Source organism: Nymphalis io, chromosome 16, assembly GCF_905147045.1.
Source record: "Nymphalis io chromosome 16, ilAglIoxx1.1, whole genome shotgun sequence".
NCBI classification, from domain to species: Eukaryota; Metazoa; Arthropoda; class Insecta; order Lepidoptera; family Nymphalidae; genus Nymphalis; species Nymphalis io.
The window spans coordinates 3,761,720-3,980,956 of record NC_065903.1 but is presented as its reverse complement, the minus strand read 5'-3'; the positions used below and the strand labels follow the sequence as shown (position 1 = coordinate 3,980,956).

General features: G+C 31.5%; 1 protein-coding gene across 2 annotated transcripts; it reads right to left on the bottom strand.

Annotated features, from left to right (window-relative positions):
- Positions 1 to 51,916: 51,916 nt before the first annotated feature.
- Positions 51,917 to 203,930, bottom strand: LOC126774377 (uncharacterized). 2 transcript variants are annotated; one of them, XM_050495872.1, is made up of 12 exons: positions 203,602 to 203,930; positions 165,523 to 165,567; positions 132,830 to 132,893; positions 111,486 to 111,595; positions 58,142 to 59,996; positions 55,914 to 57,995; positions 55,566 to 55,843; positions 55,273 to 55,479; positions 54,832 to 55,121; positions 54,590 to 54,701; positions 54,198 to 54,461; positions 51,917 to 53,044 (listed from the first exon to the last, which is right to left on the bottom strand). In XM_050495872.1, exons 4-12 carry the CDS (start codon positions 111,552 to 111,554, stop codon positions 52,913 to 52,915), a joined length of 5,289 nt encoding a protein of 1,762 aa, XP_050351829.1. In that variant the 5' UTR covers positions 111,555 to 111,595; positions 132,830 to 132,893; positions 165,523 to 165,567; positions 203,602 to 203,930; the 3' UTR covers positions 51,917 to 52,912. The 2 variants fall into 2 exon arrangements, with proteins under 2 accessions (XP_050351829.1, XP_050351828.1); XM_050495871.1 differs by lacking the exon at positions 132,830 to 132,893.
- Between the last annotated feature and the right edge of the window lie 15,307 nt (positions 203,931 to 219,237).

Sequence of the window (219,237 nt, the reverse complement as noted above, 5' to 3'; positions counted from 1 at the left end):
TTTCGTTTTACATACTTTTTTTTAATTTAGCTAGTTAATAGTAGCTTCACCACTATGAAAGCATTATGATGAAATATACACGTGTGAAACGAAATATTCACAGGAGTAGCATGATTAAATAGCCAATACCACATAAGGAAAGGTGACCTTTGAATTCTACTATATAGAATAACAACGGTTACGATACGTTGAATTGTAACGGGGAGTCAATTCTACTAATTGATAAGGGTTGCGATAAGTTCCCGATTCTATTCCGATCCAACTTCAACCGAACCACAACTGATTCGTTGTATTAGTAGAAAAGAAAAACGGTTAAACGGCTTACGTTTCAGTTCGATTGCAATAAGTGACAATTTGTTAGTAGAATTATAGCCCAGAAGGACATTAATGTTATTATTAAGTGTTACTATAATTAGATAGGATTTTTAACAAATTTTAGGTGCCATAAATGTACGTTTTTTACTATCGAAAATGCAAGTTTATAATAAAACTGAAACACTATATAATGTTTTTCTATTAATCCCCAGTAAAATTACTCGTTTCTTGTTCGTTTAAATTTTATTAATTAATAACCAATAATAATTAAGAATTGTATATATTTTTAATGAACCTTTGAGAGTGAAGTAAAAGAGCACAATATGATACTATAATATTACGAATAATTTATTAACAGAACTCAGGACGGTCAGCTAATTGAGAAATAAAACAAAATCCATATAAAGCATACATTGATTACAGTGTATATAATATTTTCAGTACGTATGAAATCTTTTAAAAAACAGTTTTGTATACCATAATATAAAACGTTTTAATAAAAATTCCAATGGTGTTGTTTTATACTTTTATATTTTCTGTTATTTGAGAGATTTAATTATGTATTATTTTTGTATTAGACTGCTTCGTTAGTCTAACGGCTACAGATCCCGAGACCCGGTCAATAAAAAGTTATTTGGTCTTTCTGTCGTCCCGTCAGTAGCAACCCTAACCGTGTAGTGTGTTCACTCCCGTGCCTTAGAAATAACGTTAAGCCGTTGGTCCTACGCCTGAACTCTTTCCAGTCGTTTCAGATTGCTGCCCCATCGTATTATGAGAGGAAGGGAAAAGAGAGTAAACCTATGTTTGCGCACACTTGTGCACTATAATATGTCCTGCGCAGTTGGCTAATCTCTCTTAAAACTGACCGCCGTGTTCTAAATCGGACAAGATCGTTTTTATTTACACAGTCATAATATTTTTTTTTAAATATGTAAACCATTTTTTTAAATATGTATTAACGAAATAAAATTAAGATTCCAACCTTTATTAGATCAAACAAAGGTTGTAAGGTTCCCAGTTTTTTTTATCCTGAACTGTATATAATAAAATAATAACATCGAGAACAAGAATTTATGTAATAACTCGTAAAAGAACAACATTTCTCGTCAGTAGAGAACTTGATATTTTGCTGTCATTGCATCCAAAAAAAGATCCTTAAAAATTAAAAAAAAAATCTAGTATTTATTTTACACGCCGAATTCGGAATGGCAAGTTCGATTTTTGAAATATCCTATCCAATGTTTAATTATTTTGCACACAAAATGCATGCATATAATATTTGAATATTTTACAGCCGGCGCGCTCCACAAACTCATTTGTAATAACAAAGTCTTAATACGAATGTCGGATGGTAGATTGTAATAACTAGTTGGTCTTACTGCCTTTCGAGATTTTCTTTGCTCTTTTATTTGACCTGAAATAATGAGTCTATGCCAAATTAGAAGCGTAAATAATTAATGTACCGAAATTTGTGCCTCAAACATTTAATTAAAAATTATACTGGTTAAATTAATTGTAATGTTATGACATCACAAGATCCAGACTCACGAGGATGTAAAACAATGTATAAGAGATACAAAAACAATCTTTAACATAAAGACAACTTAAGTGTCTCATAATTAAATATTTTTTTACAAAACACTAAAAATCGGTAATATTTTAAAGGAACTATAATTTTTGTTTGGTTAGTATTAAGTACTAGAGTGTAAGTATTGCGGAGAAAGCGTTTAAACTCGTTGGAAATGGAAAGCTCCGAGTACTCCACTCATTGCCAACACTGAACTTAAATTCAACTCCACTTTACATCATGTACCGCCCTCTCTCGCACAGTAACGTATTTTTAAAAGCGATTTTCACATTTCTATTTTTAAAAAGATTAAATTTGCACAAAAATATTAAACACATACATATAATATAATAATTGTCTAATGCTCGGTATGAGTTGTGACGCCTCTTAATTTTTTAAATATCATTTAATATCACAATATCATTGTTTTGCTATTTAAAAAGTATATCGAGATAATATATTTTATATAATATAATTATATGATTTTATTCGGTATGGAATTTACGTAATAGATGCTTAAAGGGGTCCCGAATGGAGAAATCATTAGAAAAATCAAAATGATTAATTATTGTAACTAATATTATAAAAGCAAAAGTGAATTTGTTTGTTTGTTTGTTTGCATGTCCTAACTACTCATCTGATCATCGTGAAGTTTTTCATAAACGTAAGAGGTACGTTGTTAAGGAATCCAACCACCACACCGCCGGTAATGGCGTTGTAGTCGTATTATATAGTTTCATTATCGACATTCTCTTATAGAGTAAAATAAATCCTTTTGGATATAAAGCATAGATAGATAATTATTTATTTTTTATTTTTATAATATTCTTAAAACTATTCAAATATGCAAAGTAATTAAACCTATTTATTAAATATACGTATATATATAAATTGTTTGTATAAAACAAAAATATACATTAAAATGTCTAATATTAAGTTTTTTTCTAGATATTACAAATATATAAATTTATTTGGTTATACCGTTTTCTCGAGATGGCCCAGTGGTAAGAACGCGTGAATCTTAACCGATGAACGTGGGTTCAAACCCGGGCAAGCACCTCTGAATTTACATGTGCTTAATTTCTGTTTATAATTCATCTCGTGCTTTTCGGTGAAGGAAAACATCGTGAGGAAACCTGCATGTGTCTAATTTTATCGAAATTCTGCCACATGTGTATTCTACCAACCCGCACTGGAGCAGCGTGGTGGAATAAGCTTCAAACCTTCTCCTCAAAAAAGGGAGAGGAGGCCTTAGCCCAGCAGTGGGACATTTACAGGCTGTTACTGTACTGTACCGTTTTCTAGGTTCAACGAATTCTTGAAATTCAACAAAAATTTAACCAAGTTTACTTTTGAAAAATGAAAACATATATACAAACTTGATATGCAAATTAAACAATAAATACACAAACTGCAAATTTGAAAACATTACAATCATTTTCACTGAATTAACGCGATTCGTTAAATTAACAAACTAAATAATATATATATAGTTGCCGTCAACAAAACTTCCAGTTCAAACAGAAAGTCAGAAACACTAACGATTTTAGATTTGGCCGAATTCCAACCGCCAATCTATTACTATACCTACTCATTCACACTAACAACAATTTAGAACTTATGTATGTACATAAAGCTTTACGGTAACCAATTAGCATGTTTTTTTATATTATATGTAGGCGGACGAGCATATGGACCACCTGATGGTATGTTGTCACCAATGCCCATAAACATTGGCATTGTAAGAAATGTTAATCGACCTTTACATCGCCAATGCGCCACCAGCCTTGGGAACTAAGATGTTATGTCCCTTGTGCCTTTAATTACACAGGTTCACTCACCCTTCAAACCAGAACAGAACAATAATATCTGATCAGTGGATGGTACCTACCCAGACGAGCTTGCACAAAGCCCTACCACTAGTTCAGATTAAAATTATATAAGAGACTTTAATATGAATGTGGATGAGAAAAATGGATGAATTGTATGACAAATAGCATGTGCGATAACTGACGATAACTAGTGATAAGACATTGTGAAGGTTGAACTAGGTTGAACTAGCCCGGTCCTGCTCAAATGGTGTAAAAGGCAACGTTCTCCACTGACTTTCCATTTGGTGCAGATTCTCTCAGGACACGGATGTTTCGGGAGATATCTGTGGAAAATAGCTGGGAGGGAACCAACCGCAATTTGCCATGCTTGCGGAGCGCAGGAGGACACAGCGACACATCTTTACAAGTGTGCCCTGCATGGGAGGAATCGAGACTTGATTGCAGCTGTAGGAGAAGATTTATCGCTACCAGCTGTGGTAAAGTCCATGCTAGAGAGCGAAAAGTCCTGGAAGGCGATGATAACCTTTTGTGATGGTGTCATGAAGCAAATGGAGGCGGCGGAGAGAGAAAGGGAGAAAGCTGCACTCGCAGACCCGATGCGCCGAAGGAGAACAGGGTACAGACGGTATCGCAACGCCAACTATTTACCTCCATGAAGAGAACCTCCGGGCAATGAAAAGGGGGAGTTCATTGCTCAAAGTATAGGGTCCCCCAGGTCGAGAATAGGGGTATTTAACATCGAAGGGTTCGACAAAAAGAACAGCTACAGGTGGAGGCGCGGAAGAATGCGAAAGCGTACCCGCAACTTCACCAAGTGTGGATCGCTGGAACCGTGGTGGTTTTAGTCGGTAAGAGTCCGACATAACCCTCCTTGTATCATCAGATATGGAGGGTAACCATGAGGATTTCCCCACGAAATAAAAAAAGGTGGGTTCGAACCCACCCACATTTATGATGAGTAGTCTCATTTCATTGGTCATTGGTCTCAGTGGTCATTAATGGTGGACTAACTCTTTAATTATTCACTACCCGACTAACACCAATACCCTGATATATAGTTCTGTGTTCCAATTTGAAGTGTGGCTGAAGAACATTGAACAGTTTAAGGTATAAGAAATCTACTCATAGTTGTAAATAATGTTTTATACTTCTTGCACTGCCAATTTTTATGGACCAAAGTTCCCTCCCACTTATCAATAGCAGGCATATCTGCATTCTAAAAATTAAAATAAACTATTTTAGATGGCAATTAATGGAAGAGAAAAACACACTGCACTAACAATAAATGGGATAAGCTTGAGCAGACATCAATCAAGAGATTTAATTATAATCGAATTATTAAGAAAATTTAACATCATCAATCATAAAATTACTTGTGGTATGTTTTTCATTTAAAATATTAGAAAATAGTATATTATTTATTTAAAATATAATAATTTTATAACGTTAGCGAAAAGAATGATAAAGAGAGTAACATTATTGCATTAAAATTGTAGTCCAAATTAATTGAGACTATTATTAGAACGATGAATAGGTTTGTTTGTTACATTTTATTTCTGAATCTGAATATATAGTTAACTAATTAGATAGGTGTAAAAATATAGTGTCTTGTTCTTGGGGCTCAAACTTGCTTCATACCAAATTTAATCGAAATCGATTCAGTGATTTAGCTGTGAAAGCGTAACAGACAGTCAGAATACTTTCGCATTTATAATGTTAGTTTTACATCTGAATTAAATACTATTATGCATTATCAAAACAACTGCAAAGCTATTATAAGTTTGGGGGAAATCTAGTTATGCGCTTGTCTTAAGGAAATTACTTTTGCAACAAGACGTTTAGGTCTTTAAAGTGTATTTACGGTTTAACCTTATAGTTAATTTATTTGTCACTTCATTTTATCTGTTTATTTGTATACCATGGTAGACTATTTTTGTAACTGTAGTCGATTTTAAATGGTACTGCTACCAAACATGGTTACTTACATTCTGTTGAAGTAGAAGATTTAATTACGTTAGTTTAGGATATCCACCTCGCTATTGTATCGAATAAAAAATATTTGTTGAATTATATTTTTTTACTCAATTTAGTAAATCGGAAAAGATTTTCAATAAAAGAGAATTTCCAATATAAGGCCTGAGTACGCATTTTGACAAATTTAGCAAAATTTCACTACAACTATCTTTAAAATCAGTTATTTTAAATTTGTAAGTACCGAAACTAAAGTCTAACCTACGTTAGCCTTTTGAAAGTTACACAAATTTCTTAAATGAATAAATAAACAGAAATGTTTACGGCAGTGGTAATTGTAAAGACTTCCATTGATTTCGAACTTGTTAAAGCCTCGTGCACACTATTAAAACTTTATTATAATCACAAATATAAGTATTTAATTTTATGAGCATACTCCAAAAGAATATACATAATAATAATACAAACGACATATAAAATATGTCTTCTATTGAAACTTTTCATAAGAAAGTCTATTTGAATATTATTTTTTTTTAAATTTTGATAAATATTACCAACCGATTATACACAATTCTGGTCTTCTTATCAGAATATTAAGACTATACAGAATAAAAAGCCGAGATGGCCTAGTGGTAAGAACGCGTGAATCTTAACCGATGATCATGAGTTCACCCCCGGGCAAGTGCCTCTGAATTTTCATGTACTTAATTTGTGATTATAATTCATCTCGTGCTTTACGGTGAACGAAAACATCGTGAGGAAACCTCATGTGTTTAATTTAACTGAAATTCTGCCACATGTGTATTCCACCAACCTGCACTGGAGCAGCGTGGTGGAATAAGCTCCAAACCTTATCCTCAAAAAAGGCCTTTAGCCCAGCAATATATTATATGAAACACTTAGATTTGTCCTGAATTACTACACAATCTCAATTATAACGAAGACGATCGACGTTTGTCAATTCATAAATTGAGTCAATTGACAGATGAAGAAATCAATTTGCACCTGTTACAGTCGCCAAATCGATCGCAGTTATGTACCCAGCCTAGCACGCTAGAACTTGCGGTTGGCTCGCCTCCAACTTCACCAACGAAACCTAATGTTTTTTGTATACCCTGAGGTGATTAGCGAAACACGGTAAATTCAGGTAACACGCAGATATCTGGCAATGTAAATTCACACTCGGAAAAACGTAACTCGTGGACAGAGTAAATAACGATTTTGGCTTTGTTTAAAGACGTAAAGTATCACTAACCATCAAATTAATGGAAGTAGATAAAATTTTGGATGCATGGAGTGCATCAGGCAATGCTGTAGCTAACTGTAAATTTAATTCAATATGAAAGATGATGATTCAAAAGTGCCCTTATAAGCCTACTTGAAACAAGAATTATTTGATTTGATTTTATGTGTTTATATTGTTTTTAATATTTCATTTTATTGATTTCTACAAGCCAACAGTGTTTTACAGAAAAAAAACACATTATATGCAGAAAAATTTTACAGGAACGGTATTATTATATAAGTGTAGGTACAGTTAATTTAATTTACATAACTAAATACAATTAATTTGAATTAAAGCTAAAGAAAGTAAAAAGAAGAGCAAAAACAGAGAAACAAAACAAAAAAATGCCACACAAGAGCGCTACATAGTGAAACTAAATCATAATTACGATTTTCTTCTTGAATTTAATAAATCTAAAACCGAGTCTTGGTGACATGTTAAATTCGATAGGAGTTTCTTTTTTTATCAATGGTAAGAAAAATAAAATAACTAATTGATCAATGTTATCCAATTTATACCTTTTGTTTCTATAAATAATAAAATATAAATAAACACATATAAATAATAAAATATAAATATGTATATCGACTCGTGTAAGTTAATTTGAATCTGTGAACTCACTGAATCATAATAGATTTATTTTTATTTTTGTAGAATAAATAGGTGACCGAGCGTATGAGCCACCAGATGCTAAGTGGTCACCAACACCCATAGACATTGGCATTGTAAGAAACGTTAACCATAGCTTACATCGCCAATGCGCTACCAACCTTAGGAACTAAGATGTTATGTCCCTTGTGCCTATAATTACACTGGCTCACTCACCGTTCGAACCGGAACATAACAATATCAATTACTTACAATTGCTGTTTTGTGGAATATTTGATCAGTGGGTGGTACTTACCCAGACGATCTTGTACAAAGCACATTACATTTGGTAACAATATAACTAATTAATTTATATCGATAAGTATATATATTACCTAGAAGGTATTCTAAGTTATATAGCTATTTTTTATTTAATTTTGCCAGCATTCTAATGTGCATCTCAAAAATATGTTATTGTTTTTATTATTTATTTAAGTAAGCAGACGAGCATTCGGTCTACTGATTCGATGTCCTTACCTTTGCTTAAAGACACTTGAACTGATAGAAGTAATGATGCGGATGCCCACCAGACCTGAACAAAGTTCAGACCAATTCAAAAATATATTTTATTATATAAAAATAAATAAGCAACAGCAAAAAAAATCCTTAAGATTGATTTGAAATGTTATTTGTTTCGATTTGAAATTACTTAAAATATTAATATGTAATAGTGAAAGCTGTTTTCTTCCAGTTTTAGATTCACCACATGTCGGAACGTAGAAGTTCATTTCCTTTCCCATTTCTTAACCTATGCGACTCCATAGCCTTTATTCTCTCTGAACATCTCAGGCATTATTCAACAATGTCATTTCTTGGCGGATATTACAGCATCCTTCAATGCCTGTACTGCGCTTGATATATGATTCGTACGGCCCTTTCAAATATACTCGATTCGAAACTGTTTGGTAAGCTATACATTTTAGTTCGGTTTTTTGTTTATGGTTATCTCATATTTAAAGATTAATAGCTTGATGGAAAAACAATCAACACATATAGACTTATCAAGAATAACGAAAAAACCAACACAGCTATACCATTAATAGCAAAACCATTTAATAGGTAAAGGTATGTTACAGTCATAGCACTTTTTACTCTACCGAGCTATTTATAAGGAGAGTCATGAGTCTTATTAACTACACTTATAAAATACTTGAGCTGGAGCTGCTATTATTCAGGTTCAAAAATCGAAATGTATTCTATGCGATATTTTTAATATTTATTTTACGATTTGTATTTTAGTTTTAAGAATATTCTTTATCAAGAATATCTTTACTATACATTTAATATAAATGTAACTGATCGCTGTCTCTACATGGAAAATAAACGAGTAAATCTATTATCGGAGGTCTTTATCAATGCTATAGAACCCAAAGCAATGATTGTTAGATTTTTTCTGTTTGTGCGTTTGTGTGTTTGTTTTATTACAAATGTAATGTGACAAATTTCGGTTTATAAATAAAAAAATATATTTTAAAGAATCATGTCGAACATTTTCCGATAAAAATGCTATAAAATAACTGTTCAGTTGAATTTTCTGAAACTTTAGCTACCTTTAAATGATAAATAATAAAAATTTAAGTCTGTAAAATGATGATGATTGAAAGTTTATACAAACAAAACAGTTTAAAAATGGTCAGTTTCAGAGATTAAGATTCTTCCCATGTAAGTTGAGATCAGATCTATATGATCAATCATATGCGTATATGTAAAGTGCACCGACTGCCGCGCTGTTGCCTATAGCATTGAGTTATGCATCGTACGCAGGTAAGTTGGGGACGCACGGCGCTCACTGGTAACAGGGACCTGGTAAACCTCTGTATATATATTCGTTTATAATAAATTTTGTTAGGTAAGTTGCTTATTAAAAAAACTGTACATATTACGGATAAAAAAAAAACAATAAAAAATATATTGCTTTGTAACTAGTGTCTCATGTACTAGAGGATCATAAACACTGAGAAGGTCTCACGAACGTGTATGACTCCAATCTTGGTTATTGGAGCGAGTGTCTCATGTACCAAGAGGCCATAAACAGTGAGAAGGCCTCACCGAACGCTGGTGACTCTAATTTAGACTAAGTAGCTATTAGATATAGTGAAAATGTAACTGACCGCTGAGTTTATATTTTTTTTGGGAGATATATAAGAAAAAATACTATTGGGGGGCCTTAATTAACGCAGTAGCACTCAAAACAATAATTCTTAGAATTTTTGTGCGTTTATGCGCGCTAATCTTAGAAACAACTTAAGGGATTTGGGTGCGGTTTTCACTATTGCATTGTGGCAAACTTCACTTAAAATTGACTGTTTATTTCAATCGGCTTATAAAAAAAAAGTTATGTCATCTTAAAGAATCATGTCGGAAATTTATTTGATACAAATACTATAAATTAACTGTTCAGTTCAATTAGCTGAAACTTTAGCTACCTATAAATGATAGTATGTAAAATGATGATGATTGAAAGTTTATAGGAACAAATCAAAGTTAAAAAATGAACAGTTTCAAAGACTTAGATTCTTCCAATGTAAGTTGAGCTCAGATCTATATGATCAATCATACCCAAACCTGCCCACGCGTAGCCCACGCGCCGCCTGCCCCGCTGTTACCATTAAGTTATATGAAGCAAACGTTTTGACATATTTGAACAGGTAGTTGAGTAAATTGATCGAAAATACAGATACTTAAGCATTTGTTTTCGGTTTGTAAATTAATTTTTAAGTCAAAGTTTATAGATTAGATATGTATTTTGTTTTGTCACCGCATATATTTTTTTCTTATTGTTTCGTTAAATTTTTACTTAGTCGGTTAGTTGATATTAAGTACTTATTTTTTAAACACAGAAATTTACCTTTCAGTCACGATAAATAAAGCACAGGGAAAGACATTCAAGTATAACAGAAAATATTTAAGAGACATGCTGTTTTTCTCATGACCAATAATATAAATACGAATATCCCACGAAAATAAAACTACAAATGTTGTATACACCGAAATATTATCAGTCTCGTCTTAGTGATTTCTTTAAGTTTTTCGCGGGTAAAACCGCGGGCGCATCTATTACATTAATAGATTTCATAAATGATTATAAATATTATTGTTATTTTGGTTATTACTTGTTATTTTGGTTACTTGTTATTAAGGTTAATAACATCATATTGACCAAGAATTTCAGACATTTTTTTCAGAGTGAATAATAAAAATTATATTTTTTCATACCTTGCGGACTATTTACAAACGTTTTAGAAAACAAATCGTCACGCACTATCGAACATTCAGCGCTAGCATGCTAATAAGTAAACATGTTAATACATTAAAAAACATTCTGACCAGACATTGCATTCAAGGTTTGGCACAGTGCCAACAGATTTTCTTATAAATGCACACGGTTACTGGTTGATTGGAACTATATATATTCATTATTTACTCTTTTTATATAATATTATATTCCAGTTACGACCGCAGTCGTGCATTTTTTAAGATTATGCCCTGCGTTTTCAAAGAACCAACTCAAACTTTAATGAAAACAAGAATTATGAAATAAAACGGATAAAATATATATAAAATATATAGTTGACTTATATATATTATATAATAATATGGTATGTTTTCATTTGGTTTTTATATATATGAGAACACTTTAAGCTTTCCCAGTTATTATGAGGTAACGTAACGTTTAAATGAAGTTTTTGTTTAGATAATTCTAATCTAATGTTCTTTAAAATAACTGGTAATTTTATAAGCCTGATTAGATAAATAAATTAATTAAAATTAATTAAATAAATTATTTTGAAAATAGTCTTGGTAAATAGTGCTTCCATTATAAGGTATTTTTTTCTAAAGAATTGCTGTTTGAACTTAGGTATTAAAGCATAGATAATTGAATTAGAGCATTATGGCATTATTTTTAAGCTCGTTGCGTACTACGAGACAGATTTAGACACTTATCTATTGCAAGATAGATGAACGTCGTAAAATTTTATTTAAGCTTTTTGAAGTGTATTTTTTTTAATAGAAACATTCCATTATTATTTATAAGTGCAATCGTCTTACACAGTATATAACTTTTTTTATCTCGCTGGATAATACGAATTACGTCTTTCCACCACATGAAGGGCGGGGCCTACATACCTCTCTTATTGCACCGAAATACCAACTAAAACAACAGTTGTACCCACTCCGTCTCTTCGAGGGGCATCACGGGACAAATACTGACAAACGCTGACAAATACTATCGTGTATAGCACATTACATATGCAAACTAAAATTTAAAAAAAATCACCAGGCCAATTTCTAATTCTATTTAACTGAACAACCCAACTTCAACAGCTTGGGCGTGACAAACAAGTAAAAACATAATTGTAAAACACATTTTCGTTCCTTTTGTGTTTGTGTTTAAAATGGTTCTGTAACTCTTTTGGTGTACAATAAAGCATATTCTTTTCTATTCTAAAACACATATAAATAACTATTATAAATATATTATAGCTATTTTTGGAATACTGTTTCTAATAAAATCATTCACTCTTTTATTTATAATTACAATAATAAAATAACACTATACTTTCGAAAGATATAAAATTACATCTCAAATTGTATCACGCAACTCCACTAAAAATAGAAGCCTTGTTTAAAATAATTTAAATTTATACACCGAAATATAAATGAAATTTTAAATATTATATCGATGTAATATTCCATAAAGAAAATAAAATCTTACATATATACGTAACATGATCGCTATAATACATTTCAGCACTCTATCGAAATTCTATATGCAAATGGCAGTTGTAAAATCGCAAGGGTACGTTCAGAAGAAGAAAAAACAAAGATGTGTTCGATATTCAAATGTATTGAAATCGAATGTATAATAATAGAAAAAATACAATAATATTTGGTCAGTTTGTTGGGTGGAAAACCTGAATATTATTAATATTTCCAATTTTAAAAAATACCTTAACTAAAGAATAGTCAATTTCAAATATGAAGCCCGTGCAAAATTTTCTAGTATCTGCTTCATTCCAGACGCATAAATTAACATAACATTTTATTCTTTAAAAACTTTCTGGAGTAAAAAATGTTATTCTTAAAATACTTTTAGATTCGAAAGAGATTAAGTAAATATTACACTGCCCGGCAAAGGTCTTAGCTCCTTTTGAAGAAAGCGTTTTTTTGTTTAATCCTCCACGATGATCCAATAAGAGTGGACGTCACACATATTGTGACAAAATTTTAACCAAAACATGCACTTCCTTCACCACCGAGCATGAAATGAATAATAAACACAAATTACATGAAACTCAGTGGTGTATTTTTAAGACCGCGATTTTCAATTAAAATTCACTCTTAACCAATGAATCCACCCCTGATATTACGAACATAATAATAATAATAAAACAGAAATCACGTTTTTAAAACTGAGCTAAAATTCAAATCCCTTGAGGTTCTCTGCCAGTTAAATGTTTGTAAAGATATTCTCGACACAATAGTTATATTAAAGATTTATCTTGAAAATACACTCTCTAGCGCTGGCCATATCACAGCTACTAGTAACATCTAATTTTATTTCATATTATCTACCTACTCCGACTTTACAAGAATAAAGTCTACTCAGAAAGTTTATATCGTAATACATATAATGCGTATATACATATATCTATAAATTCAGGTGACGCTAATAAAGCTCATAAGCGGCATGATTTTTTCCGATATCTTCAAAAATAGTCACATTTCAGTTTAATTACACAAAATCCTTATAAATTTTACACCTAAACCTTTCTCGTAAACCGATTAGTCCATTGGTGAAAACCGTGTGAAAATCTGGTTAATATTTTTTAAGTTTATTGTGTTCATACAGACAGACGCGTCGGGGGCTTTGTTTCATAATATATAGTGCTAACAAAACTTATGTCATTTGCAAATCGAATTCTCGTATAGCAAATCTTCATCCCTCAAACATGTCATTTTAGCTTGGGTCAGCTCATTTGTTAGGCCAGGTGATACCCGGTTCGGTGCGGACTTGAGCCCCGACGGTGACTGATGCGAATGAAATGCATCTATCAATCGTGTTTGTGTTATAATTGACCAATATTTCTAAAATTTTCTTGATTAATCAACGAATTCACTTATATAAAATATTTCTTTAGCATTCAGTATTCATGTTGTACTTAAATAACATTTATGTAAATAAAATAATATTAAATATTAAATTGTAATCGTGTTTAAATTTTAACCAGTTCGGGTAACGTGACAATGGTATTGTTAATGGTATGATTATTTTATAAGCCGATTATAAAATACATTTTATTTAAGAAATTCTACAAATAAATTTTAATAAGTATTTTATTGAGGGCTTATTAAAATAGTATGACGCAAATAAAATATTGGTACTGTTACAAAAAAAAATATTATAGATTATACGGGTTGAGTTCAATAATTTGATGTACTTCAATGTATTTATTTCCAGGCAGCATCACAATCGGAATTTCATAATTATTTGAATACTTTTGTTGTTTTCTTATATGTTTACGTCATTTCGATACGTTAGATGAAGTGGCTATTCAAAAACATTGCAATACAAATCAAAGTGTCATTAGCAAAACACCATGTGTCAAATGACATGGCAATTATGTCGTTTTCGGCCATATTAAAAAACTTTTCGGTCCGAGGGAACCACTTTCTAAGTTACTTTAACCGATCGACTATCCTTTTCTAACTCAAGATCTCGATTAATGGATGAGTGAGATAGACGTTGGAATATCTGTATTTTTGGAGTATGGGGTAAGCGTTCGCTTCACTGCTATATTCTTTATAGCACCTCGGTAACCGTTGTTAGTAAAGGCTTGTTAATGATTATGACTATTTTGATGTTTAGGCAGCGTTCACACATTAATTTGTTTAGTAAAAATATTGCAGTATGCACAATATGAGATATTTATTCACAATAATAATATAATTGTACATTTTTAGAGATAGTTATTAGTTCATAATAATAAATATCTTTATTGCACACTCAAACAAAGAAAAAAAACAAATATAAAAGAAAAAAAAGCTTAAGACTGAGTATAAAATAATACCTTGCAAGGAACGGTCTTATCACTGAAATAGTAATCTCTTCCAGACAGACAACCCTGCATTAAGATGCTTGAAGGATACATCGGGTAAGTGCATTATATATATTACATATATACATACATTTTTATTCAGTACACTAAATATCGATACATAAACACACATAAATATAATCGATTTCGATGAATCGAGGGTTATAGACTAAATTTATAATTAAATAAAACCAATATATAAATTTAGAGTAAAATATATAAAAAACATAAAAAGGTTAATAAAAAAATATATTTTTCTTAATATTAATATAATAAATAGTACTGAAGTAAATACTATATTCGGTATGCACCTACAAAGGAAAAGGCGGAGGTGAGGGGTGAGGCAAAAGAACGTTTGCGGTTACGGCATACGAGTTAGTCTCATCCCAAATAGATGTTTTAGATCAAAAATAATATTGCAAAAAAATAACCATAACAAAATAACAAGTCAAAACCGCAATCCTTAACATAATGTGCCTACCAACTAATATAATTGCGTACAAGCATTACACGAGAGGTCAGCAAACAACCATTCCCTCTGACAGTGAAAAAGAAGAGGCCGACGAGACAAATGAATCCCAGCATTATTTATTATGGTCCAGCTATTTTCTGCGGACGTATGTAGTTTGGTGAAATGCACTTGTTTTGTAGAAATTGTTAAATGTAAAAATGTGTTCTGAATAGACATTATGACTTATTGTCTTAAATGACTTTTTATATTTGTAACATTTAAAAAAATAAATTCGACGATTATGACATATCTAATGTATAAAAAAGCACGTATACGTATATAACGTTATACACATGGCGTACAGCAGTAGCGTTTAACGCGAGTGAATCCGCGTAAAGCAACTTGTAATGAATAACTCTCGTTTACCTTCGTTTCTATTAAACGGAACTACACAGTTCAATGATGTCAGCATATTAACTGAACGCACTACACTAGAGTAAATCCCCTGTAATTTCCACTAATGTTTGTGTTCAATATCGGTGCGATATTTCTCATTTCGGACCGAGTTGAGCCATTATAAGCGTAATACGGATAGCATTAAAGCTAATATTAGTATGACACAATATGTATAGTCCATGAAATATCAGAGATGTTTGAGTCCGATACGAAGTGGGTACATATTCCATTATGAGATGTTGGTATTTGTAATATTAGAATTTTGATTCAAAATATAGTTTGTAATTAAAATAGATTTGTTCATACACAAGACAATTGGTTTTACTAATTTTTTACACTAAGATTAAGATATCTAAACATTGTTGCATCAATATAGTATAATATATATATTATATATTGTAAATATTGAGAAATTATTAACCACTAGTTTGCCCTGCGAGGTGCGAGCAGTTGATAGGCATATAAAAAGAAGCCTATGTCCATCAAACTTCATCAAAATCGGCTTAGTTGTTATGCCGAGACATAAGAGATATAGTTAATTTTGCATTTACAATAAAACATATACTTAACAAACACGCCACACACACAAACATAATGTATAATACAATAATGTTTTGGAAAATTATTACGTTGTATAAGCTACTTTTTTTTTATATAATAGGAAGGTGGACGAGCATATGGACCACCTGATGGTAAATGGTCACCAACACCCATAGACATTGGCATTGTAAGAAATGTAAACCATCGCTTACATCACCAATGCGCCACCAACCTTGGGAACTAAGATGTTATGTCCCTTGTGCCTGTAATTACACTGGCTCACTCACCCTTCAAACCGGAACACAACAATATTAAGTACTGCTGTTTTGCGGTAGAATATCTGATGAGTGGGTGGTACCTACCCAGACAAGCTTGCACAAAGCTCTACCACCAGTGAATTAAAACACCACTAATTCATATCCAGTAACTTGGTTCTTTAAAACATTTTTTAACAGCTAAAGATTGCTCAACTTCGACCCATCGCAATAGAATATCCTGTGTATATTTGTAAAATCTTTCTATACTTGTGCCCATATCAATCAATGTCCGAGTCCGATTCCCAAGCAAGTCTCACCTGGCGTTATAAATGGCCGTAAAACCGTCACTGGAATATAAGTGATGTGTATGATACACCTTATATAATATACAATATATATTGTGGCGAATTATTTTAAGGGCTTTTGAATAAAGCTCTATTATGTGGATATTAAAGGACAATGCCTGAAACTCCATTGAAATGTGTAAGTCGATTAACAACCGTTTGTAGTAATTTATTGTAATATCATTAATGACAACTCAAAATAAATAAATATTAATACAAACTGTATTGTAGATTGTAAGGAATACACATAATCACTATTTATGTTTACAATATATTTTTGTTAGAGGTTGACTGCCTCGTTGGTCTAGTGGCTTGATATAGGCGCTGACCTGGAGGTCGTGGGTTCAATTCCCAGGTCGGGCCAATTCAAAGTTATTGGGTTTTTCTGTCAGAAAATTCTCAGTAGCAGCAAAAGTCTGGAAGTTGGAAGTGTGTACACTCCCGTGCCTCGGAAAGCACGTAAAGCCGTTGGTCCTGCCCCTAAACTCTTTCCGGTCATGTCGGATTGCCGTCCCATCGGATTATGAGAGTTGGGGAAGAGAGAATGCACACTTGTGCACTATAATATCTCCTGCGGAGTTGGCTACTCTCTCTTGAGATTGGCCGCCGTGGCTGAAATCGGTCTGGAGGACATTATTATTATTATTATACTTTTGTACATGAGTGAATGTGGTTGTGCAGAAACGGGCATTGTCATTTGATGTTATTATATTGAGTCCATTGAGTCACCTGGGCAAACGCGTCCACTATTATGAAGAAGATTTGGAACTTCGATTACACTTATATAGCAGATTTCATAGTACATAATTATAGTGGAGTTCCCAGTGATATTTTCTTTCATCAAAACGTATAGGCATCAGTAAAGTTCCTTTGTTTGTTTTTGAATAACCATTTTTATATGCACGTGTTTTGTTGTATAGATTGTTAATTTAGCTGGTGTGATAAAGAGCCTTTGCATAACAAAAATGTTTAACAACGATCCATTTTGTAATGAAACCTAACGATCGTGAGATCGTTCTTGTAAAGTTACTAAAAATCATACAAAAAATATGATTATATTCTATTACAAATACGATCCTTAAAGTTTGCCCATCATTTATGAAAGCGAAGTGCGGCAGCAATAGAAATGAGCAAACCCACTGAGTCAGAGCCGAAAACTTTTTTAATATATCCGACCACGACAATTCCACTCTCATTTCTACTGACGCCCTTTACAAATTTACTTTAGCAAATTAAAACGTAACGACCTCCTTACTAACGGTTACGATTTGATGCCGTATTTCAATTGAAAGTATAAAATGATTCTGGTTTTACACACATTTGTATTGAAGTAACTTGTTGAATGCTTAAATATATTTTCATTCTGTCCTCTTGGAATCCATTTAATTCTCCGAATAAAAGTCAGTTATAACATGACTAGCTTAGTGAGAGGTGTCACGCACCTTATGTGTTTTGCTGTACCCTTAACAACGTTTGTGATAAATTTCATGATGATTGTTTGAGTAGTTAAGACGTGAAAGCGTAAGAAACTAATGAACTCACTTTCGCATAATATTAGTGAAGATACATGGTAGACTTTACTAGATAAATATTTAATACTGTTTATTTTATATCAATAATCTTTAATTCATTATTATTATTGTATAAATCTTTAATAATGTGTCAAATATTGTTATAACAACGGCACAATTCGAATAATAATCTTTAATAATTGAAATATTTTGATTTACAATACTTTAAGTATTGGAAAACTAATTTTTTTAAAGAAGTTACCTGGCCGCCAAAAAAATCGACCCACCCGTATTTTTTTACTTACAAAGTTGTTATCTTAACTATGCGACGACCTAGGTAGATTGTTTTACTTATGGGACATACATTTAACATTTTATTACCCACTTGATATTGATTTGGAGGAGTTGTAAGTGTTATTGAGGATATTTGGAATATTTTTAAAGTATTGATAAGAAAACGTTACTTTGTGCACAAAGTGCATGGTTAGTTTATTTCCAGTTCTTAACGCGGAGTCATCTCGGTTCGATGTTTATTATTGATGAAGTGTATGAAACTTTGTTGAAACAATAATTTTAATAAGTTTAAACATAAAAAATGGATACTACTGAAGCAGAAGCTGCTCAAGTCGTAGCTCTTATTCATGAGGGGTTAAGTCAGCGAAATGTGGCTAGAACACTAAAATTAAGTCGTTCAGCGGTGCGAAGAGTGTACAAACGCTACTTGGAGAGTATCGCCGGAGACCAGGATCTGGCAGGGGGCATGTCACGAACCCGACCGATGACCGTTTTATTGGTTTGACGTCTTTAAGAAACCGACATCTTTCGGCTGTTGACGTTCAAGGTAGACTCCGAGAAAGTCATGGAGTGTCTGTGAGTGAAAATACTGTAAGAAGAAGACTTCGAGAGCAAAACTTAATCCCTCACAAGCCAGCAACAGGACCAAAACTCACAGCATCCCATCGACAAGCAAGACTACAATTTGCTAGGCAGCACGTCGATTGGACACTGGACCAATGGGAGACAGTATTGTTCAGTGATGAAAGCCGAATGTCTCTAGTAGGCTCTGATGGACGACGTAACGTCATGCGAAGGCCAGGAGAACGCTACTCTCAGTGTTGCATTCGAGAAACAGTCCGATTTGGTGGAGGCTCTACAATGTTTTGGGGAGGTATTTCTTTGACGGGACGCACAGAGCTGGTTTTTTTCCGTAATCGTGCTGTTAATGCTGAAACTTACATAACGGACATTCTGGAGCCTCATGTGATGCCTTACGCTGGATATATTGGGGATAATTTCCAACTTATGCACGACAACGCACGACCTCACGTCGCTAGAATTGTTAAAGACTATCTCAGGGAAGTCGAAATTCCAGTTATGCAGTGGCCAGTCAATAGTCCGGACTTAAACCGGACAGAGCACTTCTGGGACCAGCTAAAACGTACGGTTCGAGCACGAAATCCAATTCCAGAAACCCTGAATCAACTGGAAGCTACCCTAACTGAAGAATGGCAACGGACCCCACAGGAAGACATTAAAAAGCTTATCAGGTCACTTAATAGGCGTATGCAGGCAGTAATTAGGTCAAGAGGAGGAAACACTCCCTATTAAAGTAAGATTTAGGCACCCAAATTTAAAAACAAACGGCATAATCGTTTTGTACACAAAAAAATAAAATTGCGAAAAATTTTGTGTTTTCGTGTTTTGTCACATATTTACCTAAAACCTTTTTTTTGCGCACTATTTCTGTTTTTGTACAATCCTACAATTGCATTTTTTCATTATCAATCTTAAAAATATAAATATGTGGTAGTTTAAAACCATACGATAGCTTTTTTACAAAAAATGTAGGTGGGTCGATTTTTTTGGAGGCCAGGTATAATTCATAACAGAAAAATATATAATTATTTCTCGTCATTTATATTTAGAAAATATTAAATAAATAAAGATGATCTAAATCAAATCAACGATGAAGATCATTTTATAGAGGCACAAGTGTGTTTGTTTGTTGTTAAAGTTTTCTGCATAAGCAATTCATAAAATTTGTATGTAACTTTCATTTTATAATAGTTTATAGTTTTGGAAGGAAAGGAAATCTTGAAGAGGACCGTAAAGTCCTCTTCAAGATGTTAGTAGGTTAACCTACCAATATTATTTCGCCACGACATAAAATCTTAAGGACTAACGAACTACGCATGAGATATTTTATAAACAAAATGTATGTATAAGCAAACGCATGTGTACACCGTCATAATACGATTGGTCGGCCATCGTAACGACCTGAGAGATCAGGCGCAAGTCCAACGTCTTTACGAGCATTACAAGTCAGGTGAATGTAATTATACCAGATTTATTGTCTTTTTCTCCAAATTTTCTAGATTTTCTAAGACTAGAGACTAGACTTGACTTACCATTGATACTTACTTAATGAATTGTAGAATTTCTCACAAGTCATATTATTAACTGTTCGTTTACTATAACAAAAGTTTCTGAACATATTATATCAAGTATAAAAAATATATAATGTATATAATATAAAACATTTTCTTTGAAATAAACTTAGTTTTTTTTTTTATTATAAAACAAATGTCGTATCGATTTTGTGTTTACATTGCGGAAACTCAAACACGTATCAATATATGTTATAAGGGATTAAATAGACATACTCCTGTAATTTCTTTAAAAATAATCTTTTATAATAACAGTATAGAAAACTACTATATGTGTTTAATTTATTTTTAATGAAAAAAAACGTTCATATAAATATATTCATCGTTAGATAATCATGAAAATAAAAACAAGTATCCCTCCTTTATAATACGAATACATAAACATTTATATGTGAACTACTGATATGTGTCAGAATCATAAATAAAAAACATGAATTGTATTGGCATAAATTGTTTATAATATACATTATATAAATAAAACAATACTCGCCGAAATAACTCTCATACAATGGGCTATAAAAGAAACAAATTCCTATAGAGTTCTCACACATACGATACAATATTCAAAGAATGTAATAAATTTGAACATTCTATTGGAATTCAATATGTAAATTGCCGTACGGAAAATCAAAAAGGGAAAAAATAACGAAAGAAGAAACAAAAAATATATGATAACCAAATATAGTCAGTTGAATGTATTACCCGCAGAGTAAGAAGTATTCGAAAATGCTATACATAAGTAGCCAGATGATCCAGTTCAGCGAGCGTCGGTATCGGCGTAGAGGCCCGTAGTTTATTTTTGTGAGATTTTTATGGTTTAGAAAGAAACGGGGGAGCGTGAAAACTGCACGCGATGGAGATAACAAAGTCATTGTCCAGGCCCTCCAACAGCCCTAAAGCCCCGGGCTTAAAGGATGCGGGGGTCAAGATAAACTTCGCCCCACGAGAAGACCGCCGCTATGCCACGTGCGGATCACAGCAAAGGTACGTATGGACTTATATCAACACTATCCCACACCATCTTCTATCCCGAACACAGCTAAAGTTGTTTTAGTGGGTAAAAATTCCACATAACCCATCATAGCCAAAATTAGCAAAAATACAATGCTGCAATTTGTAGATGCATAGAGAGATTTGTAATTTCAAAATATAAATTACACCAAATGTTATATGATGCTATTATTTTTTTTATAGAATAGGAAGGTGGACGAGCATATGGGCCACCTGATGGTAAGTGGTCACCAAACGCCCTTAGACATTGGCATTGTAAGAAATGTCAACCATTGCTTATAGCCAATGCGCCACCAACCTTGGGAACTAAGATTTTATGTCCCTTGTGCCTGTAATTACACTGGCTCACTCACCCTTCAAACCGGAACACAACAATATCAAGTATTGCTGTGAAGTATTTTGAACCCTATTATTTAAATATTATGTTTTATTTTAGAATCAAAATTTTGTACCTACTTATTTAAAATAGACCTGATTCCCCAATCAATATGTATATGTACTTCTATTTATCTTAAAATTCTATGGTACTGTTAACCAAATATCCGAAAATCTTCGGTCAGCTGCTTGAGAAGAAAATTGAAATAACAATTTTTTTCGTTATATATTCCGTTTCTTGCAAAAGGTGAATAAAAAGTTTCAATAAATACTAGATTTTTTAATCAGACTCTTTGTCATCCTTACCTATCCACTCTCTTTGTTATCCTTACCTAATTAAGTATGATCGAGGTTTTAAGTAATAGCTTCGAGTTTAACCTACTTTATGGACTTGAAATTCGCTTTGTCTCGTCTTCGAACTTGGCGTCTGTATCAGATATTTCTTCATAATATTTTCTAGAGCTATTCAAATAATGATTATGTTCGAATCGAGGCTTACGATGAAACTTTTTGAAGCATATTTGAAATACAATTTTTATTTACTTTAATTATATCAATATATTCCTGTTTTAGATGACCTTCGGTATTCTGACTTATGTAGAACTACAAATTGAGAATCCAGGAATCTTTGAAATCCCAGTTTGGATTAATAATGGTATTCTCTTACATTATGGTATACCTTGGAAAGTACGAACAGCCGTTACTTTTGAGCTTGAATTATATTTAGTCTCTTACAACAATAATACGTTCCTACTACTACTGCACATTTGGCTAGTCTCTCTTGCGAATGAGACCAGAAGACATCAATCTTATTATGTGGTACTAAAACAATAAAAAAAAAAACAAATAATATTAATATTTTATTTATAAAATTACAACTGCAACTTTAGTAGCTTGCATGCCAGCATGCTTGTATTTTGTCGACGTAGCGTTAAATATACCTACTTACCGTTCCACTCGGGCAGTCCGCAGTGACAGGTTGTCTCCTAGCTCCTGCACTATTAGACCGTGACTGCCTAGTGGCTTATTATAAGGCCGCAGACCCGGAGGTCCTGGGTTCAATTCCCAGGTCGGGCCATGAGAGTTTGGTAATAAAGAGTGCACCTGTGTTGGCGCACACACTTGTGCACTATAATATCTCCTGCGTAGTTGGCTAATCTCTCTTGAGATTGGCCGCCGTAGCCGAAATCGGTCTGGAGGACATTATTATTATTATTATTACTAGGTCGTACACTTATCTCATATAAAAGTAAATATTTACATTTTAAAAAGCCTCTTTACAATTAAACTTGTCTGAGCAAAAGAATCGGTTGTAAAATAATAAAATTGTCAAACGTAAAATATTTTTTAAGAAATGTTTATATTAAGAAGGGATTTTATTTTCATTACAGTTGCCCTTTAGTTAATAAAGGGCCATTGCTTACGAAGGATGAAAAATTATGAACACTCTGTTATTGTTTTATGAGGGTTTATATTCGTCGTGATTTTTTTACATAATGAAATAACAAGCATTGTTTATATATTAATTTTTAATTTATTCAAACGCCTCTGCTATTTTTTTACAAAAGGTCTTTGTTAACTATATTTCAAATGTTTTTGAGACTTGGAACAATTATTATATAAGTTTTTTCAAGGCTATACACATATATCTATATGCGAAAGCCAAGATGTCCTATTGGTTAGAACATATAAATCTTAATTGAAGTTTGTGGGTTTGAATCGAAAATCGAAAGAAAGAAGGTTTTTTTATGAGATTAATTTGTTTTAATTATTCATTTCGTGTTTAACGTTAATAATAACATCGTAAGAAAACCATGCCTTGAACGATAATTTGCCATCAATCTATCCATCAATTTGCCTTGGAATAGTGTGATAGAAAAAATCCTTCTCCTTTTTCTCAAAATTAGATAAGATTTTTATTTATAGGGACAATTACAGGCTTTACACTAAAACAAATGCACTCGATTTTATCAATTAACTTAGACCGTGACTTAGAGGACATTTAAAACATAAGTATATCATCAATGTGGCCTATGTAATTGATAAAAATGTAAAATATAAGGTACAAATACAAGCTAACATAATATAATGTCAGAATAACATATAGTCTAAGCACGTAGTATAATCCCCATAAAGTAATTAATATTTACCAACATTTTTTGATGCCAAAAATGTTTACTTTTCCTTTTATAATTTTAATAATATAATATGTATGTCGGCGGCAGCGACGGCTGAGCGATAGAGCTGTCCTCTTCTAAATTCGGTGGTACGAGGTCCATCACGATATTGTATCAATAATAACTTAATGTAGGTATAACAAGGATTTATTGTTACAGATCACAATACACAAGTATAATTAGGTACTAAATAGGTAAACCGACAGTTTCGCCTTGGAGGTGTGGACTGGTCGGTTTCTCAAACGCAACCCCCCATTTCTCGAATGCAAGTGTTTTTATAAACAGTCACCCCACTCCCCAACACGACTCTGTCCACGTGACTTCAACAACGAAAGAAGTCACCGCGTTTACCCGTTACTACTATAGTCAATTCAGCTACTTTTAATTAAAAATATTGTTTTTCCACGACATGTATATATTACGTATTGAAATTTAATCAAATTAATGGAACCCTTTGTACGTTAGGAATATGAAACGCTAGGACTTTTGTGTACATGGAGCCGCAGCCGCATTGACGCTAGACCGCAAGTTTATGTAAATGAATAAAAACCGCGTACGGGCCACATCGCCGGCCACTGCGCTGCAATTTTGTCTACATTACACACATATATAAAGTAAAAAACTAGATTAGAAGTTTACATTTAAATTCTCACTGAGCAAATGCATCGCTAAGTCTTGTAAAATTCGACCTAAAAATTCAACAAAATAAATAGAAATACGTAAATATTAACATTCGTTTGTATATAGTTTTAGTTCTTTCAGAATTCTAAATACAGTAAACTATAATGACAATCAAGTTCAAATATTGCTTTTTTAAAATAAAGAGTCGGTTTTACATTTTTTTTTTAATTCCACTCATCGCGTTGAACTTTATATGAAACGTTTAATTGGAGCGGATAATAAATAAAAATGTATGAAATCAAATCATTTAATTTATAAGTTTTTTTGGATGAGCACCTTTATAAGTAAGCCTTCATAAGTAATACATATCATATTTTATTAGTAAAGGTAAGTAGTGACTATACGTGACCAACATACATATAAAAATAGTACAAATGTTCAACTCTGTTCAGTTTAATTCAACTCACTATTTGATAAAATAGTAAATAATAAATTTAAACGTATTTAATTAACTATGTAATGTGTATTTATATATTAGCCTGCATTCAACACATATTACATTCTATTGTGTTTCCTTCATGGCTGTGTTGCCGTGTATATGAAGTTTCAAATTGAATTACTTATTCTACTTACTATTGTTAAAATGAAATATTATTATTTACAAAAAAAAATATTTTAAAAGAAACGACACGACTAGCTATAACAATGTGATCATTGAAAACACATTAAACATATATATTCCAATATAGTATGTATATGTACCTATTTCACATAGTGCGATTCTTTAACATAAGAAATGAGTCAGAATCTTAACCTTTCGCTCGAGTTCTCAACGGAGACAAAAAGTAAAAAAAAGATTGAATAAATTCGATTTGTTCCTGTCAACTCTCACGAAGAATGGATACTATTGAACGAATGAATACCATTGCTTGTAGATTCGTACTAAAAACACGATGAAGAGAAAATGTTTACGGTTCGCCGGCAGATGATAAACATAAAACTGATGGTTAGAAAGAATTTATAATTCAAATATATATTTTTTTTGAATAAAATAAATTTATTATTCTTATATTTATAATGAAAAGAGATGTTTTACAGACCTGAAATTCAACCGAAGACTGTAGGTTCGGACCCGGACAATCAAAACTGAACCTTTCATGATGAAACTTTAAATTTGTGCTCAGCAGTAATAGAAAACATCTCGAGGAAACCTGTATTTATTGGTAAAAAATCTTCCACTCATGCGTATACTACACATTTGCGGATACCAATCCCTATTGAAGTGGAGTGGTGGATTCACCTCCTAACCATATGCGGATGGAAGCCCAGCTGCGGGATATTACCAGGCTGTTACATGGTATTATAATAATATAATTAGCAATGAAGTAGTATACGCGCCACAAACACACAAGGTAGTAGTATAACTAATCTGTCTAAACTACCTACAATTAGTGATGAAGGAGATTGATAAATATTTAATATTAATAATATATTTAATTTATGTTCTTTTGTTTTCTCATATTCATTGATTTTGTTATAATTTATAAATAAGTATGACAGAATATTTTTTGTTAAGTGGCGACTACACGAGCTACAAGTAGATAAATACCCTTCAGAAGCTAGTATCGAACTGGTAACTTTTACATCAGTAGACGTTCATTCAACCATTTAGCTCTATATAAATGATAATAAAATAAACATCGGTAGTATTGTTACCATTAAATAAGGAACAATGTTACTTAAACATAACAAGGGCAGTTTTGCTCACTATAAATCCAACTAAATTAACTCCCATACATTAACAAAGGAAATTACAATTTAAAATACAAATACAGTTCGCTAAGTAACGCCGTATATTTTAAAAGATATGCAGGCTTTCGATTATACTTTACTATTATCATATATAAAGTGAAACAGTTCAATAACAGTAACAACCTGTTAATGTCCCACTGCTGGGCTAAGGCCTCCTCTCCCTTTGAGCTTGGAGAAGGTTTAGAGCTTATTCCACCACGCTGCTCCAATGCGGGTTGGTAGAATACAAAAATTTCAATGAAATTAGACACATGGAGGTTTTCTCACGCATGCATGTTTTCCTTCATCGTCAAGCACGAGATGACACACGAGAAGATTATAAACACAAATTAAGCACATCAAAATTCAGTGGTGCTTGCCCTGGTTTGAACCCATGATCATCGGTTAAGATTCACGCCTTCTAACCACTAGGCCATCTCTATGAAAAAGTGAAAACTGCCTATCATTTACTTGGTTGTAGAGCTTTGTGCAAGCCGGTCTGGGTAGGTACCATCCACTCATCAGATATTCTACCGCTACACAGTGGCAGTATTGTTGCGTTCCAGTACGAAGAGCGACTGAGCTATTGTAACTTCATGTATAAGTAATATAGCATCTTAGTTCCCATGGTTGATGGCGCACTGGCCTGGTTTTGTTTTAGTTGCTTTTTCATTTTGAAAGCAAAGCATATTATTGAAGTGAAAACTTCTTTAGGCGCGTAGCGCTAGTTTATTGTAGGGGATAGACTCCCGACTTCGCGTCACCGATATGCTAATGTTAATATATTGAAATCGTTGAAAGTACAAATAATTTAAAAATTGTGTAAATTAATGAGGATAATAATGATTGAAATTTATGTAAATACTAACAGTAAATACAAATTATATAAATGTATTTTAACTACTATTTATTTTAATTAAGCTGTATTAATATTTTGTACCGAGTTTGTGGCATACTGTGTTTTTTATGAATAAAAAGCTATAACAATAAAAAGGGATAGATTGATTACTTGGTTTGCCAATAGATGTGGAAATTGGACAAATATATTTACTGGTGGTAGAGCTTTGTGCAAGCTCGTCTGGGTAGGTACCACCAACTCATCAAATATTCTACCGCAAAATAGCAGTACTTGGTATTGTTGTGTTTCGGTTTAAAGGGTGAGTGAGCCAGTGTAATTACAGGCACAAGGGACATAACATCTTAGTTCCCAAGGTTGGTGGCGCATTGGTGACCACTTACCATCAGATGGCCTATATGATTATCCGCCTTCCTATTATATTTTTTTAACAGTTTCAAGTTGACTGCTTGTTTATAAATTTATTAATGAGATTTTACTCGGTAAAAAAATTTGCATATGTTTTTGCATTTACCACACGTCACATTTGTGGCCAGCCATAGCACGAATTGCATCTCACTCGTAGTTAGCCTAACCACAATTCCGAGTTTATAATCTATTTCTAAGCTTAATTTCCATACCGTATGCCACGGTAATAAAGACTATTATGGCACTAAAATATTTCTCTTATAGCGTCTAATTTATGCCTTACGACTTAGAAATAAGGACTTTGGTCAGGAAATCCAGAGGTTAATCATAATATACCTTATGTCTGAGACATAAAAGTTATTTTATTTAGCACGTTTGCCCACTAAGCCAAATGGTCGTTTGCGGATGATCTCGAACGTAGATAGTTAAGACAGTCGATAGTTTTTAGCCGCTAACGGTTTAGCTTAAGTAGATTTTGATCGATCCAGATCAACGTTGGCTTAAATTTATAACATTGGCAGTGTTTTTTTATCATTTTTATTAAGTTCAACTCTTATGAAGTTCGTTGAAATAAACGCTACTTAGGTATTTAAGATTTGCGAATTATTCATTGCAATTAAATAATTAAACTAACTTAAAATATTTGACCCTTATTACTCCTATTGTTGTCTTAAATTTTTTTTATTTTTTAACCGATTTCTTAACCGATTTTAAAAATGTATTTACAGAAAACTACATTATTCTCTGATAATGTATATTATATATATATATTATTATATAATTTGAAAGTCTATATATATATTTTTTTAATTTAGAGGTCTCTACGAAAGGCTCCAAAAACCTTCTCCTCAAAAAGAGGAGAGGAGGCCTTTAGCCCAGCAGTGGGACACTCACAGGCTGTTACGGACGAAAATTGCAACCCAAGGTATAATTTTTTTCCTATAAAAGTTATTATTTGGCAAGTTCTTCGAAAACTACTAACTAAATAACTAAAATAATGTATTACATGATTATATTACCAAATATATTACAAAAAAAATCATCTAACTATTATAATTAAATCACAATAACTGTTTTTGTTCAAATTAGTCAATAAAAACAAGGGTAGAAACAACAGATTATGACATTCATAACATGATATTAATCCTTATGAAATTAAATAGCTTCATAATAAAGGTTAGTCATGTAAATATTTCCTTTTTAAAAATACCTCGGTTTAAACGAACCACGGATATCGGGAGCGAACAGTACTACGCTTTAGTTTATTATTTAAATACACCATTTATTATTTGTAAACTAGAAACAGTTGAATAGTAATTTAAATCTTTTTTTATTATTTAAAACTATAAGCCGCAGAATAAAAACTGAGCGGCCGCGGTACTCTTTCCTTTTCTTTTAACTTTGTAAATTAAACTATATGCTTAATTTAAATCAATATATTAGGTGTTACGGCAAAATTAAAATTCTCGCTCAAGAAAAAACATAATGACGGTGGCCAACGATGCGATGGCGAAATAGCCAGCGCAAAAATTTCATATGTTCCATTCGTATGTACTATGTTTATCACATATTCTACCACCAAACAAAAAAATTTAGTATTATTGTTGTGTTCCGGCTTGCAGTGAGAATGAGCCAATTTAACTACAGGCACAAGGGACAATTTGGTTCCCAAGGTTGGTGGCGCATTAGCGATGTAAGAGATAGTTAATATTTTTTATAGTGCCAACGTCAATGGGTGGTGGTGACATTTACCAATATTAAAAAGAAAACAAATAACGGGCCACCTATTTCGAAAGGTCTGTCTCATAATGTAGGACGAATGTACGATGATCCACCACTCACACATAGAAACCGTAGACAGAACCTAAGAAAACAACGCATGAAAAAATATGCAGGGCGATGCTTCATGTGTATATATTATTATATGCCCCTAGCACTTGACTGTATGGCGAAAAGATCGATTGGCGAATGTCTATACGTTATTAATTAAAAAATGCACGGAATAAAATCCTCATTTTACCCGTATGAAATCAGGGTGGGTAGGTAATTAACTTTAAAGTTATCACTAGTTCCAAAGTAACGGCAACAAAATCAGTGATTACTCTTTTCCAAATTTTTAAATACAAAGTAATGTCAATCAAATACAATCAAATTAATATTTATTCTGGCTCAAAGTCAACAAGTACTAACTCCACGGTTTCTTACATAACCTTGTTTTGATCAATATGTATTATTTAGTAATGTTTTTCCCCCAAAAAGGTTCTATTTACTTTGTGGAGTCGGAAATTTGGCGTGATCATAAGAATTATTTAGCTATAGTGTCTAGTGTCTCCTAAAGTATTAATATTATATTCTAAATTAATACAGCAAATTATAAAACCGATGGACTATTCCATAATGGACTAAAAATTTAATTTAATACACGTATGCCAATAAAAAATATACAGAGCAAGATAATTCTCCACATTTATATATTAAAATTTTGTTTCACAAAAAGTATCTACGTGTTGTATCATTAAGATAATTAAACAAGTTTAAATATTCGAAATAATATTCAAAGTACGGTTGCAGCCGAAATTTACTTCGTTTCTGTATCTACAATAAATTAAAATCCCGTTAACATTGTATCGGAACGTTAAACTTATACATTTATTTGAAATATTTTGAAAAAATTCTTTTGTTAAAAAAAATATTTAGGATGGATGCAACTTGAATAGTAAAAATACAAAAATCTTTATTTAATATAGAAGTGGTACACTTACTTTTTGATTGTCATAAATCTACCACTTATAATAATAAGTGATACCGAGATAGAGCCAAGATGGCCCTGTGGTTAGAACCCGTGAATATTAACCGATGATCGCAGGTTCATACTCAAACACCACTAAATTTTTATTATTTTGTGTTTATAATTTATTAAATTAAGATATTACCAGTGTTTGTACGCATGTAAGATATTATATTTTATATACCTATTTATATACTTTAGTTAATTCTCCTTACTTTATCCACTACCCTGAGCGTGATTAACGAAAAATAAACCATATGGTCACACACTGACCGCTAAAACCAATATAAAGCAATCTATGTGTTATAAATCGGTCTGAGGGTATTGCGGCAGCTAGTGGTAGTAGCCAGTGCTACTTATATTCTTCTGCTACTTATAATATTTTGAAGTATTTATTGAGTTGCCAATGAAATATATGATAATTATTTCGATCTTACATTTATTTTAATATAGTTGTCCTATGGCTCTATAACATTTACATTCTTTCTTACATAACTTGTCTGTACGTTAAAATGTAAACGGGCTAAAGTTAGTGCAGGTAAACGATCTCGAGCCAACAACCAATTAATTATATCTAACATCTGCAAAGGAGAAATTTGATGCTACTTTCCGCACACAGTCCTTAAAAGACAGAATTTCGTACTGCTTGGGCATTCAAAGCACCTTTTAAAGAGTTTAATTTCAATTTTGCTCTTCAAAATTGTAAAGAGAAGAATAATTCTTGTTAACTTTTTTTTTATATAGAATAGGAAGGCGGACGAGCATATGGGCCACCTGATGGTAAGTTGTCACCAAACGCCCTTAGACATTGGCATTGTAAGAAATGTCAACCATCGCTTTCATACCCAATGCGCCACCAACCTTAGGAAATAAGATTTTATGTCCCTTGTGCCTGTAATTACACTGGCTCAATCACCCTTCAAATCGGAACACAACAATAACAAGTACTTTTTTTGCGGTAGAATATCTGCTGAGTGGGTGGTACCTACCCAGACGAGCTTGCACAAAGCCCTACCACCAGTAATAGTACGTTAGTAATACCAATAGTATGTTAGCTAAGAGTTCAATCTACTTGATACAATTTAAAAATTGACTGACATACAACGCATAGTCTGCACTGATGGGCTTAGAAGCATACAATTTTGTACACAAATAAAATATTTTTGTAAATTAATCCACTAAGGCTTATATAAAAGCTTTTTCTAATAAAAGCTAGTTAAAATAAACGTTACACATGGTAGAAAGATTTCTTCATACATAATTAAACATCACCTCCCTCCCCCTCAAGGGAGCCGGACGCCCTTCTAGCGGTTTCCACTGCATTAAAAAAATAGCTCATAGCTAGCAGTGGAATATATAAAATATGTTTTTATGTTTGAACTCTACTCAAAATTGAACATTGTACGCCAATATTTGGCATTTGGTTTGTTAATTGAAAAAAGTCGAGTTTGTTAATCCGTCCTGCTGCATTGCGGTGTCAGCGGTTTATGTATTCGGACTGACGATATAACAGCAATAGTCAAAATCCAAATCAAAAACATACTTTATTCAAATAGACTCTTACAACTTTTGTTTCAGTATTTTACAAGATAAATTAAATTTAAAGCCGATAATAACCGGTTGAAAATTTAGATTTTACTGAGTAGTAAATGAATAAGTATATTAAAAAGTTAAATTATTATTAATAATATATAAGCTAATATATAATAATATATAAGCTATAATAATATAAGCTAAGCATATTTCGACATGTATTATAAAATTTACATATATTCGTATGTTAATTATTTTTGTGAGAATTCTATTTCAAGTTACTAACTTAAGCTAATAAATCAAAATGTTTTTTTTTGTCATTTATTTTTTAAGTTATAACAAGTCTTTTTAATGCGAGTGTACATTACTCGTTATTTTCATCAGTAAAAAACATGTTTAGCTTAAAACAATACAATTATATAACAACGAATCCAACAGTGTCCATTTTTTATACAATTTCAAGCTCGTCTGGGTAGGCACCACCCACTCATCAGATTTTCTACCGCAAAACAGCAGTACTTGGTATTGTTGTGTTCCGGTTTAAAGGTGAGTGAGCCAGTGTAATTACAGGCACAAGGGACATAACATCTTAATTCCCAAGGTTGTTGGCGCATTGGTTATGTAAGCGATGGTTAACATTTCTTACAATGCTAATGTCTATGGGCGTTGGTGACCACTTACCATCAGGTGGCCCATATGCTCATTCGCCTTCCTATTCTACAAAAAAAGAATTACAAAAAATGAAATAAAAATTTATATTTAAATATATTAATTTTATTTCATTATTTTCATTTTTTTAAATATGCTATATAGAATAAATACAAATACTTACAAAATATGAAGAGTAATCCTATTCACTTTAAGACAAGAGGATGGCCTCTTTCGGACACGTAAAAAAAAGTAAAAAGTAGACGAGTATAATGGTCACCTGGCGGAGAGCAGTCCTTCACCCTTGCATTGTAAGATTGTAAGAAATACAGTGCAATTTTTACATTGTTAATTCAACGCTACGGGGTACTCTTATGTCATTCAAATTGCAACGCAGCAATACATTGCTGAATTACATTTTGAAAAGTCAAACTTTTGTAATTTTAAAATCGGAGCAAAATGTAACACAAAATAATAAATAAAATTAAGACCAAGGTACGGTACAATATAAAAATACATTTAAATTGCTTTTAAGATAATATAATTTATTCACCTAAATAATTTTTAAATAAGTGTTAATATATTTTTTTAGTTTATATTATTATTATAGAAACATAATTATAGCTGCATTTCATTCCACTACTTACTTTTTGCGGTAAAGAAAAAAAACTAAATTTTTCAATTTGTGTATCCAATTGTGGATTAAGTGCTAAATATCACTTCATGAGGAGAAAAGTCCTTTGTTCAGAAGTGAGATATTTATAAACTACTTTAAATGTAAACTTTTTACTGTTATTTTGTTGTTTATTAATAGAAAAATAAAAAATGTTAACTACTTTATTTAATTTCTGACGTCCAATTCGCGGATTAACTTTGTCTGGGCTTAGGAGGGAGGGAATTTAAAGAAACAATATATTTGTTAGTTAAAACATATAAAACGTTGAGTAGTACGTCAGAGATCTTCACGTACCGACAACAATTTATATAATACAAAGTATTACTTGTAGCAGTATACAAAGTTTCAACTTGGCGATACATATTTGCTTAGAATGACTTCAATAAACTTAAATCACTCATATAAGATGTTATTATATATTATATACTTAAGCTATATATAACTTAATTTATTTTGCTTAAAACCCGGTTTATATACGTTTTTAATATTTTACATTTCTGCTTACGGATAGTAATAGACACTTAATGATTCACGTTAGTATATTTTACAATTAATCAGTAGTATTTGTCATTTTCATACAATTTATAACTATCCGTTATTCGTAGCTATCTAGTCCGTAAGAAGCAAGATAGCGTAGCGTCTGTATCTTTTTCAGAATAAAGTATTTAATCAATAATGATGCTTCTAATGTCTTTAGACTGTATTCAACTTAAGAGTAAGTTGAATACAGTCTAAAATTATATATATTATATCAATAATGGAGAGCCATTATAATGAACAAAGTAAAAATTAATTCTTTTGTAATTTCAAACACTTTGACAAAAAAACACACCTTTAAAAAAGTTTAATTATAGTCAACGGGAATTCGCTTAATATATATTACGAAAAATTTTGATTGTTAAAGACATAACAGATAAAAAAAAATACAAAATAAAGATTTAACAACACAGAAACCATAATACAGAAATCTCTAGTTGTCTTAAAAAGATCCGTAAAAGAATTTAAAAAAAAAATCATTTGAAAGTCGTATTTACGTAAATAAACTTAAATATATCACCAACTAAAGCTAAACTTTAACATAAATGTAATTTAAAACTGAAATCTTAAGTACTCCTGACTTCCCTAATTACAGTTAAAACTACTTAACATAGAACGATATCTTTCTTAAATATACTCGAGATTAAGTTTGCTTGAAAGTCTGAAGATATTTTATGAATAAAATAAAATTACTATTAAAAGCATCATCATAGTAATATTATGAAAAGGTATACCTCTTCATTTTCTTTTTTCAATCATGCTGATTTGAATTTAAACAAATCTTTAAATGAATGATTAAATAAAAAAAAAGGAGAACTTTAAATTAAATGAAACTTTTCATACTAAGGTACGGCGACAATTACTAATGAATTTATATTCCAATGCAAGAGCAAGCGAGACAAAGCTTTATAAACTTTCCGTGACCTGAAAAGTTCACATGAGAGTTACACGACGAAAAAAAAACTAAAAACTTCTATAGCCCGGGATTTGAACCCGAGACTAGGGCATGTACCTTACTGAAATTTTGTCGTCAATGGTACAGAAAAGGACATAGAGTACCTTGTTAGGTACAATAAAAAAGTTATCAATTATCGTTAACTATAAAATATCCATTGATCTGATTTTTTATATTAATAAAAAAATATTTATAAAGGTATTTATAACGAGAACCAGTAGAGCTATTCTGTATTAAAAACTCGATACACCGCAGAACATGATCGTTTATACGTGTTTCATAATTATAACATTTAAAGGATACCCGCATTAAAAAACCTTATCACCTTGAGTAAGTTTTCAACATTTCACAATAAGATACGAAATAAACTCTTACGAAATATTGCTACTGCACGATCTAATTAATTTAAAGTTCCAATATTACACCGTAACATTTCACACCTAATTTATCCGTACCACATACCACTTAGATCACTATGCAATCCAAAACAAATGTACTGAATTCGCCGAACTCACCGAAAACCTAAACGCTGGGAGATATTTAACTATCGACACATCGCATCGCTCGCACAGTAATTAGAGCACATCAGTGCTACAGTCGTTTGTCCGGCCCTAATCAGTCAGACCCACGTCTTATACTGATATGTAATTATTCTACGTTAATATATTACGAAGGAACGTCAGGATAAATTAATTATTTCGTCAATATCTAGTACTTATCATTTGCTGGTATCAATATTGTCAATATGAAAATTACGTTCACGCATCAATTAATAGTTCTGTAGACCATTACGTAATGATTTTTCATTGAAATTATATATATAACATGATGAGATATAAAAAAAACCCGCGTAGTTTCTTTCGCCGGTTTTTCTCAGGTCTGATGGGCTTATTTCCGAACCGGTGGTAGATTTATGACAATCAAAAAGCAAGTGTAACGCTTCTATATTGAATAAAGATTTTTGACTTTGACTAACAGGGTATAGCTAGCATATTACATTTGCTATTTGCCACTTTAATCACAGTTATGACTAGATTTTGTATTAGTTTCCTCTTCTATTTGGTGGATTGCCTTTATAGGCTTTGACTTTTAGAGTAGATATTTTAGGTACTATTGCATCACAAAAAATATGGAGAAACGTGCAGTGTTCGTAACAGCTTATGACGTAGTTTCTGCTTTTGTTTTAATTATATTACGCCTGTTACGAGTTATCATTGGAAACTTTTATTGGTAATTATTTGTCAATATTTGATATTTATAAAATTTATTTTGTACTGTTCGTTTCCTTTAAATATAAATAAATAAATATAATTAATGCGAGCATGTTAATGTTGCCGAGATGACAATTTGCGATTTAATCTAGCAATAAACAAAGTAAGACCGATAAACTATATAGTTGATAATTTCTTCGGATTCCACTTAAGTTGTCAGTCTGTAACTGTTTAAGTACTCTTACAACAAATATTACAAATATATATTCACAATAAATATTCCCGTAAATATCTAGTGAGATGAAGAGAAGTGAAGTCAAAGTGGAAATTTAGGGCTACGTAGAACGGAAATGTAGTCAATGACATGACGGACATTTAAGGCTATATAGCTTTCTTCACATCGCTACCCCTTTGTAAGTTGATTACAGTATCGATACATGCTAGGCTTCTTCAGGTTTGCAATGCCGAGTACGAGATGAATGCAGATAAAGTAAATAGTGATTGCCCAGATACAATTCTGTTACATTTCAGTTAAAGTCCACGAACATACGGCTATTTCATTAAATGTTTTTGAACTAAAGGACACTATGACTCTTTACTTTCATTTAATAAATATGCTATTTAATATAATATGTATATAATTAGAGCTTCCATTGTGACATATTTTATTTTATTTCATAAGTAAATTAGTTTTAGTTTGGCATTTTAACGGTCCGGAAGGGTGCGAAGGCGTAAACGCGTAAACGTGTTAGTTTATATTTCTGAATGAACTCTGTGGGGTAATCCTTTAGTTGTCAGCCTCTGTATGAGAGATAAAGGGTTGAAAAGTTTTAATCAGACTTAATTGGAAATTGTATCAGAATTAATAGTTCGGGTTTATTTTTTCTAAAACCATACCCTTTTTTGCTTACTCGTTAGTATTTCATTTGTATTGTTTTTGTTTTTTTTTAATTAGGACTGGAGGCAAACAACTTTGTTATCTGATAGTATAAAGTGGAAACATTAGCATCTTAAGCTCTGAGATCTGTGAACCACTCCTTAAGCTGATTTAACCGTTAATGCGCTGTAATAAGCTTTGTGCAAGCCCTTCTGTGTAACATCACCCACGCATCACATATTCTACCGCCAAACAGCAATATTTAGTATTTAGTATTATGTTCCAGTTTGAAAAGACATTACATCTTTCATCATTGGGAACTATCCCAAGCTTGGTGGTGGTTGACGATGTAAGAAATGGTTAATATTTTTATAGCACCAATGTAAAAAATATAGGCGATGATGACCATTTACCATCGAGTACCATTTGCCTGTCTGAATTCCTATTTCAAAAAAAAAAAACTCAATAACCATTTAACCTTTTATTAGTAGGAACAAAATGATTGTCTATATAAAACATTTATGTCAATATTGTCTACATTTCATTTACTGTTCATAAAAACGAGTATATCTCGAATGACTTAAAAAGTAAACATCTACCCGAATTTCGGACACATGTGCTCTCGATAGTACAAATTGTTACTTACCATTAGTCACGGCTTACCAAAGAGAATTTCATCTACACAATCATGTGAATATCTTCCTTATACAATAGATAGAGGTTCTAAAATTGCTTGCATAACATACAGTTTTACATTTTCCCATGGCCCTATAGACAAATCGTTCTAACAGCTCTCTTGATTTTCCCAAATGTTTTTTATCCCTACGTTCGCCCACTTTAGCATCGAATAGCCAGAGATAACAAGCCTTTGAACGAGGTTCACATAAAGTTCCTGATAAAAGCAAAATAGCTATTTTTATTTGTTCATGTAACTCATCTATTAATATATTTTAATAAGTCTTCTATTCTCTTTTAGCATCTTTATTATTTTGTTTCGTTGTAATTTTAACTTGTTTCAATAAAATACATAATTTGTTCCCATCCCATTGATAAAATAATAATAAAGGTCCCGTGGTTCCCTAATCCGTAACAGCCTGTGAATGTCCCACTGCTGGGCTAAAGGCCTCCTCTCCTCTTTTTGAGGAGAAGGTTTGGAGCTTATTTCACCGCGCTGCTTCAATGCGGGTTGGTAGAATAAACATGTGGCAGAATTTCAATGAAATTAAACACACGCAGGTTTCCTAACAATGTTTTCCTTCATCGTCAAGCAAGAGATTAGTTATAAAAACAAATTAAACACATGAATATTCAGTGGTGCTTGCCCGGGTTTGGACCCACGATCATCGGTTAAGATTCAGGCGTTCTAACCACTGGGCCATATCAGCTTAACACTGTCATTAACTTGTCAATAATTGATTTAGCTCAAAATGTTTATTAGTTAAGAGCCCATTTGTATAGTGATAGTTTATTATATTCTTAAATACTTAAGTCATTTTGACGCAATATATTTTGTTATCTTTATACCATACATAATGCTCGAATAATTTTTGTTAGTTTTTCTGGACTATGTGTTACCTAATCCAATGATCTTGTATACGCGATTAAGAAACTCTAATTAATCAATCGCAAAACAGCAATACTTGATATTGTTGTGTTCCAGTTTGAAGGGTGAGTGAGCCAGTGTAATTACAGGCACAAGGGACATAAAATCTTAGTTTCCAAGGTTGGTGGCGCATTGGCTATAAGCGATGGTTGACATTTCTTACAATGCCAATGTCTAAGGGCGTTTGGTGACCACTTACCATCAGGTGGCCCATATGCTCGTCCACCTTCCTATTCTAAAAAAAAAAAATCGGCGTCACCTCTTGGTTGTGGGTTGTAACTTACGTTTGCGTACTATAAGGTATGTAATAAATAAACAACCACATCAATGTATGTAATACATATATATCGGCTAAATTATAAACGCCAAACCGAAGCATTCTGTATTCGAGTCACGCTTCCTCTTTATGACAATAACTAAAGGCACTGCCTTTCAGAATAGATTCTCGACAAAAAAATACGTTTTCTTATTTTTTATTTATTTATTAGAACGTATTACGAATTCTTACGTATGCGGAATTAATGGAATTGTATCTTTTTTATTGAAAGTAGATAGGTAGACTGACAAATGGGTCAACATGGCTCATAGGCATTTGCAATCTATGATATCATAAGCATTGTTTACATCGCCAATGCGTCACAATTTTTGGAACTATGATGTTATGTCCCTTGCATCTGTAATTACACTGGTTCACTCACCCTTCAAACCGGAATACAACATAAGTATTGCTGTTTGGCGGTAGATAATGTTACATATAGGTAATTCCTATTCAAACGAGCTTGCACAAAGCCACCAAGTAGATATGCAATCAAAGTGCTTATAATGGATATAACTATTTCGTAATTGTTGATTTCATTTAATGCTTCACATTTATTAGCTCTGAATAAGATAATCTTTGACTGGTTGAGCTCGACACTTTGTGCTAACGTGAGTGATGGATTGGAACTCAAACAAACTGGCCTTAAAAATATTACAAAAATATTTCGATATTTCAATAATATAAATTCAAACAGGCCTTCGTTTTGTATCAACTTAAATCACTTGATTAAGCGAGTTTTGTCACTAAGCACTTACGGTCTCACTTATAAAAGTTGCTTAGCGGCTGTTTCGATAAACACTAATCTATCTCTTTTTGCCATTATAGTTTTGACATTCGAAAGAATAAGACAGCATTGTTTGACTAAAAGCAACACGAAATTTATATCCGTTCGACTTTCATGCTTAATCATATATTATTGTAATACACAAAGAATTTTTAACACACAAAAAATACCTAGTAGCTATTAATTTACTAGCTATTAATTTACTAGTAGCTATTAATTTACTGGTGGTAGGGCTTTGTGCAAGCTCGTCTGGGTAGGTACCACCCACTCATCAGATATTCTACCGCAAAACAGCAATACTTGGTATTGTTGTGTTCCGGTTTGAAGGGTGAGTGAGCCAGTGTAATTACAGGCACAAGGGACATAAAATCTTAGTTCCCAAGGTTGGTGGCGCATTGGATATGTAAGCGATGGTTGACATTTCTTACAATGGTAATGTCTAAGAGCGTTGGTGACCACTTAGCATCAGGTGGCCCATATGCTCGTCCGCCTTCCTATTCTATAAAAAAAAAAAAAAATTAATAGGATAGGTAAGGTATCTAGGGAGTACTGTAGCTGTAGAAATTACTAAAAGTTTTACTAACTACCTTAAACTATCCACTACATAATATGAATACACATTTCAAATGACTTAAAATATTACTTATTTTACACAAATCCTTCTAAAAACATTTAATCGAAGGGACTTCAAAACTAAAACTTAAAAAACCGGAACGTTTATAATTACCGGCGGCATACAATGATTGCTAATAAAAAAAAACTCTCAAATAAGTGATTTTCTTTATAACCAATTATATTCTCTACGATATTTGTTACTCAAAATAAAAACAACGTTGAAACATTGTATATAAGACTCGAAATATCAGTTTCATTACGAACCTGTTGTAGATATGAAACATTTGATACCAATAAAAGCACATACAAGATCATATGAGCAGTAGGCAAAATATCAGAAATCGCTTGAAATCAGTAAACAATTAGAGTAGTTTCAGAAAATAAATAATATAAAAACTTCACGGCGAAAGACTAAATCTTCAACGTACACTTATGTTTCCTTGTTATGTACTGGTGACAATTTTTATCGTAAAGACTGCAATATAGATCTTTAGTATAAGTTACGTTCGTTGAGAACGTCGATCAATAATTTTTATTTATTTATAACCGAACCGAACCGAAACAGCCTGTGAATGTCCCACTGCTGGGCTAAAGGCCTCCTCTCCTCATTTTGAGGAGAAGGTTTGGAGCTCAATTATAACAGCTTATTTATAACAGTATTTCAATATTATTACATCTTATTAATACTTATATTTTTAACATTATTAGCATACGGTACTTACTACGGTACTCACCATCATTGTTTGCATTAATTTAATTTTAATATCAAAACTTTTGTTAATATGTTATCAGCGTGAATGAGATATTATTAGCTTAAAGATAAGAGAAGCGTTAAGTCTTTTGTATTTCGACTTAATTACCTTCTAAATTGACCGTGTATTAATTATGAGAAAAATAAATAGCAATAATAGCACCCTCAGTCATAATGATTCTATTATTTGTTATAAAAAAAGTAATTTAAGAAGGTTACGTACAATGAACCATACGCATTCAAAGGACATACTCGAGCCCAGCCGTTTTAAGCCGTCTTATTTCAAGCACGAAGCGGCACCAAATGAACTCAACCTTTTTAGGGTCCTCAATGGGTAAGTGTGAAATGCGCACTACTTCTAAAACTTCGATCTAGAATAACTAGATGAAACACAAAATAAAAAAATAAAATATTACAAATATTTGTAAAGAATAAATAAAATTTATGGACAAGAACTATGGGACTATATTTGCATTAAGTTGCACTATGTGTTTGCAAGTAAGCTCAATAAGAATAAAAACACAAAATAATATTTTAATCAATAAAATCGACTTATAACTGGAAATCTCATCCAGCTGATCATATCTTTGTGGAACTATAAAATGTTTATACGTATACTATTAGAATGGCATTGCGTCGTTTTGCGAATTGCTACAATCAAAGGCCACGAGAAACCAGCTGAATTTGTAGCTTCATTCGTCACCCACTACGTTTGTAAGAGCACGTTTATATGTGAACGAGAAATCCTTTCAGACGTCGAAATGAAATAGCCTGGTGGCGCTGTGGTATTGATTTTTGTGGAACATCGCGAAATCGACTCTATTTTTGAAAGAAAGATATCTTTATTAAGAACGTGACTTTCGCCAGACTTTATATCGATATAGAAAGTCTAGCAGGCATTTATTTTTCCATTTAGAAGCTGTAGTATGAATTTATGACCATGAAAATTTTAATTTTTTTTTATAAGTAAACGGTATCTCTGGAACACTCAAAAATGAGTTTTAAATTAATTGCAAGCTATAACTATGAAAAAAGAACCTGCTGAGATTTTTTATGGTATGGTTTTGCACAAAGTATGGGTTCAAAGTTATACGATTAATAAATAATACGCGACTTCTTCTCATTAGATATAATATTTAATAATAATAATTATGTCTTCCAGACCGATTTCGGTCACGGCGGCCAATGCCAAGAGAGAGTAGCCAACTACACAGGAGATATTATAGTGCACAAATGTGTGCGCAAACACAGGTGCACTCTCTTTTCCCTAACTCTCATAATCCGATGGGACGGCAATCCGACACGACCGGAAAGAGTTCAAACGCAGGACCAAAGGCTTTGCGTGCTTTCCGAGGCACAGGAGTGTACACACTTCCAACTTCCCGCCTCCGGGTTGCTACTGAGAATTTTCTGACAGAAAAACAAAATAACTTTTTATTGGCCCGACCTGGGAATTGAATCCAGGGCCTCCTATTCTGCGGCCTTATATCAAAGCCACTAGACCAACGAGGCAGTCAATATATATATAATATCACAATATCTTAACTAAAAACGCTGCTGCTTAACACCGTAACACCGTACCGTAACAGCCTGCGAATGTCCCACTGCTGGGCTAAAGGCCTCCTCTCTTTTTTTTGATGAGAAGGTTTTGGAGCTTATTCCACCACGCTGCTCCAATGCGGGTTGGTAGAATTCACATGTGGCAGAATTTCAGTGAAATTAGACACATGCAGGTTTCCTCACGATGTTTTCCTTCACCGTAAAGCACGAGATGAATTATAATCACAAATTAAGCACATGAAAATTCAGTGGTGCTTGCCCGGGTTTGAACCCACGATCATCGGTTAAGATTCACGCGTTCTTACCACTGGGCCATCTCGGCCCAGTGGTAAGAACTCTGCTCTAACTCTGCTTAACACTAATTACGGTAAACAATAAACATATTGTTTTACTAGCGTTGAAAAACAATTATTATTCGTATATTCATATCCTACGATCATACGACCCGAAAAATATACAAACAAAGAATTCAATATTCAATAATATAAAAAAATATAAGATATCATTGTATACCAATTACGTAGAAAAATATAATATTAATATTAAATGAAAGCGACGTACATTCCTCGATAAAGAAAATAGAAATTCAAGACTCCATTACGTGAATTGTTTCCACCGGCTGATTCCAATTCAATTTTTAAAATGTTATTCGTTATGTTTAAAAAGAAGAACCGAACAAATACCGATGCGATTACATCGAATCATTCAACTAAAAACACACTCGATTAACTTATTATATATTAATATTATGTAATATTCAATAACAAGGTAAATTAATTGATAAAATATTGTATTGATGATTAAAAGTCATTGAGTTAGCGTTCGTTGATTTTCTTGTAAAATAAAAAGGAATTAAAATTATTATTCAAATGAATAAACAAAATATAATTTGATTATTAATTTAAGTTATATAGACGCAATTACAAAACAAAGTAATTAATAAAAACACATAAATAAAAATGAATTAAATAATATGTATGTAATATGATGATATGGGGATATTTATATATAGAATTGATTTAAATAACTCAAGCGTTAGATGGAATCTAACGTTCCGTTCCATTTATAAAGAAGGGTAGAACTATAAGGTATAACTTTGTGATGTATTTTCTTATTTATTTATGGTCGTAGCATGTTTCGTACAGTCTTAATGCTTAAAACGACGTCATGAATAATCCAAAGATCCAAAGATGATTTTTTTTTTTTCGAAATGTAAGTTGCTGTTGGCCAGTGTGGCCTCTACAGCGTCACCGGGGGGGTGGGCAAGATGGACTTAGCCGGATGTTGAGAGCCACACGAGGGGCTCAAGAGAGTCGGACGTCCTAAGGGTGCCTCCTGTGAGGCCGGATATCCAAAGATGAATAATCTAAAGAGGTGAAACCACAGATCTCCTAGTTATAGAATATAACCTTGAAGTAAATAATGATGATGTCCCCCTGACCGACTTCGACCGTGACGGCCAATCTCAAGGGAGAATAGCCATATGTGCAGGATACATATTATAGTGCACAAGTGTGCGCAAACACAGGTCACTATTTTCTCACCTTCATAATCCGATGGGATGGCAAATTCAACACGACCGGAAAGAGTTCAGGCGCAGAACCAACGGCTTTACGTACTTTTCATGGCAAAGGAGTGAACATACTTTCAGCTTCCGGATTCCCGGCTGCTAATGAGAAATTTTCGACAGAAAAACCCAATAACTTTTCATCGGCCCAACATAGGGCTTGAACCTACTACATTAAAGGCCACAGGACTTATATCTAGCCACTAGACCAATGAGGATGTCATCTATAATTATAATCATGTATGATGGATATACGAGTAAGCTTGTAAAAAATAAAAACAAAAACATTTCAAATATTTCTTGTCATTTTAAATTATATCTTATTTAAACCAAGACGAACCTGGAGCCTTTTAACTTTGTTAATGAAAAATGCAATATCACATTACAAATGTAAGATATTTTTCAAATAAGTTAAGCGAAATAAACATATTTCCTAAGTTAACATTAAAAGACATTTTTTAAAATAGCACTGCTTATGAGAATATTCAATGAAACTGTCGTCTGTGATATAAAATTCCAGGTCTGACTGCATAAGTGTGCCGTGACTTTTACAAACAAAATCGTTAACGTTATTTAAGAATTTTATACTTTTATATAAACCCATAAACATTGGTTCTGTAAAAAATATTAACCATTCCTTACATTGTCAATGCGCCACCGACCTTGGGAACTAAAATATTATGTCCCTTGTGTCCGGAACACAATAATACTAAGTATTGATGTTTGGCGGTAGAATATCTGATGAGTGGATGGTAATTATCCAGACGGGCTTGCACAAAGCCGTTTATAAAGATTTGATATCCACCAATACGATGAAAGCAGTGTGGAGAAAAAAAGCTCCAACTCTTCTCAACAAGATAGGAGACATTGGTCCAGCAGTGGAAAAACTTACAGGCTTCTGTTTTTACGTTTGATGTTTATTTAGAATACAGTCTACTACAGGTGTTCTAATCTACATGAGAAAAGTTATTTTAGGAGACCACTATTATCGTGTTTTTATAAACTTTCGTTGATATTAACAATAGTTATCTCTAAGGATTTATGAAATAGATTGCTGTCAGCATCTGTTAAAACATAATGAAATCACACTGATATATCAAATAGCTTAGACGAGAAATATTTTAAATCCTCGCACCAAGTATTTTGTTATCAAGCTATTCCAAAGGCATTTTACCTAAATACTGATGATGAAATTCTTATCGGATTTGTAAATTTATTATCATTTACCAGCTTAATGTACGCTAAATTAAACAAACCCCTTGAGGTCGAGTTGGTGGAAACTAAATAGTTTAGCAACTCGTGTTTAATCCAGACAGACGTAATTAGGAATTCCTATTTATACCTGCCTGCTAACACTGCATAATAATTAGGTTTTTTAACCTAGATAGGAATTCATTTAATTAATTATTTATTATTTCGCTATTATTATCTCATTTTTAAGGTCGACGATATGTATTTTTATCTTGCATTTATTATATACACACAGTACATCTTTTACTGATTCTCTTAGAATATGACAGTCATCTAGTCAATAAAAACAACTCTTGGAGTTTAGTCCACCACGAAGCTCCATTGCTGGTAGATGAATTATTCATGGCTTGGAATTTCTCCTTGCGATGCTTTTTTTTAGGAAAAATCAATATAAATCGCCATAACTTAATTTTGATTTGTTTAAGAACTTGATAAACACCAAGTCAAATTCAGATTTTCTTGTAAATACATAGCCAAATTAAGCACCGAGTCAGATTCGAACCAAAGGTTTTATATCAGATATTTTCTTAGTGTGAAGAAGAGAAAATTGTATTCGAAATGGCCAAACGGAAGCGATTTAAAGCGGGTCGTTTTGAATAGGTTGGCGAAAGCCGTTAAAGCTATCACCTGTTTGTAATCCTTTACCTAACGGAAAGCAGTCCTCGCTCCGTGGGGCATAAGATTCCCTCTTTCCTCCGCTTGTTATATCTAGCTGTATATTTAAAATTCCATTTAATAATAGAAAACTCATTTAATTGTGCTTTCGTTTTAAATTTAACTTGAATTTTTTCGTCGACATAAGCATAATAATTTTTAAATTATGAATTTTTTTTATTTTACATTTAAGATATTTTATACTATGGATAACAATACATATGCAATTAAAATAAAAAATATATATACAGACGTGATATAGAAACAACATTCCAAACTATATATTTTTGTGAAAAACATTTTATGAATAATTTAAATTATAACTTTGCAAAATAGGATTATATCGTACTTTTGATTAAACGATGTTTTGTACAACATATATATACAAAAATAGTATAATAGACATCAATGTTTTAGTTAAAATACTTCAGTGGATTCAATAATACTTGAGATGACACAGGATTAACGAAACAGCAGAGAACATTACGCTCAAATCGCTGTAAGCCGATATAGCGAACAACAAGCTTAAATCAAAAAAAAATTATTCAAATAGACTTATAGAAATACTTTCATCGTCAACCGCTACCACCGGATCGGAATGTGGATTTACGAATCACACATATTTATTAACACTTTATTTTCTTATATATTCAAATATTGAATTTTATTAGTTAAAAGGTTTTCATATAATTTAAAAGATATTAATCTTATTTTATTGACTATATACTAAGAGGGATCAGTTTTCTCTGAAATAATAGAATTTTTTATTTAAGATCAAAGAAGAAATGCTGCTAGTATTTTTATGGCATTTTCGTGGTTTTAATTTGACTATATGATGTTACTATATACATGAGTATGTCATCCGAGTATATGCCTTTACTGAGCTGATATTATTAAAGCTGAAGGGAATAGGTTCGTGACAAGAAGTGCCTTTGGATTTTTTTATATGAAAATGTTTGTTTTAATAGTAATTTATTCACTTCGAGGTAAAAGAAAACATTGTTAGGAAACCTTCACGTATCTGATGAAATTATGTAACAAGAGTATTGTGTATTTACTAACCCGCACTGGGTTAGCGTGTAGACATATATACATCCCCCAAGCCTTTTTATTTAGAAAATCTTTGTCATTTAATTTTGTCACCTGAATTGCATTCCCGTTCACAAAAAAGATTCAGTACTTCAAATAGTTTTTTTTTTTTTTCTTTTAACTGAAACATTGCATCCCTGTTTCTTTATATTATATTTATTTAAATCAATAATCGATCATTATGTAATTTAAATTCCTATAAATGTAAATAAATACATAGTTTTTTACTACCGAAAGAATTTTTTTGAAACAAAACCATACCTAAAACGGTAGAAACGCGTATGTAGACAGCCACGTGTTACAAAGCGAATAAAAAATTCCTTAAGGAGAACACTGGCATGTGTACATCTGGCTTCATTTTATAACGTTTCTGTGAAAATGTTTGTATTACATTATCTGAGTATATTACCATCGTAAGGCTGTATATGTGTCAAAAGAACAACTGCCACATGTAGGATCGGAGTAGCAGCGTGTAGAATAAAACTACATTCTTCTATTCAAAAGGTAAGTATTTTTCCCAGACATGGGATATTTGTGGATTATTACTTTAATTTTTGTCCTATTATAAAGTACAGATAGTTTTAAGATTGGTTTTTTATTTAAATAAATTAGTGTTTTGAACAATGATTGAATAATCCCCAGTTACTCCCAATGTCTCCCAAGCAAAAAATTCTAAACAGAAGTACGACTATTCCTGGCCAATACGTCGTCAAGTATTCGATTATAATTACTGTATATTGTAACTGTTGATTCATATTTTTATATACAATTCAATATAAGTATTATATCTAAAAAAATGATAATGATGTAAAAATCAAAACATTATTTTGTCTCTTACAAGCAAAAGCCTAAACTTTAAAATTTTTTAATCGCCCAACTTTGCGATCAGATTATCTATAACGGTATCGACCAAATAACCATTTTGTCATTTTTGTCATTTGTTTTATACATACATTTACAAATTATATATCTACATATATTTAAATGTTGATTGTAATTGACTTTCTTGATCATTTGTTTTAGTACATTCTGACTATGCACAGTCTGTAAATGTCTCATTGCCGGGCTAAGGCCTCCTCTCCTTTTTCGAGAAGTTTTGGAGCTAATTCAACCACGCTGCTCCGATGCCGGTTAGTGGAATACACATGTGCCAGAATTTTGGTGAATTTAGACACATGCGGGTTTCCTCACGATATTTTCCTTCACCGTCAAGCATGGGATGAATTATAGACACAAATTAAGCACATGAAAATTCAGTGGTGCTGCTTGAGTTTGAACCCACGATCATCGGTTAAGATTCACGCGTTATAACTACTGGGCCTTCTCGGCTTATGACTATGATTGCTCTGGCTTTGTTTATTATATTCTGACTCACAAACAAGTGAAGCTAAAAAAAGGTTGTAAAAACAACCGGACGGTAGCTATATGTGTGTAAATAATGCAAGTAAATATTAAAATACAATCATCGCAGCCAGTTCTGTTTCACAGGTTTATTTTATTTATGATATAAATAATTATAAATCTATAGTGCTATAAACAAGACGAATTATATAGAATCAAGCGCCGGAGAACTTATTGGTGCCTGTCTCGAATTGAACCTACGACCTTCGGACTTTAAGATCCCAACATAAAATTGGGCCATATGGTGTCTTGGATTTAAAATCAAAAGATATATAAAAGTAAATCCTATCTAAATCCTGTTCAATATTTCAATAGGCACTTCATTTTATTGTGATATAAAAATTGAATTGCATCAAACGTGACCTTTTATCACTTCAATAAAACGTATGGCTCTCATAAAAATATATTTGTTATCCCATACGTGTTGTGAAACAAGTTAGCGCAATGAAATTTAAGGTTCCCCAGGTTTTATGTCCAAGCGTAATTACACTTATGCGTATATAGTTGAAGATACTAACATAATTAAGCGGCCAAACAATTCTTACGATGTTTTCTAATTGTTAGTAACTAACTGATATCACTTGATGGCTAGAACACGTGAATCTTAATCGAAGATACGAAAACCCACACAAACACAACACAGTTTCCATTTGTTTAATTCATCTCAAGCTCCACTATGAAGGAAAATATCGATAACTTGTATGTATCGGATGAAATTGTCAACCAACCCACATTGAAAGTGCTGAAACAAGCTTCAAATCTTTTGTTTAAAATTGTCTTTAATTAAAATGATAAGATTTGCTTATCTTGCTATTAAACAAAAAACTAACATGATAAAGAGAAAGAATAAAGTGTCGTTTGAAATATTTTCAAAATCAAATTAATTATAAGCTTAACAGATTTAAAATGTTTTAAAAAAACCATTGTGATTAATGTGTTCAATATCATATTTGAAGAGAAAACTCAGAAATTTTAATTATAATGGAATGTTTTGTCAATAAAATTTTGTTAAATTAAATTTGTGCGGCCTCGACGTGGCGAAAGCTCTTTACATTGCTTTAATTCATTTTACATCACGCTCTTTAAATATTTTCTGAAAACTCCATTGTATTAAAGTACACATACTTCTTCTATTAAAATTCTGTCCATAGTCAAAAATGAATTGTGGAAGTTCAAAATTGAATTATGTCAGTTTTCAATAATTTTATATAGTATATTATATTTCCAAACCTAAAAAGTACAAAGTTGGACACATTCACTAGTTTTTAATGAATAGTATTCGTGGTTATAGCAAGCAAGTAGTATTACTCTCAGACAATTATATGATTTTTAGTTGGTCGATTGCAACTGACGTCGAAAAGGTAGCTGGTTAACGCGAAATTTCAATTCGACAACACGGTGTATTTGGTTTTATCCAATTCAAGTTACGCGTATTTGCACTATCCACTGCCCCTATGACATGACGTAATACTCGCAAATCGGTTCGATTTAGTGCAGGCAGTGGCAGATTTACCTATTTTCCAAGTATAACCTTAATAGCCATTTCTTTGAAAATGCCACCTATTTTGGAAAATTTTCAGGTCCTTACTCTCACTATCACTGTCAGTGCCTGAGTGTCTACTTTCTTTCTTATTTGGACACACACAGAACATTTAAAATAGTAACTTATAAAGAAAGAAAAATATCTGCACAGCAATGTAACTGTCTTATTGGTCTGATATATAGCTTAGTAACAACCTGTTAATATCCCACTGCTGGGCTAAGGCCTACTCCCCTTTTGAGGAGAAGGTTTTGGAGCTCATTTCACCACGCTGCTCCAATGCGGGTTGATAGAATACACATGTAGCAGAATTTCAATGAAATTAGACACATTCAGGTTTCCTTACGATATTTTCCTTCACCGTCAAGCACGAGATGAATTATAAACACAAATTAAGCACACGAAAATACAGTGGTACTTGCCCGGGGTTGAACCCACGATCATCGGTTAAGATTCACGCGTTCTAAACACGTTGTTCCACTAGCCCATTTCGGCTTCGAATATATATCTTATGACCGCAGATTCTGACATTACAGACTTTAATTCTGAGTAACAACCGAGTAGAAGAATTAGGAAGTCGGCATTGCTTCACTTTCATGCCTCGGAGTACACCTACAGTCATTTAGTTATTTTAGCACTTGATTTCTCTCAGCTCGTGCCGGAATGCGGGTATTATATCATGCATATAGATCAACACAAGTGCAGATAAGTATCATTTTCATAAACTGTTTATCTTCGGGATGAACTATTGTAACGTAAATGCAGTCAGGAGAAATTTATGTTAAATTAACTAAAACATAATCACGATCAGTGCTACACGATTTATTTTATACGTTCTAAGCGATTTGACAAAATACCCTTCGAAATTGCCGTCGACGCTATAACTAAACAAATAAGTGCCTTCGTAAAATGGTTACTCAGATATTCAAGGAAAATTGTCGTGTTAAAATCAGTAGCAATTCGTTCAACCATTCTAACATTAAACCTAGCAGTATCGATATCATTAAGGGTTTCATTTGCGTAAGTGCGAAGCGCCTTCACGGATTTCCAAGTCATAATTATGCCTTTATTTTGTTCTGTTAAGAGTAATATCGCGTAATTCAAGGTCTATTAGATTTGCGATCCGTTTCATTTTACACCGAGCTCACGGTTTTACTCGTTATACAAATAAGTCTGTAGTGCCATTAACTTTATTATTTATAATGTTGGTTGGGCAAGAAGTATTTAAAATTGATTTAAAAGTTTTTGGGACAAATTCTCAGTAACAGCCCGGTATGTGGAAATTGAAATGCTTACTGCCTCGGAAAGCACGTAAAGCGGTTGGTCCTACCCCTGAACTCATTCCGGTGATGTCGGATTTTTCATCACATTGGAATATGAATGTTGGGGAAAAGATATTGCACTTGTATTTGCACACACACTTGTTCACTGTATACATATTTCCTGGTTAGTTAGTCTCCCTTGAAAATGATCGCCGTGGCCGAAATCGGTCAGGAGAATCACATCGTCGTAACTTAGATATATACATATTGAGCGAATCAGAATATTTTCACCAACCCATGTAAGAATTACATATAAAATAAAACGAAGTAAAATTATTTTATTAATTAATTTATTTCGTCTTTTCTAATAATTAACAAATAAAATAACTTTTAAAGGCGAAAACGATCTAATCTACATTTACATAGAATATTTTCAAGTAATTATATTAAATACATACAATAAATATCAATTTATATATTTACTTACAATCCAATTAATTGCTACATGATTTTCCTTAAGACTAGTCAGGAAATTTATTTTGATGTTATTATTTTTCAATAGTTAACCTTTAAAATAATTACAGAGTTCAAAAAAAAATTACATTGTTTTTTTTTCGATAAATGTCGGGATATCACAGCTATTAAAGTTAACTATTTACAAATAATAAGATTTTTAATTTTTTTTAACGTTTAGAAATTTTAGGGTCTAATATTAATATTAAAGGCAGCGAAAGTTTTGTCGAATTAACTATGTTTTGGTATAAGCTAAGTCTAAGCTAGTGGCATTGCTTTATTTACACTAAAACCAAAAGAAAAAAAAAACATGAAACAATTATTATAGATGATACAACTATTTTTTTTTACATAAATCAACCAAAACTTTTAAAATATTTAATTAAAAAAATGTAAACGTGATTCGAAAATTCAAATTGATTATATCAATATGTGCTTATTTTATTATTTGTGGCACTTTTTATGACAGGTCGCTGTAAGGTAGGTTCCGGAAAACTTATACATATAATAAAAAATAAAATTTTCAACAAAATGTTTATATATTTTTGATATATATACGATCGGGAAAAATCTGACATGCCTAATTTTAATGTAATCGAATCAAATGCATTTTATTATATCGAGGCGGGTTTAAGTAACGTTTTTGTTAGTATTACTGCGGTACCAGACATTCGAGGGTGTTTGGCAAAGATCAATTAAGTCATCTGCAATAGGATAAAAGAATGAAAATTCATGCATCATCCTTCTTCAACATCCATTAACATCCTTCGCGTGTTCAGTTTGCACGAATATTTGCGTATGGTACCGGCCTTAGTCTAGTTTCTAGTAAGCATTGGATTTATCATAATGTTGGCTAGTGCGTTTCGACGCTTGCGCCATGCGCCCGCGCCTTGCGCATGATACTGCAATTGACGGTACCATGTGCGTGTACGCGTGCTTTCTTCTGCCTGCAAAATACACACAATAAACAATTTAAAAAAGTAAACGAATTAACAAAACGTAAAATAAAACCTAAACCACTTTATAAACAGTTTCGATTTGAAGTATAATTTACAAATGGATGAAAAACTATTTTAAAAAGTTAAACGAATTAATTAATTAAACAAAGAGAAATTAAATTTCTCATTTCATTCTGCCTGTTGCGAGGGTGATTTTAAGGGCTAAATACATTTTTTTAATGAAAATAGGTAGAGAGACTGGCGAATGGTCATCTGATGGGAATTAGTCAGAAAATGGACAGAATCTAAGAGATTTTTATCGGCCCGACCTGTGCTTTGAACTTAGGACCTTGGAATCTACGGCCTTATACAGTAACAGCCTGTAAATGTCCCACTGCTGGGCTAAGGCCTCCTCTCCCTTTTTTGAGGAGAAGGTTTGGAGCTTATTCTACCACGCTGCTCCAGTGCGGGTTGGTAGAATACACATGTGGCAGAATTTCGATGAAATTAGACACATGCAGGTTTCCTCACGATGTTTTCCTTCACCGAAAAGCACGAGATGAATTATAAACAGAAATTAAGCACATGTAAATTCAGAGGTGCTCGCCCGGGTTTGAACCCACGTTCATCGGTTAAGATTCACGCGTTCTTACCACTGGGCCATCTCGACTTCCTTATATATAGACGCTATACCAGTGAGGCAATTTTACATCAATACACATATGAAAACCACAATAATGTAACAAAAATATCGCGTGCCAAATAAAGCGACGTGTACCATCGTAAATAGAGTTCAATGGCTTGTAATAAATATATTGCAGGGAGCTGCTGACTACGGCTCTACGATGCACTAATGGCAGATAGCGCATGGGCGTACAGCTTTTAAGTTTAATCTAATGGAATTGTAAATGCAAAAGGAACTTCAATACAATAATCGCGTTAACATTTAATGAGTAGTGCTTAAAAGTAAACTCTTTTTTTTATATTGTACTTTCTTAAGAAACAATAGTATCTATACTTTTAGCTATAACATATTATATTTCCAAATTAATTTAATGAATTTCTTAGCTTGAATCAATAATTATTTGATTTCTCAAATTATTACGCCGTCTTTAAATTATATGTAATTTTATTAATAGATAAATTAAAGTAACGAATTTACCTTAAAAATAAAAGAATCCTTTGTCGTTATCTCGTGGACCTCGAAAAAGTGTTCCGGCTCATGATCAGCGGCGACCACGCAACGGTCCAAGAAAAGAGGCTCTCTGTGTAACGTGTATCTTCCTGCCTTTTCTCTAACTAAGAGAAGAGCAGCCTCTCTAACTCCGCTGCGTGCAAAGAGGGCATCACCCTCTCTTTCTCTCGCCTCTCGATCTCTTGCTTCTCTCGTTTCCCGTATTTCGTTCGTTTTATGTGCGATCGTTGGCTGAAACACAAAAGAAACGAATTATATCGAGCATCTGTTCAATATATACTTGAAATAAATATATTATGAAGCTTACTCTATAAAATATATAATAATAATAAAAACAAAAAAATAAAAATCAAAAGTACCTTTCCATTAGTTACCAAAAGAGCATTGATCGGCATCAACTTTATTGTGCGACCCTTTCGCCAGTTGTTATCATTTGGTTGTGTAAACAGCAACCTGCCCTCCATTGCAAACCTAGAATCATAAAACTCATAAATAACCTTGTTATGCCATTTTGAAACTCATCTTTGTCAAATTTCTTCACACTAATTATCAATAAATCTAAATCCTATTAAATTTTATCTTTATTAAAGTATTAACTTGCCTAGCATCATCGTGATTCCAATCTAGTACATCAACAGCCATTTTCCGTAATCGTATGTCTGCGACGTGCAAGTCATGGGCTGTTCGTCTTGCAGCTGCAAGTCTTCGCCACAGAGGAACATCCCTAGCAGCAGCTGCAGCTGCAGCGGCCGCTGCATTGATTTCTTCAAGCCTGCATTCTACGCAGCGTTGAGCACCTTTTACGTCCTCTCTTTCTGAGGCACAATTGGGTGTTGCACGATAGAGTCGCGAGAGAAGGAGCGGATATTTTGTCACGCGTTGAACCGGAACCTATTAGATATAAATTAAATAAGGCTATAAATGAATATAATATGTGATAGTATAGTACACATTTATATGTATTTATTACAATGTATGTAATTATAGAATAGATATTATATTATGTTAATTGACGAAGGTGATGATTTAATATGAACTTTACCATGAGGAAAGAGTTAAGATTCATTCTTCTCAGGACCGCATTTTCCATTTGCGAGACGCGTAAGAATATCCTTAAGAGTTCCTTCTCCTTCTCAAGACCAGCTAGAAGTAATGCGGCACCTGCTTGTTTTACACAGTACGACTGAAAAGCTGTCAGCATGCCTGAACACTCCAAGAGGATCTTTCCAACGTTGACCGTCAGTAAGTCCTAAAACAAAATAGACAATTAAAAAGTAAATTTACTGTTAAATATTTTCTTTGCTATAATCAAACAATTTTAATAATAAGATGTACCTCATCTCCTTGTTCCACAGCGATTTCAAGTGCGTCTCTCAATTTTTCTGACAGTACTTGATTGTTTTCAATCAATTCTTCGACATTTAAAAATATAGCACTTAATTGTTCTTGTGTGAGTAAACCAGCCACTAACATTGGTTTATAAAATTCTTCAAGAATTATTTGTAAGTCACGTCCGTATTTCTCTTCAGTTTCAACTATTTCCGTTATTATTTCTTTTCTTTCAGTTCTTTTCTTAGAACATTTTCGACAAACTAATGGAGCATAAATAGTACCTGTAAAATAAAAATAAATTATTATATTATTGAAATATTGAATTTTAATAAAACAAAATGATGATTTTACCTTGCTCGGTTATTTGAGTTTCTACAGCAGTATCGCAATCTTCACATAAATGTATAGGTGTATTCTTATCATTCATATTATTGCCCGGCGTAATTTTTCCTTGCAATCTACTTCTCGATGATTTACTTGTTTCTGAACCCACTCCTGAGTCATTTCTTTCAATTTCAGCAGAGGGTTTCTTACTGATGATAGTTTTTTCGATGGTTTCTTGATTTATTACTAAGGAATTGTCTTCACTAGAGTCTGATGCATGTGACAATTGACTAGTATTACTGCTATGATGTGTTTTGGTAATTTCTGTCTTTGCTTTAGATTCATTTAGCAATGAAGATGATTCATTTTCATTGCCATAATTAGTTATGTATGTTTCTTCATCATCGATACCCCTCTCTTTAGCATCAACTAAGTACGACAATATGTCGTATTTTGAGGCACCCTCAAAAATAGAACGTGACCCACTTCTTTTTTCATCGTCTAACAATGAAAGTGAGTTCGGAGGAGGATTTATAGGTAAAGGTGGTGGCATATCTCCTATCTCTTCATATATTGGATCACTGTTTAAACGAATTGATTCATAATGATGATCATCATCTGTATTATTAGCGATTTCAATATCACATATTGCAGCATCTACCAGCATCTGATAGAATTTTGATCTTGTAGAATTTGTATCATCTTCAGTCGATAATTCACTTGCTGACGCATTATAACAATCTGACATTGGTTCAAGGTCTGAAAAAACTCCCATCGTACCGCTTTCATACTCCATACTTTCATAGGGAGCAGAGCAGCCTTTATCGTCACGTTCTTCTAAGCAGTCCGATGTGTGAGTTCCTGTTTCTCTTTTTTCTTCAACAGGATGCTTTGGATTTGAATTATTAGCGTTAGTTTCAATTCTACTATTGACTTTTTCAACTTCTTCTTTTAAATTTATCAGTGAGCTTTCTATGAGTTTTTCAATTGTAGCTTTGCTGCTTTCAGGCCCTTCTTGATGTTTAGTTTCTTGCAGTTTTATTAATGAATTTTCTATTAACTTTTTGACTAAATCAGAATCAAGTCCTTCTGCCAAATGCGCAAAGAAAGGATCATCAAAAAGTTTTGTGATTATGTTACCACTTTCTGATTGCTTATTACTATCTGAACTGTTATCAATACTATCATCTTTTTTACCACAGACATGAGGTATAAGATTTCTTCTTACAGCTTCAACAGGATCATTCAAAATAGAAGAAATATCATTTTTGTTATTTGAATATCGGTCATCTGTGTAATAATCTTCGTATGTATTAGAATCTTCTTTTGTGTAATTGTTTCCAGGAAAAACTGCACCGATGTATATTTGACTTTTTGACTTTCGCACTTCATTTTGTGGCGTACCAACACTTATTGTTACCGTTGTTCCACTTTGATAAGTATTGCAGGAATTTCCATAATCATCATTCACTACGACTGAGGATAGATATATTGGTACATCGCTACTTACATTCATAGTAGAATAACATTCATTTCCATTAATTTGAATAGACGTTTTTCTTGGTTCGAGCTCTGTGACTTTATACGTTTCTTTTAGATCTTTTCGGTCATCAGCATCATCAGAATCAAACTGTTTTACTCTCAAAACTGTTTTCTGCTCATTGTCATTTGAATCAGACCATTCATCGCTCGTAGAACTTGAAGAGCTAGTGCGAATAAATCTAGTTTTGACGTAATTATGTTTTTTAGATTTTGATTTCAATCTAGGTGGAGGTTCTGGTGACCCAGATATTCCACGACGTAAGTTTCTCAAAACTTTGCTCGTTATTTCACTGTTATCGCTCAAATTACCTGTATCAATATCATTCTGTGCTGGAAAGTCTTGGGTTATAATATTCGGTTCAATATTTTGATCTTGAACCTTCTGTTGCTGGGGCGATGATTCAATTTCATTAACGAATTCCAGAAAAACTTGACTTGTGTGACCATGTTTTGTTTTTGTTCTTAAAGCCATAGTATCCAAAAACTTTGGAGGAGAAATTAATATAGTTGACGCCAGTCTTTCCGATTCAGAACGTCGTAATACAGGAATTCTGGGAATATTGTTATCTGTAAAACAAAAGATTATTTAAAAATAAGGTAAGCTCCTAGACTTAAAAAATTATTTACTTTTTTTAAAAATTACAAAATTCAATATTGGAAATAAAAACTAAATATCAATATTGCAAAAAAAAAACCTTCGAGTATTTATTTACCTTCGTTGTTTATTATTGAATTTTCATTTTCAATTTTGCTTTCTTTTTCTAAATCCATTTGCAATTTTTCCGTCGTATTTTTCTCAATCTTATGAACATTTATTTGCATATCTTCATATACACCAGGATCATTTTGAGGTACTGTATTTTCACTAGAACTAATTGCTTCCGGTTCACCTGTTTCCAAGCTCTGGCTTACAATATCGCCTTCAGCGACAACGTCTTCTTCAGTTTCAACTTCAATAATAACATTTGGCTTGACCTCTTTTGGGATGCCAGTATCATGTAAATTTAAATCAGCTGTGTAAATTACTTTGGTTTCTTCACTTTCAACTAAAAACTGAACACGTTTTCTTTGATAATTGTTTTGCGAAATCAAATTCTTTTCTTTAGGCTTAGGAATATAAAATTGCGATGAATTAACTCGTTTACTTTCAAATGAATCATCTGAAGTCTCAATCTTTGTGTTTGAATCATTAAATTCGTAGCTTCTTGGTTTTTTAAGGATAGATTTTATTGCATCTGTATTATTGTTTTTATATTTAGTATTGCGGGAATTTTCACTAACAGGTTTTTTATTAAAACTCCTCTCCGGTAAACGTTGGTTATCACTTTCACTGTCATCATCTGTTTTGTTATTTCTTATTCTTCTTGGTGGTCTTTTTGGCGAAACACTTTTTTGTTTTGTACGAGTAGTGGTCGATGCACCTACAGATTTTTTACTACTATTTTTACCTAATGATACTAATTTATTATTTTCATTTTTAATGTTTGGTAAAGATAATGCTGTAGACATATCATTTGATTTAAAGTCATAGTTTTTGAGATCATAATTAACGGGGTCATATACTGATATTTCGTCTATACTAGAATTTTTCGATTCATTCGATACTCGAATTCTTTGTCCACTTATTGCTTTAACATTTGTATCAGATTTTGATTTATTTGTAGAACGTCCTCCATTTTTTACCGTTTCTTGAAATACATCTCCATAATCATCAAATTCTATTTCAACCATAGACTTTGAGGTACTTCCAACTTTCACTAAATCATAAGGATTTATGTCACATGAAAGAATTGATTTCTTTTTATCACCTGCATTTGTTTCTTCATCAATCCATAATTCATTGACTCTACTAACAGACTTACTTCTGCTTTTATTAAGAGTTTCTGGACTTGGTTGTTTAGTTTTTATTCGGCAGGGACTTATACTTTTTGCACGAGATCTTGTAGTTGAAAACTGACTACCAATGCGCGTTTCATGGGGAGGAGCTAATCTACTCCTTCGCATTAAATCATAAGGATCAGTATCACCATTTGATTTTAATATACTAGGTCTGGATTTATTACCTTGAACTCGAACAGTACCAGCTCTTAACAAACCAGCATCGCGACTGACTTGAGGACCTCGTACAGTTCCACCTACTAGTAAACGAGGAGTTTCAGCTATAGTTAGCGGTAAACGAGATCCTTTGCATTTCTTACAAATACTGACTTTGGTTGAGCTGGTTTTCTTCGTACCGTTAAGGTATTCAGGACAGGAACATAATATAACAGCATAGTTATGTGGAGTTGGTTTTTGTGGGGTGCTAATCAAAACAGGTCCAGAGACGTCGGAATAGGCTGAGAATACACTAGGTCTTACTGGTGGATTTTGGGTCCTCACCGACCCATACAGCCAAGTTTCTGCATACTTCATTGATTTAGATAATGCTGATCCGCCTTGCCCACTGATAGTACCATACATGTATGGGCTGTCGGGAGATTTTTCAGAAGACTTCGAACTTCCTGAAGTGTTTAGTTTAAGTTTCGATGACCATTTTTTCGGACGTGTATTTTCGGGTACTTCATATATCTGAAAAGAAAAATTGATGATGTTACTTTTTTCATTGAACAAGGCAATACAAATTTACTATACATATATAATTTTCCATTCAATACTGTAAATAATAAATACAGTGAAACTTTCTCAAATTGTAAAAGGAAAATGTCTATCAATTGCTTCTCAAGAATTTCCATATTATATAATTTGTTAAATGAGATTCAAGCAATTAAAACTCGAAAGGTTTTTGTTGTCGTTTTACAATACTTCTCTTTGTGCGTGCTCCATCTGATTAGCAAACCCGTCTGAATTTCGAAAACTCTTGATTTAAAGAGAATGGCCTGTATTTGTTCTAACGGATACAATTGCCAATTGTAACTTCGCGCCTCTAATTGGATATTTTCTAAAAGAAACCTTTATTTTTGTTAATATCTCGATCTTACAGGAAGTGGGCCAAGACTGCTAGGATAGGATATTTAGACTTTAATTCATGTGTTTCTAAATAAAACGTGAAATCTATGTCGCCCAGTCATATTCATCTCGGAATAAAAGATTATAAGCTGAAAATTTATATAATTTTTTTATCATTCTAATAGTTGTCTCAAAAGTCACATAATATCTCGTGTTGCGTTTTAAAATATACAAGGTCAAAGGTCCTACAATTCTGTTTAAAATTATAATTATATATCTGTGTAAAGTTTTTGTTCTATTATTATTCTGATTAACCATTTTTGAGATAAAGCAAAAATAGTGCGCTGCATAAGTTAGTCTCATAATCGCTATTAAGGGATAAGCTAGGGGCCTTTACAAAGAATCTTGTACAAACGTATTTATTGTATTTACTTAATGTGGTATGCTAACAAATTAATATACATCAATATCCCTTGTTTGTTTGTTAATAACATGGATAATTAACTTATTATTGTTGTAAAGGGACTAACCGATAAAAACCACAGTACTAGGGATTTTATTCCTCATATAAATAAACATGTAGTTATATACTAGAAACAAGGAGCCATTTCTTGGAATTTGTCATGGTTACGATACCTTTCCAATTCTACTCCAATCTAACTTCATCCGGATCGCTACTGTATAGTTGTGTTAGTAGAATAAGAAAACGTTTAAACGGCAACGGTTACGTTTCGATTCGATTGCGATAAAGTGACAATTTGTTAGAAGAATAGTAAAATTGGCCCCTATATAGTGTTTCAGCTAAGCTATACTGATTTTATATGTTTTTTTTTAAGTTGTCGATGTTTGTTTAGTTCTTGTAGTATGTGGCAATAACCGTAACCGTAACAGCCTGTGATTGTCCCACTGCTGGGCTGAAGGCCTCCTCTCCCCTTTTTGAGGAGAAGGTTTGGAGTTTATTCCACCACGCTGCTCCAGTGCGGGTTGGTGGAATACACATGTGGCAGAATTTCAGTCAAATTAAACACATATAGGTTTTCTCACGATGTTTTCCTTCGCCGTAAAACACGAGATGAATTATAATCCCAAATTAAGCACATGAAAATTCAGTGGTGCTTGCCCGAGTTTTGAACCCACGATCATCGGTTAAGATTCACGCGTTCTTAGCACTGGGCCATCTCGGCTTCTGTGGCAATAAAAATTTTCCTGGTTTCAACTTCCACATCGGGCCAATTAAAAGTTATTGGGTTTTTCTGTCAGAAAATTCTGCACTAGCAGCCCGGATTCTGTAAGATGGAAGTGTACACATACCCTTGCCTCGGAAAGCACGTAAAGTCGTTGGTGCTGCGCCTAAACTTTTTCCGGTCGTGTCGGATTGCCGTCCCATCGGATTATGAGAATTAGGGAATAAAGAGTGCACCTGTGTTTGCGCACACACTTGCGCACTATAATATCACCTGCGTAGTTGGCTAATCTCTCTTGAGATTGGCAGCCTTAAAATTAGTTTAAAGTGAAACGATCCGTTCTAAATATTTAATTTTACTTTAAAAGTTTGAACTTGTATATATTTTCTATTTATAGTTATAACCAATCTTTAAATGTGCCAAGCTAAAAAATTTAAACGTAGCATACATCATCCCTATATTAACCGACCAAAGTAAAAAGACAAATTATAATTTAACACAATTTTCGGTTAGTGGAGTGATGATGGAAATAACATCACTAATTTTAGTATGACGTCATTAATATTGAATATAACGGAAGGTAAAGTATCTCAGCCTGTATATGTCCTACAACAGGGCAAAGGTCTCCTTTGAGGAGAAAGGTTTCAGCGTTTATTTCGCCACGCTTGCTCTAACGCTGTTTGATGGAATATATCTGTGGTAGAACTTTTATCTGACATATGGAGGTTACACCGAGCACGATATGAAACACAAATATGCTTAACATGACAAATCAGCGGTACTTGCCCGGATTTGAATCAGCAATCCTCGGTTAAGATTATCGTGCTACAACCACTGGGTCAATAAACTGGGTGAATGGTGTCTATATTGATTTAAATGTATACAACCCTAATTCTTACTCAAATAATCTTAAAAGTTAATGTTACAATTAATCACAGACAATTGAAATAAGAGTTTAACTATTAATAAAATACAACGCGATAAACTTAATCCGATACACATTGTTAGTATCAACTCTAGCCAGTCAAAGGCTAGTCAAACGATCACAGCGAGACGGCCTAATGAAACTAGCCTGCCGCACTGTCCTGCGGGATGTGACCGGATGAAACATGTGACCACTAGTGGCTCGTGATTGGAATCAGATAATCCCTCTGCATTTTAGTCTTAGATTTGCCATCCCCATATTCCGGTATTCGGAATAATTAGGTTAAGATAGAATATTGCATTCGAAATTGTAAGCATTATAAATGATGAATTTAAAAAAAATCTGTCATAGGACGCACGGCAGATGAAACAACGAAATTGATGGTTATTGAAAGAGTAAATAAAATTAATATATTTTTCTTATTATAATAATTTTAAACCTTTACGAAAATAGTTACTGTTAAAAATAATTACATTCATTAAAAACATACAATGTAAAATGAATAATAATATTAGAGAGAGAAATTCTCGAATTGAATTTAATGTATTTTAATTATCTACTACAATAGGGCATCACACATATATATATATATATATATATATATATATATATATATATATATATATATAAGTCGTATATGGGTAGTTTTTAATGGTATATAATAGTTTTTTTTTAAAGAATACTAAAACATTTCTATACGTGTATGCGTATAATTGGTCGAATACGTTTTTATAAAAAAAATCAAATAAAGAACGCGACAAAACAGAAATATTTTTCACATTGGTAATTGTTTATTCTATGTATTTTTACTTGTTAGTTCCAAATGCCAAATACGCTGGATTAGTGGAATAAGTTAACTAACGATAACGAATTTAAAGTTACAATTTCGAACAGTGAAATTCTCGGATGATCGAAGAAATTTTAACGAATTTTTGAAAGAGGAACAATTTTGAATTTCCAGTAAAAATTGCAATGGGTCATTATTTCTTTTTCTTGTGCGTTTTGTAACACGTAAATTGTTTTCTTGGCATTTTATATTTGCAGGAACTAATTTTGAAAAACTGATTATATTTTTTATAGCTCAACTATACGAATAGGTCAACGTTTTTATAATTAACTGCCAAGCACTAAATGTCGTTAAAATTAACATGGCTATCAAATTGTAACTTGATCTTTATATATTAACATATATTTATGTTCACAAATTAAACAACAATTTTATACTTTAAAATGAGTAGTTAAGTTTAAAATAATAATAAAATAGAGCTAAATAAATAAAATGAAAATTTTAAAGTATAATTTTAATTTATTTAACAAGTTTCACTTTAGCAAACTATGTACGAACCCAAATTGAGCCAAAATGTTTATTACGAATATGATGAAAACAATTTAATTTTTTTATCTGTGACTAAATAGAAATATTATAATAACGATTATTTTAGGTATATTTAAAGATTTTTAAAGCAGAAAGTTCACAAAAAACATTTACAAAACATATTTACAACTCAAAAAAAATGAATTAGTACTTTTGGTTTCATAGAAATAAAAGTATAGCGTGTCTGAAACAAAACAAGAGAATCGATGTTGGAAACGAGAAACCGGTTAAGTAGGTGTCAAAAGAGAAATATTCCATCGTACAGCGATATCGTATGTTACGGAGGTAGCGCTACCGTAACGCGAGGAAATCGCTCGAAAGCGGGAACACGCTGGAAACAAGCGCTTTGTTCCACTCGTTTGTTGGGATACCCATTGTTACACCGGTTTCATTTAAGTGCTATTCGCTTGTAAACTCTTTTTTATTTCGTAAATGTTTTGTTGGTATATTCTGTATGAGCTATTCAGTTTTGTTGGAGATTTAGTATTTAGAATGAAGTTAACGTATGTTTGGTAATATGGCCTTGTACCACATTTACATTGAAATTGAGGTAAAGTTACCCACTATCCCATGAAAATTGACATAAAGAACTTATCTAATATTAAGAAATCGCAATGATTAATTAAAGAAAAATGTAAGATAGAATCCCATTGCGCGGGTACGGGGAATGAACGTGACAGAAAAAGGCGAACGAAATATGATAAGGAATAATAAATAATAATAATAATGCTAACTTTGCTTGAAACGCTTTACTGATATTCTACCGCAAAACAGCAATACTTGATATTGTTGTGTTCCGGTTTGAAAGGTGAGTGAGCCAGTGTAATTACAGGTACAAGGGACATAAAATCTTAGTTCCCAAGGTTGGTGGCGCATTGGCTATAAGCGATGGTTGACATTTCTTACAATGCCAATGTCTAAGGGCGTTTGGTGACCACTTACCATCAGGTGGCCCATATGCTCGTCCACCTTCCTATTCTATAAAAAAAAAAACTATTCCTCTCAATATTTTTTTACTGGTAGTAGCAAAAGGTTAATCAGAATGAAACCTGCAATTTTAAAATTTATAATTAAAAATAAGTGAATAAATATAAATAAATAATTATACATTAATAATATTAATTATTTGCATACCGTCTATACTCGTAATATTTATATTTGCTTCTGAATTTATACTGTTTCCTTAATATTTTTTTAAACTTAAATAGATTAAAGCTAATATTTTCAAGTATATTAAACATAGAAACTAAAGAAAAACACAATCAAGCTACAATCGAAATATATAAAGTACAAGCTACTTTATGGCATTGTTGTTGAAACACGAATCGATTTTAGTCAATTATATTTTAATTATCATCGAAATACGTCAATAACAATCAGAATAATTGTAATTAAATATTTAGAAAGATAACCTAATAAAATAACGAGCTGGGAGATGAATTCGCTGAAAGTATTTGTGAATTTCTCACATACGAATATTCGATATATGGGTTATCGAAATGAAATCATCATCATCATCATCACCAGCCGAAAGACGTCCACTGCTGGACAAAGGCCTCCCCCAAGGATTTCCACGTTGGCCGATCTTGCGCTGCCCGCATCCAACGGCTTCCCGCGACTCGTTCTAAGTCGTCGGTCCACCTTGTAGGGGGCCTGCCCACGCTGCGTCTTCCGGTTCGTGGTCGCCACTCGAGAACCTTTCTGCCCCAGCGGCCGTCGGTTCTGCGAGCAATGTGCCCCGCCCACTGCCACTTCAATTTAGCAATTCTTCGGGCTATGTCGGTTACTTTGGTTCGCCTGCGGATTTCATCATTTCTGATTCGATCTCGCAAAGAAACTCCGAGCATGGCCCTCTCCATTGCCCTTTGAGTGACCTTGAGCCTTCTTATGAGGCCCATTGTGAGCGACCACGTCTCTGATCCATAAGTCATCACTGGCAACACACACTGGTCGAAGACTTTCGACTTGAGACACTGCGGTATTTGGGATGAGAAGATATCGTGTAGCTTCCCGAACGCTGCCCAGCCGAGTTGAATTCGACGATTGACCTCTTTCTCGAAGTTGGACCTACCTAGTTGGATGGTCTGACCTAGGTAGACATAGTTGTCTACAACTTCGAGTGCAGAATTTCCAACCTTGACTTGAGTGGGTGCAACATGGATGTTCGACATGATTTTCGTCTTGTCCATGTTCATTTTTAGACCCACTTGTTGGGAAACCCTGCTGAGGTCATCGAGCATAGTGCCGAGGTCTTCCAAGGTCTCAGCCATAATTACAATGTCATCGGCAAATCGAAGATGAGTGATGTACTCGCCGTTAATATTGATGCCAAGTCCGTTCCAGTCCAGAAGCTTGAAAACATCTTCCAATGCAGCGGTAAACAGTTTCGGAGATATCACGTCTCCCTGTCTTACACCTCTCTGCAGTTGGATAGGTTTTGAGTTCTGATCCTGGAGTCGGATCGACATGGTGGCGTTCTCGTACAAGCACTTTAACACCCTGATATACCGATAATCAATTTGGCACCTTTGAAGAGAATTCAGCACGGCCCAGGTTTCGATCGAATCAAAGGCTTTCTCATAGTCCACAAACGCTAAGCAAAGTGGCTGGTTATACTCCCCAGTCTTCTGTATAACTTGCCGCAGCGTATGTATGTGGTCTATGGTGCTAAAGCCTTTCCGGAATCCGGCTTGTTCGGGTGGCTGGAAGTCGTCAAGCCTTTGCTCGAGACGATTCGTAATGACTCTCGAAAACAACTTGTAAACATGACTCAGCAGTGAGATGGGCCTGTAATTCTTCAGAAGGGTTTTATCACCCTTCTTAAAGAAAAGTACCACAACACTTCTGTGCCATGCTTTTGGCGTTTGACCTTTGGCAATGACGGAGTTAAAAAGCCTCTGAAGAGCCCTGAGGATCGGTGTACCACCCGCCTTCAGAAGCTCGGCTGTAATACCATCATCACCAGGTGCCTTGTTGTTTTTGAGTTGTCCGAGAGCCATTCTAATCTCGAAAAGACTGACGTCCTGAAAATCTTCAGTGTAGTGTCGGGTTAGTCTTGCTCTGGGATCTGCAGCATGACTACTGACAGGTGATTGAGCTGTCGTGTACAGCTGACCGTAGAACTTCTCAACCTCTTCCAACAACTCAGATCTTGACGTGACTATTCTGCCATCCTCAGTTTTCAGCCTTGTCAGTTGACTCTGACCAACAGACAGATCTCTGGCGAACACTTTAGAGCCTTTGTTCCGCTCGATGGCCTCTTTAATGCGCATTGTATTAAATTGGCGAGTGTCGCGAGTTAGAGACTTTGAAATCCGTCTGTTGATCAGCCGATAGCCGGCAGCATCAGCTGGGGACGTCAGAATCATTTTCCGTCTTTCCTCCATAAGCCGTAGGGTAGAGGCAGAGATCTTTTTGGTTCCTTTTGTACGGCTGGTCTTGAAGGTCTTAGACCCAGCCGTACGGACAGTTTCCACAAGCCTGTCGTTGTATGTGTCCACTTCCTCGCAGTCTGCTAGGCAATCGAATCGGTTTTGGAGTTCGAGCTGAAAGGCTTCGGGATTTCGGATTTGAAGAGGTGATGGTCGGAGCGTAGACTTCATCAGTCGGGACCTCTGGAGTTTAACATCGAAATGAAAGCTGGGGTACAATTAAAAAAATTCGCTTCGATAAATATAGAAAAATAACATTGAAAGGAAACTTTGAATAAAAATAATCACACGTCAATCCAATATTAATTCTGCAGCCGTGTCTAAAAACATTTATTTATATTTACGACTTTAAATATTTATTATATGCTTATGATGGAAGGTAATCCTTTGGTATTAAAATCCTTTGGTTAAATTCAATTAATAAAAGTAATGAATAAATATAACGAATAGCAAAGTACTGTACTTGGTGATAGGGCTTCATCCCCCGTTTGGTAGAGTATCTGACTCTACGTTCATATTAAAGTCATATTAACGTGAGAATTAACTGTTTAATTCGCGTTCTATTAATCTCATCTCAATAAAACACGTTACAACTATTTCAATATGTTTATCCGCGCTTAGCACGGATACACGCGAAAGTAGTTATACGATCTCATCCCAGTATCCGATAACCTTTTAAGAAAGTTCTTGAACTATCGTGTTATCGAGTTCACGAAGAAAAATACGATATTTTTCCACACGAATCGCGAAGTTTTCAGCGGAATCGCGAACATTGTATGGGTTTTGTATAGCCCCCGGCTTGATAGTTTGAATCGGTTGAGAAGTGTTACTTGGTATCACTTTTCTATACGATTTAACTGTGAATCATTCATGTCTATCAATTATATAAATAATATTCAATTTATAAAAGTAACCTTTTATATCGAAAACTGAAAATAAATAATGACCTGATTTTTTTTAATTTACTTCACCTAAAGGCTAATTATGGATTTTATTAACCAAAATTTAAATAACCAAAGAACAGCAATTCTAATCCTGCCATGACACTAAAACAATAAAAAACATGTATCAAGGTCTGTTACGATACCTTTGCTTTTTATAAGGGTAATAATTAAATAAAAATAAAATAGCTCCTGTCACATGACTATTAAAAATCAGTTAAGCACTGTTGATATGACTTCGATTACTGTACCCACTGTCGAGTTTGGCTGAAAGATATGAACTTAAACTTAAATAACGATCTCTCTTAATCGTAGAGATAATTAATGTACAAACTTAGTAATTTATCTAGTAATATTCGGAGCAATACACCTTTCATATATTACACTGATTAATGAGTAATGTTTTACGTGAAATTAATTGTCTATCTAAAATCTGAAACATAAATCGTTATTAGGTTTGTAGTAAATGATACATCGATCTCCTATTTAAGTTTTATTATCAAAAAACTGTCATACCGTTATTAAACTACAGACATTTGTCGATCCTTTTTCACTGAAGAGTTCCAATTATGTTATGAGATCCTAGTAACAATAAAAATATTTTAACTAACGTTTTTCTTATATTAAAGTCGAAACAACATAACCTACATATGTATCCGTAATCCGTAACAGCCTGTGAATATCCCACTGCTGGGCTAAAGGCCTCCTCTCCTCTTTTTGAGGAGAAGGTTTGGAGCTTATTCCACCACGCTGCTCCAATGCGGGTTGGTAGAATTCACATGTGGCAGAATTTCAGTGAAATTAGACACATGCAGGTTTCCTCACGATGTTTTCCTTCACCGTAAAGCACGAGATGAATTATAATCACAAATTAAGCACATGAAAATTCAGTGGTGCTTGCCCGGGTTTGAACCCACGATCATCGGTTAAGATTCACGCGTTCTTACCACAGGGCCATCTCGGCTTAATACGGCCTACATATGCAAAAAATATTTAAATCACGTTGAATTATTTTACAAGTGAAAATAGCTATTTTAATTATTTACATACATTCTGAAAAGATTTCCGCAAAAGAAGATTCCATAATAAATATCATATATTTTATAAAGACTGAACCAGTGACATCATCAATTAGATATGTTTTTCTGTCTACAATTTACAACAAGAATATTAACACTTTTTATCACCTAATTTTAAGCCCAACGCTTCACCTGTGTGTGTGCGTGAGGGTAATCTACTAGTAAGACGTAACAAGCAAATAAATAAATAAACAAGTTTTTACTTCTAAAAGTATCGACGTGTCCGCTCAACGTTGTGACACGTAGATTTTCCAAAACAAATAAAACACTATTATTTTGCCCAAAATAAAATTTAGGTGAACAAACATTTACAATTTGAATTGATTTTGAACTTGACTGAACTATTTCAATAAAAAGCGTCGGTATCTATTAACCAAAAATACATATGTTAAATTAAAAATATGTGCGTTAACGGAAAAAAAAAAGATTGTTTTTCTCCGTTTAAAATAAATTAAATATAAAATAATAATAAACGTGATAAACGTATTTTTAAGTCTATTTCGTATTTCGATCCAACGGAGAAATATTGGCATTGTTCCATTGGGATTAAATGTCGGTATGTATTTAAGTCTTGTCACCGTTATATATCAATATAAATGTAGAAAAAAGGAAAACCCAACCGTTGAACATTTTTACAATTGTATTTGTGAATCATTGGTTCTATAATATAGTTCTTTGTCCAAGCCAAGATCAATTTACAACTTTGACATTGGCCGACACGGGACGCACGGCAAATGTAAATCATCGAAATTTATTGTTATTGGGTGAATTTGTATAATATATATTTAAAAAAAATGAGATAATATAAATATATTTTTCTAATACAATATAAAAACACAGGCAAGGAGACTAACTTTAGTATATAATGAAAAACGTATATAGACTACTATACTATAAAGTATAGAAAAAATTTATTCCTTTGAGATACATTTGTGTACGTAGATACTACATACTTCGTTACAGAAAAAAACAGTTTCTTAATATAAATATAACGAGACAGCTCGTTGGTCTAGTGGCGTGTACACTCTCGTTTCTCGGAAAGCACGTAAAGGCGTTGGTCCAGCGCCTGAACTCTTTCTGGTCATGTCGGATTGCCGTCCCATTGAATTATGACAGTTAGGGAATAGAGCGTGCACCTGTGTTTGCGCACACATTTGTACACTATAATATCTCCTACGCAGATACATAGATAGATAGATAGGCTAGTACAGAACATTCTTCCCGACTGTACTGGCCGTCGTCGCGTTTGGACTCTACTACCACTTACCATCAGGTGTAGTAGAGTCATTTTCCATCCCGGACATATAAAAAAAAAATGGCTAATATCTCTTGAGATTGGCCTCCGTAGGTCTGAAGGACAATTTATTAATTTATTATAATTATTGTATTAGGTCTCAGTCTAGTAAAAGCTCAAGAAGGCCTAACTGAAAATTCAAAGCAATTACCTTTATTACACTCTAAACAAATGTTTCTTTCAAATAACTTATTTATTAGCGGAATCAATTTCGCGTAATCTCTTCTGTATCTCGGATTTCTGCTGAACTTTGAAAAGGGTTCCCTCAGTTGTTCCAAAAAGCTGGAATTTGTCGAGAGAGTGGAATTTAGAAGATGGCATTGGTAATTATTACGTTAATCCTTTTGAATTCCCTTTGTTTAATGGAATATAAAATATGAAAATACTTTCACTGAAAAATATTTGTAAGCAATTATATGTCATTATGGCATTAAATGTGCGCCATATTGAGTAAATGTTGATATTATTTTGTATACTAAAATATTTATATAAGCCAACAAAAGATTAATTTTTCAATCAAATATAAATAATGCTTATCAACTATTATTCAATTAAAGATTCTCTCATTTACAAAACTCGTACAAATAAGCAAAATAGTAATTGCATGAGTCATAATTACAACAATTCTAGTAATAACATTTAATTCTTTCCAGAGACATTTATAAATATTAAAACAATAATGGAATTGTATAAAAACAGTGAACTCGGTACGGAGACAAGCCACAGAACAGGCGGCCCCAAGAGTGTAGCGCATTCGATACACTCAGGCAACCTAGGTCACCCCACTCGCTGAGAGATATTCTAATGGATTCGTGGATACAAATAGACTTAAGTCCTAGTACATTAACTGATGAAAATAAAAAAAAAGATATAAAAAGTCAGCTACATTTTTTAAAGATTAGAATTATAATGTGCATTACGACGTTGTAAATAACGTCATTATTTTTATCCCACGCCGTAAATTTCTGTAAAAGTATCTGTGTGTCTGCGGCATCGTATCACCCAAACTAATAGACTGATTTTAATGTGAATTTTCTGACACCTGATGAAACCTGATGTGACATATTTCTGGCAAATATGTTATAGAAGGCTCTAAAACATATATTATGTAGTTTTCAACGACACGACCATAGCAGTAGTGTATCCAGGTAATTACAAAATATTATTTATTATGTTTTCAAAATGTTTATAGGAACTTTTGAATTGTCGCACGACAAATCAATTATGTGAAGCTACCACCTGTGTGAAATATTGGCTCAACTTTGGTCGCCGACAAGAAGCTGAGAAGATAAACAGTGAACTATTTTTATTTCAATTTACAAGGCTTAATTTGGCTGGATAGAAATTAGTCAAGTTTGGCTTTACAGTTACATATTTTAAGAATAAATATATGGGCTTAGCCTAGCATATTGTATTAATTAATTAATCTTTAGTAAAAAACGACAGGTGATTGAAAAAATATATTCTTCAACGTATAACTCCATATTTTGGCTTCTGGATATAGATTCAAGTATTTATAATTCATCTCCTGTTTGGCGGTGATGTATAATATTATTAGAAACCATGCACGTGTCGCAAATTCTTTCACAAAAGAATCCATCAGTACAGTGGAAAAAGCTCAAAACTTTGAGGAGACTTGGAAACCTTTTTCCTTTGTTGGGACATTTACAAACAAATACTTTTTATTGAAGTACCTTCACCAGTATTCCTTTGTTTCCGCTAATGAACACTGTAAATACAAACATAATTTACTAAAGAAATCTACATGAAAAATAAAGCCAGTTTATATAAATTGACTTCACAAAAGGAACTAGACCGATTCACCTTTGCCATTAATAAAATAAAAGTAAGGAAAAAGGAAAAGAAATTATATCTTAAAATCGAACGAATCGTATTTACCGAGTACAATGAAGACGGCAAACGAGCTAATGTTATTAACATTTCCATTTCCCGATAAAATCAATTTTACCTTAGATATTGTCATACACGTGTATTTTACAAGGTTGGAAAGAAAAAATGTTTTCGTAATTTTCTTAATATATTTCATCGTGAATATATTTAGATAAACAGAAAAAAAAACTTTAAATGTCCTGCTGGACAAAATCATTAAGTACTGTTAAAGAAATTTAAGCTTTTTTCACCACGATGCTCCAATTTTGTTCCAACGGATTGTTGGGTAACAATCCGACTAATGTGGATATTCTGACGATGGTCCTCTTCTTCATTGGGCAAAAGGTGTGATTACCTTACGTTAGAACTTAAAAATTTTGCTTTATAGTATCCTTTAGGACTATACAAAGTACATGAAACTAAAAATCTAATTGAAATCATTTATATCATTCTCACCAACATATATTCTTCGTTCAATTCTCTTAAAAAATAGCGTTGATTATCTCCACTACCACAAACGATGTGACCTTGAATTGATGACGTTATCACGTCCACCCTCTCACGTCAATCTCGTCTGTGGTTTGCCATAAAACAGATAGCTCCGATTTTTATATTGAAACTTCTTTGGTCGTTATTGTTGTATTTAGAAAAAAAAATACCAATTCGCCATAACCATTTAATCCCAAATTGTCACATTCTAAACTTAAGTAAATATTAGTTATATCTAATTATTACTCGCCAGTACCGGCAATATTCACATACATTACAGTTATGGGAGAAATATTTCAACGTGAATTAATCGTTTCAAAATAGTAGTTTCACTTTAGCCGCGTGTACTTTATTACGAGCTTTTATTGAAATTATCATTTTAGAATGTGTAAATTAAATTTTGCAATTGAATTTTAAATCAGTTCCACACAACCGGAGGAAGTATTATTACGCACACACTTTTGGTGCTGCTGACAGTACAAATACATTATCTATATACATAGTTTAATATGTTTTAGTATATGGCTTTAGATAATCTTATATATAATTTAGCTTAATTAAAAATATTTTTTTTAATTATTTATTTTTGACGTCTTGTTCGCTATCTACAAATGTAAAACCTACTTTGGTTTTGTTTTGAAATACCAATATCTCGTGTTTTCTTTAAAATAAATGCTGACAAATTTATAATAATATTAATTATTGAAACAAAGAGTACGGATTATATTTTTTTTATCTTTGCATATAGTAACTGGGTAATGTAAAACATGCTTTGATAATAACTGGCCTCGTAAAATAAAAAAAACATGTATTTTAAAATATGATGAACGAACTGTACTATTGTTTCCAAAGCACTGCCATAAAAAACTTATTACATATTGAAGTAGAGATGTGTGTTGTTGCTGACGCTACATTTTTCGTAGTCCGCAGCATTAAGCCCGTGAGGCAGATAAGGGGTGTTAGGGAACGTCAGCGTTTTTTGCGGGATCCCATTTTGGTAATGCTTCGATCGTTACTACCCTTTAAGTGGTATTGGAATTGTGTTTTCATTAAAAATGTTGTATCGTATAAGTTAAAATTGGTCTAAAGTGTAGAAAATATAAATGGAATTATAAAGTATTTCTTTATAATTCCAAAATGTAGGGGGAAGCTAGTTCTAAAAATTCTAGTTCTAAGTGGTCAATCAATTTGAAAATATATATTTCTTATTCTCAGCCATTTTTTATCTTTTTAAATTATGGTTGATTGTGTACGATTTTGTATTTTAGAATTGTATAGCTGATATTCTTGTCAACGGTCGAAAACGTTGAGTTTTTTTCGTGCTGTTCCATCGGGAACGATTTTGTTTTAGAAAAATTGAACTCACCCATACGTAAAATTCGCTGTTTTTTGTGTAACTATTGCATTCGATTACCACCGTCCACTTTTTTAACAGAAAATTATATAAATAAAATTTCTTATTATATAAGGTAAACTCTTTATATTTTAAAATAAATTAGGTCAAATTTATTAAAATGAATAATTAAAACGGAATAAATCTTTTATTTATTTCTTGCAACAATTGCTTTTTACAATTTATTAGGAAAACAAAAAGTTTTGTTGGTAAATAATGTTTGCAAATAAATTAATAATCCATTCAGTAACACAAAAATTACAACGCAAACATAAAATTATTACAAATAAATAGTATAGTTATTTTAAAATTATTCTATATATATATGTATATATATATATATATATATATATATATATATATATATATATATATATATATAATATTAATCATATTACAGCAAGCAACACGCCGTTCGGTTCACTTCATGATAGAGCCTACTTTTATGATATTCTGTTAGAGCGAATATTTTCATTAAAACGAACAAACAACGTGAAGGCTGTCTTTTGAATAGAATGCTTTGTCGAAATTTAAAAATTTCCGTACTTTACTCAATGAAATGAATAAAAATACTCATGTTCAAACAAAAAGGTACTCTTTGATTATTTTTGAGGCTATTTAGTCAGTATTATAGTAATTAACTCACAATAAAAGAACGACCTAATAGTGTTGGCACTTAAAGTTAATCCAATTAATGGGTAAATAAGACGTAAAAAAGTTTTACGAGGGCGTTATATTATGATTCAGTGTTCGGTAATTAGTTTGGAATCTTTATTTATTTCTTAGTTATATTATTATCTAAGCTATTGAGATATAACCATTTGGACTTAGTCTGAAAAACTTCTTTAAAGTGATAATATTAAATATTCTATAACTACATTTTTACTCCTTGATCTGATGAGGTAACAATTTCTAACTAAGACCACCTATTCGGTAAAGGTAACAGAAGGCCTCTTCTCCTTTTTGAGGGGAAAGAATAAGAATAAGCTCCTTTTGGAGCTTATTCCACCGCGCTGCTCCAATGCGGGTTGCTGGAATACACATGTGGCAGAATTTCAGTAAAATTTGACACACGCAGGTTTCCTCACGATATTTTCCTTCACTGTCAAGCACGAGATGAATTATAAACACAAATTAAGCACATGAAAATACAATGGTGCTTGCCCGGGTTTGAACCCACGATCATCGGTTAAGATTCACGCGTTTTAACCACTGGGCCATCTCGGCTCACCGTAACCTATTCAGTGGATATTATTTAAACAAATTTAACTGTTTTAACGGTGGTATTATTTGTTCATATATAATGAATAAGTAAGAAAATGAAGAAATCATCATGGTGTAAGGAATGGTGATGTCTATGGGTGGGACCAGCGCGTGGCTCATGTTGTGTTCCAAGTTTAAATAATAAAAAAACAATGATGTTTTATCATAACCATCTAATCTAATCTATTTAATTTTGTTATTGTAATTGCCAAATTAATAAAATAAAATAAATGTATTCCAGAATATTTCTGACTAAAATGGAATATCGAATACGTGAGGAGAAAGTTCCTTGTTTTCGTTTAACTTTGAACTGAGTTCAGTACAATATTGATACTGAAACTGGTACAATTGGCCAGAGGTCAAATTCGTATGTGTTTCAGGTCAGGAGAGGAAATTGCCAATTACACTTTAGTTTAACTAATTTAGAATTTCATTGTGCCGTGTGATATACGACAATGAAATTTAAAACAACAACATTATTACGATCGCGTGGAACGATTGCAAAAAATACTAACGGTATTTTCCTATTGAAATTTCGATTTAAAGGCAAAAAATTGATCAATTTAATTTTAGAACTTATTATGTACCGATCAATTATTCTATTTAATACTTTCTTATGTATGAAATAGGTTAAATCCGATTAGTTTTTTTAATAAACTTTTATTTATATATCTAATTAAGACTTAAAACGCCAATCATTATAATTCAAGTATAAGAAGGATAGACGAAGAAGTAAAAACTTCTAAATAGCAGACATAAAAAAATAATAATAATAATATATGAGTTCGGAATGTATAATTTAATAAAATACTTTTGTATAAAACGTGAATTTCTTCTAATAATTCCGTAAATATTTTATGTATATTCTAAGTAAAGTAAGGAGTTGTGCTACTTTTATTTATAAATCGTTGTATGTGAACAGATTTCATGTAGTTTCCTGTGTAACATATTAGTATTCAAAGGGGCTTCGAAAGCGCTTCAAGAAGCGTGACGTCTCATCAATTTCGTGTTCAACCTTCAATATAAATTGATTCTTGTCGCTGACATAATTCTATTTATGTGTTATAATTCTTAATATATGTATATTTCTCAATAATTCTGTCAGATATTAATTAGTTATAACATTATGTATTATTTATATATAATGACTCATATTTTGTTTAGAAGTATCAGTCCTTTTAAAATCAATGCAGAATTTTAATATTATGTTATTTTAAGCCGATCTTATCATATAACGATGATCACAATTACTAATTAACTGTTGTTTAGCGGATGTTAAGTTAAGCACTGATTTCCCTTAATGATTGATTTGACATTCGAAAGAAGAACACATAGAATAACTGTACACCTCCCAAGCAGCCTTTATAGGTTTTTGATAGATAAATAATTGTACAAATTTATTAATGGTTAGTCGAATAAATATTTATTTTATTATTTAAAATCAACAGACTATAGTTTTCACAAGCATAACTCTCTTACCGAGTCGTTCAAGCGGTACTTATATCGAAAGCTCTTCAAATCCAATGCCAAATGTTAAAAATTTATTGAAAGAACTTTTATGCTTCCATAAAACGAGTATAGACCTTTCCGATGCGTAAAAATCAGTCTATTTTTATGTCAGCGAAGGTCGTAACGTTTGAGTGGTTTTTTTTTTATACCAATGACAGTTTTGAAAATGTTTTTCGAATACATTTCAGAAACATTCCGCGTACATTCGATATGAAATTCGAATGCTTATTTGGAGAGGAATACTTTTTTATATAAACTTAGATTTACTATTTAGACATTTACTGTGCATAAAGCGACACAGAATAGTTTAGTTTGCGTACGAATGTATTTTATAACCTCGTTCGAAGTTCCGATATGGCTACGTGAATAAATAAAACGAAACCTGAATGTTAACGTAGTCTGAAATTTTCAAAAGCTTTTAAAACTTAAATAAAATATGACTTACGTGAATGCATGAGTTATGATATCAGGGTACGTGAACCAGTGTAGGTACTGGATTTAATAGAATCTGCGCTTCAGAAACTAAATATTGCATACGATTTAAAGAATTGTTTTTTATATTTTAGCAGGAAAACGAAAACATTTTATGATTACAATAACACGTTAAAAACTATTATATATCTAATATTTAATATTCTATTTTCACGAAAAGTCATCTCTGGCAATAAACATCAAACCAATCATAGGATTTAATATGTCTGTTATTACACTTGCTCATGCAATATTAAGCTGAAAAAAATAATAAATAAATAATAAGTCCGACAGGGTAGGTACCACCCGCTCATTATATATTCTAGCGCCAAACAGTAATACTTAGTATTGTTGTGTTTCAGTTGGCAGGGTGAGTGAGCCAGTGTCTACAGGCACAATATAATGGTAGACATAACATCGTAGTTCCCAAGGTTGGTGGTGCATTGGCGATGTAAGGAATGATTAATATTTCTAACGACGTCAATGCCTAGGGCGGCGATATTCGTCTTACCTATACTATAGAAAAAAAGAGTTACAAAACTTAATCATAAGTGTTTAAGAAAAATATAAAATAATATTTGTGCCGAGATAATTACCTCGGCTCCAATTCTTAGTTTTTATAAAATATATTTTTTTTTTTTTGTAAAATATTGCGTTTCAGGAAAACCACCTACAAAATTTGAGCTATCGTTACTCATATAATATTCTAAGACTTTATTATTTTTTTTTTTTTATTTTCATTGTCAAGTCTTTAATCCTACCCAGTTTTCAAAGGTTGACTGGAAAACCTATTTATTTTTGACTCAGTTCGATCAATAATACAAAAACGAAATGAAATAAATAAAATTTCTGGCTTTACAGACCAAATAGAGAACTGTTCTATCTGTGTGAAATTGTTCTATCTGTGTGAAATTCGCAGTCTATTCATTGCTTAGATATTAACATACAAAAGGACGCGCTCTGAGTACTTTATTCTTCTCCAACAATGTTGTTTGCGTACACATTGAATATTCAGATACAGTTTTTGACTGTCACCCCTTACATACATGTTCGAAAACACTATAACGCTCACATTCACACCGCTATCTGTATTATTTTAATCAAGACTAGTGTGGGTGGGACTGTGACTGAGTTTGTGTTAAGCTTTGATTAAATAATATGTCAATGAAATTAGACGAAAGAAAGGACTTCAGAAGACATAATGATAAGAAGATTACTGGTGGTAAGCTTTGTGCAAGCTCGTCTGGGTAGGTACCACCCACTCATCAGATATTCTACCGCAAAACAGCAATACTTGGTATTTTTGTGTTCCGGTTTGAAGGGTGAGTGAGCCAATTACAGGCGCAAGGGACATAACACCTTGGTTTCCTTTCCTTGGTTAGTGGCGCGTTAGCGATGTAAGCGATTGTTAAAATTTCTTAAAATGCCAATGTCTATGGACGTTAGTGACCACTTACCATCACTATTCTTGATGCTTACAGCAAAGGTGACCCTAATATTAGATTGGATTAAAAAAAGAAAATTGTTAAAATTCAATTAAGTAATTTATATCAAGTACATAAAACAAAGACAATGTTGTGACGATAGACATTTTCATTAAATGATTTTTTGTGTATCGTAGTTGTCTGTACAAATACTGTCTAAATTATACTTTTTATTATGTATATTATGTATATATACATTAAATAAAAAATATGACTTAATATAAAAGCATTTAAGTTATCTTTTCGGTTACGTAGAAAGATAGATAATAGCTTCAAAAATTCAAATGTTCTTTAAACATTTAATATGAATTACTTTATTTATTAATTACAAATTAATTAAGATTTATGAAATAAATATTAACTTTATGGAGTATCTTAATTTATAAATGATATAATCACGTATATGTGTTGAAGAAAACTGGAAATTACCTGAAACAATACAAAAACTGTTATTAGTTAAATAGTAAATAAAATAACCAGAGAATTGTAAAAAAATGATATTATATTTTCTTTCTCCAAAAGATAACATCATAAAATTTATAACACAACTAAATATAAAACATTAAAATCCCTTTTTCGTTTTTGCATTGAAATCGATTCGGTTTATCAACGTGATTAACCTTCAACCGAAACAACACAAAACAAGTATGTTAGTATTTTGTATACACTAATATTATACGTCTTAGAATTACTTATTCTAGGATATGAGTTAATTTTTAAAATAAGAAGGGTTCAAGCTGTTTTTGCTCAATACGATGTTTTATAAGGAATTAACAATTTTGAGTCGTAAACGCTTCTACTCACTTAACCTTCACTGCCATTAAGCCTTTTTAAACAATCAGCTGACTGGATAATTATGAGACTCAGAACCCAAAGCTTTACGTGCTTTCCGAGGCACGGTAGTGTAACATTATCAAAATCCTAACCCTGGGCTCTCTATCAGATTTTTTTGAAACTATTTTTGGCCTAACCCTGGATTCGAACCATACCTTCTAAGGCTGGAAGCCGGACACTAGCTACAAGACCAACAATATACACATAAATATAATAATTTCGAAATAAGTAAAATTATCTAAAGCAAAAATTTGGATTGATTTTTATCTGAAATATTTCAATAGCCCCGTATTTCTCATCGAACTCGCTAAGGATTGTATATTAAAACTCCGCCGTCTTTTTCCATTTATTACAAAACCATTAAAGACAAAGACGACTACATGATTTTTTATTTCGTATTATTCAATGCAAATAGAGATTACAAATAACTTATTGTTTTTTACAAATAGAAAGCCATTTTAATAGTATACGTATTATGGAACGATGAATCGAGTAAAAACTTCGAGCGAATATCGTTTTTAAAGCCATTCCATAAATTACTTACTAACGGATTTTCGTAGTTAAGATTTTAATTGATTTTATTGAATAAATATACTCGGATTTATTAGTTTATATTGAATATAAATTGATAGAGAGATACATATAATAAAAATGGTTGTGCATTTACTTGACATATTTCTGGATCAAATTATTTACAGTGGACATTTTGTCGGAACTTGATCGATATATTGTACATATAAAAGTTGTAAAAAGTGTTGCCATCACAGGAGTCAAATGAATCAGCGAAGATGTAAAACAGCGAAATTTATGTTTATTAAAAGAATTAATAATTGATGGTTTTCTTACGAAAACAAAAATGTGTAAACACATTATATATTTCATATTTTTACAATATCGCAATGAAGTATATCCACGCACACATAAGGGAGTAGAGAGCGGTGCCGGAAACGGGGCATGATGACATAATAGTGTCCAAGGCGCGCAAATGATTCATATCAACATACATACTTTTTATCATAATTTATCGAATCCGAATGAAATTGTGTTTAACTAAATTTAACTTAAAAGCTTAACAATGTTTTTGAGTAAGGCCGTTAATGTTTAAATTTGTTCGTCGGCATGTTTTACGACTGTCTTGTTAGTTTCCCGCAATACCTTTGGCCTTAAATGCAAGTATTACAAGTATGAACAAAGATTTATTACGACCCTTCCCTTAGGTCGCCCACTGCATGCTAACTTAACCTTATAAAGTTGTTGGCGTAAAGACATCACTTAAAGAATATAAAGGCATATTGCAAAAAGGTTTTACAATTTCAGTCGCGATAAAATACCTAACGATATTTACTTTTGATTGTTATACTGTTTATATTTTAATTGTTATTGTACACTTTAAATATTCGGGAGTAATATTATCAATTTTATTTATCTTTACAAATAAATGAAATTGAAGTGTCGGGATTTGATTTCAAAATGACTGCCTCTTTTAAAGTTAATATGGCTATATGCGAGTTACAAAAACCAAAATAAACAATTTTTTTTAGACTAACTTTAGCAAAGTTAGTCTAAAAATAATAATAATAATATGTATAATTCGGACTTACTGTATGAAATTTAATAATTATGTACGTTAAAATTTACAGATTTTGATGGGCTTTTGTCACAAGCTGAATTCCATGCTGGCGAAGCAGCGGATTTTGCTAGTGATAAATAATATGGAGGTATTATTATAGAAGCATGACTGCGCCCTACATAGGTATAATAATATATTTCAATATAAATATTTCTAAAAATTACTTATGCAACATTCTGGCTTCATTGTTTTCATTAACCACAAAGCAAAAGCAAGCTCAGAGAGCAGTGATTTGCAAACACAAGTTAAGCTCTTGCAAAACCCAGACAGCATGCTCGGATTTAAGTTAACGATTGTCGGTTAGGTTCACTTGTTTCGAGAAATGCATACAGTAAGACAATTAACTTTAATCTGAATGAAACTAGAACGTAAGAAATTGTGTGATAAGATATTAATTTGAATAGTACATTCGAACAGTCGAAAGTCAATCGAGCGCATTTGAGCTTTAAATTTGGGATCGAACACCACAAAAAGGCGTACTTTATTTTAATCGAAAGGTGATCGGAAATATAAGGGTTATTCGAACATACAACTCGATACCGTTGGGACCAACCTTCGTCCTAATTGTAGTGTCCACGTCCAAAACAAAAGAGTGATAACTTAAAAATGTTTTAAAGTAGCCTTTTCCTTCAGGATTTTCTTTCCTATTAAGAAAAACAACTACACATAAATGAAGAGTTATTTCAAATATTTTTATCACATATTATGGTTTTTTTTCAATAATATTTGTGTTTTGTCAAGATGTTTTCCTACACTAACAAGTTCGTGATGAATTTATTACCTACACAAATTTTATTCAGCATTAAGTGTACTCGTAAACTTCGGATAACATAAATATTATTTTTATCTTATATAGTAAAGTCGTTAAGAACTATATAATTAGTTAAAAATGGAAAAAAAACAGACAGATTCGATGATATTCTTTTCATTTTTTTGAAAACATATCAATATAATGTCTTTTTCAGTTAATTTATGTAAAATAACTCGCCTATTACAAATTGTGTGGGAAGCCGTTGGATGCGGGCAGCGCAAGATCGGCCAACGTGGAAATCCTTGGGGAAGGCCTTTGTCCAGCAGTGGACGTCTTTCGGCTGATATGATGATGATGATGATTACAAACGGTATAGAAATGAATATTTAAAAATATTAATTTTGTTCGTTATCGCTGTTTGATCAAAGGACCTAAGCAACGAATAACGCCTGAAGCTATTTCAGAGCTCGTTTTGATTTCCTTACGCCGTGTAATTTGAGCTTAAACCTCTTTTCTGCGTGAACACCCCATAATTTTTGGATTTAAACTCAAATTAATTAAAGTATTTCATAGAACCGCAAATTGATTGCGTTTTATATATTATTATAATTAAAATATAATTAATAAAATAGTCTTTATTTAATATATCGTGTTAATAATGAAAATTGAAATAGTTAGTAGCAGTGAGTAAGATGTTTAATTTAAGATATAAGAAAATAATTATAATATAATAATAGGATTATATTAAAAACATTATATTAACTAATTAAATGAGTCGCTTATTTTTGGGAACCATAACGGATTACAATCATAAACGATGATTTCGGGTTCAAATTCGGAAGTCACTAATAAACCAAATGCTTAATTCATGTTTATTGTTCTCGTGCTCAGCGATGATAAAAAACATCGTGAAAAACTTACATATGTTGGACAAAATTATGTGTATACACCAACCCGAGTTGGAGTAGTGTGGAATAAGCTCCAAGCATTTTCATTCACGAACAACACATTTGTCCAGTGAGATAGAAAGTCACTTTCACTCTTCACGGTCTCATCTGCACTTCATAAAATATAATAGCAATACAACATTGAACTGTGTAACACTAAATTATTAGCAGGCGATGACAGCAGAATAACTTACAAGTAAAATCATTAATTTTGCTAACTACCTTCATTTAGTTACAATATTTTGACTAACTTTCGCTTCTAAAGCACTAAGGCACGATACTAGTGAGAGTGACTTTCTAGGGCAAATTTATTATGCCATACACCAAGGGCTCGTTCGACCTGTTCTGTACTGTTGGTCTAGGTATTGTTCGAGAGATTTCTTTTATTGGACCTGTACAGGCTTGGTTGGTATGTTAGGTCCATAAACGAGTTTCATATTAATAAATAACTGCTTTTTAATACATTTATGGTGATCTATCCGTCTCACCAGTCTTATGCCGGTATGGCATAAGACTATCTCTTTGGTCGAATGGTTTTGCTATAAAACTGCAGTAGTAAACAAAGAAGTAACTAAACCTGAAACTTAAATCGTCTCGGATTGCCATCCCATCGAATTGAGAATTGGAGAATGAAAGTGCACCTGTGTTACAATTAAGCATATCTATTATAATAATTTAAAAAATATATCGTAATAGTATTTTTGTGTGGATTTGCATTTTCTTGGTATTCGCTCATCCACGTTTGCCTCGCCATCCAATTCCGCAAGCAATCGAGAATATACGGTATAAGCTACCATGAGATAATCTAATCATATTACTTTAGAGAGAACAAAAAAAACAAACATAACTTATCTCTTCATAATAGCGTAGTATAATTGCTACATACCCGATTACACCGTTCAAATAGATATTAATTTTTATTAGTGCAAGCCGCTATCAAACAATACAGCTCGGCTTATCATGAACGCGCACGTGATTCGCTTACTAATTTATCTTCGCTATCGCTTCTAAGAACTAAGATTAGAAACTTCATGTAGTTTCAGTGTACAACAGATTTATCGAAGCGGATTTAGCATTTGTATTGATTTACAAGAGCGCTTATTTCTTCAGGCTTGTGATTTACATAAACGCTTTTCAAGTTTGCCTTTCGTATTTAAATAGCGATTACGTCGCTAGACATAATTAAGATATTTTTAGATACGCATTATTTTTAACTCGGTGTTTATTTTTTATGAAAGTCCTTTCTATTATATTCATATGTGTTGTTTGAGTACGAGTAAAGTTGTTACTATAAATATACATATATCGCAATATATGCTCATATATGATGATACGATCTACATGCGTTTTACGTATGTATGTTTTTTTTTGCGTACGTCTTTAGTACTATGTGAGAAAACTTCACGCGAGTACTGACAAGCCCTGTACACAGGTTCGAATCAGTAGAATGAGCGACCGTTGAACGATATACTAAGTACAAAATCAAACACTATTTTTTTTTGTAAATGATTCGCTTCAATGTTTAAAGTTAAGATTTAAAATTAACTCCATAAAAAGAAATACGTTCGTAGCAAATAGCGCGTCAGCGATCAAGCTAAGACTGATAAATTAGATAGCACTTGAAATATTTAGATAGAGCGTATAAGACATTGACAGTATCTTGAGGCGTAAAGAAGTACAATAAAATTCATTAGGGGTAAAAAATATTCAATACTAAATCTCATTTTATATATAAATAAGTATAATGGAATATTTTTCAAGCTTTACTGTTAAATTTAATAAATTGAATTCACACAAATTGAAAAATAGAAAAAAATGTACATCCAACGATGATTTCCTGACATACATAGTAATTTAATATACAATGAAGAACTATGAATGAAATAAAGAAACTACGAATCCCCTTTGACAAACAATTCACACAATAATCGAAGCATTAAACTAATGCGTTTAATTACGTAGCTTAATGTGTAATTCGAGTTAAATTTAGTCAGGCTGAGCGAACGCTTCGATTAAGGTAATGTCTAAGCAAATGCAGCAATAGTCATTTACCTGTAGTGTCAGTTAAATGCATGCTATTTAAGCGTTTACATTCAAACGTTTCTCAGGCCGCATATACTCTGCTATCTAATGTCTTTGTAAAAGTATATAGACCGAAAACTTGAACATTTCTGAATAAGTAGCATGCTCTTAACTAATGATACTTGCTGGCTAAGATTGTATACAAACTACAAAAACTTATGTAACATTATTTGAAAATAGAATTGTACATTTGTACCGTACAGAAAACACATCGGCATATATTTTTGTGGACTTGCATTTTTGTCAAACTGATAGCGAGACTGTCAACTCGCCCGCGTCATCAAATATGCTGCACTGCGCTGTACAAAATAGCTTCCACTCGAGCATTGTAATTTCAGCTTATGTTGTTTGCTGAACCAGCGTCCGCTTGTTTTAGCTTGGATCTCGGGTAGATTTTATACGAAAGACTAAAGATAATATTAATTACAAATGCTCTCTTAGTGCAGACGGTTTTTAATAATGTCACTTTTAATGTCTTTAATATGTGAACATTGAAAATTTACGTACATAAGTGTATTTATTATATTTATATAAAAAGAAAAACATACAAATTAGCGCCTTTTTCTGTTTTAAACATATTTTCGTTTATTTTGTTTGGTAGGATTAGTAAAATTACCTACCTAATAATATTAATTTTTTTTTGATAAAACGCACTAATATACAAATAAAATAAATTTGCGATTTTAATGTATGTTATTCAACTTATCACGCTTAAAAAAGGAAGAGTTCTTAAGAGAAGAGCATTACATACTAAACAAACGTTTCACAAAAAAATAACCTTTATTTAAATCAGTCTCTTATGGTGAAGAAGAAACAAAACTGTTACTTTTTACAAAATTTTGCGTGGTATACTCAATGTGCGTATGTGTGTGCAACTAAATTTTGAATCGATTGAGGTGAAATTTTGTGCACATTTTTGGTTCTAGTGGCAAAACAAACTAGCAAACTAAGTGCATAGATTATAACACCTTTAATTTATAAAGGTTTTTTAACTTGCAAACTTATTAATTCCCACTAAGCGTAATATATAGCCTGTTATGAATAACGTTTTAAAAACATATCGTTTTATAAACAACGATTCAATATAAAACCATTTTGATCGTCGACCACATTAACCATTCCGCGTGAATGGTACATCAACAAACGATATTGTTTCCTATGATATAAAATTGCCACTTTTTTGTGGTTGTATGCAAGTGAGGTTTTATATTTGTTCCATTGTTCTATACGATATGTCTATGAACAAAAAACTCGACTGTGGAAACAATTTTTATTTTTTTTCCCAAGTATCATTCAAATATTAAACAAAAGAGTGTTTTAATATTTTCATTTTAACAGCAACGTTGGTTTTATCATTTAGTTTTACATTTTGCAAAAACAAAAAGCAATTAATTGAGTTTAAATCAATTCTATGACGTCAACAATACCATTGCAGTTTTTGCAATCACGTATATATTTAATGTTTTCGATGTTTATTTTAATTAATTTATAACTTAATAAAATATTATTAAAAAATATACTATATTTTGAAAACTATGAAAGATATAGTTACGGTTAGGGTGAGCTTGTACCACGTTTTGGTATCAGCAAAGCCATCAATCCAAGGTCAAAGTATTTGATTCTATAATCAAATTTCACTGACAGCTTACATTTGCCACTAAATTATTGATCAATGAACGCTCATTGGTCGCCTATTACGTCATCGGCTGCCACAGACCAATCAGCATTTAGATAAAAATAAAATTTTAAATCTAACTTTGATCAACGTTTAAAATTGAAGCAAAAACGTATCATTTGATATAACCAATGATATATATTGTAATAAGACTTTGATTTCCGCAAAGCGTATACATAATTGAATCGTAAATAATAATTCCTGAACTTGCCGTATCTTTGTATTAAAATCTACATTTTAAACAGTGGTTTCCGTTTAAGCAATTTTAACACGACGATTACAAAGTGTCTGTCTGAACAAACTTGCATTGAGTAAGTTTTGTTTTAGGTTATGACGGTAATTCAATAATGATTTGAGCTACTCAAAAGTTACCATTACACTATCTTAGTGAAAACCTTGCACTTGAACTTCGGATAAGCAGACATATAAACTTACCACTAGACTATCGATACATTTAATTACAATTTTTTTTTCTTACATCGATGTAATACACAGATTACAGACCAGATCTAAGCATAAATTAGATCGCTATACTAAAATCTTCCAGGAAATTTAAGTTAGAGTAATAATGCTTTAATTTACAGGATAAAATATAAAAATTCATTGTCGCTTAAAACATTTTAACACTAAGCATCTAATTCAAATTTGTCTGAGATTTATAATGTACCCTTATAAACCCGAGGCAGTTATCTCGAATTTTGACACCACACATAGAGTTTCATTAGTAATAACCGTAAAACTGTCCAAGTGGTAATAGAAATTACGCGAAATGACCTATAAAATCAGTCAGGCGATAATCACGGACTTAAGTCGACCCTGACACGGACGCAAGGATTCTATTGTAGGTTTTGACGTTTAAGAAAATTATACAACAGACATATATAAGGTATGGTATAAATAGTAAGATAAATTGTTAGCTCTTGACGAGTTTTAGTGTTTTAGAATAAAAAAAAATGGAAATAAGAGAAAAATAATATGTTAGAAGAATGCATTGAGATTTTCTACCGCTGAATAGCAATACTTAGTATTGTTGTATTCCAGTTGAAGGGTGAGTGAGTCAGCGTAACTATAGGCACAAGGGACATCTTAGTTCACAAGGTTTGTGGCGCATTGACGATGCAAGTAACGGTTAATATTCCTGACAGCGCCAATTATTATAGGCGGTGATGACGCCTACATATTTTATATAAGAAAGATGAAAATTTAAGAAAAAAGTCCTCAATTTTTCAATAATACATGGCAAAATTTTTTTTAAGAAATTATACTTGTTATAAAAATTATGAGAAAATATTTAAAAATTTGGTCATATATACGTATAATATTATATAAGTAGTTCAGTGTTACATAAAAGATACTTACTGTGGCCCGCTTTAAATTCTCAAAATAATTTGAATTTCAAATACATCTCTTCATTAGTTTTACGCGGGTGGTTTCATAAAATTATAATAATACTTTCATAAATCGCTTCAGTTATATTTTTGTCATAAACTTATTTTAAAAGAGGCTCATCCCGCATAATCTTTGCTACAACAATTTTGATAAAAATTCTATGTATTAATTCAAAAATGTTTAAGGATTTAGTAGTAGTTTGGAAGTGTCTTGCTAGCAGGCTAACATTATATAGCGTTTTAGGAAAAGATTAGGAGCTTATTCCATCATAACATCATACCACTACGGGTAGATAAAGCCAGTTTCATCCGTCACATGTAGTCTTCTTCAAAATGTGTTCCTTGTCCGCCAAGCAAGAGATTTATTATAAAAATAATTTAAGGCGTACAGAACGTAAACAAATTATGACTTACATAAATGATGATTGTAACATAATACATGTGGTTATATATAAACTCATAAGCTACATACATTCGCTTAATATTAGCGACGAACGACGACCCGTGAACGACTTTTTAATTTTTCTTCAGCAGCAGGGTTATTGTGTAGGAAATCACTCAACCGTAAAATATTTACAATGAATTTACGGTGATATACTAATCTGATTTGTGTATTCTCGAAATTATATAATTATTAAAATCAACGTCGCTTATCACTTTCTGACATTCCACGACCGATTTCGGCGGTGAGTTTCAAATTTTATCTTACAGCATGGTCTAACTGCGCTGTTCTGTAAGAACTCAGTTCGTATTAAAGGAACAGCCTATGAATGTCCCACTGCTGGGCTAAGGCCTCCTCTCCCTTTTTGAGGAGAAGGTTTGGAGCTTATTCCACCACGCTGCTCCAATGCGACTTAGTGGAATACACATGTGGCAGAATTTCAGTGAAATTAGACACATACAGGTTTCCTCACGATGTTTTCCTAGAGATGAACTATAATCACAAATTAAACACATGAAAATACAGTGGTGCTTGCCCGTATTCGAAACCACAATCATCGGTTAAAAGTAACACGTTCTTACCACTGGGCCATCTCGGCTTTGTACTCACTTCGTATCTCGTTCGAGAAATGTTGACAACCTACTTATGGTGATATAGTATTTTGATGCTTGTTTCCTTCAAATGCTATAATTATTTATTAGAGTGACGGTTGCGTTGCACTTAAATTTTTACTATTTCAATATTGTTTTTCGAACTTATAATCTCCTTTTCTTTTTCGACCTTTGCAACATCGGTAATGATATTTTTAGTCATGTTTAGTATAATAATCTGAAATAAAACAATCAAACTAAAACTATTTCCATAAATACAAGCTTCTCAGTAAAACTAGTAAATTCGTTGCACAGATAATTTGAAAAACATTTAAATATAATTACGTCACTTGAACTTGTAACCTGCCTGTAATGTGACTAAGGTCTGCTGTTAATTAAAAAAAATAATGACTCGATCGCGGCAACGTCGGTGCGCATGAAGCTTAAAGGAGTTCTAAATTCGAAGTATATAATTTGAAAAAAAATTTAGAAGTTCTATTCTCTATGCAAGATTAAATTAAAAATGAAGCTATTATCTTTTCGTAAAGTATATTTTACCTTAATAAATCAGTTAGAAGCTCAGCAATTATTATTTTTCACGAAACAAATTAAATAAATCAAATAAATATAATCAAATATATATTCCGCGCGGAAACTACGAATAGCAAGTCCACGCTTTATTTCTTGTATAAAATAGCTTCAACAATAGACAAGCTATTTAGTTCGAGTATGTTATATTCCATTTTTGAATTTATATTTTTTTAAATTTCTTCAGTCGTGGCTTGTCACTTCACTGGTATAATGGATTTGACGTCATTGCTAATAGGTAGAAAAAACTTTGGATCACGAATATAACGTGTTCGAGAAAAATACTGCGACGTGGATGGGAAGATACTCGAAGATTGCGTGAAACCGACCGTAATTTAGATTGATAAAATATTACTATAAAATGAAAAGGAAAATAAAACAATTGAAATTCACACATTTAATTGAAGATACTAAACCTATTTTCATATGGAAAGTTTGTGTGTTTTTTTTTTGACTTTAAAGTCATACAAATTAATTTTAATTAATACGTAACTTTGTAGTGCATACTTAATGTTGGAGTTCTATAAATATGCATTTGATAACAATAGACTTATTTGATAACATTTATATTTATATTTTTTTAATAGTATTTTCATTGTGACCCAACATTTAATGAGTGTAATGTTCTTGTTCCAGTTAGTTGTATATTTATTAAACTGCCAATGTCTTTTGGCGATGGTGATCACATTCCATAGTTCTCTACCCCGTTTCCCATAATATAAAAAATATCTATTTATACATTATTTTTACCTAAAACATTTGTTTATATAACGTAAAAATCAATTATATTTCAGAAGTCAAACCAAAATACACAGCATTAAAGCGACAATACCTTAGTATTTATTCTTATTTTAAATTGTAAACAAAACAAAGATGTTGACATATTCAGTTTTAGTGCCAATTAACAGAAATCCATTCATCCTTAAACGAATCCAGCTAATACGTAACAATAAACCGAAATAGGACGCACCCGTGGAAAAATCCGGCAAGCAATCTCGACTGCTATGGCCGCGTTGAATTTATGTGAACAATAAAATGCGGGATGCTTCCGCGGGGCTAAAAGCACCCCCGAACATTTGTAACCTAAGTCCTGTACAAAGTACTAACATGACGATTTGTTTATCGTTTTCTAAAACTTATTTCTGTTTTTGAAACATATTTTTCACCATACGAACCGTAATGTGTTTTGACTTTAGAATTTTTTGTATATATATATACCAGTTCCCGTGTAGCTAACTCGTCTCTCTGTTCTCTAAATCCAACATGGCGGATATGACTCGCATGATTGATTTTTGACAGATGTCTAAACAAATAAAATTGATAGAAAAAGATTTTGAACCCTAGTGCTTAAACGGTAAGGACCATTATTACAAAGGCAAGATGAAATGCCCGCAGCGCAAAAAAGAAATAATTTCAATATAATCATGACAAGCGTAGAAGTAACTTAATATGTTAAGTGCAATTGGTGGCGGCAAGGTATTGAGACAAGCCATAAATAAGATAATTGTTAAAGGTAATTGTTGAAATAACTATATAACCCGTTAACAGTTCCGTGGGAGGGTTGTTCGCTTTCACTCTCACTGTTTACAGCTCTTTCGTTATTACACTTACTATACGATGTCGAACTGACAATATTATGTACTGTTCCCGGTAATTAAATAGCCTATTGGTCCAGACATACACACATTTACATACAAACACACACACTCCATAAGCTATAAATTCGTATTAGGGTATTATCATCAGAAGGGGTTTGTAGGGCACTCCTGCGCATCGTACAAAGATGCACACATACATATGTCATTTTTCTATGATTGATTTTCAAATTCGCTAGTATACCGGCTGTGTCATTTAAAAACTACTGCCAAACTTTTTTTTTTAATGTTGTAATAATATTTTAAATACGCAGAATCGAAATATAGCAAAAACTGATATTTGCATTTTTTTTCAGACGACATTATTCGTATTAACCATATCTGTCATATATATAATCTAGTAAAACTTTGAATGATTTTCTATTTCTATAGTGTTATATAAGCGATCAGCTGTCAATATCCTAAAAGGATATTCTGTAAGAATTCATTTCTTATTCGTGAAATGTTGGATAACGATTGACGGTAACATGCTATTGTGATGCGTATAGCCTTCAAATGTTATAATAATTATAGTCAATGTCGCATATCAATTTCTGACATTTACAATCGTGTTCCACGGTGAGTTCCGAGTTTAGCATTATACAATATCTATACTGTAGGACTGTAAAAATAAACTCAAAACTCAGCGCAGATAACATTCCAAGAATACACGAATCAAAATAGTATATCACCATGAGTTGGTTGTCAACAGTTCACGGCGTGTAATGAAGTGAGTTACAGAATGACACTGTTGGTGGCTTTACTTAATGTACTAATGAATTGTAAGCCCAATGCTAGAAAATAACGTTTTCTTTTATTATGGACTTACATGAACTATGTAGATAGTTGCGGACGGAACAGATTCATTATCACTTGATCAATAAAAAAATAATTCCAAGCATGACTTCGCTGTTGTCCAGATTTCAACCCGTGAACATAAAGAATCAAACGGTTTATCCACTGATCTTTATTGTAAATTTCAATATACTAGCAGAACAACTATAATTAAAAAACTATGTTTGATAAGAAACAAGTAAACTAAACTTTAAGAATCGTTAATTTGATTTTCCCTAGATTACATCTCTAGCAAAAGTCACGGTATGTTAAATTTCATTCTTTTAAAATTATATAAAACTAAATGAACGAGTAATCTTGCTGATTATAATAATAGAAAACACGAATAAATCTATACAATGAAATGGAAAGTGTGTTCACAGACGTATATAATTATCGTTTGTATTATTATAAGAGATTCAATAAAATCGAAAATATTGTAAGTGAACTGAGAGCCGAGATGGCTCAGTAGTTAGAACGTGTGAATTTTAACAGATAATCACAACTAAATAAACATTATCTCGTGCTCGGCGGTGGAGGAAAACAATGCGAGGAAACCTGCATGTATCTAATTCCACTGAATTTCTGCCATATTTGTCACCAACCCACAATGGGTAAAATCTTCGCTACTTCAAAATTCCTTCGTCCTTTGGATCACGGACTCGTTAAAAACGCATTCTGTCAACGACCAAACATTAAATTAACAATTAACAGAATACTTCAAGTATTTCTAAGGTTAAAGCTATAAATGTACTACTTGCTTTTTACGTTTGCAATCATTTAGCTTCCTACACCTACATATAATCTCAAATACACACACTCACATAATTCTATACACCTTAACACTCCACACTATAAACATACTTTGGTAATATAATTTTATTTATCTTCATGTCAATAATTGTATACAACGAAATCGAATAACCTCAAGATTGTGCTTAAAACAATGAATTGTGCTCTCATAAATCAAGTTGAAAGACGCTATCGACTGTGACGTAGTTTACAGTAAACGTAATATATCTTATAATGTACTAACAATATGATCATTATAATTATTTCCTCTAAGACAGACACTTGTAAAATAAAAACCGATTAAAAAAATATTTATTTACTTTTATTACATTCTAGCTACCATAGATTTAATTGAATCTTATCAAATGAATCTTAAAAAATGAGCTTACAAGAGTCTAGTTAAATAAAGAATGTTTGATTTTATTTTATTTGGATGTTCTGCTTACCATATGAAAATAACTTAGAATGCCAGTTCGATATTGACCATATTCTAAATATAGGGCCTTTAATTAGTTATACCGAGAAGTGCTACTTCTCTTTTAATATAGATTTAGTTACTTTTGAACTTGTGTGATTTAAAATACCCGATTTTCAGAAGTTCGTTCAAGTAACTATAAAGATAATAATAATTAATAACAAAGACCGCGCTCTATAAAAAGGAAATAAAAAAAAATCTACCTACATATAACAAACATATTTGAAATTTATTATTTTTAGCTTAGTATATTGGAAAAAAAACAAAATTATATTTTAAAATGATTAAATATTAATCATAATAGAATCCTTTAATGCATTTCAGATACTGCTCCAGAAACGGTATGTATACTTATATACCTTATTTTGCCCCGGCACACGTCAGTAAAGTACCTCCCAGTCGACTTGACTTTTTCCTACGTCTTCAACATTTATCGTCATATTAAACCAAATTTTCATAAAACGTTAGGAATATAAAATACAAACAAATACAAATAAATAATAATAATAAATAATAAATATAATACAATACAATAATAAATAAATATAATATAATACACATAAACATTTAATAAATACATACATTTGAATACACCTAAACCTTTCTCATGAATCACTCCATCCATTGGTAAAAACCATAAGAAAATCCGTTTAATATGTTTCGAGTTTATCGCGCTCAAACAGACAGACAGACACGGCGAACTTTGTTTTATAATATGTACTATGTGTGCATAAAATACAATAACATTCTAGTCTAGACGCTTTTAAAAAATATTGCGTTAACAATAAAATATTTCGTTGTTAAGAAACGCTATGCGAATGCAAATTTAATCGGCGACATTTTTTAATATAATAGTCATATACCTGGCCTCTTATTCTTGACATTTGACCTGGCGTCGTAGTTTTTGTTAATAAATTCCATACAGATACTAGCCTTGGCCAAGTTAGATTATTTATGATGTCAAGTTTCGCGTTATGTAAAATCGTATAAACGACTTTTAATTTAATTAAAAACATCTACTTTCAAACAACTTGAAAGCTTGTTGAATGATAATTGTTTAATTAAACTATGTATATGTAAATGGTTAATAAAGTAAACTTTGCCTATTAATAAATTTAAGCTTTATGTTAAATAAATGTTAGTAGATAAGGTTTATTACACAATACAATAATATATAGAGGATGATTTACATACAGGATATATAAATTTCATTGTATATAGTTATACATAGGACATTTAATTCAATCTCGGAACTTGACATTTCAATTATATCAATATATATTATTATAATTATAATAATACGAGTCTACTTTAATGAAGAATATTTTGATTGACTATTTAAAATACACAACAAAGAATATGATTGAAAAAAGAGATAAGATTAACACGAAATCTGTCTCATCTATAACCTTTCGTTACCCTTTTGTTGATGTAACGTAATAATTCACGTTAAGAACCGATAAAATTGTAATAATATTTACTGACAACACCCTAACCTATAAACATGATAAAAAAATTCCGATAAACAGGATTCGAACCCGCATTCACACGAACGCGGCCAAGGTGCTCCGCCGTCAACTATGTGAACGACGTGGCGAAATTCTATCATGAAATTTTAATTTCTTAAGCAGACAAGATACTTTCTAGTCAAATTTTAATGGAATTCTCACAATATTAAAATGCCTCGGGCTTTTATCGCTACTAATCTGTAATCCAATGCAACTGAGAATAAATGAACTATTAAGGAAGCGCGGTGATAAATCTACTCTATAAAAGATAAAGGTAGAAAGGGCAAGTACCTCTGTACCTTTATCTATAAGAAAGGAGGGGAACACCCGTTATACGTTTTTTGTAATACAGATTATATAAATCATTCATTTAGTAATAATTGTATTAATAATAAAAAGTAGTATCTGCAAAATCTTATAATGCTTTCAATGTACACACATTATTATTATTATTTTAATATCAACAATCAATAAAAATGTTTAGACTTTAGCAATTAACTTAAACAAGAGCATGGCCGCTTAGTATTTGGAGTTTCAAGTTGAAAGTCTGTCTTATACAAGCCGGTGTGTATAGGTGTGATTTATCTATTATCACTGCTAATCAACAATACTTTCTATTGCTGTTTGAGTTCAAAAGGTGAGCTGTGAGTGGATGAACTGATTTCATTACAAGCACAAGACGGCGAATTTTTACCTATACATAACATTTATTTTTACAATTGGCAATGTCTATAGCTGAAAGGAACATATAAATACCATCAAATTTTTGCAATTTTTTATACCAACAATTAGTCGTTGTTGCTTTAAAAAAAGATTAACATTTTTTATGTATGTAGATAACAATTGCACTGACAAAAAATTCAAATCGAAAAAAAAATCTATTCAAAGCACAAACATCTGACTAAAAGAGAATCTTGATCGTGTTGCTAAAAACAAAAAATCGAGCTAGTAGTTATCTAATTTACACTTAATGGTAGGAGAAAAGTTTTTCCTTTGCAGCGTTTTAAAAGTACTTTAAGCTCGAACAATACTCAACAGCTTAAGACACACTTGCAGGAGAGGATTATTAAAATTCAAGACAACTTCTCGTGTTAAAACATAAATTAAAAATTATATCACTTGATAAAATATTTAAAAGTAAAGTAATAGTCTGTTGTACTAAGGCCGCCTCTGCCTTTGAGGAGAAGGTAACTTATTTCATAAGGCTGCTTCAATGGGGATTAGTGGACGGAATGTGACAAAGTTCCAGGGAAATCAGAGAAATGAAGGTATCCTTGCGATGTTTTCGATTAATTATAAACATAAATGAATCACATGAAAATTCAGTGGTGCTTGCCTCAGTTTGAAGCACCAATCATCTACTACTTTCACTACTGATCAAAGGGCTCTTGACCTTTCGAGGAGATGGATTGGAGTTTATTCAACCACCGCTGTTCTAATGCAAGTTGGTGGATTATGAAAGATAAAGGCAAGATTCATCATTATCACAATTTTAACAAAGTATGAACATAATTAAATGAAAATCTTCAGATAAGAGTTGCATGCCCTACCCACTACGCCGTGACTACGCTATCATTTTAAGAAGCCAACTAAAAACAGGAGGCTTACTAAAATTGTATCCATGATAGGCTAAAATGCAGTAATTAATTATTGAAGTAATTCCAATTTTCAATCGCGTATTCAAAGTATTTTTGTCATTACTATATTGAAAGCGATTTGAATGGTCTAACCACAGATGTTGGTCTATTAAAATTACAGCGTGTGAACACTTCATTAGCAATATTTCCACAACATTGGCAACACAAACAAAAAAGATTTTACGTCACAGTCGACGTCTTGTCAAAGTGATCACTGGTCTAGAACTTTCTATAAAATCAAAAAACGCTTATATTTTCTAACCGCCATCATTGATCACGTGACTTATATAATACTTCTATAGATTCCATATATTTTGATCTTGGATTTTACTTTGTAAACTTTTTTATAGGTGTTATCTTCAATGCGTATAATGTTATGTTTAACTAAATGAGTTGGTTGACAGAGTTATTTTAGATACTAAACTGTTTATTTGTCTTATGTTAACGTCTCTTGAGATAATTCAAACAATATAGAATTCAATTTCACCATTTTTTTTATATTTGTTACAAACTTGATACTAAATTTCATCGAAATTAATTCAGCAGAAGAAAATTAATAAGAAATTTTAAGAAAAAAAAAAACCAGGAACAAAGTTCTTTGCGATATTTTTTTAACTCAAAATGTGTTTTAATATGTATATCTTTAAACGGAAAGTATAGCCTCCCAAAGGAAAAAAGAATTTTCCAAATCGGTTCATAAATAACGGCGTTTAAAGGTAACGAACACATTATAAAATAAAATTCAACCTCTTCCTTTTTTTGAGGCCGGTTAATAATAAACAGAGGTTGCCTGGAAGAGATCAGTATAAGTGATAAGGCCGCCTTTGCATACTATATAATTGCTATTATATGTTACTAAATGTTTGTAAAGTGTATGCAATAAAGGATTAATAAATAAAAAAAATAAATAAACAATTCGTATTAAAAAAAAATAATTGAATTTTAAACTACAACAATAATTTATCTTTATATGCAAAATAACTACAAAATGGTTCGATAATATTAACTATGTTTGTTAAGTTAAACTATAATTTTGTCACTAAGTATTGCGTTAAACGATTTCAGTTAAATATTTAACAAGTTATACGAGTTATCGTTACTGGTCAGGGTTGCCAACTACTTACTTAATAACAGTCTAACTGTAAGTCTGTCCTGAAATTTCGCACAGAAGGAACTTCTGTAAAGCTCGAGCTTAATGCTCATCTGGAAGGACTTTTGAAAATTAATCCCTTAAGATTTTAAATAAGGGATAACAGTCTGAATGTAAGTTCAGCAAGCTAGACGGAAATAGAATGGATTGTTAGGCATATATTTAAAAGAAAAGTATGATGTATTGTTGTATCAGCGTTTTTAAAATTTTCCAATTGCATCATTGTACGGTTAGCGATACGATATGTTGGTAAGAATATGTCAGTGATTTCAAAATAACTGCCTCTTTTTAATTTAATGTTTTTGACTGTCTGTCTGATTGTCCGGGGTAATCTTCAAAACGGCAAAGAATTACCAATGCAAATAGCTAAATGATTATAAAGAGCTTTTCAAGGTACCGTTTAGTCTTTATTTGAATAAAATCGGTTGAGTCTATCAAAAGTTATGATAAATTATCGGCCACGGGAACGAGCAGTGCGAACGGCGGTGCGACGGGCGAAGCGGTAACCGCGCGTTTTACAAGCCATTTGCGATCGCCGCCGCGACAAGTATAAGACCGAGGGCGAGATGAATTCATAAATGTTGGATGCATCGCTTAGAAAGTGGTGGTAATTAATATAAAGTGTGGTTGACAGCCTTAGTAGTTGTTACATAAAGTACTATAATACTATAGTTGGTTCATAGAAAAAAGTAAACCGCATAATCATACATTTCTAACTTAATTACTAGCTTATTAAATTTTACATACTTATTTCAACGATACCATAGTATGTCCGTCACACGACGATATTTTTAGAATAAGACATTCCTCTCTACTTTAATTGTGTTATTATTTGTTGTAGTAAGTTGTAATTATTAGTATTTCTTATATTCGATTTAATATTTAAAAAACAAAAGTTGCATAGCTTCTCTACAATCATTTAGATTAGTTCAGTACTACACTGGAATGTTGTGGACGCAATTCCACAATTCCAAATGAACAAGCGTTTATTAGTTAGTAGATAACGCCAATAGGAACACAGAATATAATGTATTGTAGAAATGATAAGTACGTACGTACATACATAAAAATAAATCAAGGCCCGTTGACATATATTTTTTTTAATTTATAAAGGGAAGGCAAAAGAACAAATAAGATTATATGTTAGTAAGTGATTACCAACCATAGACATGTGAACTAAAATGTTATGTCTCTTGTGAATATTCAATTCAGTTGAAATGTAGAATATATGATTAGCGATTAGAACCAAGATCTACCTGCATAAAATCCTACTAACCGATGACATAAATATCGATTTTGTTGTCGATTTGACATAATTGTCTTTAACCGTATATATTTATCAAACATTTTCATTTAAGATATATAAAAAGTAAAAAATTGTAAAATTCTGAAACAATGCATGAACTCTGAAGAAATACTCAGCTTAGAAATGCATACAATTGTTTTGTTTTAATACTCTCTTGTTTAAAACGATGGCGTATAAGACCGCAGAACCCGAGGTCCAATTTACAATAAAAAATAAATTGGGTTTCTCTGTCAATAAATTATCGGTTGTGTTATCGTAAAGCTGTTGGTTCTGCCTGAACTTGTTCCAGTCACGTTGGATTTGAAGTCATATTAGATTATGCGAAAACATAGTGTACTGGTATTTGTACACACACTTGTGCATTATAATATGTCCTGTGCATTTTTATCTGTCATGGCCAATTTCTACCACTGCGGCCGAGATTGGTCAGAACATAATAATTAGAACCACGTTCTATTTAATACTGAGCGAGTTCATTTATCAGCAACCTTATTTGAATAGAAACAAATAATTAGACCAAATGGATCTATAGTGTACTCTCATATACTCACGGCTTGACACGGCTCGTGTCATAATTCTGAATTTTAAATAAAATTCATAGCTCTTTTTTCAAAAATGAAAGATTTTCATACAATCTTTTATCACCTTTATCATTACTTTAGGGGTTAACGTTTCAAAAATTATACCATAGTGCTACAGTTTAAAAGTATGCCGTATTCAAATTTTTATGGTGGAAGGCCCAGTAGTTTGGGCTGTGCGTTGTTTATCAATCAGTCAGTCAGCCAGTTATTATTTGATATATATAGTATATTATAACGAGAATAGAATTTTGACATTTCATACTGGTACGGAACATTTCCTCGACATGGCCGGTAAGAAACGTCAACACAACGACCGAGCTGCCAACGGTTTCTCAATGTCATGTGGCTTCGTGAATATGAAACTCGCAACAATTCTGCGGGCGTTTGATACACACAACTTTTTTTTTATTTTATATCGGTTTCGATATTTGAAAATTTATCTTTTTTTGTCTTGTAGTTGTTTTTAATATTATATTTTTGGGGCTTGTGACATATCTTGATGAGCCTACTCGTAGTGAACAAAGCTAACTCGGCTATATTGTTCAATATATAACAAGTATATTTATATATGGCATTCATATGTAAAATCTCTGTTAAATGTTTAAAAGTAAGGTTATGCGAATAGTCAATTTTTTTTTGTAACACATGATAACAATGTGTGATATTCCATTCCAAATATAGACTACATTTCTATAGAGTGCATACATTAGAAAGGATGCAAACAAACCCCTACAATGTGCAACAAATCTTAACAATTGACCTAGCAAATACTCAGTTTTCGTTCCATTTGCTTTTTTCCGTTCCCGAAGCAATTGCACTGTATTCAAGAAATAATAAAATAATACGAAAACGTTTTAAAGACCGCTTTGTTGCGAACTACTGACGCTTATATTTAATTTTTAAAGAAAACAACTGTTTGAGACGTTTTTAAACAACATTTTTAAATGCACACTTCCAAAGAATTCAGGACGGGAATATTTGATGCGATATTAAATTTCAAAGACTTTATTGGATCTTCGGAATATTAAAAAGTATATTCCTTGTTTACAATTTTTCCAGTCATGATAACGTTTTGAAATAGGACGAATTGTAAACAATGAATTTCTAATACTAAAACTCTGCTCTAGAGGTTAAGACAGCAGAATCATCATGATATCAACACAGAATTTTCATGTTCTTACTTAATTTGTGTTTATAGTTAATATCATGCTCGGCGTCAAATGAAAAGACCGTGTGAAAACCTGCATGTGCCGAATGGACCAGCATCGGAACATCGTGATCAAATAAACTCCAAGCCTTCTCCTCGTAAATGGATATCTAATAGTAATATTACAGAGCAAATTATCATCACGTAACATGCATAATACTACCACACTAGTATTAAATGAGTGATATAGTAAAAAGCAAATTAACAATTATTGGACACACACAGCAATTAAATTTAAAATAAATTAATAAAATTGACATATTTAATAAATTATATTAATTTTTTTTATGGTACTAATTTTGACGTCAAAATTAGGATCGTTCAGCTTATGTTGTCAACAGGACACGTGACAGACATAAAACAAAAACGTTTCACATTATAGAAACGTTGCAATGGAAATCGATCATCGAATTTCAGTTCGAAAACATCGGTAAGTGAAGTTTCCAATTTAACCAACTCAAATAAAATACTTTCAGTCAGAAATAAACCGCTACTCGCATAATATATTGGCATAGGAATAAAAACCCCATAAACTGTTAAATATATACCATTCCATCTGATTGGTCCACATCTGCGCTTTACCGTAATATTGCTAGAATTAATGCTCGATCGAGATCTAAGAGCATGAAGTACTGCTTATGAAATATCCATTGAATGTTATTTTATTATCTTGTTCGTGAATAAAATTTTAAATAAAATCTGGTCCTACCTTCATAATAGGTTCACATGAAAATCTTATTGGCTCTGTTAGATACCAGTACTAATAACTTGTTGTATAATATAAGTTATATATACGTAAATATATGTTTACTGCGTCATTGTACTAAGAATGGTGGTAAGTTGCGAAAACTTCAAATCCCGATTCGCCCGAACAAAGTTACTTAACTGTTTTCTTTCAAAAAATGAAATAGTTATAATTCGGTCAAGAGGAAATTATTAACGCATCGTTGATTTCGTAATAAACAGACCAATTACAATAATTATTTAAACAAAGTTTGGCTTCAAAAAACTTGCTTTATTAACCGATGTTTATAATAACCGTTAAGGTGAACAGGAAATACTCGATTATAATGTTTAAAAAAAGCTTAAAGCGAAAAAAATAAATACAACATACGTCAATACAGATTCTTGTATAAAATTTGATTGACAATACGGAAGATGATAGACCCAGAACAAGAATTGTTTAAATACAAAAATTGTATGTATTTAATATTTTTATACGTTTATTGATATTTGATACAGACTATTTTTAAATGTTGAAAAATGTTTTTTTTTATATATATATATATAGTATAGCGGCTCTATACTTTATATAAAAAAAATACTTGATGGTAAGTGGTCACCAACGCCTATAGATGCCAATGGGCATTGTAAGAAATGTTAACCATCGTTCACATCGCCAATGCGACACCAACCTTGGGAACTAAAATGTTATGTCCCTTGTGCCTGTAATTACACTGGCTCACTCACCCTTTAAACTGAAACACAACAATACTAAGTACTGTTCTTCGGTAGAATATCTGATGAGTGGGTGGTACCTACCCAGACGAGCTTGCACAAAGCCCAGTGAGTGTTATGAGTTTTATTGTTATTTAAAACTCTCCAGTATTTTTTTTATTATAATAATTCAAATTCAATAAGAATACAGCATCCCGTGCATATTCCTTTGATGTTAACGAAAGCAGTACTCTCGACATTTTTTGTTGATAACTTATGATATTTTATACAGAAGATTTTGTGACCAAAGTATATATATCAGACAAAACTTGCTAATTTTCCTTTTGTAAATTCAGATTAATGTTGCAACAAGCAAATAAAAACAAAAACTACTTACGAGTAATAACGACAATTGCAATGTTTTAAACGAGCATAAACGCAAATTGCACCATTTAATCGTATAATAAATTTTATTATATGCATAATAACATTAAATTTTATAACAACCAATAATTGGCAGAACAATAGATTAATATTTTAGGATTGGAAAGCGTCGTGGGCGCAGAATCGCAAAGCCGACGCGAGCACCTGTCGCGGACCAGACAAACGCACCTTTCTATATCTTGCTATGTTAAGGCATCTTCAGATTAGTAACGTTTTCTTAAATTAAATGCAAACAGATGTTATATATATCGGATAGATCGGATTCATATTTAACTAACTAACCTTTCCACGAAGATGAAGTATAGCTAACCAAATTGTAGGTGTTACAGAAAATTATAAATATCATTCATATCATCATTTAAGTGGTAAGTAAAGTAAAGTAACAGCATATGAATGTCCCACTGCTGGGCTAAGGCCTCTTCTCCATTTTTGAGGAGAAGGTTTGGAGCTTATTCCACCACGCTGCTCCAATGCGGGTTGGTGGAATAACATGTGGCAGAATTTCAGTGAAATTAGGCACATGCAGGTTTCCCCACGATGTTTTCCATCACCGTAAAGCACGATGAATTATAATCACAAATGAAGCACATAAAAATTCAGTGGTGTTTGTCCGGGTTTGAACCCACGCTTATAGGTTAAGATTTACGCGTTCTAACCACTAGGCTAGCTCGACTTCATCATCATTTATATTTGATTTACTTGGATCCACGTCACGCAAAGGATTTTGCATGATGAACCTTGATATCTTTACAGTAGTGTCATATTTGCATCAACATTACATGATTAGAGTAAAGGAATAGAGAGTGCAATGATGCTACGTACACACTAGTGCACCAAATATTGTGTCCTGCGTAATTAGTTACTCTCTCACGTTGGCTTTTGAGGCCACCATCAGGAAAACATCATCAAAATATACACAAATATTTGACGTTTTTAAAAAATACTTAATAAATGTTGTATTAAAATTTTAATTAAGCCAGCACGTAGTTAACTTGAGTATAAATAATTATAATAAATTAATTATCGGACTATTATAATGATTTGCTTTACGTGATTTTCGGATAACTTATAAATAAGCTAGCATAGGCTTAAAATCTTATGCTATACATACGTGCTTCTATGTAAAATTCTTTTACTGCATTCCTATAACTAAAAGTCACGTAAAGTTTTTAGGATATTATAAACATTTAGTATGTGATGTGATTAATAAAATAACTTTTTTATAACATGTATGATTCAGATTTACTATAACTGATTCGTGGGTTTAGGGTGGGTGGTCAAATTAAAAGCCTAACGAAGACTTCAAGAATTTTGAGTCAATACCTGAGTTAAATCAATGCAAGTCATTGGATTTTATTGTAGAAATATAGTCACTAGCAGACTGAAGTTAGGTAGTAGACAATATATACAATACCGTTCCAGGAAGAGGGCGTAAAGCTGTTAGTCTTTCCGCTGGTATTAGATTCCTCTTAAAACAAATAATTGCATATTTTAAGTATATTCTTTACTATTTTAATGAGTAAATATTTGTATACTAAATTAATGAGTAAATATTTAACAGTGTTGTTACCATCACACGCAAGGCAAATGCGCGTTTAAAACGATTGTAGTATGAAGATGGCCCAACGAGTTTACGTAACGTTTGTTTTCTTTGTGTTTGCACCTAAGCGCGGTCATTGTTGCAAATTGAATGGGCTAACGGTTCAAATCCGGTTTTTCTGCTTCGTGTAAGCGAAAACGTTTAACGTAATTTCATTTTAAGACGAGACTTAAACTTTTTCTTTAGTAGAAAAAGTTCATAGCGTGTAACGTTTTTAGTTAAATAGTTATAGTGATTTAATTATTTTGCAGCGAAAAGATATTTAACATAGAAATAAACCGAGCTATTCATGAAACATATTTCAAATAAAATGAATAACATGTATCTAATAAGTAATACTTCAACAATGAGCAATTAAAAACAGTTTTTTTTAATTGAGCATAAATCTAAGTAAATATTATTAACCATCAATTAACGCACGTTGAATGGATATTGCAACTAGCAGTGCAGGTTCATCCACATATTATTTTATTTATTAATTTAATCAAATATATCTATTTCATGCACGTGAGACTTTGCCTACAGTCTGCCGGGTTGAATGACGTTTATTATTACTACGTTGCTCTTTACGGATCATAGCGTGAACTTATATAACCAATAACTTTTCTTAATAAACGTATATGATACTAACGCAAAAACAATTCAATTCAGACTTGTAGTTCAAGAGATAAGTGGTCTATACATAACTTATGTTAAGCTGGATATCAGCTTTATAATAAAAATATGATTTATATAAAATTTTGAATTGTCCAATTGAAGTCAAGGATTTGTGTATATAGTGCTAAAATAAAAATACCTTTTAGACTTCAACAAATGAGTCAGCAGTCAATATTGGGATTGCCCGGGTAATGAGGTAAACCACGAAGCCCTGCGATAGAACAAGCGATGTGTACCCAGAAAGGCTTGCACAAAATCAAATATTAAAAAATAAGTTATTTGTTACAATATTTAAATAAATATTATTATAATCTCAACATGAGCACCAAGGATTACACCTTTCATATTAACGACAGAATAGGTTAACATAAACGACATTCCTTGATGAAAGTGTATTTCAAATATGCTGGGAATTCGCTGTGACCTTACACTGGAATAGCTCTGCTTTACTTGGACGTAATTAAGCTGGTAATACTTGTTTGTGAGAGGTCGATTTATTACATAAATTATACAAATAATGTAACAAGGTGACGATATGCGAGACGAAAGAAACAGTCACGACCATTTGAGATACCATATACAAACACACACGCTTACATGATAAGAACTCCTAAATATACCATTATTGGAAAAAATACATCTCTTATTAGAGATATTGAATAGGTAGGCGGACGAGCATATGGGATACCTGATGGTAAGTAGTCACCAACGCCCGTAGACATTGGCATTGTAAGAAATATTAACCATCGCTTACATCGCCAATGCGCTAACAACTTTTGAAACTAAGATGTTATGTCCCTTGCGCCTGTAATGACACTGGCTCACTCACTTTTTAAGCCAAAACACAACAATAACAAGTACTGCTTGTTGACGGTAGAACATTTGATGAGTGGGTGGTACCTACCCTGATAAGCTTGCACAAAGCTCTACAACCAGTAAGATAGGTTAAGTTGGGACTCATTTCACTGTATCATTCACATCAATCTGATTGATACACATGATGTGGTTAAATTTTATTAGACACATGCAGGTTTCCTCACGAGATAATTTATCAATATATACATAATATACATGGGTTCTATTTGTGCTTGACGAAATTACATTTAAAAAGTTTTATCAAAGTTTACTAAATGAATAGTGATGTGATATTATTTACTATAATAAACCCCCAGAAACACACAAATACGCCAAATACAAAATCACAAACCATCTTTCAGATTCTCATTAGCAGAGTGATGAAATCTTTTGTTTCGGTGCGTTGTTTATTTATTGCGAATTTTAAAAGTCTAATTTCTGAAATCAATTGCGACACTCCGTTCCAAAAAAAATATCGATTTCGAAGGTTTCACTAAATCGTGACGTTTACGACCTTATTTGCTCTCAGACACTAGTCGTGATGTCAATATTATATATTCTATACATTCCAGAGCACGGACAATCAATTCCATTTGAAAGGAAGGTCAAGTATAACGTTTGTGTTCTTGTGTGGGTAGTTCGCTTTTTGTAATCGATATAGACATCGATATTTAAAATCAAACAAAAATTTCATATCTATTTATTTTTTTCAGATACAATATTATAATTATTTAAAACTTCTTAATGTTTTTTTTTAAAATAGAAAAAAATATATAAATTTTGAAATGCAAAAGTCTTGCTATTTAATTACGAAAACGTAAAACTTGTTATTGAGTGATTTCTATACAAAATATACAGCATAAGTCAAACAGTGGTCTATGCGAAAACTGAGCGGATACGGAACATGAAAACTGGGTTAGGCTAATAAGCGTGCCCTGGTAGTGATAGCAGATAAAGATGCTAGTACAATGGAACCGTTTCAATTACAAAATTGTTTATTTTAATAATATTGGTTTTGATTTCAGCTATGGTATTATTTTTATATATTGTTTGACATTTTTTAACTTTAAACATATTCGTAGTTATGGTATTAGACTAAATTTTTAGGAAGAACTAGTTTTTTAATTTACGATATTTAATTAAATAATTTTATTAAATGACTCATAGTTTTTAAGTGTGTGTGTGTTTACAAATATTTTGGTATATATTGAGAACAAATGATGATACCTAACCTAATTTCATCCTTTCATGTATCCATTTATTCATCAGCATTATTTTTTAAAATTAATTAAAAAAAATATTTAATGGCGCCCATTTGACGCGTATACATTTATAATCGCACACAATACTAATATTTTTGTATATAAGATCAAAATAACGTATAAAACGCTAAACGGTTCACGTCATAAAATTGTACCACTTTAATGTATCTCTAAATTAACAATTATAAATATTCATGTCCCAAATTATATTTTAATAACGTTACTTAGTTAACAACTGCATATTAATGACGCTTGACATCTTGGTAAGTGTTATATGAAAAAAGATAAGATACATTTATATATATATATATTAGTTAAAAAATATCTAATTAACCCACGACCGGCTTTTAACCCACAAGTTCACACGGATATGATGAAACGCTCAAGTTAATACACGAAGATGTCGACTCCTCAAAGTCAATACATCCTTATTGCGTATAAAAAACCCACATATTCATATACTAAATTTAATAATGTTTTAAAAATAGATATAGTTATATATAAATTGTTAATTTCCATACAGTAACTAATAAATGTAACTACCGACTGAGTTGCCGATTTTAATTGATAGAATATACATTACAAACGACTAATCGTTTGTAATGTCTATCTTGAAATCTAATTAAATCTTGTAAAATGACAATTCACTTATACCTTTGCACTAATAAGCGTTTAGTGTACAGTCTGTTCAATGTTTGATAAAGTGACATGCACCGCGCATCTGTGATGTGCACAGCGTATCCATCCGCTACTATTGGTTAGGAGTTTAACTTACATTATTTCTTTATTAAATGAAAAAATAATAAACGTCGAAAATATTAAACGTTAATTATCATAAATTGTTTCATAAATCATTTTAAGTATGTAATATTTTATCATATAACATTTATGAAAGTTTAAAAATATTATTGACCATGCATAAGTGTTGCCATTATCGTGATTTATTATAAAATTCGTTTAAAATGACATTAATTATTCGATATTGGATTCATTTATTGGACAGACGTGACTTTTCGAATATCAAAACCATGGCATCCGCGGTCGGTTAAATATAAGTCATACATTAAGCAAAATCTCAAATATTATGGTTACAACACTGTCAGTATTGATTAAAGCTTTATTTTACTTTATTAATAAAACTATAATAAATAATATATTTGTAACTGTAATGAAAACTAAGGAACAAAAATTAAATTAATAGTTGGCAATACTAGAAGGATCCTGGTTTTCCGTAACTTTTTTTTTAAATTTATTTATTCAAAATAAGAACACAATCTACCCGCAGACATTGGCACTATAAGAAAAACCACTAGTCCAAAAACGATACCTACATCGATGCGCCGCTAACCATATGCTAGATGTGATTTCGCTAGTGCCTGTGATTCCACTGGCTGACCCTCTCAAAGCGGAACACGGTGATACATATTGAGTGCTAAATGGGTTCTACCTACACACAGCCATACTCAATATGCAACAAAATTTATCTTTAAAAACAAAGAATTTAATAACGTAAATCTTAGTGACGTCATACCTTTATTTAATTAAGACTATTGCGACTATAATTTCTGGTTAAATAAAGCATTATTACGATTCAACTTGTGATAATTACATTTCTTACACAATATTACATTTACTTTCCTAAAACACAAAGGTTCTCACAGTATCACAAGCTTTTACTTGTGATCTTCGTGATTACGCTAGGCTTTTCAATGTCACTTTGAATGAAGCAATTAAGATATAATTTTGCTTGTACTTTCATATTTAACGCAAACGATTTTTTATTTTAATCCCATGAGTGATTTACAATTATGAACCCTAATAACATACGTTCGTCAAAACATTTTGGTATGTCTTAAAAACCGGAACCTTTATTAAGAAATTAATTTAATATTTATAATGTTTTAAATTTAGAATTTATATTTTTAATAGTATGAATATAATGTAATAAATTTTATTATCAACATTTCAAATAAAGTTTTTAATATATTTAATTTAAACGAGTCTTAAGTTTTATAATAGAATGATATACACCATTAATTATAAAAGTTGCTCAACGACTGTTTACTTAAATAGTAATTTCTCTTTCTGTCATTATCGATTTGACATTCGAAAGAATAAGACGCAGCATGGTTTAACTAATCACCCGCGAAACATTAACATTAGGCTGATAGTCATTAAGAACGGGATATTTTTTGATTACGTTGTCGTCAATGAAATTGTATAGAGTTGATTAATCTTTAAATGCCAATTTGCTGTTAATAAGATTTATTATTATACGTCATAGTTATTACCATAAGCCACTCAGTAGCATAGACAAAACGATCTATAATTATCTCGCTAAGCCCAAAAAATTCAACCAACAATAATATAGAAAAATAGACATATCGATTTTATAAATGTGTGTAATTTAAATGGATTATCCGTATGTGTATCACAATCAAAAGGAATCGTTCAATCGGAATAGTAGTAGTAGAATCGGAGATCATTATGTAAACTATACATACTCACTCGACTTTATAATATGGACAAAGGACAAACAGACTTATTCCTCAGCCAAAAGGCACCTTTCTTATTGAGGAGTAGATTTGAAGCTCATTCCACCACGCTATTCTACTGACACATGCATGTTTAAGGATGTTTCCTCTTGCTATTAAGCACGACATGAATAATTAACATAAAATTAGCACGTGAATGAATTGAATGGCTTTGAAGCCGCGACTTTTGAATATAATTTATATTTGTGTCCTAATGTACCTCGCGTGTGTGAATCAGGCGCTAGGTACCGTTTTCCGTGGCCCTAAGAACGTATAGGCAAAGTTTATTGACAATTGTTTTAGTAGTTAAGACGTGAAAGTGTGACTAAAAACACCCTTTCGCATTTATAATATTAGTTTGAATTTATTTAAGTAAAAGTTATATTATACAAAATTCAAGACAACTGTTCACATTTCTGTCCAAGCATAATCAATTCATGTCCGACCGTTCTATCAGACATCTGCCATGTTTGTTTACGGCACGACACGTACAATCCTAAACAGATTACACGAACTGTTTAACAAAGCAAGACAAATTATTGACAACATTATTATCTAATAAATAATTTATCGAACAATCAAATTCGTATAAACATTAAGGTCGAAAATTAGCAAGAAAAAAAAATGTTGATAATATTCATCACCATACTCTCTGTGAAAGTGCCAAGTATATAGTATAGCCAAGTGCGAAGAATATAGTTCTAACAATGCATAAGTGCTTTCGTAATCACAAATTCGATATCTATCCCCGCAAACTTATAATCAGGCGGAACCAAGATCCGACTGGAAAGTTCCAGGGCAGCTCCAACGGCCTTCATGTGCTTTATAAAAAGCAAGAGTAACATTGCAAACCCTGCAGAGAGCTATTGAGAACTTCAGGACAAAAACATCCAATACAGTTTAAATAAGATTAAATCCTGGGATTTTGGATTCGCGTTAATATTATTGGGTGGCTTTCGTCCAGCAGCGGACGGTGATAAGCTAAAAAAACATCCATTTTGCAACCTTGTGAACTAGAACAACGAATCATTTGATTTTATAATACAAGTAAGATTAATATCTTTTAAACTTCACAAAGTCAATCAAATTATTTGATCAGAAAACAAATCTTATTCAAAGAAACTGATACAGATAATTGTATCGAAATATCAAAATATATTTCCATCGGGATCAAAGAGAAATAAATATATTAAAACTTTTTCATGTCCAGTCGCAATCAAATTAAATGAAATATCCAACTAATAATTACAGATAAAGTTATTATATGTTGATTTGTTTATACCAATAAAAGAAAGTTAATATTTAAATTGTACTAATTAAATAAAAATTTTACAGACACGAATAAAGGTGATTTAAAATTGCATGCAAAATCGACCTTATTACTACGACTCAGAGATCGAATATTAAAATTGTATAAAAAAATATTAAAATTATAACATTTTGCTGATTAGTGGTCATTGTGTCAATTTTTTATTTTAATTAAAAAACATATTGCTTAATAATGCGCTAACGCCATCTAGCAAAGATTAATGGTATTACTTACCCTTTGACCGTAACATGGGGGGTCTAGCGCGCCCCCGGGCCGAAACATCGCCGCGCTAACTGCTGCCATCTGCCGGCTACCTTACTTTGCCCTTCCACCGAGACATTGTTCTGAAAAAAACAACAATAGAATTTAATAAAATATATATAATTAATATTTAATTTATTATATAAAAGTAAGCCGTGATGGCCCAGTGGTTAAAACGCGTGAGTCTTAACTGCTGATCGCGGGTTCAAACTCAGACAAGCACCACTCAATTTTTATGTACTTAATTTGTGGTTTATAATTCATCTCGTGCTTGGCGGGGAAGGAAATTTGTGAGGGAACCTGCATGTGTAATTTCATTGAAATTCTGCCACATGTGTATTCCACCATCTCACATTGGAGCAGCGTGGAGGAATAAACTCCACAAAGGAAAAGGATGTCTTAATCCAGCAGTGTGACATTTATGTTACTATTACTAATAAATGTAATATAATTATTAAGGAGCGTCATTCGTCCATCACGTTACGTCACATTTTTTGTGTTATTATTAATAATTATTCTGATTCGTGATAAAAACGCTACCATCATTTCGATCCACGTCTTAAGCCTACAACACCTAGGACCCTTTTATGAAGAGGTATCTAAAAACGAAATCAAGCAGAATCTTAATCGATGACAATTCTGATTATAATAGAAATGCAACCCTATTTTATAAAAAATACTCTGTTAAATATGTAATTGTAACAAATATATATTTCTTTATTATTATTTATTATATTTTGTGAAACAAATTTTCAATAAAAAACAACTAAAATAAATTATGAAAGAACTCAACGGAAATTTATTATTAGTTTACAAATTAAGTAACAAAAATTACAAACACAATACAATATATAAATAGTCAGAAACACACAGTACTTGAACACTTCAATGAACCATTGATCATCGAGAACGCAAAAGTTAAACTTCACAAACCATTTGGGGTCGAGAATTTGATCCTAGAACTTTGTTGCAATAGCATCGAGGCATAAATAATGTGACCTTTAGTGTAAGGGCAAGCAGTAACTGAACGGTTTCAACGGTAGTGCTACGCTTCAGCGAGCAAGGTCTGCCATAACAAGTTTCCTTTCATTCTTACATTTTTTGTGCATTTTGTGCTAAATTATTGCTTATTATCGAAAGGCTATTGCGTTTGTTGTCAAGATTTCTTCTTATAATTTAAATAAACACTGCAAACATAATGGTGTAACTTCGATAACCTCTATTACTTTATTTAATATCCATTAAGATAAGCAACAACTAACAGTACTGGTGGTAGGGCTTTGTACAAGCTCGTCTAGGTAGGTACCATCCACTCATCAGATATTATACTGCAAAACAGCAGTCCTTGGTATTGTCAGGTTCCGGTTTGAACGGTGAGTGATCCAGTGTAATTACAGGCACAAGGAATATAACATCTTAGTTCCCAAGGTTTGTGGCGCATTGGCGATGTAAGCAATGGTTAACATTTCTTACAGTGCCAATATCTATGGGCGTTGGTGACCACTTATCATCAGGTGGCCCATATGCTCGCCCGCTTACCTGTACTATAAAAAAACAAATATTACTGTTTACTAACAAATCCTTACTACCATTACATGTCATAAATATCACTATAAGCAAAGTACCTAACACAAAGAAGCCGTATTACAGAAATATCGCTCATTTAAAAGTGAATGCTTTGCCTTTAAAACAGCCTAAGCGACATATTCAGAAGTCTGATACACCACGGTGCCAATCTTTTTTGAATAAAATAACCTGACAATTGATGCTACATGAGCATAAGTTGGTAAAACTGAACTCGTAATCTGTGATAGTAGTCTCTGTTAAGCGTCTTCGAATCTTAAACAAGATAATTTATATAATATTTTTTAAGACGATTCCACCGCGATATTCCCTTTTATTAGAGTAGACTATAGAGTACACAGTGGTTTATATTCCATAGCGCTGCCAATTTTGATTAGTAAATTTAGCCAACTAAGCAAACGGAACGGTTAAATCCTATTATATCCTATTTTATTACAACTTTGTTTGTAAATTGTTTATAATAATCATAAATATCAAGAAATTATATTGACACAATCTACATATGAATGATTCTCATTGTAGATTTAAATAAACATATTCAAATAATAATTAAAAACAGCTTTAGTACAAATCATGAACGCGTGGAATTGTGGCAGTATTTCCTCATTCAACTTAAAACCTTGAATTGAAAAAAATGCTTATTTGTTTATACATCGCCAAGTGATAACAATATTGAAATAAACTATGAGTTATCAATATTATAAATGCGAACAATTTGTGATTGGATTGTTGCTTTATTGTTATTCGAGGGAAGATCAGATTGTGATATTATTATGATTGATTGAAGCCGAGATGGCCCAGTGGTAAGAACGCGTGAATCTTAACCGATGATAGTTCAAACCCGGGCAAGCACCACTGAATTTTCATGTGTTGTTATTATAATTCATCTTGTGCTTGACGGTGAAGGAAAACATCGTGAGGAAACCTGCATGTGTCGAATTTCAATGAAATTCTGCCACATGTGTATTCTACCAACCCGCATTGGAGCAGCGTGGTAGAATAAGCCCAGCACTGGGACATTCACAGACTGTTACTGATTACTGATGACTGATAGGCTGTATAGAAGGTGTTGTAGATCACGCGACACTATTTCATTAATTTTTAATTCAAAACAAAAATGCATAGCGAAGGCGTATTAAAGCATAATGAAATATTGTTTAGGCACGTATTAGATAGTGGACTAATTTTTTCCATTACACTTTTTACATAGCAGCCATTATGGTGCAATGCGCAAGCGCATCCGTAAACGCGGTGCCTGCGCTCATAGTGTCATTGACCTGGCTTCCTAACGTAGTTCTCACCGGCTAATATCTATTAACGTGCTTGAGTTTTTATTACATAAGAGTATTAAAATTTGGTTTAGAAATTTTTATCGTGTTTAATAATATGATCATAGTACGATACTTATAAATAAACTAATTGCTTTATATGAAAATGGTAAACTTACTTATTCACATCTGACTGATTTGTCTCTTTCCGTCATCATTGATTTGATATTGGAAAGAAGGAGACACAATTGTTTGTTGTTATATGTGAAGCCATAAACTTCTAAATCATGTCTAAATAACATATGAAAACATTGAAGTTGTGGCACTTTTTATATAAAATTTCATATTAGGCTTACTTATTCTGGTAATTCTTGAATTATATTATTGACTTTGCGCATTAATAAATTAAAATAACTTAATAATACGAAAGTAACTCTGTTTGTCAGTTACACTTTTTCGGCTAAACCACGAAACCGAAAGATAAAAACGAATCATATAAATAGAACATAAAAAAACGCGTGAAGTTAGCATTCGTTAATTTTTTCATACAGAATTTGCTATAAATTTTATTGTATGTAGTATTTGATTTACAACTATAAAACATAGACAGCCTTGCAAGTTACCTTATAGAATGATTATTAACTTTAATTGGTTATTCACCTCGAATTTCTTAACAAACTAACTATTATATTCCGGAAGATATTTTGTAGACATAATATCGTAATCATACTAATTATACGACAACCACTTATTAGGAACACCATTTTGTAAGGGAACCTTATATTAATAATATGTAGGTAGATATTATTTATTGCATTTTTTTTTATTTAATAATAATAATCAATTATAACATCTAATGCGTTGATTTAATTTCATATAATTGTATATTGAACACACAACAAAAATGATTGAAGAATAAATTCTAAATTTAAAAATTGTTTATATTACATTACGAAGTGACATAACAAAAAAACAAAGAAAAAATCTTATATGTCAATTTAAAATCGACTTTGCGATACTTAATCTACAGTAAGTAAATGCGTAAGTATACCATCAGGTAACCCATATGCTCGTCCGCATTCCTATTCTATATAAAAAAACTGATTTTGATGAAATTTCGTATTGATGCAAGCTTTAGGGATGAGGTACATGCGCCATGAATAATGAAAAGAGATAAGCTACTTTTACATAGCCCTGACACCTCCCCTTTCACACTAACTACTATTATATACTTTTACAATTATAAGCAGGTTATAAAACGTCCGTCGCGGTAGCATGCGCAAGCGATCCCGTGGCGCTCCTCGTTCTGACGGAAAGGGTACCGCTGGTTTTTTTGTGGGCATTCCGTTGTTCGGGGCGCACTCGGCGCCTCGGACATCGGCGAGCCCCACATACCCCCCCCCCCCCCCTGTTCCAGTGGGGGGTTTGAAAACGCGTAATGCGTTTTACCAGCGTAAAAAAAATGGTTTTAAAACGTGGAATTTGTATCATATCTTCGATAAAGATAAAAATCTTTTATGCGTTCCCAATATCAACTTAACTTTATTACTTTACTGGGCTTACTATTAAACAAATATTCAAAAAATTAATCCGATTGACGTAAAAACTATTATAAATAAATGCTACAACGTCGATCGTATATCTATTATTTATATAATATATTGACTTTTGGTATTAATTGTTAATTAATAAAACGATTCGTAAATTAAAATCTCAATTGACACAAATGTACCAGTAAAATGACTCAGAACTCAAGAATCGATTTTGTTTACTTAAAATCAATTTCAAAGCCTACTTTCCTTTGCATTGTTCGTTAACCAGTAAAGTGAGGGCGTAGGATTAACGAGACAGACTTTCTTGCAACCTACATCACTATAAATGTACAGTAATTATTAAAGAACAGATTAATTGTTCATTAAAAAAAATTAAACCTTTAGTAACTTGTATAGCAGTAGCATTATCAACTTTATATATAGAAAAGTTGCGATCAAATTCGAGCTTGAATTTAAGCTAAGCTGGCAACGACTTACAAAACATTTACACAGTATTTAGCGAACCTTTGGGCAAGGTGGCGTACAACCATGGCTATTCTCTAAAGATCACTATGTCTAGAACCGAATGCCTAGGCATACAAGGTACTGGGTTAGAGGAGCCCCCACCCAGCTAGATATAGTATAATTATATTCTAACCGCTTCGGAATGAGTGGGCCTCAAATGTGAATGTGCTTAGGGGCCTTTAATCTCTAATTCCGGACCTGACTACATATATGTTTAAAATTAAAATATATGTATAATATTAAATATTTGTTGACATTCACGCAGAATCATAACTTTAGGAATTACATATGTTGATATGTACCTGAACAATAAATTAAAGTTTAGTTAAGAGTTTCACTATTTGAATACGTTAATAATTAATACGTTTTAAATTTTTTGTTTCTTTTTTTATTTGTTTATGCAATGTTTTCTACTTTTTATTCGCATGTTTACTTCTAAGTTACCTCTACACTACGATAATAAGTTTGTATTTAGTTCTATAAATGTTTAAGTGTAATTGATTGTAACTAAACTTATTAAATAAAATAGCTTGTATAAGAATGTCAACCAAGTATATTTTATATCAACAACTGACCGTATTTACAAAGATGGTAGTTCAAATAAAAGAAAACTATACTTGCAAATAAACCGTTAACATAATAACAAGCGTATTTCAGTACTATTTACGTTATATCATGATGTATGTTGTTTTGGCTCAATGGAATCTGTTTGCATCCTTCCTTTTAAGTGTAAACAGGCGTATTTGTTCAAGTGAAACGTGTAGCGTTTGTTATATAATAATATATACAAAGATATTATGAAACGATGCGTTTCTGATTTCAATCTGAGGATTTAAAATGTCGATATATTTACTCGGTGGTAGGCCTTGTGTACGCCTTTCTAGGTAGGTACTATCCACTCATCAGATATTCTCCCGTTAACAAAAATACTTATTATTGTTGCGTTTCGGTTTGAAAGGTGAGTAAGCCAGTTTAACTACAGGCACAAGGGACATAACAACTTCGTTCCTACGGTTGGCGGTTGGTATACCTTAAAAAATATATACATATATATGGAATACAACCTAACGTAAACTTAACCTTTAAAAAAATTTATAGATTATACTTAAAAAAAATAAGCGTTACTTAGGAAATTGTTAACCGTATAGCGGTGTCAATATTGCAAATTCGATCCTGACCCCTTGGGTTATTGCCATCCTCACTCTAACACAAGCTTAATTCGAGGGATAAATAGGAGTATCAGTATTTCCTTAACAAAACGTACATTGCTAATATTCTTTTAAAAAAAATAGATCTTAATGTAATTTATAGGGCTCGACAAAAATTAGCCTCTGTCGGTGAAGCAGTAGTCATTGAAGAGCTATTCTATCCATCATCATCTTCATAATTATCAGCTCGATAGTACCAAATTATTTTATCGTAAAATATTTGCGGTTTCGCATCGACGACGCACAAAAATGACTCGCAATGTATGGTTACGTACTAACTATATTATTTAAAGACATACAACTGAAGTTTATATTAACTGCCAAAAAATGAAGGTTTGGTGTATTTTTCTAAAACGTTTCACTTATACGTTACATAATATAGAAACGATGAACTTGAGTGCAATTTAAACTTAACCCATACTACATCACGCTCATTCAAGAAATACTTAAAAAAACATATATCAGGTGGGCGGGCGGCCAAATGGGCCACCAGATGGTAAGTGGTCACCACCGTCTATATAAATTGGCGCTGTAAGAAATATTAACCATTCCTTATATCGCCAATGCGCCACTAACTTTGGGAACTAGGATGTTATGCCCCTTGTACCTGTAGTTACACCGACTCACTTACCCTTCAAACCGGAACAAAACAATACTAACTATTGCTGTTTGGCCAAAGAATATCTGATGAGTGGATGGTACCTGCTTAGATAGGCCAGCACAAATCCCTACCATCAAATTAAAATCATCCAGGAACCGTGAACACAGCAAATACATATAACCTAAATGTATTAAGAATTATAAATGTATGTACATATTTTTGCTAGAAACTACGAAACATGGAGTAGAAAATCACGAGTTTGTTATTGATGAAAGCAGTTTTTATTGGTCCGTCTCCATCGCGGCCATGGACGTATCTCGTTAACTTTTGCAACATTGTTGTTAATTAATTCACGAGAAACATTATAGATATAAAATCGCGATAAATTTGTTTTTAGTGCTCGATGAATACATGGATAGGTCGTAAAATGTTTAATAGAATAATACCTAGATGTAAAATGACTTTGATATAATTTTATGTGTGTTTCAAATGAGATTAAAAAAGTAATCACAATATACTTTTTTTTGTTGTTGTATTTCCACAAACGTATTGTCCGAGCCAGTGTATCTTTAATTTATATTATTATTTTTATTTTATTATAATTTATATTATTATTAATTACAGTCATTTTAATGTGACTATAATTAAAATATTAAAACATCGTTGAAATCTATGTTTACCTCCTATTATTTACTTGTAGGGCTTTGTGCAAGCTCGTCTGGGTAGGTACCACTCGCTCCCGCAAAACTGCATTACTTTGTATTGTTGTGTTCAGGTTTGAAGGGTGAGTGAGCCAGTGTAATTACAGTCACAAGGGACATAATATCTTAATTCCCAAAGTTGGTGGCGCATTGGCAATGTAAGCGATGGTTAACATTTCTTACAATTCGAACGTCTTTGGGCATTGGTGACCACTTACCAACCGGTGGTCTATATGCTCGTCCGCCTACTTATACTATAATATATATATATATATATATATGTTTGTCCGATAGTTGTAGAGTTCTAAACTCAGTTCGTCAATATTGCCTAATGGGCCAATACATTACCATGTTTTGCGCACACCGTAGAAAGTAGCAGTTGTTGAATGTTGATGTTTGTTGACTATTAATGTGACGTATATGTTATAGTTCCGGTCTACGTGATCTATGGGTATTCAAGCTCAGTATTACGGTCAAAACTATCGTCCCTCAAGCAAAAATTAGCTAACTAGCATATATTTATTGAGGTTTTTTGATGTTTTTTGGGAATACTGCGGTTTCCCTCATCAAACACCAGACTGGCACGCAACGAAATCACAGCAATATAAGCATAATCAGAATAATTAATATTTTTAATATTATGATCACTTAATTTATAACGTAACAAATATTGACTTATGAATATGAATTAAGAATTATCAAAATTTGTCAACATTAAAAGTTTTTTTTTCATACAAACCATATACATAGTACAGCTTAAATTTCGCTGTGTCGGACTTCGAATTACGTCCATCCTGATAAAGAAGAGTAAAGTAGTATACGATTGCCGTTCTGTACGTGGTATTGAACAATCATAAACGTAGTAGCTTTTATCTAGTCTGTGTGATTCAGAAAACTGAAATAATTAATTAGCACCATCAATCGTTACCGGGTTCTACGCATTTAAGCAGAGGTCAGCTTAAAATGGTTTATTTTACAAATTTTCCTCTCATAATTGTTCAATGTAACTAAAATATTTAAAGTTAATGCAGTAATGCATTTATTCAACATATTTGCATATAAATATGTTAAATATATGCAAGAAAATTGTAAGTATTTCTTGTATGGTATTTAAGTAGTAAAATGCTAAACCTGGAAACCGAGTGACGGCATGGCGTAGGTTTAAGCGATAAAAATAAATCTTAACGCTCGAATAAAACTGGCACGATTACATAAGCTGGTTTTGTTGTATTAAATTCATTTCTATTTATTATGAGTTCATTTTTTTATGACGTAACGAAAGCAATCTGCAACGAAAATAATTTTTAACGATTTACATTTAAACCTATTTGGTAAAAAATATATTTTATTATACAATTTAAAAAACGAAAATAAAGGTTTTAGATTGCGGTGAGTGGGTTGAGACATTTCATATCGCAAAACCGATAACCGAAGTAGAAACCGCGTCTTAATAAACGTGAAAGGACTTCCTCAGTCTAGGTGGAGTGACAAAATGGCTAATGGCGATGGGAAAATAAAAGTCAAACGTCGGAATCAGTTGCATCCTCTAGAAGGATATATCCAGCAGTGGACGCGGCCTTATAACGCTATATTTTTTTTTTTATAAAATAGGAAGACAGATTATATTTGTATATTTCTGTTCCAATGTTCAACGTCATTTGTTAGAACTATTTAAAACTTCCCATAAAATATATTTATCTACAGATTATATCTTGTTCGCTCACATTATAAACACGAGATGTGAAAACATTAACTTAATATACTCGCCGACGTAAGAATTTATTATTTCTAACTCAGCAAATTTCTACACTTGCAGTTATTTGCGAAGATAAACGATCACCTCGAAGGGGCAACGCCGTAATACTTTATGCTATAAAATTGATTTTAAATTCAACCGTATTGCTCGTGACTTAAAGACCATTTAAAAATATACTTTGGCTATTTTAACATTGAAAGGAAAGTGACCATAAACGTTAGCCTTAGGGGTCCTGTCTTAAGGGTCTATTTTGTATACACGAAGTTGTCCATAGAAGTTGAAGATGTAAATTATTCGTGTGATCTTTAACTCGATCACGCGCACGCTAGCAATACACGAGATTGGATATGTAGGAAGAGATTTTGATTGAGTAATTTGTACATATATTGTGTTAGAAATCAATTCATATATGACCTTTATTGCCTTAACAATAAATAATAAATTTAAATTTATGTAATTCACAACTAGAAAATTTAAAATGCAATGATATAAATTCCCTTAATTGTCACAGGGACAAGTTCAAACGGACGATGTCCATCCGGAATAAACCGGACGGCTGGTTACCCTACATAATTTCTTAGATAATAAATAGACTTCATTCTTTATACTACAAATGACACAGAAAATTACGTTTCTATTTTTATTATACCTGTATAACTACTTTATACTAATAATATATAGTAAGTAAATATAAAGTATTAAAATAAAAATATGTATATTTTTCATGTATTAGAGAAGTACGCCTTTAAGCGCGCTTTTTAAAGTTCGTCAAAAAGTTGTAAATATCAAGATTTATTTGGTGGTATTACACACATAAGTGTACTGGCCGTCGTCGCGTTTGGACTCTACTACCACTAACCATCAGGTGGAGTAGAGTCATTTGCCATCCCGGGGCATATAAAAATAATAATAATAATAAAAGTAAAGTTGTTAAAAGCGCACAAGGTATTTGAACAATTAAGGGAAAATAAAACAAATAAGTTCAGGCCAAGCACCATAGACTTTTCAAGTAACTAGTGTTTATAATTGATTTCGTCTTTAACGATAAAGAAAAACGTCGTAAGAAAATTGTCAGATGTTTCTCTGCCACGTGACGTATCCACCGAGCGGCATCGTAATTGAATAAGCTACAAACCTTCTTTAAGAGAAAAGGACGCATTTGTTCAGCCATAGAACATTGACAGACTGCTACTTTTATTTTAATATTAAATAAAAAAAACATTTGCTAACTTAATTGTATTCAAGCAAAGTAACAATGATATCAATTGTTTTATTTTTTTATTTATAGTATAGGTTGTATATGTTTTAGAAGATCAAATTTAACAACTTTTCTCAAAATAACGAGTAATTTAAAAGTAAAACTAAACCGTTCAGATTCAACACGAGAGGCCAACGAGGTTCTATATTTATATCATACACACTTGTTACATACAAGTGCAGAATAATATTTCGAAAGCCGTCAGTATAATTTTGTATAGAGGCTCGTTAAATACAAGGCTGACGTTGAAAAAACTTAAATTACAAGTCGACCGCGACCTAAAATGTTCGAATAGTCAGATGTAACGAAGTTGATGTTAGTAGGTGATATTTCTTATCTCAATTAGAATGCAGATGGGCTATTTGATGGGCTATTTGAAGGTCAAGAAAGATAAGATGTAAAAAAATTACAGTCTGTAAATTTTCCACAGCTGGGCTAAGGGCTTATAGAGAAGACAAATTGGAGACGTAACATCTTAGTTCCCAAGGTTGGTTGGGCATCGGCGATGTACGGAATGATTAATATTTCTTACATTGCCAATGTCAATGGGTGGTGGAGACCATTTATGATCAGATAGCCCATGTGCTGGCCCAACCTATTGCATAAATAAAAACTTTGATAAAATGCGTGTTAGTTGCTTGACTTTGACTGATTTTGAGTATCAAAACAAAAGTGCTCATAATACACATTTGAATATTTATATTTTGAATTTGAATATTTGACAATAATAGAACAAGCATCGCGTTCGTAACATAGAATGCAACATGACAATTTCACGAACGCGTAGCGAATGTCAAAATAGGCTTAGATATGAAACGTTCCCATTTTATATAATAATATAATGCTTAACGTCAACGCGTGACTCGGACGTACAGATTTTAGAATTTATTATAATAATCACGTTTCGCTTAACTGCTTTACGACATACAGTTTTTCTCACGTTCAACTCTTACAAAATACGATGTATTTAGATTCCGGATACGATTCGAATTGACAAAGAAATGACGATAAGAATATCTTGATGGTGATTTATGAATCATACGAGTATGTTCATAATTTAAACATAATAATACATGAAAATAATACAACTTGTGTCACATTTGTCTATCGAGACTTATAGTATTTGATTGCAGGCTTTAGGATCGATAATAAAATATTTTCAATGTAATAAGAATATTACTTATAGTACTGTAGTAATAATAAGATGTAATAATATTAGTATTTTAATTTATATTAAACTTAAGTTACGAAGGTAAATAAAAAGTGAAATGTAACAGATTACAGACTACAATCCCACCACTGGGCTAAGGCAAGGAGCCTTAGCCCAGTGAAGGAATTTTAAAGAAATTCAAGAAGAAAATTCAGAAGGAGCTAAGGCTCCTTTTCAGGAGGATCTTATTTCACCACGTTGCTCCAAACGGGATGGTGGGTACATGTGGCAGTTTTTTTCCTACCGACACATGCCGGTTTCTCACAATGTTTTCTTTCACGAACGAGCACGATATGAATTATAAGCATAAATAAAGCACATGAAAATAACATAAAACTAATTAATTAAATAAATATTATTTCTAGCTAGGATTTCGTTTCCATAATGTAACATTTGAGTGAAGCATATCTCACGAAGAGTTTTATTTCCGTCAAGTGCATTAATTATTAACGCTTTACTTGTTTCCGGAACAAAGTTCCTTATCGCACGTTATGCCATTTGGCGAATGAGTGCTATGCCGATATAAGCAGAGCCGGATATTAGAGGTCTGGAGGCCCCGGGGCAACAAGGGAGTGAAGGCCATTAATTCTTTTCCAAATAAATTATACACTTTTGTCAGTAGTGATTTCATAATTTATTACGTAACCAATTTATGGAGATATAGTAAAATACAAAAAATATACTTCTATTTTACTACAACAAAATTTTAACTCGCCGGAATTGGGATGTTTTTTTTAAAATAAATCTCTAGTGTTGGGGAGCCTTCTTGTGGATGCCCCGAGGCTGTAGCTCCGAATGAATAAGTGTAAGACTGGTGGTAGAGCTTTGTGCAAGCTCATCTGGGTAGGTACCACCCATTCATCAGATATTCTACCGCAAACAGCAGTACTTGGTATTGTTGTGTTCTGGTTTGAAGGGTGAGTGAGCCAGTGTAATTACAGGCACGAGGGACATAACATCCTAGTTCCCAAGGTTGGTGGCGCACTGGGGATGTAAGCGATGGTTAATATTTCTTACAATGCCAATATCTATAAGGGCGTTGGTGACCACTTACCATTAGATGGCCCATATGCTCGTCCGCCTTCCTATTCTATAAAAAAAGACTTCGACAATCACGATACTCGCTTTGGCTTATGTGTAAATAATTCTTTTAACATTTCGCTGTTTGCGAATATACAGGCGGGACTTGAAAATACTGCTATATACATAATATAAATTATGATATTTAACAAGTTATATAATCAGTAAGTTAATTATTCATTTTAAGATAAAGGCACTTAGTTCCAACCAGGTCCAACCAGAAGTAACTCCCGTTTTTATTATTGTAAAAATTTGACATTATCATTAAGAGTCAAGCTCGAAAAATCGTTCGAAAAATCGAAACAAAATTAAACGAAATTTTTTTTTATACAATCAATAATAAATTTATAAATGCGACAACGAGTGTGTTTGTTACGCTTTTACATCGTAACTACTCCACCGAATACATCACGCTTTACATACACATTATATCATACATAGCAAATGACATACGGTACCTTATTCCCCATTACTGGTGGTAGGGCTTCGTGCAAGCTCGTCTGGGTAGGTACCACCCACTCATCAGATATTCTACCGCAAAACAGCAATACTTGATATTGTTGTGTTCCGGTTTGAAGGGTGAGTGAGCCAGTGTAATTACAGGCACAAGGGACATAAAATCTTAGTTCCCAAGGTTGGTGGCGCATTGGATATGTAAGCGATGGTTGACATTTCTTACAATGCTAATGTCTAAGAGCGTTGGTGACCACTTACCATCAGGTGGCCCATATGCTCGTCCGCCTTCCTATTCTATAAAAAAAAAAAAAAATTACACACAGGCGTAGCTATTCGGAAACGAATATAATTTAATGCATTTAAAATTTCCTCAAATGTTTTCTAAGTATAGTTCTTGCTGCATGATGTTACAGTCACGTTATCCGAAGCAATCTGACACAATCTGACGCAACGTGTCTAATTACCGTCACAACTGGACTGAAACGTTCACACACCACGAATTTAGTGTTAAATATTTGATACGAGTTATTTTATTTCATTTATGCAAAACGAAATGCAATTGCGTTGCTTTATGAGCTTTGTTATTATTACGTCATCACACTACGAACAACATACGTTATTTGATAATGTTCAGATGAAAACAGTACGATGTTTATGTATTTGATATTGTTGTTACATTTATTTATTAAAACATCAACACCAACAAGGAGTACACTAATAATTACAAATGAGTTATTAATTAAGAAAGTGGCGGACACCGACTGGATGCGGATGGCGGAGGAGCTTTAACGCACCTTGGAAGAGGCCTATGTTCAACAGTGGACGATGATTGGCTGTTGATTGTTTGATTTGATTGAGTCATTAATTATAGAGTTATATAAATCATCTTCTTAATTACATGTGTTGCAAAATATATATATAATTCAAATTCTACTTTACTAAAATAATAATTAGAATGAAAATTAAAATAGTAATAACAAATAAAGTGTGATATTATAAATTAAATTATTATAAAATTTAGTACATAATTGTATGAAATCGAATATTATCTAAAAATATTAAAATTCAGAATAAGATTAAATGATAACCGAAGACAAAAGTTTAATTAATAAAGATGTTTAAAGAAATTTATGAACAACAAATTATAAATTATTATATATCTATATTGAAATAAATTAATATTTTTTACGAAAATAATTCAAATTGTCATTAAAAATACCTAGCTTCGGTTTACGAACTTTGTTGACAATGAAATAATTGACCAGCTGTCTCGCTCTGACACGTATAATAGTTATTTAAGGCCAGTATACATAAATAAACCGAGATGGCCTAGTGATAAGAACGCGTGAATCTTAACCGATGATCGCGGGTTCAAACCCGGGCAAGCACCACTGAATTTTCATGTGCTTAATTTGTGTTTATAATTCATCTCGTGCTTATCGGTGAAGGAAAACATCGTGAGGAAACCTGCATGTGTCTAATTTCATTGAAATTCTGCCACATGTGTATTCTACCAACCCGCATTGGAACACCCGCGTGGTGGAATAAGCTTCAAACCTTCTCCTCAAAAGGGAGAGGAGGCCTTAGCCCAGCAGTGGGACATTAACAGGCTGTTACTGTATACATAAAATAACTTTATATTATTGAAACTAAAGCGGAAATATATATTGAAGAGAACGAAACAATTATAAAAAATACTGCTTATTTTGTATACAATATTTGCTTAAAAAAACAATCGTTTCATTTTGAAGGTAAACACATTATTATAATATCGTATTACTAACCATTGCATTTATACTGTTCTAAATTTAAATTAACCTGTAAATAGTTTTCATAACTATAATTGTTTAATGTTACTTGACAGCGAAATAGTTATTAGATGAAAGTCACAAACCGTTGTGTGCAAAACCGTCACAGTTTATGCTTATTTTAAGAAATAATAATTTTCTTAGTAACATTTCTCAATTTTTAAGCAAGTTTATGTAATTGTAAGATTTTCTTATTAATGAAAAAAAAAACATTGAATGTTCGAGTATATGTCATTTTTCGTAAATTAAACATGTCAAACAAATTTGGGTCGTATTGTAGGTTTTCTTCACCACCAACCCCGAGATAAATTTGACACATAAATTAAGCACTTGAAGAAGCTTGCTAGCCTGGGTTTGAATTTTTTGTGGGTTTGAAGCCGCAATAATTAAAATTCTGTTATAACCATTGAGCCATATCAACTAAACATATCATATGATATTACATTATGACACATAGTTGATTTATTGTATTATAAATCTTCTAAGCACTCATTATATTGGCGCTAATTAATCATGTATTCATGACATTAAACCAGTTACCAATATTAATTACATAATAAAGGTTCAATAATCGAATAAACACAATGCTAGAGCAATACAAGCGTGTTATTATCATATGAATATGCCTCATTGGGTTAGTTGTCAACTTATAACGCGCAGTTCCTTTGAACAAAATTCATCCCGGGCCGTTAAGTTATTTATATCTATAATAGATAAAAAAACACGTAAAGCTGAACTGGCACCTATTACTTTATCGCAATTTATCATCCCATTTGATTATGGAAATGATGGGACTGCACACCATAACACATGCCACGCATTGGCTAGTCTATCTTGAAAATGGCCGACGTGGCCGAAATCGTTCAGGATTAATAATAACTAAATGTGTGATAACAAATAAATGTGATAAAGTTAGTATGAGATGATACAAAGGCCAGACATTCAAATATTAAAGGTTTAATTGAACAACCTGGTTGGTTTAGTCATGCATACATGAGGTCATAATATTGCTGATCAGGTCATAACCTGATCAGCAATCAGTATAGGTCAGCGTCAGTATCCCGAGCCAGTTTGAGCTCTCAACGACAAATCACCGTTAAGGTGTAAGCGAATAAAAAGTGTTATAAAGTGCAAGTGTTGGACGATAAGCGTATATTTTTTATGCAGATGTATTTCTTTATAGTTTTATGTTGATAATTTAATTAAACCTTATTGATATTATGAAGTGTATTGTTTAGATGCGACGAGAATATAATTCCTAAGTAATAAGTATGTTCAGACAAAAAGTCACTTCTGAATTTTATGTTCAATTCTCTCCGATTTTGCTCAAGTTGTATGTGTAGTTCATTAGCACGATTATAATAGTCTACTTTATAGTTTCGAGTACCTACAATAATTTCTACTTTTTTCTACCTGACTAAAACTACTACTAGTACCAAATATGGCTCATAATCTTAAAGTATACGTCAACAAACATATCCCATGTTTGTTGACATATAAATTGTGCCTGAGATTGCACCAACTTACTCACCATTTAAGCCGGAATCGAGAATAACTGGTGAGCAGATGATATCAACCAATTTATTTTTTTATAAAATAGGCGGACGAGCATATGGGCCACATGACGAGCAATGGTAACGCCAACGCCCATAAACATTGGCATTGTAAGAAATGTTAACCATCGCTTACATCGCCTACGCGCCACCAACCTTAGGAACTAAGATGTTATGTCCCTTGTGCCTGTAATTACACTGGCTCACTCACCCTTCAAACCGGAACATAACAATAATACTAAGTACAGGTGTTTTGCGGTAGAATGTCTGATAAGAGGGTGGTACTTACCCAGACGAGCTTGCACAAAGCCCTACCACCGATAGATTCGAATGCTGTTTGAATTGCTGTCTTATAACTTGTACTACAAATACAATCTCTAAGTCTAACCTTAATTATCGCGAGCGACTTCGACTGGTCGCGACTAGGACGTTGACGTCTGCCTTATTTGTCCAGCCTTTTCTATTACATGATACTTTTCATCTAAAACTATGTCAAGACCTAGCAACATATGTTTCGAGACTGGATATTCAATTTTGAAATCTATACATGTAGTAATAATGCTTATATTGCTCGATCGGGTTGTGAGACTAATATAATTGCAACTTATGTATCACACATTCCAGAGTTTTATTGTGTATTGTGTGAATTACATATATTTAATATCAAAATTAGACGACAATGTTAGATTACGTGTAATGTCAATTAAAAGTACTTACAAGATTCTACTCAACCCAAATATACATTGACATATCTGCACGTTTTTATTTCCCTCGCAGACAGATTTTATTGAAGTGAAAACTTCTTTAGACGCGTTGCGCTAGTTTATCGTAGAGGATAGACTCGTGGCTTCGCGTCACCGAAGTCACCGCGTCATGCTAATGTTAATATAATGAAATCGTTGAAAGTACAAATAATTTAAGTATTTTGGAAATTAATGAGGATGATTTTAATTATTATTTACTTTAATTATTCTGTACTAATATTTTGTATCACTGGATGCGGAAGGCGGAGGACAGGGAGCTTTGGCGCACCTTGGGAGAGGCCTATGTTCAGCAGTGGACAATGATTGGCTGTTGATGAATATTTTGTACCAAGTTTGCAACATTCTGTGTATTTTATATATCATGATAAATAAAAAGCTATATAATAAAAAGGAATAGAATTATTACTAAGAGTGCCAATAGATGTGGAAATTGGACAAATATATTTAACAGTTTCAAGTTTTCACTTCTATCGGCAGTCTCTATGACCGCCTGTTTTTTTTAGATAAAATATCTGCTTCATTCTGTGTTTTCTTACACGCATGTTGTGTGTGTGTGTGTTCATGTTTGTATGTAGGTAGGTTGAGAGCTCAATATTCATGCAGTGTACAGCTTCTTTAATATAATTCATTAGCTAGACACGCACTTCACAAAGAGATTAGGACCTCCGGCCTTACAAGTAGCCACTATACCAACATGTAATGAATTACATATATGACAACTACACATTAAAAACAGCGCATATTTATTTCATAAATGTAAAACGTGCAAGACAGCCTTATCGGTAACATTTCAAACTTATAGTGTAGTAATGACGTTACATTTCAAACTTATAGTGTAGTAATGACGAATCAAATAGACTATTTGATGCAAGTGCATTTTATTCCTAATTTAAGAATATTGTTCTGAAAAAAAATTGAAACAACAACAAAGAAGACATTAATTTTTTTTTTTTTGATGAATGAACATAGTGTGCTAATGACCGAATCCTAGAAGGTACAAACTAACATAACAGTTAAAAATAACACCAAAATAAGCAATTAAAATAATAACTGCATGCTGGAATTCAATCAATTAATCGCTTGACGTCTGACGCGATAGTGCATAACGGTGCGATGAAAATTTCGCTTAATTATCTGTTGCGAATGATGCAATTGAGTGATAGATAGCTTTGAAAACGAGTTAGAAAATTGAGCCTCAGCCATCTAAGTTAGACGATAATTACTGTTTATTTATGTATCGATTATTATACTCTATTGCTATGTATACTGGGGTATAAGGATATGGTAACATCTATACATCCGTCCATCACTTTTTCTAACATAAGCTTACGAAATAGATAGCGGTAACTTGCAACATTCTAGAAACACACAATTAGTTATATATGTTAGTACAGATTTACGGCTTTACTTATGTGTTAATGTGATTCGTTAAACAATAACGTCTTCGTTTCTTTAAATTGATTGCAGATATGTTTATGTAATGTATGGAGCGTTTTCAAAACAATTGTATGTTTTATACAAAATTTTTCATATATATATTATGTGTTTTTGGCCAATTAAACTTCCATGACAAGTTATATCACAAAAATATGCAACATATGAATATATAATAATGCCTATACATACCTTTTATGTATGTTTAATATCAATTAGTGGTTTTTGCGTGAATTCAAAAAAAAAACAAAGTTAATCTCTTATTATAAAGATTTGTTTGATTTTTTTTTAATATATTAATAGAGATATTAGTATATATCTTCTAAATTATCGCTCATCGTATAAAATATATTTTTGTATTGTAATTGTCTTTTTGTATCTATCTAAAAACGTTATTTTCAATAATAACATTTATCCATTAAAAAAGTCAGCTTGTGGTAAATTTTATTAATCCTAAGTAAATGAGGGTGTAATTCGATTATTATATCGCTTAACAATCAAAGCTTATGGAAATTTACAAATACGCAAGTTTGCAGCCTTGAAGATTTCTCTTTTCAGAAGTCCATTTAACTAATATTTTTTTTAATAAAACTGTCAATGACTGTTCTTAATGAATTACTAATATTCCTTTTTTTTCTTCCAATTAAGCGTACAGCTTGTGTTGGAGGGGCAACAATATCGTAAGGAGTCAAGATCAAACTAAACTATCAAAACTGACATAAAAAAACTATCAAACCTGATAGAAATATAATTTTAAGAACAATAAAAACAAAGATATGTAATTACAAAGATATGTAAAGGCACAAACACGCACACACAGACTAATATAACCCGACATATACAAATAACTAGGGTTATAATACTATAAGTGACTATAATTAATATCATTTTTTTTTATAATAAGTAACGACTGTTAACGTTGGGACCAATTTAATAAAATAAAAAATAAACATTTGTCATAACCGAAAATCGAATCCGCGATAAAAACATCTCAGAATATTGTCCAAATCAAATCAAATTATTATTTATTCAAGTAGGGTTCATTTTAAGTGTTAGGTTTATTCAATAAGGGCACTTTGAATCGTCATGTTTCATATTGTTTTAAATGTAAAATTACCACCGGCTCGGAGTGCAGTTTCTACAAAGAACTAAAGAATCACTACTTATCTAAAGAACATCATATACACGCAACATATAATTAATCTAATTCTCTATTAGCATACAAGTTGTGATGTTCAAGAGATGCGTACAATACGCTCCGTTTCACAAGTAGGTTAAATAGCAAACAATAGTCAATTATTGTTCGCGCACGTCTGTTCCTGTTGCATTATATTATAGTAAAACGACCGACAACTTGTTTAAGTATAATAATTTATCTTACGAGTAAGCTGGTTAGTTCATGTAACGACTGCAACAGCGGAAAATTAAAATAATAAAAAAATAAAGTCCGTTTGAATCGCGACACGTTTGTTTGTGATCTGATTTTTGATTGCTTTTAAAAAAACCAGTTTTAAATAATAGATTGAATGAATTAATGATTGAGGTGACGAATCGCCTCCTTAATATAATTTTTCATAAAATCCCTTTTTAGTAAAATAATGTATTAAAGTTATTGGCATGTTATGTCAGGAAAACATTCAATAATAGCAAAGAGAAGAGAGTGAGTTACACCCCCGTGCATCGGAAAGCACCTGAAGCCGATGAAGCCTTCTTTCTTTTTAAGGAATACATTGTGCATTTGTATTTGCGCAGACAAAACATATATTCCGCACAGATGACTAGAGATTGACTGTCGTGGCCGAAACTGGGGCCGAATTCTACAATACTATAAAGATTACTATACGTTCCCGATTCAATTCCGATCCAACTTTGACTATTCTATGTTTATTCTAATCGGAACCGAATCGATATAATGTTAACATATACCGTTTCACAAAATGAAACTTAAGTGTCAAAGTTTATGCCAATAGTCGATAATTAAATTAAATAATAAGAAATCGGATAAACGGCAACGATCACGCTTCGATTCGATTGCGATAATTTGAGAATTTTTTAGTAGAATTGGCCTCTGGTCGGGACTTCATCACATTACGAAACTTTATATAAAAATAGTTAACGACCGTGACTTCACCCGCTAGTTGGAGGGGGGGGGGGTGTATGTATACAAAAATAATATATGTACTTCTTTGAGTTAATATTGTATTTAAAAATTACAGTAGAGTAACAGTAATAGCCTGTTAATATCCCACTGCTGGGCTATGGCCTCCTCTCCCTTTTGAGGAGAAGGTTTGGAGCTTATTCCACCACGCTGCTCCAATGCGGGTTGGTAGAATACATATGTAGCAGAATTTCAATGAAATTAGAAAAATGTAGGTTTCTTCACGATGTTTTCTATCACCGTCAAGCACGAGATGAATTATAAACACAAATTAAGCACATGAAAATTCAGTGGTGCTTGCCCGGGCTTGAACCCATGATCATCGATTAAGATTCACGCGTTCTAACCACTAGGCCATCCCGGCTCTATTAGATAACTAGTAGTAAAAAATTAGTATATATTAAATTATCCAAGTATTTACCTAAATATTTCCTCAGCTTCAGTATTACCACTTTGGAATCTTGTTATCGAGCTCGTGTAATTACCTGTAAGAAAATGAGAGCATTATTAATCGCTTTATTAATATTGTTACAATAGAACAATCAAATTTATTAATGTAGTTGTTTGCAAAAGCTTAATTGTAGCCAAAACATTATATTTTGATTATAATCTGACAATAAGAACCACACATAAAAACATCGATATTTATTATAATGTTTGTACAATAAAGCGCTTTTTATCATTTAGCCGTTTTTGTTAAGATAGTCTAGAAGGCAAATACTAAATGACTAAATATACAATAACATGTGATATTGCAATTATCTAAAGAATAAATCAGTATATAGAATATTACTAAAAACGCCAATATGTAATTATATAATATATTATAAAACCTTACAAAGAACAGAACAATATCTTTGATATAAAGTAAATAAGCCCTATATTAAGCCTTATTGTTTGCGATTTTTGTGCCCATATTGCCGCACTATATATGGCCGAATGCTTTCCTTTCCCGTAACCGTTTTCATATTTCAATCGCTATATAAATTGCGTACACGTAAACGCCGCAGACAAACTCGAGCCCAACCTTACCTAAACACGTTTGCTCTCATTTCACAACGAAATCTATTAGAGGTTCTGCGCAATCGCAAACCTTTTTTTCTATTTTGTTTTACAAAGATCACTGTGCACCAATGGTATGTGAATTTATACTTTATTATAATGTGTTAATGGCGACAATCGTTTGCTCATTCCACGTGGTTAAGTTATAACGATTAAATTTTTACATATGTGCTTAACTTTAAATAGTATTTTTTATTGTTTGAGGAATAATTATACTATTGAAATATACGTTATAAACATATATTAATTTCGTCTAATCAAAACCTAATAATATACAAAACTGAAAAAAAAAATGTTTTTTTGTTTGAAGGAACAAAGAACCTACCAGTCCAATATGAGAAAAAGTTTTTGCTTAAGAAAGGCTATCCTTATACATCCATTTATCTATTTTGCAGACTATGCTGTAAAGACCATACGTAACTGGAGAAGTGTATTGAAATAAACTCCGAACCTTCTTCGCAGATGAGCATTAACCAGGTAGTCAGACATTTACAGGCAGTTAATTTTACTTTACTTATAGACGCTCTGCTCTGTCTGTGAAAATAAAATAATAAAAAATGGCAGTCACGGAAAGTCCGGCAAATAATAGACATTGAAATTGATGGTCATCGAAAGAATCTATAATTAAATAATTTCAATAAATTATATGAAGTAAAATTAATAAAAAAAAATCCTCAATAAAATATTTTTTTTTTTACGGAGAGATGGAATGACGGCATACGAGAACACACAAATATGTATTATCTTAAAAATATGTGATTTATGATAATAATAATAGTTTTATTAAAAGCTTTTATGATTTTAATGTGTACTAACGCACATGAATGCGTTTTATATGATAACCTTTGATATTTGTGACATCTTTGAACAGAAGGCTTGTGTTGAGATCAAGACGTTTCCATATTTGGAAATGTCAAGCCGTTCTAATATTAAGAACAAAGAAATTATATGTTTAAGTTTTATAATAAATTTTTCATAAGATTTTGAGGTATCACTATTGACACTTCTTTTACCAACACTTAGCCAACATTGGCCGTGATAAAAATTAATATTCCTTTTATCTTATTATAAATATTATGTTATAATGTGTATTTACGAATTGCTTTAGACGTTGGGACAAATGTTCCTGGTTCACTTCTTAAACGAACTTCTCAATATGAATTATTTTATTTTAAATTAATGACAACTCGACGAAGCATTGGCCGTTGACATTTGCGCTGGCGGTTGTGCTGGTCTCGTCGACTCCCACCAAAGACAAATAGTCTTATATATCAAACGTCTATTGCTAGTGGTGACACAGATGTCAAAAATAAAATAAAATTTCCAGGTTTCCTTGTAAACTTTATAGTACTATTAGAAGTTATATGTTTAAAACATTTTTTTTATATATTATCATTATTTATTTTAAAAAATATTAAAAGCAGTACCAATAAAAAGGAACAAAGAAATACGAACCACCGACCGGCGAGCGCAATGGTATTTGCGCTAGCGGTTGTGTTAAAGGTCTCGTGGTCAACGTCCGCTCATAACAAATAGTAAAATCAATAAAATTGATTTTCTTGGGACGTAAGAGTTATTATTGATAAATTTGCATCTGATAAAATTTCTCCAATCACTAGGATTTTCAAACAATTCTTGAAGTTTCTTTATACAATGATGTAAGCTAGTATAAAGACAAGTAGACATTCGTTAAGCCTCATAGTACACGTAACACGCGTGAAAGAGATAGCAATATAATGTCAAATTAGCTAATATATTGTGTAGATTGTACTATTAGAATTAAAACGAATGTATTTGATAAAATGTCATAATGTAATAATTTTCTAACAATTTATTATTTATTTGCATGTATAAACTTCATCAGTTGTAGCAAAAGCCTTTCAACATACAGATGAATTAACTTTAAATTAGTAATAAACACGTACAATAAACACAAATTAAGAATAAAAGAATAATAACTCTGTTCTTGTCCAGAACACGCAATCTTCGATTAACCTTCGAATGATTTTCCAAACCACCGCACTTGATACGTTATTGCTTATAATTTCTAATAATTCCGTCACAATTATTTCTCGTCTCAACTAGCCTGTTCTAAGTTCACTACGAACAGAAATAATTCTATACCTCCCATTCTCCGCGCGTCACGTGTTACACGAATAGCTTTTACTTAAGACTTTTATTAATTTTCAGTTTTATTAATATTTTTTACATAAAATAGCTCGTAGACCATTTAACGATTTCCAGATAATCACGTAATTATAACAAGAAGTCATATATAGTGATTCAGTACTCCGTGATGAAGGATTGGAAGTATCCGACCACCTTTCTGACGTCATCTCGTCTTTTCTAACGAATTTTCAGTCTTTTTTTCATTCAAAGAAATGATGGCCATCCGATATGCCATCACGCGATGCCAATACAATGAGGTAGGTATCCAGAAAAGAAAACACGCAATCAGAAACGATAAAGTAACAATCTTAACAGGATCGCATAAAAATATGTACAAGTTATTTCTGCGTTCGTATTTATAAAATCTATAAAAGTTTTTATTTATAGAACAATAAAAATTTTATTTACCACAAAGAGTAGATATTGGATGTTTTTAAGTATATTTTTTATGACAAACGGATATACTCGTAAGTTAAGCGATCAATCTCAATCATATTATAAATGTGAAAATGTTTTTGCATTCCATATAAAGATATTAAAAAAAAACAATGCAAAAACCAGATCAGTTTCTTTTGGCGGTTATTTTTGAAATTTGATTGTTTTCTTTGGGAAGATTACAAGTGTTGTTTACACCATTCACATAGATTTAAGACATAATAATATATTTTAGTAAACGAACACAGAAAAGTTAATATTTTTATAATTTGTTGTTAACAATTTATAAATAAAAATAATGTTAAAGCAATGTTACGTCACAGACGTCAAAGTACGTGTATTGATGTTTTCATTGTTATAAATCTACGAAAATATTAAAAGCGTTTAAGGTTGTGTTAAGTTTATATAAAATGAATTACTAGTGTTATAGCCGAGCGAAGCGAAGAGGGCGTGTAATGTGTCCTGATTTATTTAACCGTCAAGTAAAAACCTGACCATTGAAAATTTATCATATGCTTTGAGTACTAAGGTACCATTAAGGAAATGTTTGTCTGTATGAATAATAAAAAATATTTTGTTAACACTTAATTATTTAAGTATTGCCATATTAATCAGAGTAGTTCTGTTTTTTATTAATTTGAATACCAAAATAATTATAAATAAATTAAAGGTAACATCGATACAAAATCATATACAAATACAGCCCCATGCGTAGCGTCTGTAGCGATTAGAAAAACAGTGGGGTGAGTCATCGTGGATTAAACTATCTATATGTGAATTATTTTTTTTATAGAATAGGAAGGCGGACGAGCATATGGGCCACCTGATGGTAAGTGGTCACCAACGCTCTTAGACATTGGTATTGTAAGAAATGTCAACCATCGCTTACATATCCAATGCGCCACCAACCTTGGGAACTAAGATTTTATGTCCCTTGTGCCTGTAATTACACTGGCTCACTCACCCTTCAAACCGGAACACAACAATATCAAGTACTGCTGTTTTGCGGTAGAATATCTGATGAGTGGGTGGTACCTACCCAGACGAGCTTGCACAAAGCCCTACCACCAGTAAAGTAAATATACACAGAAATAAGTATGTTATCATTCGGGATATAAAAGTTATATTAAGTTGAGACATTTGATTGGCCAAAATGTATATGTATTATTGGATTGAATTCAAATTTATATTATTTTCCTGGTGGTAGAGTGCAAGACTTTGTGCAAGCTCGTCTGGGTAGGTACCACACACTCATCAGATATTCTACCGCAAAACAGCAGCACTCGGTATTGTTGTGTTCCAGTTTGAAGGGTGAGCGAGCCAGTGTAATTACAGGCACAAGGGACATAACATCTTGGTTCCAAAGGTTGGTGGCGCATTGGTGATTTAAGCGATGGTTAACATTTCTTACAGTGCCAATGTTTATGGGCGTTGGTGACCACTTACCATGGCCCATATGCTCGTCCGCCTTCCTATTCTATATAAAAAAATGTATATTTATCAAAGCAATACCTTAAATCACTACACTAGTATCACTACCTATATAAGCTGTAAATAATAATTTATAGTATTGTCGTTCGAAATTCAATTATGATCCGAACGGAGGCGGAAACGTTATGCAATTGAAATGTGGGTATGTCTGCTTATTTATATAAGTTTCTTCAGCAATGTGTACAATAAACATCAATAATACATGCAATATGTTTACTCCTGAACATATTTTATCGCTATAAACATATATATTTAATAAAATTAATATCGAAATGGTTAGGTTAGGTTTTTTACTGTACTGTATTTAATATTAATTAATAATTAGTTTGAGCAAATAAAAAATATCGGAGCAGTTTGATTGAAAAATTTCTGAAGTATTTTTTCTAATCAGAGTCATTGTGACCTTTGGTCAGTAGTTCTCAACGGACTGATCTTCACGTTGTTATGTAATACGTCTGTAGCAGTAAATTATAGATAAGCGTCACTAGCGCAACGGTTTATGGTTCGCCTGGCGATGTAAACGTCGCAGGTTCTATCCTGACCCCTTGGGCTACTGTCGTTCCAAAGTTGTACGCTTAATTGGAAGGGTGAATAGGTATATTAGTAATTCCTCAATAAAGGCATTGCTAGTATTCTTTAAAAAAGCTGAAAAAAGAATTAAAGCGTAAACAAAACAGTATAATAATAAATTTCCCATAATAAAAAGCTTTCAATAATATCTGTGTTCAAAATTATTTTCAACTGATAATCATATAATTATACTGTATATTCTTATCATTAAATTACAAGCACAAATTCACGGTCAGTATCGATAAAAAGTTCATAAGGAAGGAGACACAAAATCCCACGCTTTGTTTCATAAGAAATTTCGTAACTCCATTGCGTTCTATTATGTGAAATATCACAGAATTCAAACGTTTATTGCGTGTTTAGTAACATGTGTTATCGAATTTCCAATACAATACTTATTTATATTTTTCCCATCGCCTGATAGAAATCATCAAACGCAAATCCAAACCGCAATGAAATAAGCTCGCAAAACAATTTTATAGGAACGTATTACCAAATTATCTGACGTAAAACGAAACGTCAGTTTAATTTATTTATATATTTTTTAATTTATTTATTTATTTTTAGGTCGTGAAAAAAAACGAACGTAAATATCAGAAACTAAATTGTGAAAAGTACTCAATACTATTTACTAGATCTTTATAAGAATAAAATAGACTTTAAATATCATCCTGCCTCACTGCTGGCACAAGGTCTCACCTTTTGAGGAGAGGAGGAGAGAGCTTATTTCCACCCCAATGGTGCAATGCGGTTGAGATACACCTGTGGCAGATTTTCATCCTCCACATGCAAGTGCCGCAGAATACTTTTATATTACGAATTTGCGATAAGTTTCGAGTTTGTTCTTACAGAATAGCTCTTCAGATCATTTATATCGTAACAGCTTGCTATTAAATGAAACGTAAGTAGTCGTAATATTATGAATTAATTTAATAACATTACATAAACTAACGTTATTTATAAAAAAATACTGTATATAAAATTTCAGTAGTATTTTCCAAACATGTCGAATATTCTTCAATAAATAACATGATACCAAAACAGTTAACAATTTCTTTATACAAGAATTTTGGAATGTACTATTCCAAAAGTGAATAAAACGATAATAACACATATTTTCGACGAAAACGACAAGCACTTAGTTACAAACTTGTCGTTGAACTTTGTCCGCTTACGTCCCTGCATGCGCACGCCAGTTCAGTTCAGCCAGTTCTAAAACTTCATAACTCTGAAGGGAGCGATACTTTATAAAACTATTACTTATGCATTATTAGTATGAACGAAATGTTAAACATTTCATATTGAAACATTTGAAAACATAAATATTTTGAAGGAACTAACTAGGCACATCTATTATCCTTTTTATCTTGCAAATGACAAAAAAATACTTAATGAAAATACGTATATTTTGTTTGGCAATCAACGTCGGTTCTCGCACAAAATTAAATGGTTTATGAAGATTCATAACAGCATAAGTAAACACAGTTACAAATTGTACTAAACATAATAACTTATTGGTTATACCAGCTACCAAATCCGGCGTCGCACGGGTAGAATAAAGGTCTGTATAAAGGCGTATATAATATCGTAATACATATAAATAAATTATAAGAACAGATATAAATATCTAATTGAAATATCCTTATTTTTATAAATATAATATTGATATAGATATCATTCAATTAATCCATAAATTCGTTAAAAAAATAATTATAATAAATAATAAAGAACATGAATATTGTTATATATTCATGTGCTTAATTTGTGTTTATAAATCATCTCGTGAAACCTGCATGTGTCTAATTTCATTGAAATTCTGCCACATATGTATTCCACCAACCCGCATTAGAGCAGCGTGGTGGAATAAGCTCTAAAAATCGTTTATTTATTCGTTCAATCAACTCGATTCCGAATTCAGACACTGTAAAGTTAGCTTGCTATGATTTGTATTACCTATTGCAGTATTCTAAAATGGTTCGACGTCAAAACCGAGCCCCTTGAGACTTTCTTAATTACCCAGTTAAAGTGCCAAGTACAGGTGGCTCCGAGCGTTTATGCAGCTGTTAGTCTGCAGTGCAGTTCAATTATGATATAACACTTAACTTCAATAGCAATAAACGTAAAGCTTATATCATTTATTTAATGAATTTGATCTTTCACTACGTTCAGAAACACAACAGTTATAAACGATTCAGGTATAATAAAATTTGTCGTAGTTAATCCGCTTCGCTAGGCTAAAATATTAACAATAAAATGGTCATATATATGCAACAATATAATCGTCTTGTATGAGGTTTTAATTTTAAGTTAACGGAAACCAAAACCAACAGCTGTTATTCATATTAGGAATTCCTTAGAATAATATTATGTTCTTGATTCGAACAGTGGACCTAAAAGTTTTGGAGGTTATGTCCTTGTTTGAAAGACGCCATTATGGAGTGAAAGTTATTATTTTTATAGAAATAAATAATACGTATAATAAAAAAAAATGGTGTTGTATTATAAAATCATTTTTAACTAAATGTAGCTTCAACTTCACCTCTATCAACTTAAGTAAATATAACGGTGACATATATAATTTCCTTTCTTACAAATAACATTTTCTGATATATTTTAAGAACAAACAAAGGCTTGTATCTTCATTTAATAATACATAATCTCACTATTATAACAATAAATATTCATCGAAAACATACAATAAAGAAACTAGTTACGTATAAAATTAAGCGAATCAACAATGCAAGACGTCAACGATTAATATCAAATCTTCATAATAAATAATTATCGAGAGCGTCGGTATAACGCGGGTCAAGGCTTAATCTTAAATTACATATGTTAAGTAAATTACAAACATGAAACATTTAATATTATAGCATTAAATTGAACTACTTGATATTTATCTAGCTCATGCAAGTGGTAATTGGTTGCGCCATAATCTTTACTAAAATTGTTAAAGTTATTAATAATAAATTAAAGATTGGAATAGCAATCACAGGAGTAAGGACTAATAAACAACGCTGACATTGAATTTACACGATATCATTGGTCGAAATCTTGAATATCGCGTTTTCAGGAAATTGCTATCGGAAATTTCATAGTAGTAAGTGAATAGTACTGTATTATATGTAAATAAAGATATATTAATCAATGAAAATAAAAAGGGCTATGCAAGTCACATGGAATATGCAAATCGAAGGTATGTTCATCTTTACTGCTTCTTTGATTGGAATTGCTTATGAGTAATTTCTTAGGAATAAATTTTAGAAGCCCAGATGGCCCATTAGTTAGGACAATCTGGACCGAAGATCGCAAATTCAATGACGAAAAGCACTTGTCTTCCACTTGAATAAGCACTTTCTATAATTCATCTAGTGCTCGGCTGATGAACCATCGAGAGGAACTCTGTTCTTGTCCGATGAAAATCTACCATATACGTGTCCACCGACCCGCATTGTTGCAGAGTGGTTTAGTTAGCTTCAAGCCTTCTTCGCCTTAAAAAGCAAGGAGCCCTTTGCCCAGCAGTGGTTTACTGGCTCTTTCATAAATAAGTATTAATTTCTAGAATTACAACCATCTCATAAACATCAGATAATTCCTATATAAATAAGTCATAAAAAAAATAATATTGCTTTCCGTAATCCGTAATCCGTAACAGCCTGTGAATGTCCCACTGCTGGGCTAAAGGCCTCCTCTCCTATTTTTGAGGAGAAGGTTTGGAGCTTATTCCACCACGCTGCTCCAATGCGGGTTGGTAGAATTCACATATGGCAGAATTTCAGTGAAATTAGACACATGCAGGTTTCCTCACGATGTTTTCCTTCACCGTAAAGCACGAGATGAATCATAATCACAAATTAAGCACATGAAAATTCAGTGGTGCTTGCCCGGGTTTGAACCCACGATCATCGGTTAAGATTCACGCGTTCTTACCACAGGGCCATCTCGGCTTATTTAATATAATATAATATTGCTTTAATTTAATGTTATTAACAAACCAATTATTTTAAAACTATAGAAAAAGTCTAAAGTATTTCCTCATCAGCGACAGCGTCATTTTCATTTTTTTAACTAAAATATGGGACTAAGTCAATACTTTGTTAGACACAATAACGATTTAAAAGTAGAACATACATCCAAATAGGGATAAATTAACCACAAGTATTTTATGGAAGTAAAGCACTTCACAAAACCAATAAACGACCAAACTATCTGAATCGAACCAAATTTCACGGCCCACTTAATTTGATGAAGTCAGAACACATTTTGGTCATGAGCATAAAAGCGCTTTAAAGTGCTGCAGTTATCACAGTCTTATTACTATTTTTCTTATTGCTTTCACTTTACTAATTTGGTTTAGACTTTAGGTGCTTCATACGGATTTAAACCTCGCTTACAACTATACCCTATAGCAATATAACAAAACTATTTGATAGCATTACTATAATCTCTAAGGAGTATAATTTTTGTAAGTTTGGACCATTCCTTTGTGTTAAAGTTAGTAATGAAACTGATTTAAAAAAAGGTTAGATAAGGTTAAATAAAATGATGTAAGTAATAACATTCAACATCTCTCCGACAGATTAATACTATTATTTAAAATGATAGTAAAAACACAATGACTCATTCGTAATTCAAATCTATTATCGAATGACAAATGCGTTAACAACTAAATGTTTGATTTTTTTTTCTTGATCCATGAAAGTTTTCGCGCCAACACCGTACATATTCATCATATGGAACGAAAGTTTCATTCAAATTTGTGTTCATTGGAGCATCAAACCATTCTTTGGTATAATGACAGGTTACAAATAGACGAAAGTAAGTCTCATTGTGTTGAATGATTTCCGTATTTTGTATCTCACTGCACTGGTTTCTTTACAATACTTACTAGAGCGTAGGATGTGCGTGTTTCATGTTTTTGAATGGAACTATAACAAAATGTATACTATTAAGACGTGTTAAAATCGTTTATATAATCTTTAATATATTGTTCAAATTATAATTCCTCTCATAAATTTTTTGTAATAGAATTTATTTGTTTTTTTTTTTTAATATTTCTCTGCGAATAAACCCGTATTCATACCGCAGCGGAAAAAGAAATATTGTTTCAATTCTCGAATATTACAGGTTTTTCAATTACATACAATTAATTTAATCATTTTTGTCGGTGTTCCTATGTTTAAAAAATTTATTTAATGTTCAAGTTAAGATCTTTTCTATTTTTTTTTAAGTTTGGTTTTCCTTTTATGAAGTCAAAATATAATTTGTTTATTACTTATAAATTAATATAATATAAAATATTATATAATATTGTATATAATTACTTTCGAGTTTTAAATTTTATTACATTTACATAAAATTAATATCGTATAACTATAAATACATTAATTAATATACGATTTTGTAATTGATGCTTACGGAATGACGGAAGTTAAAAATAACGGTATTTTAATGATTTGCGGAAACATGACATTTAAAACAGATAAACATAAAATTGACGTTTTATCAAATTGTTGTATAAGTATATTAATATCAAATTTTGTACATTGACTTTTTTATATATTCATATAAAGAACTGCCGATATTTACTTAAATTGTTAACATGTTCTTAATGTTTGTGTGAAAGCATGGTAAATAATCCTTTATTTTTGATAAATTTCTCATATACATTTAAGTTATCCACCAATATAGGAAGAAGCGAAGAGCCCTTTGACTAGTTATGGGAGATTTACTTACCTAAAAACACTTTAACTAACCGCCCGACGTAGACGCTCACTGAGAACGGATTTTATGCAAATCCTATCCAAAATACATTTTTATTGTTATCTATCCGTATTAGGATATATATTATAAAAAATTTATATTTATAAACCAGCTTTTAGTGACTACAAATACTAGAACAATTAAAAATATTAAAAATAAAATTTTATAACGTCAAAAGTATAACGTTTCTATATGTTATTTATTTATTTTCCCCTCCTCTTACAACCCGGGTTCCTTCAAAAGAGGCGTGAAGAGGCATCTTGCGGGCCGGCAAGGCGAAGGCGGCTAGTGCAGAAAGTTTTTCCCGTCTGTACTGGCCGTCGTCGCGTTTGGACTCTACTACCACTTACCATCAGGTATAGTAGAGTCATTTGCCCTCCCGGCGAATATAAAAAAAAAATGTTAACTAACTTTAAAATTCAAATAAGTTAAATTTGTAAACGCTCTAATTTTTGTTATTCAAGTAAATAGAGTGGTTACTTGAAATCCTAGTTCAAAACTCATTCGCATTGCTTGTACACCTTCGAGAAATAACATTTAGTTCCAGTTACTACGCTTCAAGCCGAACGTTTTATAGGTGCTTAGTTTGATCTTAACAATAACTATGAACTTTCTAGAACATTTACCTGTGTACAATGAGATAAGATTCAAAATATAAACGGTAATTAAGTTTAAATTTTTATTTTTATATATTAAGTTCTCTATTTTCTTTCGAAAGTGTCTGTTCTTTAACTTGCATATTTGTTACACTTTCACGTCTTAACTACTCAACCAATCGTCATGAAAATGACATAAAACACGGTACCTAACCGCACCTTCCCACTCCCAAGCAGGCAAAACCACGAGCTGAAACTAGTATAAAAAGAAGTACATATCTAAATTTCAAGTCTATTTATATCATAGTTTAAGTCAGGCGTTGATAGATAGCCAGCCAGGCAGAACATTGCCTTTTATATCGATACTAACTGCTTCACGAGGTTTCACCCGCGTCAAACGTTACTTCTCTGTCCCAGTTAGTCGTAGCGTCATACTTAGATAAACGCCCCTAGTATCCACTATATATAATAGTAATTCTACTAACAAATTTTACTTTATCACAATTATCGAATCGTAATCGCCGCTTAACCATTTTCCTATTCCATAAACTCAACGTCCAGTTGCGGTTTGGTCGAAGTTGGGCCGGAAACGTATCGCACCCGATGAAATTAGTAGAATTGCACCCACCATTCTCACTAAATCGATTGAATAAAACAAGACTGTTTCATATCAGACTATTTGATCGAGTGACCAGTGCGTTTAAATAAACAAAGCCCAAGCTTTATAAAAAAAATTTTTTTAATGTTATTTAATACTGGTAATTAAAAAGTTTCAAAACCTTTAACATATTGAAGTAATAGAGTATTTACACATTATGTAACTTCTTAAAATAAACATAGTATTCATACAAAATCGCGTTATGGGAGTTGTTACTTTTTAACATTAAAAAAGTATAGATAACGATAAGCGAATCTCTTGCAAATATTTGTTGGTAATAAGATTCAGAATGATTACTTTGTTTTTGGAAACTTCAAGAATCTATGCACTTTAAGTATGCATCGTTTATCAATATAATTATCTATAATTATTATAATCATCGACGTTTTGTAATTATAATATGCTGCAATTATGTTTATTATTGCGGTTTAAAAACATGAATAAGGATTGGTTGCAGTTTCTTTTAAATATAGCGGAGTTGTTTTTTAAATCTTATACATATAATACTAGTAAAATTTGTAAGCCGAGATGGCCTAGTGGTTAGAACGTGTGAATCTTAACCGATGATCATGGGTTCAAACCCCACTGAATTTTCTTGTGCTTAATTTGTGATTATAATTCATCTCGTGCTTGACGGTGAAGGAAAATATCGTCAGGAAACCTGCATGTGTTTTATTTCATTGAAATTATGTCACATGTGGATTCTACCAACCCGCATTGGAGCAGCGTTGTGAAATAAGCTCTAAACCTTCTCCTCAAAAATTGAGAGAAGGACTTAACCCAGCAGTGGGACATTAACAGGTTGTTACTGTTACTGTAGTAAAATTGGTCATTGTCCTTCCTATATTGACTGTATATACACCAGTCACCAATTGTCATGGCGAACGATTGAACGCTATAGAAGGTGATGGGCTGCAGTGCCATCTAGCAGCTAGTGATAGCAATGAGGATGTAAGAACCTTCTCCATGAATACACCCATATACATATGTTAACATATACATATTCAGGAATATTCCGGAATTTCAATTCAGGACTTCCAGACATATCCGGATTCCAGGTATAGATATACATATTTGGAAGTCCTCATAAGTTAACATATAAAGAACATAAAATCGATCCACAACATATTTTCATATATATTTGCGTTATATTATTAAAATTTCATTCAATATTATAACAAGATAGTGGTTTCCAGTTTCCATTAGCTTTGAAATTTAGGTTTTTGATAATTTAATGGATTTTTCCTTATTTAAGTTGGCAACCCTAATAACAACCTATAGTACCGTTATTCGTGCTAAATTTACAAGTCGGAACGGCCTAGTTTGCGGTTTTACATATCAATTGAGATCTGACGATACCCAAAGAAGACCATTATACATTCAATGTCAGGAGAAATTTCTCTTCAGCGCTTATGAATAGATCAGGCTTGACGGTGCATTGTCTGGGAGTTAGAGATAGCTGAAGCGCATAGAATTTTTTTAAAATGAGCTGTTCTTAAGATTTTAAAATTTTCAAACTTAAATATTTTTATTTGTTATTATTACATTGACGAATTAACAGCTAAATAACTACACGATTCTGTTCAACAAAATATTGTAAAGAAAAGTTTGACTGCAAAAAATATATATTGCTCTCTCTTTCTCGTGTGTTAAAAAAGGATAGCAATTCACTAACAGATGAAATTAGTAATCAATCTAATCTTAAATCTCTTTATATAAGTTCGAAAGACTTAATTCATATATATAATAAAGTATGATCATGATGCAGAGATGAGTTTTTGTATGAAAACTTCATAAGAATTTAACCCTTTAATTATATATCTAGTGAATAAGCTTTATGCAGATCTTAACGTTTCCTTCGATTGTTCAATTAATATACAAATTCTTTAAAAAGATTTATTTTCTTAAGCCTCTTGATTTTATAAAATAAGCCTATTGCAATAATAATTCTTTCTTACACAATTTATATTGTCATCTTCCTGTTTATTCAGACTATCGTATTATTAGACATTCAAGTGTCGATGTGAAAGCGCCGTTTGTCCTGTCAAATTACGTACGTACCTAATTTGACAGATAGGATTAATGTAAATAGACTATATATTATATTCATAGAAAGCTAAATTTAATCGAATTTAGTCTATGGAATTTCTGGAGAATATGAACAGTGAGATATTTTTTTTTATAATCTATAAATAGGTATTCAAAATAATCGATCTTATCAAAATTATTTCAAGGATATAAAAATCAGTAAATATTTGATTATATGATTCAAAATATGTATGTACATACTACATAATTGATTGCTTGATTATATCTTATTAACTTATTTTTAGAGTTATAAATTACAGTATTTTTTGTCTATGGCAATATGATATATAATTAATTAAAGTGTCAAATGTCTATGCTATTTTCATGTCGCTTATTTTTTATAATATACGATTTATGTATTTTGGTATTATGTGATATGCTATAATATGTGTTTTATAAATATCATTTTGTAGATACATCTAGGAAGTTTCGAATCTAAAATCAAGAAGCTATCAAAAATCTTATCATATTTAATAAATTATATATTTTATCTTAAAATAAAATGTCCATTAAAAAATAAAATCTTTTAGTTTATAAATTGGTAACACTGAATATTAACGTCAAACGAGCATACATTTATCAAAATACACCGCAGGACTTGCAGATTTACTGAGAACTAATCAAGACTTACGAGCAGTAAATAAATTTACCGCAAATAGCGGCATTTCTGCTAACACCAAACAAAAACGTGAATTGATACAAGTTTTTATAACATAAATTATTATATACATTAAATAATACAATTACATTATGTTTGTATGTACATGTAAGGCATAATGCATAATTGCATAAATGCCTACATACATATATACATGTATTTGAAAATCTTTAAAATCAACTGCAAAATATTATTTATTCAAGTAGGCTCTTGTCAATACTTTTGAACGTTCAATGTTCAGGATTTTATTCAATTTTAACACAACAATACTCATAGTGATTACTGTTTTTCGCAAATGGAAAGAATGATCAACTATATGTTTAATATTTTCTATTGACAAAAAGCAACTAAATGTGTCTGAATTTAGAGGTCTGGTTTATATGGATATATCATAAGTTTTTTTACACGTTGCAATTTCTAACAAAATTCGTAAAAAATAAATCAAATACTATAATACTTATACAATAAAAAAAGTACAGGTAGCAATTACAAATAAAACTAAAAATGTAAAAACACTAGAATAAAAAAGTTTATACATGGCGTGGTAAGAAGAAGATTCAAATAACCTCAAAATCTACAGGTTAAAAATCCAAAGTGAATCCAAAATTGTAGAAGAACTTTTCCATATAGTATCTAGTTCATAAGGTTTGCTGGTATCACTGTAGTTATTCATGAAGAAGTTATCCACAGATTAAAAAAAGTCGCGGGTTGACATCTAGCAAGATCACAGCACGTACCGGTTTTATTTATTGGGTGCGCCGCATCGGTGAGAGGGCGGTCAACCTTGATGCATGGACCAAACACTTCCTTCTAATAGTCATTTTATCTCGTCGCAAAATGCTAATGTTTTATGATTTTTTTTAATTGGTCTTTGTTATCGCTATTTTACAACCTAACATTTCATTAGCAAGTCAACGAAGTCTTTTGTTTGCAAATGTTTTGAAATTCTAGTATGATGAACAATTGTTAGGCTGTTTCTTTTCACAACATTTTCTTTATAAAAATGTTAAGATTACACGGTCTTATTGGTTAATGTGTAAGCGTATGATATCCAGTCAATTTTGAAAAAATATATTAATTTTGTAATTATTTATATACCGTTTACGCATCATATTCTCTATAGCGCTTTGAAGTCGCACAATATCCGAATCGAAACTAAACGTTAAATTGACCTATTAAAATATCAAACAGGGTAAGAATTTGAAAATAATGCAAATACCAAATTTGTTAACCACATCGCCAAAATAATTCCTTGCCATTTGAACATTCAGTTCATTACCGTTATTAGCAGCGATGCTTTAAGTAGTAATCCGCAAATTTATTTATTTACATAAATAATATACATTAGGTATTATTACCTTGATCTAAATAACTTTAAACGTGTTATTGAGGCCTTGATAACACCAGCTGCTAATTGTCCAAAAAGCCTACATATGTGTTTACCATATGCTAAAATTTCTGACCTGTAAGTACGATAAACATTTAAAGTACATACGTTAACAAAGAAAAACTCGTGCAGGAATATAGCTCTTATAACAATGGTTTAATGATGAAAATCGTTTATATCTGATATTAGAATTAACAGCAGCTGTCAGGAAGCTACGAAGAAGACGTTAAAATGTATCTACCAGCTGTTCTTTTGAATTTGCGGTTACAATATCACGGAGTACATGAAGGAACAAAGAGTCATATTTTTTAAAACTTGAATAGTAATCACTTTAAGGAAACATGAATACATTTAAAAGCACTCAAGTTACCCCCTCTTATTAAGGAAGTTTGTATGTAAGCAAAAACAGAGGACAATTAAGGATATACACAAATATTTATGTTTTTATATAAATGTTGTATTAAAAATATTCAGCAAATTGATTTAAACGATAGAAACAAAATCTTAAAAAAGATATATTATGAATTGTACTCAAGAATAAATATTTACAGGCATGTGGAGCATTTAATTAAGCTAGAATTCACTAGGAAGTATTGGGATAATATACTATAAGCAAGATGAAATCGTTAACTTGGTCTTCAAATCGTAGACACAACCGTATCTGGATCTAATTTGAACAAACATTTTAGTCAATTCAATTAAATTAATAGAGAAACGCATTTCACTTAAATAATTCTTATATCCGAAGAACAATAAAAAAGTTCGAAATTTGAACTTTTCATTTTGCCAAAACTTCATCTAATAATAAGTCAATACGTGTGGCAGCGTTCGTTATAAGTGCTAAATTATTACTTGCATTCATTGTACGGTTTTGCAATACTAAATAATTATAATCTATATTTGTTTTATTCAAATCGATCACTATTATATTCGATTACGTGACCTATCGACTAATAACTAGTGTCTAAACGCCTAGAATTAGTGATAGTGTATTTAATTTATTTTATTTTCTCATATTTAATTTATTTTGTGATAGTTTAATGATTCGTATGCCGTAATATTTTTCTGTATATGTTTTTTTAATATTTTTGGGATGGCAACACGGTTTTTACTAAAAAAAGTGGGTATAATTATTAGGGTTGTCACCGTGGAGGACTGTAATAAAACGCTACCAAGTTGGATAATTGTTTTTATTTAATATAATCAGTATTTAACACACTCCACATCCGCCTTTTATAATACTATCGTTGTCGCTTCATTAATCAGTACTAAGTGTATTTATCACAATGTTTGCGTTTCAATAGTATTCTATGTTAGTACCCTTTGTTTATTTTATTTTTAATTATATTCCTTTATATTTTAAATACAAATTAATAATGTCACTTTAATCGTGTTACCATGATTATATATGTCATGTTTATTTTGTCTAACATTAAGTAATATTTCATATGAAAATTTAAAAAGAAAATGTTTGCTTGATGGTCTATCCAAACAGCATATATCAAATGCATGCTTTGAAACACGATTCAATGATCAAATACAGGTTTGAACAAATCTTCAATGTCTTATTTTTAGAAATATTAAAGTATTTATATATACAATTGGGTTACTTAAAAAAAGGCAAATAAATGTATTTGTTAGTCTATCGAATACATTATTCTTGTATTTAAACAATCAAATTTTATAATTACATGTTACAACACAAAGTAGATACAACCTCCGGCTTGTTGTTTTTTTTCTACAATTGAACAAGGCTCATTTGTTCCGGTTTGAATGCAACAGTGATATAACACATGCAATTATCTATATAAGTATTTAATCTGCTTGAAGATAAATATCAGTTCGAAATTATTGAGTTCGGCAATTTTTATGGTTGTGAAAAGCAAGTGACAAGTTTCTGTAATTGATTTAAGTATGTTAGCAAAAATGAGCAAATATGATTTGATCCGACGAGAGAATATCTTTAAAATTGAATGTATAATCAATTATCTCTTTCTGTATTATTACGAAATTCAATTTCGTATATAAGATTTTATTCATATATAATACAAATTTCGAAACATAGTTAAGTTTGGAAATAAGGTATTTTTGTATTGATGCAATAGCAAACTGTTTATCTTTAAAAACATTTACTTTTATGTCACGTAATTCAACTTTATTATCTAGCCTGTTATCGGAACATGTGAACGGTTATAAAAACTAATATGTCAGCTTTCCCCATCGAGTATTTCAACTATGGAGCCATCAGTCTCTTTGATGATAATTAGGATTTACAAGTAAATTGACGTGGCACAGTGGCCGAGAAGTTTATTGAAGTCTTTGAATTACTGCCCAATATCACCTCGAGTTCCTCCTAGTTAATGAACATTATAAAGAACAAGGTAAGCCTTACCTTACTTAGCGATTACTTAATGCAATATTTAAACTAAACTCTGAAATACAGATAATATATCATTTTTATTAACTTTTATTACTCATAAAGTACATTAAAAACTTTATAATATATAGTTTTATTACATATTATACATTTGAAGGTTACTTTTTTGTGTTAAGTATAATAACGTATTTGAAATAATAAATATAAATTAAAATAGTAAAGGAATCGTTGCTGTTCGGTATTCTCAAATTTTTGCTCTTAGATTTTCAAGGCTATCAGATCTTACAAAACTTCAATCAAAGATCATATATGATCATAAAGTGTAGGTACATTAAAATCAGTAATTGTAATGAGTTTGAAACTTATAAAACAAAACTTCAATTTTAAAAATACAAATTATCTGTAAACGCTCAAATCATATAATAATATACTATTCCATCAAACAAATTCAGTACATTCAAGCAACAATAACACCGTACACTAAATATTTAAATGTCTTTCTGAGAAAGCGAACAGACAAAAGTGAGAAAGATGAAAGCACGATCATATTTTTTCGTAATCGTGATCTCATATTCTCAGACCTTCACAATGGCGTTTGTAAATAAAATGCTATACAGAACGTAAGTCTGAGAGTACGTGTAATGAAAGTGTTGCGCCATCGCTCAACGACTTTTGGCTTTAATACTAGATACAATTAATTAAACTAAACTTTCGCTTTCTTGATACGTGGGATTAATCTGTTGATACAAAATGACGGTAGTCTTACATTATTATGTCGTCCCTACTAATGTTTTAATAATTAATAGGAAGACAGCAAGTTATGATCATCTTGAGATACAGCTTAACTATTCCGAATACGTTTAGAGTTCGACGTTAGAAAAAAATGCATCTTATATTCTCGTCGAAGGTTCAAGTTACCTTCACTCTAAAGAGGAACAAAAATCCAAGACTAAGAAGGATGTATCTTTGTCTGCATTACTTTCGCAATACCTATTTTAAAGTTGCCGGAAAGATAACGTCACCCAGCTTGAATTGATAATTGCTAAATATATTTATTAACATCATTACAATAATGTTATCTATATGTGCATATGTAATATTTATCAAAAACCGTTACGCCACATCGAAACGACCCGTTTCTATTGTTTTAAAGAAGTGTCGCGAAACGCGAAAGGCGTGACGATAATTGTGTTATCGCTTCGTCTCCTCGCAAATTTCGTTCTGAAATGAACAAGCATCGTATATAAGCTACATGATGCGGTAAGCTGTGAAAGAAATTGCTTTATCCATTCGTTTATATTTTGCTACATCCTGAATTTTCAGCGCCTTCAACGTGAACTGTCAATATCTAAAATAAATGCACAATTGGCACGATACACTGAGACGAATATGATATCCTCCTGACCGATTTCGGCCACGGCGGCCAATTTCAAGATTAGCCAAGGGTGCAGGACATATTATAATGCACAAGTGTGTGCGAAAACAAAGGTGCACTCTGTCTATTTTTTTATCGGCACGACCTGGGCTTTCAACTCAGGACCTCGGGATCCAATATATTTACCCACTAGACCAACGAGACAATATAAAACTGCTGCCAATCAAGTATAACAAATATACGTTTATAAATTACAGCAACAAAAAATGGTCAATTAAGTTAATAACAAGTTACCAGTTATCGTTCATTGTTTTGCCGCGAGCAATATTAAGTCACCATAATTTTACAATAGTCAGTTACGAACAACATTCGAACAGAAATAATTATAAGTACGATTGACAATACAAATATATCATATCGCTACTTTCGATTTTAACATTTAAAAACTGTTTTGTCATAGCCTTGTTTAAATATTACAATGGAGACATTAAGAGTAATTAATTTAACTAAATACTTAATGGAAATCCATTAAATATAAACTTTAATGTACATCAAATTCCATAAATAAAGAATATTATTAACACAGATATATGGAAACGTGAAATGGTGTCTTGTCAACAGCCTTTGGTTTAGAAATTTATTACATACTAATAACGACATAACAATACGAATACACTTTATACACATAATAATACATAAAATAGATAAAAAAACAATAATAAGATACAGACAATTGATAAACACTAGAGGAAAATTTATACTGCAATAAATCAGAAGGTAGGTACCACCTATTCATCACTTATTCTACCGCTAAACAGTACTTAGTATTGTTGTGTTCCGGTTTGAAGCATGAGTAACCCTGTGGGACATAAATAACTTAGTCTGTTGGTGGTAATAATATAATATCTGTATTTCATTGTGTTCATCTTAAATTTAGTTTTATATATCTTAAAAAATTGTGGACTTGCTAGAAATATAATAGACTTATCTTAAAATTTTAAGAATTTATACACAAAATCGTTAATCATTCACATTTCAGTATCACGTTTACGTCATTAGATTTAATCACTCGATTGTAATACTAACTGGTGTTACGTATTATTTTAAAATACAATTTCAATATAAAATCAATTTGCCTCTAATATTTCTTCATTCAGAATACAACTTATTTATTATATATCACTGAAATCTATCGAACCCTGTACAACGCCCTGTGCTCACCAAACGTTTAAGTATTAGCAATAAATATATAATCTGTATTCAGTTTAATAAATTTATCACCAACATTTATACGAACCAAATCATTATTTATCGTAACCTTAACATCTGTGAGTAAATCAAAAATTTATAACAGTTGATGATATAATATATTTCATTGGACTAGAATTGTAAATATATCGATCTATTATTCATTATTAATGTCGTCATTCGTTTTTCTCTATTCTGTTTATTTGGGTCAGTGCAGTTTATAACATTACAGGGAAAATGGAAATTGCAGATTTTACAACTAGCCTGCCTGACTGCTTACGAATGTTAGCTGATTGGTTGGTTTCTTGCCACCATACCTTTGATGAGTTACGTAATAAAACGGATGCGTTTAACAAATAATCCGTTAGTAGACTCGTTCTACGTTTACAATTTGAGATAGAGTTATTTGCAATTATACTGTACGCCACAACGCAAAAGTAGATCTATTCCTCTATGATTTTTAGAGTATAATTCTACTTAAACACATAAATATGCCATTCCTTTAATACTTTCAAGGTTATTCAATATAAGGTTCTCATCTGTTCTGTTTAATGTTCCAATCCAACACTTAATAGCTGATAGTACGTCTGTCTGTGCTTCGCTTGGTATGCGTACAAATGCCACGTTTTACTCCGCCCGTTACGTTATTTGAAATGTCAGATTCGTGATTTTTGTCGTGAAATATTTCGTAATATGTTTTGTGCAATGTTGTTGGAGTATCGGTGAACCTAATTTTAAATGATCATAGATTTGTATTTCGAACAAGTGTATGACTAATTTTATTTGGCTCATGGCTTAAACCCACACTGTTTTATAATTACATACTGTTTCACTAAACAATGGGTTCAGATTTGAAATAATTTAAAAAATATTTCAAAAATAACAATTCTTTCTATAACCCTAATCGAACATAAAAACAAATTTTAAAAAAAGTATTAGAATACTAATTTGTTAAATTTGGCTTAGATTTCGTATTGTTGGTTGTTGGTTTCGTATTGGCTTGTACAATATGGCATGCTGTGCTTACACGCTTAGCGTTGCAGCCTTAATCAAATATCTATTTTGTTATAAATTATTTGCATATAAATCGTAACTTGTTTTGTAATAAATAAATCATAAAAAAATATAAATCCTTCGAAATAAATTCACTAACACAGATAACGCTACTAGCGTTTGCCGAGATTCCCAGCTATCTAGATAATGCGGTTATAATGATAGTATTATAAGAGCGGTAGAAAGTCCGGTGGTTTATTTAAATGAGGTCTCCGTCATTTGATTCGCTTACATTATTTATAGCTGAAATAAATAGAGCAATGCGAATTTTATCTTAGTATTGAAAATTAAATGCACCATGAGATTAGATGATTCAAAATTATGGCTTACCGTAGTTCGGTACAACATCAATATCAAATTTAATGCCAATATAACAGTTTTATGGTCTAAAAATCTCGGCAAATCGTGTGAATCATAAAAATGGAACAATCTTTTAAAATAATCATTTTAAGCATTACTTATGTCTGATTGTAGTAATATCAGCTCATATACCACTGCTGCAAACGCCTCCACTTCCCTTATGGAAATGGACCGAATTCCACCACGCTTACTGCGAATTACTCATCAAATGTGTCATTTAATTCCAACATATAAATATATTATCTTGAACTTGAAACTACGATTTTAAGTTTTTTTTTTTATTTCATGTTGGTAGACGGACTGGCAAAAGGATCACCAAATTATAATTGGTCATCAAGACCATATTAACCATTCCTGACAACTTTAATGCGTCACCAAGTGCCTGAAATTACACAGGCTCACTTACCGTTCAAATTGGAACCCAACAATACTAATTATTGCAGTTTGGAGGTACAATATATGGTGAGTGGGTGGTACCTACTCTGACTTTTACACGAATCCCTTCCATCAAGTAACCACCTTAAGAAGACAGTATTTTATCTTCTACGTACTTATTACTTATATATTGGGCGCAAATATTAACGAATTGTTTTTAATAACACGTTTTCTAATCAAATGGACATCAAAAGATTAAAGAATTTGCTTTTGTCACGCCTGACCTTGTATTGCGGAAGAAATGTATATGAATCGTATTACCTTATCTACTTCTCGTATGACAACTTTCAAACGCAATATTATGACTTTGTATATAATTGCCTGTTTGCATTGCTATAGTTATTTGCTGTTGTACGTTTTGCTTAATTTATTAATATTGGAAACTAAAATGTTGTCTCCCTTTTGCCTATAGTTACACTGGCTGACTCAACCTTTAAATCGGAACACAAGATTACGAATATTTGCTGTTTAGCGGTAGAATATCTGGGTGGTACCTACCTATATAAACCTAACACCAAGTAAAGTGTTATTTATATAAAAAGTAAATAAAGATTAATAACGAGTACCTCTCATGTATCATAGACTTTAATAAGATAATCTTTAATTCGAATGTTCTCGCTTTAAAACACAAATTGATTAGCAACACTAACAAACTACCCAGCTTCAGCTTAACCAGGTTTTTTTTAATGTTTATTATCAACTGTGACATCAAGTCTGAATTTTTCGCGGTCACGATTTATTTATACAATCTACCGTCACTTTACTTATTCTATCTATAAGTCTCTAGGAGTAAGACGATAGAAGTTAACATTTATGTAATTTAGCATCCCGCGATATGAAAAATAAAATTAATGGTTATATATTTCGCAATGATTATAATCGGCTTACGGCAAATAAAACTGAACAAGATTCGTTCGTTGTACAATTTATATACGAAGGCTTATTATTCATATAATAGCTTTTTTCCATTCAAAATGTCTTACCGTCTATTTATCTTTTAACGGTTCATCCTTGACTTTTACAGATTATATTAGCATTTATTCGTGAACAACAGAGTATACGACTTGTGACCGTAATACAAAAACGTCTTTGGTCACGAACTTTTTAAATTTTAATGCATAGTACAACCTTGAATACTTGTATTAAGAAGCATTTGTTTTGTATGTCTGTTAAAGCATTTCTACGATAAATTGTCGCGTTCTTTCAAAGCGAGATTTAAAATGATATAATTCATGTAAAATACTATTAACCAAATAGAAACAATATATAATAATAGATAGATGTCGAATAAACTCCGTAAGTTCTTACTTTAACTAAAGTACTGTACTGTACTGTAACTGATAGGTCAAATCGCATTTTTTTATAGTGTGAAGAACAAAATGTATACAGCTTACACGTTAAAACATGGATATAAATTTTAATGGAATGATTTCAATAACAATACTAGAAGCAAATACTGTAGCGACAATTCTCCGGATCCACGGTCCGTTGCTTTTATCTGCACAATTGTTGAAATAAGGTGTATTTTGTAGCATTCTCGACCTTATTGCGTTACTTATAAGAGATTCAATGATAACCGAGGTTGTCTAAACACCTTGACGTTAGATTTGAATGGAATCGGTTTCCATAAAATAGGAAGTTTAATTAGATACAAATTTATGAAATGAAGGACTTAAGATTAAGAATAAAATGTGAAGAATTGTAGGTTATATCCCTTGGTCGTATAAAAACAATTGTCGAAAACTTTATTTACAAACGTATTTCTCAATTCTACATATTTATAGGCTTTCGTGCGTCTTGTGAAAGACGAATCCCTTATCTTGTGTCTATCTGAGTCTGTGACAGCCTATTTTCTCCAAATCTACTGGAAAAATCTACTCGAAATCAGTTGAAATTTAATACTAACATAAACTCCGGCAACTAAACTAAATATTGATTTATAACGTTAATTCCAAAATATTATATATTATTTTCAAGAACACTGTATGTCAAATGAATCTTGTATATCATAGTGAGTTATGCACTTAAGACTATAATTTTCTACCGGGTATTATCAGGATGGGTTCACACTTGCACTTGTTGTCCAACTCGCTCTTAATCGGGCTTTACAAAACCTGTCATTCGCAATTGTATGAACAGTCAGATGACAATTTTTTTTTAATTATTATTATGTCATGTAGTCTCCACAGACTTGCTATCCGTGCCTTTGGCGTTTCTTCCTATCGTTTCATAGTTTGGTATTTTATGAGTGTGTAAAATACCAAACTATGAAACGATAGCATATATAGATATGTTTTTATTCTCAGGCAGCATCTCAATCAATATTTTGGATTACAATTTTTTTTATCTTAGTGGGATTCTGGATTCCCATGCTGATCTGGACGCCAAATTCGGCCAGCCTGTCCATATGGGGTCTATTAAACAATTGATAAATAATTTGGATATCATTCTTCTAAGAGCGAACCGGATGTCCTGCAGGGGTACACGTGCTACCTGGTTACATCTATGTATGTATATATGGCCAGTTCTCACGAACCAGTAGCAAGCACGTCGTTTTAAATATGGTGGGATATTATCTCAAATCTCAGTATTTACTTCAAGCTGGACGTCTTTGACCTACAACATTTTGCATCATTCGCGGATTATTGTAAAATATGTAAAATACCTGTTTTAAATAACAATATTTGCAAGTCGATGGCTGACATATTTATATAAATATAAAGTTGATCGTATACATTATAAAATAATTAAATTTATTTCATTTTATTGCCATATCGTTATTAAACCCTATAATAGTTTAAAAACGTAAAAATTATATAATTTTGTAGATACTTTACGACAAACTATGATATATTACAAACTTTGGTTACAGAAACAGCCACTCCAGTGGCATAACACCAATATTTATAATTTTATATAAATGAGACCTTATTTATACCAGAACAAAGATCTAGCGGTGGCATTTTAGTGCGTTTAAAATTGTATAAAATATAACACTAACTTCAGTTTTATTCATTTTTATTACAAACATTAATTATAATTCTAAATACCACCTTCAATATCAGATTCAAGTAAGGCGCTTTTTCGATACCTCACAGGGATTTTTAGTGAATAATTCGAAACCTATATTGAAACGAAATAAAATAAATCAAAGTTAACATTAAATAAATCCGTTCGTGTATAGAGAGCTTTAATCTGTACCCCAAGTACGGTACGGTCAATTAAAACGAACGCGATAAACGGTCCGAAGGCGATAATGTCGTAATATTGACACGGCCACTGCCTACGCTTCGGATAAAATAAAATAAAATACATTTTAACGTCTGATTTACGTAGTTTTTATATTTAAAATGACAAATGATAAATATGACGAGACATCAGAAATATCTTAGTCCTATTAATATAACTATAACTAAGTATCTAAATCTGATTTTTTAAGAATATTTGAAGCATTGAGCATTAGGCAGATAGTTGATGTATCTAGGACACGTACGAAACGATTTGCTTCCTCGTTTCTGATACGCACCGCTAAGATCTGGAATATCCTCCCGACCTCCGTTTTTTCCACCACCTACAATATGGGTACCTTCAAGTCTTAGAGTGAATAGGCATCTTCTAGGCAAGCGCACTCCATCTTAGACTGTATCATCACTTTCCATCAGGTGTGATAACAGTCAAGCGCTATCTTATATATTTTAAAAAAAAAGACATCCTTACGTCTCGTTTTCAAGGTGCTCTGACAAATACTGCGATGTCGCATTTTGAGAAATTAGGTCTCTCTCTCTCTCTCTAAAAATGTCGGTTGTTTTACATCAGTGCATTGTATGTGTATAATGAGGATAAACGATCGAACACACCTGTCCAGCCAAGCGAGAACAACAAAAAGACTTCGAAGTCGCTACGTCGCGCAGGTGTGGCCGTAACTTTACATATAATTCCGTATCACGGTTGCTTTCGCTTCGCCGCGCATTTATGTTCTATTCTTAACTATGTACAAGATAAAAATATCTTCAAATTTAATTTGTGCCAGTAAGAAATCTCGGTTAAATAAAAATCAATTGAAAACTAATAATGATACATCATTGCGGTACAATAAAAAAAAATACAAAATTGTACGTAATATTATCTGTGCGATGTTTAAAACTCTACTAAAGTATAAACTCGCGAATAGCCGTGAAATGAATAAATAAATACAGTGATATTTCCTGCTACAGCCTTTGAAGCATTCCGTGAAATCGAAAACAAATACACATTTTGATTTCTCATTAATAATAATCAGTTTAATTTATTTTAATAATATGTAATTTCTGAACGCAGCGTTTTCATTAAGTGCTGTTTGGCAATCGATATTTATCGATATTATTGTTCTAGTTTTAATATAAATTAATAATTAAACACAGATTAATATTCCCTTATATTCTATATAATCATCTTTAGTCGAATAACAAGAAAGTAAATTTTTATTGGTCAACTCATTAATTTTATTTTCAATTTAAATTTATTATAATTGGTCTTGTCTTTGGAAGTCCTAATTTTTTTTTTAATAATTAATTTAGACATATTTGCACGTTCTATTTTAGAAAACTATTCTCTGCGTTTGCTTTATCTCGCATATGTTGTAGAATATATTTTAAAAATAAATCTTGCATAGATGAGTATGATCTCGATAAGACTGGTTCCTACTTCTATACTACTTAGTCGCATAACAGACGATATTTAGTGACGAAAAAGGTTACGGATTGGCTAAAACGTATTCACGTTGCAATTTCATTGGTACAAACATATTTTGTGTGTTATACTACTAAATACGAAAGTCGTCCAAACATCTCATATAAAGTAAGAATTTTTTAAAGGTTAAAGCTAAAGTTAAAGTTAAAGCATAAAACAGTTCTTTAACTTTATACACTAGTTATATATATCACGGGCGCCGAACTGAAACCAATTTGGTTACACGTTATTATAATAATGAGAGAATAGCCTGCAGATGCCTCACGTATAGCGATTTCATCATCGATGTTAAAGGGCCAAGCTAAATTATTCGATTATTTTATGTAAATATGAAATTCAACTCTGTGGTGTTGAAAATAGAACATATAATGTAATGATAAGAATAGTAATGCATCGGCACGTTTTGATGTGAAAAATATCGATTGTAATGATCGATAGCTTAAATTGTATTTAGGTTGCGTGCCTTTGAATTGCCTTTTCCTCAAAAAGGCTCGAATTTTACAGGATGTTACATTTACTTGATTATATTATTAGTTTCCAAATGATTTTTCCTAAAATGTGGTGAATTGAGACCTTTACTTAGTATATTAAATTTATAAAAAAAACTAAAATATTTGCATTCAAGTTTTTGTGTGCATTTAATATGCAATAAATATACTATCTTTATTGCACTTTTCTTTGCTCATGTTTTAAGCCCGTCATTTATAAATTAAAAAAAAAATTAAGTCTATAAACTGCTTCTGAGAGCCTAAGGTAACTAGAGGCATCTAAAAACTAATTTTCTGTAATATTAGATATGCAATTTGTAAAAACTAATATTTTGCATTTTATCGATTAAATATTTCATTGGAAAAAGAAAAATCACTTATAAATTTATAAATATTTCAAATTATCGACATTCGATACATTTTACTAAAGATACACAAACAACACTAAGTATGCAATTTGACGGTATTCACGACAATGACCCGCTCTGCTTGCTCTTAGAACGTGCCAAAAATTTTAAATTTACTAAATATCCTAACTTGAAACTGACTCAAACAATATCCAGTTTAGAATTATTATGATTCTGAAGATGTCGAAATATCCAGCATTGACCTTTTGAAGTTATTATTAAACTGTGTAAAATCGTGTCATTGTCATTTTTAAAATAAAAAATAAACAGCTTTATTCAAAAAAAAAATCTTAAATTCAATTTAATATTTCAATAATATAATAGAAACTAAAGAGAAATTTAGAACAATGAATCTATAATCGATTTTACCGACTTGATTAACGGAATCTTATTAGACAGCTGTCAGAAATCAAATTATAATCCTTTTAAACATGACAATACCTATGTATTGTCTATTATAAGTCATTTAAATCATAAACAATTAAAAAAACATCATTCCGGTAAATATAAATATATATCGAGGTATGTATTTTAAAATTCGATTAAATTACGTGACATGTGATTCAGACAAACAGATACCGCTCCCCACCGCCAAATAGCAAAACTGTATGGTTATGTTCCGTTTGGAAAAGTGACCCAATGAAACTTCAGTACCCAAAGTTGGTGGCGTATTGGCGATGTAAGGAATAGTTAATATTTCTTACGACAACAATATTTAAGACAACAATATCTAAGGGTGTTGGTGATCACGTCATCAGATGTCCATTTGCCCGTCCGCCTACCTATATTATAAAAAAAAAAAAACATATTTATAAATAGAGAATAAACAAGCTGTTTATAATAAAACATTTTATTCTAATTTGAAAATGTTCTACAAAATCATTGATGAAAGCTATCAACGTAAAACACGTTAAACATATTATATTTAATTAAAACTGTTAAATAAATTAAAAATTTAATTAGTTACTACCTTTAGTTTCAGTTTTTATTTTGTTTTTTTATTTAAATATTTTATTTTCTGTTTTTATTCTATTTTTGATTTGTATATTTTGTAATTGTGTTTGTGAATAAGTATGTTCTCCTATAATTGGTTGTGCATAGTTAGTTTTAAGTTAATGTAAAAAGTGATTTGAATGTGTGTTATGTACAACTGCTGGAGATCCAAATAAATAAATATATTTATTTTTTATTATTATAATACATTAATTCTATAGGTCACTGTTTGGCCGAGACCTCTAACTTATATAACGTTTTAATCTCGGACCGGCGAAAGTGCCGAGTCGGCTTTGACATCGCACACTGTTTGATTTCGATTTTGACCGCGAAAGACCTATTGAAGCAATTTAAGGTTGCCATTCTCTAGATTTGAAGCATGGTATCGCTTGATAACATACTTATATACAAATGAAGAATTCCTATCTATTAACGCGCTATTTTAATAAATATTTTCACGCTTGGTTGCCCGTTTTGTTGAGAAAGCTTATAAGCTTAAGCTCGAACTATAAAGACCGAGCAATTAAGTTTAACGCCAGTTAAACTGCTTGGAGTTGTTAATAATATCATGAATTCTGAAAACAGTCATTTCTTTCGGCTATTATAATAATTTTTATATATAAATAAATGTAAATAATGCCATTATTTATAAAAATATGTTTGTTTTGTGAGATATTGTGTTTTTAGGAATAGCACCTATATATGATGTCCTCAGTGACCAACGGCGCATATTATACTGTACGAGTGTGTGCGCAAACACAGATGCACTCTCTATTCCCTCACTCTAATAATCCGATAGGACAGCAAATCCGACACGAAAGAGGTCCAACGACTTTGGACTTTTTGCTGTAAATATAATATTTAAATCAGTAAATTGAACGACATAAAAATAATATATAATTACTCCTTTTATACGGAAACGGATAACACATTATATAATCATAACGGTAACCCATAACGGTATCAAGCATGTCCACATTTTAGTTAGCATATCATTAATGTTAAATTTATAAATTTGCATTAAAATCGTGTTAGTATCTTAATTAGATTTATCTCGAAATAATTCTGTCTGAAAAATATAAGTCGTATTATTTTTATCGTATGTCATCGCTTAACGCATTTGGTGGACGGTTAGTTTTATAGAGATGTTCTATTTTATTTGTTACAACTCATGAGCTGACGTTTTAAGATGAGACCTCATCAGAATCAATGGAGTTATATTAGTAATTTAGTTTCGAAAATTTCTATTTAATACACATAATTTAAATAAATTAGTATATAATAATTTTCGGAATAATTTAAGAAAATTAATAAACAATCTGATCCAAAAAAAATTGTATCCTATAATGAATGAAGTTTTTAATTTGCCACCAATATAGTGTTGTTTTTACTATATTTTAGAATACATGTTTGTGTAAAATATTCTTGCTTAATTTTGAATAAACAAAAATAGTTTCCCCCTTCCACACGCAAGCGAAACCGCTGACGTGAAATAATGATTTTTTAAATGTCATTGGTAATATAATAAAAAAAATTAACGATAAAATTAAAACACCAATTAATTAATTGTAAAATATTTAAATAACAAATTCAAATCATATAAGTAAATGACTTAGTTATATCAAATTTAGCAAACATTTTGAAAATAAGATTGATATTCAAATTCAAATATTTAAAAATGTATTTTTTTAACCTCGATATGGTTGCGAATTTATTTGCTAAAATTTAATTATTAGGAGTAATATGTTTATAGATATTTATTCATAATAATAATATAATAATGGTTTACATAGAAGATTTAAATCAATAAAAATTACTATACAAATCATGGCTACTTGGAATGGCGAGAATGCTAACAATTTTCCCCGATTAAACGCAATTCTAATTTTATCTGTGCGAAAAATTAATCAGCCCTTCTGACCAGTGGAGGCAATAACCTTTTCAGTATGATTTGCATAATCAAGCGCTTAATCGAGGTAGCAAGCATACTTGCTATCAATCAATGCTGGCAAAATTTATTATATTGGGAGTCATGATTTTCTAACATAGAAACAATTTTAGTGGTTGGATTGCTGATTTTAATAAACTTCTAAATTAATGTATTTACGAAGGTATAATCATATCAAATAATAACATCAAAATTTACTTTTGTTAAGTTGACCCTTACAAACACTGCTTTTATAGATAGTAGCTATTGCCTATAACTTATTGGATACCTGGTTACCCTGACCATCTAGTTAACAACTTGTTTCATTTGTTCAAATAAATAATTTATCTAAGCGCCAATAAATCACATAATGACTCACACTTAGAGCTGAGACACTTAGGACATTCGTAAAGGTTATATAGGATCGATTTGACATTTAAAGAATCCAATATGGCGTCAACGCGCCAACACTTTGTTATCATTATGTTTAAAAAAAGCAATTTAATGATTAAAAAAGCAAAAAAAAATATGAATAAGAGTAAAATCAATTAATAGTGATTGCTATAAAGATATTTCTGTCATCTTTTATTTTAGAAAAAATATAAGCCGGTACATGTTCCACTAGTTCCAAGGTTTGAAACTTATTCCACAACGCTGCTCTAACTTGGCAGATACACATGTGGCAGAATTTGATACAAGTATGATTACCTCATGACGTTTTCATTCACCCCCGACCACAATAATCATTTTATTAAGATAATGAAAACTCTGTGGTACTTGCCCGAGTTTAAATGACACAGCGCCCTCTCGACAATTAATTTAATGACAATTTATGACTAAACTAACCTTTACAGTATGTTGATATCAGTTTACTCGGTCGTTTAAAAGAATCTGTAAAAAAAGAAAACACTATTATTCTCAAGACAAATTACGTGAGATTTTTTAAAAAAAAAAACCAAGTCATTAAATAGAAACTAAAAGTTCTATGACGTCACATGACATTCAATCTGAACTATGAACGTCGGGTTCAAAGAACGTACTTTATAAAGCATTCACCGTGAGTACGTGTAACATAAACATACGCCCACAGCGGAAATCATCTTATAATATACACATCTAAATTAACCGACGTAATAAACAACATGTTACTTCCATCGAAAGTGAAAATAACGAAAGTAAGAGGTGAACCGACAGGTTGATCGGCCATTTTGACAAACCTGTTGATCTAAAAATAAACAATTTTAGACTTAATGCTTAATGACGTAGCTCACAAATTCCGCTGTTTGACTTAGGTGTTTGGGGTGCGGCTAGGATTTGAATATCATTATCAACTACATTATTTTATTTCACATATTATGTATGATGTGACGAGTTATCTAAGCGCGATTATTATGAACATAATGTGGATTTTACTGAATAAGAACCTTTATGTTAAATATATTTATAGAATATAATGCTCTGAGATTGAAAACTTGATTGTTAACATACAATAGGTATATAATAATATAATTAATCTTTATTTTATATAAATGCTAAGTAGTTAGTAATCTAATATTAGTAATTTTATAGTCACAGAAATAGACTTAACATTAGGTATTATTATTAAAAAATGCAATGTTTTTTTTTTCTAAAAAAAGTAAGTAAAATTAGCCTGTAAATGTTACGATGTAATAAGTTTCTCCTTGCAATAAGTTTCTCCTTTAAGACTCGGATCTTATTCCACCACGCTAATCGAATGTGGGTTGGGATACATATTTAAAAGATTTTCATCAGACTTATGCTTTTCTCACGATGTTCTTTACCGAGCACGAAATAAGTTCAAATGCAAGACCAACTGCTTGACGTGCTATTCGAGGCACGGAATTATTAAAACGGTCAACTTACAAGCTTTGGGATGCTGCAGATAATATCATAATAACTCTTTAGAACCTCTAAGTTACCCACTGGACTAACGAAAATCGAAAATAGGCAGTGAAACATAACATACGTTATATACGTTAAATACTAATTTCACTCTTTCTGTCATTATTGATTTAACATTCGAAAGAAGAAGACACAGCATTGCTTAATGAATCACCCGCTAAGCAACGTTCATAAGTAAAAGCATTAGATAGTTACTTTACAGAACCAGTATGATTTTATTAACAGGACATCGGTAATATGCCAATTTTTCCCACAAGATAAATGATAAGATTGATTTTATCGAATGAATAATAACGAATATTACCCACGAAATAAAGCAAAAACTAGACTAATACATTTAAAAGTAAAATATTCACATACAATTTCGATATTAATTGCGACAACATTTAATAAACGTACTCAAAATGGATTCTAAGCCTCGAGCGATAGAAAGATGACAGGAACGATGTAATAACTCCGATCTGATTACATAAGATTTACCGCCGGACGCTAATGACAAATGCTGAGCGGAAGTTTAATGAACTGAAGCGTATATATAATAACTTATTTTATTGGTAACTAGTTTCCGCAGTTTCATCCGAGTGTGTGTGTTCAGGTGGGTTATGCCCTGTTTTATGTCCCTGATAACGTGTATGCAAAATTTTATGATCGGTTTAGTAATTAAGATTTGAAAGCATAAACAACCATACTATCGCATTTGCAATATTAGTCAGAATGAGCAAATGATTCTAAGTAAGCATTCATTGCAATATTTTTTTCATTTTTTTTTTTTATATCATGAACTTTATTTTTTTTATAAATCAACTGCCGTGTCTAATTTTATATCCACCGAGAGTGCTATGCAAAATATTTAAACCTACCCACCGTCTCTGAATGTAAATAAAGAAGAATAAGCAAGAAACCCAGTTGTTACTCTTTTATCTATATAAACTTGTACAGAATAATATTTATAATATATATATATATATCACCTTTGCCTGTATCGATACTGTCTCCAAAAAAAAAAATCAAAACATATAATAAAACAAACGTATTGTTTGTACACAACAGGGGGTCATAGATCCCATAAAAATTATGATATAGCATAATAACTTTTATAGTATTACAAATAAGACTTAAATCTTATCCATGCGATTTATGTAACGCTGAGATCCGTGGCGTTGAACTTTAAACTACGCACATTGAATCCTAATTAAGTGTAATTATATTATCACGTGTTACTTGTTGAATAAAGACTCATATTAAACTTGTAAGAACTGCAACAAATAGTCAAAGACATATTATTCTTAATAATAACTTATGGAAGTCAACATACATATACTTTTTCTGTATATATAAATGTATATGCTTGCGTTTCTTTACCATGAAAGAAACCAAAGACTGAATTAGTACAAAAGCTTAAAACCACAAAAAAGAAATCAAGAAATACAGATTCATATATTACTAGAACAACCAGGAACACACTGAAACACTCACAAAAACAATCATCAAAATCGAGCCAGCCGTTTAGATATCATCGACATATTATATGTACGTATATTATAATTATAAGAATTTAAAAAGAAACATTTATATCCAATTTATATCAATTCCTAATAAGCGCGTATTACGCTTAACGACCAATTTAAATATTTTAACACAACATATATATTATCTACAGCCAATTGAATTACAACAAATTATACTCGTATACGGCTCAAAATAGCATAATATAATAATTAAAATCTATGGGTCTTATTTACAGACATTGCTCTCTTTCTATCATTATTGACTTGACACTCGAAAGAAAAAGACAGCATTGTTTCACTAATATCCCGCAAAACAACGTATATAAATTAGGCCGTATAATGATAAATATTATTGAACCAGGCAGCACTTAAAACCGTTGGACCCGCTCCATGCTTCGCGTTGATCGTGTAGGATTGCCATCCCGTCGAAATATGATGAGGTAATAGTGATTTAATCTGTTTGGATTCACATGTCATAGAATTTCATCCCACACATGCAAGTTTCTTTCTAAGCACATAACGAATTATAAATATAAATTAGTACTGGCCTCGATTTGAAACAATAATATCGATCGATCGATTAAGATTAACGTTTTCTAACGACTAATTGGTCCATCTCTGCTCTTGCACTTCACATTACAACACTATTAAAATATCGAACATTAGCTCTTAAAAAAACATTATTCATAAAACGTGCATCGAATCAGTTTTCTCTCAGAGCCTAAGTTACACAACATTAATTAAACGTCGACAAGAACTAATGAATAACTATATCACTTATCGACATAAAAATACCGTTACGCAACGATTGACACATGTTATTTGTAACATGTTTTGTAAAGGCGTTTTGATCACGATTTTCTTTTAAGTAACCAAAATATATGTTGTATAAATTAAAATATTAAAGATAGACGCGATATCATTCTAGTTACGAATAGTATATAATTATAAATTAAATTTACTATAAAAAAAACTACTTTTGGAGATATTTTTGGACGTACATTGTCCGCATGTGTTCGTTTTTTTTATCAAAATAGACGGCCTGATGTTGATCGGCAGGATGTATAAACAATTTATGTATTTTTATTGATTTAAAAACTTTATGGACCACCGTAATATGCAGTTGGAACAGAAGGAGGACTTAATGCCTGAAGGCATTCTCTGCTAGTCATCTTTTAGGCCAAACAGAAATCTGTGAAGGCGGTAATTAGTAAATTATATCATCAACAATACAAATATAAGTACACAAAAATACAACATATATTGTGTTAACTATGAGACCTAAGATTCCATAATTACACTGGCTCACTCACGCTTCACCAGCATAATGAGTATTATAAATTTAGATCTGTTTGCTGTTATTGCCACTAAAAGGAATACTTTATTATTCTTTCAATTCCTTATATTATCTATGTCATTAGACCTAAGCTTCATTCATGGGGGTCAAACCTAATACCTTTATAACGATTATGGTACATTCTCGATTCAATTGCAATGCAACTTTCGACTATTCGGTTCTGAACCAAACCGAAATGTTACCAAATGCTTTTATATAATAAAAAAAAAAAAAAACAAACTGAATTTAAAATTTTTATGTCACTAGTAGATAATTAAATAATAGGAAAATGGATAAAAGGCAACGATAACACTCCGATTCGATTGCGATAAAGTGACAATTTGTTAGTAGAATTGGTCCAACGGACATCGAAATTTGTTTCTACCCAAATAATCATCCTTTACAAAACATTAAGCGAAATAAAATTGTTAAATAAACTATATATATAATTATATACATATATACATACAATTGTTACAAACAAGTTAAAGCGTTACTTATTTAAACGTGAATTCTCATAACACTTTTCATTATTCAAAATAACACCATTATCATATGTGAAAATCCTTGAATATTGTTGTACCTTAATTACATTCTTCTTAAATGCTTTTTAATTGCCAGCCTTTCAAATATATACAACATAGATTGAAACTTAAAAAGCCTATATATATATATATATATATATATATATATATTTTAATTGTAATAAATGTTTCTGTATGTTTCTAAGATAGACTTGTATTATTCTGAACAAAAGAATAGCTATAAAAGAGAACGTAACTGTTTCTATACATTCGAACTGCTAGACCTCCAAAGCAATAATAATGTGTTCTGAGGCTCATAAGGCTCACTACGTACGACTCAAGCGAGACTATGTAACGCAATAGAATGCGATAAGAAATAAGAATATTTACAGTTTTAAAAACAATGTATATTGTAATATCTAATAATTAATTAAATTCAATGTTTAATGACTTGGTCAAAGTGAAATCATCTCAAGTCATTATATAAAAGCCGAGATGGCCCAGTGGATAGAACGCGTGAATCTTATCCGATGATCGTGGGTTCAAACCCGGGCAAGCACCACTGTATTTTCATGTGCTTAATTTGTGATTATAATTCATCTCGTGCTTAACGGTGAAGGAAAACATCGTGAGGAAACCTGCATGTGTCTAATTTCATTGAAATTCTGCCACATGTGTATTCTACCAACCCGCATTGGAGCAGCGTGGTGGAATAAGCTCCACAACCTTCTCCTCAAAAGGGAGAGGAGGCCTTAGCCCAGCAGTGGGACATTAACAGGCTGTTACTGTAATGTTTAATACTATGGAAATATAAATAGAAACACTTATTATATGAAAGCCCTCCATTCTATATTATAGTTATAGTTTTTAAATTATTTTTTTCATATATATTTTATCAGATTTTTGTAAATAATATAATTGTATATGTGTAAATATCTATAACCAATATAGTATATGTTGTGTATATTTTATATATTTAATAATTATCAATAACTACATATTTCTTTAATTATTGAGTATATCGTTTTGACGTTTCTTTGGTTATTATTCAATCAAAAAATACCTTACATAATCTATAAACGGATACTTGACATACAATCATGTTCTCATTCTATTTTTGAATTTTGTAATTGCATTAACATGATATACAGCGGTATGCAGCGCTGATCAATATAATCGCGGTTATACCCTGGTGACATACAGCGCTTGTTAGCGCCACATATCTGTGATTTAACAACCTTATTACAAATGGTACCGAACTAGCGTAACAAAGCGTCTCTAGTGTAAAGACATGCATAACACTTCATTAGTATTACAACCGTGAACCTTGCTCGTCGACGTTTGGTTTCTATTTCTTTATTTATCGTTAAACACCTTTTTAAAGTATGTTTTATAGAATGAAATAATATAATAAAAAAAATAGTTGAAAACATGTACCATACGCTGTTGTGACACGCTAATTAAATTAAATAATCAATTCTTGTACTTCCAATAAAACTTTGAAGCTAATAAATGTAAACAAAACGACTATACAATTTTAAAGTTGTTACTTTAAAGGAAAAGTATGCAATGTTCGACTAATTATGCACAAAAAAGGATAGAATTGCAGTACATATGATAATTTTGTAGGATATTTCAATTTATATCTAAAACAAATAAAAACACCGATATAATAAGTCGTTATTTCTGAGAATCACACCTTGAAATCACACTGTTTCGTAGAACTGACAAAATTAACTATAAATCAGGATTCGAAAGTGATAATAAAAACTAAATGGTATAAAGTAAAATTGGAGTAAAAATTTGTTTTATGTATACTTTATGTATAAATCCTAACTAAGAATCTAATTGGCTGAATAGATTTTGCCTTTAAAATAGCTGCTTAATTTATAAAAGTGATTTCGGTACTAATTATAAAGAAAAAAGCCAATGGAATCGTAGCTGAAAACTCGTCTACTCTATTTTAGAAATAATAGCTATGGTTTTTGTGCTGTTAAACAATTATCATACATAATTAATTTGAAAAAAATATTCTAATGATGTCAGCAAAGTGAATGTTTTTAGACCGCAGTATTATTTCAATATAACTATAATACTCATTAGATTTGTAAATATATTGAATTGTATGATCCGATATTACTTCTTTTTTGAGTGTAGAGTTGAGCTTATTCCGTCACGATGTTCAACAGGGTTGATTGATAAACAAGTGACAAAAACTCATCTGAAACATTTTTTTTTTAAATTAGCCGAAGGGGCAAATATGACTCTACTCCACCTGATGGTAAGTTGTAGAAGAGTCCAAACGCGACGACGGCCAGTACAGTCGGGAAGAATGTTCTGGTAAGGAATTCCACTTTTTGGAAGTGCGACAAAGAAAGGAGTTGCCAAATTTCTTTGTGCGCGATGGAATTGATGTCACAGTTAGGCGGTGACATCGAGAGTCATTATGTCTATTAATTATCATCAAATGTTAATTAGTTAAAAAACAACCGTCACCGACAATTATTTAGTTCCTAGTACTTCTATAAAATTGAATTAATACTTAATATTATGAATTAAAAATTAAATTATAATCACGACAAATTTCTTTTACCGGTTCTTTTTAGTTATTCATTTCCGAACCGGTGATAAATATTTGTCAGTAATAATTTAGTTATGTAGGTATATAAGATTACAACTTTATGTATTTTATATTTGAATTTTTTGCTCAGTAATCAATCACGTATTATAAAAACTGCATCCAACTCAAGTCCAAGGATATTTCGGCTCTTCGTGTTAAACACACTACGTTATAAGGTTACAATTATGCAGTTAATTTCAGTCATTAAAACGGTACTCTCAGTGTACGCCCTTAAATCGCATGTATTGACCTACTTTCTAAATTAAGTTTAAAAAAATGAGGCTTGCGAATCATTAAATCGACGATGTACGCACATTGTATAAAATTTTCAGTAATGTTTTAATTACTGAATTTTATGTTAATATATTTTTGCACGCATCTCTATAACGTCGGCGGCGTGGTTTCGCGTCTAGAAACGCGTGAGCCATCAATACGACATTGAGTAGTAACTTCCATCTTTTAATGCTAATATTACAAAAACAAAATTATTGTTTGTTTGCAATACGCTAATATTTGTTAAGTTTACAAGAGCGATTTAAAAATTACTATATATTCTATTTACTAAAATGCACTATATAAAATCACGCTATGCTAATTGAATAATTTGCAATATTTAGTTAACTAGGATTGATGGATGGATAAGGTGAAACTGATATAAAATTAACCCACACATACTTACAATCAGTAAAATCGTTCTTAGATACTTAATATCATTTAATTTCTTTTTTTGCGCACTAATTATTGCATGTTATATTTTAAAATGAACTTGTAAGGACGGAAAAACACCTGGACTAGTATAATAGTGACAGTTATTGAAATATATATACAAGTTCCGATTAAAACGTGTTCTTGAACATTTTAATAAATACAATGAAGTTTTTAATATCGACATTTCTATGTAACTTAGACTATTACAATATAACAAAACAAACAATTATCGTTACTATAAAACTACAAAATAAATTATAATTATAATATAGTTAAAATGTACATTTTAATGCAAGACGCCTATTTTAAATATGAAATAAATTGGGTTGCTAAAATCCAAATTAACTTCGATAAACATAATTACTATAATAATCATTCATATTAATACCCGGATTTCGAGCGTGAAAGTCCTGCGCGAAAGTCAAATACTATGACATGACTGATTTTTTTATCATTTTTTAACAAACTTAGTAATTGGAAAACTCAAGCAATATATATATATATATATACACTGGCCGCCAAAAAAATCGACCCACCTACATTTTTTGTAAAAAAGCTATCGTATGGTTTTAAACTACCACATATTTATATTTTTAAGATTGATAATGAAAAAATGCAATTGTAGGATTGTACAAAAACAGAAATAGTGCGCAAAAAATAGGTATAAATAAAATATAGATATAAATAGTACAGATCGCGATAGTTAAGTATATAATAAGTGTATAATTATATATAATTATAATATAATAGTGTCGTGATAAATAGATATATAAAAGCGAATAGTTTGTAGAAAAACAGGAAGTGATCCGGTTACAACCGTCATGGGTGTCGGTTTTCCGACTGCTTTGAAAACGGGCACATGGAATGTGAACGTTCTACCATTGTAAGGACGTTTTTTACTCGTGTTAGAATATGTGTTGTTAATCTAGATATACATGGATAAGCAACACGAGTTTTTTATTACATTAAATATTGTAGCTAAGTGTATAATTATTATTTATTATAGTGATTAAGTGAAGTAAAGTGAAGAAGTGATGTGAGAAGTGAATTAAGTGAAGTGAATTATTAATTTATAACGATTATGATACGTTCCAGATTCAATTCCAATCCATCTTTGACTATTCTTTCGGATTGGAACCAAACCGACATGATGTTACCATATAGCGTAATTTCAAATCCAAACTGACTTGTGAACTAACTTAAAGAAGAGGAAAATCGATAAAAGGCAAAGTTTATGCTTCGATTCGATTTCGATAAAGTGTCAATTTGTTAGTAGAATTGTGCTCCTGTAAAATGAAATAAGACAACTTCAATTTAAATAGTTGACACTACATATTATAAAACAAACTACCGCCGCCGCGTCTATCTATCCAAATACAATAAATTTAAAAACTACTGAACTGATTTTCGTAAGGTTTTTTCCCAATGGACAAAATGATTCATGAGAAAAGTTCATCATCATCATATTCAGCCCACATTTATCCACTGCTGGACATAGGCCTCCTCATAGGTGTGCCAATTCTCCCGGTCCTGTGCTAGTCGGTTACCGAGTATAATTCATTATTTATTATATGCATCGAGTCAACTAACGGCTCGGTAGTATTATAATATATATTTTTGTTAATGTATTTAATCTAAATAATATTTAAAAATGAATATTGTGTCGAAAATTATAGTAAATAAACTATGCGACATCAATATTAACAAGGTATTTTTTTTTTAATTATTGACTTATGAGATTTATGTCTATGTTCTAAATAAATGTTAAAACCACTTTCGTTCGCTATTTAACCAAATTTAATCCGCGCATTATGTCGTTTTCACATGCTTTCTACACGCGTTGTGTGCGCACGCGCATACGAAGGTTGATTTGTGATATACGCGCGTGTTTTACACATTACTATTATAGTACACAAAGTGGTATACATAACATAGTACATATTACCAAAATAAGACAAAATTTGAGACATTCAAAAATGTATATCAAATCTATGATCCAATACCTTTTTTTTTAAATATTATATAAGTATAAGTAAGTTACGTGTACACTGCCTTTGTGCTTCAATTTCATATCGTTACTTTCCCGTTAGAAAGTCAATGAAAATGATTGGTACCGTGTCTATCCATTCAGATGACACTTTTACATGTATTAGTTTAGACTTTCTTCAAATATCGGCCTGTCTTATGTTTACGATTAATACATACAGCGGCTGTGTTATTTTAAACAACCGTATACACACAAAGCGATCATAAACCGTATGAATTTCTAGTTAAGCTAATCCAAAAGTCATTATGCCTTATTAAGCTTATGTATGTGTGATACAAGGTATATTTAATCATTTCTTTTATTAAAATGGACGAGCCAACAGCGGTTTATAAAAGAAAAAATCATACCTATTAAAGATACATTTTTTCCATATTGACACCTAAAGAAACGTGCTGATAACGAGCATACATATATGGTCTCCGTATTTATACGTATTTTACGTATTTATGACGCTTAGCACATATGCCATTTCTTTTCAAACATCTAATTGGTAGTTTTTTTTTATGTTATAGTTAAGCGGACGAGCATATGGGCCACCTGATGGTAAGTATAGACATTGGCATATAAAGAAACGTCAACAATCGCTTACATCGCCAAAGCACCACCAACCTTGGGAACTAAGGTGTTATGTCCCTTGTACCTGTAATTACATTGGCTCATTCACCGTTGAAACCGGAACACAACAATACCAAGTACTGCTGTTTTGCGGTAGAATATCTGATGAGTGGATGGTACCTACCCAGACGAGCTTGCACAAAACCCTACCACCAGTAGTTACAATACTATCGTCATTTATGTCTTTAATGCTTTTTCATGCTCATTATATCCTACTTAAGACAATGGTTCTTATGAATATTTAAATGTCTCGAAGGTATCACGTGAGTGAAAATAGCAACCATTATTGAGAAATTGAAGTCAAAGTTCGGAAAGAAATCTTATTGTGTGTAATTTTGTCTTGCATAACATATAATGTTTTCGAAATTTAAAATAATACAATCTTATGTTTCATGTAAAATTATTCAGAATATATTGTTGTATTTGGTTACTTTGGTTTTTGTTTGACAGGTTAGAAATACTTTGAAAATAATGTGCAATTTTGTCATTGCATAAGATTAGTGACTCAAATTTTCTTATTAAAAATTTAATATTATTAAATGACTATTTATTCCTTTTTTATTTTTATTAATTGCAAATAACTGTTAAACCCTTACTTATCAAAATATTTAACTAACGTTAAAAATTTCAACTGCCTTTTTAATTTTATATGACAAAACAAAACATATTTTGAAATTAACTTTAACCTTTCGATAATAAACATAATAAAAAAAAGCTTGTAAAAATTGTTCAAAAGACGACCCATCGGTCGCATACCTCAGACAAACGATTTTCCAACGAGAAACAATTACCAAGTAGACATAAGCGAAAAAGTAAACAGTTTAATGGTGGGTGAAAGTCGTGCCGGCTTCCTTTTTCTCACGACAAATGAGATGTACAAATGATTGAAGACACAAACACGGAAAGACCTACGTTAAGTAATGTCAGAGAATGAACGCTAATTATGTTTTTTTTTTTTTTTTGTGACAAACGCGAAGGCCTTTGCTCGTGATCTGTTTTTGCGAGTTTAAACTTTCCGTGATTATCGTTGTTTTCGAGATAATCGTAAACATACTTCTATCGTTAGATTTATTTATTCTGTATAATGTATAACTACTCAGTATATAAGATTATTTAAATATTTATTTAACGTGATATGTTGGTAATGAAATTTCTATTTTAATTCTTGTAATATTTTTTTTAAATTATATTTACAATATTAAAAGACTGACGACGAAAAACTTTTTTTATTACTTACAAAAATAATCACCAAACATATGATCTTTTTTAAAACAAATCTTTAAATTTATGAAATTATGTCTAAGCTATTTAAAAGTCATAAGATTGAAATATTGATAAAAAAAACACGATAATTATTTATTACTCATTATGACATCGTAAACGAAATATTAGGCCTTTAAATATAACTGCAATGCTATTCTGTAAGAGTTTACTTCTTATCTCATATAATGTTGAAAGACGACTAACGATATTACGCTATTTTGATTCGTGTGTCCTTTAAATGTTATTATTATAATAGCCAATATCGCATATCACTTTTTAATACTTCACGACCTGTTCTGCTGTGAGTATCATGTTGTTGCAGAATAGCTCTAGTCGCGTTTGGCAAAAAACATTTATTTAATTAAATATAGCTATTAGCGACCTAGATAAGAACATTTCAAAATTTTTAGAATTTGCATATAGAATTTATTTTTTCATCACCTTATAACCTTCAAACTATATTTATAACGTGACAAAAACCATAACCGTGTGAAAAGGACAACTAACAAAAATATTTCTTTAATTTTTTTTCAAATAAAACAAGTTTCCATATAATGAAACCGTGCTGGCCAATAACCTGTAATAAGAAAAATACATAAACGATAGTTTATCACTGTCACGCATACGTTTTCTAAGTGTGTGAGAAAGAGAAGGATCATGTAACATTGTCACTAGTTTTAGGTAAAAATTCATCAATCGATCAACAACCGTGGTTTTATTTGTCATAACACTTATTTACTGTTTATTATGTTCATTATATATTCATGCAATAAATCCGAATAGTCAACGACTCATAATTATTTGTAGAGTATTTTACAGAAAAGATATAATTATTAGAATAAAATGTACATATGTATTAAAGGTTTATTTAGTTTAATCGAAATTTATTTGAATTATTGTGTTAGGTACTTTAAATATCGAAATATTGAATATAACTTTATTCGTATTATAAAAATTAAAAAAATTGTAAAATAACTTAAATACTAGCATAATATTCATAGACACACGATGGCTAGCCCACAGCTCAGAAGATATAAATACATGTCAACGTGACTATTTTTCTTAATATCATCAGATATTCTACCGCAAAAGAGCAGTACTTGGTATTGTTTTGTTCTGGTTTGAAGGGTAAGTGAGCCAGTGTAATTACAGGCACAAGGGATATAACATTTTAGTTGCCAAGGTTTATGGCAAATTGAAGACACAAACACTTGGCGATTTAAGCGATGGTTAACATTTCTTGCAAAGCCAATATCTACGGACGTTCCTAACCATTTACCTCGTCCGCCTACTTATTCTATAAAAAAAGAAAGATTAATATAATAATAATATCCTGGGACATTTTTCACACACGGCCATCCGATCCCAAATTAAGCTTGTACAAAGCTTGTGCTATTGAAACCAGACAACTGCTATACTACATATACTACTTTTCTTTTTGTAAATACATACTTATATAGATAATTACACCCAGACTCAGGACAAACAGACATGTTCATGCACACAAATGTCTGTCCTGGGTGGGAATCGAAGCCACAACCTTCGGCGTGAAAGGCAAGTGTTCTACCAACCACGCCAACCGGCTCGTCTGAATTTGACAAAAGACTCACGGTTTTACGTATCTTCCAAGGCACTAACTTTATTGTGTTATTGTTAGTATAAAACCCTAAATAACTTTTGTTACCTTAACCATTTCAAACCCGGGACTTTATTTAACGCAGACAAATGCCACAACGATCTTGTAATTAAGAATAAATAACAAACAATTTTATACTATTTCCATTAGCTTGTCAATTGTAAACTAGAAAACGCTTTCCTATTAAACATATTTACGACGGCCAAGAACAATAAACCTCGCAGTTTACTTTTACTTTGATTGAATAAAAGCTATAGTAAAATCAATACCGTATGCAGAGATGGAAACGCGTTTCCGTTTTGAATTTCAAGTAGCCATCGAACTCGCGACGCCGAGATTTCTACCGAGCGAAGTGTGACGAGTGAAGTTATACGACTCGAATGTTTCGAGATCTTATTACAATGATTGGTGAAGCGTAAACAGAGGTCGTTAGACGAGACGGTGTCTGTAATTAATGCAGTTTTTCTCGTGATAAACGATTTCTTAAGGGAAATGAGAAATGGAAATGGAACGGATTATCAATTCAGATAATTATTTTATCATTTTTAAGATAAGATATTTCATAATTTAATAAAATAAAAATTAATTATTATTAAATTAATTATGTGAAATAAAACGAGTGTATAAAATTATATTAAGTTCAACGCTCCAATTTATTTTTCGACCTGAGTTTAGTTTTAGGTTTGGGTGGGTGCCCATAAGAAAACTAAGTAAATGAAAAATTAATAAAAATCTCGCTTGAAGCCTATGGAACTCTAGTGTCTAGTATTAACGATAGATGAAATGACGTAATTTATCAATGACCTAATTATATCTATACCTTTACACTCATTAGCTGTCAGTGTTTCTAATGCGAAAATAAGAAGAGAGACATTATGAAATATTACCTTAATAGCTTTCCCGGATAACGCAATAAGTTTTTCACTCAAACCAGTTATTACTTCCATTAACGAATGCCTGGGAAGAAATGAACAAGTTAATACTTCATCTATTAAGTTTCTGCTGATTTAATCGTTAGTGATGATAGATTTAACGCAAACTGTATATGACATTCGCTTTTTATTTGTTTGTATTCTAAAGGATCAACTTCAAGTTGAACTGTAGCATGGCGCATGCGCATAGCATTATTTTCATACATTACAATTAAATCAATTATAATGAAAGTATAGCTGAATTATTTACTTCGAATCTACCGTCTTGGTGGGTACCACCTATTCATCATATATGTTACCACCAAACATCAATACTTGGTTTTGTGTGACCACTTAGCATCAGTTAGTCCATTTACCCGTCCGCCTAAATTTAAATAAAAAAATTATTGCACTTTTGTTGTCAGCGGGGCCAAGTTTTTTAAATGCAAAAACTTTGACTTATGGATTTTGTCAAACCTGAACACACGATGTTAACAACAAATAACAATTCGACAAATCCGCTTGACATGTTTCGTTGAAACATTATCTCGCTTTGTTTTCAAATAGGTCGATCATAAACATTAAAACAATATCAAAGCCACGACATTGACACCTAGACCGCAGCCGGATCTAGATAATCAGAACAGAGTTACGAGTTAAGTACTGAGTCCTAACCTTCGGATGCGAACTGCGGTTGCAGTGAAATAGAATATTTTGATATCAAACTATATGCCTGAGAGCCGAGATGGAAATGGTTAGAACACCAGAATCTTAACCGAACATTCAAAAACCGCACTTCAAAATTTTCGTGTTCTTCATTTTGTATTTATAATTCCTCTCGTGCATAGCGGTGAAGGAAAACATCGTGACCTTTCCACATTACACCGTAATGGAATAAGGTCCCTCATGAAGAGAGACCTTAGCTCACTAGTGGAAGATTTACAAGCCGTTACTATACCATAGGGCTGACAGAATTTAATGGAATTACAACATCGCAAACGCAACAAGGGCATATTTGGATAAAAAACTGCTGTAGAATTCGTGTTTCTATAAAATATTAACCTTTAAATCTCTGAATTACATGTATTGATATATTTTCAAAATAAGGAAGCTCGGTAACCATTTTAATTTTCTCATACATTGACACAAAAACCTTATATAAACGTTGTCTTTCTACAAACCAATTATAAGGTTTCGCTTCACCTACAACATATACGCAGAATCAGTAAAAAACCAATGTAAGCAAAGCGCTTGTATTCACAAGATAACATATAACTATTCGATTTTGAACTTTATTTCTCGGTAATAAGATACATATAAGTGTCCATAAATCTATGTACGCTTATAGACAAAGCAAGGTGTATGAGAAAACGTCGCGTGCAAGTCAAGATTTCTTTTAGCATTCAAGGAGAGACAGCGCCGTTGATGTTGTAAATGCATATCTCTTTTGGATACGGCCTTGAAAATATATACACTTAGCAAGTTTTAGAATAGACAAATAATATGATTTCAAAAACATTCGTATATAAGTGTCATTTTTTGTGTAATTTTTTATATGTTATAATTTAAAAGGAAACAAACTTCATATAACGCATAACAAAACAGACAAATATAACAATGAATTTAGAAGTATACATTTAGAAGAGACCTTATCAGTTTGATGATCTCTCTATCTGAATGTTTATATATACAATTAATATTTCTTTGTTGTCCCGTATGTATGCATTTATAAACTATTCAACATTGCGTTAGAACTTTGTACAGCTGTTGTTGATGCTTTGAGAATACTTCTATCGTAGGATTGTCATTGTAGCAGCAATGACATATCAAATATTTTTTTATAAGAATAAATAAAAGTTATTATTACGAAGCAAGCGAGATATTTTTTGTTACTTACTACTTCAGATTTATTCTACCAAGAGAGAGCAATGTTTTATACTATATCCCAGCATCATGGTGATGGTTCACAACACTGATGTATAGTCAGGTCAGGAGCCGAGATGGTTCAATAGCAAGCACACGTGAATCTTAACCGAATAATGCAGATTCAGTTCCAAAATTCCTGGGCAAGCACCACTGAGTTTTTATGCTCGGTGATAAATGAAAACGTCGTAAGAAAAATGTTGGTTTCCTGTGGTGTGTTGTGTGTTGATGAGGATGAAATTCTGTCACATTTGTATAAACCAACCGACATAAGAACTGTGTGGTGCAATAAGCTCCAAACTTGGCATGTAGCCGTGTAATGAATGGCTTATATTTTAACAGTATCACTTATCGTCTAATGGTACATTCTTTAATAGAGGTAATTTCTAATATAAATTGAAGTATTTACTAAGCGTTGTTTCTGAATTCGCTTATAATGGCGTATGGGAATATAAACATTACCGCCATGATGTTGTGCAAGCCATTATCGCCCGTGACACAATTGCGATTATTAAGGTTCATTATTGTTATTATCAATTTATTATGAGTTAATATTGCGTGTAGCATGCTCGTGACGTGAAGACTGGCTTTACATAAAATACTTTTTTACAAATAAAATAAACATTGTAATAGAAAATTATCGAACGCAATTCGTACAATTTGAATTTACAACGAAATTTTCTATAATAACATTATTGAAATCGTAAAACTATAATTAAACATATATAAAAAATGAAAAATTTAAATCAAATTATCAAAAAATGGTTAATATTTCTCACAGCGCCAATGTTGGTGACCAAGCGATGGTGACCATATATCATCACGTGATGATAAATTATATTATTATCATACCAACTTACATAAAATAAAAAGAATACTTAAGGTACTAAACAAGTTAGTGTTTTATTATTATTATTGATATGAAAGAAAGCATATTTTATTTAGTCAATATTGCTTTAGTATCTTATAATCGACGATGAGTTAAGTCATTAGACTTAATTAATGATTACACAACAATTTGTAACCGGTTGTCTCTCACCACAAAATTGTGGTAAATATTTCATCTAATCGCTTATAATATTTCCAAAGCTGGCAAATTACGTAGAGCTATATTCATTATATTTAGATATTTTCGGTTTATGAGAGTTAGGGCATAGAGTACACCTGTGTTTACTCACACACTTGTACATTATAATAATATGTCCTGCACAGTTGACTAATCTCTCTTGAGATTGGCCGCTGTGGTCGACAGGAACAGTCCGGAGCTCTTTAGCATATGTATTTAAATAATGAAGTCAAAAAAATCTCATTAAATAAATGGAGTTTACAATTTATATTCCCGTGTCTCTTTAGTCGAATTTATTTATAACTAATTACATATACAAAAGTGAACTTATATGTTATGTTTTTACGTCTTAACTTCTCAACCGATCATCATGAAGTTTTAACTCTAACCTACCTAACACACTACCCCCCATCCTAAGTTATATAAAATTAAAAAAAAGTGTTTATAAACGCATTGAAAACCGATGACATTAAATTCGAATTAAAATTACCGTTAGCACACAAACACAAATAAAATATTTATATAGATAATGTTAAAGTCTTCGTATATAGCTGTGGGATGAATTATTTATATTTTCTAATGTAAACGCTTAGTAATAAAGATTCAATTAAAAGCAGCAACTAAGCTATTCAATAGACGAGTGGACCACGAAGCAGATAAAGAGAAAATTCAGTAAAAAATTGAGGTCTTCGTACTAAAGATCTGACGCGACGCAGGCGCTCAGTTGCGACTGAACAATCGCCATGTCTATTTATTGCTGTAATAACGAATAAGTTATAGGTCATTCACGATTCATACATACGCATTAGAAATTTTCAATATAAATTAAAAAACGCTATTCAAAATTTCACTGCTCAATCGATCGAGTAAAATTTTGGTTTAAAATTCAGTGTTACAGCTGAAGTTACATAAAAGATTTTAAAAATCATATAACGGTATTGCTAAGTTATTTTCACTTGAGATAAATAGCTTGTTCGCACTAACATCAATGATATTTTAGTACGAATATTTATCAGCCTATCTGCAGTCGTTTCAAGAAAAAAATATTTATAATTCGAATATTCAAATAGAGAGAACAACTCTTAAAACAATACTTTTCTAAATAATCCATATACTGTTTAGCTATTGAGAGCTGTCAAAGCTGAAATCATCAGCTAATGACCACGACTAAAGAAAATCTATCGAAATATATTTCATTGAAGGAATAATAGAATAGAGTATGCTTTATTGTACATCAAAAGAGTTACCGAAACACACAGTTATAAACACAAACAAAAAACTATTAATGTACAAAAGGCGATCTTATCGCTAAAAGAGCGATCTTTTTGTGGTGGTGAGCGACCTTTGGGTGGTGAACATCATATAAATAAAGCGGTAAGAAGGTGCAATAATAAAATACATAATAAATAAAAACCACAATGGAGACAAGTCATATATGTATGAGATGATAATAAAAAAGTGAAATGGAATAACGTTAAGAAATTCCAATAATGGAAATACAATTTTTTACTTAAAAATAATATTTCAAAATCGTCAGAAAGTTGAGTCTTTCTATCAAACTACAATCAAAGTTTTAATGATTTGTTAGAGTAGAATGCATTTAGAGTGTTAAAAAAATACAATGAGAAATGGACCTTCGGCCTAAAGGAATAAAGTAGAAACATCAAGGGCTATCAATGCAGATGTTTTCGAAACGACGGGCAAGTGGAAAATTATATACTTTTCGTGTCAGGTCAATAGCCCCTGTGACGGATCGTTGATTATATTATTTTGTATGCGTTTTGATAGGAGATGAAACACGGCTGATATATAAAAAAAAATACAAGCGAATATAATTATACGATTATTATGTTTAGAGTTATCTTGCGTTTTAACCGTAATATTATGTACTTATTATACGTAATAATTAATGTATTTTTATCATCACACTGTATCACTTTATTGATAACTTAAGTTAAATTATTATTTTTTATCACCCATTTTGACAATCTAAAAGTTACCAATTTTCTTTTGCTGACGCAGACGCAGCTTTAGAATAAAAAAACATTACAATATTACAGCTGTGAAAGTATGTTTATTATAGTTCCCTAGTATGGAAATTTCAACAACAACTTTATAAAATAAACAAATATATAGAATATAAGATTATATACGCGAATAAAAAATGCTCGACCATTACCTATATAAGCGTAAAGAAAGTCCAAAGCTAAGCGATGGAGCCTCCAATAAAGCTAAGCGAAGATTGATAACGATATAATAACCATCTCTGTTTTAGCGGGCACCGGGTCTAAGCATTGCGGAAGAGTTCGATTTTTTTTACAATTTATCAACTTTCCACTCGGAAGTTATGACGTATTTATTAGAAAATTATAATATATATTTACATATAGCCAACATCCATTGCATGTAATCGATCAAATTTTTTATCATATACAATTTTTTGTAATATCTCTATGTATGTATGTATGTAGGTATGTATCATGAGTACAAATTGTGATATCAATTTAACGCGATGTTGAATAATATATATCCTTCATTGTTTTCAATAATTTGGATTAGTCTATTTTTAATAAAATCTGAATATAGAGTAAATAATACTATATATAATAGCGGTTTATATGATTCAATTTTGTTGTTCAACCACAGCTCAATCGAATACGTTTTAAATCATCTTAAGACAACATTCAATCATATTTCGCAACAATGATCGATTTAATACAAGTTTGCATTATTCAACTTGCCTTAATTCCATACCAATCATTATCTTTTAATTAAATATTGTTTCGTTGTTGTGATTTTATATTTAAAAGAATATGTACAGTATAAATAATAACTACGTACAGACATTTTTATAATATATAAAATTAAAATAAAACAAAATGCGCATTACAAATTTATACAAAAAAAATTGTTTTTGTTGGTCAACTAAAATTGAATCTTGTGATCTCACTTTGAGAGTATTGAATATGAAGTCGATGGTGTAAATAGAAATATATTAAAATATCATACCACGTAAACTATGACGCAATTCCTTTGTTTTTAAAGTCAAGGACCTCTATCCGAACAGTACCAGTTTCTCAAAACGTGTCAAGAATTTTATTATTAAAAGCGTAATATAAAGATGCTATCTCTATACACTCGGATTACTTAATTTTGTAATTCATATTTTTCTTAGTCACGCATGTTGACTTGATTTGCTTATAAAATATGTTTGAGATTTACGGTTACATATACAGTTACTGATTTATTCTACCGATTTTAATCTTAAGAAACTAACTAAGTATCATTATTATTTTGATACTACTTAAATCAGAAAATAAAGATCAAGACTTAGGTACGTCTAGTTTCTGAAACGCTAATTATCTGTAAGTTTTAATAATCAGACTATACTTCTAAAGAACGCTCATTGGTCGCCTATTGCGTTACCGGCTGCCATCGACCAATGATAATGCAGATTCAAGTCAATTCGTTAATCTGACTTTGACAAGTTCTGAAACTGGAGATTGTTCTAATTTTACTTCGACCAGCCAAGACTATTTACTTCACGGTATCCCACACAATATCCAATTGTCGGCTACATTAAAAACATTAAACCGATCTGATTTTGAGTTAGCTTGAATTCCCAGGAAGGACATAGGCTACTTTTTATAACAACTCCTCAACATCACCATTTCCCCCTACATAAAATGCGGGCGAAGCCGCGGGCGAACACTAGTTACGTATAAAATAATGATGTCAACTAAAAATTACTTTTAAAAGTGTTTTAACAATAGATTCGTCTTAATTAGAGGTCCGTAACAATGTAAACCTGTATCGAGGTCTCATGAATTATAAATAAAATTATTAGTAAGAATATATCGTAAGAATTATCTTCAATTACATCTTCTCAAATGTCAATAAGTCATACCTTCAATCGACAATGCATGTCAGCTTGACACAGTATTGGAGCAATCAAATTTGATCTTTATTAAAATGAACTAAGATCGAAATTATTATTGAATGCAAACATGCAATTAGTGCGATTTCGGAAACAGTTATTTGATCAAACCGGGACATCGGACCAGTTATTCTTATAAAACACCTGTCATTCTATTCATTCTTAATTTTATTTCATACAAGGAAATCTATTTGAATACATAGTGAAGTAAGAAGTGAAGTAAGGTAACAAAAATGTCAACCGTCAAAAAATCATGTCATACAAGTCGATGTATAATTGAAACAAAATGTATTCAATAAATTCATATAAAATCGATACTTTTTTTATGTTATCTTGTAGTCTCCACAGACGTGCTGTTCGTGTCTTTGGTTTATTTTAGTGGGTTTTAATTTATATTTTATTAAATTTCTACGACTAGATCGCTAAACCGATTTTAATCTACTTTGATAGAGACATAGCATGAACCGCGCGGAAAAAAAGAACTGCTACTTTTATAAATATAAGAGGATAAAATAGTGAGTACCGACTAATTCTATTTAAGTTTCTTTTTTATAGAACCAACGTTTAATTATCAGTTACAATGCGTTTTTGAAACTTCGTCTCTATATCTGTTTGTCATCGCGTATAAATCAAAAGAACTTTTTTTTTTTTACAATTAACAGGCCAGCGTTTGACCGTTGACTTGCCTGATGTTAAGCATCGACACGGTCTAAGATGTAGCACGCTTGCCTATAAGAAACCTGTTTACTCTGGATTTGAAGACACCAACATTGTACCTATCGGGAAATATGGAAACGTTATTAAAGCTTTGCATGATCAAAACTTACATACATCCCAGGATCCAACATATAAGACTATATATACCAAGTTATTTTTGATTTGTCAAACTATAATAATAATAAGAGCACATGAGGAATGATGAGAATCCGAATAACGGTTTTTTTTTTTAATTTTTAAGGTAGACAGACAACGAAACCGGCCATTTGGCTTTGCCCATAGACACCGATAACTGTAAGAAATATAAACCACATCGTAAGCCGTTTCAAATATTATATCTATTGTGCTTGTAATCGCACTGGTTCACTCACCAATAAATGACCACATCACAAACTGTTGCTGGTAAGTGTGAGATCACATATATAATGATTACATATATTGATATAAACATTTTCAATAACATACCTTTGACACGAACCTTATATAGAAAGTTAATTATATCGAATGCTTTCTCTTGGTTACATCACCTACCGGTTGTGGTCAGCAATTGCCAAAATGACTCGGTGTTGTTGTGGTATACCGCCTAATAGCGATGAAAATATTAATTTCTAATACATCACTAATGTTTCGTATAATGATGCGGCCTATTAAAATTCCATTCGACAAAAATTCTAACAAAGAAATAAATATACATATACATACTTTTGGCTGCCAATCATAACATCTACGTCCAGAGTAGCGATTAAAAATTATTACACTTTGTTTTTAAATTTTTAAAATAATTAATAAATTATTAAAAAACAGTTTTTTTTATAGTAATATAAATTAAAAATACATTTTAAAAGTTCCGTAAGATTTATTGGAACAATTATGAAAATAAATTAATAAAATTTAAATTCAGAATAGTTTCTATTGTAAAAGAAAGTTTTACAAAAGGCTTTTTTAATGCAAATATCTCAATATCCATTTTAAATATATATCACATCTGTTCCATAAAAACACATTGGAATATTACATTTATTTGTATTTTAATAATATAAATTAGCTATCGTGAACGTAGTGGAATAAGCTCCAAAGCTTCTCCTCAAAAATGGGGGAGGAGGCCTTTAGCCCAGCAGTGGGGCATTCATAGGCTGTTACGGTTACGGAACATTATCGTGAACATAACGAGACGAGCCGGTTGGCGTGGTTGGTGGATTGCCTTTCAGGCCGAAGATTGTGGGTTCGATTCCCACCCAGGACAGATATTTGTGTGCATGAACATGTCTGTTTGTCCTGAGTCTGGGTGTAATTATCTATATAAGTATCAATTTACAAAAGAAAAATAGTATATGTAGAATATCAGTTGTCTGATTTCCATAGTACAAGCTCTGTACAAGCTTAATTTGGGATCAGATGGCCGTGTGTGAAAAATGTCCCAGGATATTATTATTATATTGTATTAGTATTATATTGATAAAAAAAAATAACTTTTTTGTTGTTACAACTTTAATTGAAAAATATTTAATACGGTTTATATATATTTATTCAAGTGTTAAAATTGGTAATATTGTGTTTACTGTCACTCAATGTTACGTTACGGAAGAATTAATTACGCATGAAAGACACATTTAATACGCAATCGACTTTGTAACCTCGTATCGAAATATATAATCTATCTTTGTATGTATTATTTGTATGTTTACATTTTAAGACACCTTTGAACAATTGTCTTTAATGGAGTTTAAGGAGTTCGCTCGTATTGATGAATACTGGCCGTTCCAAGCAAATCATTTTAATAACACAGTAGGTAATTATTTAGTGAGTTTTATTTATATACTTAAAAGTTATTTGTTATCTTAATCTGATTTATATTATCTGTGGCATTGACAGTAGTATATCCATATAGCATAAATAGAGATTATAACTTTTTTATAATATTTTTAGAGGTGATACGTGTTTAAGTAAGGCTTGGATTTAAATAAAAAGGTCTATTGTCTGTTTAACTGTTCGATATTTACAAACATGACATGACGTAAATGTCCTCCGAATCCTTCTACAAGTGCAAAGTTAACATATGTAACAAGGTATCTGGGGCAACACGTAAAACGCGAACAATTTCCATACAAATTACGGTCACTTTCGAAACTATTGAGATTCAGCCGCGCTAGCGTTTTTTTACCATTGTCTGGGAAACAATTACATTTGTGCACCATAGTCGCGAGTAGCGGACACCGAATAAGGGTGTTGCATAACACACTTAGTCACGACGCAACGGATTGCGATTAACTTGGATCTAAAGGTATTATGGTGAATAAATTGAATGTAGATTTTGACATAGTAAAAATTTACGATAGACAGTAATTGATTTTTATTGCGCCGGTGACTTACTTGATAAAAAGTATGCCGAAATTGAAATCAGACGTCGCTTAAATTACTTAAAGACACGAGCGAACGGTTGCTTAACCGTTTTCCTTCGGGCGCAAGACCGTTGCGTTGCTTTATTTTAATGTCAAACAGAACGATAAATTATTATTATATTCTTTGTATATCTCGAAATTATCATGCAATGTAATATTTTATAAAGACTTGCAAGGCTATCATTAAAACTTCGTTTTGATTTTTTTTAATTACTTCCTAATTTGGTCTTATTGTGTACGTAATAGCTGAAGTACAGTTTGAGAAAAGTGAGAAAAGTCACGAGTTGGAAGCGATGATATGTGTTTAGGGTTGATGTGTGCGTGTATGTATTGTATATTCACACGAATGTGAATTTGTGTTCTTTCGTTTTTTATATCTTGAGAAAAAATTATGTTATCCTATCGAATTGTATTCAGTAGTATTTTACTTAACACAAAATATATATTAAAATGATTTGTATTTTATATAGATGTATATACATATATATATATGTATATACTATATGTATGTATATATATTTTATATAGATTAAAATTGTGGATGATATTTACTGTTGGTTAAATATGAACGAAATGAATATAATATAAACGATACTGCCACATTTACTTTATCATTATTTTATTTATTTGCTATAACGATTTGTATGTGTGTAATTAAAATTAAAAACAAATTAAAAAAATGGGAATAGAAAAAATAACAATAATTTGACAAATTAAATTTCCCAGCCTCCGCAAATGCAACGGTAGGCTTATCACGGATGTCGTTAAACTTAATAGACTAGACATCAAAGCGGAAACAGGCTCAGTTGATCTCGGAATATTAACTAATGTTAATTAGTTCAATATATAAATTGATACTATTACGAAAAACGTAAAATTTCGAAGTTTAATTTGTTAAAGTAAACGACGAAATATCGCCAAAGTCGATTTCGCGGACATGCAAATAAAGGCAATTAAAATATTTACATATTTTTTTTTTTTTAATTTACTACAAGAAGTAACGTAAACTTGATAGGAAGTCATAAGTACGGTCATCCATTTTTTATTTTATTTTACGCTGGAAAACGCATTACGCGTTTCCCCCACGGGAACAGTAGTGAGGTATGTGAGGCTCGCTGATGTCCGAGGCGCCGAGTGCGCCCGAACATCGGAATACCCACTAAAAAAGCACGGACAAGTATGGTCATCCCTGTCTATACACATTTTTTTTAAATAAACTATAAGCCACTCTTTACGCCATCAATGTGCTGACTCACCCACTAGACTGACCCATTAGATCAAAACACAGTATGACACTAGAGTAACCGAATAATTTTTGAGGTATTATGAACCTGTCTCAATGGACTTGCACCAAGCTTTACCACCAAGTAACAGCAAATTTCTCACTATTTGACAAAGACCTCCTTTCTTTTTGGGTTAAGGATTTGGGGCTTATTCTACAACGCTCGCGAATCACATATATTTATAACTTTTATCCCGTTTAGCACATGAAAATTCAGTGCTCAAATTGATTATAATTCATCTCGTGCTTTAAAGTGAAGGAAAACATCGTGAGGAAACCTGCATGTGTCTAATTTCACTGAAATTCTGCCACATGTGTATTCCACCAACCCGCATCTGAGCAGCGTGGTGGAATAAGCTTCAAACCTTCTCCTCAAAATGAGGAGAGGAGGTCTTTAGCCCAGCAGTGGGACATTCACAGGCTGGTACGGATCCCAATAATGTAACTATGATCGAAATTGGTTCATAACATAATATTGCTCAATGAAAAACAAATCTTTGTACAAAATTGATGTTCAAAGATATATATAATTGTACACTTGACATTCATAATAGCGATATGAGTTGTTTCACAATATTTTCATGGATTTAACTTCGAGGTAATTCACGAGACAATGCTGATTAATATCGTGACTACCACACGCCGTTTTTTCATTAACATTGTTCACTAAAGAGTTTCTTTACGTTATTTACTTGTTGCCATATTATACCTTTATGTAAGTATATACATTAAATGTGTTTGTTTTTTTATATTATAGACAGGCGGGCAAAGGGGCCACCTGAGGGTAAGTGGGCACCACAGCCCACAGACATTGGCGCCGTAAAACGATCATCAATCATATTTTAATATATCCCAAACCTTGAAAATTAAGATATGTCCCTTTTGCCTGTAGTTACACTCGTTCACTCAACCGGAACACAACAATATTAAGTATTGCTCTTTGGCAGAAGAATATGTAATGTAACTCATACTAAAACAAATTAAATATAACAAATAAACTTTTAATCGAATTTAAAATAAAATAGCCGATTCATTTGTTATTTAAATAAAAAACACGTCGATTTCAACTGTCACGAAGAGTAAACAGTAAAAAACTCTTTATTTGGAGGCAATCAAATTATTGTAGCCAATAGCATCGGTGAACGCCGAGGCTAAAGCAAGGCCGAGATAACTTTGACAGTCCGCGAACTGGTGAAAATACAGGCGCAGTATAAATGACCACTAAGCCATACATTACCATCAGCATTGCTATTCTGTAACAGTGCAACCGACTCATGGTGATATCCTATTTTGATTCATATATTCTTGAAATGTTATAATCATTATGGTCAATATCGCTTATCACTTTCTGACATTTCACGAACCGTTTTCTGCGCTGAGATTCGAATTTGTTCTTACAGAATAGCTCTATAGACATTTGATCGAAGTGCAACAGAGTTCAAATAATAATTTGCAAATATTAAGAATATATTGCGCATACGTTTTAAACTTCTCGTCGCGTGTTCGTGCATAAACTATATTATATATTCATATAAGGTCAACGAATTGGCGAATAGGTTGTAAAGATTAAGCCATGGCTGTTGCATGACATTTGATCAGCAAAATCTTTAATCATCATCTTAGAGTTTAATAAAATCATTCGTTATATATTTACTTGTGTATAGTAAATAACCTACTACGCGGTGATACAAACCACATCATGTGAATGACTCATTTTTTTACACATTTTTCACAAAACCCTGACAAAGGTCTTTTCATCAGTTTTAACTTAAAAACAATTATATATAATTTAAAAAAATTATCGTGAAACCGATAGCGTTTATAATAATAAATGTATATCAGATATGTAATGTCTTTATTATTTTTAGGACGAAAAACGTTAAACGGTTCGATTCGGTTATTTTACAGAGTTTTAAGATTTTAATCAACAAAATAATGAACATTACAGTACAGTTGCACAATATTAAATTATTATCCTCTGTAGCAGGATCATTTTAAAATCAGCTAAGTAAAAAGTAAAAAGTAAAGAGGTTTTATTGTACTTACTAAATATATTTTGTTCTGAATCTACAATAATAAAATTTATTTCTAAACTATCTATGTCGAAGTAGTTATCAAGCCGTATATTTTTAAATCGTCGTTTTAAGTTTTTAATTAATTTTATTTTTTCAAATTAGAAACACTTCATAGTAAAATCATGTGATGTCATTTTTTAATTGTTTTTTATTGCTGCTTTAAAGCTTTTAAAACTAAAAAAAAACACTTTCGCAATAAAAAATAACTTCAGACATTAAAGCATATGGCCTCACTACTAGTGTTGCCAATACAAAAATAAATATTAACGCAGATCACGACTTTTAAATCCGTGTCAAGTTTGTAAGCCTTGAAATATACAACTTATAATCTGAACAAGTTTCACAAAGATTTTTATCTCGGTCTTAATATATTTTTTTTATATTAACGAGATCTACGAAGAGGCGGCTAATCAGATGAGTTTTATTCAAATGCAGTCAATTATTTAAATTATCTAATTTCATTAATCACACGGCTTTCAAATTTCTATTAATGTTCGATATATTTAAAAATGGAATGGCGATTTCTTTGTCATTTGTTGAAAGGTGATTTATTAATAAAGTATATAAGTTCCAAGTAGGAGTACTTAATAGTCTATTTAGGTTTTTAAGACGCGAAGTGTAGTGGAGCCTTTGAATGCTGTTTGTGCTTTATTCACGAAAGTTTTTTTTATCCAAAAAATCTAGGTCGTTTGTTAACCATAACAATAATATTGTTGTCTATGTAAACCTATACGTAATACCTCATTACCATATGTTTACGATTTACTTATAATAATATTATATAACATACATAAGAAACATTTCATAGAACGAAACAATAAGAGAATCCGCTCCAATTAAAGTGCCCCTAATAAATATATTATAAAAGTAGGCAATTATAGAACACACGATTTGGAAATGCTATAATGAAAAAATATATCCCAATTCTACATTGTTACCGTCGATTAAGAAATAATATAAGAAAAAACAAATAATATTGATTAATGCGAATGTAAATGGACTACTTCTGGGATGAGGCCTTCTCTCCTTTGGAGCTCCTTGAAGGTTTGGAGCTACTCCAATGAAGATTGATAGATAGCCATGTGCCAGATTTACATTCGATATTTGACACCTCAAAGCACGAAATTAATTATTATAAGTATTAAGCACATAAAAATTCAGTAGTAATTACAGTAATATGATTCACGTGTTCTACCGAGTTGGTCATCTGGGCTGTAATGATTTTATCAGGCATTACACATGCGTAACTCATACCACTTCTGTTTTCCCCTTTATTCTATGGTTTAATAGCAAAGGCAAGTGGATCGTCTGCAGAATGTAAATTGCTATTGTTGAAAGTAACACTCGAATCCGGTTTTTAAAACAATTATAATATAAATAAACGTAATAATGACGTAACTGTATATTATTCAAATTAATATAAAAATATAATCTAGTTCATTCTTTTATTATTTATTCGCTTGCTGCGCTGTTTTATTACCGCTTCTTATACATCTTTGTCATTTCATTGAAATTTATGTATAAAACTAGACAAAGTTACAAACTTATACGCTTCTAACCTATGTTTTATTCATAAAATTCTAGTTTACAGTGAATTATTACTGCCATGTGTCTGAAACGAATACCTATATTATACATAAAGTAAGTAACCGTATACATAAACACATTAAAACACTTAACTATGACAAGATTGTCAGCTCTATCAATACATTTTCACCAGTAAGGCTATAAGAACAACACGAAACTCAGCGCAAAAAACGGTCGTGAAATGTCAGAAAGTGATATGCGACATTGAACATAATTATTATAACATTTCATGTAAACACGCATCAAAATAGTATATCGCTATGAGTCGTCTATTAAGAATAATGAAGCAGTACTGAAAATGGGATTTTCTTTATTAAACTGAGGCTGAAGCATTAGGGAATAAAGCCACAAATTCTCGAAGCGCATGTTTCGACGACAACATTGTAATAAATAATTGAATTGGTAACAAATATTTAACATTGCCTGAATTAATTTCCGTAACATATGTTACTCTGTAAGTAAACAAAATATATATGTGTATTACATATTCACATTAAATTAGCATCAAAGGAATCAAATTAAAAGTATCGGGTTACAAATTAAAGGTCAAATACCCAGGGACCATTTGCAAAAAATCCTTGTCCACTTCATTAATTTTTTGAAAATGCTATCTAAATTTAGTTATTTATTATTCTAATTAATTATACAATCGTTTTAAAAATGGAAATTTGAAATGTTATACATCCAGAAATGTAGCAGCGTGGTGAAAAAAGCTCGTAAATATTTCTTCTTAAGAGAAAAGGAGGTTTCTGTCATCAATGGAACATTTAAAAGCTATAAATTAGGTTTTTTTATACAACGTTTAAATGCAAATGTCCGAACCGGTACTAACTTTTAAGTGCAATTTAATCCTGTAACATGACGTATAAACAGTGTTGGCAGTACAGGCTATAAGAGCCTACTCGAATCTTTGAAAAAACATTAAAATATTATAAGTACAATTGTGCGTTATAGCATTTCCAAATCGTGTGTTCTATAATTGCCTACTTTTATAATATATTTATTAGGGGCACTTTAATTGGAGCGGATTCTCTTATTGTTTCGTTCTATGAAATGTTTCTTATGTATGTTATATAAAACAAACATACAAAAATATTATAGGATAAAATTGTATCTTATTCAAGCCCTACCAATTATTTTATAGCAATTTAATATACAAGAAAAGTTAACCTGCAGATGTCATTAGCACTTCTTAATTAAATATCCTTGTTAACCGTCGCAAACAAAAGTCAGATTAAGTAAGTAAAGTAAGACAAAACAGTCTCACCGACTCGTTTATGTAATATGAAATATATATTAAAATTTTAATATCTTTATGAATTTGGCTTTAATTTTAATATATTTTCTGGGTAAGTTAATAATGGATGTCATTTAAAAAATAAATCAAATTTCTAAAACAAAACGATATTAGTCTTCGAGTCTCTGAGAAAATCCATACGATCGCGAATATTTATTGCTATTATGAATTTAGGATTATGTACACATACGAGTACTATTTCTACATTAATTAGTTAATTTTATATTAAATCATATAATAATCGTAAAATGATAATCGTATTGAAACAATGATAACGAAAAAAAATTATCTGAAAATGAATATAACTATTTAAATATCAGTAAGTATTTGAAAAGTTTAGAAGTATATTTAAAAACATTATATAAATTATAATAAAATATTAAGTCTGCGGCTCTTTTAAGTATCAAAGTCCGAAACTGAGACAAAGTTTTAAATGCCAACATGCCAGTATTCGTACTTGACATTTCAAATTCAAATAAAAATACAATGCAGGACATTTTGAGGTCTTTCGATGCCTTACTGTTTTATTTTTTAACGATTTTTAAGCGACTTTTATTAAAAGAGATATAAATAAATGATTAAATAAACTAATGATGATTTATTTTTCATAAAACTTTTTCGATATTTGTCGTTTTTTCTACACGAGAATATGGTTATTTATAAGAAAAAAAATTACACTCAAACTCAACGAAAACATTATAATGTTATTTTAAAATAGCTTACAATTTTAAATCATTAATTCACTTATTATGTTTGGTTTTTCATATATAATATTTGAGGAGAAGGTACCTAATACTTCTCCTCAAAAAGAGGAGAGGAGGCCTTTAGCCCAGCAGTGGGACATTCACAGGCTGTTACGGTTACGGATATAATATTGCAAAGTATGCGATTTACTTTAATAAAAATAATTTAGCTACATAATTATTATATTAATTTTTAATGAAAAAACATGATTTTGACGTAACAAATAAAACAGCACTGCATGTAATAAAATAATTCCCTGTTAAATTATTTATATCGTAATGTTATGGTCACTAATTTTATTTGTTCAAATAATTAAGAACCCCTTATTAACGGCTCTACAAAAATATTTTATTTATGTTAAACATTTAAAAAAACGATGAAATTTACTTCATTATAGCCGTCATAATTCTACAATGAAATGCCTTGCATTGTTAAGATTTCGTGCAAGAACGCATTCAACATAATCAATGTCAGAAAACATAATGAATATTACCGGATCCTCCTAATAATTATTAATTTTATTTTTTTATAAAATTTTTCCTATTAAATTCAAATGTTTTGAATAGTTATAAAATACATTCGATAGTTTTTGACGCGTTTGAACGCATTCGAGGAATACAGCACGTTTGGACATATTAAAAAGATAAAAACGTGTCCATCGCCGACACTGCAATCACACGCCGCAACTCTAGATAATATAAAATCTAGGCAATATAATGTCGAGATACTCTCTTATAAAATCCATTTATAAAAGCGAGGTCAGATGTTTTTTTTGGTATTATATCTTTGGATTTATTATTATTTTATATTCCAAAATATATTATTTTAAAAACAAAGTAACAGCATTTAATTGTCCCACTGTGACGCTAATGTCTCCTCTCCTTTTAAGGAAGCCTCCGCTGCCTTGATGCGGGTTGGTGGGATATACATGTGACAGATTTTTAATTAAAGAAATTGTAATTCCCTTCCGTCGATGAACCGTCGAACACGACCAAAATTTCGCAGTGCTCGCCCGGATTTGAATCATTCAGGTAAAATTTACTCAATCCACTGGGCCATTTTAGATCTCAATTTTTGATTATATACATAGTAAGTTGTACAAAACTTTACTATATAATATTCATAAAATATTTATTATTTATAAACAATGATCTTTAACATTTAGTTAAGCAGCTTATGTAGATTTAAGTAGAATTTTTTTCAAAGATTTTATTTTTTATAATTTTTTTAATTCATTATTTTATATATAATTCATTATTTTATACTTTATTATAATATTAACTGGCTTGCGCGGTTTCGTTAAACTTTACTGCTCCGCCCCCGTGGGTCGCAGCTCGATGTTAAATACTTCATAACCTTTCTCAATAAATGGGCTTGTAACTGTTAGGTCTTGAGATAAGCGCGTTCAAACAAACTCTTCAGCTTCATATGTAAGTATAGATTATATTCAAATAAATATTTAAAAAATGTCTACAACTTACATATGTCACGCTTGTAAAATAAATTGTACACGCTATGCCTAAACAAATTAACTTAGGGTAAGTTTACACAAACCATAAATCGTCTGATACATGCAAAGACGCTTTTTGATAAAAAAATATAATCTAAGGTGAGAACAAAGTTTTACATATCAAACGACATTGTAAACATGCCTTATCAACTTTCACATCCATCTGTTTACACTAACTTGATATTCTTGATATTCCCTCCCTTTGTTATTACACCGTATTATAAAAATACGATAAGCGAAGACAATGTATGGAGACATGCGACGAATATCGTACCAATAAGAATATATCGTGACTTTGATATGTAGAAAACTTGTGAACAAGTTTTCTGATTCGATTATAATGTTCCGACGTCAACGAATGACTTTTATGGATTGTGAAATTTCTATAAAACACTACTATGTTCGTGTTATGATATTAGGTGACTTGAAAATTAGACGCTGAAGTTTTTTGCAAATGAAAAAAAGTATTGTGCAATTGTCTTACTGGTCAAAGATCTTCTCTCGAGGAAAATGTTTGGAGTTTATTCTAACACGGCACAATGCCAGTTGGTGTGTTTACATACGGCAGAATTTCATGAGACACATGCAGGTTATTCTAGAATATTCTAGAAGCTCTCGACATAATACTCCATTGAATTGATACGCGATATATCATTGGTATAGACAATGATCATTAAGGGATACACGCGTCAAAATCGTATCACCGTAAGATTTTCAATATATTTCTATGAGATCGAGCATTAAGCGTAAAAGTTTTTAGTTTACAATTATAAAAATTAAAGCTTGACTTCCGCGTTTAGTTCAAGTACATTACACATAAATAAAGATGAGATTATACATCAAAGATTCAATTAATTATTATTAATGTATGTCCATTTGATAATATAATAAATAAACGGCTAGTTTTTTCACCATCATTGACTTGTGGTACCAAATGTTTGTTTATAATATTTATACGTAACTTGTCTTAACATGTTCGCTTTCACGATATGGTCTGACTCATGGTCAACATCGACCCAATTTATCTACAGAGGCGTATGGCCGTATGGCCCAACAATGAACATAAAACCAGTTTTGCGTCGTAATGTCATTAAAATTATACCTTATTGGAAAACTAGTGATTACAATAAATTGCTGAATGAAATTTAAAGAGATGTTAATGAATAAAATGTGTTATAAATACAGCAGGTTCAATCCTGACGTGGTAATAAAATGACAAAATTTTAGCAACAAAATTATATATATATATTTTAGATATACCGAAAAATAGTATACTTGTTACTTTATCACAGAAGGCTCGTTTTAATTAACAATAGTTTCAGCGCTGAGCGACAATGGCAAGCTTATGAGCCAACTTTTGGTTATTATTTTAATTAATGTTTTCGAACCGATAAATAATAACGGCGTTGTGCTTAAAGTGTGAATACACTTTCAACTCGATCTGAGTGGAATTGATATAAAATACAGCTGCAATATTTGACCTACACATATGCACAAATAAAGTTTTAAAAAGCTTGTAAAAATATGTCCTTGCTATAATAATAAAAAATATATATATATTTGGATTGACTAATAAAATTAGTCTTTTACGTGGAATAATTAATACATTTAATAAAGGAATAACACATTTATACATAGACAAAAACACTACACTTAAACCGTATTTATCAAATAAATTATAAATAACGTGTTGTAAAGTAAACCATATATGTATTTATTTAGTACCTACATGTGTGATTTGATTTATCTTTTTCTGATTAAATTTTCCTCTTAGTCACATTATGATCAAGTAACCTTAAGTTATATTTATTTTATTTTGTATTTATATCATAAAATTCGTAATCAATAAATAATAATGCGAAATTATCGTATATTAGATTTCGCCTACGTTTTAAGAGAGGAGTGTAGACGTTAGGTAGAAGAAATAGCCTCTATTCTTGCTTGGGCTTGCTTGCTTCATACCAAATTCATACAAAAAAAAAAGCTGATTTAAATAAAATCAGCTTACTAGTTTAGCCGTGAAAGCATAACAGAATGACAGAGTTACTTTCGAAATTTATAAGATTAGTATAGATACGATTATTTTCTTACTAAGAGGAAAACTTGTTACATATATTCATGATATTCGTTCGAACTGCACGTTTCTTGTATTTCGAACCCCGACTGAGGAAAACACCCACGAAGCTAACACATATATTTATTACAAGCTCCAGAAACTTCATACATTGACTATGTTTGCTGAGATATAAGTACTTACTATATGTGCATATTATAATTATAAATTAAAACGTTGATTTCGCGTATAAATACCTATACGTATAAACTATCTTTTGATATTGTTTTGTTTATATATAAATGCTATAACAATTAAGTTTATAAATAATTATCGTATACACAATACATTAAAATTGATAATTATTGTTAATGACAACTCTTGTTTGTAGAATCTACATTCCATAAAAGCTTTTAAGACACAACTTGAATTTAAAAAAAAAAACGTTCGATTTTTTATTTTATTTTGTAGTATTTATTATCTATTAGACTAGTAATTATTAATAGTTTATTTTTTAATCAAGTAAGCCTTCCAGTAAATTACCTTCGGCTATTTACTACTACTTTCATACAACATTATAATTAGATAACAATCAAATTCGCACATCACTGTTGATATCATCGAAGAAGAAAAAACGAAATAACCTTGAAACGGATGAGAACAGAGTAATATTTAAAATTGCTTAATTTCGTAGTCTTTGACCTTTGAAAGCTGAAATACGCCAAAAGATACATTAACAAAACTCAATCACTTAACTACGTAACCCGTTCGATGTCATCACTGATTGCAAAATTTTCATAAAGTCGTGTATACAAACATGTTCGCAATATATTTTATCGTACCTCATAATGTATTTAATATATAATATGCTATGGGTCAAGTGACATTAACTGCTTCAGCGTTATATTATTATATATTAACTTAGAAAATATATAACCACATGAATTAAAATTTATAGATTATTCCTTGAACGTTTATACATATAATGTTGCTGCATTATTTAATGTTAGAATATATTTATAAGTGCAATATGAGTATATCATATTACTATACTACTATATATACTATACTTATATATCACTTATATATTTATACTTCAAAAAAGAAGGTGTTATGTTCGAAGCTCATGTTTTTTTTTTAAATAACAATTAGAGCAAATTTGTAATTCTTATTGTTTAGAATTGTGTTTCGATGTATTTATTAAAACCTCATTATATCTTAAAGTATATTTAAAATAATCCTTTGAATTTATTTTCATTGAATTCCGCCTAATGTTAAACATTTTTAAAGCGCTTAATTGAATATAAAATAAGACACAAAACGCGAATAACTATATAAAAAGACGGATCGAATCATCGCCAATAAAAATTAATTATAAAAACATATATAAACAGTTTCTTAAGAATTCATTCAATTGTATCATGTAATATTCCTATATATATAATTGCATCTTATTAAGGTGACTTATTTATAGCTGAGATCATGAATTCAGAAAAAAATGTAACCGACAATTCTAGTTATTTAATTCTCTCGAAGTGGAGTTTGTATTTGATAGCTACTAAAACAAGTTTAACACAACAACGTATTTATTTTTGTATCAATAAAGCTGTACCTTTATTTTATTGAATCGTAAATTATTTATAAGGACATTTAAATAAAAAAAAAAGGTTTATTCTCTTTAAGAGAAATATTCAGTCACTCATTCTAAGAGATATCTTATATATTCACGCCGCCATCAGTCGTATCTCATTCGTAATATCACGTCGTCACTTGGACATGACAAATTATTATTAATATTATAGAAATTATATTAAGTTAAGAACATACACATTCCTGATTGAGTAAATGAAATCGATTTTCAAAAATTATACACATAATCTTCATTGATGTCTTACTACACAATTAGTATGTCCGTTGTGTAGTGTTTTTTATTGTGCTATGCGTCCTGTTTCTAATATTTTTTTAATAACTTTTTCTTTGTAATAATCATTATAAACATCTCAAGATCACTTGTGACATGACAGTGACGTAATGAAATCAATAATTAAATATCTTGACATTTTAAATATAATATGAGAGACGAATATTTAAGATACTAATAATAAAAATATGCATATATACATAATTATAATCCAAATGGATGAGTATTTAATGACGTTAAATAAAAAAAAGTTAAAACATAGCTTTATCTGTTGTCATGATTTCCTTCCGCTGTATTTTTTGCAATGGCGACAAGAAACCACTTCCTGAGGATGCTCCAGTTTTGGCGTGAAACTCGTGGAAAGCCAAACAACTTAGGTGCATATTATATATAAAAGCTCTCCAACAATGACTATTATCAGCACATGGAAATACTCTAAGTCATTGATATTATTTACAACAGTTCAATAAGATACTCTCTTTAATAAAAAAAATAACGAATTGGATTAAAATAATTGCGATTGTATTGCGAATCGCCGAGCAGTTTAAAAACGAATAAAAGTTAAAAGTTAATGTTATACGTTAATAGTATTTTTCTCGTAGCACGTACTTAAACATAAAAGTGGGTATTTGTTATTCTGAAGTGAATTATCTGCCTACATTTACTATATATTATAATTTTTCCTTTAACAAATAAACGCGTCAATTTAAATTTCAATCCTAGTGTGAAATATATTATAAAACAAAGAAACATACATTTTTCGATCGAATAAAAATTCTAACGTTCTCCCGCCTGCCTATAGAATGATGTGCATCTTATTTAAAAGGTAAATATATTCCGAACAAAAGCCTTAGGACACGCGCACGGTACGCGAGATGAGTCAGGGACCTTTTCACCAGTTGCATTGTTTATTCTGGACGCAAACCCGTTTCTAAACCGTTTTTCCCTAACATTTTCGTTACGGTCTATGAAACATATGAATATTCAAAACGCCACACGAACATTATGAGCGTTAAAGTTTTTGGAACAATAACTTTAAAATACGAGCCGTTACAAGAACTTTTTGCTTCAGCGCTAACGATTATCGTTTTTTAATTGAAACTTTCATCATGGCATTGCAGCTGAACGCATTTCACCACGAGACCTTTCACAAGAAACATAAACACCAAGATATTAATACTAATAAACTTAGTTAACTTAAGTCACAGAAGCTAATGCAATGATAATGTTATTATGAAAGATAATGAAATGCGTCATAAACTTATTATAAGAGTGCTTTCTCGAGTTATACAATAAAGCGTAACTGTAAACATCCGTTCTTACCTCCGCTTAGGCAAGTCCGTTAAAATTCCGGCACACTGTTCCGAGATACACAAACACACAGATTTAGCGAGTCGATGGATCGTCAGATCTCCACACCGTTACACGTCATATGTATGTCAAATAATGAGAAAAAAATTCTTATTAGCACTCACTAAAAAAGTCGAACACAACCACTGACACAGTTTGTTCGCACTTTAATTATGCCACTTAAATCAGGTAAATTTTAAGGAAGAAAAATATGTAATATAGATAGGTCGGTAGTTGCGCGCGCGGCGGCTATGGGACGGCTATCAGTGCACGCACTCGCGCAAGCGTCGTGCGCTTGCCTCTCTCTCGATCAAGCGACTGGCGCGAAGCGATACCTTCACCTTCGCCGCGCTCGCCCGTTTCGCAACGCAACCTCAGCGATTTCCTTGCAGAATATCTAGTTGCATGGCAACTGTAAAAATGTTTGTCGCAATTCAAGAGCCTACCGAAACTATTTTGGTTTGTAATTTCTATTGCAGATGAATTTTATGCGGATGAAAAATTAAACGCAATCTCTGCGCATTGCGGATCCGAATGACAAACTCTTTTAACATATTGCGTATGAAATACGTAAAAGAATATAAATAGCCAAGCCAAGCAAGTATATAAATTCTGTTTCGATAATTGCCAATCCACTAATATTATTTCTAAAGAAAATTCTTCATAGAAATGATAAATACAGTCAGCAAAAAACGTACTTTTTTATATGTGTTTTTATATAGCTGATGATTGACTGTGATAATTGACAGTGTATTTAGCGGTGAACGGCGGCTCGACGAAATAATCATATCGGTGTCATTTTGACAAACGATAGTGAGAGATCGTGGTACTCACGCCTGTTATGTTTTCGTTGTATTCTCTTAGTACAATCTGGGTTAACGGTTCATATCTCTCATACCTAGTTTTATACACGTCTGCCTTGTATTTAATTTTAAATTCCGACCTTGTTGAGTTGGGTCACTTCTCTGCTAGTCTTGTTATAGTACTAGTTTTTGTCGCGGTCAGACTAGGATTGAAATGTGTTCTTTGTTTATTTTTAATCCACAAAAGCAAAGTTATATTCATTCACATAATTACGCTCATAAAAAGGAAAAACGACAATTATATATAAATAGAGAAGCTATATTGTGTAGAAGCGGTAAAGTTCAGTTATAAATAGTATTATTGTACGAATACTAAATATTTTTTACAAATTTTACTAGGTAGGGCTTTGTGCAAGCCCGTCTGAGTACGTACCACCCACTCATCAGATATTCAGCTAAACATCAATACTTAATATTGTTGTATTCCGGTTTGAACTTTAAGTGAGCCAATGTGAGCCAGGCATAAGTGACATAACATCTAATTAAGATGGCCCGAGGTTGGTGGCACATTGGCGATTAAATCTTATAGCGACAATATCTGTGGGTGGTGGTGACCAATTACCATCAGGTGGCCCATTTGTCCGTTCTATCACATTATTAATATATACTCGTATATAATCATTGTTTTCCCGAGAAATATATTGAAGTGATTGTAATGTATAGTGTCGGAATACATCAAGAACATATTAATGTCAAAAACAAAATATTGCAAAATAACACAACATAATACTTTTGACCAAATTAATCGCTGTATTATGAATATATATCGTATCGTCGTATGTAGTATCGTTCGACTGCCTCGTTGGTCTAGTGGATAGATATAAGGCCGCTGACCCAGAGGTCCTGGGTTCAATTTCCCGGTCGGGCCAATAAAAAGTAACTGGGTTTTCCTGTCAGAAAATTCTCAGTAGCAGCCCGGAGCTGGAAGTGTGTACAATCCCGTGCCTCGGAAAGCACGTAAAACAAGTTTTTTTTATAATAATAATAAATAACTTTATTCTCCAAAAAGAAACAAAGACAAAAAAATTAAGGTACAAAACCATAAAAAAAGAGAACAATATCATAATTTGGTGAAAAGGTCGTAGTCTCAGCTAGGCTGCTTTTCAGTCTACGCCTTGTACATATGCTGCCAACACAAACGCTACATTCAGTGCAGTAAAAGTTTATGCATATCATATAGTATATCCATGCGAATTTAAATCAATGTTTATGTCACCAGTTACAAATACGTATTCATATTTTGATGTTAAAAATGATAGATTGTCATCTAGCGTAGATATAAATGTGCTAAAACTAAATTTGGGAAGTCGGTAGATAACTCCTACAGCAATTAGGCATCTTTTAATCTTAATTTCAAACCACTGTTGCTCAAGTGCCGAAGAATCTACAGGCAATACTTTTACTCTCAAATTTGAACGTATATATGCGCCTACTCCTCCTCCTCTAGATTGCGAACCTGATCGTGGTTCATGAAAAAAATTATAGCCTGGGATATTGTAATTTTTTAGCGTGACATTCTCGGATAGCCATGTTTCCGTGATAGAAATTATGTCTGGATCAAAATATTTTATAGTGTGTGATACCATAACTTTTCCTTCTTAAAATGTTTGCATGAAATATTTTCCTCATAATAATAATTACATTATATTTTAATTGAACGATATCAATTTCGCAATTGTCTCTAAAAGTACCAAAAAGATTACAATATTTTTTTATTTCTGCTATCATAGTATTTTCGCAATAAACATAGATTATAAAAGAAAGTCATAATTTAAAACGACTAATGTCGCGTATGGAGTTTATATGAAAAACAACTGACTTTGTTGATTTGCGCACCAAAATTTTGCAATCTTTAACCCAAACAAAAGAAAAGTTTCGTTCGCGAGCCTTATCCTTTACAGTACGAAGGAGACGCTAATTTGCGAATGTCAAGTTATCTCTTAAGAAAATTTTATGGGTTTCCTATATCCGATGTTGTAAGCAGCCTCCTTTGATTTGACTTTTTTCAATTTTTTACTGAACTGATTACTTTGTCTTTTATTTCCTTGCACTTAAAACGAACTAATATGCGTGACGGCTCTCCTTTTGGGGTTGAAGCTATATTAGCAAACGTCAAATCAGTTGTGGGTTGTTCTTCACCACATACAGGTGCCATTTGGGATTGATGTTTTCTGGTTTTTATCCTATATACACATTCTAAGTCACTGGGTAGAATCGACACTCCCGTGGTTTCGCTATTAGACATACCGTATCAGCTAGGTTTACATTAGGAGTTTGTGTAACACCGCATATCTCCAAGTTATTGATACGATCCTTTTGGTCCCTTTTATTTATTTCATTTTGTAAGTTTTCATTTTGTAACATTAAATCAGATAATTTCTGTCCTATTTTTTCGATTCTTTGGCCCTGATGTTCGACATCTAAGACTTTTGTTTGTAATTCAAATAAATCATTTTTCATCTCCATGACACAAGATTGTAGCTTTTTGAATTCATTATCTTGTTTATTGAGTCTCGCATTTATTTCTGCGCGAAAGTTTCTTATTTCTGTTAATATTGAATTATTAAAGTTTTTGTTTCTCATATCTTCTCGACTACTTGACGTAGCTTGTGGTATAGGCGACTTGTTACTATGCGATGAAGTGTTGATATCCTTATTACTCACACTGCACTCTTTTAGAACTTGTTTTGCAAGTTGAACACTTACATGAAGATCTAGCGTTATTCGAATCACTGTTAAAATGAACGCAATCGGAATGAAACAAATAGTTACAACTATTGCACTTAATAAGTTTTTGCCCAACTCCTATGATGACCTTACATATCTCACATGTATTAACCATCTTTTGAATTAATTCTTTTTAAAAATTATCGTGAAAATAAATGTATGGTATATCGGGGTTTGAACCATCAACTTCTCGGATATAGTACCAGAGCCGTTACCAATGCGCCAAACGGTAGCTAGTAGACAACGGCGAAAATATGCAACACTGTTTACTGTTCTGTCACTTATGATGTTTACAGAGTACAGTAATTGTGATATTATATAGAATAAGAAGACAAACGAGCATATGAACCACCTGATGGTAAGTAGTCACCAACGCCCATAGACATTGGCATTGTAAGAAATGTTAACCATTTCTTACATCACCAATGCACCACTAACCTTGGGAACTAAGATTAAGTTATGTCCCTTGTGCCTGTAATTACACTGGCTCACTCACCCTTCAAACCGGAACACGACAATACCAAGTACTGCTGTTTTGGGATAGAATATCTGATGAATGAGTGATACCTATCCAGACGAGCTTGCACAAAGCTTTACCACCAGTAAAAGTTGTATCAATCATCGTAATCAAATAATAAGGCTTATTTGTTATTATTATCAATTTAGTGTCACGCGTTTGTAAATTGGCTCGGAAAATATATTATTGTCATATTTAATATATTATTTATGCGTGTTGAGATGATACTACTCACTCGAGTGGTACCAACTAAGTCAGGACCACGCCAAGCTCTAACAAAATAACTGTCCGTAAATGACCCACTGCTGGGCACAAGCCTGCTAAGCCTTTAGCATCTTAAGTTCTTTTTAAAGGCTTATTTTATTTACTCCAGTACAGATTGTTGAATACACATGTGACAGAACTTCATCATTCACTTGCAGTTTGATTGATATGTTTTTTCAGCGTCTGATCACGAGATGAATTTTAATCACACAAAAAACAAATCGTGTTTTCGGATTTGTACCCGCGAGCTTGGTTTGTTAAAAGTAAATAAAGTTAAAAAGAAACAAAAAAAAATTCAGCAATTATAATTTTTTAATCTTGCTTAACCTTGGATGTTGACGTAAATACTTTTATTTTATTTATATAAATGTTAAATGCTAATTTTTCCTCAAAAATCATAAAATAACCAAGTATTAAGATTATAAAATAAAATAACATCTTTAAACATATTATTGAAGTAAATATCGACTTATTTTAACTGCATGTTTGAACAGCTTTTTAAAACCAATCGCTATTTATAAAGACTATAGACTAAAGCGCATTTAATTATTCTACATTTACATATATAAATGATACGTGTTATGCGCAAGCGATGCTATGACGTCCAACAATGCCGAAGAGGGTTCCGCTGCGTTAAGAGGGTAGTCTGACAGTCATCCAAGATTCCCACATACCTCTCGTTTAAAGGTAAATATACCCGAGACATTAAAGCTACGTATATTAAAGATATCTTTTTTAAACTTTATGACAAGATCGCGAGCTCAATTCCGGAATAACGCATTGTCACAACCAAAGACGGATTGGAATTGACGTAACGTAACCATTATAAATTAGTACAAATGACCAACGAAAGGACCAAGAAGGTTCATAAATTGACAAATAAATAAGAAATTCACACGTAAAATTCTACGAAATCTTAATTACTATGTAGCGTAAGAAAATCAGATGTATCCTTAATTATATAAGTTTATATTAAAGTACCTATAAAAAACTATAAATATATAGCAATTCTTTGTGGTCGTGTCCGATAGCCACCTCATCGGATTATGAGAGTGCTTGCGCACACATTTGTGCACTAAAATTTGTCCTGAACAGTTGGCTAATCTCTCTTTGAATCACACCGTTGCCGAAATTGGTCAGGAGGACATCATAATATCTTCATCTGATAATAAATATGTGGTATTCTTTTCATAATTTTACCAATTGTAAACACATTAGCTTAATGCTTATCTTAAATCGTAATTACATAGAAACAGTTAAGAATCAGAATAAACCGAAGTGAAATAATAATACTGTAGCGTCTAAATAAAGCTTGAACGGATGTTATGTGAAGATTGCATGCGAAATTATAACCGCTTTACTGCAATGAGATTTAAATAGATGTTTTACGTAATAACCATTACTTTTAACGCCTTACCGCAGGTGTTCTCAAACCGTCGTCCGCTAGAAAATTAAATATTTACAATATTTAACTGTTTAACTGTCTATCTTCAATCAACTATCTACTGTTGGTTGTCCTAAATATATAAATATATATAAAAGTTAGTTTCAAAATACAATTTCACAACAAATTATTGTAATGGCCATGTCTTAAAATATAATAATGTAAATTTTTCTGAAGCAACACTTCACTTGGGTTTATTTTTGTTTTACTATACTATAATGGACTTATTTTACTTAGTGATTATTGATCGTTCTGGTGATTTCGCCGGCAGTGGTTACTCAAGAGAGGTTAGCCGATTGCGCAGGACATATTATACTGTTCAAAATGTGCCTCTCTCTATTCCCGTACTTATATGTAGTCCGATGAAATGGAACAACAGCTTTTCGTGCCATCCAAGGCACTAGAGTGTAAACACTACAATCTTCCAAACCCGAGGTTTGATGCCAGGACCATGGGATCTGTGGCCTTTTATGCTAGCCGCTGAAGTAACAAGGCAGTCAGGTGCCTATTTAATAACACAAATTCACGAGAAATATCAATGTTTAGTGTTCCCCGACATGACTCTAATTGAGAACCCCGTGCCTTAGTGAAACGATACACCTTCGCTGCGCTGTATTCAGGCCACTGCAAATGCATATTTTCTTTCAACTTTTACTTACAACTAGTAATTCTATATAGGCTTGAATTAAAATTAATATTTATGCGTTAACAAATAAAGTAATTTATTAGCCCTATAACTTTATTTTTATAATGCTATTTTACATTTAATTTAGTATATGACTTTAATATAATCAAACTCTTTACTACAATAAAGGTTGCTGGAAGTTTAAATTAAAAATATATTAAGTTTTTGAAAATAGAATAAAATTAGATGTACGCCGTCTTTCTAATCAGTATCATTTTAATAAATGATATTATAAAATAAAAAATAAAAAATGTAATCTTTACATACTACATATACATAACATACATTTTTGTATGTATTTTACTCGTACGAAGTCAGAACGGCCAATACTTTGTAAATATAAATGTACTAGACATTTATATTTACAAAGTAAACAGCCACTAACAACACTATAAAGGTGATATAAAATATCAATACTTGAAAGGCTACAAAATATTTATAAGCCACTCACTTTAAGTTTAATTTTCCATTACGTCATATATGTAGTGGCATTTAAGTATTTTAAAGAAACCTCATTCTATAAATTCAATAATCGTCAATAGTTTTAAAGGACTTTATAATAAGTTTCAGAAAATGCTTCTAGTAATTTGGACTTTTAATTTCTAAAGGGTAAAGAAAACCTGCTTTGCATTGATAACAAACATATTTACAGTAAAAATTAAGTTACTAAACTGGTAAAACCACTAAAGCCGAAAATATGTGCATGCAATTTCACTATTTTTTTCTTTCTTACTTTTAGTGTTTTAATTGCATTTGTTATTAGTGAACTTACTTAAGTGTTATTTTGCTCATTTTAAATTAATGTTCTTTTATTATGAAAATCGAGTTATACAATTACAATAAACAAATCGAGTAAAAAGCTCATTAATGTATCAAACGCTTGTGACATGTCCATGTTTCAAGCGTTGTTACAGTGTATGGTAACACTCGCAGCAGAAATGCTCCTCCGGTCATTGCGTTGTAGCGTGATTGTACAGAATCGAATTCCTATTTTGTAACAATCGAATATTCTAGGTTTTTTCTTAGGTTTGTTTGGTTGTAGGGTTATATTTCAAGTAATACTTAACATAATACTGATACATGAAACACATTATACATTTATATTGTATAAATATAGGCTATGACTTCAGAATGACTTGGTTACGATTCGATCTGCCCACACTATCAACATCCCATTTACAGTCTTAGAGACAACAATGATCTACTGTTATGCATTTTTACAGTATAAAAAGCGTTATAACAATTTTAATGAAAACTGAATCATGAATTCAACATGCTATGGCTTATAATCGATGTTAGCATTTTTCTTTGATAAATAAAAGAACACAAATACAGAATAAGTATAAACGCACCCACAGAGATCTTTCTTAAAAAGCACCCTAAAAACGTAGACTTGTAAAAATTAGAATTTAAAATTCGAATTTGTATAACATTTTAATCACTACAAATACTGTTCCAACATGGAGTATTTGATGCACATGCGGTACAATATCGAATATGCTGGGTTACTCACGGTATTTTTAAATACAAATTAAGCACATGAAAAAAAAATTTTTAATTTAATATGGCTATCTATAAGTTACCAAAACCAAAATAAGCATATTTTTATTTTAGACTATAGCTCTACCCATTAACTTAAATAATGAAATAAAATATATATAATATTTTTATGTATAATTTAAATAGACATTTTGTACGTTAAAATGGTAGGTTTTAAATTTCATTTGCATTTTCGTCACAAATTGAATTCCACGCTGGCGATGCTGCATGTTTTGCTAATGACTTAACATATTTTTAATAAAATGTTGTTATTAAAAAGCAGAGATGGCCTTAACCGATGATCGTGGGTTCAAACCCGGGCAAGCACCACTGAATTTTTATGTGCTTAATTGGTGTTTATAATACATCTCGTGCTTGACGGTGAAGGAAAACATCGTGAGGAAACCTGCATGTATCCAATTTCATTGAAATTCTGCCACATGTGCATTCTACCAACCCGCATTTGAGCAGCGTGGTGGAATAAGCCCCAAATCTTCTCCTCAAAAGGGAGAGGAGGCCTTATCCCAGCAGTGGGATATTAACAGACTGTTACTATTACTATTATTAACAAATAATACTTCGGCATATAATATATATACATATGTATGTATAAGGCTCTCAGAATATACATACAATCATGTACCATCATTGTTTGAATCTCGTCTCTTGGTTTAGCTGAAGACACGTAGTCCCGTACGGTTATAAACGTGAATTCTTGAGACAACTGAGTACACACACGCTTCATTAGAAATACAAACCTTTTCTCGTTACTTGGAATACAGAAAGTATCATTGAATTTATTATAAGTCATACTTTAGTATTATATTTTCACTGTCAGTCTGGAATTTACTTTATATTATACATATGATAAGAACTTGCCCATTATTTATTACTAAGCTAATTGTCTCTTGTCCTTGTAATAACATTCAAAGTCCAAGAAAAAATCTTTATTATTTGATGTACATGCGTTACAATTACTTGTGTTAGCTGGTAATCTACCAGCTCTTCGGGAATAACTAAGACCTAAGAAGAATCGGCAAAATAGCGATGCCATTGTAAGTACAAGATATTTTTATTTGAATTGCCTTTGAGGTAATAATAATTAGCACATTGGGCTATCATATTAAAAATCGGTCGTTGTTCAAATCAAAACACATCGATGCTAACAACATTTCACGTTTGGTGGTGGAAAAGATGTGTGGTCTGATTTTACCTTAAGTAACTTCCCTTTAAGTAACAATATTTTTTGTCGTGAAATACTCTATCGTTTGAAATCTGCAGTACTATTTTGTAAGAACTCACTACGTATCTCAGTTGTGAAAAGATTAAAAGTGACTTGATAGCGTACCCTAGCTTTTTGACTTTAAAATAGCAAAGACCCTTTATACAAAATAGAAGCGTTACTCTTGCTTATTGATGGACTTGAGAAGAATCGGCGAAATAAACTGAGTGGGATATTAAATTTAAAATTATAGATTTTATACAAAAATATTGTTTTTTATTTGAATTTCTTTGCTGATCAATTCAATCACTCAGTCAAGTTATTTATTATTGTAAAGGAACTTGAACAAAATATATTCAGTGGTATAGCTGTAGACAAATAACAAACTATGATACGTTCGCAATTAGGTATATTATTAATAAGATTGGTTTTAATAAAATTGTACTACAATTTGATTAAATACGGTTTTGAAAATAATATATTTTAATACAAGCAACATTGCTACGTAAAAACATTACATTTCACCGTTTAATCTGTAAATAACAGACAATTATTATGTAAAGATACGTTTTGACCTTTCAAAACAGTTACCAGCAAGAGTTATTTCCCGATGATTACAAGAAAGCTTAAAAACAAATACGTAACGCAAGTTTCATACGGTATTATGTAAAGTTACTTCAATGATAGACAGCTTGCGTGACCAATTTGCTACAGCAATGAAATATATGTATTTATAATTTAGTTCATGTCTTATGTCGGAATATTCAGCGTTCAAATGTTCTATTTTTAAAATTGAAGACTATTTTTTGCCATTTGGAACATTTGATTATATAATTTGTCTTTGAAAATGTTTTATTGTCTGTCATTTCAATGGCTTCGTTGGCCTAGAGGTTGTAAGACTGTAGATCATGAGCTCGCGACTAGGCGAACGAGGCGATCAATATTAAATAATGCTTGAATCGAGAAGGAACAACAGAAATTGACAAAATTAAAATTATGTTTACAATTATAAAATCAACATAAAATTCTTTTAAAAGTATAAGAAGCAACATAAATAATAAATATTACATTATTTGTGCAAGATAGGTTTTAGTGGCTCTTAAAATTACAAAGAAATGTTGCCCTCGCCAATATTTTACATTTACCAAAAGTAAGGTGTAATTATTAATTATTAATAATAACTGGTAAAAGTAATAAACTATTTGCCTGCAATTACGGTAATTATATATTTAATTAATCACATTTACCATAAAAAATATACTCTAATGGGCTTTGTTATAATTATATTAAAAATTTATTGAGAATTTATTGAAAATATTACATAGAAATAGTCACAATCGGCTAAGCATAAATGATGTTTAAGGGGCGATTAGTTAAACGATGTCTCCTTCTTTCGAATGTAAAATCAACGTTGGCAGAAAGAGAAAAATGAGACGAGTTGTAGAGATTTACAGTTATGGTTTTTTTTTATATAATTACTAAGTCTAACAACAATAATGTATTGATATGCCATTAAAGCAAAGTTTTAAAACGGATACTTGTAACAATAGTAGTCATACTTAATTAAGATGGTTATAATTAATGATTGTTTTAGTAAACGAAGGTCCTTAAAATACAATGCACATTATACGAATCTAGATAAAATATCGTCCGTCTATACACGTGTAGTATTTAGGTCGATCGTAACAGTGGATGGGCGCAGACAGCGGTGCCGGCCGGTCGTCATCGCATCCGCCACCGGTCGACGCGCAACGGAGTCAGTGCATGCTCATTTTTACATAATACGACATATTCGTCGTACCGTATAAACTTAATAAATATGATTAAGTTATATTCTGAACATATTTTTGTAGTTTGAGGTATTTACTTTTTTTTATAGAATAGGAAGGCGGACGAGCATATGGCAGTGCCAACGCCCTTAGGCATTGGCACTGTAAGAAATGTTGACCATCGCTTACATTGTCAATGCGCCACCAAAATGGGACCTAAGGTTTTATTTCCTTTCTGCCTGTAATTACACTGGCTGGTACCTACCCAGACGAGCTTGCAAAAAGCTCAACCACCAGTATTGTTACCATATATGTATGTTTAAACTGAAACTTGTTTGACTGTGATTAATTAAATTTAGAGTCAAATTTGAGTCGAGTTTGAGTTGAAGTTTGTAATAGAAAAAAATTTAAATCGTATCACTCTTTAATTTTTCTTAAGAAATAATTGACGAGTTGTATTAAAATTATTATTATTGATTGGCCATTCAACAACTTAAATATTAAAATTCATCTCAACGGGTATGGCATAATATAGCCGATATCACCTCGTTATTTATTTCTATACGTGACTTATATACCGATGAACAGTACCTATTGTCAATTAGAGTACCTTAATATTAATTTACTACTAACGTATTTTAGGAGAACAAACCTTTACCTTCTGTGATGGTTTTTTTTTCTATCGTGATAGAAGAGTTTAACATCGTTTTATTTTCACAATATATTGAGCAAAAATTAGTACAACGAAAAATGGTTTAAAATAAAAATCTGAAGGACAACAGATAAAGGGATGATAAAGGGAAGGGAAGGCACCACGCAGCTTTACATGTACAAAATGTTGCATATAATAGCAACTAAGACTTGTAACAAGATATATAAATATAGTAACAGTAACAGCCTGTTAATGTCCCACTGCTGGGCTAAGGCCTCCTGTCCCTTTTGAGGAGAAGGTTTTGGAGCTTAATCCACCACGCTGCTCCAATGCGAGTTGGTAGAATACACATGTGGTAGAATTTCAATGAAATTAGACACATGCAGGTTTCCTCACGATGTTTTCCTTCATCTTGGCTTAAATAATATAAATATATGTAATAGTTATGTGTAATAATAACAAATTAATCTAACTAGACTTAAAGTCAAGTTGTATATGTCTTATAATGCATATAGTATAACTTACATATATCTAAAACAAATAGGCGAAAAATATGTCGGTAATGCACAAAGACAAGATTTTAAGAAAAATTATTATTCAAAAAAAAAACTTTTCAATCACTTGTATTTATCAAAAATAAAATAAAAACCAGTGTATTGATTTATATAAAACTCGGTGCATTTGTTTTTTTTGACGGTATTACCGTATCGTTCATCGTAAACAATATAGCAATGGAAACGATACGCGACCGCCGCTGCCATTCACTACCTCATCCAGTCAACAGATTGTGTACCATTGCTGTTACGTAACAACAAAAATATTTTACTTTTCGCTGCGTTTAGTACTCAAACCTTTCATCGATTAATTCCATCATAAAAAAAAAACTTTTGCAATACGTAATAGTCTATAAGTGCTTAATAAAGAGAAGCCAATTTTCTGACAAAGTTTACGTAATGATTAATTATTATTTTATAAGGAAATAAAACATTTGTAATATAGATTGAATAATATTATAGAACAGTTCATAAAAGTATTTTGTAAGTCAAATTATTTAGATATTTTTTTGACATTTATTAGATTTATTTATGAATATATTGTATCGCATTGTTTTATGTGAATATTCACCAACGCGAATTGGAACTGTATGAAATAAACTCTGAATCTTCTCAACAGAGGAACAGCCTATGTCCTGTAGTTGGCTGTTATGACTTAAATTTAAAAAAAGAATGCAAACAAGAAAAAAATATCTATTGTCGCCACTCCTAACACGAGCTGTACACTTAATTAGAGGGGTCAATAGGGGTATTGGCAATTCAATACAAAAACGCATGGATCCTTTAAAAATATATAGAAGAAAATAAAAATGAAACTTAAATACTAAAAATAAACTAATTATCGTTATTATTACTATACCAAGGTACTTATTAGCATGTATAATTTTAGTGTTTATAGGAAATTTCCATCGCGTAATTTAGCTGATATAATTAGTACCTTACAAGCAATAAATTATCACATCGCACGTTTACTTTGAAAAATACGAGTCGTCATCGACTTCGTCATCGTTATTATTAAACAGTTGGTTTACTTTCAGTGGTATATATTCGTTGATTTGTAACTATAATAGTTTCGCCCACGGCTTCACTCGCATATTGGAGCCTATGTCCGTCCTTGGGGTTCAAGCACATAGCAAATTTTATCAAAATCGGTTCAGTGGTCTAACCGTGAAAGCGTAACCAATAGACTTGTGCGTTTATATATTATTAATAAAGATTAAATTCTCAACTTTTCTTAACATATTGGATAAAAGATCGAAATTTTATATCTTAAAAAAAAAACCTTTATTTTTATTCTTAATTATCTATTAATTATATTTATATAAAATATTTAATATTTTTCCATTTATTAATATTATCGAAAAAATAACTACGAATATAAAAATCTTAATGAAGCTTTTTATCTCTTTATACATAATACAGTTAAGGAGTTTATATTCTCAAAAAATTGTAGCATCCACTTAAGAGAATACAACAATTATAAATTTTACATTACTCTTAATCGACAATCAATGTTATTACGCAGTAAGTTAAGCGAATAATAATTTCCTACATACTGGAATCACCAATACTTTATGTAATATGACAGCGAAAGTATTATGAGAAAAAATACTAATAGGCTGTGTAACCCATTAAAAACAAATCAACTGAATACAATCAAAATTGATGAATTAAAAATTTACTTGAATATAAGCAACAAATCTATTATATAACAGTTGACAACATCTTTTTACATTAAATACTTTTTTTTAAATCGATGACGTAATCAAAATAAGGAAAACTAAAACTTACCTCGGCTATTTGTCAATACTTCTATATCTTAAATCAAATAATTTGTGGATATTTCGTCACGATACTTATTGTAATAAAATATTTTGTTACGTGGATGAAAGCGATCCAAATTGTTTAGTAAATGGAAGAACGACTAAGAAAGTTAACAGGCAAGTTCACAGGAAACTGTAGAATCAAACAACGACAAGGTCCACAACGGCGTCAGTAATTCGTATCGGTTCACGACCTTCAAACCAATACAATTGTTTTCACAATTGAAAATGAAAGCATTACAACAATAGGAAATGTTGAGAATTGAATTAGTATTGGTCTCTTCGTCTATTACGCACGACTAAATTAGAAAACTAATAATTAAGAAAAAACTCAAAAAAGGTACAAATAATACATGAGTTATGACATTTTAAAATGTTTAATATTTTAGTAATAGTAGTAACAGCCTGTGAATGTTCCACTGCTGGACTAAGGCCTCCTTGCTCCCTTTTTGAGAAGAAGGTATGGAAGCTTATTCCACCACGCTGTTTCAATGCGGGTTGGTGGAATAAACATATGGCATAATTTCGGTAAAATAGACACATGCAGGCTTCCTCACGATGTTTTCCTTCACCGTAAAGCACGAGATGAATTAGAATCACAAATTAAGCATATGAAAACTCAGTGGTGCTTGCCCGGGTTTGAATCCACGATCATCGGTTAAGATTCACGCGTTCTTTTCACTGGACCATCTCGGCTGTTTAATATATTACTTTTGCCTAATTTAAGAAAAAATAATCTGTCAAATAAATAACTTCCTTAAAAGACATAAAGAACTAGCAATGGACATTACACCATTTATTATCAATGGTCATTATTTAAAGATAATTTTTCTCATAAATATGTGCAAAAAAACGGCACACATCGAGAAGTCAAATCTAAATTAACAAAGTGTCAGATGTCTTTGTCGATGTCACCCACTTAATTACTTGAAATGCATTCATAGAGATTGCACTGTGACGTCTGGGACTGTGTCACAAAGGAATACTTTTTTTTTTTAATATAATTGATTTTTATTTTTCTTCTATTTTTTAATATATAAATATTGACTAAAACATGTAACTTTTTTTGAGTTCCATTTTCAAATGTTATCGATTTACATTAAAATAATGTTGTAACTATATATTAGTGTGCTAGGGAACCGTGCGTTACAAAATATCAGATTCAACTTCCTCATAGTCTTTCCAACGAACTTCACTACAATTGTGAATTCGATATTCATGATTATTTATTAACATTAGCAGCAGATGAAGATTTCATTAACTGTATCTTTTTTTTTTTCATGTTGGTACGGAAATAAAAATACAATATTTTGCTCTAGATCCATCGCGATCAAAATAGCTTCGATATAATTATATCACATTAAATTAAATTGTACCTTTCAAGAATTTTTTAGGAGTATTATATAATGTGTCTGCTTAAGTACTTAGTGGCATTAAATAAATATTTAGTGAGCCTGGAAGAGACGAGTACGCAGAGTTTAAAGGGATGTGTACGACAATTGTCATGTCAAAAAAAATAAACATAAACAAAATTAATTGCTTGTAATTAT

Excerpts from the sequence above, each read along its gene's own strand:
- LOC126774377 (XM_050495872.1), bottom strand. The coding sequence starts at position 111,554 with ATGGCAGCAGTTAGCGCGGCGATGTTTCGGCCCGGGGGCGCGCTAGAC. Across the intron at positions 55,844-55,913 it reads AACTCAAATAACCGAGCAAG|GTACTATTTATGCTCCATTA; the intron begins GTAAAATCATCA and ends TTTATTTTACAG. Across the intron at positions 54,702-54,831 it reads TGGAATCACGATGATGCTAG|GTTTGCAATGGAGGGCAGGT; the intron begins GCAAGTTAATAC and ends TTATGATTCTAG.